At 37.0% G+C, this 243,793-nt stretch overlaps 7 protein-coding genes, 1 long non-coding RNA gene and 1 other non-coding gene across 27 annotated transcripts in view; 7 read left to right on the top strand and 2 right to left on the bottom strand.

The window, feature by feature from the left end:
• Positions 1 to 241: 241 nt before the first annotated feature.
• On the bottom strand, positions 242 to 2,181 carry LOC120423186 (uncharacterized). Its single transcript, XM_039586888.2, has 3 exons — positions 1,959 to 2,181; positions 673 to 1,896; positions 242 to 616 (listed from the first exon to the last, which is right to left on the bottom strand). Exons 1-3 carry the CDS (start codon positions 2,048 to 2,050, stop codon positions 283 to 285), a joined length of 1,650 nt encoding a protein of 549 aa, XP_039442822.1. The 5' UTR covers positions 2,051 to 2,181; the 3' UTR covers positions 242 to 282.
• Positions 2,182 to 15,950: 13,769 nt separating this feature from the next.
• Positions 15,951 to 150,550, top strand: LOC120423173 (amphiphysin). 4 transcript variants are annotated; one of them, XM_039586856.2, is made up of 10 exons: positions 15,951 to 16,741; positions 131,361 to 131,496; positions 131,567 to 131,757; positions 131,820 to 131,924; positions 131,983 to 132,235; positions 137,361 to 137,459; positions 143,062 to 143,576; positions 143,655 to 143,985; positions 148,596 to 148,738; positions 148,802 to 150,550. In XM_039586856.2, exons 1-10 carry the CDS (start codon positions 16,673 to 16,675, stop codon positions 148,880 to 148,882), a joined length of 1,923 nt encoding a protein of 640 aa, XP_039442790.1. In that variant the 5' UTR covers positions 15,951 to 16,672; the 3' UTR covers positions 148,883 to 150,550. The 4 variants fall into 4 exon arrangements, with proteins under 4 accessions (XP_039442790.1, XP_039442791.1, XP_039442792.1 ...); XM_039586857.2 differs by lacking the exon at positions 143,655 to 143,985 and having other exon boundaries at positions 15,955 to 16,741; positions 143,062 to 143,565; XM_039586858.2 differs by lacking the exon at positions 143,655 to 143,985 and having other exon boundaries at positions 15,956 to 16,741; positions 143,062 to 143,352.
• On the top strand, positions 110,962 to 119,115 carry LOC128093655 (uncharacterized). Its single transcript, XM_052711232.1, has 2 exons — positions 110,962 to 117,956; positions 118,020 to 119,115. Exon 1 carries the CDS (start codon positions 112,224 to 112,226, stop codon positions 117,534 to 117,536), a length of 5,313 nt encoding a protein of 1,770 aa, XP_052567192.1. The 5' UTR covers positions 110,962 to 112,223; the 3' UTR covers positions 117,537 to 117,956; positions 118,020 to 119,115.
• Positions 138,117 to 138,189, top strand: Trnam-cau (transfer RNA methionine (anticodon CAU)). The gene has a single exon. It is a non-coding gene; the product is annotated as a tRNA-Met (tRNA).
• A 32,317-nt stretch (positions 150,551 to 182,867) lies between the features above and the next one.
• On the top strand, positions 182,868 to 227,933 carry LOC120423176 (guanine nucleotide-binding protein G(q) subunit alpha). Of its 8 annotated transcripts, XM_039586869.2 has the most exons (10): positions 182,936 to 183,101; positions 183,835 to 184,245; positions 209,363 to 209,547; positions 209,610 to 209,764; positions 209,930 to 210,058; positions 215,475 to 215,603; positions 216,156 to 216,285; positions 216,358 to 216,511; positions 217,128 to 217,235; positions 220,561 to 227,933. In XM_039586869.2, the coding sequence occupies exons 2-10, from the start codon at positions 184,128 to 184,130 to the stop codon at positions 220,641 to 220,643; spliced, it is 1,191 nt and encodes a 396-aa protein (XP_039442803.1). In that variant the 5' UTR covers positions 182,936 to 183,101; positions 183,835 to 184,127; the 3' UTR covers positions 220,644 to 227,933. The 8 variants fall into 8 exon arrangements, 7 of the variants coding, with proteins under 7 accessions (XP_039442799.1, XP_039442802.1, XP_039442803.1 ...); XM_039586865.2 differs by lacking the exons at positions 209,930 to 210,058; positions 217,128 to 217,235; positions 220,561 to 227,933 and adding exons at positions 216,834 to 216,941; positions 217,450 to 220,027 and having other exon boundaries at positions 182,868 to 183,003; XM_039586868.2 differs by lacking the exon at positions 215,475 to 215,603 and having other exon boundaries at positions 182,935 to 183,101.
• LOC120423178 (uncharacterized) lies at positions 197,705 to 202,062 on the top strand. Its single transcript, XR_005606207.2, has 3 exons — positions 197,705 to 198,105; positions 198,178 to 199,981; positions 201,534 to 202,062. It is a non-coding gene; the product is annotated as an uncharacterized LOC120423178 (long non-coding RNA).
• A 5,766-nt stretch (positions 227,934 to 233,699) lies between the features above and the next one.
• On the bottom strand, positions 233,700 to 234,627 carry LOC120423179 (ribulose-phosphate 3-epimerase). Its single transcript, XM_039586870.2, has 2 exons — positions 234,313 to 234,627; positions 233,700 to 234,258 (listed from the first exon to the last, which is right to left on the bottom strand). The coding sequence occupies exons 1-2, from the start codon at positions 234,499 to 234,501 to the stop codon at positions 233,773 to 233,775; spliced, it is 675 nt and encodes a 224-aa protein (XP_039442804.1). The 5' UTR covers positions 234,502 to 234,627; the 3' UTR covers positions 233,700 to 233,772.
• A 2,659-nt stretch (positions 234,628 to 237,286) lies between these two features.
• Positions 237,287 to 238,180, top strand: LOC120423180 (LDLR chaperone boca). The gene is made up of 2 exons (XM_039586871.2): positions 237,287 to 237,568; positions 237,628 to 238,180. Exons 1-2 carry the CDS (start codon positions 237,413 to 237,415, stop codon positions 238,015 to 238,017), a joined length of 546 nt encoding a protein of 181 aa, XP_039442805.1. The 5' UTR covers positions 237,287 to 237,412; the 3' UTR covers positions 238,018 to 238,180.
• Positions 238,181 to 243,578: 5,398 nt separating this feature from the next.
• The window catches only part of LOC120423182 (intermembrane lipid transfer protein Vps13), a 48,499-nt gene continuing 48,284 nt past the window's right edge, over positions 243,579 to 243,793 (top strand). For 7 of the 9 annotated variants that reach the window (XM_039586878.2, XM_039586881.2, XM_039586879.2 and 4 more), the window contains exon 1: positions 243,607 to 243,653. The gene's annotated coding sequence lies outside the window, so the exon portion shown is untranslated. Of the gene's footprint in view, positions 243,654 to 243,709 lie in introns of those variants that run through there. The other 2 variants (XM_039586876.2, XM_052711146.1) reach the window with 2 other exon arrangements.

Here is a 243,793-nt window from a genome sequence, read left to right as displayed (position 1 = left end):
TATGTTTAAGTCTGCGCCATTTCAACCGATTTTAGCTGTCTTGGATTGTGTCCAAAATTCGAGTTTAGATTGCGGATTTTGTTTCACACAACAATATCTAATGCGAATTTTTCTGAACAAGAGGAAATAAAATTGATTTTTAAATCAATTTTCAAAATTTAGCAATCTTGACAAAAAGTATGTTGCTTGCCCAATTTCGTTCAACGAATTCGGATAGTTTCAGACTCAGTAACCACAACGCTTCATATTGCAACAACGCTTCCCCTTTATTGACGCGCACACTCAATCCCACATCAGCTTCCCCAGCGGACACTGGCCCCAGTCGGCTCCCTCGTCAATCGGAACCTCCGACCAAACCCCAAACTTGCGCGCCTTTTTGCTAGCCGGAGCCTCCTCGCCGGCTCCTTCGGCCGTATGCTTCAGCACGTCCTCCAGCGAGTAAACCTTGGCCTGGGATCGACCTCCGGCAGCGGCGGACCGTTTCGGCGTCGACGAAGGCAACTCTTCCGGCTGATCCTCGATGACGGCCAGATAGTTGAGGGTGTACTTTTCGGTTGCCGCTTCGATTGACTCCCGCTGGGACAGCTTGAGGTGCGGTTCCGCCAGGGCGAGAATTCTGCAAGGTTTGAATAGTTTTTACATTGTTTCTGAAAGGAGTTTGATAAAACTTACAGTGGCAACAGCTCCTTGGTGTACTCGTTGACGTTCAGAATGCGCTCCATCAGATAGCCGCGGGACAGTCGCAGATGCCACGGGCAGTTGACCGACGTTCCGATGATGATCGTGTTCTGCAGGTCGACGCGCAGCTTGTTCTGGTAGATCGCGAGCACCGTTTTGGACATTTTGCGTTTATGATCCTGCTGTTTGTACTGGTGCGTTCGCTCGGGGAGTACTTTGAGCAGTTTCTTGAACTTTTTCAGCAGTCGGAAGGCGAGCGCAATTTCCGTGGCCCAGAATCTGGCGCCCTGGCGACGTTCCGGCGCTTCCAGGTCATCCTCGCAGATGGCGATCAGCTTTTCGAGGTAGGATTGAATGAACCCTTTGACGACGAGGGTTTGAACGAATTGTTGATGGATGTGAGCAAGTCCTTGGGTTTGTCCTTTGGCCGCTGCTTCAAACATGTACTGGCAGTTGAGTAGAACGTCGCAGATTGCTGGAGTGGCCTCTGGAGTTTTGGGAAACTTGAGCTTCTCTAACATGTATTCAACCACGTCTGAAACGATCGTGCTCAGCTGATTTTCGTTGTTGGCTTCGGCGTGCTCTTTCAGTAGCTTGAACTGGGAACTCGTCAAGTGTTGTTCACTTCCCACGATCATTCTTGCGCCCTTGTGGATCGCCTTCGTCCCAATATCGTACACGTTGACCAAGTACCGTAAATCATCCCCAATTTTATCCAACAGCGTGCCACCCTTAACCTGCCTTCCCTCGCAACTCTGAATCAGCTGCAGCTCCCTCTTCCAGTAGCAAACCTTCAGCCAGTTCATGCAGTACTCCGCCGATCGCCGGAACACGTCCAACGAAATCGACACCGAGCTGTGCGCGCACAAATGTCGCAACTCCACCAGAAAACCCTCAATCCCGATCTCCTTCATCCGGGCCGAAATCGAACCCTTCCTGCCGGCTCCACTCTGCTGGTGGCATTCCGTCAAGAAGTTGATAAACCTCGTAAACGCACCCGAGTACAAACTCTTCAGCTCGTTAGCCTGCACCTTGTCACCCTGCCGCGAATCGCGATTCTGCACCTCCAGAATGGCCAACGTGCACAGCACACTGACCGGGGTGTGCCGATTCTGGCGGATTTTCCACACCTTGAGCGTCTCCGCGGCACGTTCCCGCGCTCCAATGTCGCTCTTCGGCGAGCAGAAAATCTGCTTGTAAACCGCGTTAAATTCCTCCCTAAAAACACAAATTTCAAATTCATTCCAAACCCACGCCACGTTACGGCCAACGGTACTCACTTGTCTCGCCAGGCCGAAATGTGCGACACCTCTTTGCGCTTCAAATCGATGTTGCTGGGAGGGAATTCCTGCGGCAGGGCGTTGATGTTCATTGTCGGTGTGAAGGCGGTCACTGAATATCACGAAACGAGCTAAATTTCTTTGATAAATGCACGAAATTGATCATAAATCTTCACGACTAGTGCCGGCACATGTTTCACGTTGAACTACACTGGAAGAATGAGAAACCAAAACAAACTCGTGTCAAATCGAGCGTGAAACGATACCTGGCGGCGGATAGTTTAAGCTGAAACGGCTCACATCTCTGATTGCATGGTAGCGACATCTGGTGGAAATTATCTAGTTGCACTTGTCTCCGACAGATGTCACTGAAACTTGTGATTTACTTGTTGCAGCATTTTAGGAGTTTTTAGGATAAGGTTTTCTAAAGTGGTGGATGTCCAGGCTCTTGGTTCCAGACTTTTTTTTGCTAAATGTTTTAACTTTTTAGAGTTTGTGAAGGAACTTCAAACTCTTTAACTCCGTAACACCTTTACGTTTTAGTACGGAGGAAGTTTAAGATACAATTTGCCTACAATAAAATCCTAGCACAGATGGTTTAAACGAAAATCAACGATTGAAAGTTAACAAAAGCTTTGAAAGTGCGCTCAAAGCATTGTTCAAATTTTGATAGAAACATTCGCTAACATGTCATGAGAGCTGCAAAATGTTTGTTCGATTCTCAACTAAGAAACCGAGGTTATCGCAGGATTAGTCAAGACGAAAATAAAATGTATAATACAGAGACTTATTCAATTTACCAACAAACCGAGATCAATTTCAGGTGCCGTTCTAAGTGTCGAAGCCATAGTGAAGATTAAGCCACAGCAGCCAAGTTTCACCTATCGAGGACTGAGGCAGCAGACTGAATCGAGTGAGAAAAAGGCTCACGTGGAAAATTCCTAATTTCAAGGCCCATATTTGCAAGTTGTCTGCAAGCATCAATCAGATCATCAGCATACGGCGGCTTCCGTGAGTGCAGAGTAATACGACCAAAAAGCATTACGATTCAAGTGGACCATAAGGTTTCGTCTCTTGATTCTGGACAATCTATCAGCCTGGAAGAAAATGTAAAGCACATTGTAGATCAGCCTCCCGCCAGCTTCCATTCCGGAAACCCGGAGAGAAGATGACAAACCGCTAGCGTGTGACTTGGTCAAATTTGGTAATCAAACATTGCCAGCAACAACAGTATCTCGAGGAACACAATCTCTTCCGAAATTCGAACAGCAGCGAGAAAAACAACAGCTAGGTATGAGAAATGCAGTGGGATGACCAGTAGCAAGAAGAGCAATATCAGCTGGAGGGATCAGCTAACAATTCATTAAACTAGATGGGCCGATGAGTGTAACTCAATCTAAACATTTTTAAAATTTTTCCTTTGTTTTCTACAATGAATTTCAGTTAATTTCGCACAACTTTCTAGAACAAAACTAATTGTTTTACCCACATGCTGACGAGATACAGGCTTGGGATCAAGTGTCCCAGGGAATCAAGTCTCTCCACTCTCCCCTAAGTAATCGAAGAATTTTTATCGACAAATTTCCTTTTGGCACTAAAAACAAACTCAAGATATCTTGTCTCTCATTTCTCATGCAAGTTTTTTTAGTCTAAAGAAACTCAAAAACCCAATTTCAGGATTATCGCGCGAAATATCAGTTTCACTGCTACATTTTCAAGTGAACGTCTCACATTGGAAAATAACCCGTCACGAAAAAAACGAACGATACTTGCTTTGATATTCAACGAAAAATTGGATGAATGTTTTGGTCTAAAAGGTATTCCTTACTCCATGGTTTATATTATTCGGGTTGTTATATTACATAACATTTCATTATTAAAAAAAAACAAAACATTTTTGAAAAAAAGAAATAAATCTTATTCTCCCTGAATGCTGTATGAAGTACCCCTAATCCAACGAATTGTTAAAAAATATTTCAATTCATTCTAAATGGCATTTTTTCCAACCAAATTTACAACTCCAATACTTGTAACTAACGTGAAATTTTCCGACGATTCCAAATATGACAAAATCTTAACCAAATAGTGAAACTATATAAGCATACAGGGCAAAAAAACTAACGTTGTAAAATGTTTCTTATACAAAAATCGAAAAACTACGAGAAAAACGGCGATTGGCCAAAAAATTAATCCCGTAGGCCGTTCTACGCATAATTGTCCCATGTCAGTTTTTGACGATTTTGACTTTATGCCATTTTTAAGTTTAGTCTGATGTGTACTTTGAGAAAAACACATAAAATCTGGTACTTTGTTCAGAAACTCATCAAAAACAACACCAAGTCTGTTTGTCCCATCGGTCCCATCATTAGTTTTACTAAGCATTATGCCTTGTTTACCTGTTGTATAGCAAGAGGATCACAAATAAGGGTGATAAACTGCTAACTGGGGCGATTAGGGACACATAGGGCGAATAGGAACCCACGGGACAATTATGCGTAGAAACACAGAAATCGGTCGAAAAATTTCAATCGCGTTTTTCTCAGTTGCACTTTTTTGAACATGGGACAATTATGCGTAGAACGGCAGTATAGTCCATGAAATTCTCTAACTTTTGACCTACGGGAGTATGGGTGTTGGAGGCTGTTTCAAAAGATATTAAAGTTTAAAAAAAAATTGCAAAAGCTATGAGAAAAACGTTACTTAATCCACCTTAAGGTGGTTGGTGCCTTCCTCGCATTCATGTTGTATTTTAGGTTGTATTTACAAATTAATTTAAGATTTTTTTTTAATTTTTTTTATTTTTTTCATTCATTTTTTATAATTATTGTTTTTATTTGAACAGCAATTTTCAATTCTTTCTTTACCAACCCTCCAAAATAAAGGAGAAAAGTCTCATGAGTTATATATTTCAGTAAAAAGTTCGTGTAAATCTTTGTCGAGACAAAATGATGCAGCAACATAATTAATAAAGATTCAGAAGAGACGCAGACACTGCTTAAGCAATGTGGCAACCGGGCGATACACATGCAAGGGGGTGTGGCTGCCAATCCCCCGCGTGGTCAGACCAAAATCCCTACGCATGCTCTGTGACTCTCGCGCGTAAGCAAAAAGACCCGACCTTTGAGGTTATGCAAAAAACATCCTTTTTTGCAGCTACAAAAAAACTTTTTCTTAGCATAACTTTAAAAGTACATCACTAAACAGAATAAAATTTAAAAGGGTCTTAGGGGACCCCAAAACGAACAGAATAAGGCGGATCCGGCCAAAATCGGTTCAGCCAGTTCTGAGATAATCGTGTGGAAAAAAAATCATGTCTACACACATCCCCACAGACATTTGTTCAGAATTTAATTCTGAGTCGATAGGTATACGTGAAGGTCGTATTAAAAAAGTTCATTTTTCGAGTGACTTGATAGCCTTGCCTCAGTGAGGTGAGGAAGGCAAAAATTAAGCCAATCCTGGATGTCTATGGCACATTCTAAAGTGTTTTACTGCCCCTGATCGCATAAATGTCCCATATGCATTTTCATCGATTTCGAGTTATTGATGTTGTTAGGTTCAAAATTGTGTGCTCTTTCGAAAGAGCCTATAACATCCAGTACTTTGTTCTAGAAATCAGGAGGAAATCCAGTTTTTTCGCGAAAACTTAACACGTAGCCTTATGTATGGGACAAACTTCAAATGCGTTTTTCTCAGCTTGCTGTTTTTGCATATGGGACATTTATGCGAACATGGGCAGTTTAAAAGACCTTTCGAATGCATCTAAGACAGTTGGAATTGATGAAATTTTACGAAAATGCGATTGATGTTTATATTCCTCTAATGAAGATAACCGAAGCACACAATCTACTTACCGGTCCGGTATTGCTCGTCGTAGCACTTATCTTTGGCGGACACTTCTACACTTCTACGGACGTGACTCTACAGACGGACTTGACACACGTTACTCATCGCAGCACTGTTTTAGCATTCGAGCAGTTATTGCTTTTCTTTACAATGTATTCCTTATGGGAGAACTGTCATTTCTACCACTCGAACCGGATGCTCCTAGCTAGAGGATCTAGACCATAGTAAGGCCCGCGAGGTGATTTTTTTGTGGCCCGCGAACCCGTTTTGAATGATCGTGTAAAATGGCCCTTTGAATCACCTGTAAAATGATTGTATTATTCTTTACATTAAGGTTTAGTGCACATTTTCAGTTAATGAGTAACTCTCTAAGAAATCGTCCGATTTCGACCATTTTTATTTTTTGTATTTTCTGATTTGGGTTTAACTTTGCGGGGGCCTTCCCTATGACCAAAGAAGCTATTTTGTGTCATTTATCTCATCCCATACAAGTCTCCATACAAATTTGGCTGCTGTCCATACAAAAATGGTACGTAAACATTCAAACAGCTGTTACTTTTGAGTGAATTTTCATTGACTTCGGCAAAGTTGTAGGAATTGCAGATAATCACCCCCTTCAAAATTAGTCTGAAAAATCAGGGGGAAAAATATTTTTTCTAATAAACGTCAAAATTTCAATGAAAATATTAGCCTAATCAACTGCAAACAATCTTCAATGCATTTTTCTGCATTGATAATCATATTTAGCATGTTTGGGCTTGTTTTAAAATGCTTTGAATTTTTATAAAATTCCAATGTACTGCATCGCAAAAAAAATATTTTTCGAAAAAAATAAAATTTTCGTTAATACATAGATATTTTGGAAACTAGTGATGGCAAAACAACTGGACAGGTGTATAATGCAATTTAAAACACTTTTTTTCATCAAAATGTTGGAACCATGGCTCGTAATTTAAATTTTTATGCTTCTTTATTTTTTTTACACTCCAAAATGTAACCCTGCAAAATTAGAAAAAACACGACAATTTAAAATGAAAATTTTTGTTCTAAATGAAAAAATTACCCTTCTGGGTCAATGAAGCTTCGAAAAGTACATTAAAGTTCCCATAAAATGACATGCTCGAAAAAAATTTACAGCCGAGTAACGGAAAATGGCTAAGTTTTTAAAACTTTTTTAGTGTTTTTTTCGATGAAAAATACGTTTTTTTTCGGCATTCTGAGTACGCCATCAAATCGGGCGTCTAATTTTACATAAAAGTCTCTTTAACACCAAATTTCTATCTCATCACCATTTCAGGCTGCAAATTATTGAAAACACCTCTTTTTTCGCATGTTCAAAAATGGAAGGGGTCGTACCGCCCCTCCGTCACGAGATATCAAAAAACGGACCTCGGATTCGTGATCAGGGACAAAAGTTAACCCTTAGGACAAAGTATCACGCAAATCGGAGAGGGGTCGGGGCAACTTTTCCCGATTTCGTGTGAGTTGGTAGAGAATTACCTAAAAATGAATTGTTGACTATTTCAACTTTTATAAAACATTAGTACCGGCCCGTCACTGTTTAAAAAAAATCAGATCTAGCCCGCAAGGTCAAAAGTTTGGGCACCCCTTGACATAACCATACGACGAACATGTAATGTTCCATGAATTATCAATAAATTGTTTGAACCATTGGAAATTGTGAATTTTCACAAAATATCATTTAGCTCGCTCAAATTGGTAATTGTATTCGTTGTTACACTGGCTACATTGCAGTTATCTTTGAACAACAGCTGTTCCAAATAATTCTAACCATATGGCGAAAAGTTATCATTTCTACAAGTATCAAAGAATTGTTTCAACAATTAGACTTTTCAAAAAAAAAAAATGTGACACCATTCAACAAATGATATTACGTCGTAACAAGGTGACAGCACCGAAAAGGAACTAATAAAAATAAGTTTAAGAAGATTTTTTTTTATACAGATTCTACACAACTCCAGCAGACTCCTGAAAACTTCATGTGGCATCCACATCCGCGTTTGTAATGGAGCACTTCCATTCGAGCAGTTTTTACTTTATTCTATAATGTATTGTACCAATTGTATTACCATTGGTATGTGTGTGCTCCTTTCCCTTTCGCAAAAGACAACCGAGTGCGCAACGTGGCTGGATCGCGGGCAGCTTCAGGTTTTTTTTATTCCTTCGGTACAGTTCATTCCGTTCCGGTTCACAAAAATGGACAAAACCGCGGAACGCCATCGGGTGCCTTCGGATTCAACGAGGTGAGTTTCATTTTAGTGGCTAGAAATAAAAAAGAACAAAACTGCACTTCCATTTTATGATTGAATTCACTATCCAATCATTTTTTCACCGGTGAGTCGAAGTAAAGCATGTATAAGGAACTTTACTAAAATAATTCGAAGAACTGCGCTAATTTTCGAGCAAACATTAAGAGGGTCCAATATAGGACAACGAAACTTCTTATGACGCAAGCCAAATTTTATGCGCCAGGTTGCATTTGAAAGAGGAGATCCAGCACTACAAACGGTGAAAAAATCTCTGGAATGTTTTTCTTTAAACTTGAGATATCTTCATTTGAAAAAGTATATTTTTCAAGGGAAAACCTAACAAACGACCACCCTCACGAATTTCGAAAGTTGTCCAAATATATGTTTTTCCATGTAATTTTGCCCGCTGAATCTGAATCTGCCCTCAAAATTGGCCCAAACTGTCGAAAAATCGATTTTTGGTCATATTTTGGGTTTCTATGTAAAATTATCATTATCTTTTCTGAAGACACAAAAGCTCCAAAACTTCATCATTTTACTGAATATCCATTTTCTACTTAATTTTGCGATCTGGACCACTGTGCACTGTATTTAAGCATCCTCGTGGCGCAGTGGTTAGCGGCTTCGACTGCTATGGGGCGCGGGTTAAATTCCCGCCTTATACTCCTGGCCTTCTATCGGATGCGAAAGTAAAACGTCGGTCCATTTTGCGTAAAAGAGGTTTTGGGTGGGAGACCCGGGGGTCGTTAATGTGGATTGCTTTGCTATTTTTTGTAAGCTAATGTTTATCTTAATTATACAATCAATTTTATTGCATATTTTTTTTCCAATTTAGGAATGCTAAAAGCATCCATCTTGGGGTTTGATATCGATACCTACGGCAAACTACGCACAGTAAAACACGTTCAACAGCCTAGCTCGGATCTTGCACGCTACCAGAAAGTGATCAGAGTCGATGTTCGGTCCTCTGTACGATCGGACGTCCATCACGTCCGAGAAGTGTCGACCATCCACCAAAACGTGATCGATTTGTGTGCACGATTCGCCATTCGGGTGGCGCCAGGTGTGCTTCCGAATGTTCATGCGCGCAAAGAAGGTACTACAGATAGCCATTCCACTGGCTGCGGCGAAATTGACCAAACGTAGGCCGTTGTCATTCGTGCGAGGATGAAGGCTCTCCTTGCCGATGACCGGATGGAAGAAGGCTTCCCTTCCGACCTGCGCGTTTGCGTCTCCGATGACTATCTTCACGTCGGGTCTTGGGCACTCTAAATAGGTCTTGTCGAGACGCTCGTAGATAGTTTATCGTCTTCGGTTGTCGTTCGTCGGCGCGTAGATGTTGATCAGGCTGCAGTTGAAGAATTTGCCATTTATTCTCAACACGCAGATCCGGTCATTCACCACCCTCCACTTGATGACTCGGTTCTTCTGATCCCCAATCACTACGAAACCGACTCCATGCATCGCCTTTTCGCCGCCACTGTAGTAGATGTGGTACTTGAAAGAGGTGTTGGCGATGGGGTCCACCGCCGTGAATTCTCGCTCTCCATGGCCGGGCCATCGAACTTCCTGGATGGCGGCCACATGCACGTTCAGCTTGTGCAGCTCCCGGGCAAGAAGGCCAGCACGTGCAGGATCTTGGAGAGTTCGAACGTTCCAAGTACCGAGTTTCCAATCGTTGTCCTTTTTACATCGCCTGGTCTGATGCCGATTAATCCGTCCTGAATTTCTTCTTCTGTTTCTGTACTACCAAAGTTTCCACCGGGGGTTGGTTACCCGATCTCTGCAATGGTATCCCGGCCAGCACCGCGGGGAGGCCAGGGTATCGGAGTTACAGGACAAGAGGCTAAAGGACCACTTGGTGGGTCTATTTTATATCGCTGACCAAAATAGGACATTTATCCGGCTAAAATGAAATTGTTTCCCATGTGCTCCTAAAAGTTGCGTATTTCAACTGTATAACACACTATTCCTTTGTTTTCTTTTTTTTTCTAACAGAAGAGTTAGCGATCTTGTGCAGGTGATAGAATCGTCGGCGAGCGTAGCAGAAGGGGCGGTGGGGATGGTGCACAACATCACTGGCACCATCATAAAAGTCCGCATCGGGAGAGACATTGTAGATGTACCACCATCCAACTTGGCATTGTACAATGCGACCAAGTCACTACTGATGTACGGAACCTCTACCCGCTATCCCGGGTACAAGGAGTGCGAGCGGTGCCACGCCGTGTTCGAGAACGCAATAAGATATACATCGCACATACGGAGTTACAAGAACATGGACTGCTCCCTGCTGCCACTGTGCGCAGGGTATCTGAACGTGGAGAAGTACCACTCCAAACATGGTGATTTCTGCGACCACGCCACCTTTAGTAGGCTAAACCGGGTTAGCTTTTTATGCAATACCAAATCGACTGCAAGGACAAACCTCACACGGCACATCAGGACTATGCACAGCACCGAGCGCAACACTCCGCGATATCAAGCATTCATTAAGGTGAACCGTGGTGAGATGTCGTGTCTGGAGTTTCTGGACTCGTTCCCGAATAAAGGTTAGTGTAAACAATCTTTATTTAGCTGTTTTTTTTTTTAAATCAACTGCCGTTTTCTTCCTTGCGTATTCCCGATTTTTTTAGATTCTCTTCTCTCTGAACGTATTCGTTTGTGACTCGGGTCGACGGACGGAGCAGGCTAAGAAATTCACGAATTATTTGTGCCGCTGATAGAAGCGATTGAGCAAATCGCTGGTAGCCTGAGTGTCGTGTTCGCTAGCGAATGGTTGCGAGCTCCAGTCGGCAAAGATTCGCTCGGCGATAGTGAGTGATTTCTGATCTTTGAACCGACAATCAGGACCCTTGAAATAAAATATCATTTCAACTTTGCCTTACTCTACAACTTCAAACATTTCTTTTACTTATTTTCAGATCTATACGAGACGCTTGAGATTCGGAACCAATGTGGTAACGTGGAAGAAATCCCCGGAAGAGTGTACAGCTAAATTCAGGAGCACTTCCGTGAAAGATTTCCCGCGTTGTCCCACGGCAGAGCTCCGCCCACGCTAGGGGTGCAGAGGGAGAAAACCCGCGACCATACATGCATTTCCCCTACCCTTTCGACAAGTCTAAAAAATTGATGCGCCTGACCATGAATGTCAGGCTCCAATTTTTAGATGCTTAAAGCGGATTCTTACTGGGCGGAACATTTCAGAAATCTCGCCTACGCCGATCCGTCCACGCCGTTAACGGACTAGCAGAGTTCGCATCAGCAGTGTCTCCGACAGTGGCAGTGACGTCGGCGGCGGAAGTCACCGGAACGACACGGGCCTGCAGGAACTGGATCTGCCGGAACCGGTGCAGAGGGAGAAAACCCGCGACCAGAACAGCGCTGATGAAGGTAAATTGATGCGAATGTCCCAAACCTCCATTTCAGTCCTTGTACAATTTCAGGCACAAAAAAAAACAGTATGCGTGAAGGTGGGTCTAGGTCTAGGAGATCGAAATAATAACATCATTACGAGTGACTTTATAGCCTTTCCTCAGTAAAGTGAGGAAGACAAAACTGTCTGATACTACTGCTAGCAATAATTGATTAGGTACTTGAATCTCACGTCCCAAACCGAGATGAAGTTTGCAACGTAATATAATATGGAGCTTTCTCTCTCTGTTTGAACTTTGCTCTCTACCTGCTCGTGTCTCGGCTCGCGCGCTTTTATGTCGACTGTCCAAAAGCTTTCATGCACAGCCTGAACTAACTACCACATTCATACCGTCCAGCGTGTACAAATAGGGGGGTTTCTGTGTATTTTTGGATGCGTTGTATGGGAACTCGTGCATGGAGAAATCCGAACAGGTTGGCGGCTGCTTGGGAGGATTTTCAATGCGCATTTTCATTGAGAGCTCTATGGATACGAATGCGCTTGGCTGTTCCATGATTCCCAGACGATTTTGCGTGTTCGCTCAAATATTTTGTAAAACTATTTTAATTGTTATAAATAGTAGAACGGCATGTTGCTTCCAAAAAGCGTTTTTAACTGAAATAAAGTAATAAATAGCTCTGTTAAAAGTGAGCAAGCAAGTTCACCGACAGATTTGAAAATTAATTTGAAAGAAAATAGAACAAAATCTTTAACCTACCAAGCATACAATAATTTCCTTTACATGTTAATTGTACAAAAACAAAAATCAAAACAAAGCTTAAATAAGCTGTCGTAATAATGTCTACTTGGTTTGAATTCTTGAGTTTTGATCGTGTAATTTTTTTTTTCGGAAAATTTTATAAAGTGATATTTTTATTTTATTTTATGGATTTACAAGCTCTTCCCAGCAAACTTCGTCCTGCCCTTCTTGGTTTCCTGACGTTCCTTGTTGTTTGCTAATTCAGCCTCCTGTGATAAAAATTTGATTTTACGCAGCTTTTCCCATACAATCTGCAGATTTTCCGGAATCGGTTCCAGAGTGGCCAAAGTTGTCACTTTTTGGCGTAAGAACCTTCCTTGGACTTTTACGAACCCAACGCAACAAAGAGCACCTCGATCCGACGTTCCGTGTTGAATTGATTCGCGTTCGAACAAAACCTTCGAAATTATTTATATATATTAGGGTGGGTACGTTTTTCAAAAAGTTCTCGGATCAAGTTTTAGTATGGTTCCCCTTGTAGGGCATGCCCATAGGGACTTTCATGTCAAATATCAGCTCATTTGGTTGTAAACTGGCTGCGCGCATCAGGGTTAAAGTTTACATGGGAATTACTATGGGAAATTGGAACTTTTTGTTCAAGCGCTCCTACAGGTCTGGGAAAATCACGCGCCAACTTCTGGTATGGTCAGGCCTATGGGGAATGGTCTGGAGAACACTTTTCCCGAAGAGAGCATATGGATTCGTTGTCCCTAGACCTGGCACATCGGCAAAAATCCGATGTCTCCGGAATCAACGGTTTTCCCTCAAAAAGCATCAAATTTTCCTTAGCATGCTATGAAAGTTTGATGCACACCGCGACGCCATACGTCAGGCAGCTAGCACGTGGGTGAGAAACGGCTGGAATATTCAATTGCAAACCTTCTTTTAACTAGAAAATGATCATTTCAAGTAATCCTGACATTATTTAGTCGAATTCAGAATCTATGCATAGCAAATTTGTATTTTTTTTTGCAAATATTTCAACCACGTGGTAGCTGCCTGACGTATGGCGTCGCGGTGTGCATCAAACTTTCATAGCATGCTAAGGAAAATTTGATGCTTTTTGAGGGAAAACCGTTGATTCCGGAGACATCGGATTGTTTGCCGATGCGCCAGGTCTAGGGACACGCATGATTTGGCACATGAAGTTCTGCCATTGGAAACGGAACCAACCGTGGAACCGACCCATCGTCATCTTCGGCCATCGACGTTGATTTTTATGTTTTTCATCGGGTACTGACGATCAGCAACAACAAAATTATTTCGATCAGCTGATTATGTTTACAATCGTTATGGCTTGATTGGCTTGATTGTCTCACGCATATATTGACATGACACAGAGAAGGGTTTGTATTGGTATGTTTGGGCTGCGCTTCGGCATCAGCTAACCAGGTAGCGCTGGCGTTGCCGTGATTTGGTGGTTTGATGAAGGACGATGGATTTCAATAATAATTTGTATGGAGAGTCACGTCTGTTTGTCTGTGCTTTAACCCTGATGCGCGCAGCCAGTTTTCAACCAAATGAGCTGATATTTGACATGAAAGTCCCTATGGGCATGCCCTACAAGGGGAACCATACTAAAACTTGATCCGAGAACTTTTTGAAAAACGTACCCACCCTAATCGGTGGGTCTCGTGGCGCAGGGGTAGCGGCTTCGGCTGCCGATCCCGATGATGCTATGAGACGCGGGTTCGATTCCCGCCTTATCCACTGAGCTTCTATCGGATGGTGAAGTAAAACGTCGGTCCCGGTTTCTCCTGTCTCGTCAGAGGCGCTGGAGCAGAAATCCCACGTTAGAGGAAGGCCATGCCCCGGGGGGCGTAGTGCCAATAGTTTCGTTTTTTACCCACCCTAATATATATAGAAGATATTGAGATATGAGATGCAGTAAAATAACAAAAAAATCTCAGATTTTGTATACTTTACTATGGCAATTAATTTTTTATTTGTGGCTATCAATTCAAAATTTGTTATATGCTTAAAAAGCCCATTTTGAAAATCGATGCAAAAATAAACGTTAAACGTCCAATCGATTGCACGAGTTTTTGTTAAATGAAAAATTTAATTTTCATCGATATTATTTCTTTTCCCTTCTAGTCTTTTTAGGGAAATTTTGAAGAGAAACGTAATATACATTTTTTTATGGCCTAATTGTTTTGGCCAGGAAACTAGAGCACGTGATTTCAGGATTAGAATGGTCAACATCCGGAATCTTTTCTTAGTGAGATTTGAAAACAATGAATAATTTTTGCTCTAATCTAATCCAATAGAGAAGTCATTCTAAAGAAAACTCCAGGGAGAAACTTGTGGTTGGATTACGCCTCAAGTTTTGATTTAGTTTTTTGTTATTGACAAAACAAGCTAATTATAGAAAACTACAATGTAAAATGCATTTCAATTTTACACTTCTTAAAGAATGATCATTGCTGTAATTTAAAAAAGTTACTATTTCAATAAAAATCATGTGATCAACAATTCTCACAACAATATTGCTAACATCATCTAATTTCTCTTTATTATGAATAAAAGATATTTTTTAAATATAATTGAACTAAAAACTTGAAAATTACTTTAAAGATTGTTTGAACAGGCAAACATTTTGGCCACGTGTCGCCTCTGATTTTTCAATTCCCATTTTAACATAAAGCAAAAGAAGATTTTCTAATGATATAGTCTATGGTTTCGTCCTTTCTCAAAGTTACCTTAGATATCGTGTCACACAGTACAGCATGATGCTGCTCCCAAGCAACAGTAAACTCTTGCTCTGCAGTCTCCATCTCAACTTGGGACGTGAGATTCAAGTACCCAGCTTGTCAAACCAGACTGACAGACCCAACCTGCATGAACCAACCTATGCGCGACATCATGGCAATTTTTGTATATTGTCCCTTCGGACAAAGTTTTTTTTTGTCAAAAGTTAAGAAAATCTTGGGAAATCAGGTAATCCCAAATTCTTAATTGCGGTGCAACACCATGGCTCTTTAAATGACGATGCACGGCTTGTATGTTTAGTGACACATAATTTGCATAACTAAATCTAACTAAGTTGTGGTAATCCACCAGGGAAATTGGTCGATCCTCCTGCAGCACTACAACCGCTCGTAGTGTCCATTTAGTTAAACGAGTTGTCCACTAGTACCCCTGTGACGCTGTTGCTCATCTTACTGCTGGTCTCACCACTGCATTTCGTATATGTATTGCTGTTGTTTTTTCTAACTGCTGTTCGAAGATGGTGTTTCTTGAGATACTACTGTTGCTGGTAAAGTTCGGTTATCAAATTAGATAAAGTCCGACACATAAATCTAGAATGTCAAAATTGAGGTTGCAATAATATTGATCAGATTTGCATCGATGAAGACCCTACGCCGAACTCTCGTTGAGTTTCACAACACTGCGCGTCAAAGAAAACACTGTTCAACATGTTTTTAGCTTGCATGCAAGCAACTGCAGACGAAACATTGTGTATGGGCCATAGTCGGTTTGTGAACAAACATTGCGTCCTGCTCACGTTAGTGAAAGTTTACATCTAGTATGAACGAGACGCACAGTTTGTTTACAAACCGTCCATGGACTCGTGACATTGTTCGACCAGCACTGAAAACACCTGCCAGATTTTGCTCTCCGGCTCTCTCGCTCCAACTTCTGCTCCGTCCTTTTCCATTCACAACCCCAACGAGAGGTTCCCCAGCGATTCATTCCTCTTCAGCCGCTCAGTCAATCAGTGGTCGCCTCCGCGAGTTGTTTGTGTCGTGCCGTGCCGTGTCGCGATTCTTTTCCTCCTTTATTTTTCTCGTCGTTTCTCTTTGCGCTAGATTTTGACAGCTGCGCAGGGTTGAATCAGCCGCAGCAGCAGGGTCGCCACACAAGGGAAAGTGTGTGAAGAAGAAAGAAGGCAAAAACAAAACAACAACACCAGCGACGACGACGACGGGCTCAACGCAGAGTTCGGCGGGTGAAAAGCGGAAAAGTTGGTGTGTTGGAGTTTTTCCTAGCGCGCGTGTGTGTGCGTGTGTGACAGCCACACGGTTTTCCGTCAAGATTTTCCCGAATTTATATCTCACGGAGCAGCGTTAGCGAGAAGGAAGAGCCGTGTGAGAGTTGGTTCAGTGCGTGTGACGACGACGACGACGGGTTCTGTGTTCGCCGAAGCCGTGGCCGCACAGGAGTTGCCGTGGTGCCGTGGAAGTTTGTGACCGTGTGACGAAGTCGTGTGCCGATGCCGATTCCAAAAGTCGGCCAGCAGTGAGTGCGTGCGCGTGAGTGAGTGAGCGTGAGTTCGAATCCCGGTGGATATATAAAAATAAACGGCGGGAAATCGCGTTGACCGCTCCGACCCGACCCGACTTCCGGATCTGATTACGGTCTTTCGCCAAGACTTGACTCGAGGTTCAAGATAATCTCCCAGCTACAGCAGTACCGCACGATGGCCGAGAACAAGGGAATACTGCTGGCCAAGTCCGTCCAGAAGCACGCTGGAAGGGCCAAGGAAAAGGTAAGTCACCGAGACACCGACGACCACGAGGAGCGGGGAATCCTTGCGCCACACCGGATACCGAAGTCTAGAAGTGGTGTGTGAACCTGTCCCAAAAATAGATTGGAGCTACTCTACTCTTCAGCGCAGCTAGAAGTGTTTGGGAGAGGGACGACCGATTTTCGTCATCGACAGATGACCTGCGAACATCACTCGGCACTCGGGTGCCGCTACACTGCCCTCGCATAAATCATCCCGAGAGAGACCACTTGTTGGCACACTCCGGAGGAATCCACAACCCGGCATATCTGACCGCTGGACTGCAGGCGGCGCCGCGATCCTTTACTGCAAATTCAGCACTTTTTTTTCGAGCAAATGGGAGCTATTTAAAAATAAAAACTGCAATACTCAGCACAGTTCAGCTCAGAGCTCCGAGGTTCTCTTCATGAACATGAAGCCGAGTGCTAGAGCGCGCGCCGGCCAGATATTTATAGTTTTTGCTCGATTTTTTGTGTCCACCGGCCGTGGGGCCGGCTACCCGCTTGACACACGGCTGTTACGGTATATCTTGGGATGGATGACCCGTGCAGAGGACACAATGGGAAGTTATGATTTTGACGGGATTTGGAATGCTTCATAAGCTATTGAAACTGATTTTTTTTAAATAGCTCAGTGCATCAACTAAATAGATAGTTGATTGAATCAAATCTTCTTTTTAACTCCAGAGCACCCAAGACTTTTAACAAAGCTGTTATCCATACCTTTAGCTGCTATAAAGGTCCAAGTATTACATGATAAGGTGGTCGATACTTAGACCCTAGTTATGTGGGAGCTCTTATCGTACTACTAGTTTGTCATAAAAAGCACTATAAACACGACAAGTTCATTTAGCCCTGTGAAGTTTGCTTTCAGATGTAGAAAAAAAGTTTATGAGTTATTTGATTAAAACCATCGAATTACGAGGTTCACGTTTAAAGTTATTTGAGCCAAAATCAACCGAGCGCTACAAACATTACGATGTATAAAAAATTGACGTAACAGGAGCAAACTGCAGATCTTAGCAAAAAAAGGCTGGATTAGCGAAAATTTTCGCTAATATTAGCAGAATCGTTTTATTCTTTTTCTGTGCTTGTCTATAACCCATTTCTGATCACTCTTTTGTGATTTTCATACAAAAAAATTGACATGTCGACGTTTTGCGATGAATCATATAAAAAAACACATCATGGAATTGTATTTATGTCATACTTCTGTCGAGTTTACCAGGGCAGCTGCGAAAGTTCAACTCCATGTAACAGCCTGAAACTTACAGGTTTACATCTCTCGCTTTTTAATTCTTCCTTGAAATTATCCTTGAAAAAGTGCTCTCAAACAAGAAACTTTCTGTCAAATTATTGATAACATTTTTTTAAATTTGTTCTAAACTTTTTGTGCACGTACAATATTTTATTGTGATCAGAAGAATAAGCTTTAACGTTGTGCGTAATTAAAAAAGCAATCCAATTCTAAACTCAAAGGTCAATGTTAAAAACTTATATAATTTTTATTTGATTTTTCCTGCATGCGTTTGTTAGAAATTCAAAGATGTTTTTTTAAACATATTAGATACCTTCACAGCTGTTATCTATCGTTTAGCGTTGATTCAACAAAAAACTTCTTTTTTAAATCAACAAAATGTTTTGTTGATTCAAATATGTCTTATTTTTCTGCGTGATACATTTTGATACAAAATAAACAATAAATAATCACTCAATATGTTAGCTTCCAAATTACCAAATAATTAGAAAAATAAATCAAAACATTCAAAGTTTGTTTACATGGCAGCTGGGGGTTTGTTTGCATCAGATTTGCTATCTCTTTCTAGTAAAAGTTTTTTGTCAGACGACTTCTAGATGGGTTTTTTTGACTGACCGCCCGATATGTCAGCCAACAAATTTGGCAGGCATGTGACAGTTCGAGCTCGATCATTGTTTGCATCAGGACAGTGATGATGAGAAGTTCGTCATTTTTGGGTTAAATTATATTTTTTTCACTGGGCCTTATACCATAAAGAGGAAAGTGGGCAAAAGTAACAATTCTAGACTTTTTTTTATTTATTAGGGCCTATTGACAAATGTAAACATTGAGTGTATCTCGCTTACTCCGATGGAATTGACATAAGGTGGGAAAGGGATACACTCAATGTTTACATTTGTTTATACTGCCCATGTTCGCATAAATGTCCCATATGTAAAAACAGCAAACTGAGAAAAACGCAAGGCAAGTTTGTCCCACACATAAGGCTACGTGTTAAGTTTTCACGAAAAAACTGGATTTCCTCCCGATTTCTAGAACAAAGTACTGGATGTTATAGGCTCTTTCGAAAGAGCACACAATTTTGAACCAAACTGCATCAATAACTCAAAAGTGATGAAAATGCATATGGGACATTTATGCGATCATGGGCAGTATAGGACATTATAAAAAAATGAGTTGAGAATTGTCCCTGTTTTGTTCGCTCAAAAGAGAAAATCATCAATAGATATCTTTTGTTTTTTGAAAATTTGTCTACATGAAGTCGATATAGTCGATTAAAGTTCATTTAGTGCGTAAGGTCAACAGTTTCCACCAAGTAATTCTGCTGTTGTAAATGCAGTATGATTTTATCATGTTTCCACATGATGTTGTAGAAAGTGAACTTAAGTTTGTTATTGGCATCAGGGTTGCCAGGTTGCCAGATAAATCTGGGAATGCCAGATTTTTCAAGTGCCAGCCAAATTAAAGATTAATCATTATCTTTGCCAGATTTTTCAATTTAAATTGGCAAAAACTGTTTAATTAAAATGAACGATTATAATCGATAATCGTTTTATTTTAAATATGGAAATTCAATATTTTTGAGGCCGAAAAACGAATTAAAACATCTTAATGCTACAATGTTTTGAACTATTTAATAACCTCCTCCCCTCCCCTATTCAAAATTCCGTACACGGATAGAAATCTAGTAGGCAAATCCGGTAACTCTGTGTTGTTGAATTCGACAACATGGAAATGTTTCCAAAATCGTCAACATTTTTTTTGGTTTTGAACAAAAATGTTATCGATTTTGAAATCATTTGCAGCAAAATTGAGAAAAATGTTGACGATTTTGGAAACATTTCCATGTTGTCGAATTCAACAACACATAGTTACCGGATTTGCCTAATAGATTTCTATCCGTGTAGTAACAGTTCAATATGGCGAATCTGCGTTTGTAAACAAGCAGTCTATCCCGTCGTCAAGTAAGAGGGGGATAGACAATTATTGTAAGATTTTCGTCTGCCAGATTTTCCCAGACTTTTTTTTCGGTACTTGTCCCGATTTTTTCAATTTCGACCTGGTAACCCTGTTGGCACACCCAAAAATTGGCAAATTTTAGGCAAGCTTCAACCACAGACAAACAGACGTGACTCTCCATACAAATAATTTTTGAAATTCATCGTCCTTCATCAAACCACCAAATCACGGCGACGCCAGCGCTGCCTGGTGAGCTTATGCCGAAGCGCAGCCCAAACATACCAATACAAACCCATTACTGTCATGTGTCATGTCAGTGTATGCGTGAGACAATCAAGCCTTAACGATTGTAAACATCAACAGCTGATTTAAATAATGTTGTTGTTGCTTATCGTCAGTACTCGATGAAATAAAAATAAAAATTAACACCGACGGCCGAAGATGACGGCCAAACCATGCGGCAGCATCAGCAACGACGCACCACAACCGCAACGACAGAGACCAAACCACTGGTCCTCCCCGTTGCTCCCAAAACATCCGCGTTTCGTTTCGAAACATCCGCGGGAAACGTGTCCACGGCGCAGTTAAGTTGCGTTAAACAGCAAAAACTGGCGAATGAGATGAAAAAAGTCGCAAAGATTCCAAAAAACGCTGCCGCAAACTCTTAGGTACACAGAAAAAAATATGTGAATTTACTCGACACGGAAAAAATGAATCACATGTGAACTCAGTTCATGTAAACTTGAGATTCGACTTAAACGGTTGAATCACACGTAAAATCATGTTTTTAAGTATAATTTGTTGCAAATTTACATCAAATTGCATTTAAATTTAAATGTTTAATGACGTGCAAAAGTGTTACATCATAAATGATGTAACATTCGGAAATATTTTTTTGTGTATACATCGAAACAGAACAACTGTAGATGAAGATTGAGTGGCGCTCACGATCGACGCAACATCGCCAAAAGGACGACCAGCAGCAGCAATCTGAGCAGCAATCCATGAAGGATAAGCAAGTTGCTCCAAGGTTGCTCCGAAGGAGATGACTTCACCACAGAATCTGGCTTCCTCCGCAGTAGCGGACGCCTCATCAGCAGCCTCGGCAGCGGCAGACCTACCGGGTTAATAGTGGGGCAAAGGGTATGTCCTCGCTAGTCAGCCGCGATTGTGGATCACCGTTAGAATTGCTGAATTCTATCATATTTTGTTTTGTTTTCATTTGCTGCCACGTGCTTACGCTCAACTTTACAACAACAAAAACACATTACGCACACTGAGGAAAGACGGGTGAGCTGTCACGACAGCAGCGCCATCAGCGCCGGGTGAGTGGATGCCGAAGCTAAATTGCATTTGAAATAACCGTTTTGGCTCGGTTATTGAAGGACGATGGTTCCGAACTCGAGTGTCCCGTCTGTTTGTCTGTGCTTCAACTTTCAACTTGTTCGTTTTCGCCGCTGTACCAACCAGCAATACCCACAAACAATAAGTCCCCGCCACCAACGGCTGATAACGCGGACAAGGGCACAGTTGGCCGACTGCCATGATATAGCCTCCCCGTTATCAGCTTGGCCGCCAAAGCCCGGTGTGGATAAACTCCGGAATATTTACAGCAGATTCATGCATACGTGTTATCTCTGCACAGTCCCAAGAGACAACGACGCTAGCCCGCAATAACTTGGCAAATAACCCAACAACAGGAACAGATCGCAGATACGGGAGTTGGAAGGTGGTGGTGGTGCGTGCACGGAGAGACCGTGCCCAGAAATTTTAACAATTAAAATTGTTGATTTTACTTTCGTTAATTTTAACAAAAACGTACTTGTTACTGCCAATATTCCGTTAGAATAACTAAAATTTAGTATTAATTTAATAACCTGTTTGTTGAAAATGCTAGAGGCAAAAAGCTAACAGATTTCCCGAACTCGAATGAACGTGCTCGACTGTTAGCTTTGGTTTTAGGAAAATCAAAAATTTTGTTGGTTGAATATAATTTACATTTGGTTGAATATTTAAAAGATGAACTTGGGTTTGTTTACGTCTGTCATTTGAAGTCAGGATTCGAACGAGAGCGGTCGATTTGTTGAGTTTGTGTTGTTAATTATGAAGTGAGAGGATGTGAAAGGTGAAACTTACACTATTTAGCTAATGTTGAAGTGGCACATCAAAGTGTTGCAACTGGGGAGGTGGAATTGGTGAGTAGGTTTGTTGATGATTTCTTTGCAGGTGATAAACTATGAAGAGCAAGAGGACGATTTGCCATGAGGACCTCCAATGCGAGTGAGTTGAACATGTTAGAAGAATGTTTGATGGAACGAGAGGGCAATAGAAGGGAAATGCGGGCCGACTCTTCACGGATAGAGCAGCCCGGGCAAATTTAACAAAATGTTGGTTAATCCAAGTAAGTATGGGTTTATTTTTGCACAATAATTTATCTAGTGTGATTCTTATTAGAAAACTGAATCATTAAAAAGCTTCGTGCTTACGACGGATAAAATCTTAATGAACCATTATTTTTTTTTCCAGAATCATCAATTATAAAATACATAGAAATGCCATGTGTAAGCAACATAAACAACATAAAAAATAGAGATGAAGTAAAATATAAAAAAAAATAAAAATATATAAAATATATAAAAGAAGATAATTATTATCTTGAAAGTTTTGTTGCAATACGACTGCTCAATAAACTGGTAAGTAAAACTCAAAATATTTTTTTCAGGAATCGAAGTACGTTGAATAAATTGAATCAAATGCAATGAAAGTTTGTTGCCAAAAGTAATTGTTAAATTAATGCAACTTTGGTAAGTAGCATTATTGATATTTCTTCTTTCCTCAATATAATTTCATTTATTTACGTTCCTTTTTTCAGTTTATAGCCGAAATTAAGAATTTTGTATTAAATTACTAATACATTTCACATGTCTATTTGCAGCAAAAGGTTCACTTTAGTGAAAATTCTGTTTCCAACCACAAGAAAAATAACTAAACCTGAGACCATTGTAGATGATGATGACTTATCGGATGATTTCACAGTGATGGTAAGTGGATACAACACTTAATTTTATACAACTTAATAAAAATATAAGCTTAAAACTTGGTGAAAATTTTGCTCGATTTCTATTTTTCAGGAATTCATGTTAAATTAAACATCTTTTTTAAATATGTTTAACAAAATTTGTAATATGCTTTTTCATTATTTTTTGTTTAATGCAACGTAATTTTTTAAAACATTAATCAAACTTTACATGTTTTATAACAACAGTTAAAAAAAAGTTTTGTTTTGATGCTTTTAACAGTAACTTAACAACTTCATGCAAAAAAAAAACAAATTAGTACAAAACGTTAAATTTTTAGGCAGAATAAATGCGAAAATAAAAACACTCAGCATTAATTTGTGAGGCATTATTACAAAATTTACTGCAAATTCAATAAAAATATCGCTAACAACTGCTAGTTATTGACTACATGTACGAATATTTTTCTGAATTCAAGTAAGACAATAGTTAAAATATAGCTAGAAATTCGGCCCAGCCTATATCGTTAGATAATTAAAGAAAATATATATCAACACTTACATAAATTATGTCTAATTAAGAAATGTTTTGTTACAAAATACTAATAATTTGCTGCATGCAAAAATATTTCGGTTGATACAACGAAAAAAAAATGTTGAAAAAAAGTTGAAAAACATTTCCCAGCCAGTCTTCAACAGAATATTCCACAATATTTCAGCTGAAAACAAGAAATTTTTAGTTAATTTTCTGAAAAAAATATTCTAGCAGTCGACTGCTAGAATTTTTTTTCGGCCATTTAACCAACAAAAATGGCAATTCCAAGTATTTTTTTAGTTAATTTTAATTATCGGTGGTCAGCAATTTCGGGTTAACAAAATCAACAATCGATTGTTGAAAAAAAGCTGTGTAAAAAATTAACCCATACTTTTAGTTAAATTAACCAAGATTTTCTTAGATTTGCCCCGGCCGGTCTTTCCGTGTGGGATGATGACACCATCGATGAAGTCACGGTCACGGCGTTCAGCATCCACCTTACAGAATCAGTGTGTAGGATTCGAACAGTCTCAGCCGGTCGAGAGTCGATGAGGATTATTCAAATTGTTCGCGACGACGACGATGACGGCGCAAAATTGAAGTTCTTGTGCATGCAAAGTTTGGTGGTCTTTACCTTAAACAGAAGCAGATCCGAATCTGCGCTCCCACGGGTTGACCAGATGTTGATACCCTGAAATGAGTTCAGCTTCCGGTACGTAATAGTTCTGGCCCAAGTTCATAATTGAATAGAGAGAGAGATTGCATTCAAAAGCAACTCATAACGTCTCATCTAGAAGTGCTCTGCGATGCATAAATTATCACCAACTGCCATTCAAAATTCAACGCCCGTTATGCCCCACTCGGTGGATAACTCTCAACTCGACTCGTCTTGGAGATTCAGTGAAAAGAGAAGTGAAAGTCCAAATTTGTTGCATTCACAATACAGGTTTTATATGGCTGCTCTGTTTGCTGTGCTTTTGAGCCATTCCGGGAGGTGTCCGCATCGGGCCACTGGCCACTTGCTCGTGGACCGAATGGAACTGCGGGATATTCAAGGTTCAGATGGAAGTCATGTATTGTATGGGAAATGAACCCTGTGAATGTTTGTTTTCGTTGAATTGTATAATCTAATCATGTAATTCAAAAAATAAAATAAAATAAAAACGATACGATTTATGTTTTTTTTTGTAATGTTGGATATCTAATCACAAAAATCACAATTCCTTCAATAAATTATAATCGGATTTTGCACCATCCTGAAATCAAGTTTCATAATTTGTATGAGTCGAAAGATTTTCATTCATTTTTGGCTTAGTTTAGCGAAATTTAAAAAGCTTTTGTCTTTTTTTTTAAAATTGCCAGTTGAAAAAAACGATATTTGTGTATCTGATTTTTATTGGAAAACATTTTAATACTTTTAAAGGAGGTATCAGACTATGACAAACAAACAAACTAGACAAGACACGCGCCTTTTTGGCGTTTGACAGTTTGCCTGCTCCGCTTTTTACAAAATGGTTGTAAGGTAAACAGGTTAATCTAAATGCAATGTATTATCTGACTAAAAATAAACTATTTGACTACATACATGTAAAAATGTTATTTAGGGTGACCTATAAAAAGTGTTGATCCAAAACTTTTTAAAAGTTCAACGGTACACATCAACCATAGCTTTTGCAACCCAGATTTCTGTTACAGAAATTTTAGTATCTTCAAAACTACGGGAACTAGCGATATAATGTTTTATTCATCTCCTTAATTACTGTCTTCAAAGTTATTAACAAGAAAGTTTAACTATTTTTACAATCAGATTCTTGCAGTATTGGGTCAACAAGTTTGACAAATTTGGAATAAGAAGACAACTAATTCCTTGGTTGCTGTGCACCCTGACAATGTCAAAACATGCATAATTACCCTTGAGTGAATATTAGGGTGCCCTGAATATGGGACTTTTTTTTTCAAAACCTCGCTCCACAAGCTGATTTTTGTTTCTTGAGCTATTTTAGGAGTCTGGGCCAAATATAAGCAAAATCGGTCAACATTTACCCATTGATACTCGGGGGTGAAGTTTGTATGAGAAAAAAACGAAAAAATGTATGGAAAACTAAATTTTCTTACTATTTGGTCTGCACGGTGCGCTAACTCCATCCAAATATTCTCAAAGGTTAGATTGTCTATGGAAATTTAATGCTTTACAACTTTGTAGAACATACCAAAGCTGTAAAACTCGTTCCTGAAAAGTTATTAGCGATCTAAAAATGTAATTTTTGTATGAAAAACATTTTTTTTACCAACTTTAGGCTCGGGTATCAATGGGTAAATTTTGCTTATATTTGGCCCAGAGTCCTAAAATAGCTTAAGATACAAAAATCAGCTTGTGGAGCGAGGTTTTGAAAAAAAAAGTCCCATATTCTGGGCACCCTAATATTCACTCAAGGGTAATTATGCATGTTTTGACATTTTCAGGGTGCACAGCAACCAAGGAATTAGTTGTCTTCTTATTCCAAATTTATCAAACTTGCGGCTGTGGAGCAGGGGGTCATTTTTTCTGGGCCCCCTAGTGAATATAGTATTGACCTATAAATATAGTTAAAGGAGTAAATATTAAAATTTTACTTCTTTAAAAACATTGACTTTTTTATTTCAAATAATTTCCGTACCTGTTTCACAAATATTTAGTTAGGCCGTTGCAAATATTTTTCAAAGTTCTAGGTTTGTGTCTTGTCTAATTTGTGTGTTTGTTTGTCATAGTCTAATACCTCCTTAAGTACTGACAACTTGATACGTTTGTTTTCAATTAAAATTAATTATGAAGTTTTGAACTTTTAGATTTTCTGTAAATTTAATAATTTTGGTTAGCAAAACCAACCAAAAAAAAATATAAAAACATATTTTAACAAATTTTATGATAATTTGAAATCTTCTAAAACAAAAAGACAAATAAACTGTGTTATCAGTTGAAATAGAAAAAAAAAACAAATATTTATGAAATAATCTTCAAAAATGGAAGATTTGCTATTTTTATATTTTCACCTGAAAAATATTTAAGAAAAATATTTTTAATTTATTTTTTTTCAGCCATAGCCAAGGGGCAAAATTATATACATGAAAATTTTAATAAACCTTTTACATTTTGAAAAGATTGAATGAAATTTTAATTATTTTTTTAAATTGTGATTGTTTAGGGTTTTCACTGAATCAATGTTATGAGAGATTCCATTTATAGAGTATTTATATATAATTTTTTTTTTTTTAAATAACGTAGAAAATTGTTCCATGGTGAGTGTTGACTTGATTATAAAGCAGTTTTTGACGCTTGGCAAACATCCATTGAGAAGGAAATGCCTATTATTTGAGGTTTTGAACATTCGAGAAAAGTAAGGAAAATAGCTTATTTGGACATCCAAGTCAAAAAATTAAAAATCGTGAAAAAAATCCCAATTTATTACCAAAAACCATGAGAAGTAAAGTAACACAAAAACTTGTTCAAAAGTGAAAACATAAAAAGATGTGGAAGAAAATTTTGTTAAAGAGATTTAAAAACAAATTTATATTTTCCTTCGTGGTCCGTCCCCATCGTCCGTAGCCAGCAAACCCCTCATACAAACCAATGACTTCACACTCTCATCCGCTTACTGCATCAGGTGGCGTTTTTTTTTCTTTCATTTTTTGCGCTGATTTGCTGCAATAAAAAACAAGCTAGAATCTGCGTCCTCACTTGGCCGCGCTAGTCCGCGACTTGTCGACGAGCGCGTAAATCAATTCCTCGGCCCTGGTCATCGCCGGGCGGTCGTCAACCAGCAAGTCACAGTTTTTTTCGTGACTTTACAGTCAGCCAGACATGCCGAAACGGAACAACACAGACAAGTAAAAAAAAAGGTTTATGAAAAAAGCACAATTACTTCATATGCGGTCGGGTCTGGTCACATTTATTTCGTTCCCGAGGCAACAGGAGGGAAAGAAACCGTTTCTGAAGAAAGGAACCGACTTTTTGCGAAAGGCAGAGAAAAACTGTGCGTAAGTAAATAAGTAAATAAATAAATAAAGACAGACACATGTAAGAAGTTGGCGGCGAAGGCAAAAAAGAACAGCTAAAGGATGTTAAAATTAAACATTCCACCCAGCACAGTCAGTGTGGCGGTGTAGTTTTTTCTTTGAGGGGAAAATTCACGTTTTTCCTGCGTCCGGTGGAAAATCAATGTGTGTTGCGCGAGATGAAGAATTTGGCCGGTGTTCAACCTTTTTGTTTGCATTCTTAGTGAGGAAAGTGATGTGGGTTTGTTATCAGTGGCTGGTTCAAATCAAGTTTGGCGCCAAAGTTATGTTTTTTTGCTTGAAAGAATTCAAACTTAAGCTTCTATTGCTACTTAAAATTGTTATGGTGCAATTTTTTAAAATAAAGTTCGTGCAATAGCCCCATAATAAATCCTAAAAAAATGCAAAGTTATTGTCTTGTTACGCAACACATATCCCCTCATGATTGGTTTAAGGTACAAGTTGCGAATTCTCCCATTTACCCTTACGCTCCAAGCATTTCCGTCAATATACCTTCAACATCTGCCCGAACTGCTGTTTTCTTGTTGCTCAGCGGATGCCCACGATCTTGTTTAACCACTTTCAGCATCGCGATCGTTTTGCAAAAATGAAACAAGTGCTGCTGGTGGCTACTCCAGTTTTCCCCCTTTATTTTGCTTGTTTTTTTTCTTGAGCCTCCATACGAGATGTGTGTTTTTCTCCGAGTACAATTCGAATGTGCTTGCTTGAAGTTTGGCTGCAAAAGCGCCGGAAAGTACAAAATTTCTGCAGCAAAAAAAAAGGTAAAGGCATCACGTAACCGCGGACAGTCGGAAACAACAAGCTGGTTCGCCACCGGTGAAGAATCGAAAGAGAAATTTTGAACTCAAAGTTTGCAAAAAGCGACACCGGCTCAGGGGTTTCGGGGGATGCTGGTTGATGCGATGTATAGGACGAAAGTGGGTCGTCGAACCCTTCAGCGAGGCTGGAATCCTATCAAAGTTAGTGAAAGTGAAAGAATCTCAGCCGAGTGGAGTGACCTTGTAAATTTATGCTTGCAAATTTGAAACAGCTGAGAGTTTTGGCCTATCAACTCAAACATCGAGCCAAAAAAAATCGGCGTTAGATGGTTAAAATCACAGAAAATCAAAAAGTTATCTTATTATTCAATTTTGCCTTTGAGTAAATCCAGCCCAAAACAGGAATTTTTAAGGTACTTTTTTCTCGACACTCTCCGATTTCTATGAAACTTTGTAGACATGTTATCCTACGCTTATATAAGCCATTTTTGTGTACATGGAGCCAGTTACACTCGATAAAGACATTTGAGAAGGGCGTTTGTGTTTTAAATATTTTTTTGTTACGTAATTTAAATATTGCTGTATCTCGAAGCCGTTGAATCGTATAAAAAAGTGGTCAAAGACAAACTTGTAGGAAATTTGATGGGCTTTCCGAAAAATACACTAAAAGAAAAAAAACAATCCACCTTTATGAGATTTTTGGATTTTTAAGTTTAAAAGTCAAATTTGAAGGTGAGCCCGCGATTTTTTTTCGTTCCAAATATTTGTGAAAATAGCCTAAGATATTACAAAAAGACTCACGAAAATGCAGGATGGAGCAACTCACCTAAAAAATACAAAAATCATTTACTGAAACTGTTTTTTTTTTTTCAAAAGTGCTCTAAACATCAAAATTTTCAAAAACCGAATACGAGAGTCGATTCTCTAGACAATTTTACATAAAAGTCTTCATATTGACCATTGTCCTAAGTCCAATCCTTGTAAAGTTATAGCGGTTTAAAAAATAAAATTAATGAAAAAATAGGTTTTTTAATGGTGTTTGGCAATTTCTATATGACAGACTTGATTTTTCAGTCTCGAAAATATTTTTACCGGAAAGCTCGTCCAATTTCCCATAAGATTGTCTTTGACCACTTTTCAATTTGAATTATGGGCTTACAGATATAAGCTATTAATGGTTATAACTAGGGTTAGTGAATTTTCACGATTTCGCGGACAGCGTGAAATTCGTGAAATTTGAAGATTTCCGTGAAATCCCGTGAAATTTATCAATTTTTCTCAGACCAATTCTTTAAAATAATAATATAATCAAAATTTCATTCATAAAAGACTTAAATTTTATTAGTTTTCAATTGAAATATGTGATATGAACCATTTAAAAAATGTTAGCAAAACCAACATTAACATGAAATTGATACAACATTTACTAAGAAGTGAATGCTGCGAAAACTTTAACGATGTTAACAAAAAATCAGTCAAAGAAAAAAAATATTCACGTTTTTTTTTTTTACAAACTCTGTCTTTTTCAACCGAAACATGTGAATTAGATTAAACAAGTGAATTGTGATATTTTTTTTTAAAGATTGCACAGTTTTTTTTTCTTTAAATTTTATTGATTTTTTTAGAAATCAATTAAAAGCAAACAATTTTTTTTTAAAGTAACATTCAGTGAAAGAAGTCGTCTTTCTTTTCCATCGGGACTGGCAACACCAGCCAGCAACAGTCAACTGTTCGGAGCTCCTCAAACTTTTCGATTTTTTCGCCGTAATTAACAGTGTTTACCCGCGAGTTTGCTGCTCCAGCATGCCAAGGGCCGGCCGTGGCCGTGGCAGTTCGAGTGCGGCCTCGAAAAACCCGCGAAGTTCATCTACCGGCAGAGTGCAGAAAGGTAAACATACCAACGCCGCATCGACCGCCATCGCGCACGGGAGCGTGCCCGGTGACGTCACCGATCCTTCTTTTTTACACGTGTCATACCGTCCACGTGAGTCCCCAGTACGGACGAGACAATCGACCCGGGCATCCGGAAGTACTTCCGACCAGCAGCAGCAGCAGCAGTCCACCAGCACTACGACAACAACCACTTCCAACGTTCCCACCAGCAACGAATTTGAGATGCTGAGTGGAGAAGAAAACAACACCGCCAGTGACAGCAGCAGTGCTGGCGACGACGATGACGATGATGAACTTGCGCGCAAGCAAGGAAAGCAGAAAAAGTGTAACTCTCCGAAGGAACGACGACCACCTCCAATTTTTGTTTTGGATACGTTGGCGGACGATGTTGACGAGTTGCTTGAGGGACTCCAATATTGTCTTAAAATTAGTAAAACTTCGGTGCAAGTGATTACGCATAAAAAACAGAATTTCGACTTGGTAGTGAAGAAGTTGAAGTTGCGAAACTTCAAATTCTTCACATTTGACCCAGCAGAGAAGGTCCCAGTGAAGATCGTCCTTCAGGGATATCCGGACCGCCCGATCTCCGACCTGGAAGAACACCTGTCGGGCGTCAAGGTTAAGCCTCGAGAGGTTAAGGTGCTCTCGAAATCGACAACGGTGACAGGTACGTACACATTGTACCTCCTGTACTTCGATCGTGGGTCGGTCAAAATCCAGGACCTACGGCAGATCAAAGCACTGGACGGCTTCTTCGTGACGTGGCGATTCTACACGAAGAATCCGACCGACGCAGCGCAATGCCACCGCTGTCAAAAATTCGGACACGGTTCAAGAAACTGTAATCTTCCGCCCCGGTGCGTTAAGTGCGGTGAGACCCACTTCACCGAAAGGTGCAATCTTCCGCGGAAAGACCAGCTGGGGGAAAACGCCCAGCAGCACAAAGCGCGCGTCAAGTGTGCGAACTGTGGTGGAAACCACACGGCGAATTTCCGTGGCTGTGCCGCGCGGAAAAAGTACCTCGAGGAGCAGGACAAGAAGAAGAAAGCGCCAGCGTCCCGCCAACCTCCAAAGACTTCGAGCACGAACGCTGCAGCAGCTGGCGGCGGAGCGGTTCCACCGACCAACCCAGCGTTCCCTCCCGGTTGGGGAGGTTCGTACGCTAGAGTAGCCGCTTCTGGGAGCGGTACTTCACCGGGACAAGCAGACGTTACCGGAGATGATCTCTTCACGCTTCCCGAGTTTTTCGCTCTTGCTGGAGAGATGCTCACGCGCTTTCGTGCCTGCCGGAACAAGGCAGAACAATTCCAAGCTCTGAGTGAGCTTATGATGAAGTATATCTACAACGGATAAGCTGCCTTGTGCAGCGAAGTTTTTCGACGTCAAAAGACAAAACAAACTGTGATCTAGTTTTAAGCTTTTCTATCTCTATCCTTTTCCTTAGCAAATTTAGAAGGTTTTTTTAAAATAATTTTTCCTTCTGTTGGCAAATCCATTGTTAGAATATCCAATTACATCAAAATGAACTATAGTACAAATCATAGTTGAAAGGTACTCCAAAACTCTATTAGGTTATAAGAATTACGAAATTGTGAATTGATTATTTACTAATAAAAACTAATTGAATTGAATTGAAAAGTCGTCTTTCCCTTTTCCTCCGGCCAATGAGTAAACGGAGGTGCAAAAAAAACAGATAGAAAAATTCTAATTCATCAGAGCAAAGAAACATATTGAGAAAACAGATTGCTCTTTATTTGATACTCTAAAAAATATTTCATAAATTTTAGTTAGGAAACTAAATTAATTTAGCAATATTTTCATTAATTTTAAAAGATGTTAAAAGATTCATGCTTGGTTATTCAACATTAAATTAATATTTATTAGTTAGTTTTTTTCTATTCAGTTTTTTTTTATCTTTAAAGTCACCTTTAAGAAAATTTCACCTGTTTAATTTTCACGATATTTAAATATTTGGGTGGATGGCTCCCGTGGAAATTTTAAAAAAATGTTTGTTTTCTGTTCGGATTTTGAATAAAATTTTGAAGATTTCGTTACAGATTAAATTACTTTTGCCTATCGATTTTAAATTTAGTTTTTGAAAAGTGCGATGAAAACTCTAAAAATATGTTCAACTGGGCAAAATGACACAAAAAAGTTAAAGTTGTTTTGTTGAATTTGGCTTTGATATGAATTTCAATAAAATGTAAAGGATAAAATAGTAGCAAATCAGCGAAAACTGTTTAGCTATATTAGTCGAACATTAAAAAAGCAGCTCAATTAATGATAATTTGCATGCCCTACATTTTAGTTTCAAAGTAGATATAGAGAGCCCATCCATAAACCAAATGGATTTTTTTTTAAATTACTAAAAGTTTTTTTTAGTGCCACGTTGAACGTTAAGAATTTTAAATTTTTATTGAAAACAATGTATAATTAAGCAAAAAAAGTAGTTTCTGTATGTTTAACATAAGATTTTGATAGTTATTTTAACATTTTTCACGTTCCGCGAAATTTCCGTGAAATTTGGTGTTTTAAAATTAAGGTCCCCGTGAAATTTGCAATTTTTTAGCGTGAAAAATCACTAAGCCTAGTTATAACTGAAAACAGAATATTTTTTTCAGTGTAGTATAGTAACCTGGATAGTGAATTAGCTTTAATCACAAAAAAACAAGTTATTTTGAAAAATTGTCAAATTGTCCGGTAAAAATATTTTCGAGACTGAAAAATCTAGTCTGTCTTATAGAAATCGCCAATCACCATAAAAAAAACTATTTTTTCAAATTTTGATTTTTTAACCCGCTATAACTTCACAAGGATTGGACTTAGGACAATGATCAATATGAAGACTTTTATGTAGACTTTTTGTAACATCTTAAGCTATTTTCACAAAAAATCTGAACAAAAAAATCGTTACATCAAAACTTAAAAATCAAAAAGTCTCATAAAAGTGGAGTGTTTTTTTTCTTTCAGTGTATTTTTTTTCAAAAAGCCCTCCAAATTTCCTAGAAGTTTGTCTTTGACCACTTTTTGATACGATGCAACGGCTTCGAGTTACAGCAATATTTAAATTACGGAATACAAAAATATCTAAAACTCTAACGCCTTTCTCAAAAGTAGATATCGAGTGAAACTGGCTCCATATGAGCAATTCTCTACCAAAACCGGAAATGGATTTTATTTGTATTTTTTGATTTGGCTCAAACTTTGTGGGGGCCTTCCCTATACCCAAATATGCTATTTTGTGTCATTGGTTCACCCATACAAGTCTCCATACAATTTTGGCAGCTGTCCATACAAAAATGGTATGTAAATATTCAAACAGCTGTAACTTTTGAATGAATTTTCTGATCAATTTGGTGTCTTCGGCAAAGTTGTAGGTATTGTTGAGGACTTTTGAGAAAAAAATAGGTACACGGAAAAAAAAATTTGAGGATTTTTTTATCAATTTTTTTTTTACTAAAACTCAATTTTCCAAAATACGTATTTTTTGATTTTCGAGATTTTTTGATATGTTTTAGGGGACAAAAATCCGCAACTTTTGAGCCATAGAGAAACATGGTCAAAAAAACTGCCGCCAAGTTATGATTTTTTGAAAAAATAGTGATTTTTGGAAAAAATCGAAGTTTCATGCAAAAACAAGTTTGACATTATTTTTTAATGCAAAATTGAATTTACAATCGAAAAGTACTTTACATATTTTTTGATAAAGGGCTCCGTTTTCTCGATATAGCCACGGAAAGTTTTATTTTAGCGAATTATTTGCAGTTTTTAAATCTTTAAAAATAGTGACCATGAGTGACCATTTCTAAAAATATTTTTTTTGAAAAGTTCTGAAAATTTTCTATAAAATTGTCTAAGAGACATTGAAGATTGGACCTCTGGTTGCTGAGATACAGCGGCTTAAAAAGAAGAAACACGAAAATTGAAGTTTTCTAAGTCTCACCCAAACAGCCCACCATTTTCTAATGACGATATCTCAGCAATTAATGGTCCGATTTTCAATGTTAATACATGAAACAATCGTGAAATTTTCCGATCTCTTCGAAAAAAATATTTTGAAAATTTTTAAATCAAGACTAACATTTTAAAAGGGCCAAATATTGAATATTATGTCCATTGAAAATGCTAGTCTTAATTTAAGATTTTTCATAATATTTTTTTCGAAAAGATCGGAAAATTTCACGAATGTTTCATATATTAACATTGAAAATCGGACCATTAGTTGTTGAGATATCGTCATTAGAAAATGGTGGGCTGTTTGGGTGAGACTTAGAAAACTTCAATTTTCGTGTTTCTTTTTTTTTAAGCCGCTGTATCTCAGCAACCAAAGGTCCAATCTTCAATGTCTCTTAGACAATTTTATAGCAAATTTTCTGAACTTTTAAAAAAAAATATTTTTAGAAATGGTCACTCATGGTCACTATTTTTAAAAATTGAAAAACTGCAAATATTTCGCTAAAATCAAACATTCGGTGGCTATATCTAGAAAACGGAGCCCTTTATCAAAAAATATGTAAAGTACTTTTCGATTGTAAATTTAATTTTGCATTAAAAAATAATGTCAAACTTGTTTTTGCATGAAACTTCGATTTTTTCCAAAAATCACTATTTTTTCAAAAAATCATAACTCGGCGGCAGATTTTTTGACCATGTTTCTCTATAGCTCAAAAGTTGCGGATTTTTGTCCCCTAAAACATATCAAAAAATCTCAAAAATCAAAAAATACGTATTTTGGAAAATTAAGTTTAAGTGAAAAAAAAGTTGATAAAAAAATCCTCAATTTTTTTTTTCCGTGTACCTATTTTTTTCTCAAAAGTCCTCAACAATACCTACAACTTTGCCGAAGACACCAAATTGATCAGAAAATTCACTCAAAAGTTACAGCTGTTTGAATTTTTACATACCATTTTTGTATGGACAGCTGCCAAAATTGTATGGAGACTTGTATGGGTGAACCAATGACACAAAATATCATATTTGGGTATAAGGAAGGCCCCCACAAAGTTTGAGTCAAATAAAAAAATACAAAAAATAAAAATGGTCGAAATCGGCCGATTTCGTAGAGAGTTGCTCATATACAAAAAAATGGCTTATATAAGCGTAGCATAACATGTCTACAAAGTTTCAGTGAAATCGGGTGATCTTTAGTGAAAAAACTGAATTCTTGTATTCATTTATATTGTTGAGTTTTTGTTTTTTTTAATGGTGAATTTCATAAATTTTTAAGCAACCTTCAGGGTTGTTACGGACGGCGCGGATGGCGCGTTTCGCGCGGATAGCGCGGATTTGCTAGCTAATTTTGCTCAGGCGCGGATTTCGCATGGATGGCAATTTTGATAAATAAATTAATTGAGAGAGATGGAATTACTTTCAAGTTATGAAGAAAAATATTATCAGGAATTAAGATAATTTGTTTTTTCCTTTGAGTGCAAGAATTTAATAATTTTTATTAATTGAATTTTCTTCTGAAAATGTTTGTTTGAATTTTCTTAGTACGAAACGTCGAAAAATGAAGATGAAGATTATGTAGAAGTTATTTTTTATATGTTTCTTGTCATTTCTTAACATATCCGAATCTGAATATTTAATTTCTTTTGAGTTTTGAGTAATGATTTTTAACCTTATTTATTTTAAATTTTATACTGGATTTATTCAATTTTTAATTTTGTAAACCAAATATTACAAACTTTTCCAGAAGATATAGACATTAGAATGTGTAACAAAAACTATTATTGGGGCTTGTTCTGGTGGGAGCCAAATATGAGCTTGATTGGACGTAACAGAAGCTGTCCTCCACTTTCGAATTTGGGAATGGAATTTAATCGGTAGAAATATTTTTTTTTCTAAATTTCACCGTTCTTGGCGAAGTAAAAAGATCAGAACATTCCAAATTCAAAGCTTCAGAAATTCAAAAATTCGAAAAAAAAAATTGTTTTAATGGTTTTTATTACAACAAAAAAAATCAAAATCATATTATTTTTTTTGAAATTTCTAAAATTGTAATTTACAAAATAAGAAGCAATTCAAAATTTTAGCAATCTGAAATTCAAAATATCAAAAATTTGAGTAATCGAAAATTTGAAAATTTTGAAAAAATCAAAATTAAAAAGTAAAAATTCAAAAACTAAAAAATATCAAATTCAAAACAATATAGAAAAAAAATCTCAAATCCAAAATAATTTTAGAATTCTTAAGCTTATAAATTCTAAAATTCTAAAATCCTCAATTATTAAATTCTAAAAATTCCTAAATTCTTAAATTCTTAAATTCTAAAATTTTTAAACTCTTAAATTATTAAATTCTTAAATTCCTAAATTCTTAAATTCTTAAGTTCTTAAGTTCTTAAATTCTTGAATTCCTAAATTCTTAAATTCTTAAGTTCTTAAGTTCTTAAATTCTTAAATTCTTAAATTCTTAAATTCGTAAGTTCTTAAATTCCTAAATTCTTAAATGTTTTTATTTTTAAATTCTTAGTTCTTAAATTCTTGAATTCCACAATTTTTGAAGACCTATTTTATGTAAAAGATTTTGAAATAATAAGAAGACATTATTTTAAATATATCGTAAATTAAATTTCTTTCGGAGTGAAATTTTAGCGAGGATTTTGGATTACAAACTGTATAAAAATTCTTAGATTTTGAATATTTAGACTTTCGAAATTTAAAATTATATCATATTTTAATTTTAGATTTTGATTTAATTATTAGGTTAAATTTTAGAAGTCAAATTTTATATTGTATTTTCTATTTTGAAGATTTTTTTCATGCTTTCATTCTTTTGGAGCCATTAAACATAAAACGAGTTTTTTAAATCAAATAATTAGTTTTTTCTAAATTAAAACATAAAATTTCTTAAAGGTTGGTCGCGATATTTTTTTATATTGCGTGGATTTTGCGCGGTTTCGGATTTTAGGTCGGCGCGGATTTTTTTTCGACTCTCCCGTAACAACCCTGAGATTTTTTCATAAATTTTTCAAATATCATCCAGAATTGATTATCCGAAGGCATATTATCCGATGCGATATTTCGATTATCCTTGGGAATTGAACATCAGATAATCGAATCATGATTTATTAAAAAAAAATCTTATTTTAAACATCAAACTCGAGTTCTGTGACCTCATTATAGGCAAATTTGAACGGATAAAATTGTAAACAAACCATGCTGGCGAAAGTCGCAATATCGGCCCTCACATTTTTTAAGGGATTCAAAACAAGTTGATTAAACAGTTGTTACTTTTGAATCAAATTGTCACACTTGATGAAAATTTGAGAGGATGTTGAGCTCGAAAAAGGCAATTATTCGGTTGATGACAAATTGTTCATTAAGCAGGTATTAGAATATGACAAACAAACAAACAATTAAACTCGCACTTTTTTGTGTTTGACAGTTTGTCAAAAAAGTATGCAGACTGAATGCAAACAAATGCAAGCAAACAATCAAGGCAGGCAAACTGCCAAATTGTCAAAAAGTGCGAGTTTTTTTTCCAAAAACATCATCCATTAAACAAAAGTGCCGATGTTGAGAAGTGAGTCTTTATTGTACAGTCATCCCACATATTCGGAACAGTTTACAGATCGGCCAATGTTCAACAAATCGTAGAAAATCGATAATTGAACATAATTACTTGCTTTTACCTTCATGTGAATGCTTTTTTTGCGATGATTCGATTGATGTATAGACCGGCTGTACATTTTTACGTTTTATATCAAGTTTTTGAAGAAAAACATTTACCCTTGAAATCCACAAATTTTGATCACCTTTTTCTTACGATGTAAACAACCTTTTTTTTTCTCCAGGAGTACATATTTTTCACAAAATAATGACTACACACTCTGAAACCAATAAAACTCATGCTTAGTTATGTTTTATGAATGGTCTGATAACATTTTTGTGAAAATATCAGTTGAATTCAGGTGTTCCACAATTGTGGGTGGTACAATAACATCCCACAATTATGGAACAAGCCATTTGGAGTCAGTGTTTTGCTGCTCTGGATAAAATAGTCTTGAAATGAGGTTTTTTGTTCAAAAAGTACTACTTTTACTAGCGAAATAGCAAGAGAATGCCCAAATAACGGTCCTAAAAATAGCAGGATCGACAGAATAGTTGCATTAGGCATAATGAGAGCATGAGCATGAGCATGAGAGATCACCCATGGTTGCCCCTCCGTTGCTGAACAGAACCGTAATATCCTTTCAGCACTACTGATCATAGGCTTCGACGATCTAGTGGTGTTTCCCTTATCAACAGCATGTATGAATGCGCTGAAAAGATAAAACACCATGATTGCTAAAGCAAGATCAGTTGCGAATAGGTAACAGTCATTGGCCACCAACGGCGCCCGCCATGTCAGTTTGTAGATCTCGATTTTAAGGGACGGGAATGTTAGTTAGCGCAGGTTGCTACTAGGGCAGCTGATTTACTCTGTGCTTACACCCCACAAGCGCCAGGAACCTGAAAATTGGTTAGTAGGATAGGGTGTTTGGTCAGGATTCATCATAGAAGATGATGATGCGACCCAAAATCATAGTGTTTGTTGAAAGGTATTATGTTTTATTCTCAAGGCAAGCAATCGGATGCTGCGGATGAGACATTTCCCGTTTAACTGTTGTTAAATTTTTAATGAAATGGTTTAATCTTAGACAGCCGGCTGTGGAAAGATAAAACCAAATAATATTTGTTTATAGTATGAGGTGTTAAACGCAATGCTGCAATGATAGCGTAGTCTGATTTTTAATTATATAATCATTTAGTTCATGAATTTGTTACGGAATAGACGCGACGAACTCAATCATCAAGTGCCTTCCTATCTTCTTTCTATTAGCTAGATAAGGTATTGATTTTCGTTGCCTCTCGAGCTACGATGCTATGGAGAGGGCTTAACACACAAACAACCGACGTCGAGCCCTCCGAGCTACGGAGCTATGGGAAGGTCTTTTCAACACAAAAAAGACTAGCGCACCACACGACGTTCTTGATGAATCAAAATAATTTTGTTACGCGATAAACCTAACGAACTCGGATCGTTTTTATCGAAAACTATATCACAATTCACGACAAAAATGCGAAACAAAAGGCACACACAAAAAAAAATCACTTTTCACTCCGAATATTTTTTTACGACCACCCGCTCCCTTTGCCAATTATGCACTGATGACGCTGCATTTTCAGAGGGTAATCTTCTCCTCGCAACGCACAATTCACGACAAAAATGCGAAACAAAAAGCACACACAAAAAAAAATCACTTTTCACTCCGAATATTTTTTTACGACCACGCGCTCCCTTTGCCAATTATGCACTCAGAATAGTTGCATTAGGCATAATATTGACAAATTATCACAAAAGTGTTCCGAATTTGTGGGTGTTCCGAATATGTGGGATGACTGTATAGAGGAGAAAAGCAACTAGCGACCAAATTTTGAGGCTAGGAATTTTGACAGGTATGATTTTCATTTCATATTCGTCTCCTTTTCTCTCCCACAGAAAACTGGGGACAATGTAGCTGTCAAACTAGGCCAAACTGTTAAAGTCACTCAACAGTTTGGCCTAGTTTGACAGCTACATTGTCCCCAGTTTTCTGTGGGAGAGAAAAGGAGGCGAATACTTTATGAAAATCATACCTGTCAAATTTCCTATCCTCAAAATGTTGTCGCGAGTTGCTTTTCTCCTCTATTTTTTGCTGATATGCCCTATTTTAACATTTCAATTTGGTTGAGTTATCCTCTCGGCCTTCTATTATTTCATTACAAAACCCAAATTAATCCTACAGGGAATTCTAGTTTTCTAGATGGCCGCAGTTCAGTGTTGAAAAATCACTTGATCACTTCAAAGTCTTGGGCAAATTTCCCCAAAGAGTACCGCTAAGTGTCCAAATCACGACACACATCACAGCTAATGTTGCTACTGCTCGAACGCAAATGTTGGCGCTATATTTGATTTTCTTCCTCTGGCTCCTTCTCTAGGGAGTCGCTAATGAAATTGACACATTAGTACGTTTAGCCCAGAAGAGAGATCGGTTCGCGCCTGCGCAACACTGTGCGCTTGAACGCAAACCAGAGGATCGGCCAACTCTAGGAGTCTCTGATGTGAAATAGTTTAACGATTTTTTTTGCTGTTGTCAACCCACCAACCTACGTCGTCTACACGAGAAAACAATTTCTAGTCGTTATTCATGAAAATGCGGTGAATTGCAATTTTAATCATGACACAGTCGCGCCAAAGTTGTGAGCGATTTCTTGTGTCAGGATGGTGCTTTCGGTGCAGTTTGTACAAGTCAACTTCGGCACCGCTCGCTTAGAAGGAGTGGCTCCTCTAAGCTAATTAAAATTACTTGCTCTCGCGCCAACCCTTTTCGGTGAAACCGATATCGGTGTGTTGCCGGCGATGTGTTTTGATGTGAGCGTAATGGGGCGATGACGAATTGGGAGTGAAAAATTGGAAAACTGACCGGGCAAGACCAGAGGAAAGTGACAGTGCAATAAAGCAAATATTTATAAATAGCAATGTTTTATGTTGCTTTCTTAAAAGAAGGGCTATCGAACAGAGAATGTAGATTTTGACAAAAATACAAAAATACAAAAATACAAAAATACAAAAATACAAAAATACAAAAATACAAAAATACAAAAATACAAAAATACAAAAATACAAAAATACAAAAATACAAAAATACAAAAATACAAAAATACAAAAATACAAAAACACAAAAATACAAAAATACAAAAATACAAAAATACAAAAATACAAAAATACAAAAATACAAAAATACAAAAATACAAAAATACAAAAATACAAAAATACAAAAATACAAAAATACAAAAATACAAAAATACAAAAATACAAAAATACAAAAATACAAAAATACAAAAATACAAAAATACAAAAATACAAAAATACAAAAATACAAAAATACAAAAATACAAAAATACAAAAATACAAAAATACAAAAATACAAAAATACAAAAATACAAAAATACAAAAATACAAAAATACAAAAATACAAAAATACAAAAATACAAAAATACAAAAATACAAAAATACAAAAATACAAAAATACAAAAATACAAAAATACAAAAATACAAAAATACAAAAATACAAAAATACAAAAATACAAAAATACAAAAATACAAAAATACAAAAATACAAAAATACAAAAATACAAAAATACAAAAATACAAAAATACAAAAATACAAAAATACAAAAATACAAAAATACAAAAATACAAAAATACAAAAATACAAAAATACAAAAATACAAAAATACAAAAATACAAAAATACAAAAATACAAAAATACAAAAATACAAAAATACAAAAATACAAAAATACAAAAATACAAAAATACAAAAATACAAAAATACAAAAATACAAAAATACAAAAATACAAAAATACAAAAATACAAAAATACAAAAATACAAAAATACAAAAATACAAAAATACAAAAATACAAAAATACAAAAATACAAAAATACAAAAAATACAAAAATACAATAATACAAAAATACAAAAATACAAAAATACAAAAATACAAAAATACAAAAATACAAAAATACAAAAATTCAAAAATACAAAAATACAAAAATACAAAAATACAAAAATACAAAAATACAAAAATACAAAAATACAAAAATACAAAAATACAAAAATACAAAAATACAAAAATACAAAAATACAAAAATACAAAAATACAAAAATACAAAAATACAAAAATACAAAAATACAAAAATACAAAAATACAAAAATACAAAAATACAAGAATACAGAAATACAAAAATACAAAAATACAAAAACACAAAAAAAAAACAAAAATACAAAAATACAAAAATGTTATTTAAACATCGTTTGAAGTTATATAAAAAACCTCCATCAAATATTGGATTCCATCTTTGTGATTATGTAGTAACCATTTTTTTCTCTTCTTTCCAATTTCAGGTAAGCCATTACTTGTTAAGTCTTCATCAGCTGCACTTTACAGTCATGTCTGCAAGTAAGAAAATTAGAAGAAAAAAGCAATCAATTTAGTATCGAAACTAGTTATAACCTTGACCGATTCAATCAACCTAATACCATCCAAAAAAACAAGCAGCCACGAGTAGAACTAGATTTTGCTGCATATTCAGCACATTTCATCGGCAGCTTAATTTTCTATACAGTTTTCCCCCCTCCCACTCCAATCCATTAGAACAAAACAAAAAAAAAGTTTCCCTCCGCAAAGTATTTCGGGGACAACTTGGTCGGTCGGCGTCGATGGATGGATACAATCGGGGGAAAAAAAACTCTAAAATTAGGCCATTTCAACAACGGTCTATCAATAGCCTGTCGTCGGATGTCGCTACCAGGAGTCGTTCCGTGATGCGGCCTAAGAGGGGAAAGGGGGAAATACACGAGGGACATTTTCCACTCGACGGATTTCCAATTTGTTTGTTTGCTGTCGTTTTTGTGGATGAAGCGATTTTTCCTGTTGGATAAAGTTGGATGATTTGGTAGATAAATCAACGAAGTATTAAGTATTTTTAGTTGAGGAATTCAGGTTTACATCTTGATTGAGTAACTTTTAAATAGTTTCTCCGAGATTCACCATGAACACGTGAATCGAGTCACAATTAGCGTCAGTGCTTACCCAACCCTTCGGAATCGAACACTCTAAATCAAAGACTTAGTACACTCAATAGCAACTTAAGCAAGGTACAGCTAGATCGCTCTAAAACGGGTCTGAATTTCGTAAATCACGTCTTGCTAATTATCGCGTCTCCGCGCGTTATCTGACGTTGACGTTTTGCCTTGCAAGCTCACCACAGTCGGTGCTCGGTTTTTACAACCGGCCCACATCGTCGGTACAAACAAGCGATCGAGAAAACGTTTAGGTGTTCTCGCGGGCAAAAGCTCTCCAAATGAAAGCACGACCTACGCTGAGCCAATCTACACACCCGGGCACTCTCGGTTACAAAATGTGATAATTGTGTCTTGGCCGGATAAAGTTGTGCTAAAAGTCACACTTGGGAAATGCGGAGAATTGATAGTTTGAGGAATGTGTTATTTTTTTCTGAAAATTCCAAATTTTAATTCTACTATTGTATTTGTTAAAAAAAACTAAACAAAAAATATTGAGTTCAGTTTCAATTTATTTTTTAAACAAATTATATCAGAATCAAAATTCTTTAGCAGAGTTCAGTTTCCAACCCAAATCAACCCCACTGACCTATTTTCCCCATTTTCCAGTTCTTTTCAGCGATCAAAACACTCACTTTTGGTTTAACAATTTCCTCGCGCCCCATTCTCATCGCTCAGCATATCGAAAATCCCCCTATTCAACGCACATCACATCTTAATTACCCTTTCATATGCTAGAGAATCCATATCGAATTGCCCCCCCGGGTCTGCTCGCGCGTTTCATTCATGACGTTTTGGGGAGCATTAAAAGCCAACACTCGCGTGCAACAATTGGCAGCGGGAGAGAGAAGGCTTTTATGCCCATTTTTGGCCACAATTCGCCGGCAAAACGGCTGTTTTCCAAAACAGTTTTTCTACCCAATTTTTCCAACATTTCATTCATCATGGAAGATTTTCGCTGTGGTAGTGCTAGCTTGCCAAACAAAACTTTTTTTAAACATACAGAAGTCTGATACAAAAAACTCAAAAAAATGCATTGCGAAGAGTTAGCACAACTTGGACAGCACACAATGTGCGTCGTTCTACGCGAACAAATCCAGTCCAAAAGCCACTCTGGCGAGCTGTATTACCTCATCGTGGGGCAGAAAATCACGAATCGTGGGTCTCTGCTCCGTGGGCTAGAAATTTGGCCATCCAGCGACAAACAGGAATTGAGCCACCTCTATCTCTCTAGCGTGCCATAGCATTTCTACCGCGGACACAAGTTCCGTAAACAGCGAAAGCCATTGGCCGCCCGAGTCTCCCCGCGGGTGACCAAAAATGGAGAAAACCACTTTTTTCTGCTGTTTTGTTACTGTGATTTTTCTTGGGATTGTGGGGAACTAGCGGGGTTAAATGAACCACATAATAATAAACAAATAAAAAACAGAAAGTACATTTTTACTTTAAAATAAATCTAAACTTTAATGACAGCGGCTACAACTTTGAAAAATACATCTTATAATTTTTCATGTTTTTTTGTGTGTGTGATATTTTTCGATTATAGAGCTAATTCCAACCCATTTGCCTTTATTCATAATGGATGCGTGGACTGTTTTAGTTCGTCATCCGCTCCGAATTCTCCACTCGTTGTCCACTCCCTCTCTCCTGCTCCTTTAAAGCTGCACTTTTGAAAAACTGCTCACCAATCTAGGGTATGTTATTCTTTAGTGGTCCCCTTTCCTATAATGCACACTCTGAAGATTTATTTTTGATGAAAAAAGCATTAAAATCACAGTTTCAAGTAGGTATTTAAATCTTTTATTGGCATGTTCTTCATCATCCATAACAACCAGCGCCGTACCTAGGGGTTGGCGCAGTTGGCGACCGCCAAGGGCGCCAGCCCTTGGGGGGCGCCGAAAACAATGATTGTACAAATTTCTCATGTTATTATAAAATCCTAGAAAGGTATTCAGAACAAAAGGGGCGCCAAATTTTAAAGTAGGACTACAAAATAACTCGATAATCTTGGTCGGAATATTACAAATATTACTTATAACATTTGGGGCGCCAAAATCAACTATTTCAATAATTGTACCAGAATTAAATTTAAAATTAAATTCTCTCAATTCATTTATCAAAGGGGGCGCTCAAGTGGCAAAAATTTCAGGGTTTTATAACAATTCTTTGAAATAGCTAGAGATTTTATATTCCAACTACAGTATATAAAATTCAATTTAAATTTCACATTTTTTTCCAGCATCAGGAACCATCAAGCTTTTTTATGTTTTGAAGTATTTTTTTTATATAATCAGCTATTTAATTGAAATTTACACATTTCTATTGAAAATCTGAAATAAAAAGAATAAGATATTTCAAGTTTAAAGAAAATGGCATTTGAGATATTTTTATCGTTTTAAATGCAAACTTGTGCGATGAGATTGGCCTACGTTTTCGAAATACTGAAGTGTTTAAATTGAATATTTCTAACACAAAAAATGCTTTGACTTTTGTTAAATTTCTAGCAAAATATTTTTTTTTCAACATAAAAATGTTGGTTTTTTAAGAGCACATAAATTGCTCTAAATATATTATATTCTGCTGTTTGTATTCAATTGCTTGTAGCAAGAGTGAAAAAGTAAAATTTGGGTGTCTTCGACAAAGTTGCAAAGATTGGCATGCCCACCAACTTTTTAGTCATAAAAGTAAAATATTATACAATTTCTTGTATAATTTTGATTTGCAGAAACACCATTATCGCTGACCCATTAGAATTTAAACCAAAGCAAAATTCCAACTCCAAAAACAGCAATATTTTTTTCGGAAAACACAAAGTTCCACTTAATTTTGCTTCTAGGGTCAATAATTTGAAGAATGTTAGTAACATTTTCCTTGAAAATTTTTGTTTTGTTATGTTTTAATGGAATGGATAAAGTTGCTTATCTTTCACATACATTTTTTTTTATTTCATGGATTCCATGTGTTGGGCGATCCAGTGAAATTTCGCCTAAATTTTCACATTTACACAAACGGTTCTAAAAGCTTTGTGTGTAGAGGGTGACTATTCTCGAGATTTTCAATTTCCCGGGAATCGATAGTTGAATTTGGAAATTTCCCGGGAATTCACGAGACCTGGTAGTGTTTATAACTATGCCAATAGTGCCAGTAATGTATAAAGAAAAGTTATAAATGTGTTTCTTTTCAATGAATTCAGTTACGATTTATTCATGCTTATTTAATGAAACGTTAATTAGTAGCCTCATTATTTTTGGGAACTATGATCTACTTCTTGATTTTTTTCTGAATCTGCAATACAACTTGTTGTATGAACTTGTTATTAGATTTTTGTGAAATAACAAAATAGCTAATATATAATTTCTCAGTATCGGGATTTTTACAATATAATAAATAGCGACTCAAAACAACAATTTTAATATTTTTTTTTCTTTTTTAAAACTGTAAATATGCATTGAAGAAATAGTGATCCGGAAAACCCGAATGTTCACATTTGGCGGACTTTACAAAGATTTCCAGAGTTTTTTTTCTAAGATATAATTTAATATTGAGATTTAAGCAAAACACAAAATTACTCCATGACATCAAAAAAGGAAATTACCTTGATACAGCGAAATTAAAATAATAAGAATAAAAAAAATGGATTATAAGAATTGCTATGCTTGAAAGAGGATATGAAAATTATACTCATAGAAATAATAAACAAAAATATAAAAAAATTAGACTTTCTTCTTGTGGCTAACAGCTAAGTATGCTTTAATTTTGGGGTCCACATTATTTTAAGTTTTCCCAATTATAGTTATTGGAATTTTTAATAAGTTTAAATTTACACTTTCTGAATTAGAAGATAAGAGAAGCATTGGTTCATTCGAACTAGAACATCTTACATTAAACACCCAATGTTCTGAACAATTTCGAATTTTCAATTTTTTTTTATTTGTTTATATAATTTTGCTTCGACCAAATTTCCCGGGAATCTAGAGGTCCAAAAATGGTCGATTTCCCGGGAATTCCCGCTCGTCACCCTCTATTTGAGTGTAATGGTTTTTATACAAAATTTTAAGAAACTTTAGATGACGAAAAATAAACACAAAAAATTTCAATGTGTTAAAAAGGTAAAAACTAATTGCCTTTGTTTGAAGCTATGAATTTTCAAAAAACAAATTTTAGGAATTTTATATCAATCAAAAAACACAGTCACAGAGAAGAGAAATATTGTTTTCAAAAATAAATTGAAAAAAAATAGTTTCAAAAGGAATCCATCCAAAACAAGTTTGAAAAGGAGTCCATTTTCTAATCAGTTAACTATTTTTTCAGGAATGCAGGAAAATGCTGATACAATGAAATTTAAGCTAGGTCAGATCAAATTCTGTTTAAAACGATAAAACAACACTCTGCTTTTTTTAGTCAACATTAATCCTAAAGCACCTTTTCGTTACAACCTATCTGTATTGGAAAGATATAAATCGATTGAAATGGTTTAAAAATAATAAAACATTAATTTGAAAATTCTTCAAAGAATTAAATTGTGGTTGGATTTTTTAGCTGTTATATTTATTCAATCAATCACCACTATATTATTAAAACTCTTTGAAGCAATCGCTGAAAATTTAAGTAAACATATCAAAATGATGAAAAATTTGGAGGGGCGCCAAATTGATGCTTCGCCAAGGGCGCCGTGGACCCTAGGTACGGCTCTGATAACAACTAACATTTACTTGCACTTTTCGCAAAAATAAGCGTTTTGGGCTTTACATCAGCCATAGCCATAACAGAATATCATTTTTATTTTATGATTAAATTTACTTTACTTTACTATCCAATCATTTTTTGGCTGTTTATTTCATTCAGTAAATCAAAATAATGTTAATTTGAGGAACTTTTCATAAGTATAACCCAAAACGTCTCAATTTCGAGCAAAATTATGGAAGTCCAATATAGCACAACGAAAATCTATCTTTTCCAAAAGATGACCCCTTTTAATTTAACTAACAAAAATGAAGAAAAACTGTGCATTTGAGCAATATTTTTTCTTAAAAATACAGTAAAATCATGTTTTTATCAATGGAATTTTATTTAAAAAAACTATTATCCTACGCTTATGTTGGCCATTTTTTTTTTGTATATGGACTCAATTTTACTCGATAATGACATTTGAGAAGGGCGTAACTGTTTTAGATATTTTTGTATTTCGAAATTTAAATATTGCTGCAACTCGAAGCCGCGTATCAAAAAGTGGTCAAAGACAAACTTGTAGAAAATTTGACGGGTTTTTCGAAAAAAATGCTCTGAAAGAAAAAAACACTGACTCACGAAAAAACAGGATGGAGCAACTCACCTATAAAAATACAAAAATCCTTTACTGAAACTGTTTTTGTAACATCTATTTTCACAAAAAAAAAATAAACAAGAAAAAATCGTAGGCTCACCATAAAATTTGACTTTTGAACTTCACAATCAAAAAATCACATAAAAGTAGAGTGTTTTTTTTCTGTGTATTCTTTCGGAAAGCCCGCCAAATTTCCTACAAGTTTGTCTTTGACCACTTTTTGATACGATGCAACGGCTTCGAGTTACAGCAAGATTTAAATTACGAAATACAAAAATATTTTAAACCATTAAAATATTTACGCCCTTCTCAAAAGTCATTATCGAGTGAAACCGGGTCCATATTAGGGTTCCCAGAATATGGGGCTTTTTTTTAAACCCTCGCTCCACAAGCTGAATAGTCTTCCTTGACCTGTTTTAGGACTCTGTGCCAAATATGAGCGTAAACAAATCTATTGTTTCGTTTTGGCAAACTTTTAAACTTATTAATATGGAAAATTTTGCATCAAAATGTCTTTTTTATTTATTAATATAAACATATTTATGTTTTCATACTCTTTCACACGTTTTCCTTGACATTTGTTTGGAAAAAATGTTTTTAAAAATCAGCTACGTTTTTTCGTTGTTTTAAGCAATATTTGCAATCAAAACTTCTATTTTTTAAATCAGAAACCCCCTTTGATTCAGGAATCTATCTTAAGAATCACACCATGCATCAAAACATAAAATATCGGTTAAAATTGAAATAAAAATATCGGGTCCAATATAGGATAAGGGGATCCAAAACAGGAAAAAAAAACTTTTTTTTCAGATGGATATTTTTTGCATATAAATAATTAATTGATGAAAAAATGTCAGAAGTGTTCAAAAGTCTTACTGAGGAAAGGCTATAAATCACTCGAAAAATGAACTTTTTAATTAAACCTCCTAGACCTACCGTCCTTTATACATTTCGACTCAGAATCACCAGCTGAGCAAATGTCTGTGTGTTGTAGACTGTAGACATGTGTACCGTATCAATGTCACTGGAATAACTCGTCACTGACTGAGCCGATTTTGACCGTATTGGCCTCATTCGCTTCGTCTTGGGGTCCCATAAGCCCATATTTAAATTTATAAGATTTTGTAAAGTAAATCAAAAGTTATGCTTAAAAAACTGCTGCATAAAAATTTCACAATTTGCAAAAAAAGGGGTGGTTTTTGAATGAAAACCTGTCATATTATATATTTTTGAAAGGTTCTGATATAACCTTTCTTGTGGATTAAGAATTTTCAAGATCTGACTTACCTATGGTTGAAGGAGATTATTATTGCAAATTAATGTATCTAAACAATTTCTTCGTGGAAAGGACGCTTAAGATGTCCTTTTCAAATATCTGTGACAGAAAAAATATTTTAACCTGGAAATTTTTAATTTATTTTAATTTTAAAATTTTATATACTTTAAAAAGGAGGCGCACGATACTTCGTGAATCTTCACCTAAAACGAAGCTTTATGGATGATCTTGCGCCTCCATCAAAATATATGAAAAAACTTAAAATATATTAAAAAACAAATAACCACAAGTAAAATATTTTCTAGGTCACAAATATTTCATTTTTTTAAGGTACATTGATTTGCAATGATTATCACTTTCCGGCGTGGGGCATACAGTATGAGAAAATTCGTACTAGTTGATAATATTTTGATTCTGTTTTTTATCTATAATATTTGAAAAATAAATTAAAATCCTATATTTTGTTTTAAACTTTTTTTTATTAGTTAATTTTTGTACTGAATTCTTGAGATTTGTTCAACGATAATTTGCAACGATATCAAAATAGTTTACCTAAAATCAACATCAACATCAACAATCAATGATTATTTCAAATTTGTTGCAACTTCTTTTGACATTTTTTTTTAGTTTCAATTATTTTAAATGCATCACTTTGATTTTCTTGTACTCAGTTATAAACAAAATGCGCATGTTGAGTTCCAAGTAAGAGATTGTTATTGTCGTTGATTATTTGTTACAAAAGTTAAACTTTTTATGTACCTCGTAAATTTTTTCTAAAAAATGATTTTACTGAAAACCTCTAAGACATTCGCTATCGGGGTAAAAGATGACTTTCTGTGTACTTTTTTCAGAAATAACTGGATGAAATTTGGTCAAATTTGAATTGAAAGGGCACATAAATATAGTCTGACTACATAACCAATATTGATATTGACGCATGATACTACATACTTGGGTAAGAGGTTATCATTTAGTGATTATAGTGTTATAACCCAATAAGAGCTTTTCAATCATAATAAAAAGCTTCAAATACATAATGGCATCTGATAAATCAATTAAAAATATAAGTTGTTTTGTAAATTAAGCTGTTATATAGGAAATACTGGACAATAAAAAAACATATTTTTTGTTGAATTTAAGATAACTCCGGCTCCGACTCCGACTCCGGGTTATCAGAAATCTTCGGCTCCGACTCCGACTCCGACTCCACAGCCCTGCTCATTAGGACCTCTTAGGTGCTGCGATCACGTTAGCAGAGATCCATAAACAATGTGGACACTTTTGGGGGGTTGGAATTACTCTATAAATGAGAGGAAGGCACCAACCACATAAAAGTGGATTAAGTAACGTTTTTAAAATATATGATAACTTATGAAAAATGTTCATCGCCTGTACTAGGGTGTCCACTATTGGTTAAAATACCCTACGTCCGAGAGCTAATATTTGTAAAAGCATCTTCGATTTGTTTGCTTTGAGAAGCAAAAATGGCAAATGGAAATAAAATATCCCAAAAGTCAACACGAGCTTCCTTTACCAAACATATGTCTTACGTTTTATAGCTAAAAATTGGATAGCGCATTTTAAGTAGAAAGTGTTTAGTTGTTATTGCATAATAATAATGTAACGAAAGTAATGGAAATAATAATATAAAAAAGGTGATAAAAAGAAACAAATGCAACATGCCAGCATTTTTTTAAAAGGATATTTTATTTTTTGGCCCATTGATTAGTTATACGCCATTTCAGTTTCTAAATAAACAATTTAACAATAAATCCCACGTGGATGCAATGAAACGTCCAGGCCCGCTAACTTTCCGGTTGTCATTTAACACTGGTTGGCAACTTCCCGAACAGAACAGATGTTCTGTCAACCAGTAAGCCGGTGAGCTGGGAGCAACATTTCGTAAAATTGTTCAAGAGTTTATGTTAACATGAAATTTGAGTCGTTGTTCTGCTTTTGCAAATAATACTTAAGTTAAAATTGTACATTGCATTGCGGACATTCGCAGTTTTTAAGTTTTCATAATACTACATTTCAAAATTTTGTGCAATTAATTTCAATGGTTAAAATCTTCAGCCATAAAAGTCATTACAAGAATGTAACCATCTCCGATTCAAGTACAACCTTAACTAACAGAAGCACCCCTCTTAACCACTTGTCCAACACAACCAGGGTAAACAATCAAAGTCAACAGCTTCGGTAGCAATACATTTGTCACTGTAGGGCCCACAACTCCGGGTCGATGCCGCAGTTATCGTGTCAAGGGATGAAACCCCCTTTCGCGCCATCTACACGTGGCCAATTTTCCCATGCAATCACGGTCTTTCTCGGTCTGTCTATAGGTCACTATATAATTCCGTACCCCAACCTGTCACGACATCAACGTGAATGCTAGTCACCGGTGTTGTTAGGGGGAAAGTACTTGTTTTTGGCAGGATGAAATCTTTGTTTTCATCACAATTTCGCGCCCTAAGAACATTTTGAACAGTTTTTAAGTTTCACCCCCTCGTAAGCGGTAGATCGGGGTTCAAATCCCGGCTCGGACCAACACAACTGGTGATCTTTTCCCTTCTGGAATCGATTGCTTAGTAAAGGGAAGGTAGTGTATCGTCACAAACTGGACCTTATCACGACACCTTAGGGAGGCGACCTATGGAATGTTATCATTAACCCTAACATGTTAACATTAGGTTGAGAATGAAACTGCCACTGAATCCGCTTTGTAAATGCCGGCCCCAATACTCTTCAAGGGTGTTCCCCTCAGGAACTGGGAAAGATTTACTTTAAATCGCTTTGGAATGTCAACGGAAATTGGTGCTTTTCCCCTAAACTTGACTAGGTTGTATTAGTCGGTGTTGTTGATGCTGTTTTTTCCCCTCCTGAGAGGGTAATTTTCCTCGCAGCATTATGAAATAGGCGAGGAAATTGAATTGCACTTTTCGCGCGAGCGCGCTGCAACAGGCAGCAGATGTTGTTGTTTTGAGCATCTTCACCTTAGACGGTGTGTTTTAGGCGCTCGGATTGATCGGCAACTCGGCAGGAGGTCTCTTCAATTGATTTAATTTGCATGTTTCGTAACAAATTTAAGGCTGTTTTTTTTGCCCGGCATTATTCCGATCGCCGGGGATTCCAGCTGTTGAAAGACTGTGATTAAATTTGGCGGTGTTTTGCGGAATGATTCTAAGATGCACATTTTCATTCAACTCAATAGGTGCCAAATTATTCCAAATTGAGGAAGATCGTGATCAACGCTTGTTTTTTTTTATTCACAAATTGATTACTTCTTTTTTGGCTTTGTCAACTATCCTCTTTCTTATTATCTAATTGTGCGCATGGGTGGACTCAATGATTTGTTCAAATTTAATTTGTATAAATTTCGATCCCGGCTTCAGGGTCAAGTTAGGTCATTAGGTCATACCAGGTGTAGAATCGACTCTCTGGAGTTGGTATAGACAAAAATGTTATGCGTTTGTACTCACAATCCAAAGGTCGCCAGTTCGAATCCCGGTGTGGAGGAGATCATAAGAGTCTACCAATTTTACTTTTTTTAGATCTTCATATCTTTGTTTGCAAAACTAGTGACAGCCATGTGACGACGACCAACAAAATCAAAGGGGCGCCAGCAAAAAGGTGTTAACGACTTTCACATTTGGCCAGTAAATGTGATCATTTTACCGTGTTGGCAACCATTAACCACTTGAACTGCTGCCGCTGGTGCTGCAGTGAAAGTCAGCTTAATCGATGATTGGTCCCAATCACGGATCACGTTCAATAATAAAAGACGCCGCGTAATGGCGCGTTAAATTAGAATATATTAGCCATTTAACCGCAGTCAGGGCATCACGAAGCTTTTTGTTTCTAGTCCTACGGTATGATGACCACCGCGCTGCCTGTCGTGTCATAAATCATGAAAAAGTGTTGAAACGGAAAACACATAAAGATAAATCAGTTGTGATATGATGAAACGGTGAAGAGGTTAAAGTAGTTACAACAAAAATAATGATTGAACTTCAAGAAGTTTTTCTTCTGATTCCTTGCAAAATTTGAAAAAAAAAACTTTTTTTTATTGAATATTGAAATAAAACTTGTTTAACAACTTTATTTCCTTGACATAAAAAAAGAGCTTGAGTGTCAATTTTGTCATACTACACCGAGATTCACAACCTCAAACCAAAATAAAACGTCTCAAATTACTCTGTGCAACGTCATTCTGGCTAACATTAAGTTAGTCTGAGTGTGTTATTGTCAGAGAAGTTGAGACCGCACAGATTGTTCCTGAGGAATTTGCTTCTCTGTTTCACGTCTGTGCGGTTTGTCGAATTTTGAGCGCGATGCGTCCAAAAATAATCTCTTTTTAATAATTGTGACTATTTTTAGCGGTCTTCACTCACGTTCACGAAACCGAACGGAGTCCGCACACTTACTACAGTTTTGAACAGAATTATGTCACACACTTTGGAATGGCGCTTACTCACGCAACCTGACGAAAGTTTGAAAAGTTTGTATTTGAGAAGACTCAAAGCTCCCTCATTTTGAGTGGGTGGGGCGGGTGCCAGTCTAGACTTGTGGCCACTCAAAATTTACAAAAATAAATAGAAACGAAAAATGCTGCTACACCTCTGCACTTTTGACTGTCGATCGACCTTGGTGGTTTAAATCTAATAAATCTTCGCCCGTTGCTCGATTATTGAGCGTTGTCGGTGTGGTTCGCCTACGATTAGGAGCTGAAATATGTGTTTACCGCCGACATCTTCGCTAAGTGGCTAGCCATTTTTTACTTCGTGCGCGCTAATTGCAACAAACTTGCTGTGCGTTCTAAGCTGTGAAAAACAACGTGAAATGTCTAGAAGATTGTGTTTGTTGCATTTGCAGCATTAACATAATCAATTCAAAACAACAAGTGGTCAAGGCGATTTAATGCGAGATATGTTAATAAGATCTAATAAGTTGATTATCAATTATAAGATGGTCATAATAATGTAAGGTAGTATATAACCGCTTAGGGATTATTGTTTGTTGCTATCGGACTTTTTTTTATTTTCATGGCAATCTTTCACTCTTGGATCAATGACTGTCATTGATGGTTTTGGCTAAAGAGACCAGAAATAGGTGAAAAACGACTTGTAAATTGCTTCTGCAAGAAACATGCAGAAACCCTTTTTGTGATTGATGTATTCTGAATCAAGATTTTTTTTTCTAAAACAAACATGGTCGACAATTGGCTTACTGGGATTGATATATACCTTCTACAGCCTTAAGTTACTTCTTCACGAAAATCGAAAATCGAATATCAAATTTGTCAACATTTTTTAACATTTCATACCTTTTTCACAATTACAGTAAGCAGGTCGACGTCGTCGTGCTATCTTGTCGCACCTGCCATTTCGACGTTCCGAGAAAAACGCATTTTAATGTTTGACCTTGAATAAACAAAAACGAAAGCCCGCAATGTAAACAATAGCAAACACGTTTTGTTAGGCTGACCATTCTGTGCATTATGGTACCGAAGTTTGGTTGAAGTTGGTTGCTGGAGTCCCGAGTTATAACTACAAATGTGCACGGTAGTTTAACTTGTACGTGCGTCAAACGCGTTCTGACCTGAAATCCCTTTGGTCAGTTGTCGCACTTACATCAATTTTCAGGAAGTGACAAAATAGCACGACAAGAATGAAACTTCTTTCATATGAAGAGCGACAACAATGCACGGAGTTTTTTCAGTTTTTATTGAAAATCTCAGCATTGAAATCGAATTTTGGGATTCCGTGAAGGTCAAAAGGTGAGCCGTTGTGAGCTGCGCAAAATGGCGTTCTTAACTTAATTTGGCCCAAAATGCACATACGAAAAGTTAGCACGACGGCGACGAGGTGGTTGTTTTTGGCAGTGCTTTAAAAAATCCTAAAAGTTTTCATATTGAAAAAATATGTTTATTCAGCATTTTTTTTTTTGTAAAGACAATAAATAAGGGATTGTAAATCTAAATGTTTTTCCCTATCCATTTCCCCAAATTCGTCTAATTTTTTAGACATTTTATCTGAAAACTTGTAGTCTGTAAGAAATTTTATTTAAAGGTTTTGTCCTTCGAGGGGAGAATAAGTAATAAATCAAATTTCAGGCTTGATTTTCAAAATTTAGAAGCAGAAAATATAACAGAATGCGCTTAACATTTTATCATTTATGTTATTGTAAAAAATTGCAAAATTTCAATATCAAGCATTTTTTCCAGGAGTTACACCTTTTTTCCGCCCTCAAAAATTTAAATTTACAAACAGATAGCTCAAAAGTACCCCATTTGAGTATAAAAAAAAAAAAACAAATATATCATAAGAATAGAAATGGCTAATATTCAAAATAGCGCCATGTACAATTTTTTTGTGAGACATCAAGCTTTTTCAAATGTTAGCGACATTTTTTTCTTTGAATTTTTTTTTCCAGCTATCATTATTTTAAATGCATTTTCTGCAGGAGAGGGGCCCTTTTTCAGAATTCCGTTAACATTGTGAAAAATTTAAATTTCGCAAGTTTTTAAAAAATTAAATTGTTTTGATATTACCACCTGTTAATGTACTTTTTTGTCCATTTATGTAGAATGTGATGTAAATTTTCATTTTTGGAAGGAATATTAAACCCTTTTTGATTCAAAACCCTGGATGTAATTTTGATTTGACATTCTGAAAAAGCCTTAACCGTATTTAAGTTAGTTAGTTAATCCAATTTCCACAAAAAATGTCACAAATTTTATTCAAAGTTTTTTTTTTAAACAAGATTACAATGTAATAATCGCAAAGCTTGTAAAATGCTTAACACATCATTGCACAGTGATCCAAATCCCTAACGAAATTCGAAAACCCTTTTTGATTCAAAAATCTTCAAAAAATATGTTTATCCATGTAATTTTCCCGCTGAATCTGCCCTCAGAATTGAACCAAAGTGCCAACATATCGATTTTTAGTCATATTTGGTTATTACCTAAGCAAAAAATATTGCATCGCTTCTATTGTCCTGCCAAAAATTGATATACTTATCTAGTTCATGAAACAATGTTGTCAAATATTTTGGGTTTTCCGATTTATGCTAAAATACATTTTTCTAGACAATTCATGTTAGAATTTGATTTATTTTTTTGATTTTGCTGCAATTTTGAAATATTTTTTAATTTAGGCTGGTACAAATTCGATTTAAGGTTTTTGCCACTTCCAAATCGGCCCAAAATCAGGGAGCAAATCAGCTGAAATCAATTTTAAATGCCAGGGGAATGCGTTTGGAATTATTGTTAATGTTTGGTTTGATTTTAAAATCAGTTGAATTTTTGAAAATTTTCGACGTTTAATCTAATCTAATCTAATCGAACACAAGCGCAGCCGGTCAGAAGAAAGCATCCGGGAAGAACTTATGGTTAGATTACGCTTCAAGTTCCTTCTTGTCATTATTAATGATTGCAGTACTTTTGAGAACCCCCGAAGTGTATTACACTCATTAAAGCGGCCCGGCCTACTGCGTTGCATTAACCGCATGAGACAGATTCTATGAACGGATCCCACATTTCATAGAACCATCAGGAGAAAAAGAAGAAGACGGGGACATACCGTACCAACCGGTTCGAGTTATTTATAGATTATAATGGTGTGTGGTGTGTAGGGGAATCGTTGGGGAAGGGATTGTTGTATTATATAGTAAATGACCTTGTGACATTATTTCACCACTACGGATTAATTCACTCAAGGAGTATTAATCCCTTGGTGGCCGAATGTCTAGAGCATCCGACATCCAATCCAAAGGTGTGAGTTCGAATCCCACCTGATTCTATGCGTTTTTTTGTTCATATTCAAAGTTCAATTACAGTCGAAAAATTTCAAGGAGACCGGTCGGGAATCGAACCCTGAATCTTCCGCTTATGAGGCGGGAGCCGTAGCCATTAAGCCACGGGCCGGTCGCACCGAAAATTTTCGACGTTTAATATCACAAAAAATTGTTTTTCGCTGAAATGTTTGTTTTCGGTAAATCTTACATTTTTTAAAACTAATCATTGAAAAACAACTGAACTAGTAAAAACACTATTTTTGCATTCAAATGTTGAAACTATGGCTTGTTGTTTCAATTTTTATATTTTTTTGTCCTCCCCCTTAACCTCGGTCATGCTCTGAATCCAAGATTTAATTCTATTCTTTTTTCTTTACACCATACACAGAAAAAAATCAATTCTCGTAATCGTGAATTAAGTTCACGAGTGTGAGAACTACGAAGGAATTTATTCATGAGTATGGTGCATTTGCACTATAAACGTGAATATATTCCTTCGTGGTTCTCGCATTCGTGAATTAAATTCACGATTTTGAGAATTGATTTTTTTCCGTGTAAATTATTCAAATTTAAAGTAAATAACTAAGTCCCAAAAATCCCACACCTTATTACTCCTGCTTTCATCACGAATCGATAATCCAATTAATATTTATTTTCTCTCTTTTTTCTCTCCTTTCAGGTTCGTATCTCCATATTTATGAAAGCCACCCTCATCCAATCAAAAGGATTTCAAACGCCCGGAAAATCGAGAAAGAGAAAGAGCCGTCAGGACTAAAAGCCGAACAAAACGAATCCTTACATAAGTCCTGTGAAGGCGGAAGTCCAATTCGCCCCCAGAAAAAGGACCCATCCGAGCGAGAACCGGCATGAAACTCGAACGATCGTCAGAAGAATTTTCAATTCAGCGCCCGTTTGGCAGAGTTGCTAATTTGATGATTTAGAGCTCGAATTGGATTTTGGCCACTGATTACGAACTCACGAAAGCTGTCAGCTGGCAGTGAGATGTGGGTTTTGTTCTAAATTGAGTTGGATGAATTTGGAAATCCGGTGGTATTCGAGGGGGGAAACTACCATTTTCAACACTCTTTTGAAAAGATTTGAGTTCAACTTGTATTTAGCAAAAAACAAAAATATTTGTCATTTTTCCTTTGAAAAAAAAAACAAGACAATTTCAAGTTCATGCCAAGAAACGTGTTGCTCACAGGTGTAAACACGGGAAAAACTCATTACCGGATGATTACTTGGTTGGTATCTACACTTTGTTGGTGTGTGGTTTTTCGGGCGAAAAAAGAGCAGCACCTGAATGAATTGTGCATTCTCGCGGTTTCGCTGCTGCTTCCCTCTCAATTTCCGCGGGGGTGGCCAAACCAGATCGTCCAAATATATACCACCTACCTCTCCGCGTTCAATGCCAGAGAGCAACAAAAACATCCACAACAAGTTGTGAGCGTTGAGTTGAGCTAGCAGAAGATGCTTCATCTTCCGCCTCGAAACTGATGCTACACCGTAAAAAAATGATAAGTTTTTCTTAAATAAAGAACATTTATTTTTTTTTAAAAGTTTTTGAATTGCCCATCACAAAAAACATATTCTTAAAATTGTATTTTTATTTGTTTGTATTCCGGTCGAAACAACAGTAAAAACAACAGTCTGTTTCGTCTGCTGACGAAATTCAATCTCGAGCTATCGCGATTTGATCATCTTCTTTGGAAATCCAGTCTGGAAAAGGGTAAACAAACCATTCTGGGCTAGCAAAAGCGCGCCGTTAAATGTGAATTCGGCAATCTGAATGGCGTGAATATATTTCTGATGGGGGTTTTCTCTTTCATTTTGAGGTATACTGTTGTTGCTGTTGGAGCTGTTTATTAGGGGAATCGATATGAGATTTGTTTGCTAACGGCTACGTAAAAATGATGGAGAGGCGCATTTTGAAGTTATCATTTGAGCATTTGCGTAGCAATATATTGAATCAGAATAATATAGGTCAAACGTCCTTAAATTGAATCTATAACTATTGAAGTAAACACCTTTCTCATCTGAAATCTGTGCTGGGTTCTTGCCGAATCTTTCCCAGCTGAGCAGTTCTCTAGGATTTCGGTCATTCGATTTTTTTTGTATTTTTTAATCCGACTGAAACTTTTTTGGTGCCTTCGGTATGCCCAAAGAAGCCATTTTGCATCATTAGTTTGTCCATATAATTTTCCATACAAATTCGGCAGCTGTCCATACAAAAATGATGTATGAAAATTCAAAAATCTGTATCTTTTGAAGGAATTTTTTGATCGATTTGGTGTCTTCGGCAAAGTTGTAGGTATGGATACGGACTACACTGGAAAAAAATAATACACGGTAAAAAAAATTTGGTGATTTTTTTATTTAACTTTTTATCACTAAAACTTGATTTACAAAAAAACACTATTTTTAATTTTTTTTATTTTTTGATATGTTTTAGAAGGCATAAAATGCCAACTTTTCAGAAATTTCCAGGTTGTGCAAAAAATCACTGACCGAGTTATGAATTTTTTAATCAATACTGATTTTTTCAAAAAATCGAAATTTTGGTCGTAAAAATTTTTCAACTTCATTTTTCGATGTAAAATCAAATTTGCAATCAAAAAGTACTTTACTGAAATTTTGATAAAGTGCACCGTTTTCAAGTTATAGCCATATTTAAGTGACTTTTTTGAAAATAGTCGCAGTTTTTCATTTTTTTAAATTAGTGCACATGTTTGCCCAGTTTTGAAAAAAATATTTTTGAAAAGCTGAGAAAATTCTCTATATTTTGCTTATTTGGACTTTGTTGATACGACCTTTAGTTGCTGAGATATTGCAATGCAAAGGTTTAAAAACAGGAAAATTGATGTTTTCTAAGTTTCACCCAAACAACCCACCATTTTCTATCGTCAATATCTCAGCAACTAATGGTCCGATTTTCAATGTTAATATATGAAACATTTGTGAAATTTTCCGATCTCTTCGAAAAAAATATTTTTGGAATTTTCAAATCAAGACTAACATTTCACAAAGGCCAAACATTCAATATTACGCCCTTTTAAAATGTTTGTCTTGATTTGAAAATTCCAAAAATATTTTTTTCGAAAAGATCGGAAAATTTCACAATTGTTTCATATATTAACATTGAAAATCGGACCATTAGTTGCTGAGATATTGACGATAGAAAATGGTGGGTTGTTTGGGTGAAACTTAGAAAACATCAATTTTCCTGTTTTTAAACCTTTGCATTGCAATATCTCAGCAACTAAAGGTCGTATCAACATAGTCCGAATAAGCAAAATATAGAGAATTTTCTCAGCTTTTCAAAAATATTTTTTTCAAAACTGGGCAAACATGTGCACTAATTTAAAAAAATGAAAAACTGCGACTATTTTCAAAAAAGTCACTTAAATATGGCTATAACTTAAAAACGGTGCACTTTATCAAAATTTTAGTAAAGTACTTTTTGATTGCAAATTTGATTTTACATCGAAAAATGAAGTTGAAAAAATTTTACGACCAAAATTTCGATTTTTTGAAAAAATCAGTATTGATTAAAAAATTCATAACTCGGTCAGTGATTTTTTGCACAACCTGGAAATTTCTGAAAAGTTGGCATTTTATGTCTTCTAAAACATATCAAAAAATAAAAAAAATTAAAAATAGTGTTTTTTTGTAAATCAAGTTTTAGTGATAAAAAGTTAAATAAAAAAATCACCAAATTTTTTTTTACCGTGTATTATTTTTTCCAGTGTAGTCCGTATCCATACCTACAACTTTGCCGAAGACACCAAATCGATCAAAAAATTCCTTCAAAAGATACAGATTTTTGAATTTTCATACATCATTTTTGTATGGACAGCTGCCGAATTTGTATGGAAAATTATATGGACAAACTAATGATGCAAAATGGCTTCTTTGGGCATACCGAAGGCACCAAAAAAGTTTCAGCCGGATTAAAAAATACAAAAATTAAAATTGAAGAAAAAAGACCGATTTCGTAGAGAATTGCTCAGCTGTTGAATTGCTATTTACCTCGTGTATACAATTCTATTTCACCGTGTTAGGAATGTTAATGCTATTTAAAACCCAGCAGCAGCTAGTCGCAACGGAGGCTTTTGAAGCATGCACCCCGTGAAAGAACAGAAACATCCAACACTACTCGGACTCTTTAGAACCCACGTACAACAGGCGGCAAGGTCAGGGGCTCAGGCAACTAGAAGTTTCATACTGTACCGTGCGCCCGAAAGGAAGCAGCGCACAAAAAAAACCTAGCACTGTTGGAACGTGCCTGTTTCGAGGAGATAGAATTAAAAGTTTGCAAACGGACGACCGACGACGTGCAGAACATTGTTGAACACACGTCGTTGGTCGTGCGACGCCGGATGGCCTAGAAATAGCCACTCAGGAATGCTAACCAACCCCAACCCACTTGCAACTTGAGCCCTTGCAAACATATATCAAAGGGAGGTAGAATTGGCATTCTTCAACGTCCAAGGACGTCGTTTTCAGCAACAATGCCAACAAAAGAGTAAAACAGTGAAAGGAACAACATCCATTTGCGTGAGTTATTTGGGGGGATTTGCCAAATGCGTACTCAAACCGCCAAAAAAAAATCATCGAAATAAAAGGCAAAAGGGCTTTAACACTTAAATTCCCAAGCCCAAATGAAAGGGGGAACTTCCATATCAATTTTAAAATTTTCTTGAGCTTGGTAGTTTTTGTGTAAATCATAATATTTGGCCCTATTGAAATGTGCGGTCGTGATTTCAAAAATCTTTAAGACAAACATTACAAATTGTTGAAAAGAATTCGCATAAGTTTTACTTTTTAGCATAGAAAATATGATCAATGGTTTCCAAGATTTAAAATTCTAGATTAAATTTTTAAAACAACCTATCCGTCATGGGTTTCCTGTGCAGATAGGACCTTCTGAAAATGTATTCTAGAATTATGGGATCAATTAGGTAGAACTTAGAACAACTCATTTTTGGTAATTTTCATTCTTTGCAAAGCCATATCTCAGCAACCAAAAGTCGGATCAACAATGGCCAAACAAACAAAATGTAGGAAAATTGCTTAGCTTTTCAAGTATTTTTTTTTTCAAAGATGGACAAATTTGTTGAATTATTTAGGGGAGAGTGGGGAGACTTGATCCCCGGGGAGACTTGATCCCAAGCCTGTATCTCTTCAGCATGTGGGTAAAACAATTAGCTTTGTTCTAGAAAGTTGTGCGAAATTGACTAAAACTCATTGTAGAAAACAAAGAAAAAAATTAAAAAATGTTTAGATTGAGTTACACACATTTTTCTAAAAAGTGCTGCAAAAAACTTCCAAGAGATCTTTTTTCTTTGTTTTGATAAGTATAGAAAACACTCAAAAATTATTCAAAAAAATATTTTTTGTACATGAATTGTTTGATAAACATATCAACTCCAAAACCCTTACGCATTTGACGTTAAATTTATCGTCATACTATTTTTACAATCAATTGTTTAAAAAAGTGCGTTTAGGGAGACTTGATCCCAGCATTTTTACAGTCACTGGAATCAGCCTCAAGATTAAATAATTTGGCTGGGGTTTCGTACATAGTTTCCTTTAGTATAGTTGTACATAACTAACTGCAGTTTGAACCATTTTTCAAAAGTTTTGTAAACAAAAATTACCAGCTTTTGTAAACATGCTCAATTTTGGTCTAAAAAAGAAAATTTTAAGTTTTTAAATATTTTACATGCTAAACTTGTTATATTTTGAACACAAACGTACAGGTTTAATGTGAAATTGCTGTATCTTATAGAAAATAAAAAGTTTGGATGAATAAGAAACATTTTGCTTATGATTTCTTCAAAATGTTGAAAGGGGGATCAAATTACCCCCAACATTTTGAAAATGCCGGTTAAAAATATTTTTTAAAAACGCTTGGCATTATTGGAAGAGTTTATCTGATGAAATACCCTTATCAGCCAAACATAGTTGAATGTTTAAGCTTTCAATTCATGCAAAAAGATCATAGTTTTGTGAGAAATTGACAGAGTTATGTGCGATACAAAAAAAGGGGATCAAGTCTCCCCACTCTCCCCTAAACTAAACATGACTCTTACTCAAAAACGGCAAGCCAAGGTCCAATCTTCAATGTCTCTTAGACAATTTTATAGCAAATTTTCTGAACTTTTCAAAAAAAAATATTTTTAGAAATGGTCGCTAATGGTCACTATTTTAAAAATTGAAAAACTGCAAATATTTCGCTGAAATCAAACATTCGGTGGCTATATCTTGAAAACGGTGAAGTAAAGAAATCTGTAAAGTACTTTTCGATTGCAAATTCAATTTTGCATTAAAAAATAATGTCAAACTTGTTTTTGCATTAAACTTCGTTTTTTTTTCCAAAAATCATTGTTTTTTCAAAAATTCATAACTCGGCGGCAGATTTTTTGACCATGTTTCTCTATGGCTCAAAATTTGCGGATGTTTGTCCCCTAAAACATATCAAAAAATATCGAAAATCAAAAAATATGTATTTTGGGAAATTGAGTTGTAGTGAAAAAAAATTGATTAAAAAATCTGCAATTTTTTTTCCCGTGTACCTATTTTTTTTTCTCAAAAGTCCTCAACAATACCTACAACTTTGCCGAAGTTGATCAGAAAATTCACTCAAAAGTTACAGCTGTTTGAATATTTACATACCATTTTTGTATGGACAGCAGCCAAAATTGTATGGAGACTTGTATGGGTGAACCATTGACGCAAAATAGCTTATTTGGTCATAGGGAAGGCACCCACAAAGTTTAAGTCAAATAAAAAAAAACTAAAAATAAAAAAGGTCGGAATCGGCCGATTTCGTAGAGAGTTGCTCAATTTCGAAAACACCATGTGAACAGAATTATAGGACAAATTTCCATGCATTGAGTCAATGAATCGTTTAAATTTAAAAAAATGTTGAAAAGTTTAACTTCTTCAAACGAGTGCTGAAAAGTTCAACTTTTCAGCATCCAACTCGGTGCTAAAGACGGAGACATCGGATGTTTTGTTGATGCGTCAGGTCTAGGGACAACGAATCCATATGCTCTCTTCGGGAAAAGTGTTCTCCATTCCCCATAAGCCTGACCATACCAGAAGTTGGCGCGTGATTTTCCCAGACCTGTAGAAGCGTTTGAACAAAAAGTCCAAATTTCCCATAGTAATTTCCATGTAAACTTTAACCCTGATTCGCGCAGCCAGTTTTCAACCAAATGAGCTGATATTTGGCATGAGAGTCCTTATGGGCATTCCCTACAAGGGGAACCATACTAAACCTTGATCGGAGAACTTTTTGAAAAACGTACCCACCCTAATATACAGATTTTTGAGATTTTTGGGATCCAAAAATCTGTTTAACACAGATTTATCTGTAAATCTGGCACGGCTGTTTTAGAGTGATGATCAAGAGTGATTTTCTGTGAAAGTTATTAACGGCTTCACCTCAACTAATTGCCCTTATTTTTCAACTCGTGATCCCAGAAACTAACGCAATTTTTGGTTTGATTTTCAATGCTCTGATTAAAAAATTATTTGAAAGATTTCAAAATTATTTTTATTGAAATTTGAAAAAATAAATAATTTTTTTTAGCTTCAAAATCAAACTAATTAGTATCCGAGATATTTGATTAAAAATTATGGCAAATCAAACGATATTGAGAAAAGACAATTTTCTTTTACCGATTAGCGTGACGCCATTATTAAAAAGTATTTTTCCAATAGTCCAACAGAATTATTCGTGATCAAAATACGATCTTTTTTAAAAGTATTTTTTAATCAATGAATTAATTAATTCAAATCTCGCAAATTGATCATTGACAAATTTAAATTTTATTTTTTTCAAATCTACACAATTTGAAATCGTACAACTGCTGCCAATTTACCCGCAGATTGGCCTATCTCTCCTCACAGCGAGGTGCTCTTCTACCAGTAAGTGCACTTTAACTTAACTGCATCTGACAGAAGACAGAAGCAAGCGCAAGGCGGCAAGGGTTTTCAGCCTCCAACAATGGCACAAAGTATGTGCGAAACATAAAACACCCGTAAAGTGCACTCATTCTTCACATTGTGGGTTGGCCCCTTTTTGGGAGGAAAATTACTTCGCAGAAGTTTGGTGAGGAAATTTGTCACAGTTGTTAGGAGTCGAAATTTTGTTAAAACTGAATACTGAAGGGTTCTTCGCCGAGTTCCACAGTCAACTCAGTGTAAACAACAAAACAGGTCTAATTAAATTAGAAAAGCCACCGCGCCATGACATGACGTTCCCCCGACTTGTTGCACAGGTGTAAAGTGTAACCGTCAGACACGCAGAGAATTCATTATGGCGAAACTGAGCGGCTACTGGTTTCCAACGGGTAGAGCAACCAACAGTTTGGTTTTGGAGCAATGACAACCAGACGTCATCGGATAGAACTAGTTTCCGCTCCCACAGACTCGAAGGTACGGCTGTTTGCGGTTAAGGTGCTCCACACTGGAGTTAGTCGACCGCAAAGTGACTTCACCTCTTTCTTAGTCACTAGTTTTTGTCTAGCATGTTGAAGAATGTAAAAAAATATTCAGAAGATTCCAACTTATTTTTTTAAGCTGATGATGACGTTAAAAGAGATTCAGGTGTAATTCCGGACCACGTGGACTAGTTCAAGCAAGACATAGTTCGAACTTTGAATGCCATCATATCGAGATTATTTATCATATTCAATCTAATTGAAACTAAGAAATAGCCAAGCCTGAAGCTCGAACGAAAACAAAACTCAACCATTTTTTCCAACAGAAGAGACACAAACTCAATTAGCACGCGCTGGCCTAAATTCATTCAAAAGCTGAAAGCCGCAGATTTCGTGTGTGGGTTTCCTCATTCATCGCGCGGATAACACTACAGCACAGCACACCGGCACATTTCGATCGTTCTAATTAGTACGACGTTGGTGGGAATAGCACCTAGTTCCATGACAACCAAATCTGGTTGGTTCACAGTACAAAAATCATGGTATTATTACGTCTGGGAATGGGTACATATTTTATGCCACAATTTTTTTTTTTTTAATTTTACCTCTAAAAATGTGAAAATATACACTTTTTAAGTGTTTTTCCACTTTTTTAGTCTAAATTAACCTTGAATACCGTAAACCGGGGTGACTTTGATAGGATTTCAATTTGTTTTTAGCATATTTTCCAACAGATAAGGTTTTTCTCAAGATTGTTATTTTTAAAACATGTACTGGGGTAGACTACACAAAGTCCATGCACTATTTCGGAATAAAAGTTTTTTCAATAATGTTTAAAAAAATAGTTACGTTAAAAATTCTTAGTTTTAATTCCGGGGTGACTTTGATAGTCATAGTTTTTCTTGTTTAAATCATATTTAAGATGTTCAAACTTTATTTGTACCCAAAATGTACCATCACTAATGTAGCTGATATAGTTTTTAAGAAAAAAAAAATCAATGTTTATATTTAGTTAACTAAGTGTATAAGCTTTTAAGCAAAATACCTATAAATTTGAGGTAAAATTGTTAAAAAGTCGAAATTTCGCCTACAATTTGTTAAAACTGGTTTTGTTTATAAAATTATCGAAATTTATTTAACTGAAATTACTTATAAATTTGGAGATTTTTTTTAAATGGTGTTTCAAAAACACATATTATTTATTATATACAAATTTATTTAACCTTCTCCTAGTGGAAAATTGTCCAAAGAATCCGAAAATTTTCTTGAGCTTGGTAGTTTTTGTGTAAATCATAATATTTGGCCCTATTGAAATGTGCGGTCGTGATTTCAAAAATCTTTAAGACAAACATTACAAATTGTTGAAAAGAATTCGCATAAGTTTTACTTTTTAGCATAGAAAATATGATCAATGGTTTCCAAGATTTAAAATTCTAGATTAAATTTTTAAAACAACCTATCCGTCATGGGTTTCCTGTGCAGATAGGACCTTCTGAAAATGTATTCTAGAATTATGGGATCAATTAGGTAGAACTTAGAACAACTCATTTTTGGTAATTTTCATTCTTTGCAAAGCCATATCTCAGCAACCAAAAGTCGGATCAACAATGGCCAAACAAACAAAATGTAGGAAAATTGCTTAGCTTTTCAAGTATTTTTTTTTTCAAAGATGGACAAATTTGTTGAATTATTTAGGGGAGAGTGGGGAGACTTGATCCCCGGGGAGACTTGATCCCAAGCCTGTATCTCTTCAGCATGTGGGTAAAACAATTAGCTTTGTTCTAGAAAGTTGTGCGAAATTGACTAAAACTCATTGTAGAAAACAAAGAAAAAAATTAAAAAATGTTTAGATTGAGTTACACACATTTTTCTAAAAAGTGCTGCAAAAAACTTCCAAGAGATCTTTTTTCTTTGTTTTGATAAGTATAGAAAACACTCAAAAATTATTCAAAAAAATATTTTTTGTACATGAATTGTTTGATAAACATATCAACTCCAAAACCCTTACGCATTTGACGTTAAATTTATCGTCATACTATTTTTACAATCAATTGTTTAAAAAAGTGCGTTTAGGGAGACTTGATCCCAGCATTTTTACAGTCACTGGAATCAGCCTCAAGATTAAATAATTTGGCTGGGGTTTCGTACATAGTTTCCTTTAGTATAGTTGTACATAACTAACTGCAGTTTGAACCATTTTTCAAAAGTTTTGTAAACAAAAATTACCAGCTTTTGTAAACATGCTCAATTTTGGTCTAAAAAAGAAAATTTTAAGTTTTTAAATATTTTACATGCTAAACTTGTTATATTTTGAACACAAACGTACAGGTTTAATGTGAAATTGCTGTATCTTATAGAAAATAAAAAGTTTGGATGAATAAGAAACATTTTGCTTATGATTTCTTCAAAATGTTGAAAGGGGGATCAAATTACCCCCAACATTTTGAAAATGCCGGTTAAAAATATTTTTTAAAAACGCTTGGCATTATTGGAAGAGTTTATCTGATGAAATACCCTTATCAGCCAAACATAGTTGAATGTTTAAGCTTTCAATTCATGCAAAAAGATCATAGTTTTGTGAGAAATTGACAGAGTTATGTGCGATACAAAAAAAGGGGATCAAGTCTCCCCACTCTCCCCTAAACTAAACATGACTCTTACTCAAAAACGGCAAGCCAAGGTCCAATCTTCAATGTCTCTTAGACAATTTTATAGCAAATTTTCTGAACTTTTCAAAAAAAAATATTTTTAGAAATGGTCGCTAATGGTCACTATTTTAAAAATTGAAAAACTGCAAATATTTCGCTGAAATCAAACATTCGGTGGCTATATCTTGAAAACGGTGAAGTAAAGAAATCTGTAAAGTACTTTTCGATTGCAAATTCAATTTTGCATTAAAAAATAATGTCAAACTTGTTTTTGCATTAAACTTCGTTTTTTTTTCCAAAAATCATTGTTTTTTCAAAAATTCATAACTCGGCGGCAGATTTTTTGACCATGTTTCTCTATGGCTCAAAATTTGCGGATGTTTGTCCCCTAAAACATATCAAAAAATATCGAAAATCAAAAAATATGTATTTTGGGAAATTGAGTTGTAGTGAAAAAAAATTGATTAAAAAATCTGCAATTTTTTTTCCCGTGTACCTATTTTTTTTTCTCAAAAGTCCTCAACAATACCTACAACTTTGCCGAAGTTGATCAGAAAATTCACTCAAAAGTTACAGCTGTTTGAATATTTACATACCATTTTTGTATGGACAGCAGCCAAAATTGTATGGAGACTTGTATGGGTGAACCATTGACGCAAAATAGCTTATTTGGTCATAGGGAAGGCACCCACAAAGTTTAAGTCAAATAAAAAAAAACTAAAAATAAAAAAGGTCGGAATCGGCCGATTTCGTAGAGAGTTGCTCAATTTCGAAAACACCATGTGAACAGAATTATAGGACAAATTTCCATGCATTGAGTCAATGAATCGTTTAAATTTAAAAAAATGTTGAAAAGTTTAACTTCTTCAAACGAGTGCTGAAAAGTTCAACTTTTCAGCATCCAACTCGGTGCTAAAGACGGAGACATCGGATGTTTTGTTGATGCGTCAGGTCTAGGGACAACGAATCCATATGCTCTCTTCGGGAAAAGTGTTCTCCATTCCCCATAAGCCTGACCATACCAGAAGTTGGCGCGTGATTTTCCCAGACCTGTAGAAGCGTTTGAACAAAAAGTCCAAATTTCCCATAGTAATTTCCATGTAAACTTTAACCCTGATTCGCGCAGCCAGTTTTCAACCAAATGAGCTGATATTTGGCATGAGAGTCCTTATGGGCATTCCCTACAAGGGGAACCATACTAAACCTTGATCGGAGAACTTTTTGAAAAACGTACCCACCCTAATATACAGATTTTTGAGATTTTTGGGATCCAAAAATCTGTTTAACACAGATTTATCTGTAAATCTGGCACGGCTGTTTTAGAGTGATGATCAAGAGTGATTTTCTGTGAAAGTTATTAACGGCTTCACCTCAACTAATTGCCCTTATTTTTCAACTCGTGATCCCAGAAACTAACGCAATTTTTGGTTTGATTTTCAATGCTCTGATTAAAAAATTATTTGAAAGATTTCAAAATTATTTTTATTGAAATTTGAAAAAATAAATAATTTTTTTTAGCTTCAAAATCAAACTAATTAGTATCCGAGATATTTGATTAAAAATTATGGCAAATCAAACGATATTGAGAAAAGACAATTTTCTTTTACCGATTAGCGTGACGCCATTATTAAAAAGTATTTTTCCAATAGTCCAACAGAATTATTCGTGATCAAAATACGATCTTTTTTAAAAGTATTTTTTAATCAATGAATTAATTAATTCAAATCTCGCAAATTGATCATTGACAAATTTAAATTTTATTTTTTTCAAATCTACACAATTTGAAATCGTACAACGGCCGCCAATTTACCCGCAGCGTGGCCTATCTCTCCTCACATCGAGGTGCTCTTCTACTAGTAAGTGCACTTTAACTTAACTGCATCTGACAGAAGACGCGCAAGGCAAGGGTTTTCAGCCTCCAACAATGGCACAAAGTATGTGCGAAACATAAAACACCCGTAGAGTGCACACATTCTTCACATTGTGGGTTGGCCCCTTTTTGGGAGGAAAATTACTTCGCAGAAGTTTGGTGAGGAAATTTGTCACAGTTGTTAGGAGTCGAAATTTTGTTAAAGCAGCAAGTTCCACAGTCAACTCAGTGTAAACAACAAAACAGGTCTAATTAAATTAGAAAAGCCACCGCGCCATGACATGACGTTCCCCCGACTTGTTGCACAGGTGTAAAGTGTAACCGTCAGAAACGCAGAGAATTCATTATGGCGAAACTGAGCGGCTACTGGTTTCCAACGGGTAGAGCAACCAACAGTTTGGTATTAAAACAGCAGAGCAATGACAACCAGACGTCATCGGATAGAACTAGTTTCCGCTCCCACAGACTCGAAGGTACGGCTGTTTGCGGTTAAGGTGCTCCACACTGGAGTTAGTCGACCGCAAAGTGACTTCACCTCTTTCTTAGTCACTAGTTTTTGTCTAGCATGTTGAAGAATGTAAAAAAATATTCAGAAGATTCCAACTTATTTTTTTAAGCTGATGATGACGTTAAAAGAGATTCAGGTGTAATTCCGGACCACGTGGACTAGTTCAAGCAAGACATAGTTCGAACTTTGAATGCCATCATATCGAGATTATTTATCATATTCAATCTAATTGAAACTAAGAAATAGCCAAGCCTGAAGCTCGAACGAAAACAAAACTCAACCATTTTTTCCAACAGAAGAGACACAAACTCAATTAGCACGCGCTGGCCTAAATTCATTCAAAAGCTGAAAGCCGCAGATTTCGTGTGTGGGTTTCCTCATTCATCGTGCGGATAACACTATACAGCCACATTTCAAACGTTCTAATTAGCACGGCGTTGGTGGGAATAGCACCTAGTTCCATGACAACCAAATCTGGTTGGTTCACAGTACAAAAATCATGGTATTATTACGTCTGGGAATGGGTACATATTTTATGCCACAATTTTTTTTTTTTTAATTTTACCTCTAAAAATGTGAAAATATACACTTTTTAAGTGTTTTTCCACTTTTTTAGTCTAAATTAACCTTGAATACCGTAAACCGGGGTGACTTTGATAGGATTTCAATTTGTTTTTAGCATATTTTCCAACAGATAAGGTTTTTCTCAAGATTGTTATTTTTAAAACATGTACTGGGGTAGACTACACAAAGTCCATGCACTATTTCGGAATAAAAGTTTTTTCAATAATGTTTAAAAAAATAGTTACGTTAAAAATTCTTAGTTTTAATTCCGGGGTGACTTTGATAGTCATAGTTTTTCTTGTTTAAATCATATTTAAGATGTTCAAACTTTATTTGTACCCAAAATGTACCATCACTAATGTAGCTGATATAGTTTTTAAGAAAAAAAAATCAATGTTTATATTTAGTTAACTAAGTGTATAAGCTTTTAAGCAAAATACCTATAAATTTGAGGTAAAATTGTTAAAAAGTCGAAATTTCGCCTACAATTTGTTAAAACTGGTTTTGTTTATAAAATTATCGAAATTTATTTAACTGAAATTACTTATAAATTTGGAGATTTTTTTTAAATGGTGTTTCAAAAACACATATTATTTATTATATACAAATTTATTTAACCTTCTCCTAGTGGAAAATTGTCCAAAGAATCCGAAAATGCATTCCGTTTTCCGATTAAAAATCATGTTCATTGAGAAAATCATGACACTTTGAGAAGTTTAAAATAATGACTTTCATCAACATTTTCTTAACTATAGTTAACTAACTAATTAAACTTGTTAAAATTTTATGAAAAGTTCTTCTTGAGATACTTTGAATACTTCTCTACCACGGTCAGTATGTTTCTATTCCTTACGTATTTTAATTGTACTCTTCATTTTGCGGAAAAATCGCAAACCTTGAAAATTTACACAAGTTTTTACTGTGTCGTGTACGATAAAATTATCGATTATGATAACGATAATTCTCTCGTTGTCGTAATTTCGGGAATTCTTATCGATGATACCGAACGATAACTCATTTTAAATATATTTCTAAATTTCCAACAATATCATGTAACATTTTCAAAGCTTAGTCCGAGATTTTATTTTTTGATAATATAGTAAGTTTCAAAGTACTAATACTAATTTTAACTAAATGTGGTTTTTTTAAACACTCAATTTTCATTATTCGAACCATTATTTTGTACGTATTTTTACTTATTTATATTTTTTTGTAAAATATTAAAATTTTCAAAAAAATAGCGTAATTTTTCGAAAATACTCAAATTTTCATAATTCGCAATATGGATGTCAAACGAAGCAAATTGTGAATGCATTTTCAAAATATCGTATTTTTCAAAAATACTCAAATTTTCATTATTTGCAAATAGTGCATCACACCAAGCGGAGTTTTGTATGCATTTATACTTTATCAACGGTATTTTGTAAAATGCTCAAATTTTGAAAAAAAATCGTATTTTTCCGAAAATATTGAAATTTTCATCATTCGCAATATGGGTACCAAACAAAGCAAAATTTTGTATAAATTTTCATTTCATCTGAGTTTTGTTTTAAAAATCCTAAAATTTTCACAAAAAAACATATTTTTAAAATAATTCAAATTTTAATGAAAAATACGGTATTTCAAAAATATGATATTTTGTGAAAATTCGAGTATTTTACAAAAGAAACTATAAATACATGAAAATACATGCAAAATTTCGTTTCGTTTTAACACTTGTAGCACCAAGGGGGTCAAAAAAGTTGGAAATGCAACTTCAACTGGCCGTATCTGGGCGAAAACTCAACCGATTTGGATGATTCTTGTTGTATTCGATCCGAAAGAATGTCAAGAATCACCTCCAACAAGGTAGATCCAAAACAGATGCGTCTACCCTAAGTTATAATAAAAAGGCATTTCCAACTCTTTTTTTTTCAAGTGTTGTATGAGCCGGTAAAAATGCATTTCCAACTTTTTGACCCCGTTTGGGCTACAAGTGTTAACCCCAGATTGCAATTTGTAAAACTTTTTTTTTCGAAAATTGTTCTACACAAAATACTCATACGATTAAACAAATTCCCTTCGTTTGATACCCATATTGCAAATTATTTCATTTGATCGCTTAATTTTATCGAAATTTCATTGTAATGAAAATTGCTATTTACAACCTAAGTTACACACAAAATTACCAATAATTTCTAATACGAGTCTAATCTAATCTAATCTAATCTAATCAGACCCTAGCGCAGCCAATCTTTCGAAGGGATCCTGGAGAGTGCCTTAGGTTAGATGACGCCTAGCACTCTTCTTGTCATTCATTAACATTTGTAGTGCGCCATTGCATCGGAATGCATTGAAACATCACAAGCGTTAAAGCGGCCAGGCCTACTGCGTAAAGCCGTATCGCATAGATGATCCGTAATTGGGTTGAGTTTGAGCACAGAGTGTTCGAACAACAACACAATTCTGAATCGACAGGGGAGGAAGAAGCGTGGGGACACACCACCATACGCTCCGAGAATTGGTTGTATTCGTTGGGAGCACCATGCTAAGAAGGTTTGGTACTCCGGGACCCTCTGGGATGGGACATTGTGTTTCCACGAATGCCCTGGACACTATTTGCCGTGGTTATAGCGCCACAACTCGTTCTCTGTAACAGTATTCCTAATTCCAATCCAAGCTCACCTAGTCGTCATGGCCTAGTGATTAGCGTTTTTGCTTACCAATCCAAAGGACGGGGGTTCGAACCCCGCCTCGAGCGTCTTTGATTTTTCGTTCATATTTATCATTTCTAATTTCTGTGTTCTAATCTTTCTCGTTGGGAGCAGATGGGCATCGAACCCAGAACCATAGGGGGATGGCGTCGCTATTTTTAGACCACGTTTTCCACTTTTTCTCATCAAAACCGACTACTTTATCGACTTCATTTTGCTGGGCGAGATAGGACGCCGTCTATTTTTAGACGATGACTCAGCACTTTTACACTCTTGCGCTTAAAAAAACCAGGTGGCAGCACGATGTAACGCCACGTCCCTATTCGCTTACAAAGCGAACACCGTAACCAGTCAGCCACGGCCGCTCCTTTACCAATTATTTCTAATACGAGTGCTGAAAAACAAGTTTTGCAACGAGTTACAAAAACATTTTTATAAATTCCGGATTAATTAGAATTTTCCTGAGAAACGTTTCTTTTGCCGGCTTCAATGTTATTTGCCATCAAGAGTACTGTCAAACTCCAAAACAGTATCGAAAAATATTACTTTTCGATTGAAGTGCAGAAAAGTTGAACTTTTCAGCACTCAAATGGATGCTGAAAAGTGCTTTCAGTTTTGTCATTTTTAACGATGAAAAGGTAACCGTTTCGTCATTCGAGAACGACAGGAAAAGTAAGTTGTTGTATCTGTTACACAAGTTCAAGCAGTCAAGAGAGCTCTATTTCGGGATTAAGTCTTGATTAGGATTCTTCGACCTTCATCCAAACACCAATCTGCTCCTGCCAAGTCGTGCACAAAGTAAAGTCATTTCGGGAAGGATTTGTTTTGTGTTGGCTGCTCCGTAATTAGAAATTGAAGTACGGCGAAACCTAAAATTAGAAGTAAACATGGGAACGCGTGTGGAGGGGAAAATAAGTAAAAGTGCGTTAACGGCAAGCTCTGAGCCCAAGATTGACTTCTTTATGTGGACACCAAACCAAGACAACCATGCAAAAAGACAAGACAAACTAACTAAGCAACGCTGAAGGGATTAGTTGGGCAAGTCAGCCCAACTAACTAACGGCAACAATGTCTAATAGGTTGGTTTGCTTGCACATGGCTTGGTGGTTCGCCTTAATTACTGTACTTTCACCTTCTAACTGAAGTCACCACACACAAACACACACACTAGTTGGGCGAGGAGAGCATAAATGAATGTGTTTTGTGTAAGTTCAGTTGGTAGTCTTTCACTAAGCAAATAACCTTTCTTCTGCTTGAACTAGTCGTGAAATCCAGTTTCGCACGTTCTACTTTCACGGTGTGCGGCACTTTTTGTTTCTCCACAGACAACCAGATAAAGAAAGTCTCGGCGGCGGTGGCGGCATCTGCGCTGATTCCTTCATTGTCACGTGACAACGCCCCCACCTTGATTTTAATTAGAGCTGCGGCGGTGGAGGTAGGGAAAAGTGCGTGTAAGCTTTTCCCTTTTTGATTTGACTTTTCGCGCGTGTTGTGTGCGAACTTTGATTAGGGGTTGAAGTGGGTTTGGTCTATTGTTTTGTTTGCTATTTGGAGCTGCCTTGTTTGGAATTGAGCAATTTGCTTGTGGGGAGTGAGGCAACTGTAACGATGTCACGTTTAGTAAAATTAGGTTGGCGTGAGTTCGGGTCATAATTTATTAGGGTTCTGAACCTACCAAGTAATCGTAGACTGCCCTGATAAGATGATTCTATTAGCAATTTTCTCAGATTTCGGTCATTCGATTTTTTTTTGTATTTTTTTATCCGGTTGAAACTTTTTTGGTGCTTTTGGTATACCCAAAGAAGCCATTTTGCATAATTAGTTTGTCCATATAAATTTCCATACTAATTTGGCAGCTGTCCATACAAAAATGATATATAAAAATTCAAAAATCTGTATCTTTTGAAGTAATGTTTTGATCGATTTGGTGTCTTCGGCAAAGTTGTTGGTATGAATAAGGACTACACTGAAAAAAAATATACACGGTAAAAAAATTGGGTGATTTTTAATTTCACTTTTTGTCTCTAAAACTTGATTTCAAATAAAACACTATTTTCAATTTTTTTTTATATTTTGATATGATTTAGGGAACATCAAATGCCAACTTTTCAGAAATACAGATTTTGCACATAAAAAAATAATTGGAAAGTTGAGAAAATTTTCTATATTTTGCTTTTTTTCGACTTTGTTGATACGAGCTTTGGTTGCTGAGATATTGCCATGCAAAAGTTTAAAAGCAGGAAAATTGATGTTTTCTAAGTCTCACCCAAACAACCCACCATTTTCTAATGTCGATATCTCAGCAACTAATGGTCCGATTTACAATCTAACACCCAGAACTGGACATCGGCATACGAGAGGATAAAGATCACGATTCGGTAGTAAAATGGTACTGTGTGCGGACTGAGAGGATAACTCCCGAAATTAGCAAGAGTACTTTACTCAAGGATTTCATCTTCAAAAAAAGTTCATGTATCAAAAAAAAGTACCGGTACCGAGACTCGAACCCAAGACCTTCGGTATATTGAACCGTGCCTTTGCCGTATGGGCCACCATGGTTCGGTGACTAAATGGCGGTCAATTGTCCATATATGCCACTCAATAAGATGAACTATTCAAATGAACGAATGAACACGCGAGAGGACTATTCTCTCGAAAAATAGCACTTTCCTCACGTTTCTTTTCGTGAGGACTATCCCCTCGTTCTTTAACTTTGGGTGAATGATATGAAACATTCGTGACATTTTTCGATCTTTTCGAAAACAATATTTTCAAAAATTTTAAATCAAGACTAACATTTCAAAAGGACGTAATATTGAATGGTGGGTTGTTTAGGTGAGACTTAGAAAACATCAATGATTATCATGTAAAAACTTATCAACAAAGTCCAAAAAAGCAAAATATATAGAATTTAAGCACAAATTAAAAAAAAATGAAAAACTGCGACTATTCTCAACTAAGTTACCTAAAGATGGCTATAACTTGAAAACGGTGCACTTTATCAAAATTTAACTGAAGTACTTTTTGATTGCAAATTTGATTTTACATCGAAAAATAATGTTGAAAAATTTTTGGAACCAATATTTCGATTTTTTTTTAAATCTGTATAGTTTCAAAAAACTATAACTCGGTCAATGATTTTTTGCACAACCTGGAAATTTCTGAAAAGTTGGCATTTGATGTACCCTAAAACATATAAAAATAAATAAAAATTGTGTTTTTTGCAAATCAAGTTTTAGTGACAAGAAGTCAAAATATTCCTTCAAAAGATACAGATTTTTGAATTTACATAAGTAATTTTTGTATGGACAGCTGCCAAATTTGTATGGAAATTTATATGGACAAATTAATGATGCAAAATGGCTTCTTTGGGTATACCGAAAGCACCAAGAAAGTTTCATCCGGGTTAAAAAATACAAAAAATAAAATTAAAAAAAAATATCGATTTCGTAGAGAACTGCTTAATAGCATTTATACCCAAAATTTACGATTTTATTTATTTGCAGGGAGTTCACTAAAATTCAATTCTGTTAACAGGACCGTGTTCAAAGAGACCAAATCTATTATACCTTGACAAAACTACAGCGTTTACTGACATCAATTTCTAAATTTCAAGTTGTGTTCTTAATCAACGTAACAACCTCAAACAATAAAACACTTGTTATCACATTTCATAACAAGCTCTGGTTCATTCCGATTCACAAATCACACACCACGTGCGATGAATATTGCTTTCAATTGCTATCGGTCTGATGAAAATACCCTTCAAATCGTGGCACGTGACCTGTTTGGACACGAACCGCCCCCGCCCCGTTCGATCGCGCTGCTACAATTTCAGCAGCAGCAACAACAACAGCAGTTAGCAAGCTAATTTTATCCAATTCTGTTGCACGTCGACGGCGAGGTATCATTAGGTATGAGTTTGCCATACTTATTCCCCAATCGCACCTGAACAAGCTCGGCGAGCAACGCCATGATGACGGACGAGAATGTATACGGTCGATAAACGAGCACTTCCCAAACAGTGCAGCAAGTACAGTTGAACGAAATTTAACCTGTATTTGTTGGTGTGATGTGTGTGTGTGCGCGACAAGTGTGAAAATTAGAATGTCCGCGCGAAATATGCTCCAAATAAGTTACTGTACGACATTTTTGATAGAAAAATCGAAGTTAGCATGACGAACTGTCAATATTCCACAGCGACACGCACACTGCCAAATGAAAACCAAAACAAACGTTCAGTAGTGTGTGTGATAGCGGCAGCTTGAAGGTGTACGCTTCTAAAGTGGCCAGCCCTACTGTATATGGTTCACCACTGTGATGATTCTCTGAACGTTTCTTCTAATTCTAGTCACCCTAACCCTGCACAAAAAGTGTGAAAAGAGGAAACGTTTGTAACTGCTGCACTTCTTCCGCCTGTCCAGACCCCTCATAACCAAAAAAAGAGAGTGCGAGAAGCAACTGGTACATAAACACTCCGATCTAAATGTACCCTCTCAGTCTCACCTGAAACCCGCGCCCGACGCGAAATTGCATGCAAATTTGTGATTACGCGAACGAATGAATGGCCGGCCGGTGGCATGAGTCGTTTCCCTAAGCACGTGCCCGGCTCCAGGGTAATGGCATGAATTTCAATAAGCGGAGGAATTTTCGCTGAAGTGAGCGACCCATACGGATCGGGAGGGCGAAGAAAGTGCGGATGTGTGGAAGGAAAAGGAACGACTTGTAGAGCGCGAAAAGGTGTCGTAACAGAATAAGGTTTTTGCACTTTTTTCCCGCTGTTTTACTCTTGTTGACAATGTTGAGTGCGCATATGATGTGCCATTTAGCAGGTTTGATGACTAAATAAGGGTGTTTTTGGCGGGAAGTGATGATAAAACTTGGTTGGTAATTATTTTTTGGGTACTGATAGCGCCAAATTTTAGGACTCATTTGTCAAAAATCAAACTGTATGGTTTACAGAATGGGCTTGGCGGTCTTACTGCAAGATTTCTTTTCAAATCTAGATGTTCGAAGGCAACCCTAATCTCTTTTGACACCTAGCTCCCATCCACCACGCAATTCGAACAATATTGATTCTATCCATGCACACGGAGAATAAAGAGTTCCCAAAATCGTTCATGAAAATGGGTACCTTGAACAAAGTGTTCAAATTCCATGGCTTGTTCACGATTCTGGGAACTCTTTTTTCTCCGTGCAGGTTTATAACTATTCCAGGAAGAAGACTCCTAATGACCTAACTTCTAGGTTAGGACCTTAGACGACCAACATTTACTTCGCCATCCGACAGGAGGCGTGGTCAAAAAATCTCGTCTCGAAAAATGCAAAATTACCGGGATTGAACCCATGCAAACTGGGGTGATAGGCAACCACGCTAACCACTACACCACCGGATCCGACTCATTTGTCTACTGAGAATAATCTTAAAAGTTTTGTGTTCCCACACCCTGTTTAAATTTCCAGATCACTAAAAAATATGGCTAATGTAGTTTTATTAATATTTTTTTAATTTTTTTATTAATATTTTTTTAATTCTCACTATTTCTTTCAAAAAAGGTAATAAATAATAATAAAATTTGATCAAACAGTGAAAAGCAATCTACACACAGTTTTTTTTAATCGAAAATGGTTATTGAAATGCAATAGCCTTTTTCCGTAGCAACTTTTCAATAGGACGAAACCTTGATTGTATACAAACAGTCTATCCCTTTTGCTCAAGTGACAGTTCACGTTATGTATGTGAGTGAGATAGGCTGCTTGTATACAATTAAGATTTCGTCCTATTGAAAAGCTAATTCTTTTTTTAATCTTCTTTTATTCCTTCAAAATGTAGTTTTCTAATCTTATCTTATTCAATCTAACCTATCGAATCCTGTCGTTCGAGAGGCATTCTGGAGAATGCATTAGGTTGATGAAGGCTTAGCATCACATACGTTAAAGCGGCCTGGCCTACTGCGTAAAGTTAACCGCGGAGATGATTCGTTGAAGTTGATATAGTTTGACCGCGCATGGCCAAACAACAAAACGTATTCTTGCAAAATTTAGTTTTCATTTTAAAGAAACTCAAGTTTTTTTTAAATCTCGCCATATTTGCCTTTTTTAATGGAATATTTTAGAGCAATAATTCTTTGCGATTTCAGCCTTCGACTATTTTTTGCATTTTTTTTTATTTACCTGAAACCTTGTGGGTACCTATCCTGTGACCATAGAAGACATTGCTTGTCATTGGTTCGTCCATACAGTTCTCCGCAAAGATTTGACAGCTGTCCCTACAAAAATGCCATGTAAATATTCAAAAATCTTTATTTAGCGAATTTGATTTAATGATATGGTGTCTTCGGCAAAATTGTAATTTAATTGAAAAATCTACAAAAAATTATGAATAAAATCCAAAGGGCATGAAGTAATACTGAGCTTGGTAAAAAAGTGTCCACAGAACCTCAAAAAGTAGTTTTTTGCAATTCCGTCGTGAAACTACTTACTTTTCCTGTCATTCTTGAACGACGAAATAGCCTACTTTTCTGTACCAAAAATAACAGAATCGAATAGCAACACTTTTCAAAATAAATGAACTGAAATGGGTGCTGAAAAGTTGAACTTTTCAGCACTTGTTTTGAAAAGTAACACTTTTCAACATTTTTTTGATTTGAACGATTTATTGACAAAATACATGAAAATTCGACTTAAAATTTCACTCAATGGGTGTTTTCCGAAATTGCAAAAAAAGTTGTATGGAACTCGTTGCAAAACTTGATTTTTCAGCACTCGTCGTATTTATCCAACTCGGTGAACCTCGTTGGATAAATGTACGACTCGTGCTGAAAAAATCCTCTTTTTGCAACTTGTTGCATAAACTACTATTTAACCAGTTTCTAGAGTTAGTTAACTATAACTTTAAAAACATTGATAAAAAGATTATTTTAAACCCTCAATTTTTCATGTTTTTCTCAATGAAAATGAATTCAAATCGGAAAACGAACTTTATTATCGGTTTATGTAGAGAATTTTACATAGTTAAAATACGTTTTTAAATTACAAGTTGTAAGTGTTATTTAAAAAGAATTCAAAAGTACATGGACATTGTGTTGCAATAATATAAATGTTGAGACAAATCTTGCGGTTTGAATAATGTTTTAAAAATAAATTGAAATCCAACCAATGTCACCCCGGTTTACGGCACGATTTTTTTGCTGGTTTTTAAATTAAATTTTTGTCACTTAAAAGTGAATTGCACAAAAACACTATTTTTGATTTTTCTTTATTTTGGATATGTTGTAGGGGACAAAATGTGTCAAAGGTATGGTTCAATGTGGACAAAAAATATAACTTTTTTTAATGTAAAATCGAATTTGCACTCCAAAAGAACTTTTGAGATTTTTTGATAAAATGACACATAGTGCTCATGTTTGCCCATCCCTGAAAATAAGTGTTTAAAGATCAGAATATTTCACATAAAAATAACTCTTGTACAAATTTAGGCCAACGCTGTAAATACTAATTTCAATAATGATGGGGCGAATTGAGACAGCTATTTTAGACATATTATTGTATAATGAGCAGTTCTCTAGGATTTCGGTCATTCGATTTTTTTTTGTATTTTTTAATCCGACTGAAATTTTTTTGGTGCCTTCGGTATGCCTAAAGAAGCCATTTTGCATGATTAGTTTGTCCATAAAATTTTCCATACAAATTTGGCAGCTGTCCATACAAAAATGATGTATGACAATTCAAAAATCTGTATCTTTTGAAGGAATTTTTTGATCGATTTGGTGTCTTGGGCAAAGTTGTAGGAATGGATACAGACTACACTGAAAAAAAATGATACATCGTAAAAAAAATTGGTGATTTTTTTATTTAACTTTTTATCACTAAAACTTGATTTGCAAAAAAACACTATTTTTATTTTTTTTTATTTTTTATATGTTTTAGAGGACATAAAATGCCAACTTTTCAAAAATTTCCAGGTTGTGCAAAAAATCTTTGAGCGAGTTATGAATTTTTGAATCATTACTGATTTTTTCAAAAGCGAAATATTGGTCGCAAAATAATATCAACTTCATTTTTCGATGTAAAATCAAATTTGCAATCAAAAAGTACTACAGTGAAATTTTGATAAAGTGCACCGTTTTCAAGATAAATCCATTTTTAAGTAACTTTTTGAAAATTGTCGCAGTTTTTCATTTTTTTAAAATAGTGCACATGTTTGCACACTTTTGGAAAAAATATTTTTGAAAAGCTGAGAAAATTCTCTATATTTTGCTTTTTCGGACTTTGTTGATACGACCTTCAGTTGCTGAGATATTACAATGCAAAGGTTAAAAAACAGGAAAATTGATGTTTTCTAAGTCTCACCCAAACAACCCACCATTTTTTATTGTCGATATCTCAGCAAGTAATGGTCCGATTTTCAATGTTAATACATGAAACATTTGTGAAATTTTTCGATCTTTTCGAAAACAATATTTTCTAAATTTTCAAATCAAGACTAACATTTCAAAAGGGCCAAACATTCAATATTACGCCCTTTTAAAATGTTAGTCTTGGTTTAAAAATTTTGAAAAAAATGTTTTCGAAAAGATCGGAAAATTTCACAAATGTTTCATATATCAACATTGAAAATCGGACCATTATTTGCTGAGATATCGACAATAAAAAATGGTGGGTTGTTTGGGTGAGACTTAGAAAACATGCAATATCTCAGCAACTAAAGGTCGTTTCAACAAAGTCCGAAAATGCAAAATATAGAGAATTTTATCAGCTTTTCAAAAATATTTTCTCCAAAAGTGTGCAAACATGTCCACTATTTGAAAAAATGAAAAACTGCGACTATTTTCAAAAAAGTTACCTAAAAATGGCTATAACTTCAAAATTTCACTGTAGTACTTTTTGATTGCAAATTTGATTTTACATCGAAAAATGAAGTTGAAATTTTGTTGCGACCAATATTTCGATTTTTTGGAAAAAATCAGTATTGATCAAAAAATTCATAACTCGATCAAAGATTTTTTGCACAACCTGGAAATTTCTGAAAAGTTGGCATTTTATGTCCTCTAAAACATTTCAAAAAATAAAAAAAAATTAAAAATAGTGTTTTTTTGCAAATCAAGTTTTAGTGATAAAAAGTTAAATAAAAAAATCACCATTTTTTTTTACAGTGTACCATTTTTTTTTCAGTGTAGTCTGTATACATACCTACAACTTTGCCGAAGACACCAAATCGATCAAAAAATTCCTTCAAAAGATACAGATTTTTGAATTTTCATACATCATTTTTGTATGGACAGCTGCCAAATTTGTATGGAAAATTTTATGGACAAACTAATGATGCAAAATGGCTTCTTTAGGCATACCGAAGGCACCAAAAAAGTTTCAGTCGGATTAAAAAATACAAAAAAAATCGAATGACCGAAATCCTAGAGAACTGCTCTAATTGTAATTGTAATTGTAATTGTAATTTTATTGAAACGATATCCTGTTAGTTTACACTGTATATCAGGGCAAGGAGTTTTATTGTTTTGATTGGTTTAGGTTAGAACAGTCACTGAACAACAAAATTAGCTCAACTATTTACCATTATGAAGCTTTAAGAAAAAACGCTTTTCCTTATTCTCCTCAGTGGACGGTATAATTGTTTTTTTTTTTCAATTTTTTAACCATATTGCAATAAAAAGATGTGAAAAATATTTGAATTTGAACAAAAATTGGTAAATTGTTCTAGTTTTGCAGCATTTAATGAAATTAAATTAATCTTAAAACGAGAAAAAACATTACGTATAAAAAACTGTACACTTGACACCACCGTCAGTGTGGTCATTTTTATTTTGTCATCTATAAACTCCCCCCTTGCTGAAAATAAAAGTTTAGTCCCCACGTGCCCCCTCAATCACATTCTGACTGCGATATAACCCCGACAGCAGTAGCAAGTTCTGGTCCCGTGGAGATTATGACGTCGGCAACCGGTGCTGGCTGGCCGGTCAAACTTTTACGTAACCAGCTGTTGTGTGTGCTTTTTTGTGTAGCTCTTTCTATACCTAACATCCCCCTTCATCTCACATAATCTCGGCTCACTAGCAGCTAAGCCCCAAGCTCGGCCAAGAGCCTGAGTACTGTGTGTGGAGTTAACATTCGTGGCTTTTCTTGTCGCTAGACTCATTTTATATTTCCTTGTTATGTTCTGCCAAAATTTAAAGACAATCTAAATTTGCAGAAACATTAACAAGAGTCTCTTCTTGAAATGTGACAAGCTAGCACGACATCACCGTCATGATACAATCTCTCTCTCCCGCTCAGTTACCGTACTCCGTTCAGGTACACCAACTGCGTTCGTTGTACCAGCTGATCTCGCTCGCCCCCGCGTCTGGGAGATCGGATGACCCTCAGGTATGCTGGAAACGGTGGTGGAGAATCAAGCATCTTTTCGCACGATGCTAGGTCAGGTGACCGCTCACTTGGTCAGGTGATAATTAGCGCTAGATCGGGGCTAGATGTGACTGCGTCCGGCTTATGGCGAGAGATCATCTGAGTTTGAGCCGAGTTGTTCACGACGACGACGTCGACGACGTTTGGTGACCATGTGGTTTGTCATATTTTGTCCATTTTGATTTGTTTTGTCATGCTCTGAGCCCAACTTGGCGTGGGAGTTTAATTCGACGGATTTGGTAGAAGCTTTGATGAAGCAACCGCAACAAAGATGTAGCTGCTTAATGGGCGATATAATCTGCCAGAAATGACCACGAACCTTGGCCGCAGGAGCATCACGTCAAAGACTGTCAACACGTGACTCCCCAAGAAGACATCGACACGACTATTTCGCAGAATAGCTGAAATCAAGAAGTTATTGCTGCACGGAAAAATCAATCCCGACAAAACGTAACGTAACCGTGAATATCAAACCATGAAAACATGAATATGACAGATGAAACGTAACGCCCCAAACACGAGTAACACCTGAGAATATCTCGTGGTACAAAAATACAGTCACTACTCCATGAATAAAAATTCACGTCAGTTCAAAGCAGATTTTTCCGTGCACCAACAAAGCTGCTAACCTATAAAAGTTAACGAGCCAAAAGTTGGGGATCGGAAAGTGAAACATGACACGCTTCGCTGCGTAGCCAGAAAGTTCATCATAGTCGTTGTCGTTGAAACGACCGCACTATGTGCCAACTGGAAAAGTACCCCCCCGAAGCACACGATGGGAAGGAAAAACTTGTTGAGCTTTTCGCAGCAAAACACGTGACCCCAGTCACGTGTGGATGGTTGGTTGTAGTGTATTCATTGATTTGTAGGTTTTTGGTGAGTTTTTCTGTTGATCACCCTCTTGTCTCCTGGTTAGGCATTTACGTTACAATATTAGCACTAACGAGACCGCAATAAATCACCGGTGATGTTTAGTGATTTGGGGCCAGGTGGCATTTGTTATTCAGGTACAATTTTTTTTTAACATCGAAAAAGTCAAAAAATCAAATCAAATTATTTGCTCTACAGCATTGCCTTGGCGTTCTCGATTGCGAGATTCCTACTCGAAGCTAGGTGTCCGAAGGCTTGATTGTTGAGGCAATTGCAAACTTCTTTTTACACCTAAGCTTCCATCCACACCGAGATTCGAACTGACGACCTTTGGATTGTGAGTCCAACTGCCTACCAGCGACTCCACCGAGGCAGGACCCAGGGAGACGACTCCTACACCTGAATTGAGCTTACGACCTAACTCTCTAGGAAGACCGGAGCCAACATTTATTTCCCCGTCCGACGGAAGGCGTGGTCAGACAAATCTAGTCTCGAAAAATGCCACCGGGACCGTTCGGGATCAAACCCTGGCCGACTGGGTGAGAGGCAACCACGCTTACCCCTACAACACGGTTCCGTTAAAAGTCATAATAAAACAAATTTTATGTTAAAAAGGAGCTTTTACTTTTTCATAAAATCTTATATATGTCATTATCACATAACTTCAGTGAAATTTACAGAATTTTGCAATACCAGATTGTTTAGAATTTTGATGTGAATGACTACTAGAACAATATTAAACCTTGAAGAACCCTCTCAAAAGTAAAAAGCACCACAACTATCGTCAACAATATTTATATTATAAGAAAGGAATTTTAAATACATTCCCTTTGGAGTTCTGGCATTCTTGGAAAGAGTTTGGAAAACTTATGTCAACACTTCATATCTAATAACTGTTCTAATTAATTATAAATTTGATATCAAATCCCAGAAATCAGGCTTTTTATGTTTTGCAAGGTTGTTAATCGATAGAATTATCGTCGATAATATTATCGCCTAACGATAACGATAATGCTTATCGTTATCGTCGGGACGATAACTATAATCTTTCGTTATCGTTATTCCGATATTTCTATCGAAGATAACGGACGATAACTTATAATTAATATGTTTCTAAAATTGAGTAAAACCAACCAAATTATGTAAAATTTTAAAGCATTCTCTTAGTAAATATTTATTGATAATAAGGTAACCTTCAAAGCATAAATAATAAAAAAAAATCACAAAATACCGTACTTTTCTAAAGTACTCAAATTTTTATAATTTGAAATATGGGTATCAAACGATTTGACATTTTGCATGCATTTTCACTGTTTTAGAGTTTATTGAATAAAACACTTAAATTTTCATAAAATACAGTTTTTTCTTGAAAATACTCACTTTTTTATAATTCGTAATATGGGTATCAAAAGATTCGAAATTTTGCATGTATTTTAACTGTTTTAGACTCGATTATCCGAAGGCCTAGGAAAAATTTCACTTCGGTTAATCGAAACTTCGGATAATCGAATCACGATTATTTTTTTCGCTGTCTTATTTGTGATTGTCGAGCTTAAGTTTGACCCCTAAACTACGCTTAAGTGATTTACATTTTTTTAATCCAAGGTGGCGGCCAATATGGCGGTAAAGAAATATTAAAAAATACATTTTAATATTTAATAAGCAATCAACTACTTAATTTTTTTTTGTACGTGATTTGATTATCCGAAGTCCCAAACAAACCTTCGGATAATCGAAACTTCGGATAATCGAGTCTTGACTGTATGGATATCAAACGAAACGAAATTTTACCTGCTTTTTCATTAAAAAAAACTCTACACCCAAAGTTAAAGAACGAAAAGAAACATGAGGAAAGTGCTATTTCGCGAGTTCTCGCGTGTTCATTCGTTCCTTGGAACAGTTCATCCTATTGAATGGCTTATATGGACAAATGACCACCACTTAGTCACCAAACCATGGTGGCCCATACGGCAAAGGCACGGTTCAATATGCCGAAGGTCTTTGGTTTGAAGTCTCGGTACCGGTACTTTTTTGATGGATGAACTTTTTTTGAAGATGAACCCATAAGTAAAGTACTCTCGGTAATTTCGGGATTTATCCTCTCAGCCCGCACACAGTACCATTTTACTACCGAATCGTGCTCTTTATCCTCTGGTATGCCGATGTCCAGTTCTGGGTGTACAACAGTTAAAATAAATACAAACAAATAAAATTAATAACAATATTGCGAATGATAAAAATTTGAGTATTTTCGAGGAAATACGGTATTTTGTGAAAATTTGAGTATTTCATTCAAAAAACTCTTAAACAGTTAAAATACATGCAATATTTCGAATCGTTTGATACTCTGAGAACATTCTTTTTCGAAAATCAGAGAATTTCCTATAAAATTGTCCTAAAAATTGATGATTTGACTTCCAGTTGCTGAAATACAACCACAAAAAGGAAAAAGAAAGATTTTCAATGTCAAAAATGAATTTTAAGTAAAATTTTGTAATCTTTCCGATAAAAATATTATCAAAACTTTCAATTCAACACTTACACTTGAAGAGGGCATCATCTAACATCGTATGCCCTTACCATGCTCCATAGACAAATTTACAAGATATTTTCCGAAGATTTCTTAAACAAGATTTTGTAAAAACTCAACTTTAGGTGGATTTATTTCGTGCTCCGCCTTGATTCAAGCTTCTGTAAAGTAAGTTTCGATTTTAAATCTGATTTTGCATCTAAGAGCCGATTACAATCAGCTATACATTTTGAAGATCTGGCAGCACTGCAACGTGATATCAAGACTTATTTAGACTTGAAATATGGAATCAAAATTTCTTTCATGAAAAAATCTGAAAAACCACCACTGGATGCCTTTGTCGCATAATCTTACAATAGTAACGCGCCAAAATACTTGCACAACTTTACCCTGAAGTTTAAGTGTGACGAACACACATCAGTAGTAAATTATCCCCGGCAAGATCCGCGATTACGTACATCTACATGCAAATCGCTAGAAAGAATAATAGCACGTTCGCCCCTAATGTATGCGTACATTCTAAGTACACACTATTTTATTCGTCTGGGTATGCGTCGACGACCGGTCATCATCATCATCATCAGGTCCATACAGCGCTATCATACCCGATAGAAATGACCCAGACGTCACAGTTGAATCAACCTCAACGCTGCGGGTAAACTGAGGGGGTGGCGTAACCTTGTGTGAGTGACTGCCGCCACCTTTCTATCACCTTTACGAAATGAGATGCAAAAATGCGGTACACAATATCGGCGGAAAGTCGTTGCACTGTGAGATTTTCTCATTTTTTTTTATAGAACTTCATTTGTGAACTAATCTCAAATTGAAATGAGACTACTCGTCGACGTGCCACCCGAGCTACGATGCTAAAAGTTGGACTAAACTTCACTGCAAAGATTTAAAAAGAATTTCTCACACTGTTCGATGCTTTGCTAGGTTCGGTTGTGGGTGCTGCTGTGAACACTCCTTCTTCATACCTTCGCCGATGCAACGGAGCAGCAGCACCAACAGTAAATATGCAACAGGAGAAAATCGATAAATAATTTAATAACATTACATGACATTTTGTGTACGGTTCATCAATTTGCATTTTACGTCGTCGTACAAAGTAATGTTGACTGTTAGGAATTCAATGACGAGAAACGCCGATGAGTTTTGAGTCACCGCGAAAAGAAGTTTCCTAGGGATTCAAAATTCAGCACTAATTGAAAACAATTGCTCACGATACCCCCCGTCAAAGTTCAGCGCCAATTGAAGTAATTATTGCGAAAAGAATCTACATGTGCGAACACGTTAATCACGTCTCGCCGCATCTAGGGAATGATACTAACCCCGCTGAGCCCGGCTGCGACAAACCGGCCCCGATGGCCTTGATGTCTCACAACACAGCTCACTCCCTAACCTCACTCAATTAACCTGGTGTGATTACTCAACACATGGTTGGTTCCGTCGTTGGTCGTCTATTTATAAAGAACTTCTATTTGACTTTTCTCCCTTTCTGGCGGAGTCTGTTTTATAGGGGAAAGCAACCTACTTTGTTTAAACAGTCGAAAATAGATACTTAAAGTTCGAAAATAGGTACTCTTCCCCTTATCAAGAGAGCACGAGATACATCTTGTTGTAGCAGCACTCTTGGGCAACAACTACGCCATTGACTCAGAACACAGTTTACACCGCTCCGACCAGACGATCCGTGACAGAGCCGATCATGGCCCATCTGTAAGAACCGCAACGGACCGTTCGATAATTTTTCGTTTTTGTGTTGCTGTTTTTGTTGCTACACTTGGAAAACAATCGAAAAGTCTGTGAGTGTGTGTGTGTGTGGTGCAATTTGTCAGCCATCACTCATCGATTAAATGGCATATCTGACTTGGGTTTTGTAATCCATGCTGGGAAATCTAACTGCTCGTGCCGGATCGTGATGAAACCGGGACGGATACATTCGTCACTGCGAATCGATTGAAGATGGTTTTTGCCAGATTTCGATGGATTGGGTGGTAATTTATTTGTTTGTGTACACAGCTAAAAAACTTCGATGATAAAATCGCATGCAATAGCATGCACATCACCTTTGTGAAAAAAGACACTGAATATTACACACTGCATGTAAAAAATTTGTAAACGCATACAAAATGTTGCATCCGACGGGATTCAAACCCAGCACCAACAGTTAGGACTGATGCTTTAACTCGCTCGGCCATCAGACTGATGAAGAATGGAAAGGATAAATGCACATATTTCAGAGTGTAATATTACATTCAATTTAATAAAGTAATGCAAAAGTAATTTTACACGCAGCTGGACCACAATTTTTTCTTGTTGTGTTATTCTACTTTTAATTTTTTTTACTGAATTATACCAGAGAGTAGAGAGTCTCTGATTATACTATGCATCCTTGTGTCCAAAGAAGCAATTTAAAAAAAAATATTTTATTACGATCAGGCTTAGCATTTAAAAATGTTCAAAAAAAAGTGTTTGTATTAGCTCTTTAATTTCGCCTTGTTTTGAATAAAAAAATCTTTAATTTCTTTGGAAAAGAGTTGAATCATCTACAGTTGATTCATTTTTAAACATGGAAAGTAAAAAAATAAATTAAAGTAAACGTTTTTATCGGTCAAATGACTAAAAATCTGTGTAAAACTAAAGGAGCCATTACACTATCACAAAGAAACAAACTCGCATTTTTTCGCGTTTGACAGTTTGCCAAAATTTCAACATCTAATTCCAGCGTGCCTCCAATGTTTCCATATCAGCACTTTGACGTTCAATTACAGCTCATAGAACGCGATTTCAACTGAAATCGAATGATAAATAGTTCAATACTGGAGTTTTTTTTTTTTTTGAAAAGGTCCAATAAACCAAATTTTCAGTTTTTGCTTTTTGGGTGTTTTTTAATACCCCTGACTCAAGGCGGTTTCAAAAACACCCAAAAAGCAAAAACTGGAAATTTGGTTTATTGGACCTTTAAAAAAAAACTCCAGAATAGGAAGTGAGCAAGCAACTTTCTATAAACAATTTTACAAAATAAATTGTTCAAATAGTGAAAATCAGATAATTTCCCCTATGCAGGCTGACGTTTGTACAAACAAATCTAGACAAACTGGCAAACTGTCAAAAAGTGCGAGTTTGTTTGCCATAGTGTAATAGCTACTTAACAAGACAAAATGAATGCATGAAAACCACTAAAAACTAAGAAAAAAGGTGCAGGTGGTTATGTTCTACATGACCAATATGACAAAGAACTTTTTACAAAACTCTAAAAATCATGCTATTTTTATTTTTATTTATATTTTTTAATTCTTTGCCAATTTATTTAATCCTGAATAATTAATTCTAATTAAATTTATTCAATCAATGGCACCGGTAGAACATTCCCTCAGGGCCATGGCCACTCCGGGTGTGGCCAATCCTGTCAAAATGGCCATTTTCATCACCAGTATCAAAAACCATGAATTTTGATACCCATATTGCCCCAAGTCGTATGGTTCAATAAATGTCCCCCCGGTAGAACCTTCCCTCAGGGCCATGGCCTGTCCGGGTGTGGCCAATCCTGTCAAAATGGCCATTTTCATCACCAGTATCAAAAACCATGAATTTTGATACCCATATTGCCCCAAGTCGTATGGTTCGATAAATGTCCTCCCGGTAGAACCTTCCCTCAGGGCCATGGCCACTCCGGGTGTGGCAAATCCTGCCAAAATGGCCATTTTCATCACCAGTATCAAAAACCATGAATTTTGATACCCATATTGCCCCAAGTCGTATGGTTCAATAAATGTCCCCTGGTAGAACCTTCCCTCAGGGCCATGGCCTGTCCGGGTGTGGCCAATCCTGTCAAAATGACAATTTTAATCACCAGTATCAAAAACCATGAATTTTGATACCCATATTGCCCCAAGTCGTATGGTTCGATAAATGTCCCCCCGGTAGAACCTTCCCTCAGGGCCATGGCCACTCCGGGTGTGGCCTATCCTGTCAAAATGGCCATTTTCATCACCAGTATCAAAAACCATGAATTTTGATACCCATATTGCCCCAAGTCGTATGGTTCGATAAATGTCCTCCCGGTAGAACCTTCCCTCAGGGCCATGGCCACTCCGGGTGTGGCCAATCCTGTCAAAATGGCCATTTTCATCACCAGTATCAAAAACCATGAATTTTGATACCCATATTGCCCCAAGTCGTATGGTTCGATAAATGTCCTCCCGGTAGAACCTTCCCTCAGGGCCATGGCCACTCCGGGTGTGGCAAATCCTGTCAAAATGGCCATTTTCATCACCAGTATCAAAAACCATGAATTTTGATACCCATATTGCCCCAAGTCGTATGGTTCAATAAATGTCCCCCCGGTAGAACCTTCCCTCAGGGCCATGGCCTGTCCGGGTGTGGCCAATCCTGTCAAAATGGCCATTTTCATCACCAGTATCAAAAACCATGAATTTTGATACCCATATTGCCCCAAGTCGTATGGTTCAATAAATGTCCCCTGGTAGAACCTTCCCTCAGGGCCATGGCCACTCCGGGTGTGGCCAATCCTGTCAAAATGGCCATTTTCATCACCAGTATCAAAAACCATGAATTTTGATACCCATATTGCCCCAAGTCGTATGGTTCGATAAATGTCCTCCCGGTAGAACCTTCCCTCAGGGCCATGGCCTGTCCGGGTGTGGCCAATCCTGTCAAAATGGCCATTTTCATCACCAGTATCAAAAACCATGAATTTTGATACCCATATTGCCCCAAGTCGAATGGTTCGATAAATGTCCCCCCGGTAGAACCTTCCCTCAGGGCCATGGCCACTCCGGGTGTGGCCAATATCCTACCAGTTTGGTCCCAACCCCATTGCCTTGAATCATTCTGGTTTCCGAGTGACCGTTCTAACAATGTTCTTTAGAACAGAATTCCTCCCAAGTTGGTGCACAACCTGTGTCTTTCAATGTGTGTATGTGTGTGTGAGCAATAAAATTACCACCGTCGATCCGTCTCTGACGGATTTTCGGTCAAAACTATCTGTTCAGAGGCTATCTGTTAGCTTATATAGTCCGCATGAAATGTGGCAACATGGTGCAAATTTTGCCTCGTCTCCTGCTTTCTTGGAACTGTCACGCGAGAATGTTGCACCATTGTTGCCACATTTCATGCGAACTATATAAGCTAACAGATAGCCTCTGAACAGATAGTTTTGACCGAAAATCCGTCAGAGACGGATCGACGGTGGTAATTTTATTGCTCACACACACATACACACATTGAAAGACACAGGTTGTGCACCAACTTGGGAGGAATTCTGTTCTAAAGAACATTTTTAGAACGGTCACTCGGAAACCAGAATGATTCAAGGCAATGGGGTTGGGACCAGACTGGTAGGATATTGGCCACACCCTTGGGGCAATATGGGTATCAAAATTCATGGTTTTTGATACTGGTAATGAAAATGGCCATTTTGACAGGATTGGCCACACCCGGAGTGGCCATTGCACAGTGTTCGGAATGGCAAAATTAAGTGGAATAAATTGATAACTCTTATATTTGACGTCCTAGCCAAATGGTGTCTTCGGAAGAGTTGTTGTACTTGATAAGGGCTATCTTTTGAAGTTATTGACATACAGGGTGACGACCTTCCAGGGTGTCAAACATAATTAACTTTGTTGGATGACGTTGTAGGGCTTTGGTGTCTTGGGCAAAGTTGTAGAGGAGAAAAATTCATGAAAGTTTGTCAAAGGCGCCAAATTTGTAGCTCTTAATCTACTACGTCATTTTTGCAAAAATGGTCCAAAAAGCACTTTTTTGTGATAACTTAAAATGTTAGCGTTTTAGCGGCCTACTATGTTCTGAAGAGTTGTTTATGACATAAAATTACACATCTTTGCCGAAAACAGCAAAATGTTGTGAGCCTTTATTGAGGAGTTATAACCATTTTTAAGTGATTTTGAGCATATTTTCAAGTTGCAATGTTTTAAAATGGCGCATTTTGGCGCAAAACCGAACAATGCACCTGAAAGTACACACTTTCAACTACATTTCCTGAAAATATCTCCGTGTATATATTTTTAGATATCTCAATTTGAATTTGCCGATTTTTAATCAATTTATTTATAAATGTTATTCGAAATCATAATGAATACATGGTGAAAATCGGTAAATTGAAGGGTAAATTGATCGATTTTTATGGAAATTACATTGTCCATGAAAAAAAAAATACGGACCGAGCCAAGTAGCCCAGTGGTAACGCTTCCGCCTCGTAAGCGGTAGATCGGGGTTCAAATCCCGGCTCGGACCAACACAACTGGTGATCTTTTCCCTTCTGGATTCGATTGCTTAGTAAAGGGAAGGTAGTGTATCGTCACAAACTGGACCTTATCACGACACCTTAGGAAGACAACCTATGGAATGTTAACATTAACCTTAACATGTTAACATTAAGTTGAATAATAAACTGTCACTGAATCCGCTTTGTAAATGCCGGCCCCGATACTCTTCACGGGTGTTCCCCTCAGAAACAGGGAAAGAAAAAAAAATGAAAAAATACGACAACCTTTCCAGAGTGTTCACATATAAAAGGAAATACTTAATTTTAAATACGAACAATTATTTAAAATTTTCACTTACATTATTTTTGGGAAAAACATGTATTTATTCATAATTTTAAAATGTGTATCATAATTTTAAGCATGAACAATGTTTTATTGCGGGCGTCAATAATTAGAGTTCACGTGCGGTGAAACGACCGCAAGATAATGGTCGCATGACAGCCGCAAGACAACCGCAGAACAAATTTTTGGCTGTTGTCAAAGGTTGCCTGGAGTTTTGAGCTGACTTTTTGGAAAATATTGAAAACAAACCAAGTTTACAGCCAAATCAACCATAATTTCAGTTCAACTTGCTGATTTTTACACTGCGGTAATAAGGCGGCAATAATCTCCTATCACTCACAGCGAAGGAAAAACGTGATTTCATCTCGCAATAAGCAATATTAAAATCGATCAATTTACCCTTTCAATTTACCGATTATTACCACGTTTCAATAAGATTCCGCTTAAAAATTATAAATAAATTGATCAAATACCGTCAAATTCAAATTGAGATATAGTGGACTCTCTCATTGTCGATATTGAAGGAACCGTCGAGAGCAGGAGTTATGAAATTGTAGAACAAAAAATCAAAGCAATCTATTTGAAGGGACTGAAAAATTTATTGACAGCTGGAGTAATTCTGATATCGAGAAGATCGACAACGAGAGAGTCCACTGTATCTCTAAATCGACACCGATAGACACGGAGATATTTTCAGAAAATGTAGTTGAAAGTGTGTACTTTCATGTGCATTGTTCGGTTTTGCGCCAAAATTCGCCATTTCGAAAACATTGCAACTTAAAAATATGCTCAAAATCACTTACAAATGGTTATAACTCCTCAATAAAGGCTCACAACATTTTGCTGTCTTGGGCAAAGATGTGTAATTTTATGTCATAAACAACTCTTCAGAACATAGTAGGCCGCTAAAATGCTAACATTTCAAGTTATCACAAAAAAAGTGCTTTTTTTACCATTTTTGCAAAAATGACGTAGTAGATTAAGAGCTACAAATTTGGCGCCTTTGACAAACTTTCATGAAATTTTCTCCTCTACAACTTTGCGCAATACACCAAAGCCCTACAACGTCATCCAACAGAGTTAGTTTTTGGTTGACATCCTGGAAGGTCGTCACCCTGTATGTCAATAACTTCAAAAGATAGCCCTTATCAAGTACAACAACTCTTCCGAAGACACCATTTGGCTAGGAGGTCAAATAAAGGAGTAATCAATTTATTCAAATGCCCTGAGGGAAGGTTTTATCGGGGGGATATTTATCGAACCATATAAATTGGGGCAATATGGGTATCAAAATTCAAGGTTTTTGATACTGGTAATGAAAATGGACATTTTGGCAGGATTGGCCTCAACCGAAGTGGCCATGGCCCTGGGGAAGGTTCTACCGGGGACATTTATCGAACCATACGACTTGGGACGGTACCAAAAACCATGAATTTTGATACCCATATTGCCCCAAGTCGTATGGTTCGACAAATGACCCCCCGGTAGAACCTTCCCTCAGGGCTATGGCCACTCCAGGTGTGGCCAACCCTGTCAAAATGGCCATTTTCATCACCAGTATCAAAAACCATGAATTTTGATACCCATATTGCCCCAAGTCGAATGGTTCGATAAATGTCCCCCCGGTAGAACCTTCCCTCAGGGCCATGGCCACTCCGGGTGTGGCCAATATCCTACCAGTTTGGTCCCAACCCCATTGCCTTGAATCATTCTGGTTTCCGAGTGACCGTTCTAAAAATGTTCTTTAGAACAGAATTCCTCCCAAGTTGGTGCACAACCTGTGTCTTTCAATGTGTGTATGTGTGTGTGAGCAATAAAATTACCACCGTCGATCCGTCTCTGACGGATTTTCGGTCAAAACTATCTGTTCAGAGGCTATCTGTTAGCTTATATAGTCCGCATGAAATGTGGCAACATGGTGCAAATTTTGCCTCGTCTCCTGCTTTCTTGGAACTGTCACGCGAGAATGTTGCACCATTGTTGCCACACTTCATTCGTTGCTGACCCCTTCCGCAGTACCAAGCATGCAACATTTTCGTAACGCGCGACATTTTTCGTTTTTCTGGATTGACACCTCACCAGAATAGAGCCCTTAGAACAAAGTTCTTTGTCAAAAGAAGAAGAGTTTTTTACTTATAAGAAAAGACGATCAAATCGACCTGGGAATATTTTTTTTTAAATTAGTAAAAAAATAGAAGCATATAAAAACTTCAAAAATGTGCTCAAAATCTCACAAATCTAGCAAAAACTTTCTCTATCATCACAAACGTCCCATCTCTCTTTCATCACCCCCCTCAAACATTCAAACCTGTTCTGCTTTGTGTTGGTACCCTGATCATCTGTTTTAACAATTCGCTTCACGCGCGATTTTTTACGCGCAAAGCGCCTCAAACCATAATTTATAGCAGCAGCAGCCCATCAACATCACCCGCCAAATTACCGCCCGCCCAATCGATCACTAATCAGCGTTTTGTTTGTTTTGCTTTCGTTACAGGTAAACCCCATTCGAAACGCGTTTTGGAACGGGCGCACCCCTCCCATGCCCTTTAATTTCCCCGATCTCCCTTCATCCTAAATGACTACCCCCAGACCACCAAAAGAACCCTAAACCCAGACTGAAATGAACAGAAAACCCCAAAATCCCGACACATACTAACACCCCCCCCCCCCACCCCCCCAAACCCCCCCCACACAAAGAAATGTGACCCCCCAAGGAAGCGACAACCATGAAAAACCCCGGCCCCACCCCCCTACACCAAAATTCCGCCTAATCCCCAAAAACGTGCCCCCCCACCCAACCTAAGGAACAGATAAAATTCCATCCTACTCCTGCCCCCCCCCCACCACAAGCATCGCCATGTAATCTCCCCACAACCAACTACAAGGAGCCCGAATACCCACCCCCACCCCCCCGGACCCCCCGCAACTGCCCAAAACAACCGTCCAGAGTTTCTCTTCCGTTCCGGCCAAATCTAATTAAGTCAATGACCGCGCGCGCTGCAACCGTGGTGCAAATATACCAGCAAGTGACGACCCGGCGGCAGTTCAACAAAAGAGAGCCAATCCCTCATTGGGTCTGGGTTCCGCCGTAGCGTTTGTAAACAAAACCGAACTTTTTGTGAAAGGCCACGTGGTCATGGAGGGAAACCTGTTTTGTCGCATCGTTCCGTAAGGTTTTCAAATGATCTTTAGCATCAAGATGTCAACGTTGTGGTATCTTGGTGCACGTGGAAAATTTCAAGTTTTTTTAAATAAACATGAAACAAAGCCCGAGAAGTAAACAATAACAAATGTTTTAATATAATCTGCTTTGACACGAACATTTGTATGACGTGTGTCGTTGCATGCAAGACAAGACGCCACAACGGCAACGGGGAGAAAGGCCGCAGCGATTAAGTTCGTATGCATTTCATATACAAGTGGAACTTCCATCTTGTGAGATGAGTTCAGCGGATTTCGAAGCGGCCACCTGAGGATTACCTTTCCCGCGGTGACACCACACCGCGAAAGAGGACTTTCTCCAGAAATCGGCGAAGCAGGCCTTCTCCGACGACCGGAAAGATACGGGACATTGTAGTAGGTAAAGGGAGATGTGGATATTGGTGAACAAAATGGCACCAACAACCATATGTTTATCATGCAAATGTGCAAAGTGCTTTGTCATGAATCGATATACAAAAAGCAGCGATTCATGACGGGGCAACTACAGCGCGCTATGTGATTGGGTCTGCACAGATTATGCTGAGCAATTTGTATCAATAAGGTTAATGTGCCGTTTGCGGAAATCATTCGTTAATTGCTTGGGAAACATGCCCGGTGCACTTTCTTTGTGAAGCAAATTGGGCCTAACTCTATAAAGGGTAACTTTATCCCTATGTAAATTATATGATCCTTGATCGAATTTGTAAGTTATTACAAGTCAAATGAAAAGCCCAATTTTCCAAATTTTGAAACAAATAATATTACATACTACTTTGTTACATTATTACTGCTGTCAAAAATTTTCAAAATAAGAATAAATTTATGGAAATATGTCCCAGTTTTATATTCTGGTCTAGGATCTTGAATTATTTGAATTTGTAAAATATCCTTCTTGATTCTTGCTTGATTCTTTAGGTAAAAATAAGTAACTGTGCCAATTTAGAGCCAAATCGGTTAAGGTTTAGGATCACTTTGATCGTTGAAGTTTGTTTGGGAAAATTTGCAAAAATGTATGGGGAAAAGCAAAAAAAATCCTCAAAAAAGTGGTGTTAAATATGTCGGATTATTGTTTAGTGTGAGAATCTTATGTAAAATTTAGCATAAGCATAAGCATAAGCATAAGCATAGGTGCCCACCCGCAGTTGCTACTCCGTTATTGACCAGGACCTCCAGAAGTTACATCCACGAGCCGTGGAAGATGAGTGGGTGCTATCTTTCCTCGCTTCGCAACTTCTCAAAGGCCCCTATCATGCTGATCAATACCGGCGCCGGCCACGACCAGTGGTAGGGTCACGGGGAAGTGGATGGGAATGTTAGTCCGATACTTGAGTGATAGAGACCGCCCAATCGACTGCTTCTCCGACAAAGTATCACATGAGTTTTGAGGGGGTTAGTAGATGGGTATGAGGTCAGGATTCACGAGTGGCAGTGATGTGACCATGAGCATTTTGTTTATCGGTTGAAATTTTAAATCTTAGGCAGCCGGCTGCGGAAAGATAAATAATTGATTATTAAAAAAGTTTGTTTTAATCGAACGCGTGCCAACCGAGCGGTAGTGCTATGGGCTGGACTTATCAGTATATTTTTACTGTTGGTACAATTAAGATAACGCGAGCAAATGTCAAAAATAGTAGATGAGTTAATACTAAAGCTGCCAGTTGGAATAAATTATTACGATCAACGAATATAAACGAAAAGAAAACAGGACACCACGTAACCGATTGTTATGAAATTAAAACAATAACTTAAACGAACTTAACCGGCGGCGTGCCTTCCTATCAACGATGATAAAAGAAGGACTTATAAATTTAAAATATAAAAAGACTCCAAAAAAACACGTTGCATAGTAACCGCGAAGTCCCGCTACTCACAATCGAATCCGAAAGATAGATATATAGAATTTTAAATATAGTATTAATTCGACCGCGATCCTCCAGAAATTCTTCGTCGGCGTGCCTTCCGATCAACGGTGATGTAAGAAGGGCTTTATTCATCAAAATGATTTTATATCATAAGCCTTAAAACATACTCGTCGGCGTGCCTTCCGATCATCGATGATTTAGAAAGGACTTAATCCAGCAATACGACTTGCTTGTCTCGAAAAAAAAAAAGAATTCGGATCGTTTCTATCGAAAACAATGTAAAGAGAACAAAAATAAACTCATTGGCCAACGAACGCGCGAACTAAAAATAAAGAAAAAAGAAGAAGAAGAAGACCAATCACCCCATGCACACAAACAGCGACACAAAAGAGATGAAAACAACACGAATCAGAAGAAATCCAATCACCCCATGTACACAAATAGCGACACAAAAGAGACGGAAAATAACACGAAAAAACAGGACTGCGCGTCCACACAGGCACCTCACTACTGATGCCATTATTTATTTATAATGACCAATCACCCCATGCACTCGAACAGCGACACAAAAAAGACGGAAAATAACACGAAAAAAACAGGACTGCACGTCCACACAGGCACCGCACAACTGATGCCATTATTTAATTATAATGACCAATCACCCCATGCACTCGAACAGCGACACAAAAGAGACGGAAAATAACACGAAAAAACAGGACTGAGCGTCCACACAGGCACCTCACTACTGATGCCATTATTTATTTATAATGACCAATCACCCCATGCACTCGAACAGCGACACAAAAGAGACGGAAAATAACACGAAAAAACAGGACTGAGCGTCCACACAAGCACCGCACTACTGATCAATCTTATGTAAAATTTTATGAAAATTAACTTGTTTATGCCTGAAAACATTTTTTTCACCAAATTAAACGATCTATAGCGGCTCTTAAACCTTTGGCCTATTAACATTTTGGCTCAAAATTGGCACCGTTACTTATTTTTGCATACAAAATCGAGTCGTATGGTATCCCTGATGTCGTCTTTTTATTGTCACTTTTTAGAAAGCTATGTAAAAAACCTTATTTAAAACGCTATGTCTTGAAAACGAATTGGTTCGATTTTTTACAATTTAAAATTAAACCTTTTTTGAAATTTTCGGTACATTTCAGTGACATAATTTCGAAATATTTTAACACAAGAGTGACTTTTTAAAAGGGCTTAACAAACTCATTTTGATCATTTTGAAATGTTCGGATTAATTTAGAAATTTCAAAAATCTGGTTTTCAAAATGACTAGAAAATTTTACAATAGTAACAGATTTCAATAAAGATAATCAATCCAACGGCAGTTTTGTTTTGACAGTTTTTTTTTTCAAATGCCGCTAGCCTTAAAGAAAAAGTTCCCTAAAGCAATAAAAATAACTTAGAAAGTAGGTGTTTTAGGGATTCATCTCTATTTGTCTTCTTCTTTTAAAAATTTAGCTCTGGTTTAATAAAATATAAAATGACTTACTTTACTTTTTTACATAGTTTTTAAAGGCCTTTTTGATGTAAATAAAAAAACATTCAAAATCTTGCAACCCTGTCATGAAAAATCGTACAGTCATCCCACATATTCGGAACGGTTTCCAGATCGGCCAATGTTCAAAAAATCATAGCAAATCGATAATTGAACTTAATGATTTGCTTTTACCTTCATTTGAAAGCTTTTCTTGCGATCTTTCGAATGCTGTATCGAACATCTGCAAATTTTGACTTTTATATGAAGTTTTTGAAGAATTACTTTGACCCTTGAAATCCACAAATTCGGAACACTTTTTTCTTACGAATGTAAACAAACTTTGGATCTCTCCAGGAGTACATATTTATTACCAAATAATGACTTCACACACTGAAACCAATGAAACTCAAGCTCAGTGATGTTTTATACATGGTTTGATAACTTTTTTTTTGTGAAAATATCAGTTAAATTCAGGTGTTCCACAATTGTGGGAGGCACAATAACATCCCACAATTACAGGGTTGTTACGGACGGCGCGGATCGCGCGGATGGCGCGTATGGCGCGTATCGCGCGGATCTGGCGCGGATTTGCTGGCTAATTTTGCTCAGGCGCGGATTTCGCGCGGATAGCAATTTTGATAAACAAATTAATTGAGAACGATAGAATTTCTTTCAAATTACAAAGGAAAATATTATTAACAATTAAATAAATTCAATCTTTTTCGTTGAGTGCGAAAACATCAATTTCTAAAAAATTTTCTTCTAAAAATTTTCTTCTAAAAATTATTGTTTTTTTTTTTCTTAATGCGAAACTTTGAAATAATCTTCAAGGAGTGATTTTTTAATGTATTGAGATTTGTTATATAAATTTAACATAACATTACAAATCATTATTTTTAAAACATCTGCTTAACAATTCAAAAAAATACCAATTTTATTAAAATCAAAATAACAAAATTCGAAAAATCACATAATTTAATTTTTTTTTTTTTCTGTGTCGGTTAATGGAAGACCCCTAAAAAGCTAGTTCAACCAAATATTACACTTAGAATGAATGGCCCTTAGCTTCTTCACCTCCTTTCCCCTTATAACTGCCAGCGCCCTGTCTGGATCTATCCACCATGTGCCAAAAGGTTTGAAAAAACTGTTGTCGCGATCTTCAATTCTGTCTCTCCTCTTTCTGTCCTAGGTTAGCTTAATATTTCTCGCCGCAAATTGCCAATATAAGCAAATAATTATAATTGACTTCCGGTGATCAAAACAATATTGTAAAGCAATTTACATATTCAAAAAATAATAAAAAATAGCATTCATAATTTGAAATTGTCAAAACTTACTGACTCAATAAACGTAAAAAAGTACGAATTATTAAATTGAAAAATTAAGAAAATATTACAATTGATTTTTTGTTAATTTTTGATTTTTTTAAGAATGTTCTTAAGTTATCAAATTATTAAATTATTAAATTTTGAAATTATTAAATTATTAAATTATTAAATTATTAAATTATTAAATTATTAAATTATTAAATTATTAAATTATTAAATTATTAAATTATTAAATTATTAAATTATCAAATTATTAAATTATTAAATTATTAAATTATTTAAATTATTAAATTATTAAATTATTAAATTATTAAATTATTAAATTATTAAATTTTTAAATTTTTAAATTTTTAAATTATTAAATTATTAAATTAATAAATTATTAAATTATTAAATTATTAAATTATTAAATTATTAAATTATTAAATTATTAAATTATTAAATTATTAAATTATTAAATTATTAAATTATTAAATTTTTAAATTATTCAATTATTAAATTTTTAAATTATTAAATTATTAAATTATTAAATTATTAAATTATTAAATTATTAAATTATTAAATTATTAAATTATTAAATTATTAAATTATCAAATTATTAAATTATTAAATTATTAAATTATTAAATTATTAAATTATTAAATTCTTAAATTATTAAATTATTAAATTATTAAATTATTAAATTATTAAATTATTAAATTATTAAATTATTAAATTATTAAATTATTAAATTATTAAATTATTAAATTATTTAATTATTAAATTATTAAATTATTAAATTATTAAATTATTAAATTATTAAATTATTAAATTATTAAATTATTAAATTATTAAATTATTAAATTATTAAATTATTAAATTATTAAATTATTAAATTATTAAATTATTAAATTATTAAATTAAAAAATTATTAAATTATTAAATGATTTAATTATTAAATTTTTAAATTATTATTTTTTTCCCATTTTCTTAGTTGGGATCATTCTCGGAGTCATATTTTAGTTTAGAGAAATTTAGTTAAGAAAATAATAGATATTTCGTGTTTCAATTTCCCGAGTAATTTATCAAGTAGAATTATCAAGTACTAAATCCCTTGATTTTATAATTTGGTGATTTATTTTATAGTTTTTAGTTTTTATATTTTCGAATTTAAATTTTTTTCCTGAATTTCTTTTTAAAGCAACTATATTTAAAGTGTTGCAAAAAATGCTAATATTGTTTCAGAAATGGCAAAAATGGTTCCATTTGGTACAGGTGGAATATGATTCCACAACTGATCAACGGTACTGATCCAAATGCCTTCTGTATTATTATTTTTTCGTTTAAAATTTCATTCATTTTTTACTCTCTTCTATGTTTGTCGCGATTTTTTTTATAGGGCGCGGATTTCGCGCGGATTGGGTTTTGGGGTCGGTGCGGATCTGGCGCGGATTTTTTCTCGACTTTTCCGTAACAACCCTGCAATTATGAAACAGGCCATTTGGAGCCAGTGTTTTGCTGCTCTGGACAAAATAGTCTTGGAATGCAGTTTTTTGTTCAAAAAGTACTACTTTTACTAGTGAAATAGCAAGATAATGTCCAAATGAAGGTTCTAAAAATAGTGAGGTCGATAGAAAAGCTACTTTTGGCATGCTATTGACAAATTATCATAAAAGTGTTCCGAATTTGTGGGTGTTCCGAATATGTGGGATGACTGTAGCATCAACTCTGAGATCATGGCCAAATATTATTGCTGAGTCATTTAAAAAATAAAGCTCCATTTATCGATATCTCGTGACGGAGGGGCGTTACTCAGAATTCCGAAAAAAACTTATTTCTCATTGAAAAATTATTGAAAAACGTTACTTAATTCACTTTTACGTTGTTGGTTCCTTCTTCCTTTCTGAAGATGCACAGAAAAAAAAATCATGGTAATATTACATCTGAGAAAGGGTAAATCTTTTATGTCAGAAAAAATGTGTAATTTCACCACTATTCTGGTTTAATGTTACTTTTTCAGTCTAAATTGAGGTAAAATTACATCATAAAAGAGGTAATATTCAACCATCTAAAATTACACCTTCCAAATTTACACAATTTTTTGCTGTGTGCAGACATTCTATATTTTTTCATAATTGGAAAATTAAAGGAAAAGTAGTCATTAGGAAATTGTTATCTTCAAGTTAAACGTTATTTCAATGCAAGGCTTAGCTTTGCTTATAAAAAATCCGTGGATGGTCGACTAAATGGAATGCAATATTGATTATCAATTAATGGGTATCGAATAGTCTTCTAAAAGATTCACTTCCATCAGGGGGAAATCTCGGCCCTTCGCTTCTTCGCTAAAACCCCGTTTTTATAAACTTGCTAATTCAACCTTAACGATAATGACTGTATGATAGTAGCAGCAGCAGTAAGAAGATAAAATAAAAGCTTATAGAGAGGGAACTTTTTCAACGGCCTTTTCTCGAGAGAGTGCCTCTGTTTTGTGTTTGTGTTGGAAAAGGACAAAAAGACAGAAGCAAAAATAACCATTTATTTATATTTACTAAACTGTTGATCCCTGCGAGAGTGAAAATGCGTACTTTATGGCACTCTCGGCGTCGGATTGGACGTGCCCGGTGGCCCAACCTCCGTTAGCTGATGCCACCGGTGACCTCCCGTTTGGATAATGACCGCGCGCGCGGCCGTTTGTTGCCACTTTCGGGCAGGCAGATGCCACAGGAGAAATATGTGACCCTTTGCCGTAAACTTGCTACTTTAGTTGCGCTCTGGCTAGAGGAAGAGCTCGGCGGCTTGGAATGTGTAAATATCACTCAACGTGTAATATGTTTTGATAAATATGGAACGCGCGCGGGCAACTTTCTCCCCGTGGGTTTAAGCCGGTTTTTTTTTCGTTTGTTTTGGCAACCTTGGGAAGTTTTTTAACGGTGGACTTGTTGAAAGTTGTCTCTGACGGCACAGTGTTATTTAATTGTGTTTCTTATGAATAAATAGATTTATCTAACAAGTTGTTGTTATTAAATTGGATGCAAGCTTGTTGAGCATATTGTTTGTTTTGTTTTTATTATTTGAATAATCCGAATTATCAGTACTTCAGTTCCGTGAAAATAGAGTGTAACAGCTGTTTCAATTGAAAATCTCTAATAAATTGCAACACAGTAACGTGAAGGTCGATCTCCTGAATGTAGACCACCTTCAGCTACTCAAATGAATCAGTTTCAAGTGCGGTTGTCAAGCGTGGGAACTACACACACCTTTACTATGCTTTTTTTTTTCTTTTACCCACCCACTATCACTTCCCAAGCGATATTCCGGAGCTAAACTTTAGCTGTTGCATGTCTCCGGTGCATTTATCACACCTATACACATACACACCACCAAACACATAAGTATTCACGTACAACAACATACGCAGCCAAAACAGCTCGGCGTGATTTAATTACCCTCACACTTTCGTAGCTTGCACGAAACAACTGAAGAACGAAAAAAACGCAAAATAAACAAGCGCACTGTTGTACGTGTGTTTTCCAGTGTTTGTGGTTTATTTCTTTCTTTTTTTGTTCGTTGGATTCCCACTCTTCATAAACAATACTGGCAGCCTTGACAGTGAGAGACTGACGCGTTCGGTAGTGCCGTTTTGAGGCTTCTCCAGTATGCCGACAGGCCAGGTCAAATACTTGCTTGAAGTGACGATTGCGTGTTTTTTCGATGATGACGGTTGTATGGTGACTTAGCAGACATTTCTCAATTTTTTTTATTGTTTTTTTTTCTATTAGTCGAGTGATAATTTAAAACATTTTTAATTTGTATTTTTAATGCAAAAATGTTGCTCAACTTTGAGTGTAGCAAAAAATCGCCATTCTATAAGTTGTTCCCTGCACATTTTGATTTATTTGGATACGATTTTCTATTGATTATCATTATTAACCGATATCTAATGAAAAACAAAAAAAATAGTTTTAAGTTTAGGGAAATCACTATTTTTTAAATTGTTTTTGAACCATATTTTCAATACTCAAAATCAAACTAAAGCCAAATAATATTTTTTCAGCTCTTTTATAAAACAAACGTACCATCAGAGGGGGTGATGTCAAAACAATCAAATAAAAAAAATTATAAGTTTTTCAAAAATGCGAAACATTTCACTTGAAATATTTCATACGCGTCCGAAGTACCGGGAAGGCAAAGCAGAAATTTTTGGTTTTGATTTCCTTAAATTCTAGCATTTTTTTGTTATATAAAATATCGATTGTTTTAATGTTAACAACTCATTTGAGACCTAAAGAATGCCATTCACTAACATTTCAGTTCAAATTTGTGCGATTCATTAGAAGAACCGAGTGTCCGGAATTCGAAGCAAAAGTGTCCGGATTTCGAATCAGTCTTTATCAGTGTCCGGGATTCGAAGCAAAAAAAGTCTTTTTTTTCAAATGCTAATGAGAAATTGTTAGAAAAGGCATATTTTGCATGAATTCTCTTAAAAGTGACTGTGTATACTACATCCTGATGATATTTCAACATTTCCAACTTATTAGGGGAAATATACCCTTTCTAATCAAACACCTATCTTCGTCATATGGAGAGTTAGATGCTCGATTAAAGCTCCAAAAATACTTTTCAAGCTATAAACTTACCAGCAACAGCACCGCCTCGAGTAAGCACGCAAATTTATGCCACTTACTGGCCAAGAAGATCAAATTTGATGCACTTTTGAGCATAATTTCTATTTGAGAAATGGTCTCTCATCATTTTGGTTGCACACACATCCACACACAAGATCAGAGGTTAACTGCTTAACGAAAGTCGCCATCAATATCTTTTCACTTGCGCTAACGATTTAAAAGCGCTTAAGATATAAAATGGCTTCCAACTACCGGCAACATGTTCTTTTGCCCATTAGTTAGTCACTCACTTGAAAAATAATCCCGAAACATGTAAATAATTAGCAAGCACCATCAAAAAAACAAACGCGCCAAGTCGTTTGACGTTTCAATTTTGAATACATATTCCAATCGAAGGCTGAAGAAACCCGAGCGAGGAGCGAAGGCAAATAAAGAACAAAGGGTGGCCACCAACACCACCAACATGCTGGTGCAGCGTCTGTTAGAGTGAGCAAGTGCTGCCAGGAAACTTTCGCTATGAATGCTACTTTTCGTGAGTGTTCGCTTAAAATTTCATCAATTTTGGCAGCACTAAGCAAACCGAAAAGAGCGCTGGAAGAAACAAAGAACTAAGCTGAAAATAGAAAAATGGGCGTGGCTCAATGCACTCGACTGATTAGAATGCATTTTTTATTTTATTTTTTTAAATGCTTGTAAAAGGAATAGCATAACTTTTAATAAAAGTGAAAATAAACAGAAATGTTCACAAAAAGTTGCTCTACTCGTTGGTGTACTTGGTTTTAGTGAATTTTAAGGAACAATCCAGATTATCCAGCACCATTCAAACACGACCGCTTATTAGGCTTAAAATGGGCATATTTCCCCTACATGATATTTTGCCAGCTTAAACAAAAATGATATGCTACTAAGTGTCCGGATTTCGAGTTATGACGTTATCTAACTTATTACAATATTCACACAAATTTGTATAAGTAACCTTAACCTTATGGCGAAAAAACTTTGCTTTAGTTGGAACAAGATCATTGAGCACTTTCAGGCAGAATTTTGTTAGACATTTACGCATTGGCTATCAATGCCACTTTTGAAATGATTTTTTTAATCTGCTAATCCAGAACATGTTTTAAAAATATTAATGTTGAAAAAAAGTCTTACCAGTTGAATAATATTTAAAAATCAATTGAAATCCTATCAATGTCACCCCGGTTCACGGTAACTTATGGATGGGCTAAACTTTATAAAATTTTTAAAATAATAAAAAAATTAATTAAAATCCTTGGTTTTATAAAATGTTACAATACTTTGTATTTTTGTTTATATTTTTTTTACTGACAATACTATTTCAATAGAGGGAGGGGTTCCCGTGGTCAGAATAAAGGAGCGTTCTTTTATTACGTAACGCAAAAAATCGGATTTTTAGACCCCCCCCCCCCCTCCACCACTACTGCGTTACGTAATAAAAGAACGCTCCCTAAGCTCAATTTTGAAATTCAGCCTAGTGAATCTTTGATTTCAGGGGGAAGCGCCGGAGGGTACTCGAATTTGGATCACTCTAGTGAATACAGAAAAAAAAACAAAAAAAAAAAATTTATTTTTGCTAACTTATTTAAAACTTATCAAAAATTCATATGTTGTTGTTGTTGTTGATTTTATTGGGGAAACTTTAACCCTATGGGTCATTCGCTCCCGTTGGTAAAAATTAAATAAAATTTGTAATTCTAGGCCTAAAAAACACGAATGTGTTTGTGGTGATGCTCGATCCGTTGTGCTCGATGTTCGTATTGATCTCCGTAGAAGTTGCCGACTGAGGTAATCGCCGCATGTTCTCGTAGAAGCACCAAAAATTCATATATTAATCAAAAAAATAAAAGAAGTAAACAAAACACAAAAAGTTTTTCGTTAAGCAGCTATAAGACAATGACAAACAAACAAAAAAATTGGCACTTTTTCGTGTTTGACAGTTTGCCAACTCGCAAACTTCTTTGCGGCAAACACGCAAACAAAGCAAAATGTATGCAGGATGACATTTCTGCAAACAAATTCAGGCAAACAAACAATGCAGGCAAACTGCCAAACTGTCAAAAAGGGCGAGTTTGTTTGTTTGTTTATCATAAAATAATACCTGCTTAAGAAAGTTGACACTGAATAACACAAGAAATAAAAACAAAACACAATTTGCTGTAGGCGGTTTTAAACAAAGAGTCTCAAACAATACAAAAAAACAAGAACAAAAAAATTCTTCCAAATAAAATAAATAAAGCATAACCTATCTAAAATAAGAAAAGCAAAAAAAACCCACAAACGTGAAAGATTCCTCCCCGGCTGATAACCGAAAGTTTGACTTCCGTCAACCTCCGAGTGGCAGCGACGACAATCTCGCCGAAATTTTTCCACATTTATTTTTCTCTCTTCCGTTCCGGCTCATCACGGCCACGGGCTAGGTTAAACTGTCAATTATTTTGTTTCATGTGTCCCTCTGCTGCTTATTTTCCCTCCCCGATACGATGGGAATTCTTGAGATGATATTTTTTTTTTTGGCTATTTGGCTCTTTTATTTTTTGTTTCGCTTGATTTATGGCAGTATTTCACGAAAAGGAAAGTTTGTTTTGGTTTTTCCTTCGCCGGTCGTTGCTATCGTGCTAGGAAGATTAAAAATTCGGCTGCAGAAAACATTAAATTGAATGAATTATTGATGAAGCCCAGCAATGCAAGTGAAAATTGTGCAAAAGAAAAATTGAACGCAATTAGCGACAGCTAATTGAGACGTCTGAGTAATAGGAACAATTTTGTTGAAATCTTATTTATTGGAAGCAAAAAAACTTGTTTCAAATCCAAGTCCACTTCGTGACACTTTTCCATGTATACAATTTTCTTTATATGTAATCCCATTTGAGCAGAATAAAATAGTAATAAATTCACCTAAAACCACATCACTTCTTTAAATCCACAATTAAAAACCCCACCAAAGTTCACGCAGCAAAACACTTTCCCTTTTAACTGAACGCAACTGCAAACACAAATCGAGTTGCACTTTCGCACAAATGCACCTACTGAAATATCAACCAACGCAACGTAACGCAACGCAACGCAACAAACCTATCCCAAGCGGCTGAATCGCCCGAAACCGGTCCATGTCAAGTAACCTATATTTCATCGCACTGCCATCAGACGGCATGAAAATACTCCGCCAGGTCCATAACCATAACTTTGCACGACTAGTTCGCGATTGCTCGTGGTGCGCACTTGCTGAGGACTTTCGCTTTCTTTCCTCGAGTCTTGTTCTACTGCGGGAACACCAGATTGCTTGAGGGGAGGGTGGAGAGAAAGTGCATTTTCTTCCCCTTGCAATGAGATGCAAAGAGGTGCAATCGTTCCACAGGTTTAACGGAGGAAAACAGGTTTAGGATTCAGACGAGACAGCAGACAGGTAGATTCAAGGTTTGTTGGGTTATAATCTTCATTAGTTCTATAGATTTTCGATTCCATTTTCTAATACTGTTTTTACATTCTTTAACGGTAGTTTTTCCAAACACTTTAAATTTCAAAACAACGTCATTTTGCATTATTAGTTTGCCAATTAATAGAAGTCGTCATACAAATTTACCTAATCTAATCTAACACAAAAGCAGCCAGTCCGATGAAAGCATGCTGGAAAGTCTTGTGATTAGATTACGCCCCAAGCACTTTTCTTGTCAATATTAATAATTGCAGTATATCCGAGAACACCCGAAAATGTATTGCAAAAATTAAAGCGGCCAGCCCTACTGCGTTGTGTTTACCGCAGAGAGGATTCTGAGAACGGATCACATTTCACAGAATCTACAGGGGAGGAAGGATGCGTGGACATACCGTACCAAACGCTCCAATTTATGATAGCATTTGTTGTGTAGAATGTGTCAAGTGTGATGATATACGATAATACAATAAATAAAACGTATAAATAATACAATATAAAATAAAAATATGTAATTGGAAAGTCCTCACCGAGTTCCTAGATGATGATCCTTCAATGATACTGAGCACTATGTTGCACCACCGAAAAGTTAGCTTAACAGTGACCCACTAGACCTAGATTTAAAAACTAACAACTAATTTAAATGTAAAAATATTTGTAATCTTGTGAACTATCCTAACCTAACCATCATTGAAATAGTCATCGCGAGCAATAGTACTAATTTCTCTCGCGATTCCACAACGGTCACTGCAGTAGAATCGTGTAGATGACGAAAAACGAAAACTGCTGAGCCTGTAGTGGTCAGCAGCAGATAGGTTCAGATCAAAGCAGCAAAACCCCTCAGAATCAGATCCCAATAAACCACAGTCAGAGTAGTATCTCGGTCGCGTCTTTTATCCCCGACGAATAAAGTTCTTTTTCTTGATTGTGCACCCGATTGACGATTCTTGGCTAATATCCATCCGAAAGTGCGCGAGTGATCTGTCCTGTACGGTACAGGTGTTCTGGGCTGTGAATCTGCTGTGTTGCTGGCATTGGCTCACTTGATTCCGCAAGTGGCCAAGCCGTGAAGAATTGTGCTGGCCTGCTAAGAGCAGAAGTAGCTGGGAAAGGTGTTCTGGCGAGTGTTGAAAGTGTTGGCGAGTGTTGGGAGTTTTGGCGAGTGTTTTGGGTTTGTGCGTTCAGTTGGGCTTGATTGCGCAAGCACCTGAAGCTGATCGGAGTTCGGCAAAGTTTCTGCTGCCGTCTGTGCGTGTGTGCTCGGGGAACCTACCTCGACGTGCGTGGCTACCTGTGGAGCGTCTGAACCGGTCACGTAAGTGCGTGCGAGCTGCGTTTTTTGGGCCACTCTACGAGTGGGTGTTAATTCCTCCCATCGAACCATCCGGGACCGAGCCCGGCCCCATCATCTGGTCCTTCGAACCGGATGGGAGGTCGCCCCGACCAGGAGGTGCGGTGAGTACGCCATTTTTTGAGGATTGCTGCACAAAGGTGCATTGTTGGCTCCAACTAAGCCATTTTGTTGGAGAGCGTTGTTCTTGCTAAGAACAATTAAGCGCGCGCGAAAATTGGCCTAATTGTACTCGCGTTTGCGGTGTGCCCCAAGCGAGATTTTTGGAAATTTGGAATTCCGGCAGAAATTGGCCAACCTGGGAGCAAACTTTTGGAAGTTTTGCGTGCATGCTAAAGTGGTTGTGGGTGGCAAGTCAATCGCGTTAGGGTGGTACGATCGCGTCGGTAGTACCTGCCCCGGTCGAACCTGCGTCGCGTAACTCAGTACGAGCGCGACGGGAAAATCCGTATCCGATACTCCGTGCTGTTTCCGTTTTCCGCGTTTTGTCTTTGGTGGTAGCGAAGTCCAGTGGTGAGTGAGAGTGTGCATTATGGCTGCGGCGAAGCAACGGTTGTCCGATTGCTTGGTCAGGCGGCAAGGTATCGAGACCATGCGCAACCAGGTGGAAAAGTTCATCGCGAAGTTCAACGCTGAGACGGACACGTGCCAGATTCCTGTCCGTTTGGAGAGTTTGGATCGAGCGTACCGCGAGTTCCTCGAAGTCCAAGCCGAGCTCGAACGTACCGATAAATCCGAGTATTTGGAAACTCATTTGACGGAACGAGCTGACTTCGAGACGAGATACTGTGAAGCCAAGGGATTTTTGCTGTCGAAGCGGACCGAAGAGCAGAACCTGACCGCAATGAACAGCACCATGAACACCAGCCAGCCTACCCATCCAGTATCCTTCCACCTACGCCTACCCAAGATCGACCTGCCGAAATTTGATGGAGATTTCTCTCGTTGGTTATCCTTCCGTGATGCGTTCACGTCGATGGTGCATTCCAATCCAGACATCCCAACAGTGGCGAAGCTGCAGTACTTGTTGAACTCACTCGTGGATAAGGCAGCACTGCAGTTCGAGAACGTGGAGATTGAGGCAGACAAGTATGCGCCAACGTGGGACGAACTGCTGAAGCGCTACGACAACAAGCGGTTCCTGAAGCGTAAACTGTTCCATGCCCTGTACGATCTGCCTTCGCTGAAGCGCGAATCCGCTAGTGACCTGCGTACGCTCGTGGACGATTTTCACCGGCATGTGAAGGCGTTGGAAAAGCTGAAAGAGCCAGTCGCACACTGGGACACACCTCTTGTCAGCATCCTGTGCTACAAGCTGGACTCCAGATCGCTGCGTGCTTGGGAGGAGCACACTAGCAAAGACGAAGTTGTGACGTACGCAATGCTGACCGACTTCCTGTACCAACGGTTGAGAATGCTTGAGTCCGTCCGTGAGACCTCAGAGCAGCAGCAGCCGTCCAAGGTGGCCGGTACCAATCCCCATCCGTTCCAGAAGAAGCCGTTCAAGGTCGTATCCAACGCTGTCGCATCTAGGACGTACAGCAACAATCCACAGTGTCTGGCCTGCTCGGAATCCCATCGTTTGTTTGAATGCCCAGTGTTTGCCAGGAAGTCCATCCAACAACGCCAAGATTTGGTGTACCAGAAGCGTCTTTGCTGGAACTGCTTCCGATCCGGACACCAATCTCGGAATTGCTTGTCGAGATTTACGTGCCAGGTCTGCCACGAGAAGCACCACACCCTGTTGCACCGAGATGCACCCCCGAAGATGTCGTCAACCCAAGCCGCGCCGAAGAAGCCATCCCAGCAACCGATCCAATCCACGTCGACGTCGGTGGATCCCGCACCTAGCACGTCGAACCCAGAATCCCAAGTTAGCTTGTCGGTCCAGTCGCACCGAAGCACAGTACTCCTGGAGACGGTTGCACTTGAAGTTCTTGGCCAGAACGGAAAGAAGTATCCTGCTAGAGCCCTGCTCGATTCGGCGTCCATGTGCAACTTCATCACGAAGAAGCTTGCGAACACCCTGAACCTCCGTCGAAAGAAGGTCGACATCGATGTAGCAGGTATCGGAGAATCCACGAAGCAGATCAAGTGCCAGCTGACTGCAACCATCCAATCCAAGTACACTCCGTACGCTGCTAAGCTCGAGTTCCTTATCCTGAAGAGACCGACGATCAACCTGCCAACCATCCCAGTCGACGTATCCCAGTGGAAGTTACCTGAAGTTTCGTTGGCAGATCCCAAGTTCAACGTTCCGTCCGATATTGACATGGTTATCGGCGGAGAATCCTACCACGAGCTGCACACTGGCAGCAAGCAGACCCTCGACGAGGGCCTCCCGTTGATGATCGAGACAGTGTTTGGGTGGACCGTATCCGGAAAAGTGTGTATCCCATCCCCAAGTATCCCACGTGTTTGCCACCTCACCACTGTTGATCGAAGCCTGGAACAAGCGCTCCAGAAGTTCTGGGAACTGGAAGCTGTCGAACCCTGTTCAGTGCTAACCACAGAAGAAACCCACTGTGAAGAAATCTATTCCGCTACCACCACGCGCGATTCGTCGGGTCGTTATATCGTTCGCTTGCCACTCACCCGCGATCCGCTCGTCACCCTCGGCGCATCCAGAACAATCGCCGAACGTCGTTTCCTGAGCCTGGAGAAGAGACTAGAGCGTGATCCCACCACTCGTGAAGCGTACTGTAAGTTCATGGACGAGTACGAACGCCTCAACCACATGCACAAAGTCGACGATCCCGTGGACGACAGCATTCCGCACTGCTATCTTCCACACCACCCGGTATTCAAGGCCTCGAGTACCACAACCAAAGTCCGTGTAGTTTTCGACGCGTCGTGCAAGACGGCGTCGGGATTCTCCGTGAACGACCTGCAACTGGTGGGACCAGTCGTTCAGGAAGATTTGCTGTCGATCGTCATGCGTTTCCGGACCTACCCAATCGCGCTAGTAGCAGACTGTGAGAAAATGTACCGCCAAGTTTTGCTACATCCGGAAGACCGTCCGTACCAACGCATCCTCTGGCGTCCCACTCCAACCCAACCGCTTGCGACGTACGAGCTGAACACCGTAACGTACGGTTTCGCATCCTCGCCATTCTTGGCAACCCGCACCCTCCTCGAGATAGCCAAAGACGAAGCCAAGAACTACCCAGAAGCAGTCGAAGCAGTGAAGCAGGATTTCTATGTGGATGATTTCCTGTCTGGCGCTGATGACCTCCCATCCGCAACCCGAATCCGGAAGCAAGTATCCGCCATGCTGTTAGCAGCCGGTTTCCCGCTGAAGAAGTGGGCATCCAACGTTCCAGAGGCGCTAGCTGATGTTCCGGAAGAAGATCTTGCCATCGTTCCGCTCCGTGACCTGAAGGACGACCAATCCGTGTCTGTGCTCGGACTTGTTTGGGATCCAGTTTCCGACACACTCCGTTTCAAGGTGGAACTTCCGCTACCCGCAGCTGTACTCACGAAGCGGATCGTGATGTCGTACATCGCCAAGATTTTCGATCCAGCTGGCTTCAGTGGTCCAGTTATCGTAGTATCCAAGCTGTACATGCAGGGTCTGTGGACTTTGCGCACCAAGGAGAAGCACCGCTACGAATGGGACCGCCCGCTCCCCTCGCAGCTGCAAGCTGAATGGAAAGCGTACCACAGTACGCTTGAAGAGTTGTCGAAAGTCCGGATTCCAAGATGTGTGTACCTGCCAACCGCCATGTCCGTCGAGCTGCACTTCTACTCTGATGCGTCGGAGAAAGCCTACGGAGCCAACTGTTACGTGCGCTGTGAGACGGTCAAAGGTATCCAAGTGAGACTGTTGGCGTCGAGATCTAAGGTCGCTCCGCTGTCCAAGCTCCAATCCATCGCCGATCTTGAGTTGTGTGGAGCTGAACTGTCCGTGAAGCTGTACAAGAAGGTGGTGAAAGCCATCAAGAAGCCGGTAGAAGTGTTCTTCCATACAGACTCGATGATCGTACTGCAGTGGTTGCAGTCCCCACCAGCCCGTTGGAAGACATTTGTGGCGAACCGAGTAGCACGGATCCAAGCCGAAACCGACGTGAGACGCTGGCGACATGTTCCCGGAATCTGTAACCCAGCCGACGTCCTCTCCCGTGGTCTGAGCCCCATCGAGCTTGTCAACTGTTTGCTGTGGTGGTTTGGTCCGGAGCACCTGTCCAAGTCCCGTGAACACTGGCCACGCTCTGTGATTCCCGATGTCGATCCTGGTACTCTACCTGGAGCAAGAAGCAAGGCCGCCGTGATGCTGATCACCGCTGCCGATCCGAAGTTCTCCGATGAGCTGTTCAGCCGTTTCTCCGAGTATTTCCACCTACGTCGCGCTGTTGCTTACTGGAGAAGATACTTCCGTATCCTGAAAGCTGTATCCAAGAAGGAGAAGCCAGAGCGTCCCGAAATTCTCACTGCCGCCGAGCTGCGTGACGCTGAGATCGCTCTGTGCCGTGTAGCCCAGCGAGACATGTTTGCAGAAGATGCTGCCGACCTGGTCTCCAAGGAACGAGTATCACCGTCGTCGCCGCTGAAGTGGCTCAACCCGATCCTGCACGGTGACGGACTCATTCGAGTCGGCGGAAGACTCAGCAATGCTGCAGTTCCCGATGAAGTAAAGCACCCGATCGTGCTGTTGGCGAAGCATCCGCTTTCCATCCTGTTGGCGAAATCGTACCACGTTGATTTGTTGCACGCTGGCCCCCAGCTGATGCTCGCTACGATTCGCCAGAAGTTCTGGATCATCGGTGGCCGGAATCTGGTCCGCCAAACCTACCATCTCTGCAAAGAATGTTTCCAGAACAAGCCAACCCTAGTGAAGCAGAGCATCGCCGATTTGCCAACCTCACGTGTCACCCCAACCAGACCGTTTGCTGTGAGCGGTGTAGATTATTGTGGACCTTTCTACATCAAGTCGCCCATCCGAAACCGAGCTCCAACCAAAGCGTATGTCGCTATTTTCGTGTGTTTCGCTACACGTGCTGTGCACATTGAGCTAGTGTCGGACCTATCCACCCAAGCTTTTCTTTCCGCACTTCGTCGTTTTGTCGCACGCCGTGGAAGACCGAAGGAGATCCACAGCGACAACGGAACAGCGTTCAAGGGCGCATCCAACGAGCTCCGCAAGGTCTACAGCATGCTGAAAACCGATCAAGAAAGCCGGAAGTCGATTCTCGATTACAGCGCTGCAAACGAGATAACTTGGCATTTCATCCCACCGCGTGCTCCACACTTTGGCGGACTGTGGGAAGCAGCCGTCAAGTCAGCGAAGCACCACCTGTTACGTGAGATCGGCAACACCAACGTGAGTTACGAGGACATGAGCACTCTACTAACCCAGATCGAGATGTGCTTGAACTCCCGACCCCTCGTGCCAATCCCAAGCGATCCCTCGGACCTAGAGGTCCTGACACCAGGCCACTTCCTGGTCGGCACGAACCTGCAAGCTGTTGAAGAACTTAACCTGGCCGATGTTCCGGACAATCGTTTGTCGCACTGGGAGCTGACACAGAAGCGTTTCCAGAGAATCTGGTCGAGATGGTATCCTGAGTATCTGCAACAGCTCCAGTCGCGCGCAGTCAAGGGCTGCAAGAATCCCGTCACGATCGTACCAGGACGAGTTGTGCTGATCAAAGACGACAACCTGCCACCGACGCAGTGGCCGCTAGGCCGAATCACCCACGTCCATCCCGGCAAAGACGGCGTTGTACGCGTCGTAACCCTTAAAACAGCATCGTCAGAAGCCGTCGTCAGGCCGGTCGCCAAGATCGCACTCCTGCCAGTTCCGGCCGAGTCGGAGCAGCAGCTTAATCCAGCTTGCAGTAATTGAACCCGGTAGAGCACGCCAAAATTTGCTCGATGTCTTCGTGGGAATCTCGCAGGTAATTGCGGTTCCAATCCCCTATTTTGTGTCGTTCGATCTACCGGGTCTTTTCCACTCCCAGATGCCTAAGCCGAAGAAGAAGAAGTACGTCGTTTGACATCGTTTTGCTGTTTGTCGACATCCGCCGTGTAAGCCGTTCATCCGACCCTGGTAGAGCACGCCGAAATTTGCTCGATGCCTTCGTGGGAATCTCGCAGGTAATTGCGGTTCCAATCCCCTTATTTGTCGTGTTCGATCTACCGGGTCTTTTTCTCTCCAGATGTCGAAGAAGATGGTGCCCAGCGAGTCAACAATCCAGTTCGTCGCAGTTTTTGACCCTGGTAGAGCACGCCGAAATTGCTCGATGCCTTCGTGGGAATCTCGCAGGTAATTGCGGTTCCAATCCTTTACTTTTTCGCGTCCGATCTACCGGGTCTTTTTCTCTGCCAGATGTTGACGAAATTGGATTTCTGGCACCACTTCTTCACCACCCCCAAACTGCATTCGTGACTCCGCCTCACCACCCACTTCGAGCCGAGAAGTCACATGGCCTGTCAGCGGACATGCCAGATGCAGCCGAAGAGTCACGTGCTGGCTCACCCGAAGTTTCCCGATCGCCAGCCGAGCCGAGTCGAGTCCGATCAAGGTCGGCGAAGGAGCGATGGAGAAGCATGGTTGTATGATTGTGAAGAGAGTGTTTTTGATTTTTGATTGAAGAGAGGAGTGATTGATTTTTTTGTGTTAGTTTTAGAATTAGTCTTGTATATATTGTAAATAGTGTGTTGAAATAGCCGAGCCATTTCAAGGTGGCCGGAATGTTTAAATTGTTACTAACTGTTTACTAACCTAGATTTAAAAACTAACAACTAATTTAAATGTAAAAATATTTGTAATCTTGTGAACTATCCTAACCTAACCATCATTGAAATAGTCATCGCGAGCAATAGTACTAATTTCTCTCGCGATTCCACAACGGTCACTGCAGTAGAATCGTGTAGATGACGAAAAACGAAAACTGCTGAGCCTGTAGTGGTCAGCAGCAGATAGGTTCAGATCAAAGCAGCAAAACCCCTCAGAATCAGATCCCAATAAACCACAGTCAGAGTAGTATCTCGGTCGCGTCTTTTATCCCCGACGAATAAAGTTCTTTTTCTTGATTGTGCACCCGATTGACGATTCTTGGCTAATATCCATCCGAAAGTGCGCGAGTGATCTGTCCTGTACGGTACAGGTGTTCTGGGCTGTGAATCTGCTGTGTTGCTGGCATTGGCTCACTTGATTCCGCAAGTGGCCAAGCCGTGAAGAATTGTGCTGGCCTGCTAAGAGCAGAAGTAGCTGGGAAAGGTGTTCTGGCGAGTGTTGAAAGTGTTGGCGAGTGTTGGGAGTTTTGGCGAGTGTTTTGGGTTTGTGCGTTCAGTTGGGCTTGATTGCGCAAGCACCTGAAGCTGATCGGAGTTCGGCAAAGTTTCTGCTGCCGTCTGTGCGTGTGTGCTCGGGGAACCTACCTCGACGTGCGTGGCTACCTGTGGAGCGTCTGAACCGGTCACGTAAGTGCGTGCGAGCTGCGTTTTTTGGGCCACTCTACGAGTGGGTGTTAATTCCTCCCATCGAACCATCCGGGACCGAGCCCGGCCCCATCACCCACTAAGCTTTGTTATTTCTCATAGCGACCCCCTGTACAGAAACAAGATCGCGTCGCTTCAACTTGCATTGTATTCGGAACAACGGAAACTGAAACGCCGCCGCATCGAATGTCAAAAGAATGAAAATCAAAATGAAAACATTCACCAAAAAACATCTTATTCTGAGGATTAATCGTAATACTGGGCAAAAACTTCACTTGATTCATAAAGTATGAATCACAAACTCAATGCTTAACACTAAAATAATACTGCAATGTCACGAAAACATTGAAAAATCGAATCGAAATTAAGAGCACTAAACGAACAACCGACCTGTTTCGTATGCACGGAAAAACTCCGAAGTCATCATACAGCATAAAATAGTACGAGATAATCACACGAAAGGGTAAAACCTTGTATGATGCACAAGCTATAAGCTTTGAACTTCGTAGATATTTCCAAAACTGCAAAATTTTAACATATTTTTAATGTAATCGCAGCCAGTCCGATGAAAGCATGCTTGTGAAAGTCTCTGGCTGTCGATCTTCTAGATATTAATATTGTTTCTGCTGTCAAAAAATTTGTCAGTATATTCAAGAAACTAGCTTTGATTTTTCGTTATATAATTGGATAACTCCCGCTCTCGACGGTCCCTTCAATATCGACAACGAGAGGGTTCACTGTACTAGATTAATAATTGCAGTACATCCAAGAACACCCGGAAATGCATTACACAAACTAAAGCGGAGAAAGAAGAAGATTCCGTGAACGGATCACATTTCACAGATTTTTTCCAGGGGAGGAAGGATGCGTGGACATACCGTACACCCAAAGTTAAAGAACGAGGGGATAGTCCTCACGAAAAGAAACGTGAGGAAAGTGCTATATTGCGAGAGTATAGTCCTCTCGCGTGTTCATTCGTTCATTGGAACAGTTCATCCTATGAGTGGCTTATATGGACAAACAACCGCCATTTAGTCACCGAACCATGGTGGCCCATACGGCAAAGGCACGGTTCAATATGCCAAAGGTCTTGGGTTCGAGTCTCGGTACCGGTACTTTTTTTTATAGATGAACTTTTTTGGAAAATGAACCATGAGTAAAGTACTCTCGGTAATTTCGGGATTTATCCTCTCCGTCCGCACACAGTACCATTTTACTACCGAATCGTGCTCTTTATCCTCTCGTATGCCGATGCTCAGTTCTGGGTGTACCAAATACTTCGAGGGGGTGGACGGGGGATGCAACACCTAATCTAATCTAATCAGACCCTAGCGCAGCCAATCTTTCGAAGGGATCCTGGAGAATGCCTTAGGTTAGATGACGCCTCTTCTTGTCATTTATTTACATTTGTAGTGCGCCATTGCATTAGAATGCATTGAAACATCACAAGTGTTAAAGCGGCCAGGCCTCTTTAGAATAGTAGAATAATTGAAATTTTAAGTCATGTTTTTAACACATAAACATAAAAAAGAGTTTTAAAGTACCATTATACAACAGTCCAGTTGTTTTGTAATCATTCAAACATCTAAGTAGGCGTCATCCATAAAGTATGTCACGCTCTAGGGGGGGAGGGGGGGGGGGTTTGAGCAAGTGTGACATTGCATGTTATAAGTATAGGAAAAGCGTGACAAAAGGGGGGAGGGGGAGTAAATTTTGGCCGATTTTAGCGTGACGTACTTTATGGATGAAACCGTATTTACGATTTTTTTTCGTCGAAAAAAAAAAACTTTTTGTGGAACTTTATAAAAAAAACCCAAAATATTGTTAAACGAGCCTAACCATGGCAAATATGATATTTTCCAACTATCTGAACCACACAAAAAACATATTTCCACGCCAAATTTCCCGTTCTAAACATATATGTGAGCAGAAGTTATAAAATGTATGAATGCTAATAATTTTTAATTTTGCCAGCTTTTTAAATAATTGCTAAAATTGATGGATTGAATGCAGAGATTTGATCATTCTAAAGAGAATTTTATAGTAAAATGACTCGTATGTAAGCCCTCTTATTGATAAAAACCGGGACCGTGGTGTAGGGGTAAGCGTGGTTGCCTCTCACTCAGTTGGCTTGGGTTCGATCCCAGCATTTTTCGAGACGAGATTTGTCTGATCACGCCTTCCGTCGCCTTCCGTCGGAAAGGGTTAGGTCGTTAGTTCAGTCCAGGTGTAGGAGTCGTCTCCCTGGGTCCTGCCTCGGTGGAGTCGCTGGTAGGCAGTTGGACTCACAATCCAAAGATCGTCAGTTCGATTCCCGGGGTGGATGGAAGCTAAGGTGTAAAAAGAGGTTTGCAATTGCCTCAACAATCAAGCCTTCGGACACCTAGTTTCGAGTAGGAATCTCGCAATCGAGAACGCCAAGGCAAAGCTGTCCTGTCACGCCAATTTTTTTTTGGTCAAGGAACATATTCAAAAAAGGTGTTCATTTCTCGTGTCTAGAAGCAAATCGTGTAACGGGTCAGTTTTTGATCGATCGATCTAGGAAGCGAGATATTCAAGATAGCATCTTATAACGTCATGATTCGAATTCCCGGACGCTTCGAAGACACATCAACTTGTTTTATCAATTTTTTGGATATAAGTTCGCAATATGAATGTCAAACTGTGTTATTTGATGATTTCTAACATCAACTTTCATTTCAAGTTTGTTTGAACGCTGTAGTTAATGCCAAAACAATTAAATAAAATAAAATTATAAGTTTACCAAAAATGCGAAACATTTCAACGGAAATATTTCATAGGTGTCCGAAGCACCGGGAAGGCAAAGCAGAAATTTATGTTTTTGATTTTCTTAAATTCTAGCAATTTTTTATATAAACTATCGATTGTTTTGATGTTAACATCTTATTCGAGACCTAAAGAATGCCATTCACTAACATTCCAGTCCAGATTTGTGCGATTCATAAGCAAAATCTAGTGTCCGGAATTCGAAGCAAAAGTGTCCGGATTTCGAATCAGCTTTTATCAGTGTCCGGGATTTGAATCACAAGTCATTTTAATTTTCAAATTCTGATGAAAAATTGTTAGAAAAGACATAATTTGCATGCGACCGACCGAAGTTGACTTTATAGCTGTCGGCCACCATTGCTAGTACCAACCACTAGTGTCTTCCTTTTATCTACAAGGACTTCGCCGCCCTGGGCTCCTAAGTGTATGAAAGTATGGCACGGAGCGACGGCGCCGAATACCCATATTTACACAAAGAATTTTAGAGCGCCCGCCGCGGGATTCGAACCGGCGACCTCTGGATTGTGAGTCCAGTGCGCGGTCCGATTGAACCACACGGGCAATTTGCATGCATTCTCTTAAAACTGACTGTTTATACTAAATGATGATGATATTTCTACATTTCCAACTTATTACATGATTTTTTTTCAGCTAAAACAAACATAATATGGTACTAAGTGTCCGGATTTCGAATCATGACGTTATGGCGGCTGAATGGAAAAACCACCATAACAGAATTTTTTAGTTCAATCAACTAGTAAAATTTAACTAATTTGAGATCGCTGAACTCGGATAACACCTCTTGAATAATCCAAAGTATTTAGGGAATATGAAATTCAAGATGGCGAAGCTAGAATATTGGAATGTTTTTTACAGAAATGTAACAGGCAGTTAATAGGTCAAATTTAATTATGGTTGCTGAACTCGAATATAAGCCTTAGAATACTCTAAAGTACTCGGGAATGCAATCCAATGTTCTAGCTTCGCCATCTTGGATTGCACATTCCTTGAGTACTTTGGAGTATTCTATGGCTGATATTCAAGTTCAGCGACCCCAAATTAGTAAAATTTGATCTGTTTATTGTCGGTTACAGTTCTATATAAAAATATCGAATATTCTAGCACCGCCATATTGGCCGCCATCTTGGATTGCACATTCCCTGAATACTTTGGAGTATTTTAGAGATTCTCACAATCGCTTCATTTCGAGCAACGCGAGCAAAACCCTCTTTTGCAAAATATCTGCGTCAAATCAACAAAATTTGACGAAATTGGTTGATTCAGGAAGCAAAATCTTAGTTTTTCATTTTCGAAGCAACTATAGAAAAAGGGTTTTTTTCGAAAACTCACTGGTAGAGCAGAGTTCTTCACTTTTGTGTATAGTAATAAAAATGATCCAATTGTACGATGTTGTCCCATCACGCTATTTTGTATCTCTCTTGACTCAAACTTTGTGTTTTTCAATGTTTGCTAGAGTGAATCTTATTGGAAATTAAAGGTACTTTCCAAATTTGTATAAATATTGGTACTGTTTCCCACAGATTTTAAAGTTATCCGCAAAAAAATGAAAACATATGTCCCGTCACGAAAGAATCGGTCAAGTGCATTTAAGGTTGTTTGCAATTGACAAGACTTCTATTTCCATTTCCAAATTATTGCAAAACACGTCTCTGTGTTGTACCGCCCCTCCACCACGAGATATCAAAAAATGGACCTTGGATTCGCGATCAGGGCCCGAAATTACTTCTTCAGTGTAAAGTTTAAAAAATAGATTTTTGACTCAATGTTTACCCTGTTGACGCTATTTAGCGTAAAATATAACTAGTATCCCGAATAAGTCTGTCGAAACGTCCTAGTTTAAGGCTTCCTCTAGCAGCAATATTTTTTGGGAACCATGATCAATTTTCACATTACCCTTTGAGTCCAGTGAAAAATACAACGGAAAACCATAAAACACACCAAATTCGTCGTTGTCGTGCTATCTTGTCGCACGTGGTCTTAATTGAGTTAACAGATCCCCAAAATTCTATTTCTATCTATTCAGCTTTTCAATAAAATCCGAAACAAATCTTCCCGAGCATGGGTAAATAACAAGGGAAATGCGTAATAATACCTTTCTCTGGTATCAATACCAAATTTTGGTATTCCTGGACCCTTTAAAATTTGTCTTAAGGATTATGCAAGAGCAAAATGTGGTATCATACCAATTTAAGGTATTGTTTTGATATTGCAAAATTGCAGAATTTGTCAATGATCGAACACCACATTTTGGTATTATTTTGGTATTTAAGTGTTTAATCAAATTCCTCTGAAACTATGGGAAAATTTTGACCAATTTTGACAAAATAATTAATTTTGCGCTAAAATCATGTCTCAAAGCGAATGCTTTCATTCAAAACCGGAAATTTCAAACTTGATTTTAAACATTTTTGATATACCCCCTACAGAAATGACTTGAAATTGTGGAAAATTTTCTAAGTCAGGATGGCACATTTTGGTATTATTTGAATATTGAAAGGTTTCATCAATTTTCTCTGAAACTATGGGAAATTTGCTAAAAAAAATTTACGATTTAATTAATTTTGCGCTAAAATGACTTGAAACCCAAAAATGTTAAAGATGATTTTAAAAATTAGTGTGATATACCCACTAATATTTTTTTCAAAAACGTTGAAATATCTCTAAGTCGGGATAACCAAATACTTTGAAAAACGAGTCAATCGACAGATTAATGAATTTTGGTGAATTTCAATTCAGTTTCATTTTAATAATACTTATTTTTCAATCTTGTTATTTTTCAGAAGCTTCAAGAAATTCAAGCACAGGCCGTTCATCAATGACAAATGCATTCGGTGTGGTGAAGAATATCACTAATAACAACATGGAATCATCAGGTGAGTAGATTTGGCTGTTGCATATGAATAATTTCCGTTTTTTCACTAACTGCAACTGCTGCACTAAAAATGGTATGAAAATACCAAATTTTGGTATTACTTGTTCAAATACCAGCGACCATAATGTACTCTTGGTTGCCCAGTCTATTACTGGTAAAATACCATGAAATCATACCAAAATCATGTATGTGAAAGACCACAGAAATACCAAAATATGATTTTCCAAGGGCGCGGGAATACCTAAAAATAAAACCATGGCAATACCAAGTTTTGGTATTCAAGCAATGTTCAAAAATCCAGAAGACCTCAACTTGGTATTGAAATGGTTTTATTTTGAGGTATTATTTTACCCTTGGAATAACATGGTTTGGTATTGTTGTGCCCTTACACATACAAGATTTTGGTATGATTTCATGGTATTTTACCATCTATTACTGGGCAACCAAGGGCACATTTTGGTCGCTGTTATTTGCCCAAGTAATACCAAAATTTGGTATTCCCGTGTTATTTACCCCTGCTCGGGTTAACATGAACAAAGTTTCAATCTTGTCGTGCTATCCGGACACACCCTATAAAGTTGCTGAAAGTGTGACAACTAGCCAAAAGGATTTCAGGTCAGAACGCTTTTGACATACGTTTATGCCCGATTACCGTAAACATTTGTAATTATAACTCCGGCCTCCAGCAACCAAATGCAACCAAACTTCGGGACAATGCACAGAACGGTCAACCAAACAGAACGTGATTGTTATTATTTAAATTGCTTATTCTACTTTGTGTTTAATCAAGGTAAAACACTAAAACGCGCTTTTATCGGGAAAACAGCGACGTGTGGCAAGATAGCGCGTCAGCGTTGAAATGAAAACACATCAAAAGCGCGAGTGAAGGAACTGGAACATTGCACCGCTTTTTCCAGTTGCATTAACACAGAACACACAGGAGGAGCCACACACGGGTTTCCATCGACACCACCCACGGCAAAAGCAATAAAATGTTGGAATTGAATAGGAAGCGAGCGTTTTTGTGGCCTAGTTTTAAACACAGTGTTTTGATTTTTGCTCTGACATTGAAATTTTTTTAACATTTGCTGAAAAATTGGGTTTGTTAACATTCTTCAAATAACTATTTTCCGAAAATATCCAGAGGGCCCTATAAACATATGAAAGACAGTAGCTTATAGGACCTTTTCAAAAAAAAACTCTAGATATGTGGATAATATTGTTTTATTGCGAACATTTTATGAAAAAAAAGATGTTGATGCTGACATTTTGCTTTTTCCTAATAACTCTATTATTGTACACCGATTTGTACCTTCAGGGTGTCCACGACAAACGGCGGTGACGTGAACGTTTCAGGTGCCAACACTAATTACAGTCTGCCAATTTAATTTAATGCGGATCCGCGGATGGGCTCCGACGACGGTGGCCATCGTTTTCCGCTTGGATGCAAACAATCCAGCAATCCCCTCCTCTGAGACTGTTTAGCATAGGGAAAGGACGGTGCATCAAATGTAATCGACCATTACCGTTTCTGCTGAAGATGAATAGAAAGAGCCCCGGTAAAGGTCTATAATTTTAGCGCGAGATATTCATCTTTTCATTGAAAGCAGTGGCGTTACCGCCAGTGGCTATCGATTTAGTTTGAACTTTTGATGTTTGCGATATACTTTCGAAAAAGATAAATTTGCAATCGCTGCGGTAGTCCGTTCGGCTCCACTATACAATTAAAACCAAATCATCCCCACGGGGGTTAACTGAAACTATGGTTATGGTGGACAGACTATGAATTTATCTTCGGTATTAGTGTTTAGTTAAGGGTATTGAAGTGCAATTAAATCTTAACGATTATAGCTAGAAGGTGGATAACATACAATTATGGCATATTTTATAGAAAGGCTTAAATTTCCTACTCGAATTTGTTTTGAAAACTTTGACGGGGAGAAGAATTGTTAGTATGGTCAAAAGCAAAGCTAAAAAAAAGTTCGTCCAGTTTGTTGGACCATCAATCAGAAAAGACTTGCTAAAAAACTGTTCGCTATTGCACAATTGTCCAACTCTTTGAATGCTACTAAAACGTGTAAATGAATTTACCGTTTTCATCGTTCAAGGGGGCAGTTTGCCACATTCCACTGACGATGATCACTTTCTCTCATTCGAACCAGCCAGACAAGACTGTCCTATACGTCCCGTCGTCTCGCGCGCAGATTTTGTGAGTCAGTTTGTCATTCATCACCCTCTTACATGTCCGAAAATTGCCTCATTCATTCACTTATCGTCTTCCGGAGGGGGCCACACATGGACGGGGTTTCAAGAGGTTTTTCCTCAGGGCCCAGCTGAAGATCCGAAGGGCTGAGGATAATTATCTCGACTCGACTGCCATAACTTGCGGAGAAAGGTTGCAAATTAATTTGAATTGAGGTTATGTCATGCAAGATGTAAATTTTCAAAACATGTATAGTTTTGGGTTTGGGTTAGAAACGGTGCCAACAGATTTGCACAAAGCAAGTCTCTTCCCGATTATTTTATATTTTGAGCAAAAAAAAAACGCAGTCATCGTCCTGAGCAAGTTCTTTTGAACTCGCGTCGAGGTACTTGCGATGACATCACGCTGGTTTTGTAATATTTCCTTCATTCCCGTACATATTAGCTAATAATAATGAAGCAGAACGCGTCGTACAGCTTGAAGCGTTTTCAGAGAGGGGATGTCCCTTTGGTTTTCTCACTCATTTTCGAATTCAAAAGTGTTTTATTTTTAGGCGCCACAAATATTGTGCACTCATTAACTTGCGTCGAAATGTGTGTGTGTGGAAAAGTAAAGGGAACTTGCGCAGAGAAATGATTTTTTTGTGAATGAGAGGTTCATTCATCTAGGCGGTTTGCAAAGAAGAGCAAGAAGGGAATACCCTGAAAACTGCTTTTTAAGCCCTTTTTATTGTAAGTCTTTAATTTGAAAATAGCTAGCAATATTTCACTGTTATCTTCTCGGCTTGAATATAAATTTATTCAATATTTTACTTCCGACCTTTTTTTATACTGTTTACACGTTTTGATTGATTCTAAAATAACGATAAACCTAATGTTGTGATTTTACAGCGGGCTGACTAGATTTAAGTATTATTTAATAGTATTTTAAAAGCTATACAGTAGTTGTTCGGTAACTGGGCTGAGAACATAGCCCAGTCACCGAATGCTGTTCGCTAACTGGGCTGAACGAAAAATAACGAGGGGACTACCGATGCATAATATTTTTTTTGCAATTCCGTCGTGAAACTACTTATCCCAAGTAACATTTTTAAACCAACTAGCCACCACCAAGTTTTATTAAGGTTTTATTGTAGCATCTTGATTGCTTAATAGTTTTATTTGAGCATTCACCGCAACCAACAAGCAAGAGCTAGATAACAGGGTTTTATGCCTCGAACATGAAACCGGGTGGAAATAAAAGCCGACTGGCTTTCAATAAGGTTTTATGAAAGTTTTAATAGAGGCTTGAAAACCAGATGGCAATGCCATGCCAAACGGTTTTATCGCATGCTTTGTTAAAACCTAGGGTGTTGTAGCTGTCAAGTGCCATTAGGCATGTAAAAAGCTCACTTAAAACCATAAGCTCCTAAAAGAGCATTTATCGTGGCCAAATAGCAGTGCATAAATATGGCGCTAAACGCGTGCTCTGATTGAATATGATTGACCGCCATCTTGATTGGAAAAATAGAAAATTGAAAAATTTGATTTAAATTTGATGAAAACACGCATTTATACTGAATTTCTGGTATGATTAATTTTGCGATAGATGTATAAAAATATTTTGAACATTTTTTTCAAAGAATTGCAATAAAATATTTTTTACATTAAACACTATGATTATAAAATATTGATTTTTGATGAAGCGAGTTTAATTTTTTGGCTCTATCTACCCTACATTTATCAATAAAATTTCAACCGCAGCTGAATTTAAGCCATCAATTGCGTGAAATAAGCTTTCAAATTATTTGGATTACCTCTAATTTCTGTTATTTATCATCGCCATTTATGACAACCATCTCCATAATTTAATTTGGCAAGACGAAGACTAATTTTTGCCAAAATAAAACCTATTTGGCATAAGACGTTTGAAGACGTATGAAATGTCATTTTTCCATAACTCCTGACTAGGTTTTAACAAAGGTTTTATCAAGGCTTTGAGGATGTTGTTAGGATTCAGTTGTAAAACCTTGTACTCCTATGTAGGTTTTATAAATAGGCCGTAACAACCTTTTGCGGAGGTCCTTTTGGGTTTTAAGTGGGGTTTATCAAGGTTCTGGGGAGTTTGTTACACCTAAGGGGTTTTAATGTTGGTTTTGGCTGATAGGTTTTATAGCGGTTGTGACAGCTTTGATAAAGCCTAAAATGTTACTTGGGTACTATTCCTGTCATTCTTGAACGATGAAAAAGCCTACTTTTCGGTACCAAAAATAACAGAATCGAATAGTAACACTTTTCAAAATAAATGCTGAAAAGTTGTACTTTTCAGCACTGAAATGGATGCTGAAAAGTTAAACTTTTCAGCACTTGTTTCGAAAAGTAATACTTTTCAACATTATTTTGTTTTAAACGGTTAATGGACAAAATACATGAGTAGGGTTAGTGAAATTTCACGATTTCGCGGACAGCGTGAAATCCGCGAAATTTGGCTTTTTCCGCGAAATCCCGTGAAATGTTATGTTTGTGTGAAAATGTAACGATTTTTCTCAAAATAATTAATCAAACTCAAAAAGGAATAAAAATCTTATGAACTACTGTAGAACTAAGCGAGTGAATATCCTGGTTAAATAGAGCACCGGATTCGAGTGATAGAAATGACAGTTCTCCCATAAGAAGTCTTCGTTTGATAACCTTGATATGAACCATTTGAAGAATTATTAAAATTTAGTAATATTTTAATTCGCAGTAGTACAAATTTACTGCTATTTTAATTAAAATGTATGGTTTCAAAAAAAAATTAAAAGAATCAAGCTTTGTTTTATTTAAAATAAAATGAAGAGTATTTTTAATCTTTGAAATCACCTTTTTAAAACATTTCTGATTTTTTTCTGAGTCCTGTTTTATTTTAAAAATATTTGATTATTTGTGTGAATAATTCCCTTGAAAGTTAAAAAATATTTTTTTTGTTTTCTGTTCTTATTATGAATAAAAATTTCGATTTCGTAACAATTTATAATATTTCTGCCTATGGATTTTAAATTTAGTTTTTTAAAAAGAGAGAAAAAAAACCTTGAAAATTATTTTGAATGGTCTAAATGTTGAAGAAAATTTAAACTATTTTACATATTTTGGATGGACAAGATTGTTGAATCTTGCTTTGATATGAAATTCAATAAAATTTAAACTGATAAAACAGAAGCAAATCAGCGAAAACTGTTTAACCTTTTTTAGTTGAATATTAAAAAAGCAATTCAATAAATGAGAATACGCATGCCTTACATTTTGTTTCAAAATATGAATTGGGCCCATCCGTAAACCAGACGGTTTTTTTTTTTTTTGATAATTAGGAGATTTTTTGTCACATTCACGTCAGTTTATTGAAGAATAATATATAATATAGCATAAAAAGTAGTTTCTGTGATTTAAACATAAGATTTTCAGAGTTATTTTAACATTTTTCACGTTCCGTGAAATTTGCGTGAAATTCGGTGTTTTGAAATTGAGGTCCCCGTGAAATTTGCTATTTTCGAGCGTGAAAAATCACTAAGCCTATACATGAGCATTTGACTTATAATTCCATTCAAATGGTGTTTTTCGGAATTGCAAAAAAAAAATTGTTTGGAACTCTCTGCAAAAATTGAGTTTTTCAGCACTTGTCATATTTATCCAACTCGGTGAACCTCGTTGGATAAATGTATGACTCGTGCTGAAAAAATCTTCTTTTTGCAACTTGTTGCATAAACTACTATTTGATGAAATATAAAAATAAAAGTTACTCTAATTTAAAAAATGATTACCTTTCATATTTTTCCAATTGTGACTTGAAATAACATAAAATTTAGAAAAAAGTTTTATTTATTTTTTGAACATGATTTTTGTATCCATTAACCCCTCGGTGATTTCGGTTTGTTATGGTTTTTTGACGTTTGTCTGCTTTTTAACTGGGCTACGGCCCAGTTATCGAGCGTCCAGTTAAAAAGCAGCCCAGTTAAACAACGCCAAACAACTACTTTATAAGTTTTAAAACAACATAATTTTTGTAATAATAAAAAAATAAATAAAAAAATAATAAAAAATAACATGCTGTTATTGCAATATTTGATGTCAGTTCATTGACGCATTTGATGCCAACCAGCTGCCATAATGTTCCCATATCTCACGTTAAACTGCAGCATCGTGATTTATTTGCGTTATTTTTATGATCCACGGTCGCTTGGCTTTCATTCACGCCGGCCGGCCGGCCGACTTACATTCACCTGAGCGAGTAAAAAATGTCTATCTCTGTACCACGACGATATTTATGAGTCATTTGACCCGCTCCAATCAAACTTGCTGATAAAATTCTTTTTTTTTGCTTTCTTCCAGCTCTTACAAAACCTCGGCAAGGTGGACCGAACCGGCGACGAGATCTTCGACGAGCACCTGACCAACTTCACCCGCCAGCAGAACAGTGCCACCCGGCTGCAGAAAGAGTTCAACAACTACATCCGATGCGTGCGAGGTTGGTTTTCTTGGGGGGGAGAGCTTTTCAAAGTGAGACAGAGGTCTGATTCTTACTTTTCTCTTTGCAGCCGTCCAGACCGCCTCCAAAAGCCTGATGGATGCCATAAACGAGGTGTACGAGGGCCAGTGGACCGGCTCCGAGGCGCTGTACGCCCAGACCAACACCGTCGAGGTGCTGTTCCAGGACTTTTCGCACAAACTCGGCGACCAGGTGCTGATACCGCTCAACACCTACACCTCGCAGTTCCCAGAGATGAGGGTGAGTTCGCATTGCGGGACTTTGTAGAGCGATTCTAACTAATTTTAACTATGGCCTTGCAGAAAAAGATCGACAAACGGGGCCGCAAGCTGGTGGACTACGACAGCCAGAGACACTCCTTCCAGAGTCTGCAAGCAAACGCCGCCAAGCGCAAGGATGATGTTAAGGTAAGGCCCGGCTCTTGTCGCCTCTGTACAGTTGCACAACTCCGACCTACAATTGCAGGTCACAAAGGGACGCGAAACGCTGGAGGAGGCGAAGCGGACGTACGAGGTGCTGAACGCGGAACTGCACGACGAGCTGCCGGCCCTGCACGACTCGAGAATACTGTTCCTGGTGACGAACCTGCAGACGCTGTTCGCCTCCGAGCAGCAGTTCCACAGCGAAACGTCCAAGGTGTACGCCGAGCTGGAGGCGATCGTCGACAAGCTCGCCACCGAGTCCCAGCGGGGCTCGTACACGCTCAAAAAGATCACCGGTAAGTTCGGAATATCCGCTGCAAAAGTTTTGTTGTTCGTTGCGCCCCGTCCGTGGAGATACCCTTACCAAGGCATCACTTTAAATAGTCAAGATAACGACGAAAATGACGCCTTCTTTGGAGAACTTTCGAGGTCGCAGACTTGTTGGCGGATTTGCGAACTTTTTGGCACAGTTTCAACCTAGATTTTATGTGTTGCTTTGCACAGGAGGAAAATGATGGCCAAATAATCGAAAAGGAGCGCTCCAAAGTAGGTCAAAGTCATCGTTATGATTTCGGTCGGTTGTGCAATGTTGTGCAGGTCAAATTTTAAAATGAACTTGATTCGTGCGATGCAAACGGAGAAATGATGTGCACAAAAAAGAGTGCTTGAAAAAGTTTGTCGCATGCAAATTTCAAAACTAAATATTTCCCTCATAAAAGACTATGTTCTTCGGTTATGCTAAATTGAGATTTTCTCCAGTTTTGAGGATAAACTTGTACACACCCAAACTTTAGCGGCAAATTCCTCTGACAAATTTGTTGCGATTTTAATGAAACTGCCATTGGATGTATGAAACCTTCTTACATTTAATGTGATCTCGGTTCCACCAAATTTGCATTCTGTCTATTTTGATGTGTGCATTTCAAGAAACCTTTGCAATCGGAAGCACCCAATTTGATCAATCTTACCAAAAGTATAACTTTTTAATTTTTAAGAAAAAAAGGGGTAAAATTAAGGGAACTATGCCCTTTCCCAGCCTATTTCTATTTTCGGCCTATCAGCACTTTGATCATGAATAAAAGCTTTCATAAAGTGGCAAAAGTGATGAGAATTGGTCGAACAGCTTAGAGTGATTAAAATGGGTATGTTTCCCCTACTACCCGTGTGTTTGAATTTTAAGAGACTTTGCTAAATCCGACAAATAGTTGTCAAGCTATCTTCTTCAGAAAATAAAGCCTAATTGAATGGATGACTTATAAAAACCTATTTATTTTATTAATTTATATTCTTTGCAAAACTGTATCTCAACAACTAATTGTCCGATTTTTAAAAACCAGGATTTTCTCAGCTTTCCAATCAAACACCTATCTTCGTCATATGGAGAGTTTGATGCTCGATTAAAGCTCCAAAAATAATATAAAACAATGATGGAAGTCTTCACGTTAATGAATATCCCCAAAATTAACTTTTCACTTTCGCTTACTTTTTCACGGCGCTTAAGATATGGAATTGCTTCCAACTACCGGCAACATGTTCTTTTGATCATTAGTAAGGCACTCACTTGATGAATAATCCCGAAAAATGTAATAAATTAGCAATCGCCATCAAAAAAACAAACGCGCCAAGTCGTTTGACGTTTCAATTTTCACTTTGCATTCCAATCGAAGGCTGAAGAAAACCGAGCGAGAGACGAAGGCAAAAAAGAACAAAGGCTGGCCGTCAACACCACCAGCAGCACAGCCAGCGATGCCAGGAAACTTTCCCTATAAATGCCACTTTTCGTGAGTGTTCGTTTGAACTGTCAGCGCAAATGGCAACACTCGACAGAGTGTTGGAAGAAAAAAGAACTAAGCCGATATTAGAAAAATGGGCGTGGCCCAATGCATTCGCCTCGATTAGAATACCCTTGGGAATTTTTTTTTGTTAAATGCTTGGTAAAGAAATAGAATAACTTTTAGTGAAAGTGAAAATAAACAGAAATGTTCACAAAAACTTGCTCTACTCGTTGGTGTACTTGGTTTTAGTAAAATTCAAGGGAGACTCTAGATTATCCAGCATCATTCAAACACGACCGCTTATTAGGATTAAAATGGGTAGATTTCCCCTAGTAGTTTATGCAACAAGGTGCAAAAAGAGATTTTTTTCAGCACTAATCGTACATTTATCCAACGGGGTTCACCGAGTTGGATAAATACGACGAGTAATGAAAAATCAAGTTTTGCAACGACCATGCATTGGGTCAATGAATCGTTTAAATCAAAAAAATATTGAAAAGTATAACTTTTCCTAACAAGTTCAACTTTTCAGCATTCATTTCAGTGCTGAAAAGTAGAACTTTTCCGCATTCGTTTTGAAATGGGTTACTATACGATTCTGTGATTTTTGGTACAGAAAAGTAGGCTGTTTCGTCGTTCAAGAATGACAGGAAAAAGAAGTACTTTCACGACGGAATTGCACAAAAAATCAGAGATGGACCAACATGGAAGTTTATTGAAAATTAAAAAAAAATGTAAAGCATAATTTGCAAAATGGCTATAACTTGAAAATTATGCATTTTTTCAATTCAATTCAATTCGGTTTTATTTGTGAATAATCCAAGTTACAATGAGTTCATTTAGGTATATAACAAAGTTTTGGTGTTCTTTTCAGCTGTGTTTTACATCGTAATTCAATCGAAAAATTATCACTTATAACTATAGAGTAGACAAGAGTAAGAAAAAGAATTCAAAAAACTTACAGAAAGTGCAATGGGAAAAAGATAGAAAAAGAGAAAGCTTAAAACTTGATCACAGACAAAAATAATCAATTATAGATGTGCTTGATCATCAGCTCCCCGAGGGCCAGAAATTGCTCCGCCTTGTTACGGCAGCTCCGAAACCGCGTCATCATCTCCCCCGCGAGAGCAAAGAACTCCGGCAGGGTAAAGAGATCTTCCCCGGTGACTCCTTGCTGGGCCGCATCGCCGCTACCGGCAACGACCACACTTGCAAACGACCGCCCCCATCCAGGAGGGATCGCTGGGTTGTTCGCTGGAACCGTACGCTGCCCAACTGCAGGAACGGCTGCGCTCGTACTTCACTGAGGAGGGTGGGACGCTGCTGCTTTCTTCTTCCTCTTTTCCTGCTCCTCGAGGTAGGCCTTGCGCGCGACGCATCCGCCGTAGTTACCGGTATGGTTGCCGTCACAGTTCGCGCACTTTACGCGCGGCTTGGTTTGTTCTGCCTTGTCCCCCAAGTCCGCCTTTCGTGGCAGTGCGCACGCCTCCGAGAGGTGTGACTTACCGCACTTCACGCAGCGGGGCCGGAGGTTGCAGTTCCGCGAGCCGGTGGCATTGCGCTACGTCCGTCGGGTTCTTGGTGTAAAACCGCCAGTTTACCCAAAAACCGTCCAACGTCTTAGTCCACCGCAGATCTTGGATCTTGACGGTGCCGCGGTCGAAGTACAACAGGTACAGTGTGTGCACACCCGTGACCGTTGTCTTGCACGAGAGCACTTTTATCTCTCGTGGCTTTATTCCGGCGTTCGAGAGGTATCGCTTCAGGTCGGCGATCGGACGGTCTTGGTAACCCTGCTAGACGAACTTAACAGGGGGCTTCTCTGGGTCGTATGTGTAGAAGTTGAAGTTGCTACGCTTCAGTTCGTCAAGCACCAGGTCGAAATCTTTTCTGTTCAGTGTGATCACTTGCACTGCCGACTTACCGATTTTCAGACAATATCCGAGGCCTTCCAGCAACTCGTCAACATCGTCCGCCAACGTGTCTTCGTTCCGTAGGAGAATTGTTCTTTTTTGACGTCTACACTTTTTTCCGTGCACGTCCATCGTCGTCGTCGTCGTCGGTAGTGCTGCTACCGTCGGTGTTGAAGTTTCTTCGTCATCGCTCAGCATCTGGAACTCGTTCCTGATGGGGATGTTGGCGGATGTTGAAGTACCACTGGTCGTGGCACCGGAAGTACCGGAACGGGTTCGCACTGGTGATCTCGGAACATATCCGGGGTGTAGTAACTTTTTGTCGATGCCTTCTGCGCTCACGCTCCCCTGCGCGATGGCGGCCGACACGGTTTGTTTACCTTTTTGCACACGGCCGGTAGACGAAATTCGCGGGTTTTTCGAGGCCGCACTCGAACTGCCACGGCCACGGCCGGCCTTTGGCATGCTGCAGGAGCAAACTCGCGGGTAATCACGGTAAACTACGGCGAAAAAAATCGAAAAAACAATGGAGCACTGAGTACTTGACTGCTGCTTGCTCTCGTGCGTACACGGAGGGTGTGAATTATGCATTTTGTAAACAAAAAAGTTAAATACTTTTCGATTGCCAGTTCAATTATGCATTGAAAATTTCGATCAAAAAATGTAGGTGTAAGATTCTCATTTTTCCATTTTTCCTCATTTTTCCTTTTTTTTGTCTGTACTTCACGATGGATCAAAAGTTGCGGGTTTTTGGTCCCATTAAACATATCGAAATTTCTAAAATTAGAAAATACTGCTTTAAGAAATTGTATTTTTTAATCTTCTGTTTTTTCGGGCAATTTTCGGGTACCTATTTTTTTTCTCAGAAGTCCTCATCAATACAACCATTCCACGTCAAAAAAGCAAGATCCACATCAAAAGTGCTCCGATTTGACTCACATGTGGCATCGCAGTTCTTTGGCCAAAATAATAAGACCCGTATTTTCGTTTGGCGATTAGGGTGATCTAATACGAAATAGGGTGGTCAAAATAATTGCTGTTTTGACGATTTTCGCAAAAACCTCATTTTTCAAAAAACATCTCCGGAACGAATAAACCAATTTTAACTTGCAGTGTTTTACTAGACCTGTTTTTTTTTTTTTTTTGAAGACATAGCTTAGTACACTTATAGATCAAATAAAAACTTTGTTTGCTGTTTTGAAGAACTCTGGATCAAAGAGCTGAACTTAAAATTACATTATTTTTTAGGATGTTTTTCGTAACATTTCCAAATTCCTCGATATGACGGGAAAAAACAACGTTATTTACTAAAATTGCGATAACTTGTAAATTTGAGCGGGTACCACAACTTTCGTATTTCAATTACGAAAAAATACATGTCTAATTATTTTGGCCAACCAACTCCCATGCCTAATTTGTGCCAAATAGGAACACTTTCGATGTGGAGCCTGCTTGTTTCTTTTTTTGTCTTTTTAATTTTTTCAGCACCAGGCCACACTGACAGAAATTGTTGTATATCACTATATGTATCTTCGATCAGTTAGGATAAAATAAATCTCTGTTTCCTTATAATATATTTCCACACACATTGAAAAAGTTACCCAATAAAATAAATTCCCCCAAACTTGATATATGTGTTAATTACCGACCCCCAGCAGTAAACATTAACTAATTCCAACTTTTTCTGTACGTTTTCCCCCACCCCCAATTCTCCCACCATTTCCAATTTGCAGCTAACTCCACTCCATCAAGCCAGCCGCAGTCCCCAGTGAAAGCGAACTTGTCGATTGTAAATAACATCACCAACGGCTCTGCCAACAACACCAACGGACGTAAGTATTACAAACAATGATAATAAAATCGCACACACACAATGGTAAAAACAAGACAAAATTAAGAAGAAATGCCACAAGCCGATCCAGATGAAACAAGAAAGTGCGCCAAATCAATGTCGCAATTTTTGAAACATCACCCCCCTCTGAAAAAAGAGCAATCAAAAATGAGAAAAAAAATAAGCAAAATTCATCATCAGCTTCGATTCCATCAATAGAATGCCGTCCTGCTACATGACCCAATTCTTTTCTTCTGTACTTTCGAGTGTTTATTTTTGGCCAATCGTTTGGAAGGAAATAAAAACAAAATTCTACACACACAAACAGCAAAAACATGAAGCTTTTGTTTAGAATGTATGCACGCTGCCAAAATTTGTCTGCTGTATCAAATTTGTTGTTTTGTGTTTGGTATTTCATTTTTACAAAATTCGCTTCTTTCATATGTTGTTGCATTGTAAAAGTATCGACAATTTTGTTTCAAATTTTCATCAAATTTGTTCGTTCCAATTAGCGACATCACATTATTCTTTTTATTCAAAATTGATTGCTTCAATGCAGAATGCACTCATTATCAAAAATTCATCCCTGCATATAAGCTGAAGCACATTTTATCAGCAAACAGAACTACATTTTGCTTTTACCATTCCTTCGCCAACTGCCTCGATGGCGCAGTAGGCAGCGCGTAAGTCTCATAATCTTAAGGTCGTGAGTTCGATCCTCACTCGGGGCATAGGATTTTTTATTTATTCTTTTACAATCCGTTTCATTCTTCATCATCTGCTACCAAAAACACAAAATCGTCCAAATGCTTTTCTCTCCCTCTCTGTACATGTTTTAAGCTGCTTACTTTCCGGTGCACCATCGCCTCCTCTTTCTTTTTTCTGTCTCCGTTTGAAACACTTTTTGTTAACTTAGTTTTTCATCACTCTTGTGTTTTTACTTTGTCTCTTTTTTTTTTGTTCCCTGTAAATACTCACCGCTCGGAAATAGAACTGTTGATTTTGGCAAATGCTTCTGTCTGGTACGCTTTGTAAATATAGCTCACCGTCTTATTTAGCGCAACAATAATGGAAGAACCAGAACGACCGAAAGACGCGTCATTATCGTCCAGTGCAGTTCCATGACAAATGACAGATTGGTGTAGTTTTAAATTTGACTGAAAATTTGCAGATATCTTTGTTGACAAAAAAACATGCTTGGGTTTTCGCAATACTCCACTGTAAAAATCAATTGAAGAGAGTTGAGAGATGTAATTCCTTCAATTAAATATTGCATAATTTATTAAATTTTAAGAAGTATTTTCCCTTAATATCTTATACCTGTTGTTTTAATTATTTTCTCGAACGTTTAAGATTTGTTCATTTAATTAAAACTAATAATACATTACCACTTTGCAGCAGTTTTGCCTACTTGTACTTAATGACAAAAGTCTTTGGAAATGCCAAACAAGTAGGACAATACTTAATTATTTGCCTTTGCTTTTAAAAGTTTTAACAATTACTAATACTTCTAAAAGTATCAACAATTACTCAAATTTAATTGATTTTTTGTTTAAATCAACGCAATTTTTTTAATCTTTCAATAAGCGACACAATGTGGCCGTGAGGTTACGGGTTTCGCCTTGTAAGCGGAAGGTGATGGGTTCGATTCCTGTCTGGCTCGGCAAAATCAGATCCCTTCAAAGAGCAAATCTGCTCACTGGGAATACTGACCGGTAGGGGATGAGTTTCGACTAACGGCGTGCTGGGTTTCCAATCCAGAGGTCGTGAGTTCGATTCTCGTACCGGGATGATGAAGTTAGAAAAAACTGCAAGTTTCGATCATTTTTTGTCATTGGTTCACTCATACAAGGCTCCATACAATTTTGGCAGCTGTCGATACAAAAATGGTACGTAAATAGTAGAAAATTTGTACCTTTAGAATGAAATTCCTGATCGTTTTGATGTCTTCGGCAAAGTTGTATATTTTGTTGAGGACTATTCAGGATAAATAAGCAACCGACAAAAAGTTGCAGATTTTTTAAACAAAATTGTCACAAAAGGTCAATTTCCTAAAAACCCTATATTTCCAATTTTTGATTTTTATATGTTTTAGGAGACAAAACACCACATCTTTTGAGCCTTGGAAAAGTATGAAAAAAAATGCCATCGAGTTTGTGTTATTGTGGAAAAATAGAAATGTTAATACTTTTTTTACTTCAGTTTTTAATGTAAAATTAAATTTGCAATCGAAAAACACTTAACAGATTTTTTGATAAAGTGTACCTATTACAACTTTAAGTCACTTAACTGAAACTTTTTTGGTGCCTTCGGTATGCCCAAAGAAGCCATTTTGCATCATTACTTTGTCCATATAATTTTCCATACAAATTTGGCAGCTGTTCATACCAAAATTATGTATGAAAATTCAAAAATCTGTATCTTTTGAAGGAATTTTTTGATCGATTTGGTGTCTTCGGCAAAGTTGTAGGTATGGATATGAGCAACTCTCTACGAAATCGGCCGATTTCGACCATTTTTATTTTTTGTATTTTTTTATTTGACTCAAACTTTGTGGGGGCCTTCCCTATGAAATAGTGATTTTTGGAAAAATCGAAGTTTTATGCAAAAACAAGTTTGACATTACTTTTTAATGCAAAATTGAATTTGCAATCGAAAAGTACTTTACAGATTTTTTGATAAAGGGCTCCGTTTTCAAGATATAGCCACCGAAAGTTTGATTTTAGCGAAATATTTGCAGTTTTTCAATTTTTAAAAATAGTGACCATGAGTGACGATCTCTAAAATTTTTTTTTTTGAAAAGTTCAGAAAATTTGCTATAAAATTGTCTAAGAGACATTGAAGATTGGACCTCGGGTTGCTGAGATAGAGCCGCTTTAAGAAAAAGAAACACGAAAATTGAAGTTTTCTAAATCTCACCAAAACAACCCACCTTTTTCTAATGACGATATCTCAGGAATTATTGGTCCGATTTTCAATGTTAATATATGAAACATTCGTGAAATGTTCCGATCTTTTCGGAAGAAATATTTTGAATTTTTTTAAATCAAGACTAACATTTTAAAAGGGCCAAATATTGAATATAACGCCTATTTAAAATGATCGGAAAATTTCACGAATGTTTGTTTTTTTTCCTTTTCCTTTTGAATTTTCATACATCATTTTTGTATGAAGAGCTGCCAAATTTGTATGGAAAATTAAATGGACAAAGTAATTATGCAAAATGGCTTCTTTGGGCATACCGAAGGCACCAACAAAGTTTCAGGCGAATTAAAAAATACAAAAATTAAAATTCAAAAAAAGACCGATTTCGTAGAGAATTGTTCTTATATGAATGTTGGTAGGCACACTATCAATGGTTAGGCGCTTATACTTACAGTTCGAGTACAGTACAGTACGAACACTCAAAGCGTGTTCTAGCGTGTTGCTCGTACTGACTCAAAGCAAGGATGAAATGTAGGTCTAAGGGCAGTGCGTGTTCGTCGGGAACCTAGTGCATAAGATCGGTCAAGGCCCGTTCTTACACTGAATATTGTGAATTGCGAACTCTAACATTTCAAAAGGGCGTAATAATATTTTGATGATCGGTGTTATCCGAGGTGATTTATTTCCAAGGCCTTCGGATAATCGAGTCTGGACTGTATTTCAAATTTCATAAGTAGTGCTTGATCTTTTAAATTATGCGACAAAAAAAGGATTTTATTGATAATTTCGAAATGACCTCCTCAAATAAGAATGTTGTAGTCTTCATCTTTCTAGAACATAGCATATTTTTTGCCCACAGACTGACAGGATAAAAGTTAGGAATTAAGTTTTCCTACTCTTATTTAAAAATTAGCTCAAATTGTACCTCAAAATTCGGTGTGTCGATGAGAGGGCTTTCATAAGTTTGGCCAGCCTTTATATTTTGAAAATCTCCTAATTCAAAGGCACAGGAAATTTGACAAAAAATAAGTTTTTAAAATTTAAATCCAAATAGAAAGTGCTGCAGAAATAGTAATCCTCGCCTTGCAACATTAAATTATAACTTTTTGACGTTGAATTACGTCTTTCTCGAAGGTACTGGGGTGCCATTACAAAAGGCAACAACAGGCCGAAGGCTTTCTGATTACTTCTTTTAGACTTATTGAAATGGCACAATTTTTGCACCGTTCGTTTCGAAATTTATTCAGCAATTTTCTATTAGAATTTCAACATTGGGAAAATAGTTTTACTTCGAAACAATTAAATTTATGACAATGATTACGAAATTCAGAGATTCGAAAAGTGATCCCTCAGCAAGGATGTGAACCTTGAATACCTAGAACGCATGAAATTTAGGAAATTTAGCGTTTTTGTAACACATAATAGAATTTCTAGTTACTTATCGAGGAACTAAACTAACATGTACAAGTTTAACGTGAAGACTTCCATCTTGTTCAAAGATATAAATTTTGCGTTGCTTTCAATATTTTGACAAAATTCTTTCAACAATTTCTTGAGAATAGTGCCCTACACATGCTGATTCCTTTGGTAACGATTAGGAATGGTTCCTTGTAAAGTTATGGAAATCGTCAATAATCAATGATTGCCAACTAGGACGTCAATGATTGGGCCACAAAATTATATAATTTTTTAAACGCATTTGATTTAGATCGAAAATTCTTTCAGTGCCTTGAAGAACTCAACACCCGGCACATGGTGATTCCTTTTGGTGCAGAAATTCGTTAAATTGAATTTAATACAGAATATTTCATAGTGACGATCAATTTTCTTCGAAAATGATCAACGCCTTCACATTAATGCCATTCCGGGTACTTAGTGGCATAACTACTTTGATTTTTTAACTTAAACTAATCGTTTTGAAATTGTCACCGATCTGCACTGCCGTTCTACGCATAATTGTCCCATGTCAGTTTTTGACGATTTTGACTTTATGCCATTTTTAAGTTTAGTATGATGTGTACTTTAAGAAAAACACATAAAATCTGGTACTTTGTTCGGAAACTCATCAAAAACAACACCAAGTCTGTTTGTCCCATCGTTGAACTTCTACGCATAATTGTCCCACCATGTATTTTCTTACACGGAATCATTAGTTTTACTAAGCATTATGCCTTGTTTACCTGTTGTATAGCAAGAGGATCACAAAAAAGGGTGATAAACTGCTAACTGGGGCGATAAGGGACACATAGGGCGAATAGGAACCCATGGGACAATTATGCGTAGAAACACAGAAATCGGTCGAAAAATTTCAATCGCGTTTTTCTCAGTTGCACTTTTTTGAACATGGGACAATTATGCGTAGAACGGCAGTGCAGTCCTCACCAATACGTCTAATCCTCGTGTACACGAGTAATTCTAGATTACATTTTCAAAAGGCTCTATCTGCATAGATTTGTTTTCAAAGTAGAAAGTGTTTCAAAAAAAGTCAGTCAAAAAAACGCCTTAATTGATCATTTGTCATGGAACATATCCCCTTCAAAAACATCTACGAAAAAGCTTAATCCTTGAAACAAATAAAAGAACAACAATACTACACCGGCAAGCCATCAGAAGCATGTGTGTGACACTATTTTTTGTGTTTTTTTTTCTCTTCTTCTTTTCCACGTGTGTACTTACAGCCCCATCCACATCGCCATCAATTTCACCCACCCCAGCAGATCACCTGCGGCTCGAGGACGACGAAGAGGACACGGAACCGTCCTACCAGAACACGGACGTCGCACGATCGGCCGCCGCGTCACGGTCGTCATCGGCCCTAGCCGCCGCCGCCACCGTCTCAACCACGCCCAATACTAATAACAATAACGGCATTGATGTTGTGGCCGCCACCCAAACACAGCCGCCTAAAACTCCCACGCCGCCTCCGCAGCAGCCGCTCGCTAGCAGCGACAACAAAGTAACCACGAATGGTACGAACGGCCATCATGATCATTCTGCTGAAGACTCAGCCGATCCAAGCAGCCATACGCAAAATAACACTGAAAAAGCAGCCAACGCCGCCGCCGCCGCTGAAAAAGCTAGTCCGCCATCAACGCCGCCGATGCCTACTAAGACCCCCCATCAGCCGCCGTCATCAAACACGCCGCCTACTAGTACTGGCGGCGCCGTCGTTTCACAATCAAGTAATACTAATGTAAATAAGCAAAGCCCTAACCTCAACTTCCCGCCCGATACTAACATCTTCCACCATCGTTACCATAACAATCAACAGTTTCATCTGCATCACCATCAAAACATATCAAACCATCACCCCCAACACCTTCATCACCAATACCAACACCACGCCCACCACCAACAAACCGGAACCGGTCCGACGTCCCTAACCTCAAACTCGTCGTCGACGACATCCTCGGCGGCGGAACAAATCCTGCTCTACGGCAATGTCGCTAACAGTGCCAGCAGTAGTCAGTTGACTAACATTTACCATAACATCGCTAATAATAACAACAACAGTAACAGCTATTGTGCTACCCACACTGGTAGTAGCAACAACGGCAATAACAATAACAGTAAACTGGAAGAGCTCTATGATATCCCTAAGGGTAAGTGTGCGCGTGTGTGTGACACTAAGCTCAACAACAGTGTGTGTGTAAGCTATTGTTTTTGATTGATTTGATTTCTTTTGTTTTATGCTCAACCAGTAGCCCCTAACAATTAATCCTACAGCACAAACACACACACATTTTTTTTACTTTCAACAACTACTTCTTCCTGCTGCGCACACATTTGCACAATCTCTTCTTTTGCTGGTGGCACTCCTTTAAGTATTTGTCGCGCTCTGCCACTTTTTTCAGCTCTGTCCATTTTTCAGTTTTTAGCGAATGGGAAATTACATTATAACAAAATTATAGCTCTATTCGAATTTTAAAATAAGAAAAATGTTTTGAAATAATTTTACCTCTACACGCACCGGCACAATTTATAAATTCTGCAGAAATTGTCATTCTGGTCTGGTTACATAAAATGATTGCGGTTTTTTGTCAAAACATTCATCAAGCACACTTATCATTTTTTCAATGTGTTAACTTGACAGCGATCTGCAGTTCTTACCAATACACCTATGAGCTGGCTCGTATACTAGTAATTCATCTAAAAAAAGGTCATGTTTTTTTTACCAAACCGAGGATTGCATCATTCTGTTTTGTTCTTTTCTTAAAATATTTTACATGACGGGTTTTATTGCAAAACCAACCATTTACAATCTGGAATTAAGCCAACAAAATTTTTACCATTTCTTTTGAAGTGCATTATCAAACCTTCAATAGGGACTTCAAAGGCAATTGTGAACCAAGGCTTGTGTTCAACCGGCATTTTTGGTGCCTGTTGACGGAGCTCGTCTTTTAACTTCAATACGTCCGTCTGACTTTGATACCCTGCTATCGCTCACACACATTCGAACGAATAAGCGCAACGCAAAGTCACTCACACAGCCATTTGACCCTCAGCATTCATTCCAGCATTCATTCCCGCAGAGCTCGTTCAATTGAATTGGGTACTAAAGCCCTATGTAAATTAGTATGTACAACGGTAAAAAAACACGATTAAAAACCATTTCTGATCACTTTTTTTCATTTTTATGCAAAAAAAGTTACTGACAAGACAACATTTTTTCGATGGATTAACTATGGTCCCCTTGGAACGAGCTGTCAAGTAGGACCTTTTCTTTCAAGAAGGACCGCGAAGTTAATTTTTCAAAATTGATTTTAAAATCCATTTTAAACTCTTTGTGGTCGTACAAAGGACCATTGTACTCAGAAAAATAAGCTTTATCGCTGTAAACAATAATATCAGCAATCTAAGCTTCATTTTAGGACCCAATTCTACCGAAATTCCGACCACCTTCCTCTTGACTGCATTCAAATGATTGCCGTCACCACACTTAAACGCACAAGAAAGAAAGAGATAATATACGTAAGCTCGAAAAAGCAAAATATAGAGAATTTTCTCAGCTTTTCAAAAATATTTTTTTCAAAAGTGGGCAAACATGTGCACTAGTTTAAAAAAATGGAAAACTGCGACTATTTTCAAAAAAGTTACCTAAAAATTGCTATAACTTGAAAACGGTGCACTTTATGAAAATTTCACTAAAGTACTTTTTGATTGAAAATTTGATTTTACATCGAAAAATGAAGTTGAAAATTTTCTGCGACCAATATTTCGATTTTTTGAAAAAATCAGTATTGTTTAAAAAATTCATAACTCGGTCAAAGATTTTTTGCACAACCTGGAAATTTCTGAAAAGTTGGCATTTTATGTAACACATAAAAAAAATAAAAATAGTGTTTTTTTTTTTGCAAATCAAGTTTTAGTGACAAAAAGTGAAATTAAATATCACCAATTTGTTTACCGTGTATCATTTTTTTTCAGTGTAGTCTGTATCCATACCTACATCTTTGCCGAAGACACCAAGTCGATCAAAATATTCCTTCAAAAGATATAGATTTTTGAATTTTCATAAATTTGTATGGACAGCTGCCAAATTTGTATGGAAAATTATATGGACAAACTAATGATGCAAAATGGCTTCTTTGGGCATACCGAACGCACCAAAAAAGTTTCAGCCGAATTAATAATTACTAAAAATTAAAATTCAAAAATAAAGATCCATTTCGTAGAGAACTGCTCAACTGTGATTCGATGAATCAACGTTGACCCTATGGAACGCGCTGTCAAACAAATTATTTCTGTCAAGAAAGGTCGCAACCAAAATTTTCAAAAAAAAAAACAATTTTAAAAATGAGATCGTGGTGTGAAATTAAATCCGCAATCTAAACACGATTTCAAGACCCAATTCAGGATTAAATTTCAAAATAAGGTGATGTTCGGAGCGTTTTAGAACTCAGACGAACCCAAATTTTCACTCAATTTAATTTTGGATTCATTGGTCAAAAGCCATTTGAAGGAAGAAGTCGTGTTTTCTTAGAGTTAAGAATGGTGCAAAATCCGGTACCGGATAAATGATTTTTGCATAAAAAAAATGACCCTAATTTTGCTTTATAAAATGCGTCATTTTTTTAACTGTTTAAAAATATTTTATGAAGGAAAAGCACCCCAGCAAAAAAAAGTGCAAGGCTCAGAAAACTTAGGGACCTTTTATAAACCGGTGATTGTCCACACGCCATAGAAGAAAGATTTTTTTTGTTTAAAAATGGTCCACGACAGGGGGCGGGGGGTCCAAGATTTTCATAAAAGAGTCCACTTGGTTTATGGATAGTCCCTTACTAAAAGGGGCAGTGCGTGGCCGAATGGTTACGCTGTCCACTTTGTAAGCGGATGATTCTGGGGTCGATTCCCATCTGCTGCAACCTTCCATCGGATGAGGAAGTAAAATGTCGGTCCCGGTCGTCGTTAGGCCGTTAAGTCATTCCAGGTGTAGGAGTTGTCACCATGCCATAAGTACAAATAACACACCAAACCAAACCTACTCCGGTGGAATCGCTGGCGGCGGTTGGACTCGCAATCCGAAGGTCGTCAGTTCAAACACTGGGGTGGAAGGTTCCTTGGAGTAGAAAGAGATTTGGGTGCTCTCCCCATTCAAGCCTTCGGACTCCTAGGTTCGAGCAGAAACTTGCAATAGAGACCACAAAAGACCCGGGGGTCGTTAATGTGGATGGCTTGATTTTTTTTGTTACTAAAATTATCTTTTTAAAACTTTGTTGCTGGTTGCTGATTTTTTCTGAGTTTCATCTAATTAGGGAAGGGTGGGGTAAGGCGGCCATGCTCTTGTTTTACAAAAGCCACTTTCATTTGTTAACAAATTTTCGATGAATAAGCAAAATGTTCGGCGAGATTTTGTTGTGACCACCTTATGTGTGAATAACCTTGATTCCGTTTTTATCGCCACCTATTATGTGCAGAGTCTTGCTATTAAACGTCAAGTTGACCAGAAAACGGAGCGGAAAGACGTGTGTTTTGTGTCTCTTCCGCCAAATTTGAAACCGAGAAAATACAATCCGCTGAAATCTGATTTATCGAGGAAAACAAAACTTGCCTTAATCACCAGCGTGACGCCCCTATTGAAAATTCTGAAGTTTAGTAAAGTACTTCAAAAGTATAGCTAACAAAACAATTGTTTTTTGTAAAACAAAATTCGTCATATTCTACATTTTCAGAACGAAGAACGAGTTCAAATCACCGAAGATCTGACAACCCTATCAAAAGTTATAAGCACTTTGTTATTTAAACACTTGTTAGAGTCCAGATCTCTGATATATTGATAAATATGTTGTACAGATCTGTCATTCAACCCATTGTTGGATGGGTAATCAATAGACCTTTTCAACGCGTCTAAAAGATTGAAGACCTGACAACCCTATCAAAAGTTATCACTTCTTATCTTATCACTTGGTCGGATATCAGATATTTTGATAAAAATGTTAGCCTGATTTGTCTTGCGATACATCGTTGGATTAGTAATGAAAATACCAATTCAATGCGTCCAAAAGATTGAAGGTCTGATAACCCTACCAAAAGTGATAAGCACTTAGTGTTTACACACTTTTTAGAGGCCGGATCTAAGATATTTTGATGACAATGTTGTCCCGGTCTATCATGCGCACTATCGTTGGATAGGTTAGCAAAAGACCTTACCGATGAGCCAGAAAGATTGAAGATCCGAAAACCCTATCGAAAGAAATGAGTAAAGAAAATTAATTTTAACGTTTTGACATACAAACTCAAAATACGATCAGAAATATTTTTATAGATATTAATTTTTTGACCTTCAAATGACTGCTATTTTGATCAACAGTTCGAAACATTTTTTTTTAAATTTTTATATGTCGGTATCTCAAAAGTCCAATTTTACTTTTCTCTACGTGATTTGTATGCACAGTAACAGTAACATAACTATAATGATTTAAAAGCGTTTTGTGATATATTTTGCCTCCAAATTTGGAAATTTTTGTTTAAAATAAGTTAATTTTTATTTCTCAACTTGAAAAATGTTTTTAGAAGGTCGCACCTTTTCTCACATGTTCAAAATAAGTTAATTTTTATTTCTCGCGTTTCAATTTTCAATTATTTGTTGGCTTATGGTGGTATAGATAAAATTTAGCATTCATTATTTGCATACTTTATCTTTAGATTTCACACAAAACTATTTGAATTTTTCACCAATCTCATAAAATTTTTCCAATCAATCTTCTTCCAGGCGCCACGACCACTGATCTGCCGCCCGGCGTCCTGTACCGGGTGAAGGCCACCTACAAGTACGTCCGGGAGGACGTCGACGAGCTGAGCTTCGACGTCGGGGACATCGTCAACGTGATCGAGTACGAGGACCCCGAGGATCAGGTAAATTTTACGCGAGCTTCGTTGACAGAAGACGGAGTTTAATGTTTGATTTTTTTTTTGCAGGAGGAAGGCTGGCTGATGGGCATCAAGGATGGCACCAACGAGAAGGGCATGTTCCCGGCCAACTTTACGCGGCCGATGTAAGAGTCAGCAGAAGAGGAACAACATCCGAGCGACACTAAATTCTAACAGCTTGAAGAAGAAGAAGAAAAATCGTGTAAAGTTTAACAAAAATTCCACTAAAACCGGAAGCCGGAACAATATCCGCTAACACACACCGTAGGATAGAAGAAAACTAAAACTCGAACATTTAAACTATTTAACGGATGTGGAGAAAGCAATTTTGGAACGACGACACACGATAGATGCGAATAAGACGTGCCTTTAGAATTGTTCGTAACGTTATTTTTTCTTAGACAATTAAGGCAAGTCAAAGGACCAGGAGCAAACGAGGAGAATTGTGAAGTGGGAACTGTGAGAACATTTAGCTTTTGTGTCTTTTCATTAAATTTCTGTTTATTTTTTAACTGTCCGTTAAAAGTTTGCTCAGTCAGTTTGTTTTTGCAAATTAAGCTTTCTGTTTTTCATGTCTTCCCGTTTAATTGTGAAATAAATTATTTTTTCTTTGTTGAAGAAAACACGTCTTCCCACGTTGTTCAAATCTATCGAATACAAAAAATAACTGTCTAAATTATAAAACGAATCATTTTTTTTTATTTTGAAACCAACACATTCGAAAACAAAACCGTGTAAATAATTGAACATAAAATTCGAACCTTTTTACTGCCTGTTCAAAAGTTTATGCTGAAACCGATCAAATAAAAATCAAACTATTGTTTCGTTCATCTAATTGAACTGCCAAAAGTTTTTAAAAGCAAACATCCCTAAATTGCCAACTGCATAAAATCGTTATTTTCTGTAAAAAGATGCAACACAAAAAAAACGAACCCTTTGGCCTTTCTTTATCGAATCTTTTACTTTCCGAAACGACTGTCTTTTTGCGAGTGGCATTGCGCGTCCAGAAGGATTCCGGAAGAGGTGCGATATCACAAGATAAAGGTAGACATGAAATGATGTTAAATTTAAAAAAGTAGCGAAAAGATTTATGCATTTTTTACAAACACACACACACACGTACGTAGTTTGAAAAATCACAACCCGCAAGAAAAAAGTATACAATTTCCACGCAACTAGAACTTTGCCCCTTGCCCTCCCTGATTAGAATCGTGCCCAAAATGGTGCGATTCGCGTTGTTACATGTAGAAAAACTCCCCCGTTCTGAATCAAACTAGAATATAGTTTCAAAAAATGCCCTTTCGTCCGCGAATCGTTACTTTCATTGTTATTATTATTATTATTTTCCGATCGCAACACACACACACACTGTTTTTATTGTATTTGAAAGTTTTACCTTATTTAACTAATAATTTAATTAATAACTTAGTTGGTTAATGATGATAAGATGAAAAACAAGAAACAAAATAAACAGCAAACAAAAAAATAAGTTCGAATGCAACACAAAGTCACAACAAGAGAAAGTAGAAAAAAGTTTAGAAAAAAATGGAAAATTTAAAGCAACAAAAAAATAGAAAAGCATCGCAGCACTGTAACAAAAAAAAACGAAAATGAAAAATTGGTCAAAAATATTTTCTCGAACATTGAAGGAATAAAAAAGCAAAACTTGTTTTTATCTGATACAAAACGATGATGGTGGTGATGATGAAGAGTTAATATATTTCAAAATATAATTATTAATACAATAATATTCTAAGCGTAACGATAATAAAAATGATGGATGATACTTGTGTACAATTTTGCTGTGTTGTTTTTATTGGTAAAACTAGAATAGAAAGTAACCACAGCACACTAAGCATTTCTTTACCAAAATGAATTAAATTTTACCGAATATCGGTTGAATAATGAATAATAATGAACTTCATTAGGCCGATGCAAATATTTTTAAAAGTTTTTGTCCCTCGGCTCTGGCCGGAGTCGAGGGGGGGGGGGGGGCAAAAAAACAAAAAAATATAAATATTAAAATAACATGCCATAGTTTTAACATTTGCATGGAAAAAGTGTTTTAAAATGTATTTTACACTAGTTCAATTGTTTTGCAATAAAAGTTTTCAAAAAATGTAAAATTTGACGAAAACAAAAATTTTAGCGAAAAAAAAACTTTAGCGATAGTAGACATCGAAAATTTTCAAAAATTCAAAAGATTTTTAAATCAAACCAAAAATGCTAAAAATGATTCTAAACGCAGGGGAATTCATTTTTAATTGATTTTAACTAATTGCACTTAAATTTTCATAAAAATATTGAAGTTTTTTGAAAAAATATTTTTTTAGCCCCCTGATTTTTCGGGCCAACATTGAGGGGGGGGGGGGGGACAAAAACTTTAAATAAAATTTGTACCAGCCTTACTGAAATTCGGTAAAATTTTACCGAATTTGGTAAATTTTGATTACCGAACTGTTCAGCGGTTGAAAATTCGGTAAACTTTACTAAAATTTTACCGAATTCCGCAAAGTTTACCAGATTCGGTTAAAAAAAATCTTAGTGTGCAATTCCCATACGAAATCGGACAATTCCATGCATTTTAAATTATGATTCCGATCAAACTGTTTAGGGGCCTTCCCCTAATACCAATGAAGCCATTTTTTTTTCACTGGTTCACCCATACGAGGCTCCATACAAATTTGGTAGCTGTCCTTACAAAAATGGTACGTAAATATTCGAAAATCTGTATTTTTATGAGGAATTTTCTGATCGATTTGGTGTCTAGGGCAAAGTGGTAGGGGTTCGTTAAAAAATTACGTCCACGAATAGGGGGACAGGGGGGAGGGGGTGTCTGGGATTTGTGACAGCCCATGTTAAAGCCATAGGAAAGGTGCGTGACAGGGGGACTCTGAACACCAATGCGCCATAGGTTTCCTATGGGATCATTCATGAACAACGTGGACACTTTTTTGTAGATTTCAATGGGGACCCTCATCGTGGACAATTGTTCATACAAAACAAACTTTTTTGTATGGAGCGTGGACAATCGCCAACCCTCTTCCTTCACCCCTTCCCTCTTCCTCTTTTAAAATGTCCATGTTGTTACCAGGTATGAACGGAAAAAAATCAGGCAAAAAATCTGGAAGAAAAAACCTGGCAAGCAACTTTTTTCAAAGTAATAAGTAATCAATTTAACATTTTTTTTATTTATTTTTTTTTCAATTTAATAATCACTTTTTATTGTAAAATCTAATTTGCAATCGAAAAGTACCTAACAAAAAGTTTTCAAGATACAGTCCAGACTCGATTTTCCGAAATTCTATTATCCGATGGTTTGTATGGTATTTCGAATAATCAAATCATTTAATCTCATCTGGAGTTTTTTTTGAAAAGGACCAATAAACCAAATTTCCAGTTTTTGCTTTTTGGGTGTTTTTGAAACCGCCTTGAGTCAGGGGTATTAAAAACACCCAAAATGCAAAAACTGGAAATTTGGTTTATTGGACCTTTTCAAAAAAAACTCCAGTAATCTAACACAAACGCAGCCAGTCCGATGAACAGATTACGTCCCAAGTACTTTTCTTGTCAATATTAATCATTGCAGTACATCCGAGAACACCCGAAAATATATTACAAAAATTAAAGAGGCCCTAATACTACCGTTGAACATAAAAATTTACATAGGGCATTGGGACCCTATTTAAATAATTTGACTGCACATAGTTAACATCGCGATACTTACAAATTCACCCTTGAATAAAAATAAAATGTGTGTGTGTGTGGTCCAATCCAATACCCGCTGGCCGGCAGCGAAATTATGGGAAAGTATAATTTGTATCAGTCTTGGGTTATGCTGATACATGTTATCTCAGTCCCGGGTATTAGGTGGTGACAGCCCTCGCGCTGCTTCCAATGACCCGTTTCAGAATGACAGAGCTCCTTGCGGTCCAATTCCGAGGTCATTGGGCATTGTCTGGCCCCGCCCAAACATAGACCAAGAACCAGAAGAGTCATCGACCTATCTTTAGACTTCCAATCCCATAAGGCAAAAATGAGATCAGCGCGTATTTAGTGGTTGTTGATAAGCAGGCAGAATTTTACAGTTTCAGTTCGGATAGATCTCACCAAGTTTCTGGAATCCCGGTAGCCTTCTTTATCGGCTGCTTCTAAACATCCGGACGTTGCCAGCTACTTTTAGCCGTACGGATCCGGACGGCCAGCTGCGTGTCGCAAATCACGGACAGCTTGATCTTCCTCTTGCCGATCCGACACATATCCTGGCGAGTGTATTCTGGAAAGTTTGCCTTGGCAGCTGCGGACACGATCTTGCGGTGTGTCATCTTCAACAACCAAATTTCAGTAATACAAAAATCACTACGATTATTAACAAAAACAAAGCTGTGCAGTGAGTGGAGCATGTCGCACACTCTATTATAAAAAGTTTTCTTCATGTAACTTTTACACAACACAATTTTTCTAACTTTTCCTCGAATTCTTCATTTCCAGGAACGAGTTGAGTTTCACCATAATTTCACTATTTCGAACTAAAATGGCTTAGAACAACTTTCTTTTCATTGAGGTACAAAAACTCAAAATAAAGAATACACACAACAGCCAAGCTACAAAAACAGCAGCCATTTTTAGATTTTGCTGTTTGCCTTCAAAAATTTTTTAAACCGATCAAAACAAATAAAACAAAATTTTCTTCCTCACTTCAGTCATCTTCGGATCAAAGCAAACGCTAAAACTGCTTTCTCTTTCTTGCCAACACACCGATGCTCATCAGACTGATCAGACTGGACAAATATCTCGCTCTAGCTCTAGCTTTCAGGTCTCTACAGTGCACTCTTCCGCACCCATTTTTTATGCTGCCAGGCTGTTCTCATCGCAGCAACCCATAAACATAGCGTCACCGGCAAGCTTGCAACACACACCAAAAGAGAACAGCATAAATTTTCTCTCGAATTCCCCTCCCTCTCCCACAACCAAGCGGTCGCACTAATACTATCGTGTGCTTCCCAGCACGATGAACCATCACCAATACTGGCACACGTCTTCTGTTTCTGCTTCCACTCCAAAATCAAGCTGTCATCTTGGAGACGCTTGGAAAACAAATTTATTTCACGAATTTCTCCCAGTATTCTTGGGAAATCCACTAAACTCCAACTTTTTCACAAGGAAAAGGAACACACGCGACGATTTAAACACTTTTTGCCATATTAACATTTACATTTCACAATAAAAAACGCATTTTGAATTCGTGAACCGTTTAGGCCAACCTACCACGCCAACAGTAGAGGCTCCTCCACCCTTGAATAAAAATAAAATGTGTTTAAAAAATCTGAATCAATAAATAAAGTTTTAAAGCAAATAAATAAATAACGATGCAAATTATCATGTTTTGGGTACCCTACTCTTAATTTAAACTGCCACCCAATCAACCCCTCGTTTGTCAACCTCTAAAAAATCCACCCACAGAATGACAATCGCATTGAATGAAAATACACCCTTACCAAAAATCATGATTTTTTGAGTTCCAAATCCCACTTTTCATACGATTTTTTCAGTTCAACCCATATAACCATTTTTATGGTTGTAGTACCTGAACTCAAAAAATCGTATGAAAAGTGGGATTTGGAACTCAAAAAGTCATGATTTTTGGTAAGGGTGTAGCAATGAATGGACTCTGCCTGCTTGCTTCTTCTGTCAATCGGTGGTGTGCAAGACTACAGAGAGCAAGAGAGAGGGCTTGTTCGTTTGAGAGAGAGCATGATTGCACTCTCCCGTTTACATCAGTTACACAAATGCATGATCGACACGCGTGTATTTGTGGTTATCCCGACTAAAATGCACCACGAGCACGAGCAGTTTATAGCACGCAGAAAAATAAGGAATATTTGAATCAACAAAACATTTTGTTGATTTGAAAATCAAGATTTTTGTTGAATCAACGCTAAACGTCAAAGCAACTTTTTCAAAACAACAAAAGATTTTTGTGGAATTGAGAAAATCAAGGTTTGTTTCAACGCAAAATCTGCGTTGATTATATTCAACAAAATTTTTGTTGAAACAAACCTCGTACAGGCTGATTCTACAAAACATTTTTCTGCGTGAGAGTTATCTAAGCCCGAGCTCACGCACACTAGCACCCCATTTGTTTTGCTGGCGGGTACAAAATTTAACCTCAATCTTTTTCGTATACGTACACGCAATACATGCGCACGTAGATAACTCTATAATGATTTAGATAAAATTTGTTAGGTTTTTGATTTGTTCTGAACTGTGCCAAAATTACAGTTTGTCTAGGAAACAGTTTGGCCAATGTTTGACAGATCCAAACGCGCTGGACACCAAACGCCCATTACGCCCAGCAAAACTGGCAGTGTTGCAATCGCAAAACATACGTTGCCAGTGCTAATTTATTTTGCATCGGCCAGTCTGTTTCCCCTGGACAGTCTGTAGCCAAAATAGGTCTGTCCAGAGGGAAGGGTCTCTTCGGTCTGCCTATGGTTTGGACTATCTAATTTAATCTCTAATCAGACCCTAGCGCAGCCAATCTTTCGAAGGCATCCTGGAGAGTGCCTTAGGTTAGATTACGCCTAGCCCTCTTCTGATAATTAAATTGTATCAACATTTGTAGTGCGCCATTGCATCGGAATGCATTGAAATATCACGTTCACTATTTAAAATAGTTTAAAATGATACAAAATTGATAACACCGCTGCTTTTTCTTCACTCTTCCACAAAGTTGTTCTCTGGAACATGAACTATGAGCTCGTGAAGTTTTTGAAAAATGCAAAAAATTTAAGGAGCTGAAACTGGCAAAACCCAAAACGCACAGATTTCACGGGTTAAGGCTAGTCTGCAGATCGGAAGGAAAGGGGTCAAGAAACAGCTTTACGAACAGCAGAACAAAGGAGAGGGAGCGATTTCTTGGGGCTTTTCTTCACCCTCTCTGACTTGCTTGCGCTGCCGCTGCTTCCCATTTGAAATTTTTCTTGACCGGTTTCTTCCGAAGTGCATACCTTACATTAAATCTCATTTAAAGGCTGATACGCAGCACGGAAGGAACGCAAAACTCCTTATGAAAAAGCGCCCAAAAAACGGTCAAGGAAGTACACGAACATATTTTTCTTATGCGGCGTTTGATGTGTCTTCGCGCGGTGTTTGTTTACAATATGTTTTGTTGAAAAAAACCAATGATTAGGATTTGCTTGGTTTAATGCCACTGAAAATTACAAACGTATTTAAAGCGAGTCCACGAGCAAGGCTGCCTGAAATTTTCAGGGGTTGTTTGTACATATGAAACTAGCATCTGGCCAAAATATGAGCACTCTAAGTCAACGGAAAGTGGGACAAATTGGGACACAAAGTTTGAAGGTTCAAAAACGTCATAAATCTTAAAAGGCTATTACTTAGGCAACATTCAATTTAATTCCAAAATTCTGAAATTTAAAGCTCAAAAACTCAACAATTAAAAATAATTTAGAAATTTAGTAAATTCATAAGTTAAAAATTTAACAAAAAATAATCGTAAACTCAAGGTTTGTTATGTTCCGAAAATCAAACATTCACATTTTTTACAATGATAACAATAATCAAAAATAAATTAAAAACTGTTAAATTAAAAATTAAAAAATCTGGGAATGTGTTTTTGACCCAAACATATGCCTTGAAAAATTTCTGATGAGCTGGTGGCATTTTTGAATTTAACAATTAAAAATGAAATAATAGGGTACTAAAGCCCTTTGTCAATTTTTATGTACAACGATAAAAAACACGACTAAAAACCATTTCTGCCTCGATTTCTGCTCACGAGCAATTCCAGCCCAAAACAGAAATTTTTCAGGTACTTTTTTCTCGACCCTCTCCGATTTCAATGAAACTTTGTAGACATGTTATCCTACGCTTATATAAGCCATTTTTATGTATATGGAGCCAGTTCCACACGATAATGACATTTGAGAAGGGCGTAAGTGTTTTAAATATTTTTGTAATTCGGAATATAAATATTTCTGTATCTCGAAGCCGTTGCATCGTATCAAAAAGTGGTCAAAGACAAACTTGTAGGAAATTTGACGGGCTTTTCGATGAAAATATAGTGAAAGAAAAAAACACTCAACTTTTATGAGATTTTTTGATTTTTAAGTTTAAAAGTCAAATTTGAGGGGGAGCCCACGATTTTTTTTCGTTCAAAATTTTTGTGAAGATAGCCTAAGATGTTACAAAAAGACTCACGAAAAATGCAGGATGGAGCATCTCACCTAAAAAAATACAAAAATCATTTACTGAAACTGTTTTTTTGAAAAGTGCTCTAAACGTCAAAATTTTCAAAAACCGAATACGGGAATCGATTTTCCAGAAGTCTCCATATTGACTACTGTCCTAAGTCCAATCCTTGTGAAGTTACAGCGGTTTTAAAAATAAAAATGTTGAAAAAATAGGTTTTTTGATGGTTTTTGGCAATTTCTATATGACAGACTTGATTTTTCAGTCTCGTAAATATTTTTATCAGAAAGCTCGTCCAATTTCCCATAAGTTTGTCTTTGACCACATTTCAATTGGATGTATGGGCTTACAGATATAAGCTAATTACATTGCTCATTACTGAAAACGTCATATTTTTTCAGTGTAGTATAGTAACCTGGATAGTAAATTAGCTTATATCTGTAAGCCCATACATCCAATTGAAATGTGGTCAAAGACAAACTTATGGGAAATTGGACGAGCTTTCCGGTAAAAATATTTACGAGACTGAAAAATCAAATCTGTCATATAGAAATTGCCAAAAACCATCAAAAAACCTATTTTTTCAACATTTTTATTTTTAAAATCGCTGTAACTTCACAAGGATTGGACTTAGGACAGTAGTCAATATGGAGACTTTTATGTAAAATTGTCTGGAAAATCGATTCCCGTATTCGGTTTTTGAAAATTTTGACGTTTAGAGCACTTTTCAAAAAAACAGTTTCAGTAAATGATTTTTGTATTTTTTTAGGTGAGATGCTCCATCCTGCATTTTTCGTGAGTCTTTTTGTAACATCTTATGCTATCTTCACAAAAATTTTGAACGAAAAAAAATCGTGGGCTCCCACTCAAATTTGACTTTTAAACTTAAAAATCAAAAAATCTCATAAAAGTTGAGTGTTTTTTTTCTTTCACTGTATTTTCATCGAAAAGCCCGTCAAATTTCCTACAAGTTTGTCTTTGACCACTTTTTGATACGATGCAACGGCTTCGAGATACAGAAATATTTATATTCCGAATTACAAAAATATTTAAAACACTTACGCCCTTCTCAAATGTCATTATCATGTGGAACTGGCTCCATATACATAAAAATGGCTTATATAAGCGTAGGATAATATGTCTACAAAGTTTCATTGAAATCGGAGAGGGTCGGGTACAACCGATTTCCTATTTGGCATGGAATTGCTCTCAATTTTTCCATTTTTACCCAAAACCAAATTTGATAAGATTTCGATGGATCAACTATGGTCCCCTTGAAACGAATTGTCAAGTAGAACCATTTCTGTCAAGAAGGGCCTCGAAGTTAATGTTTCAAAATTGATTTAAAAATCTATTGTAAACCCTTTGTGGTTGATCAAAGGGTCATTTTGGTCAGACAAATAATCTTTTTCATTGTGAACCCTCTAGGTTAGACCGAAGCCAACATTTACTTCCCCGTCCGACGGAATGCGTGGTCAGACAAATCTCGTCTAGAAAAATGCCACTGAGACCGTCTGGGATCGAACCCAGGCCGACTGGGTGAGAGGCAATCACGCTTACCCCTACACCACGGACTCTGTAATTCTTAAATACTTAAATTATTTAATTGGGTCCTAAAATGAAGCTTAGATTGCTGATATTATTGTTTACAGCGATAAAGCTTATTTTTCTGAGTACAATAACCCTTTGTACGACCACAAAGAGTTTAAAATGGATTTTTAAATCAATTTTGAAAAATTAACCTCGCGGTCCTTCTTGACAGAAAAGCTTCTACTTGACAGCTCGTTCCAACGGGACCATAGTTGATCCATCGAAAAAATGTTGTCTTGTAAAAAAAAATTTTTGCATTAAAATGAAAAATAGTGATCAGAAATGGTTTTTAACCGTTGTACATAAAAATTGGTATAGGGCTTTAGTACCCAATTGGGTCCTAAAATGAAGCTTAGATTGCTGATATTATTGTTTACAGCGAAAAAGCTTATTTTTCTGAGCACAATGACCCTTTGTATGACCCCAAAGAGTTTAAAATGGATTTTTAAATCAATTTTGAAAAATTAACCTCGTGGTCCTTCTTGACAGAAAAGCTCCTACTTGACAGCTTGACAGCCAAGAGGACCATAGTTGATCCATCGAAAAAAATGTTGTCTTGTCAAAAAAAAATTGCATTAAAATGAAAAAAAAAAGGGATTAGAAATGGTTTTTAATCGTGTTTTTTACCGTTGTACATGAAAATTGACATAGGGCTTTAGTACCCAATTGTTTGGAAACTTGAATACAAAGCAGGGAAATATACACTCAAACCCCGATGGTTTGACACCAACTGTTGTCAAACGAACAGGGTCACTTTTTAGTTTGGCATCCATTTCGCACGGAGTTCACACACCCTATCAAACGTGAGCGCCGTGTAAAAATGACAGTTCGTCACTTTTTAATTTGACTTTGACCAACCAACGGCGTACAAACTAAAAAAGTGTCAAACGAAAAAGTGACCAACCACCGGGGGTTGAGTGTATTTCCAATTATTTGCAGGTGTTAGTCTTGGTGTTAGTACTTGATTTACAAACGTTATTGGAGTCTAGTATATTTCACAAGTTTTTATAACTAATTTTATTCATACAAAAAAAATCCCTAAATTCGTCATCGACCCTTTTCCAATATTTATACCCTTCTGTCAAAATTTCTTTCACGCACACATCCGAGCAACTCACACACACTACTTTAACCGTGCGCCGATCGCGAGAGAAACTCCTCTCGTCTGATTTGATTTTTCCATCGGCGGCCCCCCACAGAAGAGAGAGCGCCCTGCTGCTTTCGGCTCTCCCGCTCTCCCGCTCTCGCGATTCTGAAATTTCAGCCATATTGAACAAAAGTTTGGCATTTGTGAAGAGTGTCGAACGAAAGTGGCGAACGCGAATCGCGAATTGAAACTGTGGTCGGGGCGGAAAATCCGGATTAAAACGTTGCCCGGAATCGCGCGGAACCGTGTGCCGTGTGCGTGAGTGTGTGTGTGCGTCCCCGGGACCGGATTAGGAGGTCGGAACGCGTGCGGATCGTCGTCTCGGTGGCCCCGCGGATGTCTCAGAGTTGAGGAGTTTTTTTTTCTTCCTTCGACGGGTGGCCTCCCCCTCCTCCTTCGCGGACGGATTGACCAAATTGCGGATGCTCGGAATCGGCTCCGGGTCTGTCCCGCGTCAGTGCCTTTGGGGAGTGTCCAGCAGCAGCGGCCACGGATTACCAGCGCCGACCTCAGGAGTAGGAGAAAAAAAAGTTGACGAGGTGAAGAGTTCGATTCCAGTCTCAAAGGGAGAGTGAAGAAAAGAAAAAAAAAGTTGCCTCTGTCAGAAAAAGTGTCCCCCGTGGTTCGCTCGGAAGAAAAAGAAGCTCGCAATCGGTTCTTGGGAGGGTTTTGGAAACGTCGAAATCCGCGATTCCGGATTGTGGAGACGATAAAAGGGGCTTCAAAGTGGTTAACCTTTCCGCACCCCAAACCCCAATCAGTCAGCAGGCAACGAAGACACGGGGCCCTGCGGGGAGTGGTGCCTCGTACTGCAAGTGTGTGCCTGTGTGTGTACGCATGTCTGTGTGTGCGTGTGTTCGTGTGTCGCTCACTATATGGAAGGAGTGCGCCGGGGCGACTCATCCGGATTGTGGTGGTGGCCACTGAGGGCCTGGAAATTTTGCTGGTGTCGGCTCCCGGAATTGGATACGGCGTTGGATGCGAACCAGTGGCCGTGATGTGTCTCCTGCCTTGTTGGATTGCGTGCGGATAAGCAAATTCACAGGTTTTTGGGGGCAAGGAAGATTTTGTGAATGAAATCGATGATTCACGCCTTCCCTCACCCCTTGGTGCAAGGTTTGGTGGGGGGATAAGGGAGAAGGGGTCTATGGAAAAGGAAAAAGATGTATTAAAAAATGTTAGTGGATTTTTTTTTAAATAGCAGTAAATATTATTGAAAAACATAAAAATACAATCAAATAAGCAGTACATCTTAGTTTTGCTCTCTTTACTATCGCTAGCGTAAAATAAATAATTTGAAAAGTATTTCAAGAAACATTTATTCAACATCTAAGTACCTTATTTAAAGTTATTGGCACTTACTAGTAGAGAGCCTATATGGAGAGGCTAAATGTCACGCTCAGAGTTCTACTTGAGCAACAAGACCATTCAAGAAAAAGGTTGAAATCTATTTATTTTGTTTTTCTTTAAAAATCGAGATTTACTAACATCACGATCTCTTTAAAACTGTTGTTTAAAATAATTTGATATTTTTGTTTTGTTTTCATGTGTTTGGCTACACAAGAAAAGGGAATCCATCGCCAAATCAGCAGAGACATTTTCTGATGTTAGCCGAAAATGTCTAAACCAGTGAAATTATTTGTTAAAACCACCAGCAAATTACTGCCAAAAATATCACCAGAAAATATAGCAAAGTATTGTGTTTTTTTCTGGCGAATTTCTCTACTAACTATGTATCTGTAAGTGTTAGCTGCAGAAATGACAGATGTCATTCTATGGAACTAAACATGTTTTTGAAAAAAATGTAAATATGAAGCAATATTTGAGTAAATAAGTTGCATAGTGCAATTGCATTCATTGTTCACATAGTGCTGTTTTTTTAAATCTACAATTTCAACGCGTCGGTAATCAAAAAATGAAAGGGGTACCTATTTGTTTGCCAATAGGTTAAAACAAACAGAATTATGATTTTAAAATTTTCCCAACAATGTTTCACCCGATGAGAAATTCACTTTGAATTGCGATATCCAGAAACTTTACAGATATTTATCCTTTGTTTATATGTCACAGCTTCCAACACTGTTTATCTTCATGTTTACATTATTAAATTGGCAAAACAAGTTAATCCAGTACAGAAAACCGCTGGTCCAACAAAAAATCCTCTGGACCAGCGAATTATATCGGCCAAAACCAACAGAAAAATCTTCTGGATAATGTTGGAAGTCGGCGTCTTTTCCCGATCCTGCGAAAAATATTGCTGATTCTAAAGATTTTTTCACTAGTTTAAGGACAATTCACAACCAATGTGACCTTTTGAAAAAGTAAGCGATTTATCGCGTTTTGATATTGACTTTAAAGCCCCCCGGGTCTTTTGTGGGCTCTGTTGCAAGTTTCTGCTCATTTCTAGGCGTTCGAAGGTTAAGTGTGGTGAGTCGGAAATGGACCGACGTTTTACTTCCCCATCCGAAGCCGCTAACCACCGCGCCACGAGACCCTCATGGTCCCACAAGACCCTAGCCAATATTATGAAGTTTAGAAAAGTACTTCAAAAGTTATGCTTAAAAAACGATTTTATCTAAACTTGGGTGGTTTTTGTAAGAATGGAATACATTTTAAGAAAGAATGAAAAATGAAAAAAAGAAAATGAATACACCGCTCGTAATTTCTAAATAACTTAAATGATATTAAAAAACGAGAAGTTTGATCGATTTCAATATGACCCAATCTCACTCCTTAGATGAGGATCAAATATAACTAAAATAGGGAACAAACAAGTACAAAAATGGGACAAAACGATCAAAAAAAGTTATTCAGCAGTGTAACATGTTTGATGGAATTGCATGCTACAATGTGGAAGTGGACGTCTGGAGTTTTTTTGGAAAAGGTCCAATAAACCAAATTTTCAGTTTTTGCTTTTTGGGTGTTTTTGAAACCGCCTTGAGTCAGGGGTATTAAAAAACACCCAAAAAGCAAAAACTGAAAATTTGGTTTATTGGACCTTTTCAAAAAAACTCCAGACGTGAAGTTTTTTGAACATTTTTAAAATAAAATAAACCAACTTCTAGGGACACTCTTTTGACTTTTTTCCCGAATTTTCATTGTTATGACAGAGTGGGCCCTACATACCGCTCTGACTATTTCGGAATTATTGTAGTTTTTTGGACCTGTAAGTTGTTTTGACAATGTGCTTTTAAAAGCTTTTAAAATGTACCAAAAGCCACGGCCAATTACTTCCCAGCGGTAGATTTCGCGATCAAGTCTTTCGTGTCTATCTTGACATCCAAACCGTCAGTTTGTTCGGGGCCGAAAATGACGTCAGTTCATCAGACCGTGAAGGGATTTTTCATCTATATAATTTCTCAATGAATATATGGATTGTATGTTTAATTAGCACATACCTCAAACAATTGAACTTCTGATTTTGTCTTTTGCTCGATACTTTTTCCTTCATGTATCTTTTTGCAGTGATAAGGATGCATTGACATTTCGCTGGCCTTGATCATCTGTATGATTTAAACTTACCGCTTTTCAAGCTAAGTATAATGAACCTCATTTCCTAAAATTGGAACTTACTTTCGTATGTTGAATATTATTTTTTTTTTGGGAGGGTGGTCCAGTCGCACATTGTTGATGTCGAAACCTCTAAACTGGGCCCTCGTCCTGTCACGTCCGTCAGTAGTCTTGTCGTACATTACAACTAGAATCAGATCTGCCAATGAATTAGTACACTTCGACCAAATAAACACTGACGCTGTATGGATCTGACTCTAGAATAAATGCACAGTTGTGTATTTTTCATAAGTCCAATTTATTCAATTATTCATTTAAGTCCAAATATTCATTTGCTAACTACTTTGGATTGAAAATCTAAACTTTAATCTATAATCCTCTAAACGTAATATTAAAAACTAAACCTTCCTTTAACTGTTGTAGTACTACTTCTATCAAAAACAATAAAAAAATTATGAACTGAGTTTTTAAATAGGATAGAAATCGCGATTTGAAAAAGACATGACCATTTACGTCAAAAGATCCGTAGTTCCTCGATTCGCAACAATGGTCGATACAACCATAATCCGAAAACCGTTAGTTCAACAGATTAACGAATTTTGTCCGATATCATTTCATTATTGATTGATCGAGACTCATTTGACAATTTGACATAAAAGAATGCCTAGTATTCTACATCCATCAAAGTTTATTGACAGCATTACTCTTACTTAAAAATTGCAACTAACTTTAACACCAAATAGATTTGGAAAGGATACAGATTTACTTTAAATGCTAATGCTAAGCAACAAATCAATTGTACTATCCTGAAGTCCCAACCTAAATCCCACATTGTGATAGTGAAAAAGTCACAGAAGCAGCGGTGTCTTGTGCAATTGTGATATTTTCACTATCGGAGAACTACCTAGTTCACGAAGACAGCTTATCGGTCAACGCTTAAGCCCTGGGGCTGCGGCAAAGCAAGTTCTCGTAGCATGAAGTGGTGTCCATAGTGCTTATAAAAAAGAATGTATACCCAAATTTTAACTAATGCACTAGGATCAAATCATGCCCCTTGACTTTACAAGGCCCAGGGAACTTACTTTCGTATGTTGAAAATTGAAATGATAATAATAAATCATTAGTTACTGCGATAAACTTGTTCAGATTCCTACTGCAATACAATTCACATACTTCTCCAGTCATTTTGGAATCCAATTTGTAATCGCTTCTAAGTTTAGTCATGTCCAAACTTTCGATCCATTGATACGGACGCGAACAGTTGTGAGGCATTTCCGCCAGGCCAAAATTCGGCGGCCACTATCATGCGATGTATTTGCCAGTGCTGCTGCTCATGAAATAATGTAGAAAACAATTGGAGCTGATATAATCGATCATTTCAAATCCTGCGCCTACTTATCTGAAACTTGGCTGTTAGTCTGGTTATTGTGACTGTTTATTGTTCGCCGTATCACGTGAGATGTATAATTATGGAGAGATTTGATTCCTCCGCAATTGTTTTGATTCCATTTATAAAGGTTATTTTTTATTTCGTGTATCGGAATCGGACGAAATGATAGAAAACAAATACTTGACGTGTTTTACAAATACTTAATGATAATAATATTATATCTTATTCTTCATATTATTTACTCAAAACTGTATTTTTTTTTGGAAACAATTAAACTAATTCATGGTAAACTTAAACGTTATAGACACATTTTGGCGTGACGTTACAACGGTTTGACTTTTCTTTTCAGTTTTTTTGCTATAACTCGGAAATTTCAAAGAAAACACCTGAATATTTAGAATTTAGAGATTCTAAAAGTACGTTTAATATGCCATAAGAATCAACATTGGGCTATGGATTTAACGTTTTGGTTGCTGTTCTACGAGCGAATGTGTAGCGTGACGTTACAACGGTGGATAATTTTGTTTCTTCAATATATTTTTTAGAAAAGGCTGTGATTCTGCTCTGATAATCAACTTAAACTAGGCTTTTTTAAAGTTCAAATTACGCAATTTCACGGCTCCCTATACTGGAATTTTTCACCTACCTCAAGGTTTGAGGTAAGGTTCGATTGTTCTTTTCTTTTTTATGTTTTGGCTTCCTTACAGTATGTGAAAAAAGTATTTACACCCCTTGGGCACTATGCACATTTTGTGATGAAACATGTAAACAATCTAAAATTTACAGAAACCTAGTACGTTTTGTTCAGAAACTCATGCCGAACATTTTGCTACAAAAAGCTCATGAAAAGATGATTTCTATAAAAAGTTATATAACAAATACTATTACGAAAATAAAAAAGAAGCAAAAAAAGTTTGTACACCTTTCGAAAAATTAACATAAATAATGTTATTTGTTGACAAAACACCGTAAATCCAGTCTCCCAACTCCAAATAGGCATCCTTGACTGATTAAAACAGTAATTTGGATTGAATATTAGGTTTACTAAATACTTAGTATAAAAGTTTGTATAACTCTGGAAATTTTATATAAAACTTATCTAAACTTAATTTTGCAAACTTTCAATTTATCTAAATGTCATTATATTACCATAGAATTGCTAAATAAACATTCTGGAGTTGGTAAAACACCGTTTTGGGGGTCTTTGTATCGATAGAATAGATTTTTCGTTAGAATTTCGTACCAACCCGGAATTACGTCGTCGGAAAATCCACCGGCATCCGAACCGGTCCACAATTCACAAGTCAACCTATGTGGCATCGGAAAGGGTATAAAATTTCCGATCTTTTGATACCCATACATCTAGGTTTTCTATAAAACCCACGTTTTTAAATACCTAGGCAAAAACGTTGTTATAATTTCATTTGAGCAACCTACCAAAAATGTATGGAATTTCGTAATTTTTTTTCCATGCAACAAACATACTTTTTGTCCAGGTATTCAAAAACGTGGGTTTTATAGAAAACCTAGATGTATGGGTATCAAAAGATCGGAAATTTTATGCCCTTTCCGATGCCACATAGGTTGACTTGTGAACAGTGGACCGGTTCGGATGCCGGTAGATTTTCCGACGACGTAATTCTGGGTTGGTACGAAATTCCAACGAAAAATCTATTTTATCGATACAAAGACCCCCAAAACGGTCTTATACCCACTCCAAAATGTTTATTTGGCAATTCTATGGTAATATATTGACATTTAGTTGAATTAAAAGTTTGCAAAATTAAGTTTAGATAAGTTTTATATAAAATTTCAAGAGTTATATAAACTTTTATACTAAGTAGTTAGTAAACTTTATATTCAATCCAAATTATTTTTTTATTCAGTCAAGGATGCCTTTTTAAAGTTGGGAGACTGGATTTATGGTGATTTGCCAACAAATAACTTTATTTATGTTAATTTTTCGAAAGGTGTACAAACTTTTTTGCACCCTTTTGATTTCTGTAATAGTATTTGTTCTATAACTTTTTATAGAAATCATCTTTTCATGAGCTTTTTGTAACAAAATGTTCGGCATGAGTTTCTGAACAAAACGTAGTACTAGGTTTCTGTAAAATTTTAGTTTGTTTACATGTTTCATCACAAAATGTGCATAGTGCCCAAGGGGTGAAAATACTTTTTTTACATACTGTATATGGTGCCCTATAAAATCACTTGAAAATTAGCCAAAAAATGTCATAGCATTTTTTTAAACGTAAAGTTGACTGCTGAACTGTTTTTGAAAAAAAAAGTTAAGCTGTGTACTTGCTTTACATTTTGTAACGTTACAACGCAGACTTTAAAAAAAGGGTATTCTGCTTGCGTTGTATCGTCACGGAAATTTTCAATGCTGCATCTTTGCGAAAAAATGACCAATATTGATCTACCCAGTTGAATTTGACGGGAAATTTATCCTGTTTTCAGCTACGATCAGCTTTGGAAAAACGGTTCCTGACCACCGGAAATATTTCGGGTTTCCCGAGGCGGGTTTGGGGTGTTTTTCGGTTTATTGCAGTTTTTACTTCACTTGAACCAAAAGTCAAGGTTGTAAATCTTTGAGTGTTTGTAAAAGTTGGTTTACAAGCCTTAAGGCTCTAGAAGGCATTATCCCCAATTGACCATTTGGCGGCCATGTTTTTTTGAAAAAAAAAACATTCAAATCTTGATTCAGAATGTTTCTGTCAAAATATTGGTTTCTTTGTGTTGTTTGTAGAAGCATTTTACATAGAGTGAGTTTTTCATTTGAATTTACTATTTCTGGACCCTGAATTCAAAACCATCATTGACAGTCATTGCCCCAAAAGTGAAGGACACCATCTACCACCTTATAAAGAATCCAATCACCTCATCTATTTCGCCATTAACGTGAAGACTTCCATCATTGTCATGATTTTTCGTTCAAAGATATAAATTTTGCACCGCTTTCAATATTTTGACAAAATTCATTCAACAAGTTGTTTAGAATTGTGCCCTACACATGCTGATTCCTTTTGGTAACCATTATCCCATTCCTTGTAAAGTTATGGAAATTGCCATTAATCAATGGTTGCCAATTATGACGTCAATGATTGTACCTCTAAATTATATAAATTTTTGAACGCATTTGATATAGATTGATTTTTTTCAGTGGCTTAAATAACACAACTCCCGGCACATGCTGATTTCTTTGGTGCTAAAATTCTTTAAATTGAATTTAATACAGAATATTTTATAGTGATGATCAATTTTCTTCGAAAATGATCAACGGCTTCACCTTAAATCAAGTTTTAAAATTTTCCACTGGTATACAAGCCCGTTTAATGTGTCTATAAAAGTCTCGATTTTTTGCTCTTAGTGGTAACCTTTTTTCAACACCAAAAAAATGCTTTAAAAGAGCTTGCTTACGTTATCCTCGAGCAGAACTGCCAATTCAAATAAAATACTGATTGAATTCAATAAACAGATTTCGGTAGATTCGTGGTAGATTTTGAAGTAATAATTTGTTAGCATCAAACTGATCATACAAAAAACATTGGTTGAAAAGTATTTTTTGACAGTTCGACGCCATTATCTTGGTAAATTAAAATCACTTCAACAATACAGCTAAATATGGTATAGAGCGACCAAATTTGGTTTGAATGGAAATTTAACAAAATTAAATAAAGTTTATTCTACAAATTTTCAAAAAATTGTGCAATAGTTTCACTTAAATTTCTGGAATTTACCAGGAAATTTAAAAATTTCCCGGGAAACACTATGGTAGTAATTTGAAAGGAAAAAAACAGCAGCATTAAGTTGCTGGTTTTCATTTTGCGCATCTACTGATTTTGGCAAATATATTAGTTGGCTTAACACATCTTTTTAAATACAGCAAAATTGCAATGACTTGTTAATTATCAGCTTTGATTATCTTTGCTTTAATAGGAATTTTTCTCCTTTTTTTATAGATCGCATTGATGTTCTGAAGCTCGTGCATTCTATTTTAATTACAATTGTTATTACTATTACTATCTCTACTATCATTACTACTATTACTACTACGACAAAACTAGACCCCCTTCTCGGAGACCGGAAGAACCGTTTCCCCCAATGTTTCCACGGAACAATTTCTCCCTTTCCAAACCTTCAGCTACCGACTCTTTGCCGCAAACTCCACAGTCTCCACCAGTGTACCTTTTTCTGCCCCATCTATGTTAGTTGTAAGCCTGTGTGAGTGCTTTCGCTCGTATGTATTGGAGAAGAAAATTTTCTCCACAGTCCAATCATTTGGCAACTCTCGCATCGGCACAGAGACTTGTGGCGGAACGTCAAATAGACACCCGCCGATGTTGTGCCGTTGTTGTTGCCCTCTCGTCTCCCCCAAAGAGCAGACACTCGGATGTTCTTGCTCCCAAATTCTCGCAGAGCTCTCTACTCCCAAAAAAAGAAAGGCGAGCTGCTGCTGCTCCCTGCTCACCGACGACGACCAGCGCTCGCCGAACAATCGGTGTTCCAGGATGAGTGACGGCCACTTGCAACGACCTGCTGGGATAGTGTTTTGTTTTGTGGTGCACAATGGACCCCTGTGAGGGCCAGCTAGTGGTCCGCGGACGCCGCAGTGGCCGGTCCCCGTAGGGACGATGGAGTTGACACGTGCGCGGTAACTACGACGCGAGTCCCGAAGATTCATTCTTGTGTGTGGTGTAGCCGATACTCGCATTTTGGGCACCCTCGAAAAAGTGCGAAATCGAAGAACCTGGGAGGAGGTTTTTTCACAGAGTTCTTCAGCACCACCACCACCATCAGCCGCTCTCGCCCCCTCTTGGGTGGTGAAAATTTTGGGAGCGGCAGGAAGGAATACATTGCCGCCACCGTGCCGTCAAGAAGAATCTGCTCCAAGGGAGAGAGCGAAAATGAGCACGAGAGAGAGTGCTGAAGAAAAGTGTGCCCAAGTGTGTGTTTGGTTGGATGTCTGTTTGTGTGATGGGGGGATAAGGAACCACCACCGGAGTGATCGAACCGACCATCAACACCGGGGAGACATGGATGTGGATTGTCGTTGTTGTCGATGTTGTCGGCACAGGATCCAGGAATCATGCTGCTGTAGCCAAGTGGATATGTTTGGAGCCGACTGTGGATTACCTCATGGGATGATTGGCTGAGCATATTCAGTGGAAAGGGTTTGACGAAGGAAGATGTCTTGAACAATTTTCGGAAGGATTAAGTGTTAATACAAAGTGGAAAAGAGATCGTCGTTCAGTGATGATAATTTAAGATCCGGTGTAAAGTTATGTGATACGAAAAAGTTGAATAATCAGAAAAAGCCACTGCTGCCATGTTTAGCAACCCAGACAAAAACAAGTTTTCGGCACAAGAAGCCTAAGTATTTATGAAGTAGAGACATAACTAGGCCTACGTAATTATGTTGGTTCAAATAAATACACAGATCTCTACATTGAAATTTTCTGCAGGCAACCAATCTGTTGGGTTGTAAACAATCTACGTGCAATATCAATTTTATAATCCGCATTGCCCTAAGTCAGATAGTTTTGGAAATATTCCCATGCCAGAACATTCTTTGAACAATAATGTTGCTGGAAAATTTTATGCAATCCCGGTGCTACAGTGCGCGTTTTGGTTTAAACATCATTTTTTCGATTATATTATATTTTCGATATACCCTTAATCGCCAAAATATCTGTAAAGTTTTGTTTTTTTTTTATTTGTTTATCCCAAAACCAATAGGCCCTCGCTCAGAATATGAATCTGAGTTTTTGAGGTGTAATTTAGACTGGCTTTTTACGAGTGATTAAGGGCTTTTCGTCAGTATGAAAGACAAAAAATAATTAACATCTTACTAACAAAACATAAATAAAACATTTGAAAACAACATCCAGAAATAATTCATGGCCCATACTGTATGCTGCTACAGTATTAGAGCGTCCAATTTCCCGTCCCAGGAATTCCCGGGATTTCCCGAAATTTTTTTTTACAAATTTCCCGGGAATTCCCGAAATTCAAGCGGAAGTAAACATTTTCTAAAATTTTTTGGACTGTTTTTTGAAAATGCTCTGAAAAAATAAGAAATGAACAAACTCAACATGATTTTGTTCAATGAAATGTATTGTTTGGTTTATATATAATTAATCAGATTATCAGAAATTATGATATCAGAATTATTTCTGAAAATATTAATTTTTGAAGCAACTGGAACTAGATGTTGCTCAATGAATATTTAATTATTACAATTAGGTTAGCTTTTTACAGATTGATGTTATTTCATCAAAACAATTTTAACTCCTTACCTCCAAATTAAAATTGAGATTGTTTTACGTTTTTGTTTACCATCAACATGATCAAATGAGATGAAAATCGAATTTGTGCAAAAAGAATTAATTCAATTGGTTGAATACCTAGTACTAAAGAAATTACAATTTGAAGTAAAAGAATCATAGAGCACTGGTGCAACTACAGGTGTTAGAGGGTTAAATGTGAAAAAATAGAAGACTTTTTATGGAATGATGGTAATTTATCGTATAATTTAAATTATGTTGCATAATAATACAAAAAAAAACATTGAAAAATTACTTTCTATTGTTTGTTCTCAAAAAATGCAAAAAATATATTCAAAGCTCGCTTCAAATATTTGAAAATATAGGGTTGTTTGGAGTAAAACCAACACTAAAAAGCTTTACCATTTGTTCAAGAGCAGAAACCAGTATTTGTCATGATAAACATAATTTCTGCATGTTATGATTGTGGATTATGCAATTTTATGATTGTGGATTATGGATTAATTTTACTCACAGTTTTGATAGAAAATATTTCTCATCAAAAAATACCAAAATACATTTTCTTGTAGTCGAATGATTTTTTACATGCAGTCAAACTGCTAATTGATCTTCACACTTATTTTAACCATAATGTTGATGTCCTATACAATTTTGTTGCATAATATTAATCAAAACCAAGATCATAAAAATTTTCCCGGGATTTCCCGGGAAATTGGCTGAAAATTTCCCGTTTCCCGGAAAATTAGTAACCCTGGGAAATTGGACGCTCTGTACAGTATGTAAACAAAGTATTTACACCCCTTGGGCACTATGCACATTTTGTGAAGAAACATGTAAATAATTTAAAATTTTACAGAAACCTAGTACTACGTTTTGTTCAGAAACTCATGCCGAACATTTTGCTATAAAAAGATCATGAAAAGATGATTTCCATATAAAAAAATTATAACAAATACTATTACAGAAATCAAAAAAGGTGCTAAAAAGTTTGTACACCTTTCGAAAAATTAACATAAATAATGTTATTTGTTAAAAAATCACCATAAATCCATGCTCCCAACTCCAAATAGGCATCCTTGACTGATTAAAAAAATAATTTGGATTGAATATAAAATTAACCAATTACTTAGTATAAAAGTTTATATAACTCTTGAAATTTTATATAAAACTTAAATAATCTTAATTTTGCAAACTTTTAATTTAACTAAATGTCAATTTATTACCATAGAATTGCTAAATAAACATTCTGGAGTGGGTATAACACCGTTTTGGGGGTCTTTGAATCGCTAGAATAGATTTCTCGTTGGAGTTTCGTATCAACCCGGAATTACGTCGTCAGAAAATCCGCCGGCATCCGAACCGGTCCACAATTCACAAGTTTACCTATGTGGCATCGGAAAGGGCATAAAATTTCCGATCTTTTGATACCCATACATCTAGGCTTTCTATAAAACCCACGTTTTTGAATACCTGGACAAAAAGTATGTTTGTTGCATGAAAACAAAAATTACGAAACTCCATACATTTTTGGCAGGTTGCTCAAACGAAACCATAACAACGTTTATGCCTAGGTAATTTAAAAACGTGGGTTTTATAGAAAACCTAGATGTATGGGTATCAAAAGATCGGAAATTTTATGCCCTTTCCGATGCCACATAGGTTGACTTGTGAATTGTGGACCGGTTCGGATGCCGGTGGATTTTCCGACGACGTTATTCCGGGTTGGTACGAAATTCCAACGAAAAATCTATTCTAGCCATTCTAGCGTTACAAAGACCCCCAAAACGGTGTTATACCCACTCCAGAATGTTGATTTAGCAATTCTATGGTAATATAATGACATTTAGTTAAATTAAAAGTTTGCAAAATTAAGTTTAGATAAGTTTTATATAGAGCGAGTTGTTGCGCTATACCCACGGCATATAGTGTCCAGGGCATTTGTGGAAATACAATGTCCCATCCCAGAGGGTCCCGGAGTACCAAACCTTCTTAGCATGGCGCTCCCAACGAATACAACTGAATCTCGGAGCGTATAATCCCCGACATTTTAATTATTAACAGAAAAAAAACGTTTCTTTTAAAACCTGTCTGGCTTCTTTAAAAAAAAAAAAAAAAAAACAGTTTTATGATTGAATTCTGTCTTAGTACAGTCAAACCTCTTTTTACGCGACCTCCTTTTTCGTGGATTTTTACGCGGTTTTTTACGCGAAGAATTCAAAATAACGTGGACAATTTTTAAGCGGTCGGAAGACTTATCCATTTTGATCATATCTTCGTGTTCAACGAGGACCAAAATCGGGGTAGTCATGAACTGAAAATCTACCTGTTTAACAAGGGTCTGACCGGTGTATTCACCATCGTGATATTTTGAGGTAGCTTTCGTGACCTAAGATGGTTACCTTGTGTTCTGTTCGTCGCCATCGTGCTAACTTGTCGTACGTGCATTTTGGGCCAAATTGAGTTAAGAACGCCATTTTGTGCAGCTCACAATGCCTCACCTTTTGACCTTCACAGATCCCCAAAATTCGTTTTCAATCCTGAGATATTCAACAAAAACCGAAAAAACTCCGTGCATTTTTGTCACTTTACATATGGAAGTAGTTTCAATCTTGTCGTGCTATCTTGTCACTCCATGAAAATTGATGTAAGTGCGACAAAAGGCCAAAGGGATTTCAGGCCAGGAAAGTCAGGATGCGTTTGTCGCACGTACAAGCTAGACTACCGTAAACATTTGTAATTATAACTCGGGACTCCAGCAACCAACTTCAACCAAACTTCGGGACAATGCACAGAATGGTGAGCCAAACAAAACGTGTTTGTTATTGTTTACATTGCGTGCTCTCGTTTTTGAATATTCAAGGTCAAACATTAAAACGCGTTTTTCTCGGAAAGTTAAAATGGCGATTCTCAACGGGGATACCGGGCCTACTTGATTTACATGGCAGGGGGTACCAGGCTAGAAGAAGGTTGAGAATCGCTGTACTAGGTCATTCAAGAACTTCCGGAAGTTATGGCCTAGATATCTACCAGATCAACGGGTGTCTATATGGCTATATTAACCATCGGTATACTGCCCCTGATCGCATAAATGTCCCATATGCATTTTCTTCGTTTTTGAGTTCTTGATGCAGTTTTGTTCAGAATCGCTTGATCTTTCAGAAAAGCCTATAACATCCAGTACTTTGTTCTAGAAATCAGTAGGAAATCCAGTTTTTCTGCGAAAACTTAACACGTAGCCTTATGTATGGGACAAACTTCAAATGCGTTTTTCTCAGCTTGCTGTTTTTGCATATGGGACATTTATGTGACCATGGGCAGTATAGCTTCAAGTAGCTTCAGTGGACCACGATGGCCATTCTGTGGTATGTTGGATTGTTTTGGGTCATCAAGGATCTCCCGGAAGTCATGACCTGGATATCTACCTTATCAACGGGAGTCTATATGGCTATATTAACCATCGTTACCAGGGAGCTGCAGTGGACCACGATGGCTATACCGATGGTTAATTTAGCCAAAAGACCCTCGATGATCGGGTAGACATACAGGCCATGACTTTCGGGAGTTTCTGAATGATCCAAAACAATCCAACATGCCGCAGAGTGTCCATCGTGGTTCACTAAAGTAACCTGAAGCTATACCGATGGTTAATATAGCCATATAGACCCCCGTTGATCTGGTAGTTATCCAGGCCGTAACTTCCGGAAGTTCTTGGATGACCCAGTACATTCCAACAGATCACAAGGTAACCATCTTAAGTCACGAAAACTACCTCAAATTATCACGATGGTGAATACACCGGTACAGACCCTTGTTGAACAGGTAGATTTTCAGTTCATGACTTCCGGAAGTTTTTGGATAACTCAGAACATCTCAACCTGCTGCATAGTAACCAGCGAAGATCTCTCAAGATATTTTGAATCCCCGATAACCTACCATTACATTATTATTATCAAAAAAAATAATTCTTATTAAAACTCAAAAATATTGAAAACTCTTTTTACGCAAGCAATTCAAAATAGCGCGAACTTTTTTTACGCGAGAACCAAAATTCGCATAAAAAGAGGTTTGAATCAAACCATCCACTTCAGGGACCCCCGGGTCTTTGTGGTCTCTATTGCAAGTTTCTGCAAGAACCTTTGAGTTCGAAGGCTTGAATAAAGAGAGCACCCAAACCTCTTTCTACTCCAAGGAGTCACTCCACTCCCGGGTTCAAACTGACGATTCCACTGGAGCAGGCTTGGTTTGGTGTGTTGTTTGTCTTTACAGCAGGGAGACGAGTCCCATACCTGGAATGACTTAACGACCTAACAACAACCGAGGCCGGGCCCGACGTTTCACTTTCCCATCCAATGGAAGGTTGAAGCAGATGGGAATCGAACCCATGATCATCCGCTCGCAAAGCGGACAGCGTAACCATTCGGCCACGCACTGCCACTGCTATAGCTATATATTATATGAAATTTTGAAGCATTCTTAATTGTGGATGTAGTCAATAGTTTAGTGCCACATCCTGAGCACTTTACAGCAAATTTTACGACCTGTTCAAAATCTTCAAAAACTAATCACTAAGTATCGAGTTTTGTCACCACTGCAAAGTCACTACTTATGTTACTGGCATCAGCCGATATCTCCGTTTGATATCTCACAAATGTCATTGTACGTGTGTGTGTGTGTGTATGTCGATTCGTGTGTAACTAAATACAATTTGAGTCATCTGAGCTCTCCGCGATGTGACCGACCGGATCCCGGGTTTGGACACGGGGTACCGGCGTGGCAGGGGAGGAAGTTGTAAATGCCTCCCTATTATAAACACACTAACACACAAACTCACGCACACATTCGACCATTTTCGTCTGTTCTGAATCGGAAGAACCCCGGAAGATTTGTAGTGATCTCGGGTGGAGGAACTTTCTCCGGAGCAACCTGCACCTTGGTTCTGTAGAGTTCCTTCGGTGACCACTTTCGTTGTTGTCTCATGAAGAAAGGCAGAAAGACAAGGAAAAATCGATAACCTGTCATCGTATGTAACCACACACACCAAGCAGAGGAGACCCTCGTTCCACGTTCCGTCCGTGCTTTACTTTTCCTTTTTTTCTAATTTGCACGGCGACGGCGGCCGGCATCGACGACGGCTACGGTACTGTTGGCCAAAATAGTCGTCTGCCTCGGGTGTTCTTCTTCTTGGTGGTTCTCAATATCCGACGATGAGGACAGTTGTACTCAGTCGGAGATATTGGTCCCAGAATTATTAGGCATTTTTTGTCACTTAAACAACGTTTTTAATTTAAAAATCAGCGATTCCAATCTTCGCCGATGAAGAGCTCATAAAGCAATTTTTAGTCTTTTCCTCACTTCCATTTCGCTTGTAACTCATTTATAACCGTATGCAATTTGAACAAAATTGAATATTTTACTGTTCATGGATCCTTGCTTGCAGTTAAACAATTTATTACTTTGTTTTGGTTGAAAGTGCTTTGTAACTCTATCCAGTTTTGCGTCCTATAGCTTGATATTGAAAATCATTAATTTTAATCAAGTTTGTCTAGAGTTTCGATAACAAAACGATTTAAACCGATACAAAATAGAATGGTTTTCAACATAACCTCAAAATGTCTGAATCTTGAGTAAGCGTGTGTAACTTACGCTGGCATTATTTTAGTGCACCACCAAAATGAATTTCGAAGATCGGATTTCAGTTTTCAGAAAGTTGATTACTCTTTCGTCAGACTTTCCCTTGTTTCAACAAGACACTTTCTATCGGGGTTGGTTTGCCACCTATAATACTAGGATCGAGAACGCGCACTATTTTTCATTTTGTTGACCTGTGTAATCAAATGTGTATAACTGTTTTCAAACCTTCCTACAGCCTTTAGGCTTGGAATTTTTCTGGGATTTAAATTATAGTAGAAATACACATTTTACATAACAGATGAACCTTGGAGCGTCCATCTGGATCTGGTTACAGGTGGCTCTTTCGGAATATGCAAGAAACCCTATCATCCCAACTTAATGAAATTAAAAATTATGGCAATCTACGGTCATGCCTAAAGCTATAATTTTTTCACGGCCATAAAATTTAAATTTCAAGGCATGCGAATTGAAAAATAATGGAATTTCACGACATTCTAATAACTGCTTGAATTAACACAAAAATGTATCATTTTAGAACAATTGCGTAGGGTAGATTTTGGTTATCAACTTTCAATGATTTTTGTATTTTTTTCATAAGCATTTTATAACGAGCTTTCCTTTCTATTAAATCGTTCTAACATTGACGAAATATGAGATCGATCCGAACTCTACAGCCAGAGTTATTCAACTGTCTAATTGTAGTCGCACTTGGCAGGAACATTGAGACAGGCGAGGATCAATGAGACACTACGAAAATACAATTCTAGCTAAACATCATGTTTTTGTGTCGTATCATTGCAGGTGACTTCTCTTGGACATTAAAAGGCATTTTTTCCAATTTAAAACATCAATTGACAAAATTTACTAAAAGGTATTTAAATTATCTTAGGTTAAATAATGTTAAAACGCAATAAATGCGCTAAAAATACGTCCACATCATGTTTTGAAAGATTGCCATTGCCTTTGAAAAGTTAAATTAAAAAAAAATCGAGGTGTCTCATTGTTGCCCAAGAGCTTCATTTTTTGTAAGATTGCCATGCTTTTGAAAAGTTAAATGAAAAAAAAAATCAAGGTGTCTTATTGTTACCCAAGAACTAAAAAGAGAGGGGAACAATGAAACAACCCTGAATTCTGGTTATATTCTTTTAAATTTGGTCAAAAACAATGAAAGGACAATGTAGAGCAACTCATGCTCTACGAAATGACGAGTGAAATTTGAAGTTTTGGTGTAAATGGTAGCATTTGAGCGAAATTGTAATTTTGGACCATACATTACTTTTACACCCCAGACACAAACATTTATAAATTACTTTGCAAGGGAGCTTCCATATCCGAAGCAACTCTTATGGCAGAAGGATATTCAGTAGACACACCTTTCCCCCAAATATGAGACTGATTGGTTGAACCTACGATAAGTGAGAGCCATTTAATCATTGTTCCCCGTGTCTCATTGCCCAAGTAACATTTTTAAACCAACTAGCCACCACCAAGTTTTATTGAGGTTTTATTGTAGCATCTTGATTGCTTAATAGTTTTATTTGGGCATTCACCGCAACCAACAAAAAAGAGCTAATTAATAGGTTCTAACAGGGTTTTATGCCTCGGACATAAAACCGGGTGGAAATAAAAGCCGACTGGCTTTCAATAAGGTTTTATGAAAGTTTTAATAGAGGCTTGAAAACCAGATGGCAATGCCATGCCAAACGGTTTTATCGCATGCCTTGTTAAAACCTAGGCTGTTGTAGCTGTCTAGTGCCATTAGCCATGTAAAAAGCTCACTTAAACCCCTAAGCTCCTAAAAGAGCATTTATCGCGGCCAAATAGCAGTGCATAAATATGGCGCTAAACGCGTGCTCTGATTGAATATGATTGACCGCCATCTTGATTGAAAAAATAGAAAACTGAAAAAAATTATTAAAATTTGATGAAAACACACATTTATTCTGAATTTCTGGTATGATTATTATAGCGATAGATAATAAAAATATTTTGAACATTTTTTTCAAAGAATTGCAATCAAATATTTTTTTAAGAGGCAGTATTTGTAGATTCTGCTCGGTTTGTTCTAGAGGTCGTATCGAGGTGCTCCGATTTGGATGAAACTTTCAGGGTTTGTTTGTCTATACATGAGATGAACTCATGCCAAATATGAGCCCTCTACGACAAAGGGAAGTGGGGTAAAACGGGCATTGAAGTTTGAGGTCCAAAAAACATGAAAAATCTTAAAATTGCTCGCATTTCCGTAAAACTTCATCAATTCCAACTCTCTTAGATGCATTCGAATGGTCTTTTGAAGCCCTTCAAAATGTGCTATAGACATCCAGGATTGGTTTTACTTTTTCTCATAGCTTTTGCAAATTACTGTTAAAAATGGATTTTTTTAAAACCTTAATAACTTTTCCCAACAGCCTCCAACACCCATACTCCCATAGGTCAAAAGTTAGGGAATTTCATGGACTATAAGCCTGCGGTACTAACTTTTTGGCCAATCGCAGTTTTTCTCATAGTTTTACGGTTTTTCTAGAACAAACATTTTACAACGTTAGATTTTGCCCTGTAGACTGAGAAGACGGCACTTTTTGGTCTCAATTTTGTCATATTCGGAATCCTCGGACAATATCACGTAAGTTAGAAGTATTGGAGTTGTAATATTTCTTTAAAAAATAATTAAATAAAACATTTTTGAAAAAAGAAAAAGATCCTATTAACCCTATGACCAATACGTCAAATGCTGTATCAAGTAGGCGAAAACCTGTTTTACCCCCAATCCAACAAATTGTTAAAAAATATTTTAATTCATTCTAAACGGCAATTTTTCCAATCAAATTTACAACTCCAATACTTCTAACTTACGTGAAATTGTCCGAGGATTCCGAATATGACAAAATTGAGACCAAAAAATGCCGCTATGGCGGCCTACAGGGCAAAAACTAACGTTGTAAAATGTTTGTTCTAGAAAAATCGTCAAACTATGAGAAAAACTGCGATTGGCCAAAAAGTTAATACCGTAGGCTTATAGTCCATGAAATTCTCTAACTTAAATAGTATGATTACAAAATATTGATTTTTGATGAAGCGAGTTGAATTTTTTGGCTCTATCTCCCCTACATTTATCAAAAAAAAAATTCAACCGCAGCTGAATTTGAGCCATCAATTGCGAGAAATAAGCTTTCATATTATTTGGATTACCTCTAATATCTATTATTTATCATCGCCATTTTTGACAACCATCTCAATAATTTCATTTGGCAAGACGAAGACTTATTTTTGCCAAATAAAACCTATTTGGCATAAGACGTTTGAAGACGTATGGAATGTCATTTTTCCATAACTCCTGACTAGGTTTTAACAAAAGTTTTATCAAGACTTTGAGGATGTTGTTAGGATTCAGTTGTAAAGCCTTGAACTCCTATGTAGGTTTTATAAATAGGCCGTAACAACCTTTTGCGGAGGTCCTTTGGGGTTTTAAGTGGGGTTTAGCAAGGTTCTGGGGAGTTTGTTACGGCTAAGGGGTTTTAATGTTGGTTTAAGCTGATAGGTTTTATAGCGGTTGTGGCTGCTTTGATAAAGCCTAAAATGTTACTTGGGTGATGACTACTCTATCCTACAGTAAAATTACAATAAAATGATTGTAAAAATAGCAATAGCCTAGGATACAAAGTATTACCCCCTAACACAATATAGGGGAATTATACCTATTTTAATCAGTCTAAGCCGTTCGACCAATTCTCATCACTTTTGCATTTTCCGCAATTAGATCAACATTTTGAGATAAATCAACAATGGAGAGTTGCTTGCTCACTTTTATTTGAACTATTTATTACTTTGGAACAGTCAAAAACACTTTATAAAAGCTGTAATTTATGATCCAAGTGCTGATAGGCCGATAATAGAAATAGGCTGAGAAATGGTATATTTCCCCTATACACTTACTCAAAATTGAGGTATTAAAATATCAGATTAACATGTAAAACATATCTGCAAAGCGCAGCATATCTTGAACGGCATATTTACCTAAAGTTTGCATCAATGTTATTTGCTTTGTATTTCAGAAAAGTTTTAGAATAAAATCCATTTATTAAAGTTTTTGTCACTTTGGTTTTGATTATTCCAGAAAATAATTTTAAATAATAATTTGTGTGCCTCTTCTACATATGCTTACTTATTTAACTAAATTGAACTTGATTTTTTTTTTGGAATTTTCAGTATTTGTCATTAAAGGCTCAAGTGCTATTTATATAAATTGAAACTTCACATTTAACTAATCCATATTTCAATCAAAGATAATTTCGCTTGAAATTTGAAATTGATAATCTAAATTATGTAAAACATTGCACTGAACAATATCTTTAACCCTCTAAAACCCAACCCCGCCTGTAGACGGGCTTCGCCAAAAATCATTTCTTAAAAAAAAAATTGGTCTTTAAAAAGCATTCGAAAGAAGAACTCTTAAAATTTTAGAAAATTATAAGGTTGGAAATGTGACTTGTTTTATGTGACTTTGCCAATGTTTAAAAAATGTCATTTCAACTTTGGCTGTGTTTCTTATAAATATTTCTCCTATATTATGTGAAGTCTGCAGTAAGATTTGTAGTGTATCAGGCTATTTCTGCAAGCATTTTTAAACAATTTAACACTGGAACGCCCAACGCAGTTCTGTAACACTTTAGGATCATCTAGACATCCAAAAAAATCACTGGAAAAAAGAATCATCTTGATTGGTTGAGCTATGTCCGAGAACCAGTGAGTTGATGTTACAGTTCCAACTTTTTTGTAGCCTTGGGAGTTGGAATGTTAAATGATAATGGTATCGTTCTATAGAAGAAAATGTGAAAACAAGCAAAAAAAAAAATGAAGAGAAGAAACGAACATAAACTAAACAAGATAAATGCAAATTAAAGTATTAAAAATGATACAAGAAAAATATAAAACAAGAGAATTAAAGATTTCGTAGAGCAAAAGTTGATCAAAATGACCTCCAGAACACTGGAAAAATAAAAAAAAATCGTAAAAAAATTTAGGCAGTAGAGGGTTATAAAGTTAGATGCCGTAAGAGCAATGTCGTACCGCCCCTTTCAAATGTTTGAATTCAAAAATTAATGTTTGAATCTTTTTTCGATTTTTTCCGGCATTTGATGGTTTTGATCAAAGTTTACGACCAAGAGCAAATCTCACAGATTACGCGATCTCCGCGAACTCGTGAAAAATTACTAGCCCTAGATGCCGTTGTTCTGTGACCCATAATGGTCACTCTGAAATCGATTACAGGTGGTATCAAACTTCAAGAAACTGATAATTATTACAATCTACGGTCATTTCGTTCCTGGCCACCTAAGAACTGGTTACCGGTAGTAGCTTGGGCCCAGGAGCAATCTGATCTGGTGAAACTCGACGGAGATACAGGTTTTCTGATTTTCCAAGTCGACTTTCATCTAGGACTAAAACAATGAGATTTGGTCATTTTTGCAAGATTGGGGCCGAAAAGGACCACAATACCTTGAAATAACTTTTATATGAATGCTTCGCTAGGGGTCGCTGAAGGTAAATTTTAATTTAAAATGTTAATTTAATGGCCTTAGCATTTCAGTAACAAAATATATAACGAATTCTATTTTCAAATTGGCCGAAAAGAACCCTTATACCGTAAGAAGGTGCAAACGGGGTTTAATATGTTAAATCATGCTTTTGTTGTGACACCTAGGAACTCCATTAGGAAAATATTTCCAGACAGTCGGGGTACATTTCAATGTTTGGACGGTTTTATGTGGTATATGAACCTTTTTATTTAAAACAAGGTAATTATGCATGAAATAACTGCTCGTAGCAAATGTTCACTTCATTTCGCCAATATACCTACCCAAAGGATTTGAAACGTAACTTGTGTGCGCTATTCGATAATCCCGGTGAACCTGGGACGTTGCTCACTTGGTTTTATTTATTTTATTTATAAAACCATTTTAAAAATTAGTCGTCCCATCATAAGTCCCTCCGGTCACCTGACGAGGGATTTGTGTCGGCTTGTACGGCTCAAGGTTACCACCTGGGAGGGGTAGGAAATTCGATCGCTGCTGGCCGTCGTGAACCTCAAGTCCTCGCCACACTGCCGTGGTGGTGTCCTGGTACCAATATCTAATTTGAGGTTCGCCCTCTGTTATAATAGGTTTATCATAGTTTCGCCGGGGATTTCTCCGGCCAGCACGCTGTCCACACCGTAATTTAATTAAGCTGAAAGGAAAACTTCGCACGGGAACCGAGGTGAACGGTTCACGTGTCCCTTTGGGACGGGAAGGGAAACCTCACGAAAATCTGGGACGGTTATAGAACCAAATGGAATGTTCGGAAATCGATTCTTCGATCCTTCGAGGCGACTTGGAGGGAAGACTATAAAAGACCCTGCCAACCGGCGACCACTTTCAGTCTGGCTACGGTGGTTCCTGGATCCTGTGTGGGCGTACGCGCTTCGTCGTTGTGGCTTGTGGTTAGCGCTCCCGTTCCTTGGACTGCGGATCCCTGGAGTGATCCCCGGTGATGGGGGATCAATCCGGCGGATCGCGCAGAACGTAACCGTCTGCGACTGTGAGTGGGAGCGTGTGTGTGTGCGCGCGAGAGAGAGAGGCTTAGTACACCGTGTTTAGTAACTCTCGTTAGCTTGGGGCTGCTACCTGGGGGGATAGTGTTTGCGTGACCACCAGCGAGCGCGATCGTCGTAATTGATGTGCAGACCAGATTTCCCAGAACAACCTGTGTGCGTGTGTGTATTGATTCTTTCGAGCGAACCCGGAGGGACCTTCGATTCTGACAGAGCAACAGCAAGAAAAGATCGAGTGTGATCTTGGGCGTAACGACATTATCTTATTTTTCTTTCCACAGTGAAGAGTGTGTCCGCGGTTGAGCGGATGAAATCCGAAAGATTCGGAACATCCGGCAGTCCCGTGTTGTGAGTCCGGAGCAGGAACTCCGGCTAGCCTGCAGTCACGCCGCCGGATCGTGATCCAGGGGCAACTCCAACTTGATCAACGCCGTCGTTTTTCGTAAATCTCTGTGATCTTTTGTGTACTTGTGTGGAGTCCCTTTCAAGTTCTGTCGAATTGTGTTTCCCGAACCTCCCCGCAGTAGTTTAGTTCAAGCTCCTAATTTAATTTGCAACGCCCCCTCAACCCCTCGGGAAGACCTACGGAAACCTGCTGCACAAATTACGCGCAAACGAACACGTGGGGCACGTGCGTGTGCTCGTTGGTGTGTCACGGTCGGAGGTGCTGCGCCCTCCAAGAAGCAAGTGAAAATAATCAAATTATTCCCCCCCTCCAAGAGTGTGTGACCAGTTTTGATCTGACCGCGGCAACGTGTACGCAAAGCAACGGAAGAATACATCATCAATATCTATATGCAAAAAAATATAAATAAATGTTTGTGTGATTAATAAGTATAACAAAAATAATAACCAAAAGAAGATATAAAAATTACGGAACAATCGCCGGGGGAGTCCTGCAGGAGAACGACGACGGATTGTCGGCGGAGGCGGTGGAAGTGCGGCGTGTAGTAGCAACACCTTAACACCTTACACACACCCACACTCACGCAGTTCAGTGCTCCTGCCCAACCATGGAGTGCTGTCTGTCCGAGGAGGCCAAAGAGCAGAAGCGCATCAATCAGGAGATTGAGCGGCAGCTGCGACGAGACAAGCGGGATGCCCGGCGAGAGCTGAAACTGTTACTGTTAGGTGAGTCGAGCTTTAAGTTTAACCCATATTATCTCATTTATGTGACTTTCGACAAATTATAGATCCTTGAATATATTTTTTTCTGATTTGGTCATACAAAAAGTAAATTTTTTATCAGCCTTAGGTTAACAATTTAAAAAAAAAATATTTAGACCGGTTTTGAAAACGCCGCATCTTTTGACAGGAGCAATATAGCACCATACTTTCTTCGGGAAAGTTTTAGAGCATATTTTCAAATTAAATCCGAATGTGTTGGTTTCTAAATTTTATTCAGAATTAAAATTATGAAAATCCACATGCAAATAATAGGGTTTCCTCATACAAACTCCCATACTAAATTCAATCGTCTTGCACCAATCGGGGTCTGAGCCAATTGTTTATACTCCAAAAATATATAGCTTATCACGATCCTGGGTATAAGATGGTGCACGTGGGTTGTCACCAATGAATCATTTCAGAAAAAAACAGAAATTCTGGCTTCCCATATCCGAGATCTTGGGCATTGTCTGGCACCGCTTTTTCAAAAAAAATCTTTCTGAATGTTGTATAAAATCGATGAAATTTGTCATCGAGTTTACAATTTACAATGCAAAAAAAACTGAAACATTTGCTTTGCTCCATACCATACATTTTGACGATTTTTTCCATACAAACTTAAAGCGATTAGAGGGAGGGGTTCCCGTGGACAGAATGAGCTGAAATTTGGAATTTAGCCCAGTGATAGACCCATCTTTGATTTCAGGAGGAAGCCCAAAGGAACCCTTTTTTTGGACCAGCCTAAGTCGCAAAATAGGTACAGACTTGACGAGTAGAACATAGAGCGTAAAATTTCTCGTCCCCGGTAAATAATATTTCCCGTTTCCCGGGAAATTACAATTTCCATACTTTTTGGTCCCATTTTTAAATTAACAAAACAATAAAGAGAGAACATAACTTGATGTTATTCATTTCAAAATACTGCAGGTTTATTTCAGATAATATTAATTTCTGAATCATTCACAACTGGAAATAGATCTTGCTTATTTATTGGACAATGAATGCTGCTAAATTAAGAAATGAAAATTAACAACTTTTTTGTAATTTTTCTTTTTAGCGAAAATTGTTGTTATATCATTTGAAAATAAGTTATTGACACTCTCCGGCCAAGATTAAAATTGAGAAGAATGCTATTTAAATTGTGTCCAGCTGAATGCTCTTAAAATTGCCCCTGATTTTTCGGACTGTTTTGAAGGGGAAGAGGACAAAAACTTTAAAAAATATTTGCAACAGCCTATAAATCATAAAAAAAATCAACTTTGTACCATATGAAAGGTGCCCAAAGAATGCATACGGGTAATTCTCTTCTAACTCACACGAAATCGGGAAAAGTTGCCCCGACCCCTCTTCGATTTGCGTGAAACTTTGTCCTAAGGGGTAAATTTTGTCCCTGATCACGAATCCGAGGTCCGTTTTTTGATATCTCGTGACGGAGGGGCGGTACGACCCCTTCCATTTTTGAACATGCGAAAAAGAGGTGCAACCTGAAACGGTGCAGAGATAGAAATTTGGTGTCAAAGGGACTTTTATGTAAAATTAGACGCCCGATTTGATGGCGTACTCAGAATTCCGAAAAAGACGTATCTTTTATCGAAAAAAACACTTAAAAAACTTTAAAAAATTCTCCCTTTTTCCGTTACTCGACTGTAAAAAAATTTGGAACATGTCATTTTATAGGAAATTTAATGTACTTTTCGAAGCTCCATTGACCCAGAAGGGTAATTTTTTCATTTAAAACAAAAATTTTCATTTTAAAATTTCGTGTTTTTTCTAACTTTGCAGGGTTATTTTTTAGAGTGTAACAATGTTCTACAAAGTTGTAAAGCAGACAATTACAAAAAATTTGATATATACACATAAGGGGTTTGCTTATAAACATCTCGAGTTATCCCGATTTTACGAAAAAAAGTTTTGAAAAAGTTACTTTTTACGTTTCTCTTTGTTTCGTCGTCCGTGTCCGTCGCGGGTGACCATGAACGGCCATGATCGATGACGACCAACTTTTTCAAAACTTTTTTTTCGTAAAATCGCGATAACTCGTGATGTGTATGAGCAAATTTTTTGTAATTGTCTGCTCTACAACTTTGTAGAACATTGTTACACTGTTAGAAAAAACACGAAATTTTTAAATGAAAAATTTTGTTCTAAATGAAAAAATGACCCTTCTGGGTCAATGTAGATTCGAAAAGTACATTAAATTTCCCATAAAATGGCATGTTCCAAAAATTTTTACAGTCGAGTAACGGAAAATGGGAGAATTTTTAAAACTTTTTCAGTGTTTTTTTCGATGAAAAATACGTTTTTTTTTTTGGAATTCTGAGTACGCCATCAAATCGGAGGTCTAATTTTACATAAAAGTCCCTTTGACACCAAATTTCTATCTCATCACCATTTCAGGCTGCAAATTATTGAAAAAACACCTCTTTTTTCGCATGTTCAAAAATGCAAGGGGTCGTACCGCCTCTCCGTCACGAGATATCAAAAAACGGACCTCGGATTCGTGATCAGGGACAAAAGTTACTCCTTAGGACAAAGTTTCACGCAAATCGAAGAGGGGTCGGGGCAACTGCTGTGTGAGTTGGCGGAGAATTACCCATACATATTTCAAAAACTCGCTTCAAATATTTGAAAAAAAAAAATGTTTTTTCATGTAAATGGGTTACAAGTAAATATGCACGAGAAATTGATTTTTTAAATGAATTGAATGTTTTTATTAATTTATTTACAAGCTGTAAGTTTGATTCTAGAACATGTTATTTGTCATGGAAAACACAATTTATGCATGATCTTATTTAATTTATGTGTCAATTTTATTCTTATAGTTATTCTATCGAGTTTGTCACGGAGACAAACAAAAAACCTTTTTTTATGGTTGAGAGGCATGGATTTTACCCACTGATTTAAAATTTGAATTGAAAAATAATACTTCTCAATTTAAAACATACAATAGTAGTGTATGCAACAAGTTGCAAAAAGAGGATTTTTTCAGCACGAGTCGTACATTTCAGTAACAACATTTCAAAAGGGCGAAACCTACGATCCTGCCGTTTCGGGAAAATCAACATTCAAAATTTTGCAATTCCGATCAATTCCTATTTCCACAAAAAAGCATAAAAACCATCATTTTTTTCAAAACGTAATAGAAAATAGCAATAGTTTCATCATAGAGAGCAATTTGAAATTAATTAAGGTGTTTTTGCTATTAAAAATTGAGAAAAACAAATTACGCCTTTTTGAAGAGCGTGCCTCCATTTTCGCCTCACCGTATTCGCCACCCACTCAACCAAAACAACGGTTTAGCCCGTCAGGTTACGCCACAAAGCAAAAGTAAACAACAGATTCGCCCTTTTGTTTTTTGTTCATTTTTCGGGTTTTTAAAGAAAAAAGTGGTGAAACAACTATTTTATCTTTGTGAAACGTTACAGTCAGTGATAATACAGTGATATTTGCAACCTCAGTGATAAAAAATTGGTCTAGAAAGCCTTCATAAGGAGTCCGATTCAGGCCAAGACTCGTTGAGCTAGGATACACCGTAAGTAGCAAGTTGGTTTGACGATGTGGTCTATATTGAAGTGACGTTTCTTGGGGTGTCCCCGCCGGAAGTGGGAGACATGACACCCCGCGACACCACCCTGCCTTCTTTGCATAGCTTCGATGGTTACGGAGGCGATGATTTTGTACGGCATTCCTCCTAAACCTCCCTACACTAACTTTTTGTAATGCAACTGTCCGACCCAGAATCCCCGGATGTCCCAAGAACCGGTAAATTATGTACCTTCATATCTAGATTGTGAATCCAGACCAGATCCGATACTACAATAATTAAAATTAAAAAGTTATGTATTTAGGATCATACAAATCTGTGCTTGTTGTGGAATTGTGGTCAGAGACATCAAAAACATACATTTTGATCCATTTTGAGGATTGTCAGGTTAAAATTCACTAGATTATAACGAAAATTTAGTGTTTCTAGATATACGTCGGAACTTGCAGAAAACACTACATTCGCCCCTTGTGATTGGATGAAAACACGAGGGCGGAAACTCAATTTGGTTTGTTTTGATTGATGTTGTTGATTAGCCCTTTTGTTTTTTGCTTGTAAAACTACGTATTTTCGGAATTTTGTGATTATGGAGAGTGTTTTAGAATCAGTTTTGTTCACTTTATATGATTCTGACAAAAACTCAGGTTGTTTACATCTGAGGGTTTCGCCCTATTGAAAAGTTGTTACAGATTTATCCAACGAGGTTCACATGCATTGAGTCAATGAATCGTTTAAATCAAAAGAATGTTGAAAAGTATAACTTTTCAGCATTTGTTTTGAAAAGGGTTGCTATTCGGTTCTATTGTTTTTGGTACAAAAAAGTAGGCTGTTTCATCGTTCAAGAATGACAGAAAGAGTAAGTAGTGTCACGACGGAAATGCAAAAATGATTTATTTGAATTGATACAATTTGAAAGACAGCATATAAAATAAGATTTTTTTTGTTTTTTTTAAGTTGCATGATTTTTTAAAAGCAATCAAGCCATTAATTGATCCTCACCGTCATTTTGAACATTAAAGTTGCCGTTCGAACAATTTTGTTGCAAAATTTGAATCACAAGCAGAATCAGAATAATTTTCGATAAATTTAAAATTTCCCGGGAATTCCCGGAATTTTGTAACCAGCTTATATTGAACCAAAACTGATTCTTTTTTATGGAACTTGTTAGGAAAACTTTTCTTTACAATGTAATTGTTTGTTAAAAAATTTAAAATGTAATGGTGCAATATGGCAGTGGATTGACAAATAATGTTGGGCAATAAAAAACTTTAAAGTGGAATACTTTATGTTTAGCAGCTTTTTATGCTCAAATTTGTATCCGGGCAATGTGTTGCTATATTTTCATGACAAATTGTACGAAAAAATATATTTTTGCAATTCCACTGTGAAACTGTCAACTTTTCCTGCCCTTCTGGAGAAACGAAACGGCCTACTTTTCCCTACCAAAAATAACAGAATGGAAAAGAATGGAAAATAACAGTGCTGAAAAGTTCTACTTTTCAGCACTGAAATGGGTGCTGAAAAGTTGAACTTTTTAGCACTAGTATCGAAAAGTAACATTTTTCAATATTGTTTTGTTTTGAACGATGAATTTACTAAACACATGAATGTTTGACATAAAATTCCATTAAATAAGCGTTTTTCGGAATTGCAAAAAATGTTGTAAGCAACTCGTTGCAAAACTTGATTTTTCAGCACTTATCGTATTTATCAAACTCGGTAAACCTCGTTGGATAAATGTACAACTCGTGCTGTACAACAAATGTACAACTTGTTGCATAAACTACTATTTTGGTCGTATTTGGATTTCTTGTTTGGATTTTGGGATAATTTCAAAGAGAGCTAGAAATCTGGTAAATTTGTTTCGTATGTAATGTAAAATGTAAAATTTTGTTCAATTATATTTATAAGAAATATGATGGATATCAACATGAATGCATAGATTTTCAGCGACTCCCGACGAAATTTTTCGGTATACCCGCCAAAATGTCGGAAAAGAGCCTTCTTTCACGGTGCCAAATATCAGATATAGGGGAATGTGGGGCAAGTGTAACAAGCTAAGGAAATGCTCGTTATTACCCATTAAAAACGATGAAAATCTGTCGGATTTTTTTTTTATAATCATCTTATTACAACTCTTGACTAAGACTTTGATAGAACAAGTTTTCAAAAAATCCTGTTTTTTTAATTTAAAAAAAAATGATTTTAAATTTTTGATTTTCCGTGCGTTCTAGTCAACTAGTGGGGCAAGACGAACAACCCTTTGAGGCAAGAGGAACAATGCATGAAACAACATGTTAATTTTGCTAACAATTGTACTGTTATCACTTAGATACACCAGATTAGAAAGTATTTGTAACGTTTCTTTCATTTTTAGATTAAATAATAATATTTTACTATAAATTTGATCGTTTTTGCGAAAAGAAAATAATGACTTAGATGATAAATAGTAAACTTCCATAGTTTAACCATATTTTGGAAGGACAATTTTTTAAGAACTGTTTATCAGTTTTTAATTACTTTATGTATTTATTTCTCAATAAAATATGTTGTTAAAGCAATTCGTATTTTTTTTTTTCATACTAAACCTTCCATACTTGCTAATTTTTTCCATACTTGCCACACCTGAACAAGATTTTTTAAAAGCTCTAAACAAAAATAACCAAAAGTTAAATCATACTTTATAATAGGTACAAGTCACTGGTAGGGATACTACTGATCTAGGAAAAATAGCATTTTGATAAAATGAGCCTTAAAACGAACCCTAAGCCTTATTTTGTTCTTTCCAAATATTATAAGAAAACTAATGTTTTGAAAAAACTTCATTCAATCTTATGCCCCGTGGCGCTTACGTCGTTTTGGCGGTTATGAGGTAGTAGAATCAGCTAATTGCATTGCTAGCAACAATTCCTCATACTGGAAATAATAAAAATTGTAAAAATTACTACCGTACGAGCGATTGTTCCTCTTGCCCCATATGGTCGCCTTGCCCCACCTTCCCATCCGGTTTTTTTATCTTTAATTTGTTCAACAAAACACACTGTGTCCTGTGATATTTTTCAATCAAATCTTCTTGTTCTAATCCTTTTCACCTCGTCACCTCCATCAAGAACGTGCTCAAGTGGACGGTGCCTCAGTTTGGCATCTGCAATAAATCAAAGGCGCGCAACGTCATTCATAACTTTCGCAGTACTTTGCAAGCTTTCATTCACAAACCGTTGGCCCATTCTGGACCACCACAGTCCAGCAGCATCCTTTCGGAGGACTTCTTCTTCTAACTTGGGAGGGGGTGCTTGGTGGAGTCGCGAAGGGGCCTATCGATTGTGGTGTCCCTTCGTTCTAATCTCATTTCGCAGTCGACAAAGTCGATTTCGTTTTGGCAAGTTCCACGAATCTATTAGTGCTGCTGCCATTCCCCACTGAATCAATGAACGGGCAGATTCTGGCTTTGGCCAATATCCTGAGAAGAAAAAAACGAAAACGATGAAGACACAGCATAGATACGAACAAGTTTACAAGTGAGAAAGAGAGAGAGAGTACATGGGATGACATCGTGAGTAGCATACATTTAGGAGCAGCACATGCGCATAAGCCCTGTTTGCAATATATTCTTATGATTTTGGCTCTTGCTCTCGCGGATTACAGGTTCAAGAGAGCGAAATTTAGTCAGAACAGCAACAAACATGATTCTGTTGGAAAATGACTTACAAGAATTGGCACATTTAAGTTTAAAAAATGTAGGAAAATCGTAGAACAAACTTTTTTCAAAAAAAAAAAAAACAAGTCTGTACTGATTTTCATTGCATGTGTGAAGAAAATGTAATCATCCATTCAGACGCACACAGCCACATCCTTTTTTTCGCGAACCGCGCGACGACCGTCGCTTGTCGATTTGATTGGACTTTTGTAGCAGTGTACCTTTTTTGCTGTTGTTGTCGTTAAAGTAATGCAATGATAATGTTCGAGAGTCTCCAAAATAACAGGAGCATGCACAAACATACAACACACACGTATACAGAGCATGTCAAAGCGATGCAACTTGTAATTGAAATTCGCTGAAAAGACTAATCTGCTGAGTTTTGTACGAGGTTTGATTAGGGCTCAGATCTTTGTGCATTCGAAGCGTGCGGAGATTTTTTTCGGGGACCGAATTCAATCATGGTATGATTGGGAATAACCATTTTAATTTAGTTTGTGCTGCTCGTCTCGGTAAAATTAATACATTGATAAGGCAGCTTCCAAATCAAAACTGGATGTAACAATCATATTAATGTAGTAAAAAAGAATCAAGTTTTTAGAAAACGGTGCATTTTTTGAGAAATAAAATGATTGCAAAAAGATTTCATCAAATTTAAAATATATGTCACGGAGCCGATTAAAAAATTAAAAAATTTCTGTAAACAGCTTGCTCTAATAGTTTTATAGAAACAGCAAATTGATTGATTATGTTTCATTGTGTCCCAAAAGTCATTATTTGTACTTTAAAAAATTCACCAGGTCCAGAAACTTTATTATTATTCTTAAAATTTAATGCGATGTAAATGTATGGAATTAACAACATTTGTTTTGAGGGGTTACAAACATGTAAATCGGCAAAATGTCAAGGGTTGGTGTGAGCACACACTCAAACTTTATTCTAAATGTGTTTTCAGGACATCAAAATAGGTATACATTTGAAGCTATAGCTATAGCTATTTGAAGTTAGTAGTTTCAAAAAGCGGGTGCCACGATATCTCAACACTGCTTTGACCAAATCTGCTCAAAATTTTAGTGAAGACTCATAAACCATGACCGTGTGCATGACCGATTTTCAAAAAGTTTATTTTAAAAAAAGATAAGAATATTTTTTTTCTGTTTCACCCGTGAAAAATCGTCAGTTTTAGATTTTTGTAATTTTTCAAAACACGAAATTTCAAAATCAGGCATCGTCACGGGTTTTGTCTTGAGAGTTCCCACTCCGAATTTCAGCCAATTTGGTCCATCCAATCTCGAGTTATCGTGGCACCCGTAAATCAACTCGGTGTTTCGAGAAAAACGCTCAGAAAGTTTGACAGTTCGCTTTAATAAATATTCGAAAACATGATATTTTGAGATTTTCTACATGTATGTAACCCCTTAAAAATCTAAAGGTTGTGAAAAAAGGTAAGATTTTTGAAGTATTTCCGAAATAAATAACCTGTTTTTGTTGAATTTGAATTTGTTTTCAAGCTTTAACAACTCTTTGAAACTAGAAACTAAAAAAGTGTCCGCTTGGTTTATGGATAATCCCTAACCTCTTGTCACAAGTAGATTTTAGGCGTGATTGAGTTAAGAATGCCATTTTGGGCAGCTTTCAATGCCTTAAATTTTGACGAAAACAGATCCCCAACACTTGATTTCAATCCATAAAAAACCCCGTTTGCTATTCTCTGAGACTTCGGACAACGTTAATTTTTTTTTATTCGGATGAAACTTTGTGTGTTATGAACAATGACTTTTTTGGATGAAAACAAATTTGGACTATGCCACAAGTTGGTCAAAATTCATTTGTGTTGCCAATTTTTGAAAAAAAAAAATGTGTTTTGTGGAAAAAACGGAAACAATTTTTTTAACTTTTTCAGATGGGTAGTTCTCTACCAACTCACACGAAATCGGGAAACGTTGCCCCGACCCCTCTTCGATTTGCGTGAAACTTTGTCCTAAGGGGTAAATTTTGTCCCTGATCACGAAACCGAGGTCCGTTTTTTGATATCTCGTGACGGAGGGGCGGTTCGACCCCTTCCATTTTTGAACATGCGAAAAAAGAGGTGTTTTTCAACAATTTGCAGCCTGAAACGGTGATGAGATAGAAATTTGGTGTCAAAAGGACTTTTATGTAAAATTAGACGCCCGATTTGATGGCGTACTCAGAATTCCGAATAAACGTATTTTTCATCGAAAAAAACACTAAAAAAGTTTTAAAAATTCTCCCATTTTCCGTTACTCGACTGTACAAAATTTTGGAACATGTCATTTTATGGGAAATTTAATGTACTTTTCGAATCTACATTGTCCCAGAAGGGTCATTTTTTCATTTAGAACAAAATTTTTCATTTTAAAATTTCGTGTTTTTTCTAACTTTGCAGGGTTATTTTTTAGAGTGTAACAATGTTCTACAAAGTTGTAGAGCAGACAATTACAAAAATTTTGATATATAGACTTAAGGGGTTTGCTTATAAACATCACGAGTTATCGCGATTTTACGAAAAAAAGTTTTGAAAAAGTTACTTTTTGCGTTTCTCTTTGTTTCGTCGTCCGTGTCTGTCGCGGGTGACCATGAATGGCCATGATCGATGACGACCAACTTTTTCAAAACTTTTTTTTCGTAAAATCGCGATAACTCGTGATGTTTATAAGCAAACCCCTTATGTTTATATATCAAATTTTTTGTAATTGTCTACTCTACAACTTTGTAGAACAACACACTCTAAAAAATAACCCTGCAAAGTTAGAAAAAACACGAAATTTTAAAATGAAAAATTTTGTTCTAAATGAAAAAATGACCCTTCTGGGACAATGTAGATTCGAAAAGTACAGTAAATTTCCCATAAAATGACATGTTCCAAAATTTTTTACAGTCGAGTAACGGAAAATGGGAGAATTTTTAAAACATTTTTAGTGTTTTTTTTCGATGAAAAATACGTTTATTTGGAATTCTGAGTACGCCATCAAATCGGGCGTCTAATTTTACACAAAAGTCCCTTTGACACCAAATTTCTATCTCATCACCGTTTCAGGCTGCAAATTGTTGAAAAACACCTCTTTTTTCGCATGTTCAAAAATGGAAGGGGTCGTACCGCCCCTCCGTCACGAGATATCAAAAAACGGACCTCGGTTTCGTGATCAGGGACAAAAGTTACCCGCTTAGGACAAAGTTTCACGCAAATCGAAGAGGGGTCGGGGCAACTTTTCCCGATTTCGTGTGAGTTGGTAGAGAATTACCCAAATATAGTTTCAATAAGATGAAGACTATCTTGACACACCCTGCAAGTGTGATAACTTGCCAAAGGGAATCGAGCCGGAGGACATTTTGTCACTCTTGCTTGCACGTTTACTGTTTACATTTTTGGTTATAACTGGGGACGTCGGCAGCCAATTTTTTTTTTAATTTGGGGTAAAATATTGAAACCAAGATTGAAACGCATTTTTCTTGTACGTATAAAAGCGAAACACCTACAATAAGATAGCAGGGTCACGTTGAATTACAGATTTTCAGTACAGTCCAGACTCGATTATCCGAAGTTTCGATTATCCTAAGGTTTGTATGGGATTTCGGACAATCGAATCTCGACAAACATTTTTTTTCTTATTTTTGACATCAAATTCGAGTTCTGCGACCCCATTTTAGTCGTATTTGAATATTTGATGACCTTTTAAATTAAATTGAATTAAAGTTCCGCCCGTGTGGATCAATCGGACCGCGCACTGGACTCAAAATCCAGAGGTCGCCGGTTCGAATCCCGCGGCGGGCGCTCTAAAATTCTTTGTGTAAATATGGGTATTTGGCGCCGTCGCTCCGTGCCATGCTTTCATACACTTAGGAGCCCAGGGCGTCGAAGTCCTTGTAGATAAAAGGAAGATACTAGTGGTTGGTACTAGCAATGGTGGCCGACAGCTATAAAGTCAACTTCGTTTTCGTTGAATTAAAAAATGCCATCTCGAATTATTAAAAAAATAAGCTCGACCATCAAAGATCAAATTACTATTTTTTTCCGTGATTCGGTTGTAGGGTATTTTAACCATTAGTGGACCCCCTAGTAGAACCGAAGCACATTTTTCACAAATTTTCTATATTTTAAGCACTTTTTCATAACCCTTTGAACAAAATAATGGAATCTGGAGTGTTTTGAACAATTTTGAGTATTTGTTTTATCAGTTTTTTTGTTTTTGAGCAGAAAAATAGCCATTTGAAAAAAAAGTTTTTTTGCCTGTTATGGACCCCCTTTTCCTATAGTGGACCCGGGTCCATAATCCGATTATGGACCCGGGTCCACTATAGGCAAACTGTTATTTTTAAACCTAATTTAACCGATATTTGATGTTTTGATGCATTGTGTAGGTCTAATGATAGATATAATGAATCAAAGATGGATTTTGCTCATTTTTCATCATGAACAAATATGTTTTGTTAACAAATTTGGCTTTAAACAACAACAAAAAACCAAACAGACATTTGAACACATTTATTTCCGAAAAAGATCAGAGAAAACGTTTTAAAAACCACTGTAAACATAAAATAATTTAAAAAAAGTAATTTTGATGCACATTTTTCATATTAAATACATAAATGGTTGACCAAAACTAAACAATAGATTTGTTTACAGTTGCTGATAAAACCACGCATGTTTATTTAAAAAAAATGTTTTGAAATTGATTTATTGTTATAAAATATCATTTCAAAATGCAACTATGATGCTTCAGTTAAGAACCATTAATTAAAGTTTTGATTAACATTTCAACGCCCAAGGCTCCAAAAAAGTTGGAACGGTAACTTCAACTCGCTGGTTCTCGGGCATAACTCACCCAATCAAGACAATTCTTTTTTTCTAGTGATTTGTTAGGATGTCTAGATGATCCTAGAACTTTGCAGAACTCAATTTGATCAAATCTGTAATTTTTGCGATCAAAAACATCGTTCCAACTTTTTTTTTCGCGTGTAAAAAAAAATTCGCCAAAAATTCCGCGGAGGCTGTTGTTTTAAAAAAGTTGGAACGATGTTTTCGGTCGCAGAAATTACAGATTTGTTCAAATCAAGTTCTGCAAAATTTTAGGATCATCTAGACATTCTTACAAATCTCTGGAAACAAGAATCGTCCCGATTGGTTGAGTAATGCCCGAGAACCAGCGAGTTGAAGTTACCGTTCCAACTTTTTTGGGAGGCTTGGGCGTCCGTGTAAGTTGGACATGCGTTGGGCGTTCCAGTGTTAATTATAAATTCTTTCGGCTTCAGCATATTTGGTACTTTTAACATGAAAACATCTATATTTATACTCATAATTGAAAAAAAATATGCGTTAAGGTTGATTACAACAAGCATTTATTGTATATTTAAGACAAACTTTTGCTTAAATACACAGTTTTCTTTATTTTTGTAAGATAAATTAACAGGGGTCCACTTTTGGAAAAGTTTAGATTTTCGTTGTCCTATATTGGACCCCACTAATTTTTGCTCGAAAATGAGCAGTTCTTCGCTTTATTTTAGTTAAGTTTCTTAAACTTACATTATTTCGACCTGCTGAAGTTGAATAATCAGTCAAAAAATGATTGGATAGTTAATTCAATCATTAAATATAAATGCAGTTTTGTTGTGAAAATGCTAGTGGCCATGGCTGATTTCAGATGTCGAACTCAAAACACTTATTTTGGCTGAAAGGACACGTCAATGTCAGCCAACATTGTTTTAAATTATGCAGAACATGCCAAATAAAAGATTTGTACACAAAAACACGCTTGAAATTGTGATTTAATTGATTTTTTCATCAAAAACACTTCAGAGGGTCCACTATAGGAAAGGGGTCCACTAATGGATAACGTACCCTACGAAGATTTGATTATCCGAAGTGAATTTCTTCCGAGGCCTTCCGATCATCGAGTCTGGACTGTATGTAAACTTATTAGGTTGCAGCATTTTTCTTGTTATTATTAACATTTGCAGTGCGCCACAGCATTACAATGCACTCAAACACCACAAATATTAAAGCGGCCAGGCCTACTGCGTGAGGTTAACAGCAACGATGATTCGCTGAAATCGATTAAGCAATTCTTCTGAATCTACAGGGGGAGGAAAACGTAGGGATAATTTGAAGACGCGTTTCAAAAGCTACCAGACCAAGTGGAAATGCTTGGTTTCCCCCGGTTACTGCAGAAAAATAGTGGTTTATTCTTCGCTTAAAGATTTGGAACAACAAGGCTCAAGATTTCGCACATGACGATCGCGTAAAGTGTCCCCACACACCAGTTGGTTGGCAAACAGGAGGACCGGATCGTCTATTTAGCGAGCCGTTGTCGCCGCTGAACGAGAAATCGATTAGTAAGAAGATGGACCGCGGCGGTGCGGACTGCTGTAGTGTAGTGTTGATTGTAGTGCATTTGTGCGATTTGATGGCTGCACGCTAATGATTTGTTTACTGTGCTGTTGTTTATGGGGGCCAGAGTTATCGGGCGTCTTTTTTCCGCTTCTCGAACGGTGGGGAGACGGTGGTTTTATTTGCCGTCTTTGCCAAGGGGTTGCTAAAGAGAGGTTCCAGTGGGCAAGGACTAGGGTAATTCGATAAATGTTTTCCTGAATTAGGTTTTTTTTTTAAATATTTTTTATGAAATAAGTATTTTTTTAGAATATTTATTAATTACACAGAAAATCTATGGGTCATCCTACAATGCAAAAATTATCGCCAAGGAACAACGCGTGGACTTCCCTCGGACTCGGTCAGCAAACAACAAGCGTGTAGAAAAGCATTATCGTACGATGCTGTTTGCTTGTTATGCCGTCGTCACGAGACATTGTTGCTCGAACTCGGGTGAGGCAAAAAAAGAAATGCGAATTTCGCACATGAGAAGTAAATTTTATCGTAATAAGTTAGTTTGGGAAAATAAAGTGTAATAATGCTCTGTTAATACGTGTAAAATACATTGTATTCATATTCTGAGGATTTTTTCTTTCGAAACTGGCTGGCTCGAATCCCGCAAAGGCACAACAAAATAAGTGATAGTTTCGTGGAAGACATTGCATCGAATTTCGAATAAGATGAATCGAGTTTAGGCTATATCTTTAAAATTATTCTAATTGTACAATGACTTGCAGAATAATCTATTTTGCACAGCTGGCGATTGTAGGAATCCCCCATGTTGTCCCAGTACTTGATGTATGCTCGTTTTGTCAGAATCCCTGCTAAATCCACGACCTCTCTTCTTTCTCCCTTTCTTCCTATCACTTTAATTTTAATGTTTTGATAAGCTTTGACACAAATGTTTTGTAATCACCAGAGTGAGTAAAATTTCGCGATTTCACGAGAGTTGTGATTTTTTTAACGCATAAAATGTTTAATAAGCTTCATAGCTAGTCACATTTGCCAAATACAGAATTATTTTTTATTATTTTCGCCAAAAAAATCTGACAATACTTGATAGTTTCAATGGTTTTGGTTGATTTAATGCATACCGTGAAATTGAATTGTTTCAACGTGAAAAAAATTAACCCTAGTAAACATGTGCCCGGCGTCCAGTAGTGTGACCAATGAATCGCAAAACTCGCAGTCGCCGGTGGAATCATCTTCCAGCCACTGCTGCAGTCCAATAGACCCTCGGAAATCTCACCCAGCTCTCAGCTCAACCTCAGCTGAGCAGCTTGCGCGACGAAGACGCGGTGCGCGGGAGTGAGTTGTATTATTTGGCTTATCAATTCGACTGTGTTTACTGACCAGGCCAAGCCAGGGGACTGGCATTCCGGTTCTACTTATCACGTTGTGTGAATGTGTGTCACCGTATGTGTGTGTGTGTGTTTTTTTTCTTGTTTTTCTAAATAAACTCCACTTATCTCGTTGCGGTAGAAATGGTTCAGTGATTTCACAGTGGGTGAATAAAATATATGGCTAGCCCAGCTCGACACGTTGATGTGATTTCTGAAGAATCGCGCCTCGATCTTGATACGGGTTGGTGGGCTCAGCTGCGAGTGGGGGAGTTTCTCCGCCCAAGGGAAGTCCCGTTCATAAAGGGAGGCTGTTACAGCCCTGACCTTGCAAACTGAACTGCATTTAGTTTAAGGGTTTGAAATCATTTGATTAGAACCGGAATTAGCTCGGTTGGAAAGTTTCTTCAAGTTTTTTGGTATGAGGTTGGGCAATGTAATTTGGGGATCTTGGAAGTCGTAAATTGTGCAATAAAGGTTCAAGTTCATCTACCAAATTAATTTATCAAAAACTGGTTTCAGTCTATTTATTCTGATTAAGAAAAGGATTTATCTATCAATTAATCAGTAAATCAAACAAGTCTTATGACTAGAAACAATTGTTTTAAATGGCGTTTGGTTTCTTTTTTTTTTGTATATTCTACCTTAACCATACACTAAAAAGATCAAAATTGTACGCTCAACTTCGACATTTAATTACTCGCGGGCTAAAAAAACACTAATTGGAAAACTAGGTGAGATCAAATCCAGGAGCATGAGCATTAGGGTGGGTACGGATTTTGAAAAGTTCTGGTGTGGTTCCCCTTGTAGGGCATACCCAAAGGGACTCTCACGCCAAATTTCAGCTCATTTGGTTGAAAACTGGCTTGTCTCAAGCGGGTTCAAGTTTACATGGAAATTACTATGGGAAATTTTAAATTTTCGTTCATTTGCTCCTACAGGCCTGGGGAAAACATATAGAAACTTCTAGGATGGCTAAAAATGAGCGGAATCGTCTGGAGAACAACTTTCCCTAAGAGACACGTGGCGTCGCGGTTTTAATCAAGCATTCATAGCATGCTTAGGAAAATTTGATGCGTTTCTGGGGAAAACCGTTGGTTCTGAAAACCCCGGATGTATTGCCGTAGAGCTCGATGGGGGTTGAACGAATCGACCTGGTCTCTTAGGAAAAGTTGTTCTCCAGACGATTCCGCTCATTTCTGGCCATCCTAGAATTTTCTACATGTTTTCCCCAGGCCTGTAGGAGCGAATGAACGAAAATTCAAAATTTCCCATAGTAATTTCCATGTAAACTTGAACCCGCTTGAGACAAGCCAGTTTTCAACCAAATGAGCTGAAATTTTGCGTGAGAGTCTCTATAGGTATGCCCTACAAAGGGAACCACACCAGAACTTGATCTGAGAACTTTTCAAAATCCGTACCCACCCTAATGAGCATGAGCATGGTTGACTGCCAATGAGCTGCTACTCCGTTATTGACAGATCAGCTGAAGTCAAAAATGATAAGTGGGAGCCAACCATCCGTTCACTGTTTAACCTCTGAAGATCCCTACTTTATTAGTCAATACCGGCGCCCTCCCAAGAAGCCTGCAGTTCAACGAAAGGGAGGAATGTTAGTCCGATAGTTGAAGTTGCAGACTCATCAGCACACAGTTTTTCGCTATATACTTGTTGATACCGCTTGAGACCGTTGAATCCACAGCATCTCCTTCAAGCATCACGTGATTATTATTTTTTTGGGTTAGTAGGATAAGGTATTGGCTTTTCGATGCCTCCCGAGCTACGATGCTATGGGGAGGATTTTCATAACAGACCCGTCGGCGAGCCTTCCGAGCAACGATGCTATGGGAAGGTCTTTTTGGTTAACACACAAAGTCACTCACACACAATTATTTCACTCCACTATTAATTCATCCAAAATGTCAGTGCGTCTTTCGATCATTATATAGAAATGGCTTTTTCACCATTAAAAATAAAACCTTATTCAAAACATTATACACAATTTACCCGACGCCGTGCCTTCCGATCAACGATGATGTAGGAAGGGCTTTGAAAATGACAAAACAATTAATTAAGATCTCAAAAAAATCACAGAAAAAAAAAACCCACAAAAAAACACCAATTACTCAACGAAAATTACGCTCAAGACACAAATAATTCAGTAAGTCATGCTATTATTCGATCACCACAATCACTCGCCCTCAACGAACAGCGACACAAAAGCACACAAAAAAATTAACCTGCATAATCACGATTTCGCGTCCCCACTTCCAGCGCACCAATCTAGGTGAGATCAAATCCAGGATATCCAAAAAGTGGTCCAAAGAGTTCATAGTGATGCCAAAAGGTTCCATTGCCATCACTGAATATGAATCTCAATCTAAAACTATGTATTATCATGTTGATATTGCGGGTCACTTTGGACGACCTAAAATATCCCAGGTTCAATCAGTTCTTTGTGATTCTAAAGGGTCCCATAGACATCCCTGAATATGAACTAATCCAAATCTTCGTTTTTGTTTCACGGAGCAAGGTGGGGGGATGCGGCTGCGGCCTCAAGTCAAGCCAAGTCCGGTTTATTATGGAAAATAAGGTAGTAGCCGAACTAGTATTGCATACAAAATGAACATCACAGGACGATGTAGGGAATCGGGAGGGAGATGGTTAGAAGAAATTAGTGTTGGTGTGAGTGATAAGAACTTGGATGATTTCTAGAGTTTTTAAAAGGTCCTATAAGCTATTGTGTTTTATGTGTTTATAGGAACTTAAAAAAAAAACTCTAGAATATTCTTAACATCAACTCTGGTGTGTCTCTATCAGAAATGGAATAATCATCATCAAAAGAAAATCATTGAATGTTCATCAAGAGAAAAAATCCAAAGGGAGCATGCTCTCCTCTCTCGCGCACGAAAGATCGGTAAAAAGAATCTAAAAAAATCATCATCTTGATTATTCGGCAGAACATCTTTTTCACTACTACATTTGCAAGTGTAACGTCACACGTCGGAAATTGATCTGTCACATTTTGTAGATGGGCAATGTGTGTAAACAAAGTGAAAAAAATAATTTTATGTGGTGCTGACTAGGAAATTCATAAAAAATCATCAGCAGATTGATTTTCTGGGAGAATTTCGGGAGCGATTTTCTTTTGCGTGATTTGCCTCCTCTCTCTTTCGCGGGTGAAAAAAGTTCGCAAGCGAAATTGATTGTTTTGCGATTATTCCATCCCTGGTCTCTATTCAAATTTGACTGAAAATTAAAATTATAAAAATCAAAATACAAAAAAAGGTTTTCCCCAACAAATCAATCTCAATCGGGGTCTCAACCACTCGCTCCCAAATTTTGCAAGGTTGATTTGTACCCCAGAAGATCAAAAAAATGTTGCTGATTTGATATGAGCAATTCTCTACCAAAACCGGAAATGGATTTTATTTGTATTTTTTGATTTGGCTCAAACTTTGTGGGGGCCTTCCCTATAACCAAATAGGGGAGCTGGGGGTAAGACGGCCCCCACTAAGTATACTAATGAATATTACTAAAATGTTTAGCAATACTGTTTCTCATGCTAAATAATGCATATGGAGTCACCTTTGCCAAACATATTGTTTGAAATAGTATAAAAATAGCTCAAAATAAACAAATAATTTTTGAACTTGAAACTGGATGTAACTTTCATGAATTACAACTTGGGAATTTTTGTTTGATAGCAATATGTTTTCCTGTCTTCAAATATTATTTCATGTTAAATTGAAGTTTTCCCTAGATAATGTCCTTCGGAAAAGTTTAAAAAATGCGATGAGCTATTTGCAAAAAAAGTTTAAAAAAATTATTTATTTGAGAGCAAGACGGCCACCTCCTCCGGGGGTAAGATGGCCACCCGTAATTTGTAAATTTTATTTGATATCAATAAAACTATCAATTTTTGATCAAAATGCTGTTAACTACCGTTTCGACAACATTCTTTACTGTGACATAGCAAAACTCATTTAATAGTATGAAATCCTATCAAACTTTTCATAAAAATCGCTAACAATATTAATTAAATAATTTTGATTTACTTATTCTAATCGAAATACACAAACTAATTATTGTGCATCAAATTGTGTTTGTTTTGTGGCAGAAATTCACAGTTTTTCTTAAAATGTGGTCGCAATAATATGAAATTCGCTGAGCCAAAATATGAAATTTTTTAAACAGCATTTTTCTTCACATTTGAAACTTGATTTTTTCAACCAAAATAGTTATGAAGTTCAGAGAAGTCTGTTCAACCAACCATGTAGATATTTGGGTGGATTTAGCAAAGTTATTAAGTGAATTTAAAGCACTGACCGTCTTACCCCACATGGGTGGCCGTCTTACTCAAATTTCCCAAAATACGTTTATTTTTGATTTTCGAGATTTTTTGATATGTTTTAAGGGACAAACGTTCGCAACATTTGAGTTATAGAGAAACATGGTCAAAAATGAATATTTGAAAAAATAGTGATTTTTGGAAAAAATCCAATTGTCATGCAAAAACAAATTTGACGAAATTTTTAAATTTAAAACTGAATTTCCAATCGAAAAATACTTTAAAGATTTTTAAATAAAGGGCTCTGTTTTCAAGATATAGCCATCAAAAGTTTGATTTTGGCGAAATATTTGCAGTTTTTCGATTTAGCATAGCATAGCATTGCACTATGGGGTTTCAGGCGGCCATAAATCGAAAATCCGACATACTCTAATTATTTTTTTGGTATTTTTTTTCGAAAATAAACATTCTAACTAAGAAAAATCCGGAGTTTGAAAGTTGTAGGTTCAAAATTCACTGAATTGCAGACCTTCAAAGGCAAAAATGGTAAGAAAAAACATGTTTTTTGACAAAAAAAATGATTATTTTTCATAGTTGTACTGTGTAGCTGTTTATGTATTTTTTCCTGCATCATTATATATATTCAGAAAGGTAATTGATTCAACTTTTCAATAAAATTTTACAAAACACACTTTTACAGGCTAAAAAAAATAATAAAAATCAAAAAAGATGGATTTTTGTTCAAAATTTAGTTTTTTTCAACTTTGTTAATGGAGTACTTTTTTTGTGTGCATTTGTGCGATCTGAAAATTTCCCAGCTTAAAATTTGAACCATGTCCTAACTTGTCTTCAAATTTCAAAGTGCACTTATGTGCACTTTTTGAGTTATGCCATTTTGAACATTTTGATTCATGCAAGAAAATTAATGATTTCGCGCATACGCTTGGTTAAAATCACAATATTTACCTGCGTAGGCAGAAATGACGTACCTGCTATGTATGTTTTGGAATTGATTTGATATTCATGACTTTGTTGGTACTTAGGTACGTTTAATAAAATTAGAAATACCTATGCTAAGTATTTAACAGCAACAATTCTTCGAATATTCATATCAGTTAGTTGTTGTGTTCTTTTAAAAATATGGATAATAATACCGTAGTGTCCATGTTCGATGTAACGAAGCACCATTCTGAAAATGTGAAAACTGCTTTCGAGTATATTTGTAAGAATTACAACATTGCAGAACCATCACATGATCTACTCAGGGAAAAACTACGCATGTTGTTCTGTAGCTTTAAAACGAGGTATACAAAAGCCCATAGAAGAAGTTCATTTTTTGAGTCATCTAACAACAATTGGTTACATAGTGAGTTTGATTTAGAAGGATTTATCGTGGAAAACGTGAATTTAACAAGTGGATCAACGAAAAAACGTGGACGAGAACCCAAAGAGTTTGATGCGAAGAGTGATAGGAGTGTTCGACGTACCATTGATAATGAATCATTGGATCCTAAAGTGGATTCAATTCATAAGGCTTTGTTAATGGCAAGGAGAACAGCATTTAAAAGGCACGATGTGAATGTAGTTAAAGTGATAGGACACCTCCTGAAAAATCAGGATTACTTTTCTAAAATGTACGTTCAGTTAACTAACGACCGACAGTTAAAAACGCCGGAAGAAGCATTTGCGCTGATTATCGAAGCACACCTTACTAAGGCTCAGTATGAAATATTTCATTTTGATTGCCCTTCGAGATATCCGCCTTACAATGTTATAGCAGGTGCCAAAAAAACATGCGCACCTCCTGTTGAATTCATCGAAGGGTCAGCCTCGAAGATAAAAGTGGAATTGCAAGCTCTGATGAATCATACGGCATCTAGAATACTTCAAGTAATAAGGCAGGATGTGACAGATTATCTAGATAGTCATGATTTAGATTGCGCCGAATTGGTTTTATTGAGTAGTTGGGGAATGGATGGATCCACTGGATATTCTCAATTTAATCATTCATTGCCAGAAGGTATCATTGATGATTCCGATGTCTTTGCTGCAACGTTAACTCCCATCCAATTATACGTGCATAGTGATGGTAAACATATTTTATGGCATAATCCTACACCTCAAAGCATCAGATTTTGTCGACCAATTATGTTACAGTTTATTAAAGAATCTAGAGAAATCATCCTGAAAACAAAACATGATCTGGAAAAAGAAATGTGTGAATTGACACCTTTGAAAATTGATCTTCCGGGTGATAAATTCGTGTTGATCGATTTTAATTTTGTTTTGAGTATGATAGACGGAAAAGTGCTGACATATATTACTGGTTCATCATCGATGCAAAATTGTCCTATATGTGGGGCAACACCTAATATAATGAACTCCATCGAAAAACTAGAAGAAGGATTTACTGCCAATGAAGACACATTATACTATGGAATATCTCCACTTCATGCTTGGATACGGTTTTTCGAATGTCTGTTACATATTTCATATCGGATGGAGATCAAACAATGGAGGGTTACGAAGGATCTTAAGCTGAATTATCTTAAACGAAAAAAGATGGTTCTGGAAGCATTGCACAAGGCATTTGGATTTAGAGCTGATCAACCAAGATCAGGCGGTAAAGGTACGAGTACTACCGGAAACATTTGTAGGAAAGCATTTTCTAACCCGGAACTTTTAAGCAGTGTATTGGGCATTGAAAAAGAGTTGATCGAGAGATTTCGTAATATTTTGATAGCGATCAACTGCCAAGAAGCCATTAATCCTGAAATATTTGATGAATATTGCAAAGATACATATAGGTTCTATTTAGAACACTACGAATGGTATAAAATTCCTGCAACTCTGCATAAAGTGCTTGCTCATGCAGGTGATATAATTCTTCATTCTCCTGCTCCTCTTGGTGTTTTGGCAGAAGAAGCCGCTGAATGTCAACACAAACATATGAAATTATTTCGTTCGCATTTTGCTAAAAAAAGATCACGAGAAGCAAATTTAATGGATGTATTTTTAAGGGCATTGCATGAGTCGGACCCATATTTAAGTTCAATGTGGGTAAGCAAAAAACATACCAAGAAAGTTTGCTCTTCATACCCAACAGTTGTTAGAAGTTTCATGGTTTTCGAGGATTCTGAAAGTGATACAAGTTCTAACATAATGAATGATCTTATGGATGCTGTTGATGAAGTTGACGAAGATTTTGAAGAAGATTTTGTGGACGAAGATTAGATTTTTGACAGATGAAGTGCATTGAGATATATCTAGTCATGTAATATTTATTAAGTGTTGGTCAATAAATTTTTAATAATCAAATTAATTGCATTTTCATAAACATTCCTTTGTTTCCTCCCCTTCTGTGATGGTACAATGTTCCAGAAAATCCTAAAACATCGTAATTTTTTTTAATTTGGGTGGTGAGGGGGGGAGGGGGGGGGGTCAAAGAGAGGTAGATTTTGACTCAAGAGGAAGGGGAGGGGGATTGAAAGTAAACGAAAACTATAACAAAGCATAAGCCGCCATTCCGTGCATCAAACAGACAGAGCAAGGATATTAAAATTCACCATTTCAATGCATGTGGGCTCAAATGTATAAAAAAATCGAAAAAAATCGAAAATTTAACTTTTTTTTTGAAAAATATCAAATTTTATTTGTTTACATGATAATAAGTACAAACAACACAAAAAAGTCACAAAAAAGTGAAAAAATATTTTTGGCCGCTCGCTTCTATGGAAATACCCCATAGTGTACTTGAGTGATGGGACCGCCAAATCGACTGCGTCTCCGACAAAGTATCACATGAGTTTTGAGGGGTTAGTAAGATGGGTATGAGGTCAGGATTCACTGTGGTAGGTGATGCGACCATGAGCAATTTGTTTATGGGTTGAAATTTTAAAAATCTTAGGCAGCCGGCTGCGGAAAGATTCATATCTAGGGATTTAAATATAGTATTAATTCGACCGCAATTCTCCAGAAATTCTCCGTCGGCGTGCCTTCCGATCAACGGTGATGTAGGAAGGGCTTCATTCATTAAAATTATTTTATATCATAAGCCTTAAAACATATCCGTCGACGTGCCTTCCGATCCTCGATGATATGGAAAGGACTTAATCCAGCAATACGACTTGCTTGTCTCAAAAAACAAAAATCGGATCGTTTCTATCGAAAACTATATAAAGAGAACAAAAATAAAACTCATCGGCCAACGAACGCGCGAACAAAAAATAAATGAAAAAAGAAGAAGAAGAATTCCAATCACCCCATGTACACAAATAGCGACACAAAAGAGACGGAAAATAACACGAAAAAAAAAACAGGACTGCGCGTCCACACAGGCACCGCACTCTATTTGCAGTTTTTCGATTTTAAAAAAAAGTGACCATGAGTGACCATGTCTAAATTTTTTTTTAAAGTTCAGAAAATTTGCTGTAAAATTGTCTAAAAGACATTGAAGTTGGGACCTCTGGTTGCTGGGATACAGCGGCTTTAAGAAAAAGAAACACGAAAATTGAATGAAACATATTATGTAAAATTTTCCGATCTTCTCGAAAAAAAATATTTTGAAAAAAATTAAATATAGACTAGCATTTTAAATGGGCGTAATATTCAATGTTTGGCCCTTTCAAAATACATGGGTGTTGATCGAGGAGGTTGAGGCGCGGACTTGGTAATCTGGAGATGACTCTCACCAGATTGATGTTTTTTTTTGAGTGTGCAAAATCTTTTTTCTTCTTGCGTACATGTTTTTTGTGTACACGTTTTCTCAAACAATATTACATGCTTTTTCTCACAAGGGTGATGGGCATGCTTTTGCATGCGATTTTACCATTGGATTTTTTGCTGTGTAAGCGGTATTTTTCTGGGCACCCTATCTAGGTAGTCATTTTTCTACAGTTTTAATTTCCAATTTACAGAAGTCATCCCGAAACGATTATGTCAAATTTCCATTATTGTGTCCTGAAAATTGATACAGCTTAGCTGATTTATCATTGAGTTGCCAGAATTCTTGTATTTAATTCAATTACAACGTCAAAGTGGGATTTTGAACCTTTTTTTGATAAACAACGGTAGATTTTCTTGAAATAATTCGTTGACGTCGAGCTGTCAAAAACTGATTGCAGTGAATACTTTTCTATCGCAGATTTTTTGTGAACAACTTGCAAGAAAATTTGGTAGATTTTTTTACAGTTTTATGCTAACGAATGATTTCAAGAAAATCTACCTTGGATCTACCGAAATCAGCTCAACAATACGACTCAACTCTTAAAAAGGTGACGATCACTGAATGTTGAATGTCAGCATTCATCATTTGACTCTCACCACCCCTCTCATTCGCGCAGAGCTCGTTCACTTGAATTCAGAAATTTCTATCACCTTCCCCATGACTGCATTCAAATGAGTGCTCTTACCGCACTGACCTGCATAATGTCTTCGTCTCTCGAGTCAACTTCGTGTGTTATAACCGAATGTCGCATTCAAATGATTATCACGACTGACACTGTCAGTAAACGTTCAACGATCAATCGTCGATTTCTGTCATTGACCGTTCCCCTTTTGAACATTGTTCTGGTGAGAGTCAAATGACTGTGTGAGTGACTTTGCGTTGCGCTCATTAGTTCGCGTGTGAACAAAGCGCTCAGTTGCCAATCACTAAAAATGTCGAATGATTATAAGTACAGTTCAATCCAACTCAGTTTACTTATTTATTTTTGGAAAGATATTTTTAGAACATTTTCTTAGTATCAATACCAATGTTTGGCTGGGTTTCTTTTTATCGTATTCATCAAAACTAAACTGTTCCTTTCTCCTTCCCCTCTCAACAGGCACCGGTGAATCGGGTAAATCAACATTCATCAAACAGATGCGTATCATCCACGGTAGCGGTTACTCGGACGAGGACAAGCGGGGCTTTATCAAACTAGTGTACCAAAACATCTTCATGGCGATGCAGTCGATGATTCGCGCGATGGACCTGCTGAAAATCCAGTACAGCGACCAGAAGAATATCGTAAGTGGTTCACACGCTATCCCATCTCTAGGGGATGAAACTCTAAATGATTCGTTTTTTAGGAACACGCCGAGCTGATACGAAGTGTAGACTTCGAAACGGTGACCACATTTGAACCACCCTACGTTCAAGCAATCAAGGATCTGTGGGCTGAGGCGGGCATCCAGGAATGCTACGACAGGAGGAGAGAGTACCAGCTAACGGATTCCGCCAAATAGTACGTATTTTTGTTTCCTGTTGCGATCCCTTTTAACGAACCCCCTTTGAACGTCTCGGAGAGTTTAGGATATTAAAACCGTTGTCTTTTTTCTTCCCCACTTCACTGCGAATTTGTCTGTGAACTTTTTTCCGTTCGAATTGTTTTGTTTCCCAAAACCAATAGTTACCTAATGGAAATTGACCGTGTGGCGGCGCCCAACTATCTTCCAACGGAGCAAGACATTCTGAGAGTGCGTGTGCCCACGACGGGAATTATCGAGTATCCCTTCGACCTGGAAGAGATTCGGTTTAGGTAGTGACCACAACAAAAATTAAACCAATTCTTCTCTCATGCTTGCACGAATCAACCAACCAACCTGATTTTTGTTTTGTGGGCGAATGATCTTGTCTTGCGTTTTTCTTCTAATATGTTGTGTATATTTTACCTTTTTAACCCCGCATCAGCAAACCATACTCCGCATTAATAATCTTACCCCGTCAATCAAAACAAACGTTAATTTGTACTAATTTCATTTCGGATTCGTTTCCAACGTTATTGTTTCATGTGTTGTGTTGGGTTTCGTTTGGGGGGTGGTCTTTTGCCATAACCTAATCACACTCATCAAGTGAAATCTCGCTGCACGCAATGCATTACTTTTTGTCTAGATTTTGAAATCATCATTTCGACTGACACGTGCGTGGTGCATGATACTCCGTTTGTATGTGTGTGTGTGTTTGTGAGTTGTTTATGTTTTCTTTGCTTTTGCGAGCATTGTTTGACCACTTTGGTCTTTCCAATATCAGCTGATCATATGGTGTCCAAAAAATCTTCCATTTTTCGTCTATCTAACTGTCGCTGAACCTTGTCGATCGCGCCCTCGCCGACCAGCTGATAGACACACCAATCTGCCAAAACAAAATCAGACCTGTCAGAGCTGTTTGATGAACAACTTGTAGGAGGAGTAGGTGCTTCACGGTTCCACGATTTCGATTTATGAGTCACTCGGTCTGCGAGTGTTTGCGGTGTGGACGTCTCTCCGGCGTTGTGGGCAAATCGCGCAACGCAGCAGTTTGCAGTCGGTGCCTGATTAATCGCGTGCACTAATCACTATACCAAGAAAGCTACTACTACACAAACTCTGTTGCAAGCTTCTGCTGCAGATGTCCTTTGATCTTGTGGCGCGGACCGCTTCAAGCTCAGACAGCGTGTGCGGTCACGTGGTTGGCGGGAGCGGAATTTTTGTATAGTTGGACCTATTTTTTTTTTAATATTCGCTTGCGGTAGAACCACTCCATGTGCCATCAGAGCCTCAGTAATATTATGGACTGGGTTTGATCACACTTAGTTTGTGTAAAGTTGATCATATTGGACTAAATAGTGCGGGTCACCGAGGTCACATCGGTTGTCAGAACGTCGCCCTTTGATACCAATTGGCATTGCCTCTGATTTGGCTGCTCAAGCTTGCGTGTGAGATGAGTTTGAACACGAATGTTTAATCAACAATACATTTCTGAATGTCAAGAGAGGAAAAAACGTAAGGAACCCTTCCATAGCTATCGCCCAAAACAAGATAGTAAAAAAAAATCGTTTCTGATTTGATCGGACAAATTTTTCCAATACAACTTGATTCCACCCCAATTCGACCTTCGCACGGGATTCATATGTCCGGATGATGTTTAATATGTCGCATGATAGGGTTCATTGCCTATTCCGGAAGTGTCCCCTAGTGGCCACCCGTAACCGGTTTCGTACTGACCCGGTTTGATCATAACTTGCAATTTCATGGAGTTAGATATGCAAAATGAAGGGTTTCTAGCAAGACCTTTATTGGAACCGTTCTGATGATACCCTAGAACCGGTTCCGGATTGACCCAAGTACGCAAGTGTACGACTCCGGGCTGAAAAAATATTTTTTTTTTCGTCTTGTTCTGGTTATCCGGTGTTCCTTATTGTACATATCTTAACGATTTTGATTCAAGTCCGGAAGAATGTCTAAAAGGTACTTCTTGCCAGATAACCTTTCATGTTATTCATTCAGCAATTCCATTTCAAAAGAGCCTAAACCGAAAAAAAAGTTCTCCGATCGGGCTCAAAATTTTTCTGGGGGTTCCTTGGCCAAAATAATTAGACCCGTATTTTTTTGTTTGGCCATTAGGGTGACCTACATCGTGCTACGATGGTTCAAAAAATGCCCATTTTCGTCATTTTTCGCAAAAACCACTTTTTTCTTAAAATCATGCCTCCGCGCCATTTCATCCAATTTTAGCTGTCTTAGACGAAAAAGAAAAGTGATGAGTTTGGCTATTTGGGAAAAATAGTAAGAAGTTCAAAAAATCTAGCTTAACTATTGAAAAAGTCGTATGAAAACTTAAAATGGCGTATTGACCGTGTCTGGACCAAAGAGCCTATGTCTGAAAATATTTTTATCGGATTCCTCGGAAAATTTCACATAATATATCAAAAAATTGGCGATGTCGAACCGTACGTTTCCGAGATATGACTTTTTGCAAATAAAAACTGCGTTTTTTGACGCGCCGCGCGCAAAAACAGGAAAATGACAAAATCGGCAAAAAATCAACTTTTTTCACTAAAACTGCGATAACTTAAAAAATTCAACGATGACCTATATATGTCTGGGTACCAAAAGTTGCGTCTTTCAATTACGAAAATATTTGGATCAATCATGCGACCAATCGATAATGAGTAAAAAAAACTTTCCGATTTTGTGCATTTTTATTTTTTGTATTTTTTTCATTTGAGTCCAGTCCCGACTCATGTCGGGAAATCGGGAAAGTCGGGAAAAAGTCGGGAATTCGTCAAAATCCACCAAAAATCGGGAAAAAGTCGGGAATTTACGATTTTATGTCAAAAAGTCGGGAAAAGTCGGGAATTCTAAGCTTTTTTAACTCTTGAATAAATTTTGTAATATTTTGTACAATTTTCAAATTGAATTCACTCATTTCTGCTTTAGTAACTTACTTTAAATTTAAGGTTATTTTCACTATTTCAATATATTGAGTATGGAACAGCTGTTTAAGACCTTTAAAATCTTTATGAATATTGGAGTCTTTCACACATATTTTCAAAATATTTTTTTATGAATCAAATGATCGCTTTTAATTTTTGTTCACAAAACAAGAGGTAACGTTGATGATAAACTAATATAAAAATAGTGCGTAATGGCCAACTTAGAATTATGATTCTATTCCATTTTGTCACATAATTGAATATTTGAAACAGGATTCGAACTTGAGTTTGGCAATAGTTTTTTTTTTTGGGTAAATATTTGTAATTGTTTAACTAAATTCATTGAGTAATTCAAAATGCGTTTTTTTTCCCAATGTTGCCCTTGAACTTTTTTTTTTGTGAGTATGGGTAAATTACCTACCATAGATAAATCTTGATTTTCAGTTTGCGGAAGACTTAAATATCGAATAAAATCCAAAATTGAAAAGATTTTTACGTTTTGAAAACATAAAGCAAGTAATGAAATTGCAAAAAAAATTAATCCAATAAATGTTGAGTTCTTGCATAATTATTTTAAAAAATTGTCTCTTCAAACTTCAAAGTGGGAGAGCATAAAATCATATCAAACTGAATTTTCATTGAAAAAAAATACAGTTGAATATTGACCACTAGGAAAATTAACATTGATTAAAAATTCAATATCAAAAATTACATAATTAAAAAGGGAACTTGGCAAAAACTTGTTGTTTTTTTAAATCCTTTGAATGAATAATAACAGCAATTACGTTTTAATCATTCTTTGATTTAAAATGATGATGAAGTTAAAAAAAATATCAAAAACTATACGTTTGCCAATTTAAAAAATACCATGGAAGTTATAAGTATTGTTGCACTTTCGATTATTTTTTCAAAGACTAATTGTTTGTGTTTCTACTCTGAATCATAATAATGAAATAACATTTTTGAAGTTTTCTTTATTTTTGTTGTTTAGTTTCTGTATTTGCAAAAAATGCCTACATTTGGTTTTTTTTTAATTCATTGATATTTTTTTTTCGGTGGTTAATATTGACTTTTCTTATAGAAAGTTTTTTGTTTGAAATCATTCTCTAGATAAGAAATGCCTATTATTTGAGCATTCTGGAAAAGTCTGGAAAAAAGTCGGGAAAAAGTCGGGGATTTGAAAATGGAATTTGAATAGTCACCCAGTTTGACTCAAGCCCATTTTTCTCTATAACCACGAACATCTCCGGAGTGGAGAAATTGTATTTTCTAAGAAGCACAAGCTGCATGTATTGGTTCTACTTTTTAGATGAAAATTATTGTCAAATCAATTATGTCATGCTTACACCCAAAGGAAAAAAAAGGAAAAATATACATCAATATCGGGAACATTGGATTTGCTGCAGAAAATGTTACATTTTTAATAGTTTTTGCGGCAAGCCCATATATCATTTTTGCCCCATAGGGGGATGGCATCGCTTTTTTTAGACCACGTTTTCCACTTTTTCTCCATCGAAACCGACTACTTTATCGAATTCATTTTGCCGGGCGAGATAGGACGCCGTCTATTTTTAGACCAATTACTCAGCACTTTTTCACTCTAGCACTTAAAAAAACCAGATGGCAGCACGATGTAACGCCACGTCCCTATTGTAAATATGCCAGCGATCTGCAGTTCTCACCAATATATATATATATTCTGGAGAATCCCCGAGAAGCTGCTCAAAGATAAGGATCTACTTGTGTTCTATAGAGTTATCTACGTGCGCATGTATTGCGTGTACGTACACGAAAAAGATTGAGGTTAAATTTTGTACCGGCCAGCAAAACAAATGGCGTGCTAGTGTGCGTGAGATCGGGCTTAGATAACTCTATTCCTCTTCACGCTTCACGGCGCAATGATAAAGTATCAAATTACCAATCAAGAAGTTGCCGGTTCATTCCTCGTTTGGCTTTTTTTTTTCGTAATACCAGCACACAACAGTCGGTAATGTCGATAATTGTCGGTAACGGGGAAAAATGTCATACCCGTAAATCGCAAAAAATGCATGTGGACAGATTTCATGCCGAATTTGATATACTTTCATGCTGAAATGCATCACAATCATGCGACCGCCGTTTAGATACACACAAGCATAGCATAAAGGAAGACAGAGGGATTTTAGACTACTTTTTCAAAACCACCAATGCGCCATGGGTTTCCTATGTACTTAGGACCTTTTGAAAAAGTAATGGAAGCGGTGGAACAATCTTCATCAAAAAAAATCTTTTGACGTTCATCAAGAGAAAAATCTGTACGGATCATGGCTCTCCTCTCTCGCGCACGAAAGATCTATAAAAGAAAACTCAAAAAATCAACATCTGGATTATTCGACGGAACATCGATTTCACTACTACACTTGCAGGTGTAACTTCATATACATCAAAAATTTACCCGTAGATGAACAATGTCTGTAAACAAAACGAAATTAATTCAATGAATTTCATGGAAAAGTTCGGAAGCGATTTTCTTTTATGTGTTTCTTCTCCTCTCTCTTTCGTTGGTAAAGAAAGTTCGCAAGCGAAAAAGAAACATTACTTCTCGTATTGCGATCATCGTTTCTCGAGTTCTCCGTTTTGTTTGTCTCATTCATGGAAGAGAAGATACGCGAAGGGTTAATTTGATTCCAAATCAAGAATAATTTCGTACAAACCTCATCTAAACGAACCACTTTCTTAATTTTTCAACCAAATCACCATCACAAACAACTACAACGAACAGCTATCTGAGCGATCTGGCGCGTATCGAAGATGCAGAATACCTCCCCACCGAGCAGGACATTCTCCGAGCTCGAGCACCGACCACCGGAATCCTAGAGTATCCGTTCGATCTGGATAGCATTATATTTAGGTAAAGACTTGCTGCTGCTCGGACGGAGCGTGGTGGTGTAGTTCGCTGGAGGGGGCTAGCAAAAAAAATTCCTCCACTTTTTCTCTATTGCTCTGATTCTTCGACAGTTTCGCAAATGTTCTGGTATACGGTGCTAGTGGACCTAACTTCTTCGCTTTTCTAATACAACAATGTCGTTCGGGCGCTAGCTTGTAGGTCTATTTTCTTGTAAGTGTTCTGCCGAAGGTAAATTGGTGAAGTTTCTGTTTTGTAAAGTCCTCCCCTTTAAGGCTCCACGATAAGTATGCTAAGCAGATCAACCATCGAAGTTATCATTTCATTATGCTTTTTATTTCATGTCAAACTGCGTGGCTCATTTTAATAATTAACCTTCATTCATCGCATATTTACTAATTTTAATTGTGTGGTGTGTTTTCGTTTACTTTCTGTGGTTACTAATTTCTTTTAAAATGTGCTTTGCTTGATATTTGCTTAATTTGTAAGTTATTAGAAAAAACATAACCTGACCGTTTATTGCTTTTACCACACTTGTGCGAATAATTCCAAAAACAGAATGGTCGACGTCGGGGGACAAAGATCTGAAAGAAGGAAATGGATTCACTGCTTCGAGAACGTGACATCGATTATCTTCTTGGTGGCGCTGTCCGAGTACGATCAGATTCTGTTCGAGTCGGAGAACGAGGTAAGGATTCCTTTGCTTTTGCACAATTTATCGATTGATACTAAAACCGAGCTGTCTTTTGTCACCATTCAGAACCGTATGGAGGAGTCAAAAGCTTTATTCAAGACTATCATCACGTACCCATGGTTCCAGCACTCGTCGGTGATTCTGTTCTTGAACAAGAAGGACTTGCTGGAGGAGAAGATCATGTATTCCCATTTGGTAGACTACTTCCCAGAGTACGATGGTAAGTTGCTGGATTTGAATCTGGTCTATTAAAAAATGGATGAATCTCAATTTGAAAGCCAAATCTGAAGAGTCTCTATCCATTTTAAATTACATTTTAAACACTCAATCAATAATTTATTTTGCCCACCCGTCGACGTGCCACCCGAGTGGTGGTGTCAAGGAGTGGACTTGACCAATCAAGCAAATTTGATTTTGAAACAATTCTTTCCGACCTCAAACCATCACTAATTTAAAATGGTAGAGACTCTTTAGACGACTTAAGCATAGAGAGCTCAGTAACCTTAAAAAGTTCACGTTCCGCGCACCGAATATCAACACAGGACCCAAGCACGATGACGTGAAGGCGCGCGAGTTCATTCTCAAAGTGTATCTGCGCGAGAACCCCGATCCGGACCGCATGTGCTACTCGCATTTCACCGCTGCCACAGGTCAAGCAGATTTCTGAAAATATTTTTTGCCGCGCTAGAACTGCGATCGCTAGAACGTATTTGCTAGAATATTGTTGATCGTTGAAGACATTTCCCCCAGAAGATAAACTTCCCTGTAGATTCGCTCGATTTGTACTAAAAAACCCTCCCCCCAAACCCGCTATCCTCCCTTTCGAATCATTGCAGGACCACAAAGAGACGCAATAGCTGCCAGAGAATTTATACTCCGCATGTTTGTAGACTTGAACCCGGATTCGGAGAAGATTATTTATTCGCATTTCACGTGCGCAACAGGTAAGCGGCTAGTTAACGGTTCAGCACCGCCTTTATCATCTCATCCTCCTCCCTACCGCCATTTAAACGATTTTTAAGCTTAACTCAGATGTAGAAATTCGGCTTCAGTTGATTGCTTTCTGGGTAAAAGTATTGTACGATTCACTTTTTGAAGGACAACTGTAAAATTAACATATTTTTTCTCATTTTCAAAATCTTCCTCCATGCAAAACAGATACGGAAAACATTAAGCTCGTATTCTGCGCCGTAAAAGATACGATTATGCAATCTGCGCTAAAAGAGTTTAACCTGGCGTAATATTTAACCAACATATATACTCCTATTCAGCATGTTTGGGGCAAACGGCACCATTCAGCAAACTATAATCAAAATACTTCTAGCTAACGTGTTCCAAAGAAAAACATTGCCTGAGGGAAGAAGACGAAAAGAAACGAAAACTTGAAAAATCTAGTTCGAATTTAGTGTGTTTGAAATACGCTCCTAGATCCACTGTTAGATCGGAGTATTGCTTAGCAAAGCGAAACAAAACAATGATATATCAATTATATATTACTCATAAACGTTACACAAAGCAAATGGCATAAAAAATAAGTTTTTTTTTTTTTTTTAAAGGAATTGCAGACTTTATTCTAAGAAAAATATACCATTTGCTGACTTTATATGAACTTACTAAATGACAAATTATATAAACAATATATTTAACATGATATGATTCTATCGAAATATGAAATGTTCGGATTGAAATGATTGAAATGACCTCGCCGACTAAGCGAGCTTCTGAAATGAGAATAAATTGTTAATTGCATGCTTAGAAAAAAGAAAAGGTTTTTTGTTTTATTTTATTGTTTTAACAATTATTACAGGTTTGCTGGGTGACCATTCAAAATTAACAATTATAAAACCTTTTTTTGATTAATTTTTCAAATGTTCAATTGTTGCTTACCTCAACGAGGCAATTAGTTTAAGACATTATAAAAATAAACTCTTTAATGTGCCTCGCTCTAGGGATCCCTTCTGAGCCTCTTCCAAAAGTCTTGAAAAAATAATTGAAAATATAAAATCGACCTATGACTCGTTCTATTTTTCTAAAGATTTGTCCTTCTTTTTTTTTAGCTATGTTAAATTTGTTTGTCACGTTTCCAAAAAAACCGGTCCCCAGAATGCCCCGGTTCTCAGAAATATTTATCCTAACGATTTTTATAATTTCCAAAATTTAAAATAATTCTAGAATTACTAAAATTTACAAAATTTAATTTTTGAAATTTATTTTTTTTTAATTTAGAACCATCCAAATTGTCTCAATCTTCAAAATTTTGCAAATTTTCCAAATTTCAATTAAAAAACAAAAATTTTAATGAATGATTTTCTGGGAAACGTGAAACAATCTTGTTATACGAACACAGCAAAATATTAGTAATCCAGCTGCGTGTAAAAGGCCGGAGTGTAAAATAAATTTTGCTATTTTATGATATTATATGTAATATTACACCCTGAGCAATTCTCTACAAAATCGGCCGATTTCGACCATTTTTATTTTTTGTATTTTTTGATTTGGCTCAAACTTTGTGGGGGCCCTCCCTATGCCCAAAAAAGCTATTTTGTGTCACTGGTTCACCCATACAAGTCTCCATACAATTTTAGCAGCTGTCCATACAAAAATGGTACGTAAATATATAAACAGCTGTAACTTCGGCAAAGTTGTAGGTATTGTTGAGGACTATTGAGAAAAAAATAGCTACACGAAAAAAATGGCCGATTTTTTTTAACACAAAAACTCAATTTCCCAAAATACGTATTTTTTATTTTCGAGATTTTTTGATATGTTTTAGGGGGAAACAACCCACAACTTTTGAGTCATAGAAAAGCATGGTCAAAAATCTGCAGCCGAGTTATGATTTTTTGAAAAAATAGTGATTTCTGGAAAAAAAATTCATGCAAAAACAAATTTGACTTAATGTAAAATTGAATTTGCAATCGAAAAGCACTCCACAGATTTTTTGATAAAGGGCTCCGTTTTCAAGTTATATCCACCGAAAGTTTGTTTTTAGCGAGATATTTGCAGTTTTTCGATTTTTGAAAATAGTGACCATGTGTGACCATTCTAATTATTTTTTTTAAGTTCAAAAAATTTGCTATGAAATTGTCGAAGAGACATTGAAGATTAGACCTCTGGTTGCTGAGATACAGCGGCTTGAAGAAAAAGAAACAGGAAAATTGATGTTTTGTAAGTTTCACCAAAACAACCCACCACTTTCTAATGTCGATATCTCAGCAACTAATGGTCCAATTTTCAATGTTAAAATATGAAACAATCGTCTGAATTATTCAGGCTTAGTTATAATGGTCAACGAATCATAAATAAGAGCGGGCAACAATTGGCTGTTCTCGTGTTATCATGTCGCACGTCGTGGTTTTTGACGTTCCGAGAAAAATGCGTTTTAATGTTTGACCACTGATCAACTTAAGAGCCACGAGCAAACAACTTTTGACCGCGGTTGTCATCTTTTTGATAGGCGTTGTTGCTCTCAATCTGTCAAACGATTTTTCTCTCTTTCCTCTCTTTACTAGCTTTCTTCTCTCGCTTCACGTCAATGTTTATATGCAATGAATGTATTGTTGAAGTCAGCCTAAACTGACACACGCTTTCAGCGAAACAAAAATCGTTCTGAGTTCTGAGTTCTGATCTTTTTGAAACGACGCAGATTACAAACTGAAGCGTAGTTGCAATATCGAAAACACGTGTTTTCTCAAAAATATGTTTGGGGTAGCACGTCAGTTCGTCAGTGGTTTGACCTCGAATAAACAAAAACCAGAGTGTGCAATGTAAACTGGGCATTGTCCCAAAGTTTGATTGAATTTGGTTGTCGGAGTCCAAAGTTATAATAACAATTCTTTCACATGAAAAGTGACAAAAATGAACGTAGTTTTTTCGGTTTTATTGAATATCTATGGATTGAAATCGATTTTTGTAAAAAAAGTGAAGCATCGAAAGCTGCACAAAATGGCGTTCTTAATTCAATTTGGCCAAAAATGCACGTACGACAAGATAGCACGACAACGACGAATTGCTCTCCACACAGGTTGTTTTATAGAACGTTGAAGTATTAGCACAGACATGTCTGTGGTATTAGTTTTAAATTTTTAAACTTAAATTGCCTCTTGTTCATGTTAATGAATTTGTTAAGTTTTTGAAATATAATTCTACAACAGAGAATTAACGAATGGCCACCCACTGTCATCCCATGTTCATACTCAATTGAAATATTCAAAACATCTGTTAATTTCGTTAAATTTCTTCCCCTCAAAAACCCCCAAATTCTTTCAGATACTGAGAATATTAGGTTTGTGTTCGCTGCCGTCAAGGACACGATACTGCAGTCTAATCTAAAGGAGTACAACTTGGTTTGAACAACACCGTCGGCTTCGTCATGGTCGTCGTCATCGTGGCCGTTACCGGAAAATATCGCCTCTGCTCTTTTCCTAGTACGAGTTGCAACAGCAACAGCAGCAGCAGCAGTAGTAGTAGTAGTAATAGTAGTTGTAGCTGTAGCAGCAACAACAACAACAACAGTAAGAATAAATACCAACAACAGCAATGTTTACCGCCATCATCACCAACACCACCACCACCAACTTCCACATCACACAACGGAGCGCAAAAGCGGTGTGATTTTTGTTGCCAAAGTAAGCGCGACGTCGTCGTCGTCGTAGTGGTTGTGTGCACGCGGAGCACGTCAAGGTAAGCGCGAAATTGCACTAGTACTACTGTTGCGCGGCGAGAACAATAGCAGCGCGAGCGCAGCCGATACTACCAATGCATTCAAAACAGTTCGAACAAAATCATTTCCTTTGGAATTTAAAGTGAAGTTTAGAGAAAAATCAAGCAAAACCCAGTTGAGATTAAGCCACTACTTGCCAGTTAATCTTGTACTAATTCCGTAAAGCCAAATCGAGCGCGGAGTTTGGCACCGAACCACCCACACAAAGAAAACATTTGCGCGATGGAAATTGGTAGTTTTTTGCATTGTTCTTACTGGCGACCCTTGTAAACGGAAAAGAGTAAAAAAACTTCTTTTTATTTTATGTGCATTTCTTAATTGTTAGGGATTGAATTATAGGCATACCAATAAAAAAAAACAAACAAAAGAGAACTAACCAACAGAAGATAGCGAAGAAAACAAAAGCATAATAACTACAAACAAAACACTAAGAGTAAGGGCAAATTATCGTGTAACGAAAGCGTTAGATTCTTGTTCTTCTTTTGTTGCAAATTTTTGTTAATAATCTCCGTCACGCATCGATTTAACCTTTGTTTTTAGTTGATAAATGTTTGAGTCTGTACAGTTTTCAGTTTTTACGAGCGATTTAGCAGATATTTATTTAATTTAATTTTGAATTAAATTATTAGTTGATTATCTTATTCATTGTTTTTACTTTCTTCCCCTTCTCATCCCTAACCTTACATTTTGTTTACTGACAAACACACACGACCACCACCAGCAATCGTATCATCGTGTTAAAATTTATCAATCAAGCAACAACTGCACACATACACACAAAAACATACACGGTGATAATATTGCACTTTTTTGTAACGAGACACACACAAAGATGTAGTGCGCAAAAAAAGGTAAACAACCAATCATGGATTTACGCATAATTAGAAATTCAGCAACATTAGACACGGATTAATGTTCACATAGTTGTACGCACACAAACATACACAAAAGAAAAAAGCTGCGCGTACAAAGTCAGTTCTATTTATTTAACGCAATGTTCTAGATTTAATTTTGTTTTTCTACACATTCACTGTCGCGCGTGCAATATTGAGTGTTTTTTCGATGCTTTTTCAAGCAGATAAAATTTTAGTTTAAAAATTTCTACGTGAGAAAAACTTATGACTGTGAACTGTAAAGTACTATTCATTTGAATCATTGCACAGTGGTCCAGATCGCAAAATTAAGTGGAAAATGGATTTTTCGAAAAATGGTTAAGTTTTGGAGCTTTGGTGTCTTCAGAAGAGTTGTTACAAATAGAAAGGGGCAACTTTTGGTTTGGTTGAAAATTAGGGTGGTTCACGATTAGGGTGATTTTGGAAATCTAACTTTACATGAATATTTTTGGGATTTTTTTTGTCTTTTAGAAAGTTGTTGGGCTTGCCATTTCAAGCAACTTTGTCGAAGACACCAAAATTTTATCTCGTAATCTACGTCTTCTATGACCAAATTTATAGAAAGCATCTGAGCAAACCTTCAAAAATCAGTTTTTTGAACGTGGCAATTCAGGGTTAAGTTTTAGAGAAAAGTGATGTTCTGAGCACTTTTAGAGCTCTAAAAAACGAACATTTTTATTTGTTGACATGCCAATTTGGACTTAAGGGTCAAAAGTTACAGCCATTTTAAGGTAAAAATGATGCAAATTTAAAACTTAAATATCTCGAAATGGCGCAAGCCAAATTTTAAGCACTAGGTTGCATTTGAAAGAGGAGATCTAGCACTACAAACGCTGAAAAAATCTCAGAGGTGTTTTTCTTTAAACTCGAGATATCTTCATTTGAAAAAGTCTAATTTTCAAGGGAAAATCATATGGGACCACCCTAACGAAATTCGAAAAATGTCCAAATATATGTTTTTCCATGTAATTTTGCCCGCTGAATCCGAATCTGCCCTCAGAATTGAGCCAAAGTATCGAAAAATCGAGTTTTGGTCTTAATTTGGTCATAAATGTTAATTTTGCATGGAAACCCAAAAAATGACCAAAACTCGATTTTTCGATACTGTGGCTCAATTCTGAGGGCAGATTCGGATTCAGCGGGCAAAATTACATGGAAAAACATATATTTGAACATTTTTCGAATTTCGTTAGGGTGGTCCCATATGATTTTCCCTTGAAAATTAGACTTTTTCAAATGAAGATATCTCGAGTTTAAAGAAAAACACCTCTGAGATTTTTTCAGCGTTTGTAGTGCTAGATCTCCTCTTTCAAATGCAACCTAGTGCTTAAAATTTGGCTTGCGCCATTTCGAGATATTTAAGTTTTAAATTTGCATCATTTTTACCTTAAAATGGCTGTAACTTTTGACCCTTAAGTCCAAATTGGCATGTCAACAAATAAAAATGTTCGTTTTTTAGAGCTCTAAAAGTGCTCAGAACATCACTTTTCTCTAAAACTTAACCCTGAATTGCCACGTTCAAAAAACTGATTTTTGAAGGTTTGCTCAGATGCTTTCTATAAATTTGGTCATAGAAGACGTAGATTACGAGATAAAATTTTGGTGTCTTCGACAAAGTTGCTTGAAATGGCAAGCCCAACAACTTTCTAGAAGACAAAAAAAATCCCAAAAATATTCATGTAAAGTTAGATTTCCAAAATCACCCTAATCGTGAACCACCCTAATTTTCAACCAAACCAAAAGTTGCCCCTTTCTATTTGCAACAACTCTTCTGAAGACACCAAAGCTCCAAAACTTAACCATTTTTCGAAAAATCCATTTTCCACTTAATTTTGCGATCTGGACCACTGTGCATTGTTGAAACGCGTCCACGTTGAACATTTCCGATCCTTGCGTGTTGCGAAAACAAATTGAATTTTCGAAAAAAAAAATCATTTTTCATCGAGAAAAACTGCCTCTTATCGACACAGTTGCGCTTCCTCGCGCTCTCTCTCTCTGTTTTGTGCGACATTTTTGCGAACGCAACGAAAGAGAGAGTGAAAACGGAAAAGTACAAAAACGCACTGTCGCGAGAGAGAGCTTTTTCCTCTCTGCTGCAGAGATTCTCTCTCACGGTGGGATCTTTTCAAGCGCAGTTAAAAATTTCAAATCGCACACACACTTATTTAAACAAAATACAATGTTACGTGTAATAACCCTCCTTTCGCTCCGAATTCCTTCCTGTAAGTAAACTTAGTTAGCGTAATGTAAATTTGTTGTTGTGTTTTTTTTTATTTCATTATTTGCTACAAATTTTAATAATTTTCCTCTCTCGTATTTGTCGGAAATTGTTTCCTGGAACAGACCACACTCACACAAGCGCGCGCGCAAGCACGCTCGCACGATGAGAGAGCGCTAGCGTTCAGTCAAATTCGTACTACCAAGTTTTAGGAAGCCAGTTGTAACGAAACTTTAAGGGAAACAACACACACTAGAGAAGCTTAATTTGTTCCGCAGCGCAAGTAAATGGAGGAAACCATTTTAATGTGTAATATTATTCATAATTTTATACTTAAAGTTTAACAATACAAATGCAGGCAAGCAACATGTGAATGTAATTTTCCTTCTCGTGAAGATGCGGATGGCATTATGTGGAAAAAGTGGGGAAATTAAAACAGAAATAAAATACTGTAAATATTTCTTAGTGGTTTGAGCAAATTTTATAAAACCATTCAAGAAAGCTGCGCAATTTACACTTTTTCATTTCCGAATTGTTTTTGGTTACGTGCAATTTGTACTGTGTTTTAACTACCGTAAATTGCGCTATTCAATTCGCAGCCACGTCTAAAGTATAAAAATGAAGAGAAAAAAATCGCAGTAAATTTACTACAAAACTCCATTACGATCACACTCACACACATATTCATTCACAGTCACTTTCATGCTCACTTGAACGCGCACACACACTTTTGCAAGTTGAAGCAAAATGCATTAAAAATTAAGGGAAAAAGTATTCACACTCACACAACATTAACGCATAAAAAAGAAACTCCCTCACAGAAATTGGAAGGGAAATAAAATGATTCGAGTCAAAAACATGCAAAAACGTTACAAAAACTCGTTTTGAGCAAACTCAAATAACAAAAATAAACAAACGAGGTAGTCATTAAGACGAACAATAGCAAATATCGACCGGAAATTTGTTGACATCTGCTTCTTAAAAAAAATCATAAGAAAAACAAAAATATTTATAGGGAAGTCATAGAGCAACGAAACAAGCTAAAAGTAATGGCAAAACAAACAAACTTTTGCTCTAATTTGTACGACACACACAAACACACGATGAAAAATCCTCTCCGCGGTACGTAAAAATAATTAAAGAGAAACAAAACAACATAGGCTTTAGATAGTTAGATAAAGTAATTTTGATTGGTCCGAAACAAACACAGCAACAACAACAGTTAATACAAGAACAACAACCATGAAAATCATGCAAATAGGCAAAGTTGAAAACGGTTACCATTAATTTTACGATCTTCCAGACACACAAGCACGCACCCTCACAACCACAGACAAAACAAGCAAAAAAACGAAAAGCCGAACATTTTTCTCCAACAGCACATTTCAGCAAACTTTTAAGAAAAGTAAAACTGCTCGAAGCGACACACTCTCACATGTGTACATGATTAATTTTGCACAAAAAGGAAACAATCGCTTGTTTGTGTCTAAAGTAGGCAACTCAAATGAGAAAAGTGAAACCTAATTGTGATTATTCCCCAAAAAAAACTAACAAACTAACTTTTTTCAAAAGAGATCGTGCCAAGAACGTTTGAAAGAAAGAAAAAATCAGTCGTGAGATTTTTTGCACGATTAAATCCAACAATCACACACTCACTCACACACACACCGCGCTCATTCTCGTCGTCATTGTATGTGTTTTTTTCATTTCGCTCTTGTCCCTCGTCGCAGGTTGATCTGTGTGTTTTTTCATCCCCCCGAGTCACGGCGTTGCACTCACTCACTCACCGCACACACTAATCATCTTTTTTTTCGATAGAAAGTTTCTCTCGCGGCTGCAAGTTTGCGCGTTCCCCGTTTTAGTCTCTCTCGGACGACAGAAAGCATGAGAGAGTCTCTCCGCTGAGAGAGTGTTAAACGAGAAGGAGAGAGAAAACGGAGAACGCATGGATTTCTCTGCAGATTCTCGCGGAAGGTTGCAGACTTCTGCAAGCACGAGAGTAAACTTACCAACACAAATGTCAAAAATCACGACTTGAACGCGACTTTTTAGTATTGTGTGCCATTTTTTAAATTAATGAACGAAATCTCCTCTCTTACGCGTTTACTAAACTGAAGTAGATTGACGAGAAATCAATAAAGTAATGCAGAAACTGGAGCTCGCATAAATCTCTGCTATTATTGAAGAAGAAAAAAACATGAAAACAACATTTAAAAACTGAAAAAAATGAGTCATCAAATATAACAAAAGAGGTGAAGTGAATGCCTTTGTGGTTAAGGAACAAAGATGGGTCAGTTGCGCAAGACGTGAACCAAAAATAATCAAAAAAATTGAAAGTTTGTAAAACATACATGTATCTCGCAGGCTAAAAAAATACATAAACATTCAAAACCAGCTAACTCGGTTTTGGTAGCTGAACCTGACATTGACAAATTTGGGCTTTTCACCAAACCGTTGATCGCGTTTCGAATCGTCCTTTTTTGTGACCTATCAGTTCATCAACGAGGACGAATTCTGTACGAAGCAACTTTTTTAAAGTGAAAAAGCCTCAACACCGATTACTAAATGAGACCAAGCGAAAGCAAACGTGTGTGCGAGAAGTTCAAAATCTTAGGGTGATCCAGGGTCATTTGACATACAAATTTTATGCCAAATATCCGTTACGGTAAACCCGAAAGTTTGAGGACAAATCACACACACACACATACAGGGCCAACCGTTTCGGTTCGCTGTTCCGTAACCATTTTCGCCCAAAGGTCACGGAACAGCGAAGCGCTGGCCACCACCAAATTTCATAATTACGACGATCAAAAGAGAGAAAAAAAGAGAGCAAAAAAACACGCAGCGTTACTTAAAGCTGATAACTACACGAAAACTGACTATAGTGAAACAAGAGAGAGAAAACAAAAACACATTCTTTGAAAAAATGTGTTGAAAATAAAAAGAAAAACTCAAAATACGAGAAGCATAAGTCTAGTGATTCAACCTTTACATTTCACCATAATTTAAAACAAAAAAGAAAAAACTAATATAAAACTCACTAAGTCACGAGCAAAAAAAAACCCACACACACACAAAAAAGAAGCATAGAAAAGCTGACCCGATTGAGTAGGACCCACAACATCCCTTTTTATAAGAGAGGACGAGAAGAAGAAAAAACACACACGCGAGAAAGAGAAAAGTACATCGTATTGAAGTAGTTCACCAAAAAGAAAAAAGGTCAAACCCTACAATTCCGCACCGCAAGTTCGAAATCGGAAAAGTTCCACGAAAACGACACCCCCGTGCTGTCTTCGTGAAACTTCTCGCAACCTATTAACAAAAAAAAATCACGTTTCTGTTGAGCCAATACGGAAATCGTGCCAACATTTCGACAAATCTAAACTCGATTGAACGTACCGTGATTGCTGGAACGAAATCGGCGGAAAAATGCATAAAAGTTAATAATATTTGAACCCCGGGACTCGTACATTTTTTCGAATGTAAACACGGTTGTTTTCTAAAGGCGCGCGTAATCACAACGTTCAATCGAGCGAGTTGCGGGACTATTGCAAGGGAGTTGTTTGGTGTGCGATACTTCAAGCGCGAGCGTGCTTTGCGTAAGGAGGGAAACGTGTGCGAAAAAAAGGTAGAGAAATTGTAATTGCTTGAAAAGTACGCGAATTAGTGGGGGGAAAACAAACGTAACTGGACCGAAGTGTGTGTAAAAGTGAAAAAGGGTCTCCATTTTCTAGAAAGAAGCGAGAAAAAAACAATATCTAGCTAACTACATCAACAGCAGAAGAACACAAAGCACACAAACACACACGCATAAAAAAAGAGAGAATGGAAGCGAAAAAGCGAGAAAGCGCGAGAGAGAGAAAAAGAGATAGCATACAGTGTGTAAAAGATTCTTCATTGTCCTTTTTATTGAACTATAATAATAAACAACATTAAAAATAATCTATGATATGGAAAAAATACAAAACAAATATATATTTATGTTTTTAATTATATTTAAACAAAAAAAAATGAGGGAGAAACCAAGTGGAGAAGAAAAATGAGAAATGTGGAAGAACAGAATAATATAACTATAATGAATGAAAAATGAGTAAAAATAATTATAAATAATATAATATTATAATTGTGTAAACTAATGGCTGGAATTTATAAGAAACTAAATATATAATAAAAATAATAGAAAAATAGCATGGTGTCAAATCATTTACAGGTATCCGAACACATTTCCACTTGTTTTAGTTTTTTGACACTGTTCACTTAATTTATTATGTTTTAAGGAAAGGTTTTGACAACTTCTTCCAAAATTGTTCAATTTCAGCAACTCTCCACGAAAACCGAAAATTTACTTTTTTTGAATTGACTGAAACGATTGGGGCTTCCCTATGACCAAAGAAGGCATTTTGCATTGGTTTCTTTATACAAGCCTTCTTACAAATTTGGCTGCAGTCCATACACAAATTATTCGAATATCTGTATCATGAAAAGGAATTTTATGATCGTTTCGGTGCCTTCAGCAAAGCAATTGGTAGCCATTTATTATTATCTTTTTTCCACAAAGAGTGAAATTTCCAAAAATAAAACACTTTTATATGTTTTAGTTGACCAAAAGTTGTAATTTTTGAGCCACAGAGATCTATGGACAAAAATTTTATCACGGAGATCACAACGTTTCAAAAGAAACGAAAACTCATGTTTTTGATTTTTTCGAAAGGTTTAAAATATTGTATTCAAAAAATTGTAAATTTTACAGAGATTTCATTTTTTACATTAAAAAACAGATCAATATTTGTCAAGATATCGTCAGTTGATAAGGCCGTTGCAAATATTTTTTGAAGTATGTCCCTCGGCTCTTACCAAAGTCGAGGAGGGGGGGAACAAAAAAAAATGAAATTACAAGCCTAGGTTTCAGCATTGGGATAAAACAAAAGTGTTTTAAAATGAATTTTACACGTGCCCAGTTACTTCCCAATCATTAGTTTTCAAAATATCGAGGTATCGACGGATTTTTTTTTCGCGAAAAGAAAAAGTTTTCGACTTGGTATTTTATGAAAAAAAAATCAGAGAAGTTCAAACATGCTAAATATGATTATAAACGTATGAAAATGCATTTTAACTGGTTTACAGTTGATTAAACTTTGATTTTCATTATTTTTTTTCGAAAAAATATCTGTTTTGCCCTCTGCTTATTCAGGCCGATTTTGAATTTGGAAAAAATGATACACGGTAAAAAAAATTGATGATTTTAAATTTCACTCTTTGTCTCTAAAACTTGATTTGCAAAAAAACACTATTTTTATTTTTTTTTCTGCTATGTTTTAGAGGATATTAAATGTCATCTTTTCAGAAATTTCCGGAATGGGCAAAAAATCTTTGACCGAGTTATGATTTTTTGAAACAATATAGATTTTTTAATAAATTGAAATTTTGGTCGTTAAAATTTTTTAACTTCATTTTAGTACTTAGGTGAAATTTTGATAAAGTTTCAACTTAAAGCAATTTTCAGGTAACTTTTTTTCAAAATCATCGCAGTTATTCATTTTTTTTAAATTAGTGCTCATGTTTGCCCACTTTTGAAAAAAATATTCATGAAAAGCTGAGAAAATTCTCTATATTTTGCTTTTTTTGAACTTTGTTGATTCGACCCTTAGTTGCTGAGATGGCGATATCAAAGGTTTAAAAACAGGAAAATTGACGTTTTCTAAGTCTCACCCAAACAACCTACCGAATCTATGACATTTCACCGAAACCCACATTCCCGAAAAGACATTTCCCCGAACGCCACATCTCCGAAAAGACACTTTCCCGAAATGTCATTTACCCGAAAATCATTTCCCCGAACAATCCATTTCCCCGAATGGCCACATCCTCGAATGGCGACTTCCCCTAAAAACCATTTTCCCGAATGGCCACTTCCCCTAATTTTCCACATCCCCGAAAATCATTTTCCCGAATGACCATATCCCCGAACGGCCATTTCCCCGAACGCCACTTCCCCGAACCCGGTCAGGCGGGTATGCCCGTTGTCCAGAACCGGGTTCGGGGAAGTGGAGATCAATGAATCATGTCCACAGTTTTTTTACGAGCGTTTTATTCCAGCTTCACTTAAATTTTGAATATTTTCCAAGTCTGTGGAGTTAAAGGATTCGAATTCCGGATTCTGAGATTTAGTTACTCCAACTGCCTTTTAAAAAGAACTGACTCCGCCGAATCCAACAAAAACTCCGACTATGACAAATTATGTAGAGAAGGAGAACATCTTGACCAGAGTACATATTTCTAATGAACAAATCTAAATAGCTGCGTGCTGCTTAATACATTTGCCTATTTTTCTCATTTCGTCGCATTCCAACTAACTTGTCGTACGTCGATTTTGGGCCAAATTAAATTAAGAAAGCCATTTTGGGCAGCTCACGATGCCTCATCTTTTGACCTACATAGATACCCAAAATTCGATTTCAATTCAATTCGTCTCGTGCTAACTTGACACACTCTGAAAATTGCTGTAAGTGCGACAACTGGCCAAAGAAATTTCAGATCAGAATGCGTTTGACACACGTACATGCCCGACTACCGTGAACGTTTGTAGTTATAACCCGGGACCTCAGCAACCAAATTCAAACAAATTCAGGACAATGCACAGAATGGTCAACCAAATAAAACGTGTTTGTTATTGTTTACATAGCGTGTTCTATTTTTCGTTTATTCAAGGTCAAACACTAACACGCGTTTTTCTCGGAACGTCAAAAAGCGACAAACGACAAGATAGCACGACAGCGTCGTGTGATACATTGATCATTTCGCTTTTTTGCATTTAGTTGAAAATCAAAATACAGTCCAGACTCGGTTATCCAAAGGCCTTGTTAAAATTTCACTTCGGGTAATAACCCTTAAACTACTTTAAAGTGATTAAGTAATTTTATACCCAAAATGGCGGTGGTGAAATATTCTAAAAAAGTGCATTTTGTAATTCAATAATCAACTATTTAGATTTAACTAAAAAGTTAAACAAAATCTAGAACAAACTGATTCCTGCGCTTCGAGTCGTCGCTTAAAGATATCGTTGCTGTGCAATCTTTACCACGTGGATACCGTTTTGGAAAATTGTGCTTTGCTGAAAATTGCCCATACAAAAAAAACTTTTTTATTGAACGTGGATGATCTTGAAACCACGTGGTTTATGAATGGCCTTCTTCGGTTATCTGTTTTCTTTTTTTCCATATTTAATATTAAGAGAGTTTAATATTAAGGTCATACTTTTGTAAAAATATCCCTAAAAAAACAATTTAGTTTATATCTAAGTTAATATCATTCGGGAAATGTGTAAATTCGGGAAAACGACAGTGCGGTAAAATGGCCATTCAGGTAAATGACATTCGGGGATATGGAATTTTCGGGAAAATGATTTTCGGGGATGTGGAAATTTCGGGAAAATGATTTTCGGGGATGTGGAAATTTCGGGAAAATGATTTTCGGGGAAATGGCACTTTCGGGGAAATGATTTTCGGGAATGTGGAATTTTCGGGGAAATGATTTTCGGGGATATGGGATTCGGGGATGTGGGATTCGGGAATAAGGGATAAACCCCAACCTACCATTTTCTAATGTCGATATCTCAGCAACTAATGGTCCGATTTACAATGATAAAATATGAAACATTCGTGAAATTTTCAGATCTTTTCGAAAACAATATTTTAAAAATTTTATAATCGAGACTTACATTTCAAAAGGGTTAAACATTCAATATTACGCTTTTTTGAAATGTTTGTCTTGATTTAAAATTTTTGAAAATATTGTTTTCGAAAAGATCGGAAAATTTCACGAATGTTTCATATTTTAACATTGAGCAATTCTCTACGAAAGCGGTTTTTTTCTTAAATTTTAATTTTTGTATTTTTTAATCCGACTGAAACTTGTTTTGTCCATATAATTTTCCATACAAATTTGGCAGTTGGCCATACAAAAATGATGTATGAAAATTCAAAAATCTGTATCTTTTGAAGGAATTTTTTGATCGATTTGGTGTCTTCGGCAAAGTTGTAGGTATGGACTACACTGCAAGAAAGTGATACACGGTAAAAAAATACATACAATTGCTACCAATTTTTCGATATTTTGAAAAAAAAATAGTATTGATTCAAGAATTCATAACTCGCTCAAAGATTTTTTGCACGACCTGGAAATTTCTGAAAAGTTGGCATTTGATGTCCTCTAAAACATATGAAAAAATAAAAAATAAATAAAAATAGTGTTTTTTTGCAAATCAAGTTTTTGTAACAAAATGTTAAATAAAAAATCACCAAATTTTTTTTACCGTGTATCATTTTTTTCCAGTGTAGTCCATATCCATTAGGGTGTTTCAGCCAAACAAAAAAGTTCTCAGAATCAGGCAAACCGAGGTTCCCCTAGTAGAGGATACCCATAGGGACTCTCATGCCAAATATCAGCCCATTTGGTTGAGAATTGGCCTGTCCCCAGCGGTTTAAAGTTTACATAGAAATTACTATGGGATTTTTGTGCTTTTCGTTCAATCGTTCCTACAGGTCTGGGGACAACATGGATTCACTCGGAATAAAGACAGGTGTGTAGGGGATGGTCCAATGAACACATTCCAGAAGGAATTAGGCTTGTCCATTCTGTCCCCAAGGTGCGCATTGGATCGACGTCCGGTGTCTCCAAAACCAACGATTCATCCTTCAAAAGCATCACATTTCCTTAGTATGCTATGACGGCTAGGTGGAAACCACAACGTCCCATATGAGACGGTGAACCTGTCTTTATTCCGAGTGAATCCATGTTGTTCCCAGACCTGTAGGAACGATTGAACGAAAAGCACAAAAATCCCATAGTAATTTCTATGTAAACTTTAAACCGCTGGGACAGGCCAATTCTCAACCAAATGGGCTGATATTTGGAATGAGAGTCCCTATGGGTATCCTCTACTAGGAGAACCTCGGTTTGCCTGATTCTGAGAACTTTTGGTTTTGGATGAAACACCCTAATATCCATACCTACAACTTTGCCGAAGATACCAAATCGATCAAAAAATTCCTTCAAAAGATACAGATTTTTGAATTTTCATGCATCATTTTTGTATGGCCAGCTCCCAAATTTGTATGGAAAATTATATGGACAAACTAATGATGCAAAATGACTTCTTCGGGCATACCGAAGGAACCAAAAAAGTTTCAGTCGGATTAAAAAATACAAAAAAAAATCGTATGACCGAAATCTGGGAGAACAGCTCATTGTACATCGGACCATTAGTTGCTCAGATATCGACATTAGAAAATTGTGGGTTGTTTTGGTGAGACTTAGAAAACATCAATTTTCCTGTTTTTAAACCTTTGCATGGCAATATCTCAGCAACTAAGGGTCGTATCAACAATGTTCAAAAAAGCAAAATATAGAGAATTTTCTCAGCTTTTCATGAATATTTTTTTCGAAAGTGGGCAAACATGAGCACTAATTTTAAAAAATGAATAACTGCGATTATTTTGAAAAAATACAAAAATTTAAAAAAAAATACCGTTTCCGTAGAGAACTGCTCCTCCATACAATTCAATGAAGTTCAAAATTTTTTTTTATTAAAAATCAGTTTTTATTCAATAATAAGGAATTCCATCAGAACACACAACAAATCAAACCACTCAATGCTTGATAGCCCCCTCGACGGAGTGCTTCAGCTGTCGAATCACCGCCGCCTGGTCGTCCGCTCGAATGATTGCCGTCCCAGCCACAATCATGTTTGCCCCAGCCTTCGCGCACGCATCGATCGTGGCCAATCCTACGCCTCCGTCCACTTCAATGTCCAAGTTGGGGTAGTTCTCGCGCAGCCACTGCACCTTCGGCATCATGTCCGCCATGAACTTCTGCCCACCGAAGCCCGGCTCCACGGTCATGATGAGCACCATGTCGGCAATCGCGATAAACTCCTTGACCGCCTCCACCGGAGTGCCCGGTTTGATAGCCAGGCCAACCTTCATTCCCGCTTCCTGTACCTTCCGGCAGATGTCCACCACACTGTCCATGACGGGTTCGATGTGGAACGTGTACTGGTTGACTCCGGCGTCCGCCATCGGTTCTATCCACTGCTGCGGGGCCTGCACCATCATGTGCGTCTCGAAGAAGGCATCCTAATAAAGAGTTGACATCAAACGCTTGCAAGCCACCATCCTCAACCCACTTACCTTAATCTTGTTCCGCAGACACTTTACAACCGGGTGGCCAAAGGTGAGGTTCGGAACGAAGGTACCGTCCATCACGTCCAGGTGCAGATAGTCGGCCCCGTTGTCCAGCAGGCGCTGCGACTCCTCGTGCAGCTGGGACAGATCCGCGTTCAGGATCGATGGACCGATCTTGGCGCTCAGGGAAGACATGTTTCGCCGGTGGTGCTTTGAGTTGTCGAAGTTGTTGTTTGATATCAATCCTCGCGGTCGCGATTTGTGAGGTTACAGTGATGGTGTGTTTATCAGCGGTGGCTTTACGAAAGTCTCACATTGAAGCTTGTGTTGGTAAAGTGCAGTGGGAAGGTCAAACTTTCAATAGGTGGTGCTGGAGAAATGGAAAAGTATTGGCATCCCTTGATCGAAAAGCGTATATATTGAATAGTTGTTAAGTATATGTTTGATATTTTTGTATGGAATATCATTAAATTATCTCCAATGTCTCTTCAAAATGAACTTCATTCATTTTGCAGTTTTAGGAACTATCAATTCATAAAACTGCTCTTATCTTTTATTTTTTGGTGTTTTTTTTCATTTTTTAGCGATTTTTTCATGAATTTATTGATACATATTTCGAAAAAAAAAAATGCTAGCATGAATTGATTCCAATATGATCAATTCGACACCAAACCCGGAAGGTGATTTTATTTATATTTTTTGATTTCGTTCGAAATTTCCTTATGACCAAAGAAGCCATTTTGTGTCATTGGTTCACCCATTACAAGGCTTCACCCAATTTAGGCAGCTGTTCATACAAAAATGGTACGTGAAAGAATTTTCTCATCGATATGGTGTCTTGGGCAATGTTTTAGGTATTAATGAGGGCTATTAAGAAAAAATAGGTACGAGTGAGAAAAAATCGGCGATTCTTAAACTAGCTTTTCTTTTACCAAAAATCAATTTCCCATAATCCATTTGTTTTAATTTTTAAAACTTTTTTTGGGTGTTTTAGGGGACAAAAACCGCAACTTTTGAGCTATAGAAGAATATGGACAAACATTTTGCCACTGAGATATGATTTTTTGAAAAATAAAATTTGGCCAAAAAACTGTTGACTTTAGTTTTAGTGTAAAAAAAACTTGACAGATTTTTTTAATAAAGTGCACCGTTTAAAGTTAAATTTTAATTGAAAAAAATCCTGTTTTGGATTTTTTTGATTGTCCTGAAAATATTGTTTTCGAAGAGTTCAAAATGTTTCCAACAATTTGCCTATAGGCATTGAAGATTGGACCTCTCGTTGCTGAAATACAGCGAATAAAAGAAAAAGAAATATAAAGTTTGTTAAAACTCATTTAAACATTCCCACATTTTCTAATGCCAACTAATGCACCAATTTTCAACGCTAGAAAATTGAACTTTTGTAAAATTCATGATCTTTTTGAAACAATATGTTGATCATGCCCATGTTCCTAGGACAATATAAATAAAATACATATTTTTAAACACAAACAATTCTTGTTCAGCTTTTTCTCATTGCTATACTGCCGTTCTACGCATAATTGTCCCATGTTCAAAAAAGTGCAAATGAGAAAAAAGCGATTAAAAATTTTCGACCGATTTCTGTGTTTCTACGCATAATTGTCCTGTAGGTTCCTATTCGCCCTATGTGTCCCTAATCGCCCCAGTTAGCAGTTTATCACCTTTATTTGTGATTCTCTTGCTATACAACAGGTAAACAAGACATAATGCTTAGTAAAACTAATGATTCCGTGTAAGAAAATACTTGGTGGGACAATTATGCGTAGAAGTTTAACGTTGGGACAAACAGACTTGGTGTTGTTTTTAATGAGTTTCCGAACAAAGTACCAGATTTTATGTGTTTTTCTTAAAGTATTCATCAGACTAAACTTAAAAATGTCATAAAGTCAAAATCGTCCAAAACTGACATGGGACAATTATGCGTAGAACGGCAGTATACCATAGACTAATTAGTCTATGGCTATACCTTTGTAATGGTTTTCAAACAAAGGGGTGAAACCCTTGTAATTTTTTTTAATAAATGTTAAAAAGTCAAACTCAAAAATAATTTAAGATTTTCATATTAAGCTTACCAAATTGCGATTGTTGGTGATTTTAATCTAAATTAATAAAAGGTTAATAAGACACTAGTTTCGAAGAAAAAAAAATCCTGGGCAAATTTACTACTAAACCGAAATCCAGCATTTATGTAAACTAACGTTTTTGAAAGTATTTTAAAAATTAAAAGAAGCTGAATAAAAAAAAACAATATAAAAAACATAATGAACAAGAGTATATTAAACTGGAGGAAACAAAATAAATTTATTTGAATCATTATATCGTCAGTATTCAATTAGCAAAGCAGGTGCAATAAAATTTAGATAATCAGTAAATCAATCCTTTGATATTAAGACAAGAACAATCTAAATTCCATGCTCCGCAATGAAATGCGAACGAATTGAAATAATATTAACAAATTTCATTCAATTGTAATCGATACTTAAAGATCAGCTCAAACAAACAAAACAATATCTACCTACATATTTGTTTTTCATATATCATGTCATTTAGTACAAAAGTTAGCCTTTGACTTCCGTAAGTCAAGTTTAAAAAATCGAATGTGGTGAACTGTTCCAGGAAGAAATACTGTCCAACATTCATATGGCACAACTATACGATATATCTTAAAAGTTTAAACCGTTTTCCTCAATCATCACAGCCAAATCTGTTGAAAATACCAAATCGATCAGAAAGCTAAAATTATTCTAGAAAAAATTTCTTTGAACATTTTCACACTTTCTGCCTTATCCCAAGTTCAACTCTGTACGAACGCAACCCAATCTGCGCATGTCAGTGTTATGAGTCGTGTTTCGTTTTCATTCGTTCTCTACTTTAGACAGAGCATTTAATATGGGTGAGCAGGACAAGTTGAATGCTCGGACTGTACGCTAGAATGAGATACCAAACTAGAAAGCCGCAAAACGAATACGTCAGACGTGTTAAGTGGAACACCGAAATAATACAAGAAAATTGTTTAGTTTACAGAACTCTTGGATTTATTTAATGAGGACAATATTTAAGTGAAAACACCCAAAATACGTACAAAATGCACAAATATCTGTTGATTACGCTTTTGATTGTAAGTGTTGGACTTCTTGTTGAAGCTAAAAAGTTCAAAGATGAAGAGAAACCAGCCTGGGCTAAGAAAGATATCCGGGACTACAACGATGCCGACTTGGAACGGCTGCTGGATCAATGGGAGGTTCGTATCACATACTTCTGGAAGATTCACTCGACAATCATAACCGATACCGTTTTCAGGAAGACGAAGAACCACTTGAACCGGATGAGTTGCCGGAGCATCTGCGGCCGGCCGAACCCATCGACATGTCCCAGCTGGACCCGAGCAATCCGGAAAACATTCTGAAGGCATCCAAGAAGGGCAAAACGCTGATGAGTTTCGTGACCGTAAATGGGAATCCCAGCAAGCAAGAAACGGAGGACATTACCAAGCTGTGGCAGACCAGCCTGTGGAACAACCACATCCAGGCGGAACGGTACCTGATCGATGACAATCGAGCCATCTTTATGTTCAAGGAGGGCTCGCAAGCGTGGGAGGCGAAGGACTATTTGGTCGAGCAGGAGCGCTGCCTGCAGGTGACGATTGAGAATAAGGACTACAAGGGCAAGCACAACAAGGATGAACTGTAGGGTGGGGATGGGAGCTGTGGGACGGTGATTCAAGAAGAAACAAAGTAGGATTTCTTGGGTATTAGATTTGAATTAAATTGTCCTAATATGGTGGAATGTATCTGACTGAATCGTAAGCATTAATAGTAAGGATTTGTTAATAAAATCTGAGTGAAATACACTATGCTGTTTGTTTTATGCCCAACAATGTTTATTGTTTTGAGATCAACCCAATTTGTCCGTGTTAATTTTTTTATAAGTTTAATTTTTCCCTCTTTAAGACCTCTTGGATACAGGGAAAACTTGGACTTGAAAATAAAAACAGTCTAAATAACTTTCGCTCTACCAAAAAAAAAACTTGTTTTTCTTTGTGTTATTATCTGAAGTTTTCAAAGATAATTTTAGAGATAATATACAATCTTCAATAATTTGCCTCATCTTTCCCTTTAATTACATTTTGACTAATTTGCGTTTACAATGAGATTTTTAGACAATCGCAACTTTTTTCAAATCAAATCTTTTTTGAGTCGTTGACCTTTAGGGTCACATGCTCAAGATAATACTGTTGTTGTCTTAGGTGAAAAGTGGAAAATCGATTTAAAAATAATAAAAAATAAAGCCTTTTAACTAAACTTTTCTTTTCAATAGCCTGTTCCATAGGATTTGTCGGATAGGATTGTTGAAAAATATGTTTTTCTCCAAAATTTCGAAAAAAAATAGCAACGGACTTTAAGAGAGGGCAAGACAGTGAGCAAGAGAGTAATTCTCATCGTCTCCGCTGAGCTTCCATTTTCCGTTTTCAGCTCTGAAACTAATCGAGGCTTTTCTCGTTTGCTCTGATGTTGATCGAGATTATCCAATTGAAATGTGTAGGCTACTTGATTTGTTTCATATGAATTGGGACCATCCATACCATCCAGGGAGGGGGGGGGGGGGCGGTTAGTAGCGTTGAGTAGCGATTAATCAATTGAATATTTCAAATTTCGCGGCATTTCACGGTATTTTCACGGATTACGCAGCTTCCGTGAAATCGCGAAAAATCACTAGCCCTACTTATATGCTGAGAAGAACCTTCACTTTAACGACCCCCAGGTCTTTTGTGGTCTCTGTTGCAAATTTCTGCTCATTTCTAGGTGTCCGAAGGTTATGTGTGATGAGTCACCCAAAACCTCTTTTACGCAAATGGATCGACGTTTTACTTCCCCATCCGATGGAAGGCGTGATCAGGAAAATCTCGTCTCGAAAAATGCCACCGCGGGTCCATCTGGGATTGAACCCAGGCCTCACTGGGGTGAGAGGCTACCACGCTAACCACTGACCCACCGGACTCCATTGTTATTTGGTATATTATATTTCCCTATCAAGATTTTTAAACGAAGATGGCGTTACGTATGGTGCACGCCCGAAATGTCAAAATCGCGCAGTGGTACCAACATTAGAAAAAAATTGCATAGTTTTTTATATGTTGGTACCATATCCGAAGGCCTCGGAAAAATTTCTTTTAGGATAATCGAATCACGAAAAAACGTTTTTTTTTGTTGTCTAATTTTTGATTGTCGAGCTGACCCCTAAATTACGCCTAAATGATTTAGAAATATTGAAAAATGATTTTTTTAACAGGTAATTATCAACTCAAATTTGACTAATAAGGATGCAGAACTCGATTTTTTGTTAAAAACAAGAAATTGATAAATTTGAAAAAAAAAACGTTTTTTTTTTGCTTGTGATTCGATTATCCGAAGTCCCATACAAAGCTTCGGATAATCGAACTTCGGATAATCAAGGCTTCGGATAATCGAGTCTGGACTGTATGTATTATAAATTTAAAAAAAGTATACTTTTCTCAATTCTACTTATCCCCTTAAAATATAATGATTTGCCAAATTTACACAAACACAAAAACAAATAATAATGATTCGGAGCGTTTGGTATGGTATGTCCACGCATCATTCCTGCAGTTGCGACGATTACTGTCAAATGCGAGTATTTACGGTTTCTGTCTCTGCGTAGGCAACGACGTATAACTTTGAATAAAACCATTGTTACCAAAAACTGAACTTACCAAAAAATGCTTATTTTTTTAACTTTTTAGCCAATTTAACAAAAACTGCTCACATTTATTGTAACTGTAAAAATAAATTCGTTTGTGTTTATGGATGGTCCCAAAGGACTAACCACAAGTTCTTCGGACTGGCTGCGCTTGTGTCCGACTAGATTAGATTAGGTTAGAACAGACGAATTAAATAATTAAATACATTAATAGTAGTTTATGCAACAAGTTGCAAAAAGAGAATTTTTTCAGCACGAGTCGTACATTTATCCAACGAGGTTCACCGAGTTGGATAAATACGAAAATGCTGAAAAATCAAGTTTTGCATAGAGTTCCATAATAGTAATTTAGGATTTTTTCAGCGCGAGGCGTACATTTATCCAACGAGGTTCACCGAGTTGGATAAATACGAAGAGTACTGAAAAAATCAAGTTTTGCAACGAGTTCCATACAACATTTTTTGGAATTCCGAAAAACACCTATTGAGTGAAATTTTATGTCAAATTTTCATGTATTTTGTAAATAAATCGTTTGAATCAAAAAAATGTTGAAAAGTGTTACTTTTCGAAACAAGTGCTGAAAAGTTCAACTTTTCAGCACCCATTTCAGTGCTGAAAAGTAGAACTTTTCAGCATTTATTTTGAAAAGTGTTGCTATTCGATTCTGTTATTTTTGGTACAGAAAAGTAGGCTATTTCGTCGTTCAAGAATGACAGGAAAAGTAAGTAGTTTCACGACGGAATTGAGCAATTCTCTACGAAATCGGTCTTTTTTCTTCAATTTTAATTTTTGTATTTTTTAATCCGGCTGAAACTTTTTTGGTGCCTTCGGTATGCCCAAAGAAGCCATTTTGCATCATTAGTTTGTCCATATAATTTTCCATACAAATTCGGCAGCTGTCCATACAAAAATGATGTATGAAAATTCAAAAATCTGTATCTTTTGAAGGAATTTTTTGATCGATTTGGTGTCTTCGGCAAAGTTGTAGGTATGGATACGGACTACACTGGAAAAAATAATACACGGTAAAAAAAAATTTGGTGATTTTTTTATTTAACTTTTTATCACTAAAACTTGATTTACAAAAAAACACTATTTTTAATTTTTTTTATTTTTTGATATGTTTTAGAAGACATAAAATGCCAACTTTTCAGAAATTTCCAGGTTGTGCAAAAAATCACTGACCGAGTTATGAATTTTTTAATCAATACTGATTTTTTCAAAAAATCGAAATTTTGGTCGTAAAAATTTTTCAACTTCATTTTTCGATGTAAAATCAAATTTGCAATCAAAAAGTACTTTACTGAAATTTTGATAAAGTGCACCGTTTTCAAGTTATAGCCATATTTAAGTGACTTTTTTGAAAATAGTCGCAGTTTTTCATTTTTTTAAATTAGTGCACATGTTTGCCCAGTTTTGAAAAAAATATTTTTGAAAAGCTGAGAAAATTCTCTATATTTTGCTTATTCGGACTATGTTGATACGACCTTTAGTTGCTGAGATATTGCAATGCAAAGGTTTAAAAACAGGAAAATTGATGTTTTCTAAGTTTCACCCAAACAACCCACCATTTTCTATCGTCAATATCTCAGCAACTAATGGTCCGATTTTCAATGTTAATATATGAAACAATTGTGAAATTTTCCGATCTTTTCGAAAAAAATATTTTTGGAATTTTCAAATCAAGACAAACATTTTAAAAGGGCGTAATATTGAATGTTTGGCCTTTGTGAAATGTTAGTCTTGATTTGAAAATTCCAAAAATATTTTTTTCGAAGAGATCGGAAAATTTCACAAATGTTTCATATATTAACATTGAAAATCGGACCATTAGTTGCTGAGATATTGACGATAGAAAATGGTGGGTTGTTTGGGTGAAACTTAGAAAACATCAATTTTCCTGTTTTTAAACCTTTGCATTGCAATATCTCAGCAACTAAAGGTCGTATCAACAAAGTCCAAATAAGCAAAATATAGAGAATTTTCTCAGCTTTTCAAAAATATTTTTTTCAAAACTGGGCAAACATGTGCACTAATTTAAAAAAATGAAAAACTGCGACTATTTTCAAAAAAGTCACTTAAATATGGCTATAACTTGAAAACGGTGCACTTTATCAAAATTTCAGTAAAGTACTTTTTGATTGCAAATTTGATTTTACATCGAAAAATGAAGTTGAAAAATTTTTACGACCAAAATTTCGATTTTTTGAAAAAATCAGTATTGATTAAAAAATTCATAACTCGGTCAGTGATTTTTTGCACAACCTGGAAATTTCTGAAAAGTTGGCATTTTATGCCTTCTAAAACATATCAAAAAATAAAAAAAATTAAAAATAGTGTTTTTTTGTAAATCAAGTTTTAGTGATAAAAAGTTAAATAAAAAAATCACCAAATTTTTTTTACCGTGTATTATTTTTTTCCAGTGTAGTCCGTATCCATACCTACAACTTTGCCGAAGACACCAAATCGATCAAAAAATTCCTTCAAAAGATACAGATTTTTGAATTTTCATACATCATTTTTGTATGGACAGCTGCCGAATTTGTATGGAAAATTATATGGACAAACTAATGATGCAAAATGGCTTCTTTGGGCATACCGAAGGCACCAAAAAAGTTTCAGTCGGATTAAAAAATACAAAAAAAATCGAATGACCGAAATCCTAGAGAACTGCTCAATTGCAAAAAACATTTTTTGCAATTCCAAAAAACACACACTGAGTGAAATTTTATTTCAAATTTTCATGTATTTTGTCAATAAATCGTTTAAACCAAAAATAATGTTGAAGAGTGTTACTTTTTGAAACAAGTGCTGAAAATTTCAACTTTTCAGCACCCATTTGAGTGCCGAAAAGTAGAACTTTTCAGCATTTATTTTGAAAAGTGTTGCTATTCGATTCTGTTATTTTTGGTACAGAAAAGTAGGCTATTTCGTCGTTCAAGAATGACAGGAAAAGTAAGTAGTTTCACGACGAAATTGCAAAAACGTAAAAATCTTGAAGAAACATCCTTTTACGCCAAGAACCATTTAAATTTAAAGCCCCGCTTTTGTACTATGCATTCCCTCACAAACACACACTCACCCTCACTGCCGCTACACACTCCACACAACGGTAAAGGTAAGAACAAGATTGTCCGTCAGACCTGGACGCAAACGCAAAATTTTGCGCCTGTCATCATAGCCTGCCAATCATCGACCATTGAATAAAGCAACCCCTGCAGATTGTTCGACTGACAGTTGATGGAAAAATCGAACTGGCACAGCGTTCTGCGTTCACCACTGCGTCGAACGGACAATCTTGTTCTTAGCTTAACTATAGTATTTTTCATTCACCGAACCGCGCTACACATGCAGGCCGCGTGGCCGCTCGGCTGTTTGTTTACACTTTGGCGGGCGCTGATTGGTCGAGCGGCTGTTATCAACAACAACATTGCGCTGGTGGTAGTGGGACCGCTGCTACGCAACGGAATGTGTTGTAAACTCGCGAGCTGGTTGTAAACTTGTGTCGCACCAAGACAAAAGGGAAAGGCAACCCATGACCACCACGTTTGACAGTTCTGCTGCTGAGAATCTGTCAGTCGAGTGGAAGAAACGGAAAGTGCTGGTTGGTGGGTTCTTTGCGCGAGTGATATTTTTTTTTTATTGTTTTGCGATTGTCACTTTTCTGCGGTGGAAAATCTGGTGGATTTTTGGAAAAGTTTGATTTGAGATAATTTGCGACGGAATTTGTGATGGTTTTTGGCAAGCG

Source organism: Culex pipiens, chromosome 3, assembly GCF_016801865.2.
Source record: "Culex pipiens pallens isolate TS chromosome 3, TS_CPP_V2, whole genome shotgun sequence".
Classification (NCBI taxonomy): domain Eukaryota; kingdom Metazoa; phylum Arthropoda; class Insecta; order Diptera; family Culicidae; genus Culex; species Culex pipiens.
The sequence above is the reverse complement of the archived record's forward strand: the minus strand, read 5'-3'. Positions and strand labels throughout refer to the sequence as shown.

Excerpts from the sequence above, each read along its gene's own strand:
- LOC120423186 (XM_039586888.2), bottom strand. The coding sequence starts at position 2,050 with ATGAACATCAACGCCCTGCCGCAGGAATTCCCTCCCAGCAACATCGAT. Across the intron at positions 1,897-1,958 it reads ATTTCGGCCTGGCGAGACAA|GGAGGAATTTAACGCGGTTT; the intron begins GTGAGTACCGTT and ends TTGTGTTTTTAG. Across the intron at positions 617-672 it reads ACCAAGGAGCTGTTGCCACT|AATTCTCGCCCTGGCGGAAC; the intron begins GTAAGTTTTATC and ends CAAACCTTGCAG.
- LOC120423173 (XM_039586856.2), top strand. The coding sequence starts at position 16,673 with ATGGCCGAGAACAAGGGAATACTGCTGGCCAAGTCCGTCCAGAAGCAC. Across the intron at positions 131,497-131,566 it reads CTACATCCGATGCGTGCGAG|CCGTCCAGACCGCCTCCAAA; the intron begins GTTGGTTTTCTT and ends TTCTCTTTGCAG. Across the intron at positions 137,460-143,061 it reads TGCCAACAACACCAACGGAC|CCCCATCCACATCGCCATCA; the intron begins GTAAGTATTACA and ends GTGTACTTACAG.
- LOC128093655 (XM_052711232.1), top strand. The coding sequence starts at position 112,224 with ATGGCTGCGGCGAAGCAACGGTTGTCCGATTGCTTGGTCAGGCGGCAA.
- LOC120423176 (XM_039586869.2), top strand. The coding sequence starts at position 184,128 with ATGGAGTGCTGTCTGTCCGAGGAGGCCAAAGAGCAGAAGCGCATCAAT. Across the intron at positions 209,548-209,609 it reads ACAGCGACCAGAAGAATATC|GAACACGCCGAGCTGATACG; the intron begins GTAAGTGGTTCA and ends TTCGTTTTTTAG. Across the intron at positions 216,512-217,127 it reads CTACTTCCCAGAGTACGATG|GACCACAAAGAGACGCAATA; the intron begins GTAAGTTGCTGG and ends GAATCATTGCAG.
- LOC120423179 (XM_039586870.2), bottom strand. The coding sequence starts at position 234,501 with ATGTCTTCCCTGAGCGCCAAGATCGGTCCATCGATCCTGAACGCGGAT. Across the intron at positions 234,259-234,312 it reads GTCTGCGGAACAAGATTAAG|GATGCCTTCTTCGAGACGCA; the intron begins GTAAGTGGGTTG and ends ACTCTTTATTAG.
- LOC120423180 (XM_039586871.2), top strand. The coding sequence starts at position 237,413 with ATGCACAAATATCTGTTGATTACGCTTTTGATTGTAAGTGTTGGACTT. Across the intron at positions 237,569-237,627 it reads GGCTGCTGGATCAATGGGAG|GAAGACGAAGAACCACTTGA; the intron begins GTTCGTATCACA and ends TACCGTTTTCAG.